The following is a 288,358-nucleotide window of genomic DNA, read 5'->3' as shown; positions in this document are numbered from 1 at the left end:
GATTCCCAAGAGAATTATAATGGCGTATCCTTTCCCCTCACAGGACAGGTTTCAGTGGGAATCCTCACCCACGGTGGACAAGGCCCTTACGCGCTTGTCCAAAAAGGTGGCCCTACCGTCCCCGGACACGGCGACCTTAAAAGATCTTGCGGATTGCAGGCAGGAAACTACCTTAAAATCAATTTATGCGACTACGGGAGCCCTGCTCTGACCGGCGGTAGCGTCGGCATGGGTGGGGAGTGCAATTGCAACATTGGCAGATAACTTGTCATCTGACATGGACACCCTCGATAAAGACAGTGTTTTGTTGACATTAGGTCACATAAAGGACGCAGCGTTATATATGAGGGAGGCTGCGAGAGATATTGGGCTCTTGGGTTCAAGAGCAAATGCCATGGCAATTTCAGCTAGGAGGTCACTGTGGACCCGCCAATGGACTGGGGATGCTGACTCCAAGAGACTTATGGAGGCTTTGCCTTACAAGGGTGAAGTTCTGTTTGGGGAAGGCCTTGCGGACCTGGTTTCCACAGCTACCGCGGGTAAGTCTTCTTTTCTGCCTTACATTCTCCCACAGCAAAAGAAAACACCTCAATACCAGATGCAGTCCTTTCGGTCTCATAAATTCAGAAAGGGGTGCGGTTCATCCTTCCTCGCCAGAGGTAGAGGTAGGGGGAAGAGAACACAAGCTTCCGCTAGTTCCCAGGAGCAAAAGTCCTCCCCGACCTCTACCAAATCCACCGCATGACGCTGGGACCCCGCTGCGGGAGTCCGCACCGGTGGGGGCACGTCTTCAGCTCTTCAGCCAGGTCTGGGTTCATTCGGACTTGGATCCTTGGGTGATAGGAATTGCGTCCCAAGGCTACAAACTGGAGTTCGAAGATGTGCCTCCACGCCGATTTTTCAAATCGGCCTTGCCAGTTTCCCAGAGAGAGCAATAGTTTCGGCGGCTATACAAAAGCTGTGTCAACAGCAAGTGATTATCCAGGTTCCCCAGTTGCAACAGGGAAAGGGGTTCTATTCAACCCTGTTTGTGGTCCCGAAGCTGGACGGTTCGGTCAGACTGATTCTGAAACTAAAATCCCTAAATCTATATCTGAAGAGATTCAAATTCAAAATGGAATCTCTCCAGGCAGTGATCTCCAGCCTGGAGGGGGGGATTTTATGGAGTCAGAAGACATAAAGGAGGCATACCTTCATGTCCCCATATATCCTCCTCATCAGGCGTTCCTGAGATTCGCTGTACAGGATTGTCATTACCAGTTTCAGACGTTGCCGTTTGGGCTTTCCACGGCCCCGAGGATTTTCACCAAGGTAATGGTAGAAATGATGGTGCTCCTGCGCAAGCAGGGTGTCAAAATTATCCCGTACTTGGATGATCTCATGATAAAAGCGAGATCAAGAGAACAATTACTGAAGAGCGTGGCTCTCCCTCTGAGGGTGCTACAACAACACGGCTGGCTTCTAAATTTGCCAAAGTCGCAGTTGGTCCCGACAACTCGGCTGTTGTTTTTGGGCATGATTCTGGACACAGAACGGCAGAGGGTTTTTCTCCCAGTGGAAAAAGCTCTGGAACTTCAGAACATGGTCAGGGTTCTGCTGAAACCAAAAAGAGTGTCGATTCATCAATGCACTCGAGTGTTGGGAAAGATGGTGGCGGCCTACGAGGCCATTCCGTTTGGCAGGTTCCATGCAAGAACTTTTCAGTGGGACCTGCTGAGCAAGTGATCAGGGTCCCATCTCCAAATGCATCAGATGATAAGCCTGTCCCCCAGGGCCAGGATTTCTCTCCTGTGGTGGCTCCAGAGTGCTCACCTTCTAGAGGGTCGCAGGTTTGGAATTCAAGATTGGGTTCTCGTGACCACGGACGCGAGCCTCCGAGGTTGGGGAGCAGTCACACAGGGAAAAAACTTTCAGGGAATATGGTCAAGCCAGGAGGCTTGTCTGCACATAAACGTGCTGGAATTGGCGGAGCATCTCCTTCGCAACCTACCCGTACTGATCCAGTCAGACAATATCACAGCCGTGGCGCATGTAAACTGCCAGGGCGGAACAAGGAGCAGAGCAGCAATTGCGGAGGCCACCAGGATTCTTCGCTGGGCGGAAAATCATGTAAGCGCTCTGTCCGCGGTATTCATTCCGGGAGTGGACAACTGGGAAGCAGACTTCCTCAGCAGACACGATCTCCATCCAGGAGAGTGGGGACTTCATCAAGAGGTCTTTGCAGAAGTGACAAGTTGTTGGGGACTCCCTCAAATAGACATGATGGCGTCACGCCTCAACAAGAAGCTTCGGACATATTGTTCCAGGGCAAGGGACCCTCAGGCAATGGCAGTGGACACGCTAGTAACACCGTGGGTGTATCAAGCGGTCTATGTGTTCCCTCCGCTTCCGCTCATCTCAAAAATATTGAGAATCATAAGACGAACAAAAGTTCAGACGATACTCATTGTCCCAGATTGGCCTCGAAGGGCCTGGTATCTAGATCTTCAGGAAATGATCACAGAAGATCCTTGGCCGCTTCCTCTCAGAGAGGACCTGTTACAACAGGGGCCGTGTGTGTTCCAAGACTTACCGCGATTACGTTTGACGGCATAGCGGTTGAACACCAGATCCTAGCTAGGAAAAGTATTCCAGGGGAAGTCATCCCTACTCTACTTAAAGCTAGGAAGGAAGTAACGGTGAAGCACTATCACCGTATCTGGAGGAAGTATGTGTCTTGGTTTGAATCCAAGAATGGTGCTACGGAAGAATTCCAGCGGGGTCCTTTTCTCCATTTTCTACAGACAGGAGTGGATATGGGCCTAAAGTTAGGTTCCATTAAGGTGCAGATTTCGGCCTTATCAATATTCTTTCAGAAGGAATTGGCCTCTCTTCCAGAAGTACAGACTTTTGTGAAAGGAGTACTGCACATCCAACCTCCTTTTGTGCCCCCTGTGGCACTGTGGGACCTGAACGTGGTGTTGCAGTTCCTTAAATCACATTGGTTTGAACCACTTCAAACTGTTGAGTTAAAATTTCTCACGTGGAAAGTGGTCATGTTATCTGATTTTCCATGTGGATAGAGCGGAATTGAGAACTCGTCCACAATTTCTACCTAAGGTGGTTTCGTCGTTTCACATGAACCAACCTATTGTAGTGCCGGTGGCTACGGATGTCTTGGAGGAGTCCAAGTCCCTTGATGTAGTCAGGGCTTTAAAAATCTATGTAGCCAGAATGGCTTGTATTAGGAAAACAGAGGCTGTTTGTCCTATGGCCCTCATTCCGAGTTGTTCGCTCGCAAGCTGCTTTAGCAGCATTGCACACGCTAAGCCGCCGCCTACTGGGAGTGAATCTTAGCTTAGCAAAATTGCGAACGAAAGATTCTCAAAATTGCGAATAGAAATTTCTAAGCAGTTTCTGAGTAGCTCGAGACTTACTCTGCCACTGCGATCAGTTCAGTCAGTTTCGTTCCTGGTTTGACGTCACAAACACACCCAGCGTTCGCCCAGACACTCCCCCGTTTCTCCAGCCACTCCTGCGTTTTTCCCAGAAACGGCAGCGTTTTTTCACACACTCCCATAAAACAGCCAGTTTCCGCCCAGAAACACCCACTTCCTGTCAATCACACAACGATCACCAGAACGAAGAAAAAACCTCGTAATGCCGTGAGTAAAATACCAAACTTCTTAGCAAATTTACTTGGTGCAGTCGCAGTGCGAACATTGCGCATGCGCAATTAGCGGAAAATCGCTGCGATGCGATGAAAAAGAACGAGCGAACAACTCGGAATGAGGGCCTATATGCGGCCAACAAGGTTGGCGCTCCTGCTTCCAAGCAGACTATTGACGCTGGATCTGTAACACGATTCAGCAGGCTCATTCTACGGCAGGATTGCCGTTACCAAAATCGGTGAAGGCCCATTCCACTAGGAAGGTGGGCTCTTCTTGGCCGGCTGCCCGAGGTGTCTCGGCATTACAGCTTTGCCGAGCAGCTACTTGGTCGGGTTCAAATACTTTTGCAAAATTCTATAAGTTTGATACCCTGGCTGATGAGGACCTCCTGTTTGCTCAATCGGTGCTGCAGAGTCATCCGCACTCTCCCGCCCGGTCTGGAGCTTTGGTATAAACCCCATGGTCCTTACGGAGTCCCCAGCATCCTCTAGGACGTAAGAGAAAATAAGATTTTAAACCTACCGGTATATCTTTTTCTCCTAGTCCGTAGAGGATGCTGGGCGCCCGTCCCAGTGCAGAATAAATCTGCAGTACTTGTACATAGTTACTGATGTAGTTACACGAGAGTTGTGTACGGTTGAGATCAGACTGTTGCTGATTTCTGTTGTTCATGCTGTTAACTGGTTTAGTTATATACCATGTTATACGGTGTGTTTGTGGTGTGGGCTGGTATGTATCTCACCCTTAATTAACAAAATCCTTTTCCTCGAAATGTCCGTCTCCTCTGGGCACAGTTCTATAACTGAGGTCTGGAGGAGGGGCATAGAGGGAGGAGCCAGCTCACGCCCATTAAAAGGTCTTAGAGTGCCCATGTCTCCTGCGGAGCCCGTCTATACCCCGTGGACCTTACAGAGTCCCCAGCATCCACTACGGACTAGGAGAAAAAGATTTACCGGTAGGTTTAAAATCTTATTTTTACATCCCCAAACTGGCACAGCAAGCTGCGGGGCCGCTGCCTGTCACCCTCTCCACACATTGATCACAATAGCCATTCCAAGGTACAGGCAGTCCTAGATTGGGTGCAGCCCACTAGTTTGAAGGCGCTTCAGCGTTTCCTGGGCTTTGCGAATTTTTATAGACGATTTATCGCTGGATTTTCGTCTATAGTGGCGCCCTTGGTGGCACTCACTAAGAAAGGGGCGGATGTTGCTCACTGGTCTTGTGAGGCTAAAGCGGCTTTTGCCCGTCTCAAAAGGGCATTTGTCTCGGCCAAGGTGCTGCGACACCCAGATCCAGAGCGTCCTTTTGTGGTGGAGGTGGATGCCTCTGAGATGGGTATTGGGGCAGTGCTCTCTCAGATGGGAGTGTCTGATAATCGCCTTCATCCCTGTGCTTACTTTTCCCGTAAATTTTCGCCTGCCGAGATGAATTATGACGTGGGTAACCGGGAATTGTTGGCTATTAAGGATGCACTCGAGGAGTGGAGACACTGGCTTGAGGGGGCTAAGTTTGTGGTCTCAATTCTCACCGACCATAAGAATCTGGCATATTTAGAGTCAGCGAAGCATCTCAATGCCAGGCAGGCACGATGGGATTTGTTTACTGCGGGTCTGTTACTGAGAGCAGTATTTAGCCCGCTAACTTTGGCACATTACAAGTGATTTACTTTTGTCTGACTGTTTTGCAATGCCTTTATTAGCTGCAATGTAACAGATATATTGGGACAGGTGGTCTTCTGTATGCCGGCGGTCGGGCTCCCGGCGCTCAGTATACCGGTGCCGGGAGCCCGACAGCCGGCATACCGACACTTATTTTCCCTCGTGGGGGTTCATGACCCCCATAGAAGGAGAATAAAATAGTGTAGCGCGCCACCGTGCCCGTAGAGTGGCGAGCGCAGCGAGCCCGCAAGGGGCTCATTTGCGCTCGCCACGCTGTCGGTAAGCCGGCGGTCGGGCTCCCGGCGCCGGGATGCTGGTCGCCGGGAGCCCGACCGCCGGCCAGCCGTAGTGAACCCATTGGGACTATGGGGGTAATTCTGAGTTGATCGCAGCAGGAACTTTGGGGGTCATTCCGAGTTGTTCGCTCGCAAGCTGCTTTTAGCAGCTTTGCACACGCTAAGCCGCCGCCTACTGGGAGTGAATCTTAGCTTAGCAAAATTGCGAACGAAAGATTCGCAATATTGCGAAAAGACATCTCTGTGCAGTTTCTGAGTAGCTCGAAACTTACTCTGCCAGTGCGATCAGTTCAGTGCTTGTCGTTCCTGGTTTGACGTCACAAACACACCCAGCGTTCGGCCAGACACTCCTCCGTTTCTCCAGCCACTCCCGCGTTTTTCCCAGAAACGGTAGCGTTTTTTCACACACACCCATAAAACGGCCAGTTTCCACCCAGAAACACCCACTTCCTGTCAATCACATTACGATCACCAGAACAAAGAAAAAACCTCGTAATGCCGTGAGTAAAATTCCTAACTGCATAGCAAATTTACTTGGCGCAGTCGCACTGCGGACTTTGCGCATGCGCATTAGCGACTAAACGCTCCGTTGCGAAAAAAAAATAACGAGCGAACAACTCGGAATGACCCCCTTTGTTAGCAGTTGGGCAAAACCATGGCCCTCATTCCGAGTTGTTCGCTCGCAAGGCGATTTTAGCAGAGTTACACACGCTAAGCCGCCGCCTACTGGGAGTGAATCTTAGCTTCTTAAAATTGCGAACGATGTATTCGCAATATTGCGATTACAAACTACTTAGCAGTTTCAGAGTAGCTTCAGACTTACTCGGCATCTGCGATCAGTTCAGTGCTTGTCGTTCCTGGTTTGACGTCACAAACACACCCAGCGTTCGCCCAGACACTCCTCCGTTTCTCCAGCCACTCCTGCGTTTTTTCCGGAAACGGTAGCGTTTTTATCCACACGCCCATAAAACGGCCTGTTTCCGCCCAGTAACACCCATTTCCTGTCAATCACACTACGATCGCCGGAGCGAAAAAAAAAAGCCGTGAGTAAAAAAACTATCTTCATAGCAAAATTACTTTGCGCAGTCGCAGTGCGAACATTGCGCATGCGCACTAAGCAGAAAAACGCTGCGATGCGAAGAAAATTACCGAGCGAACGACTCGGAATGAGGGCCCATGTGCACTGCAGGGGGGGCAGATATAACATGTGCAGAGAGAGTTAGATTTGGGTGTAATGTGTTCAATCTGCAATCTAAATTGCAGTGTAAAAATAAAGCAGCCAGTATTTACCCTGCACAGAAACAAAATAACCCACCCAAATCTAACTCTCTCTGCACATGTTATATCTGCCCCACCTGCAGTGCACATGGGCCCTCATTCCGAGTCGTTCGCTCGGTAATTTTCTTCGCATCGCAGCGTTTTTCTGCTTAGTACGCATGCGCAATGTCCGCACTGCGACTGCGCCAAGTAATTTTGCTATGAAGATAGTATTTTTACTCACGGCTTTTTCTTCGCTCCGGCGAACGTAATGTGATTGACAGGAAATGGGTGTTACTGGGCGGAAACACGGCGTTTTATGGGCGTGTGGATGAAAACGCTACCATTTCCGGAAAAAACGCAGGAGTGGCTGGAGAAACGGAGGAGTGTCTGGGCGAACGCTGGGTGTGTTTGTGACGTCAAACCAGGAACGACAAGCACTGAACTGATCGCACTGGCAGAGTAAGTCTGGAGTTACTCAGAAACTGCACAGAGATGTCTTATCGCACTATTGCGAATCTTTAGTTCGCAATTTTAAGAAGCTAAGATTCACTCCCAGTAGGCGGCGGCTTAGCGTGTGTAACTCTGCTAAAATCGCCTAGCGAGCGAACAACTCGGAATGAGGGCCACGGTTTTGCCCAACTGCTAACAAAGTTCCGCTGCGATCAACTCAGAATTACCCCCTATGAGTGTATTATTTAGCCCACAGACTTTTTCATTTACAAGTAATCTTGCTTATCACACGAATCTGCAATCGTTTGTATAGCAAGCTGGGGGCTGGGCAGCATTCTGACCGTCCTGCCCAGCGGGTGTGACCGCAATATAATTGCCGTCCTGCCCAGCGCCAAATTTTTTTCCTTTGGAGGCGCTGTGTGTGATGTCTCACAGCCGCACCCGAAAACGGTCCGCCTGCGTTGGCCGGACCCACTCCCTCACGATGGCGAACCCCCTCTCCCCCCCCCCCCCCCCCCCATCGAGGACCGCCGCTTTACTCATGGAGTAATCGCGCTCACACTGTGAATGTGAACGCATGAGCAGTGTACCGAAAATTGATCAATTGCGATTTTCAGTACATAGCTATCCAATCTGAATAACCCCCAAAGTGCTGAGACCCTGGCTAGTGCCTGGGTCATTAAGGCGGTTGAGGATTGGATGACACACATTGTGTCTGGAGTTCAGTCTGAGGAGACACCTCAGGTTATTCCAATGACAACTCGGATCACTGAAGCTCTGTCATACGTTAATGATGCTTTATTGGATTCCATTTCTCTCCAATCTCGTATCTCTGCCCTGGCGGTGTTAGCCAGACGTTCCTTATGGTTACGTTCATGGAATACAGATTCCGATTCAAAACGTATCTTAGAGGCGGTCCCTTTTGAAGGGGAATTTCTTTTTGGTTCAGAGCTTACGAAGATTATTTCCCAGGCTACAGGTGGCACAAGCCTCTACCTTCTGGTGCAAACGATTAGGACCAAGCCTTCCAAGTTTCGGTCCTATTGGACCCAAAGTAGAGGCTCTTTTCTATTCTTTCATTCCTTCCAGGGCATTTCCCGTTTTCCGCGTAGAGGTGCATTTCGGGGCAGAGGCTCCCAGTGTGCACGCCGACCAGGAACTACGATTTCCCATGAGCTATCAGTATGACTACCACAGACATGCAATCTGTCCCCAGGTGGTAGGTACCCACTTACTCTAGTTTTGGGACGTTTAAATTCAGATCCAGATCATTGGGTGAGCGGAGTCATATATAGGGGATACATTCTTAATCTGCGGGAACAGGTGCCACACAGACTTTGTTACCCCTCTTCCCCAGGATCCAGACAGGAAATAATCCTTATTTCTCTATCGTCCTAGTGGATGCTGGGGTTCCTGAAAGGACCATGGGGATAGCGGCTCCGCAGGAGACAGGGCACAAAAAGTAAAGCTTTTCCAGATCAGGTGGTGTGCACTGGCTCCTCCCCCTATGACCCTCCTCCAGACTCCAGTTAGATTTTTGTGCCCGGCCGAGAAGGGTGCAATCTAGGTGGCCCTCCTAAAGAGCTGCTTAGAGAAAGTTTAGCTTAGGTTTTTTATTTTACAGTGAGTCCTGCTGGCAACAGGATCACTGCAACGAGGGACTGAGGGGAGAAGAAGTGAACTCACCTGCGTGCAGGATGGATTGGCTTCTTGGCTACTGGACATTAGCTCCAGAGGGACGATCACAGGTACAGCCTGGATGGTCACCGGAGCCGCGCCGCCGGCCCCCTTGCAGATGCTGAAGTTAGAAGAGGTCCAGAATCGGCGGCTGAAGACTCTGACAGTCTTCTAAAGGTAGCGCACAGCACTGCAGCTGTGCGCCATTTTCCTCTCAGCACACTTCACACGCTGTCACTGAGGGTGCAGGGCGCTGGGGGGGGGCGCCCTGGGAGGCAAATGTAAACCTATATACTGGCTAAAAATACCTCACATATAGCCCCCAGAGGCTATATGGAGATATTTAACCCCTGCCAAACTTCACTAAAGAGCGGGAGACGAGCCCGCCGTAAAAGGGGCGGGGCCTATCTCCTCAGCACACAGCGCCATTTTTTCTCTCACAGAAAGGCTGGAGAGAAGGCTCCCAGGCTCTCCCCTGCACTGCACTACAGAAACAGGGTTTAAACAGAGAGGGGGGGCACAAATTGGCGATATAAATATATATATAAAGATGCTATTAGGGAGAAACACTTATATAAGGTTGTCCCTATGTAATTATAGCGTTTTTTGGTGTGTGCTGGCAAACTCTCCCTCTGTCTCTCCAAAGGGCTAGTGGGGTCCTGTCCTCTGTCAGAGCATTCCAGGTGTGTGTGCTGTGTGTCGGTACGTGTGTGTCGACATGTATGAGGACGATGCTGGAGGAGGCGGAGAAATTGCCTGTAATGGTGATGTCACTCTCTAGGGAGTCGACACCGGAATGGATGGCTTATTTAGGGAATTACGTGAGAATGTCAACACGCTGCAAGGTCGGTTGACGACATGAGACGACCGACAAACAATTAGTAACGGTCCAGGCGTCTCAGAAACACCGTCAGGGTTTTTTTATAAAAAACGCCCATTTACCTCAGTCGGTCGACACAGACACAGACACGGACACTGAATCCAGTGTCGACGGTGAATAAACAAACGTATTCCTCATTAGGGCCACACGTTAAGGGCAATGAAGGAGCTGTTACATATTTCTGATACTACAAGTACCACAGAAAAGGGTATTATGTGGAAGTGAAAAAACTACCTGTAGTTTTTCCTGAATCAGATAAAATAAAATGAAGTGTGTGATGATGCGTGGGTTTACCCCGATAGCAAATATTGGCGTTATACCTTTTCCCGCCAGAAGTTAGGGCGCGTTGGGAAGCACCCATTAGGGTGGATAAGGCGCTCACACACTTATCAAGTGGCGTTACCGTCTCCAAATACGGCCGCCCTCAAGGAGCCAGCTGATAGGCAGCTGGAAAAATATCCTAAAAAGTATATACACACAGACGGTGGTTATACTGCGACCAGCGATCGCCATCAGCCTGGAGATGCAGTGCTGGGTTGGCTTGGTCGAATTCCCTGACTAAAAATATTTTATTGATATAGAGCATTTAATAGGATGCATTCTATATATATGTATGCGAGATGCACAGAGGGATATTTGCACTCTGGCATCAAGATAAGTGCGTTGTCCATATCTCCCAGAAGATGTCATGGACACGACAGTGGTCAGGTGATACAGATCCCATACGGCACATGGAAGTATTGCCGTATAAAGGGAAGGAGTTATTTGGGGTCGGTCCGTCGGACCTGGGGGCCACGGCCACAGCTGGGAAATCCAACCTTTTTACCCCAAGTTACATCTCAGCAGAAAAAGACACTGTCTTTTCAGCCTCAATCCTTCCGTTCCCATGTGGGCAAGCGGGCAAAAGGCCAGTCATATCTGCCCAGACATAGAGGAAAGGGAAGTAGACTGCAGCAGGCAGCCCCTTCCCAGGAAAAGAAGCCCTCCACCAGTGGGGGGGTAGTCTCAAGAGTCTCAGCGCGCAGTGGGATCACTCGCAAGTTGACCCCTAGATCATACAAGTATTATCCCAGGGGTACAGATTGGAGAGTCGAGACATTTTTTCCTCGCAGGTTCCTGAAGCCTGCTTTACCAACGGCTCCCTCCGACAAGGAGGCAGTATTGGGAAAAAATTCACAAGCTGTATTTCCAGCAGGTGATAATCAAAGTACCCCTCCTACAACAAGGAAAAGGGTATTAGTCCTCCACACTATACTGTGGTACTGAAGCCAGACGGCTTGGTGAGACATAGTCTAAATCTGAAATCTTTGAACACTTACATAAAAAGGTTCAAATCAAGATGGAGTCACTCAGAGCAGTGATAGAGAACCGGAAAAAAGGGGACTATATGGTGTCCCTGGACATCAAGGATTACCTCCATGTCCAAATTTGCCCTTCTCAACAAGGGTACCTCTGGTTCGTGATACAGAACTGTCAATATCAGTTTCAGACGCTGCCGTTGAATTATCCACGGCACCCCGGGCCTTTACCAAGGTAATGGCCGAAAAGATGATTCTTAAAAGAAGAAAGGCATCTAAATTATCCCTTACTTGGACGATATCCTGAAAGGGACAAGTTTCCAGAGAACAGTTGGAGGTCGGAAAAGAACTATCTAAAGTAGTTCTACGACAGCACGAGTGGATTCTAAATATTCCAAAAATCGCAGCTGTTTTCCGATGATACGTCTGCTGTTCCTAGGAATGATTCTGGGCATAGTCCAGAAAGAGGTATTTCTCCTGGAGGGGAAAGCCAGGGAGTTATCCGACCTAGTCAGAAACCTCCTAAATCCAGGCCAAGTATCAGTGCATCAATGCACAGGAGTCCTGGGAAAAATGGTGGCTTCTTACGAAGCGATTCCATTCGGCAGATCTCACGCAAAAACTTTTCAGGGGGATTTGCTGGACGAATGGTCCGGATCGCATCTTCAGATGCATCAGCGGATAACCCTGTCTCCAAGGACAAGGGGGTCTCTTCTGTGGGGGCTGCAGAGTGCTCATCTTCTAGAGGGCAGCACATTCAGCATTCAGGACTGTGTTCTGGTGACCACGGATGCCAGCCTGAGAGGCTGGGGAACAGTCACACAAGGAAGAAATTTCCAAGGAAGTGTGGTCAAGTCTGGAGATTTCTCTCCACATGAATATACTGGAGCTAAGGGCAATTTACGATGCTCTGAGCCTAGGAAGACCTCTGCTTCAAAGTCAACCGGTGCTGATCCAGTAGGACATCATCATGGCAGTCGCCCACGTAAACAGACGGGGCGGCACAAGAAGCAGGAGGGCAATGACAGCAAGGATTCTTCGCTGGGCGAAAGATCATGTGATAACACTGTCAGCAGTGTTCATTCCGGGAGTGGACAACTAGGAAGATTTCCTCAGCATAAATGAATTCCACCCGGAAAAGTGGGAACTTCATCTGGAAGTTTCCACATGTTTGTAAACCGTTGGGAAAGACCAAAGGTGGTTATGATGGCGTCCCACATGAAGCGCCAGGTCTAGAGACCCTCAGGCAATAGCTGGGACGCTCTGGTAACACCGTGGGTGTACCAGTCGGTGTATGTGTTCCCTCCTCTGCCTTTCATACCCAGTGTATGGAGAATGATAGGAAGGAGAGGAGTAAGAACTATACTCGGGGTTCCGGTTTGGGCCAAGAAGAACTTGGTACCCGGAACTTCAAGAGATACTAGAAAGGATCTTGATTCAGCAAGAATCATGTCTGTTCCATGACTTACCGCAGCTGCGTTGACGCCAGGGCGGGTGAACGCCGGATCCTAAGGGAAAAAGGCATTCCGGAAGAGGTCATCCCTACCCTGGTCAGAGCCAGGAAGGAGGTGACCGCACAACATTATCACCGCTTAGGTGAAAATATGTTCCATGGTGTGAGGCCAGGAAGGCTCCACGGAAGAATTTCAACTAGGTTAATTCCTACATTTCCTGCAAGCAGGAGTGTATATGGGTCTCAAATTGGGGTCCATTAAGGTTCAAATTTCGACCGGTTGATTTTCTTCCAGAAAGAAATTGGCTTCAGTTCCTGAAGTCCAGAAGTTGTTAAGGGAGTACTGCATATACAACCCTTTTTTGATGTCTCCAGTGGCACTGGGCGATCTCAACGTAGTTTGGGATTCCTAAAATCACATTGTTTTAAACAACTCAAATCTGTGGATTTGATATATCTCACATGGAAAGTGACCATGCTGTTGGTCCTGGCCTCGGCCAGGCGAGTGTCAGAATTGGCGGCTTTATCTCACAAAGCCATATCTGATTGTCCATTCGGACAGAGCAAAGCTGTGGACTCGTCCCCAGTTTCTCCCTAAGGTGGTGTCAGCGTTTCACCTGAACCAGCTTATTGTGGTGCCTGCGGCTACTAGGGACTTGGAGGACTCCAAGTTGCTGGATGTTGTCAGGACCCTGAAAATATAGTTTCCAGGTCGGCTGGAGTCAGGAAATCTGACTTGCTGTTTATCCTGTATGCACCCAACAAGCTGGGTGCTCCTGCTTCTAAGCAGACTATTGCTCGTTGGATTTGTAGTACAATTCAGCTTGCACATTCTGTGGCAGGCTTGCCACAGCAAAAAATATGTAAATGCCCATTCCACAAGGAAGGTGGGCTCCTCTTGGGCGGCTGCCCGAGGGGTCTCGGCATTACAACTCTGCCGAGCAGCTACGTGGTCGGGGGAGAACACGTTTGTAAAATTTTACAAATTTGATACCCTGGCAAAAGAGGACCTGGAGTTCTCTCATTCGGTGCTGCAGAGTCATCCGCACTCTCCCGCCCGTTTGGGAGCTTTGGTATAATCCCCATGGTCCTTTCAGGAACCCCAGCATCCACTAGGACGATAGAGAAAATAAGAATTTACTTACCGATAATTCTATTTCTCGGAGTCCGTAGTGGATGCTGGGCGCCCATCCCAAGTGCGGATTATTCTGCAATACTTGTACATAGTTATTGTTACAAAAATCGGGTTATTTTTGTAGGAAGCCGTCTTTCAGAGGCTCCTTTTGTTATCATACTGTTAACTGGGTTTAGATCACAAGTTGTACGGTGTGATTGGTGTGGCTGGTATGAGTCTTACCCGGGATTCAAAATCCTCCCTTATTGTGTACGCTCGTCCGGGCACAGTACCTAACTGGAGTCTGGAGGAGGGTCATAGGGGGAGGAGCCAGTGCACACCACCTGATCTGGAAAAGCTTTACTTTTTGTGCCCTGTCTCCTGCGGAGCCGCTATCCCCATGGTCCTTTCAGGAACCCCAGCATCCACTACGGACTCCGAGAAATAGAATTATCGGTAAGTAAATTCTTATTTTCAGTCTATCTCTTCTCTGTTCGACGCAGAGTAATCATCCCGGTTCTTCCACATCAATGGTGTCTTGGATTTTACGCCAGTCTTTTCTTGGTGGACAAAACAGATGGTTCGGTCCGCCAAATCCTCAATTTAAAACTTGAATCCTTATTTTCAACTGGACAGATTCAAGATGAAGTCAATCCACTCTATTTTTGCCTATATGGAGGCAGAGGAATTTTTAGCTCCCATAGACATCAAGGACGCCTACCTCCATGTTCCCATCTGGAAAGGACATCCTTACCTTCTCCGCTTTGCGGGGGAAGCTCTGCGTTACTAATTCCAAGCTCTTCCTTTCGGTCTGTCCACGGCTCCTAGAGTCTTCACAAAGATAATGGCCCACATGGTTGCCTTACTAAGAAACAGAAAGTCAACATCATCACCTATATGGATGATTTGTTAATAAAAGCTCCGTCCGATGCACTGCTTCAAACACATATGCAGCTGGCAGTGGACACCCTTCAATCCTTTGGATGGCTGGTAAATAGTCCCAGGTCCAGGCTCTTTCCCAGAGGATGGTGTTTCTGGGTCTCCCCTTTGATACCTTGTGTCAGAGGGTCTTCCTTCCTCAGGTAAAGGTGCAGGAACACCAGTCCAGGGTGCGCACTCTTCTATCAAGGGTGTCGGTGCTCTGGTTCCATGCCAGGTCACTTCAGTCTCCGATTCTGTGTTGTGTGTCCCATACAGACTCAAGTTTGGACAGACAACTATTCCGTTTGTCTGTTCAAACACGTCAATCCAGTGGCGGCTACACACTCTGAATCTGAGCAAAGGGGCTCCATTCTCCATCTGGACTTGGAGCATAGTTACCACAGACGGCAGTCTGAAAGTTTGGTGTGCTGTCTTTCAACATCACCATCTTCAGGGACTATGGTCTGCAGTGAAAGCGTCGCTTCCGATCAGTATCCTCGAACTTTGGGCCATTTGCAACACCTTGACTCAGATTCAGGACTTGCTACAGGGTCATCCAGTCCGCATCCAGTTGGACAACGCAACCACTGTGGCCTACATCAACAAGCAAGGCGGGACTCGCAGTTGGAGAGCAATGCGAGAGGTATCTCACATCCTTAGTTGGGTGGAGCTTTGGTTCCCAGTAATTTCAGCCGTATTCATTCCAGGAATAGAAAACTGGGAAGCAAACTTCCTAAAATGGAACACAGTACATCCCAGGGAATAGGAACTCCACCAGAAGGTGTTCCTGACTTTGGTCTCCAGTTGGGGCAAGCCTAACATCGACCTCATGATGTCTCTCCTCGACAAGAAACTTCGCCCGGTACGGTGCTTGCTCCAGGGTTCCTCACGCAGTACTCCTGGGTGCCATGACAGCTCTTAGGCAGTTTCATCTAGGCTGCTTGTTTCCACCAATAGTCATGATTCTGCGAGTACTTCAGTGCATTTATGATTCGTGGTCATCCTGAGAGCTCCGGGTTGGCCCCGTCAATACCGGCATGCTCTGCTTCAGAGCATGGTGATCGAGTCTCGTTACCATGTGCTTCTTTGGCCAGATCTTCTACTTCTAGGTCCATGTCGTCACCCAGATTTGCCTTGGCTGGCTTTGACGGCATGGCTCTTGAAACAGCATCTTAAGATCAAAAGGCTTTTCAAGATCTGTAGCCCGGATTATGCTCCAGGCCCGCAAACCGGTTACATGAAGGTTTTATCACCGAGCCTGGTGATTATACTTCTCTTGGTGTGAACAGAAAAAATCTCTTGGGTGGGATTTTTTGTCTTCCGCGCCTCTTGGCTTTTCTCCAGGATGGTTTGTCTAAAGGACTCAGTCTCTCCTCTCTTAAAGGATAGGTTTCTGCTTTATCCGTTCTTTTCTAGAGAAGGTTGGCCAATATTCCAGACATTCAGTGTTTTCTTCAGGGACTTTTGTGTATTCAGCCTCCTTATGTACCTCCTCTTCCTCCTTGGGAATTAGATTTGGTTCTCACGGCACTTCAGAAGCCTCTGGAGTCAATAGACATTCATTTTCTTACATTGAAGATGGTGTTCTCCTGGCAATCGCATCCGCTCGGAGGCTCTCCAAGTTGTCTGCTTTGTCTTGCAAACTCTCTTTGATAATTTTTCATTCAGATAAGGTAGTTTTGCAGACAAAACCTTCCTCTCTACCTAAGGTAGTGTCCGCTGTTCATCTCAATGTGGACATCATCCTTCTGGCTTTTTCTCCAGACTCTTCTTCTCCAGATTCGTCATCTTTGGCTTTGCTGTATGTGGGCCGTGCCTTACAAATGTATCACACACAGCTTCTTTTCGATTTACGCAGTCTTTTGGTGCTTATCAATGCTCCCAAGAGGGTTGTCCAGCCTTTAAGAACACCATTACTCATTTGGTCACATCAGCCATGTCTATTCCTGCCTCATTGCAAGCTCATTTGACTTGGGGGTTCTTGGGCAGTTCGCCGTGGTGCCTCAGTGGAACAGTTGTGTAAGGCAGTGGCCTGGTCGTCTGTGCACACGTTTACAAAATGTTACCGTTTCCGTACCTTCAGTGTACAGGAAGCCTGTTTTGCACAGAAAGATTTACATGCGACTCGAACATTTTTGTTGTTGTTGCCATATGTACTAATTAGATAGATAAACAGGTTGAGTATCCCTTATATAAAACGATTGGGACCAGAAGTATTTTGGATATCGGATTTTTCCGTAGTTTGGAATAATTGCATACCATAATGAGATATCATGGTGATGGGACCTAAGTCTAAGCACAGAATGCATTTATGTTTCATATACACCTTATACACACAGCCTGAAGGTCTTATAATACAATGGGGCAGATGTATTAACCTGGAGAAGACATAAGGAAGTGATAAACCAGTGATATGTGCATGGTGATAAAGGCACTAGCCAATCAGATCTTAACTGTTAATTTACATATGGGAGCTGATTGGCTGGTGCCTTTATCACCTTGCACATATCACTGGTTTATCACTTCCTTATGCCACCTACAGGTTAATACATCTGCCCCAATATTTTTAATAACTTTGTGTATTAAACAAAGTTTGCGTACATTGACCATCAGAAAACAAAGGTTTCACTATCTCACTCACACTCAAAAAATTCTGTATTTCGGAATATTCAGTATTTCGGAATATTTGGATATGGGATACTCAACCTGTATTTATATTGGCATTGTTTGGTTGGTTCGATTTCTCTTACGTCCTAGGAGATACTGGGAATCCATTTAGTACCATGGGGTATAGACTGGTCCACTAGGAGCCATGGGAAATTTAAGAATTTGAGAGTGTGGGCTGGCTCCTCTCTCTATGCCCCTCCTACCAGACTCAGTCTAGAAAATGTGCCCGAAGGAGCCGGTCACGTTTCTGGAAGCTCCTGAAGAGTTTTCTGCATTTGTTTTATCTGTTTGTTATTTTCAGGCAGGACTGGATGGCACCAGCCTGCCTGCTTCGTGGGACTTTGGGGGGGGGGGGGGGGGGCGTCGCCCAACCTCTTGAAGGGGTAATGGTCCTGAGGGAACTATTCGCAAGACCCACCACGGCGAGCGTACATTCCCGCAGCACGCCGCCTCCCCTAAAAGAGCCAGAAGAATGAAGAGTGGTGAGTACTAAGCCGGCGTCCCGGTTAGCGGGTCACCGGCCATTATGGCGGCATGAGGGTACGGAGACGCACGGCTTCTACATGGGGTGGCTAGGTCTCCAGACTCAGTACACAGTGCACAGCTTCTGAGGGGGTGAACTGAGTCTCAGTACACTATATGTGTACACAGTACCCAGACTGGCATTACAGACTTAAAAGGGGACTGACTCCATTTTAGGCACAAAATCACCTCAGCCAGTATAAAAAAGAGCGGGAAGACCTTTGAAGGGGCGGGGCTTCACTATGAGCAGATCCAGCAGCTCACCAGCGTTATCTTCCCTCTGCAGTGGACACAGACGCTGACTGACAGGGACGCGCAGCTCCTCCGGAGAGACTCCAGATTACCTCAGCAGTACCAGGGGGTCATAGCAGGGGGGGAGCGATTATTAGTGTACGGAGTCCCTAATCTAGGTACTTATTCTGCGACCCGGCTAAGCTTGGCATTAGCGGTAATGGTGCTGTGTGCTGGCTTCATACTATCTGTGTCTCCCTGGAAGGGCTCTCTGTGGGTTAATTGTACATTTAACCTTTTCCTGTGTGTCTGTGCTGTCACAGTTACAATATGTCAGGCAAAGAGTGTGTTTCATATAAGGCACAGTGTTCCTCTTCCCCAGGGGGTTCAATCGTGTGTAGTGTACCTTCCCAGGCTAGCGGGGCAGAGCCAGCATGGCTGGACTCCGTAAAGGGACATATTTCTACTAAATTGTCCCGCAATGAGAAAGAGACGCAATACTTAAGACTTAAATCTATGGATGAGTTTATGAAAAGAGACTAAGTACCCAAACCAGCGTCTCTGTCCCCTTCCAATTGTCCGCAAAAAAAACGTACTTTGGCCCATATCCTGCAGTCTGACTCTGATGATGAAGGGTCAGACATGGAGGAGGGGGAGGTGGACTCAGAGGTGGGGGAGGCTACTCTCACAGGGAATAGAGGCTGTCAGAGATGTTCTGCAGATCCCTGATAAGGTGACAGAGGAGAGTGAGAAATCTTATTTTAATTTAAAAAAGAAATCCTCAGTCACTTTTCCTGTGTCAAAGGAACTGAATACCGTGTTTAAAGAACCGTGGGTTAATCCTGATAGGAAATTTCAAATCTCGAAGAGGTTGCTTTCATCTTTTCCTCCTGAGGATAGGAAAAAATGGGAAAATCCACCAATAGTGGACGCATCAGTATCCAGGCTGTCATGAAAAATAGTATTGTCTGTCCCGGGTGCAGCCTCCCTGAAAGACACAGCTGATCATAGAATTGAGACCACACTCATCTTTGTATACAGCTGCTTGGGTGGCCCAGAGACCCACTATATAGCATGTGGGTGGATTACTAAAGCCATTGCTAAATAGTCAGGTAACCTAATTGAGGGGTTAGATACCTTATCTCAGGGGGAGATTATTTAACTCCTGCAACATATACAGGACTCTACGAACTTTATGGTGGAAGCCATAAAAGAAATAAGCTTGCTTAATGCACACACCAGTGCTATGGCAGTGTCAGCATGCAGGGGCTTATGGCTACGCCAGTGGACTGCTGACGCGGACTCCAGGAAAGGCGCGGAAGGGCTGCCATTCACAAGAGAGGCCTTATTTAGAGATGAACTAGACAAATGGATCTCTAAAGCTACTGCGGGTAAGTCCACTTATCTTTCTTCTGCAGCTCCCCCAGCCAGGAAGGCTTACTCAGCTTGCAATTTACCGTCTTTCGGACGGCCAAGTTTAAGGGCAAAACCAGAGGTTTTTCTACAGCCACCAGAGGCGCTAGAGGTAAACCACGCAAACCAGAAACTGCCGTTTCTCAAGAATAGAGCTCAAGCTCTGCTTCCTCAAAACCTTCAGCATGACGGTGGACCGCGATGCCTGGAAGACTGGCGGGGTGGGAGCCCGGCTAAAATTCTTCAGTCACATCGGGACAAGTTCGTGCCAGGATCCCTGGCTCATAGATCTTATTTACCAGGGCTACAGACTGGAGTTCCAGGAGCTCCCACCTCACAGATTCTTCAAATCTTGCTTACCAGTTTCGCAAGAGGCAAGTATAACTTTACAGGACGCCATTCAAAAACTGGTACAGGCTCAGGTCATTGTTCCAGTTCCACCTCATCTGCAAAACAAGGGGTATTATTTCAACTTGTTAGTAGTACCAAAACCGGACGGTTCGGTAAGACCGATTTTGAACCTTAAGTCGTTGAACCCATACTTCCGAATGTTCAAATTCAAGATGGAGTCTCTGAGAGCGGTGATCTCAGGTCTGGAGGAGGGGGAAGTCCTAGTGTCTCTGGATGTCAAGCATGCGTACCTTCACATTCCGATCTGGCCGCCTCATCAGGCTTATCTACAGTTTGCTTTGCAGGACTGTCACTACCAGTTCCAGGCCTTGCCATTTGGTCTCTCCACGGCACCGAGAGTGTTCACCAAAGTGATGGCAGAGAGGATGTTTCTACTCCGCAAACAGGGACTGAACATAATTCCGTACCTGGACGATCTTCTGATAAACACACCGTCCAGGGAGCAGTTGTTGGACAGCATTGGCCTCTCAACCAGACTACTTCTGGATCACGGGTGGATTCTGAACTTACCAAAATCTCACCTGGAACTGATGCAGTCTCAGTGTGTTCCTTCCCTTGGAAAAGGCAATGGTAATCCAATCAATGGTTCGGCCTGTCCTGAAGCCAACCCGGATCTCGGTACATCTGTGCATTCGCCTATGGTGGCCTCTTACGAGCAATTCAGTACGGAAGGTTTCATGCAAGGCCCTTCCAGCTCGATCTGTTGGACAAATGCTCTGGATCGCATCTTCACATGCACCAGAGGATCCGTCTGTCACCAAAAGCCAGGCTCTCCCTTCTGTGGTGGCTACAGACTTCTCACCAAGTCGAGGGTCTACGGTTCGGGATTCAGAATTGGATTCTGCTAACCACAGACGCAAGCCTCAGAGGTTGGGGATCAGTCATCCAGGGGGTGCAGTTTCAGGGAAGATGGTCATTCAGGAAGTCGTCCTTGCAATCAACATCCTGGAATTCAGGGCTATGTACAACACCCTTCTGCATGCCTCATCTCTTCTTCAGAATCAGGCCATTCAGGTCCAGTCGGACAATGTGACGTACATAAACCGACAGGGCGGAACGAAAAGCAGAGCCGCAATGTCAGAGGTGTCAAGAATTATCCTCTGGGCGGAAAAACACGCTGCGGCATTGTCGGCGGTCTTCATTCCAGGAATAGACAACTGGGAAGCAGACTTCCTCAACAGACACAACCTGCACCCGGGGAAGTGGGGCCTTTGGAGGTGTTCAGGTGGTTGACACGTCAGTGGGGATATGCACAAATCGACATGACATCAAATTGGGTGCCTGCTTCAAAGCAGACGATTTCACGCTGGATCAGGCTCACTATCCAGCATGCTTATTCCACAGTAGGCTTGCCGGTTCCAAAATCTGTACAGGCCCACTCTACTAGGTCGGTGTGTTTTTTTTGGGCTGCTGCCTGGGGTGTCTTGACTTTACAGCTTTGCTTAGCAGCAACTTGGTCAGCAACTGAGCAGCAACTTGGTCAGGTTCAAACACGTTTGCTAAGTTCTACAAATTCAATACTTTGGCCTCTGAGGACCTTCAGTTTGGTCAATCAGTTCTGCAGGAACCTCAGCACTCTCCCACCCAGTTTGGGAGCTTTGGTACTTCCCCATGGTACTAAATTGATTCCCAGTATCCCCTAGGATGTAAGAGAAAATAGGATTTTAATTACCTACTGGTAAATCCTTTTCTCGTAGTCCGTAGGGGATACTGGGCGCCCGCCCGGTACTTTGTTCTTCCTGCACGGTTACTTGGTTCAGTATGGTTATTTGGTTCAGCTTTTGCTGTTCCTGGTTTCAAGTTTGGTTAGCATGGCTTTCCCCTTGTTCTGTGTGTGCTGGTTCGGAATCTCACCACTTTTTTTATCTATCCTTCTCTCAAGGTTTGTCCGTCTCCTCGGGCACAGTTTCTAGACTGAGTCTAGTAGGAGGGGCATAGAGGGAGGAGCCAGCGCACACTATCAAATTCTTAAAGTGCCCATGGCTCCTAGTGGACCCGTCTATACCCCATGGTACTAAATGGATTCCCAGTATCCCCTATGGACTACGAGAAAAGAATTTACCGGTAGGTAATTAAAATCCTATTTTTTCAGTTCCGTTTGTTCAAGGTTGTTTCCTTGTGTTATTCCTCCATGCCGCTTTGTCGAGGTGCTGCTGGTGGTGGGAGGGGTTAGAGGGGGGAGGAGTCAGCTTTTAGTGTTCTTGTGCCTAATTTCCATAGCCCACACTCTAACCCAGAGGTAATGAATAATGCAGGGTCCTCCAGACTCCGTGGAAGAGTTTTTATTTCGAGTAAAAAAATCCTATTTTTTACAGTGACTGATATTTCCCCTTTTCTGGACCTATTGCAGCTCTCATTGAGTTCTAGACATTGGCTGATCAGTGCTGGTGTCCCCTATCACATGTACGGTCCATAAACCACTTGACTGGCTAAAAATTTTCAAAGAAAAAGAGCTCAGAAATTTTTCTTTTCTTTTGTTCTTTTTTTAATCATTGAATCAGGTTAAGAACATCTATTTAAATCTTATGCAAAACTGGTTTATACAATCCAACCCCAACCCCCTCACATTTGTCAAAACAGATTTTTCTCAGATATTCTGACCATCGATGATCGTACCTTTGCGACATCACGGTGTTGCATTTCCACCAGGTGTGGGGGTGTGGCCGGGCTTCTCGATCAGCAGTGATTGGCTGCACAGCAGGCACTTGGGGAGGGAACAAGGAAGCAGAGAGGCCTGGGAAGTTCCTCTGAGGTTGGATGATTATCTTCCGGCAGCCACCCATCAGATGCAAACCATGTCAGGGTAATCCCAGCCTGGTGTAGTCGCATCTGATGTGGTATATAAAAAGACGGCATCACCATCATGTGATGATTACTATGCATATGTGATATTATACTGCATTCCCAAGTGTATTCACTACAGTGCATGGTTGTTTATCAATCTGGTATTCACTATCACTATTTACTATATATATTTATAATTGGACCCAGACCATGTATTATTGTTTATTTATATGGCACCACAGGGGTTCCGCAGCACCTAACAGAGAAGGAATACACCCTCTTACGGTTAGTCACGCCCCTGTGATGGCTGGCCACACCCAGTCCTGTGACCGACCACACCCCATTAAGGCTGGGCCCCTTCCACTGGCCCTTCATGCCCAGTCTGACACTTTGGGGGTCATTCTGACCCGTTCGCATGCAACGGTTTATTGCTGCGTTGCGAATGGGTGCGGAATGCACGGCGCCCGCAGTGCGCACTGTTGCCCGGCGACAGGGGTCGCTGGGTTATGTCGCGTCTAAAGAAGGAAGCGGTCGCAGAGCGGACCGCAAAGAAGATTGACAGGAAGAAGGCGGATCTGGAGCGTTGGAGATCGTTTTCGGGGAGTGGAGTAGAAAACGCAGGCGTGTCTAGCAGAACGAGGGCGGATGTCTGACGTCAGAGCCGGCTCCAGCATCACAAGGATCGTCGCACAGGGTAAGTATGTCCAGGGCTTGTCTACTTCTGCTTGAAATTTTTTTAGCTTAGCAGGGCTGCACAAGCGATCGCAGCCCTGCTAAGCTAAAATACACTCCCCCATAGACGTGTACTAGTTGATCGCAGCAGCAGCAAAAAGTTGCTGGCTGCGATCAACTGGGAATGACCACCTCTATACAGATAGATAGATAGTCAGTGACCATTATTCTCTGTTTCCTATAGAGTATACGTGGGGACACGTGGATGAAAGCTGTGACGCTCCAGATCATGCATCAGAGAGAGAAGGGAACGTACGTGGAGACCAGGCTTTGCATGGTGCTATCAGGAAACGTGTCACCAAGGAAGGTCTTCCCTCAGCAGCCAGCTTGCACGAGACACCCTTGGAGCCTGGAAATAAAACATCATATCTGCCTGATACGCCGCAGCTTCTGGATATGATAAATAAGGCTCAAATCCAATATTGTGAGTGTAGTAAACACCACCCGGGCGTTACTGTATCGGGTGACAGCCAGGAAGTCATGATCACTCTGCAGAGAGACCCTCCAGATGTATCCAGCAAGATACTTACGGTTCTTTGTCTGTTGGTGTGCTTAGCTGTGTTATTATTTATACGTTTCCAGTTTCTATTATGTCCATACCTGGATCCAGACTAACAGGGGGATAATATTGTGTTACATTGTTATGTAAATCAACAATTCAGTTTGTCTTGTTTAATAACAATAAAATTGTATAGTATAGAGAATTGATACAGTAACAGGTTAATGTCTGGGCAGCCTATGCCAGACTTTCCAAATCTCAGACCCCAAGGCATCCTAACAGTCCAGGTTTTAAGGCTGTCCCTGCTTGTGCACATATAGGTGGTCATTCCGCGTTGTTCGCTCGTTGCCGATTTTCGCAATGCTGCGATTTGTTGCTAATTGCGCATGCGCTTAGTTATTTAACTAAAAACGTAGCAGATTTGCTGTGGATTCTGCTGCACTTTTCAGTCGCTCTGCTGATCGGTGAATGATTGACAGGAAAGGGGCGTTTCTGGGAGGTAACTGAGCGTTTTCCGGGAGCGTGCTAAAAAACGCAGGCGTGTCAGGGAAAAACGCGGGAGTGTCTGGAGAAACGGGGGAGTGGCTGGCCGAACGTAGGGCATGTTTGTGACGTCAAACCAGGAACTAAACGGACTGAGCTGATCGCAATCTGTGAGTAGGTCTGGAGCTACTCAGAAACTGCAAGGAATTATTTAGTAGCAATTCTGCTAACCTTTCGTTCGCAATTCTGCTAAGATACACTCCCAGTAGGCGGCGGCCTAGCGTGTGCAATGCTGCTAAAAGCAGCTAGCGAGCGAACAACTCGGAATGAGGGCCATAGTGTAATCAATCCTACTGAGGTACTATTTGTCACCTGTGCTTAAGATTGGACATCCTTACAACCTGAACTGTTAGATACCTTGAAGACTGATTTTGGGAACCACTGGCCTACACAATATTTCTGTAATAGGATGTTGCACAATGATCAACCTTGCACACTTGTGTCACTAGGCCTGATTCGGAAGCGGCTGCATCGATTATCACACGTCTGCAGATGCAGCTACAAAGTCCATCACTGGCATACGTGTATGAATGATCTCTCCCTGTTTGTCAATAACATCCTTATAATCTTCACACCAACAGGGGATTTCGTACAGCTTCCTTAACGGGTCCTAGACATTTTTCTTCACAAGTATCAGCAATAAAAAATAAGGCTTCTGTTTTTTTCAGAATAACCGTGGGGTTATGTTTCATCGACCAGGGCGTTCCAAGAGCAACGGGCTATGGCCCTCATTCCGAGTTGATCGCTCAATACTTTCAGTAGCCGTGCAAACGCATAGTCACCGCCCACAGGAAAGTGTATATTCTCTGACGTCCTAGTGGATGCTGGGGACTCCGTAAGGACCATGGGGAATAGACGGCTCCGCAGGAGACTGGGCACATCTAAAGAAAGATTTAGGACTATCTGGTGTGCACTGGCTCCTCCCCCTATGACCCTCCTCCAAGCCTCAGTTAGATTTCTGTGCCCGGCTGAGCTGGATGCACACTAGGGGCTCTCCTGAGCTCCTAGGAAGAAAGTGTTTGTTAGGTTTTTTATTTTCAGTGAGATCTGCTGGCAACAGGCTCACTGCATCGAGGGACTAAGGGGAGAAGAAGCGAACCTACCTAAGTGGTGGTAGCTTGGGCTTCTTAGGCTACTGGACACCATTAGCTCCAGAGGGATCGAACACAGGACCCGACCTCGTCGTCCGTTCCCGGAGCCGCGCCGCCGCCCCCCTTACAGAGCCAGAAGCAAGAAGGTGGTCCGGAAAATCGGCGGCTGAAGACTTCTGTCTTCTCCAAGGTAGCGCACTGCAGCTGTGCGCCATTGCTCCTCATCCACACCTCACACTCCGGTCACTGATGGGTGCTGGGGGGGGGGGGCGCCCTGAGCAGCAATACTGACACCTTGGCTGGCAAACTGGCACCATATATAGCCCCAGAGGCTATATAGGTGCTTTTTAACCCCTGCCAGAATCCATAAAAATGCGGGAGAAAGTCAGCGAAAAAGGGGTGGAGCTATCTCCTTCAGCACACTGGCGCAATTTTTCCCTCACAGCTCCGTTGGAGGGAAGCTCCCTGGCTCTCCCCTGCAGTCAATACACTACAGAAAGGGTTAAAAAGAGAGGGGGGGCACAATTTAGGCGCAGTATACAATATATATATATAGGCAGCTATAAGGGAAAACACTCTTTATATGTGATATCCCTGTGATATATAGCGCCCTGGTGTGTGCTGGCATACTCTCCCTCTGTCTCCCCAAAGGGCTTTGTGGGGTCCTGTCCTCTGTCAGAGCATTCCCTGTGTGTGTGCTGTGTGTCGGTACGGCTGTGTCGACATGTATGAGGAGGATAATGATGTAAAGGCGGAGCGAATGCCTGTAAATGTGATGTCACCCCCTGCGGGATCGACACCGGTGTGGTTGGACTTATGGAAGGATTACGTGAAAGTGTCAACTCCTTACACAAAAGGTCGACGACACAGAACAGCCGGCTACTCAGCTTGTGCCTGTTCCAGCGTCTCAAATGTCATGGGGGGCTCTAAAAACGCCCGCTACCTCAGATGGCAGAAACAGATGTCGACACGAATACCGACTCCAGTGTCGACGACGATGAGACTAGTGTACCCTCCAAATAGGTCCACCCGTTACATGATTGAGGCAATGAAAAATGTATTACACATTTATGATAATACCCCAGGTACCACATAAAAGGGTATTATGTTTGGTGAGAGAAAACTACCAGTAGTTTTTCCTGCATCTGAGAAATTAAATGAGGTGTGTGAGGAAGCGTGGTCTTCCCCCGGTAAGAAATTGATAATTTCTAAACGGTTATTGGCAGCGTACCCTTTCCCGCCAGAGGATAGGTCACGTTGGGAAACACCCCATAGGGTAGATACAGCGCTTACACGCTTATCAGAAAAGGTGGCACTACCGTCTCCGGATACGGCCGCCCTGAAGGAACCTGCTGATAAAAAGCAGGGGGTTACCCTGAAAGATATAGTCACACACTCGGGCATTATATTGCGACCAGCCATTGCTTCGGCATGGATGTGCAGTGCTCCCGCTGCGTGGTCAGATTCCCTGTCGGAAAATAACTATGGATAGGGACAATATTGTGCTGACAATAGAGCATATAAAAGACGTGGTCTTATACATGCGTGATGCACAGAGGGATATTTGCCGGCTGGCATCAAAAATAAGCGCTAGGTCCATTGCCGCCAGACGGGGGTTATGGACTCGGCAATGGTCAGGCGATGCCGACTCGAATCGGCACATGGAAGTTTTGCCCTATAAGGGGGTAAAACTGTTTGGGGATAGTCTTTCAGACCTCGTTTCCACAGCTACTGCTGGGAAATCGACTTTTTTGCCACAGGCTACCCCACAACAAAAGAAAGCACCATATCATCAAGTACAGTCCTTTCGGCCCCAGAAAAGCAAGAGGGCTAGAGGCTCATCCTTTCTGCCGAGAGGCAAAGGTAGAGGAAAAAGCTGCAGCACACAGCTAGTTCCCAAGAGCAGAAGTCCTCCCTGCGTCCGGTAAGTCCACAGCATGACGCTGGGGCTGCTCAGGCGGACCCGGGTACGGTGGGGGCCCGTCTCAAAAATTTCAGCGCCCAGTGGGCTCTCTCACATGGATCCCTGGGTCCTTCAAGTAGTATCTCAGGGGTAAAGGCTGGAGTTTGAGACGTTCTTCCCCCCGCCGTTTCCTAAAATCTGCCTTACCGGCACCTCCCTCTGCCAGGGAGGCGGTGTTGGTGGCTATTCAACACTATAATCACAACAAGTGATTGTCAAGGTGCCCCTCCTTCAGCAAGGAAGGGGTTACTATTCCACAATGGTTGTGGTACCGAAACAGAACGGTTCGGTGAGACCCATCTTAAAATTAAAATACTTGAACTTTTATATCAGAAGATTCAAGTTCAAGATGGAATCGCTCAGGGCGGTTATTACGAGCCTGGACGAGGGGGATTACAGGGTCTCCCTGGACATCAAGGATGCGTACCTGCATGTCCCCATTTACCCTCCTCACCAGGAGTACCTCAGATGTGTGGTACAGGACTGTCACTATCAGTTCCAGACGCTGCCGTTGGAGTTGTCCTCGGCACCGAAGGTCTTTACCAAGGTAATGGCCGAAATGATGATACTCCTTCGCAAGAAGGAAGTTTTTATTATCCCGTACTTGGACGATCTCCTGATAAAGGCGAGGTCCAAAGAACAGTTGGTAGTGGGGGTAGCACTCTCTCGGGAAGTGCTACAACAGCACGACTGGATTCTCAATATTCCAAAGTCACAGCTGGTCCCGACGACACGTCTTCTGTTCCTGGGAATGATTCTGGACACAGACCAGAAAAGAGTGTTTCTTCCAGTGGAAGCACACGAGTCCTGAAAAAAAATGGTAGCTTCATACGAAGCATAATTCCATTCGGAAGGTTCCACGCAAGGACGTTCCAGTGGGACCTGTGGGACAAATGGTCCGGGTCCCATCTACAGATACAACAGCGGATAACCCTGTCGGCAAGAAACAGGGTGTCGCTGCTGTGGTGGCTGCAGAGGGCTCATCTACTAGAGGGCCGCAGATTCGGAATACAGGACTGGGTCCTGGTGACCACGGAGGCCAGCCTTCGGGGCTGGGGTGCAGTCACACAGGGAAGAAATTTCCAAGGAGATTTCGCTTCACATAAATATTCTGGAGCTAAGGGCCATTTACAATGCCCTAAGCCAAGCAAGGCCCCTGATTCAGAACCAGCCGGTACTGATCCAATCAGACAACATCACGGCGGTCGCCCATGTAAACAGACAGGGCGGCACAAGAAGCAGGATGGCGATGGCAGAAGCCACAAGGATTCTCCGATGGGCGACCTACACCCGGGAGAATGGGGACTTCTTCCAGAAGTTTTCCAAAGGCGGGTAAACCGTTGGGAATGACCACGGGTGGACATGATGGCGTCCCGCCTCAACAAAAAGTTGAAAAGATATTGCGCCAGGTCAAGGGACCCTCAGGCGATCGCTGTGGACGCTCTAGTGACACCGTGGGTGTACCAGTCGGTTTATGTGTTTCCTCCTCTACCTCTCATACCCAAGGTACTGAGAATAATAAGAATGCGAGGAGTAAAAACCATACTCGTGGTTCCGGATTGGCCAAGAAGAGCTTGGTACCCGGAACTTCAAGAGATGCTGGCAGAGGACCCTTGGCCTCTGCCGCTCAGACGGCCACATGCTGCAGCAGGGACCCTGTCTGTTCCAAGACTTACCGCGGCTGCGTTTGACGGCATGGCGGTTGAACACCGGATCCTAAAGGAAAAGGGTATTCCGGAGGAAGTCATCCCTACCCTGATCAAAGCCAGGAAGGATGTCACCGCAAGACATTATTACCGCATTTGGCGGAAATATGTTGCTTGGTGTGAGGCCATGAAGGCCCCGAAGGAGGAATTTCAACTGGGTCGATTCCTACACTTCCTGCAAGCAGGGGTGACGTTGGGCCTCAAATTGGGGTCCATCAAGGTCCAGATTTCGGCTCTGTCGATTTTCTTCCAGAAAGAACTGGCTTCACTGCCTGAAGTTCAGACTTTTGTCAAAGGAGTTCTGCATATTCAGCCTCCTTTTGTGCCGCCAGTGGCACCTTGGGATCTCAATGTGGTTTTGGCATTCCTGAAATCACATTGGTTCGAACCACTTAAGACTGTGGAATTAAAATATCTCACGTGGAAAGTGGTCATACTGTTGGCCTTGGCTTCGGCCAGGCGGGTTTCAGAATTGGCGGCTTTGTCTTGTAAAAGCCCTTCTCTGATTTTCCAGATGGATAGGGCGGAATTGAGGACTCATCCTCAGTTTCTTCCGAAGATGGTCTCAGCTTTTCACTTGAACCAACCTATTGTGGTGCCTGCGGCTACTAGGGACTTGGAGGATTCCAAGTTGCTGGACGTAGTCAGGGCCCTGAAAATGTATGTTTCCAGGACGGCTGGAGTCAGAAAAACTGACTCGCTGTTTATCCTGTATGCACCCAACAAGCTGGGTGCTCCTGCTTCTAAGCAGTCTATTGCGCGCTGGATTTGTAGCACTATTCAGCTGGCGCATTCTGCGGTAGGATTACCGCAGCCTAAATCAATAAAAGCCCATTCCACAAGGAAGGTGGGCTCATCTTGGGCGGCTGCCCGAGGGGTCTCGGCTTTACAACTTTGCCGAGCAGCTACTTGGTCAGGGGAAAACACGTTTGCTAAATTCTACAAATTTGATTCCCTGGTTGAGGAGGACCTGGAGTTCCCTCATTCGGTGCTGCAGAGTCATCCGCACTCTCCCGCCCGTTTGGGAGCTTTGGTATAATCCCCATGGTCCTTACGGAGTCCCCAGCATCCACTAGGACGTCAGAGAAAATAAGATTTTACTCACCGGTAAATCTATTTCTCGTAGTCCGTAGTGGATGCTGGGCGCCCATCCCAAGTGCGGATTGTCTGCAATACTTGTACATAGTTATTGTTACAAAAATCGGGTTTTGTTGTGAGCCATCTCTTCAGAGGCTCCAATTGTTATCATACTGTTAACCGGGGTTCCTATCACGTGTTATATGGTGTGATTGGTGTGGCTGGTATGAGTCTTACCCGGGATTCAAAATCCTTCCTTATTGTGTCAGCTCTTCCGGGCACAGTTCCTAACTGAGGCTTGGAGGAGGGTCATAGGGGGAGGAGCAAGTGCACACCAGATAGTCCTAAATCTTTCTTTAGATGTGCCCAGTCTCCTGCGGAGCCGTCTATTCCCCATGGTCCTTACGGAGTCCCCAGCATCCACTACGGACTACGAGAAATAGATTTACCGGTGAGTAAAATCTTATTTTTGCTTTGCAAATGTGCGAACAGCAAGGGGAGAAGAAGCGAACCTACCTGCTTGCAGCTAGCTTGGGCTTTTTAGGCTACTGGACACCATTAGCTCCAGAGGGATCGACCGCAGGACCCGTCCTTGGTGTTCGTTCCCGGAGCCGCGCCGCCGTCCCCCTTACATAAGCATGAAGATGGTCCGGAAAATCGGCGGCAGAAGACTTCAGTCTTCACCAAGGTAGCGCACAGCACTGCAGCTGTGCGCCATTGCTCCTCATGTACACCTCACACTCCGGTCACTGATGGGTGCAGGGCGCTGGGGGGGGCGCCCTGAGGGCAATATTACACACCTTGGCTGGCAAATCATCACAATATATAGTCCCAGGGCTATATATGTGATAAATTACCCCTGCCAGTATCCATAAAAAAGCGGGAGAAAAGTCTGCCAAAAAAGGGGCGGGGCTATCTCGCTCAGCACACTGGCGCCATTTTTTCTTCACAGTGCAGCTGGAAGACAGCTCCCCAGGCTCTCCCCTGTAGTTTCAGGCTCTAAGGGTTAAAAAGAGAGGTGGGGCACCAAATTTAGGCGCAATATGTGTATACAAGCAGCTATTGGGGAAAAATCACTCAGTTATAGTGTTAATCCCTGCATTATATAGCGCTCTGGTGTGTGCTGGCATACTCTCTGTCTCCCCAAAGGACTTTGTGGGGTCCTGTCCTCAGACAGAGCATTCCCTGTGTGTGTGCGGTGTGTCGATACGGCTGTGTCGACATGTTGGATGAGGAAGGTTACGTGGAGGCGGAGCAGAGGCCGATAAATGGGATGTCGTCCCTGTGGGGCCGACACCAGAGTGGATGGATAGGTGGAAGGTATTAACCGACAGTGTCAACTCCTTACATAAAAGGCTGGATGATGTAACAGCTGTGGGACAGCCGGCTTCTCAGCCCGCGCCTGCCCAGGCGTCTAAAAAGTCATCAGGGGCTCAAAAAACGCCCGCTACCTCAGATGACAGACAGATGTCGACACAGAGTCTGACTCCAGTGTCGACGAGGTTGAGACATATACACAATCCACTAGGAACATCCGTAGTATGATCTCGGCAATAAAAAATGTGTTACACATTTCTGACATTAGCCCAAGTACACTAAAAAAGGGTTTTATGTTTGGGGAGAAAAAGCAGCCAGTGTTTTGTTCCCCCATCCGATGAGTGAATGAAGTGTGTGAAGAAGCGTGGGTTCCCCCGATAAGAAACTGGTAATTTCTAAAAAGTTACTGCTGGCGTACCCTTTCCCGCCAGAGGATAGGTCACGTTGGGAGATATCTCCTAGGGTGGATAAGGCGCTCACACGCTTGTCAAAAGGTGGCACTACCGTCTTAGGATACGGCCACTTTGAAGGAACCTGCTGATAAAAAGCAGGAGGCTATCCTGAAGTCTGTATATACACACTGAGGTATTATACTGAGACTTGCAATTGCCTCAGCATGAATAGTGCTGCTGCAGCAGGGTCTGATACCCTGTAAGATAATATTAATACCCTAGACAAGGATAATATTGTGCTAACATAGAGCATATTAAAGACGTCGTCCTATATATGAGGGATGCACAGAGGGATATTTGCCGGCTGGCATCCAGAATTAATGCAATGTCCATTCTGCCAGGAGGGTATTAGAGACCCGGCAGTGGACGGGTGATGCTGACTTTAAAAGGCACATGGAGATTCTGCCTTATAAGGGTGAGGAATTGTTTGGGGATGGTCTCTGTGACCTCGTATCCACAGCAACAGCTGGGAAGAAAATTTTTTACCTCAGGTTTCCTCACAGCCTAAGAAAGCACTGTATTATCAGGTACAGTCCTTTCGGCTTCAGAAAAGCAAGCGGGCCAAAGGCGCTTCCTTTCTGCACAGAGACAAGGGAAGAAGGAAAAAGCTGCACCAGACAGCCATTTCCCAGGATCAAAAATCTTCCCCTGCTTCTTCTGAGTCCACCGCATGACGCTGGGGCTCCACAGGTGGAGACAGGTGCGGTGGGGGCGCGTTTCGGGGACCAGTGGGCTTGCCCACAGTTGGATCCCTAGGTTCTGCAAGTAGTATCACAGGGATACAAGCTGGAGTTCGAGGCGACTCCCCCTTGCCGTTACCTCACATCAGCCTTGCCTGCTGCCCTCGGAGAAAGGGAGGTAGTACTGGCGGCAATTCACAAGCTGTACTTCCAGCAGGTGAAACCAAGGTACCCCTCCTTCAACAAGGCCGGTGTTACTATTCCAAAATGTTTGTGGTACCGAAACCAGACGGTTCGGTGAGACCCATTCTAAAATTAAAATCCTTGAACACTTATATACGAAGGTTCAAGTTCAAAATGGAATCGCTCAGGGCGATTATTGCAAGCCTGGAGATTTTCAGGGTATCACTGGACATCAAGGATGCTTACATGCATGTCCCTATTTACCCTCCTCACCAGGAGTACCTCAAAATTGTGGTACAGGATTGTCATTACCAATTCCAGACGTTGCCGTTGGTCTGTCCCCGGCACCGAGGGTATTTACCAAGGTAATGGCCGAAATAATTATCCCGTACTTGGACAATCTCCTTATAAAGGCGAGGTCCAGAGAGCAGTTATTTGTCGGAGTAGCACTATCTCGGGAAGTGCTACAACAGCACGGCTGGATTCTGAATATTCCAAAGTCGCAGCTGGTTCCTACGACAGGTCTACTGTTCCTGGGCATGGTTCTAGACGCAGACCAGAAAAAAGTGTTTCTCCCGGAGGAGAAAGCCAAGGAGCTGTCATCTCTAGTCAGAGGCCTCCTGAAACCAAAACAGGTGTCGGTGCATCACTGCACGCGAGTCCTGGGAAAAATGGTAGCTTCCTACGAAGAAATGCCATTCGGCAGGTTCCATGCAAGAACTTTTCAGTGGGACCTGTTGGACAAGTGGTCCGGATCGCATCTTCAGATGCATCGGCTGATACCCTGGTCTTTGGAGACAGGGTTATCTCTGCTGTGGTGGCTGCAGAGTGCTCATCTTCAAGAGGGACGCAGATTCGGCATACAGGACTGGATCCTGGTGACCACGGATGCCAGCCTTCGAGGCTGGGGGGCAGTCACACAGGGAAGAAACTTCCAGGGACAAATCAGGAGATTTCCCTACACATAAATATTCTGGAACTAAGGGCCATTTACAATGCCCTAAGTCAGGGAAGACCCCTGCTTCAAAACCAGCCGGTACTGATCCAATCAGACAACATCACGGCAGTCGCCCATGTAAACCGATAGGGCGGCACAAGAAGCAGAATGGCGATGGCAGAAGCCACAAGGATTCTCCGATGGGCGGAAAATCACGTGTTAGCACTGTCAGCAGTGTTCATTCCGGGCATGACCTACACCCGGGAGAGTGGGGACTTCATCTAGAAGTCTTCCAACTGATTGTAAACCGTTGGGAAAGGCCACAGGTGGACATGATGCCGTCCCGCCTAAACAAAAAGCTAGAAAGATATTGCGCCAGGTCGAGAGACCCTCAGGCAATAGCTGTGGACGCTCTAGTGACACCGTGGGTGTACCAGTCGGTTTATGTGTTCCCTCCTCTTCCTCTCATACCCAAGGTACTGAGGATAATAAGGAAAAGAGGAGTAAGAACTATACTCATTGTTCCGGATTGACCAAGAAGAACTTGGTACCCGGAACTTCAAGAAATAATCTCAGAGGACCCATGGCCTCTACCGCTCAGACGGGACCTGCTGCAGCAGGGTCCCTGTCTGTTCCAAGACTTACCGCGGCTGCATTTGACGGCATGGCTGTTGTACACCGGATCCTGAAGGAAAAGGGCATTCCGGAGGAAGTCATTCCTACGCTGATTAAAGCTAGGAAAGAAGTAACCGCAAATTATCACCGCATTTGGCGAAAATATGTTGCGTGGTGTGAGGCCAAGAAGGCCCCAACAGAGGAATTTCAGCTGGGTCGATTTCTGCACTTCCTACAGTCAGGAGTGACTATGGGCCTAAAATTGGGTTCCATTAAGGTCCAGATTTCGGCTCTGTCGACTTTCTTCCAAAAAGAACTGGCTTCACTGCCTGAAGTTCAGACATTTGTAAAGGGAGTGCTGCATATTCAGCCCCCTTTTTGTGCCTCCAGTGGCACCTTGGGATCTCAACGTGGTGTTGAGTTTTCCTAAAATCACATTGGTTTGAGCCACTTAAAACCGTGGATCTAAAATATCTCACGTGAAAAGTGGTCATGCTATTGGCCTTGGCTTCGGCTAGGCGTGTGTCAGAATTGGCGGCTTTGTCGTGTAAAAGCCCTTATCTGATTTTCCATATGGATAGGGCAGAATTGAGGACTCGTCCCCAGTTTCTCCCTAAGGTGGTATCAACTTTCACTTGAACCAGCCTATTGTGGTGCCTGCGGCTACTAGGGACTTGGAGGATTCCAAGTTGCTGGACGTAGTCAGGGCCTTGAAAATGTATGTTTCCAGGACGGCTGGAGTCAGGAAAACTGACTCGCTTTTTATCCTGTATGCACCCAACAAGCTGGGTGCTCCTGCTTCTAAGCAGACTATTGCTCGCTGGATTTGTAGCACAATTCAGCTGGAGCATTCTGCGGCTGGACTGCCGCATCCTAAATCTGTAAAAGCCCACTCCACAAGGAAGGTGGGCTCTTCTTGGGCGGCTGCCCGAGGGGTCTCGGCTTTACAACTTTGCCGAGCTGCTACTTGGTCAGGGTCAAATACGTTTGCAAAATTCTACAAAGTTGACACCCTGGCTGAGGAGGACCTTGAGTTCTCTCATTCGATGCTGCAGAGTCATCCGCACTCTCCCGCCCGTTTGGGAGCTTTGGTATAATCCCCATGGTCCTTACGGAGTTCCCTGCATCCACTAGGACGTCAGAGAAAATAAGATTTTACTCACCGGTAAATCTATTTCTCGTAGTCCGTAGTGGATGCTGGGCGCCCATCCCAAGTCCCAAGTGCGGATTTGTCTGCAATACTTGTATATAGTTATTGCCTAACTAAAGGGTTATTGTTGAGCCATCTGTTGAGAGGCTCAGGTTATAGTTCATACTGGTAACTGGGTATAGTATCACGAGTTATACGGTGTGATTGGTGTGGCTGGTATGAGTCTTACCCGGGATTCAAAATCCTTCCTTATTGTGTCAGCTCTTCCGGGCACAGTATCCTAACTGAGGTCTGGAGGAGGGTCATAGTGGGAGGAGCCAGTGCACACCAGGTAGTGTGGTGCTTCTAGTAAGGCCAGGTACACTAGCACAAGGTCGATTTTGCCAAACCGTCTACATCATACAGTTTTTACCTCCAATTGAGGGTTCGCTGGCGACATCTTACCGGCCGTACAGCATAGCTGGCCAGAAGTGTAGAGTAATGAAGGATGGAACGAGATGTCGCTTTGTCTTTCATTACATCGGCCATGTGTGTACGGGCAATTGGGCATGATCCGAGCTGAAATTTACCTCCCTGCATTGTTGCCGCTCCTGAGAAATCAGTGAGCCTCAAACACCTACCTAGGACCCGGATCAGACAGCTCAGCAGTGGAGGAGTAATTTTGCATCTCATTGGAAACATTAAGGATTGTCTACACTTATCCTGCACTTTCCTATACACCACCTCTGGATGAAACGTGACTCAGTTGCAATCCATGTGTCCATAAATGCTTCCCTACCAGCCGGAGGATCCATTCTGGCTAATTATCCTTCAGTATCACCAAGCCTGTTCTGAATTGATGATGTTTGGCGGCCATGTTCCATTTTGTGTCCCCATCCATTGTCTACAGTGTACCCCAAACTTGTACGCGCTACTTGCTGTTGTTATTGAGTTTACCCTCCACTTTTGCAGCACTACAAGAGCAAAAGCTATTGCAAGAACATGGAGAGTGAGTAGCAAGAAATTTACTATAGATTCCTGCCTCTATAACCAAGCCAGGGCCTGATCCTTGAGTTAACATAAGTCCCCGTTTAAGGGATCCAGAATGATGGGAACATGGCTACGTCATACTTGCCTACCTGACCCTCTCCATGAGGGAGAACACGCTCTGTTTCTGGACTTTCCTGGTAATGTATGATTGCCATCACCTGTGGTGAAACACCTTTCTTATCAATTAACTAGCTCACCACAGGTGATGGCAATCATACATTACCAGGAAAGTCCAGGAACAGAGCATTTTCTCCCTCATGGAGAGGGTCAGGTAGGCAAGTATGGGCTACATTCTAACATGAGGTTTCATTGGGAAATAAACTACTGTAGATATGTTTGCTATAAAGACCCCTTTGCCCTATCTCCTAATAATCTCATCTGATAACTGATACTGGACTGAGGGCTTGATTCAGAGTTGTACAGTATTGCACAGCTGCAAGGAAGCGGCTGTGCAAGACCGTACAGTTCATATGCAGGTGCAGCAGGAGGCATCTGCTGTGAATAGACTCTCCTGACTGTTTCAGTGATCTGTCTCAGGTTCGCATTCGAGGTCCGTAAATTTGCATCACTAGATGCAGACACTGACCTCGGTACTCCTCCAAAATTGAGGCAACATGCCTCCATTTGAGGAACAGACCTGGTCGCTGCACCCAAACGCCCTCAGCCTGTCAATGTGCAGCCCACCATTGGATTTGTACGTTAACAATTGGGTTAGCATACGACTCTCCAGCAGGTTCAGGTAGAGAGCATTTTGTCCCTCCTGGAATGGGTCATGTTGGTAGATATGCACAATCTAATATACACCATACACCCCCCTCCTTACCCTGGGCCCCCCCTGTCTTAAGTGCCTTGGGCCCCCTCAAGGCTTGATCTGGCCCTGAGTGTGTACATGTAGTGTAAGGTACTGTACAGTAGTAATGTGCACTGTCTGTACAGGTACGTATGCAGTCAGTAAGTCTACGGTTGGAAAGTAGACGTTCACAAGTTCAGTATCCGGATGTTACGTTGACAGTAATAAAGTCAACAGTCAATAGGTTGTTCCCATATGGTCGGCAAGTTCAAAAGGTTGACGTGACAATGGTCAACACAAGTTTTGGGTTTTTCAAACTTTTTTATACTTTACCATCCACGTGCACTACAATTGGGAATAGTAATCATGCCGGAAGTGCGGCAAGCCCTGCGGTACACTAATTGGGGGTCACATATGGTTAAGCATACAAAATGACGCAAAAGTGCAAAAAACCTGTCTACCTTTAATTTCCATGTCGGCCTTTTCACTGTGTCGACCTTTTGACCATGTGCATGACAGTCCTTACGGGGTGGATCTAGTGACTGTCAACCTAAAAAAGTTTGACACCATAATGTCGAAACATGGTTAATTTGTTGAAAGCAACAGAATGTCTACTGGAAATGTCGGAATATTTCATGTCTACATGGTCAAAATGTCGTCCATAGAAATGTTAAGGTTAAAATTGGGTATTGACGTGTCAACTTTTTATCAGTGTTGACATGTTAAGTCCACATTTTGCGTGTTGACATTGTAAACATGTCGACACGTACTCTGTCGGCATGGAGTACCTCTTGACATAATGTAGTTTCATTGTGACTGGTGACATTATAAATCATAGTGAACCCATTTGGCTATAGTATGAAAACTTACATAGAGGTCGTGATGCCGAATTGAACTTGCGACGTTAGTGTCGTGTCAATTGCACAAATTCACTCCGTCCACACCCACGAAAAGAACGCGTGTGTGTGCGCCCTAGCAGACTTCCGTGGCTCTGCGGCTCCTTATGACTTTGTAAGCAGAATGGGGGAGGGAAATCAGGCCGAGTACAGTAGCGGCATGTTCCCGCAAACGCAGCTCGGGCAGACCTGCAGAACTGTGCATATGGAAGCACTTTTGTGATGATGACCTGGCGAAACAGGGTGCATATACTGTCGATACAGAGCCACGATGTACAGTGCTCTGCGTACGCGCTATTTTTGTGTGGACTATTTTTAACTTTTCTTTTTTAGTAATTTATGCGAGCCACTCACCATCAGGCCATGGGGGTCATTCCGAGTTGATCGCTAGCTGCTTTAGTTTGCTGTGCAGTGATGAGGCAAAAAATCCGCACTTCTGCGCATGCGGCACAATGCGCTCACGCGATGTACTATTACAACGAACAATGTCGTTTCACACAGGGTCTAGCGAAGCTTTTTAGTCGCACTGGTTGCCGCAGAGTGATTGACATGAAGTGGGCATTTCTGGGTGTCAACTGACCGTTTTCAGGGAGTGTTCGAAAAAACGCAGGCGTGCCAGGAAAAACGCAGGCGTGGCTGGGAGAACGCAGGGCGTGTTTGTGCCGTTAAAACAGGAACTGAACAGTGAAGTGATCGCAAGCGCTGAGTAGGTATTGAGCTACTCAGAAACTGCACAAAAAAAAGTTTGTAGCCGCTCTGCGATCCCTTCGTTCGCACTTCTGCTAAGCTAAAGTACACTCCCAGTGGGCGGCGGCATAGCGTTTGCACGGCTGCTTAAAACTGCTAGCGAGCGATCAACTCGGAATGACCCTCTATGGTATGGAGGTGTGCAGAGAGTGGTGTACATATCACCGTATGGTAAGCATACACAGATACAGTCGTACGGTGAGTTTATGGAGTGTGCATGTAGGAGCCTGGATGTGATTTACAGACGTGAGCATCTCCCTGCCTTGTTGCCAAATTAAAAAGCTTCTATTAACTATAAGCAAGATCATGCGGTGGGGGCCGTTGCAGTATCATGGAGCCAGTGGGGTATAATTAATATGAATACACAGCCTTGGATGGGAGGGCAGGGATTTGGGGGATGTTAATCGGGTGCAGACAGCTGCCTCCCGTCCAGGGATTACAGGCACAGATCGGTACTGCTCACACAAAGCCGCCATCCATTATACATTATTACATGACCCTTTGCTGGCACCAGCCTGTGCTCTTGTAGTTACACATATACACATGTATAAGGCGTTCACACAAACAGCCCTACTTGTTCCCGAGTCCCTGCCATCCACTGTCTCCGCTGCTTGGAGGACCTGTTACTGCGCCAACGCAACTCTTGTGCGCGACTTGATGAGTACAGGCTATGGGGCTTAAAGATATCGTACTTGGAGAGAGATAAAGTAGCAGCCAATCAGCTCCTAGCTGCGATGTTACAGGCTGTGTTTGAAAAATGACAGGTGCTGATTGGCGTGTACTTTATCTCTCTCCAAGGTTTGATATGTATGCTCCTTACTCCCAAGTTATACCATCTCCTCTGATCTGCCTGTTCCTGACCTATATTCCCTCACGCCTTTCTGTAATGTTCCTTCACATCTATCAGTCTCTACTATTTATATATTATTATTCCCCTACCTAACTTGTTTTATGTTACTTTCTCCTATTCTAATGCAGACCCTGCCCTAGGGTCTACTTTGTCAGTAATTGCTGTATGTTGCTTCCTGTTCTGGCTCTATCCAGGCTCATTTATTCCAGACAATAAGAAGCCACTCAGCTCGGGAGTTGGCTAGGACAGGGCCGGGGGAGCTGCCGACTGCCTATTATCTCTAGCCCATCAATGTGGCTGTTATTTCTGCCTCGGTGCCCCCTATATGATCCTGGGAAAAGTAATTCATCCCTCTGGGTCATAAGCACCTTTATCATGTTACTTTCACATAAAGTCACAATTCTTTTTCTTCTCGATATGTGAGCGGAGATCAGCTTTGTCTGAGAGATCGGTACATTTTATGGGCTACAGATAGTAAAGTACATTCCTCAGCCCTAAGAAATAAGGTAAGCTTTCTATTTAACTACCAGGAACTCAAATTGGTTTTACCAGGTGCCCTTGTCCACGATTGCACCGTCACTCTAAAGTTCTCTAATTGCCATACTCGGCTAGTTTATATTTACTGTATCTGCAAACTGTCAGTGCTCCCCTTTCTGCTACTTCCTGTAACCACAGGTGTCAGTGCTCCCCTTCCTGCTACTTCCTGTAACCACAGGTGTCAGTGCTCCCCTTCCTGCTGTTTCCTGTAACCACAGGTGTCAGTGCTCCTCTTCCTACTGTTTCCTGTAACCACAGGTGTCAGTGATCCTCTTCCTGATGTTTCCTGTAACCACAGGTGTCAGTGCTCCCCTTTCTGATATTTCCTGTAACCACAGGTGTCAGTGCTCCTCTTCCTGCTGTTTCCTGTAACCACAGGTGTCAGTGCTCCCCTTCCTGATATTTCCTGTAACCACAGGTGTCAGTGCTCCTCTTCCTGCTACTTCCTGTAACCACAGGTGTCAGTGCTCCCCTTTCTGCTACTTCCTGTAACCACTAACCACAGGTGTCAGTGCTCCCCTTCCTGCTACTTCCTGTAACCACAGGTGTCAGTGCTCCCCTTCCTGCTACTTCCTGTAACCACAGGTGTCAGTGCTCCTCTTCCTGCTACTTCCTGTAACCACAGGTGTCAGTGCTCCCCTTCCTGATATTACCTGTAACCACAGGTGTCAGTGCTCCCCTTCCTGCTACTTCCTGTAACCAAAGATGTCAGTGCTCCCCTTCCTGATATTTCCTGTAACCAGAGGTGTCAGTGCTCCCCTTCCTGATATTTCCTGTAACCACAGGTGTCAGTGCTCCTCTTCCTGCTATTACCTGTAACCACAGGTGTCAGTGCTCCCCTTCCTGCTACTTCCTGTAACCACAGGTGTCAGTGCTCCCCTTCCTGCTACTTCCTGTAACCACATGTGTCAGTGCTCCCCTTCCTGATATTTCCTGTAACCACAGGTGTCAGTGCTCCCCTTCCTGATATTTCCTGTAACCACAGGTGTCAGTGCTACTCTTCCTGCTATTACCTGTAACCACAGGTGTCAGTGCTCCTTTTCCTGCTATTTCCTGTAACCACAGGTGTCAGTGCTCCCCTTCCTGATATTTCCTGTAACCACAGGTGTCAGCGCTCCCCTTCCTGCTATTACCTGTAACCACAGGTGTCAGTGCTCCTCTTCCTGCTGTTTCCTGTAACCACAGGTGTCAGTGCTCCTCTTCCTGCTGTTTCCTGTAACCACAGGTGTCAGTGCTCCTCTTCCTGCTGTTTCCTGTAACCACAGGTGTCAGTGCTCCCCTTCCTGATATTTCCTGTAACCACAGGTGTCAGTGCTCCCCTTCCTGATATTTCCTGTAACCACAGGCGTCAGTGCTCCTCTTCCTGCTATTACCTGTAACCACAGGTGTCAGTGCTCCCCTTCCTGCTACTTCCTGTAACCACAGGTGTCAGTGCTCTACTTCCTGTAACCACAGGTGTCAGTGCTCCCCTTCCTGATATTTCCTGTAACCACAGGTGTCAGTGCTACTCTTCCTGCTATTACCTGTAACCACAGGTGTCTGCTCCTTTTCCTGCTATTACCTGTAACCACAGGTGTCAGTGCTCCCCTTCCTGATATTTCCTGTAACCACAGGTGTCAGTGCTCCCCTTCCTGCTATTACCTGTAACCACAGGTGTCAGTGCTCCCCTTCCTGATATTTCCTGTAACCACAGGTGTCAGTGCTCCCCTTCCTGCTATTACCTGTAACCATAGGTGTCAGTGCTCCCCTTCCTGCTATTACCTGTAACCACAGGTGTCAGTGCTCCTCTTCCTGCTGTTTCCTGTAACCACAGGTGTCAGTGCTCCTCTTCCAGCTATTACCTGTAACCACAGGTGTCAGTGCTCCCCTTCCTGCTATTACCTGTAACCACAGGTGTCAGTGCTCCCCTTCCTGCTATTACCTGTAACCACAGGTGTCAGTGCTCCCCTTCCTGCTATTACCTGTAACCACAGGTGTCAGTGCTCCTCTTCCTGCTATTACCTGTAACCACAGGTGTCAGTGCTCCTCTTCCTGCTATTACTTGTAACCACAGGTGTCAGTGCTCCCCTTCCTGCTATTACCTGTAACCACAGGTGTCAGTGCTACCCTTCCTGCTACTACCTGTAACCACAGGTGTCAGTGCTCCTCTTCCTGCTATTACCTGTAACCACAGGTGTCAGTGCTACCCTTCCTGTTATTTCCTGTATCCACGTGTCATTACTCCCCTTCCTGCTATTTCCTGTAACCACAGGTGTCATTACTCCCCTTCCTGCTATTTCCTGTAACCACAGGTGTCAGTGCTCCTCTTCCTGCTATTTCCTGTAACCACAGGTGCCAGTTCTCCCCTGCCTGTTATTTCCTGTTACCACAAGTGTGTCAGAGCTCCCCTTCCTGCTATTTCCTGTAACCATAGGTGTGTCAGTGCTCCCTTCTGCTATTTCCTGTAACCACGGGTGTGTCAGTGCTCCACTTTCTGCTATTTCCTGTAACCATATGTGTCAGTGCTGCCCTTCCTATTTCCTGTAACCACAGGACTCCCCTTCCTGCTATTTCCTGTAACCACATGTGTGTTAGTGCTCCCCTTCCTGCTATTTCCTGTAACCACAGGTGTCACCGCTCCCCTTCCCGCTATTTCCGTAACCACAGGACTCCCCTTCCTGCTATTTCCTGTAGAGGAAATAGCAGGAAGGGGAGCGCTGACACACCTGTGGTTACAGGAAGGGGAGCACTGACACACCTGTGGTTACAGGAAATAGCAGGAAGGGGAGAGCTGACACACGTGGTTACAGGAAATAACAGGAAGGGGAGCACTGATGCACCTGTGGTTACAGGCAGGGGTTAAAATGAGTCTGAAAGTGGTGGAACTGCGTTCCGTCAGTTCCACTTGGAGACGGAATGCAGTTCCGGCTAACCTAACCCGATGTGTGCCCGGCGCCGCAGGGAGATGCCGGGCACCCGCTGACATTGTGTTACCAGCGGGCACCCTGCTCTCTCTCCACAGCGGAAGCCGGCGGCAGGAGCTCACTACTGAGCTCCGGCTCCCAGCTCTGTCAGTGTGCGCTATGGGAGAGACGTCATAAAGTCTCTCCCATAGTGCTGAGGAGCGGACGCCGGAAGAACTGCAGTGGTTGGATGCGGGAGCAAGGCTTGCTGAGTATTGTGGTTTGTATATATATATATATATATGTGTGTGTGTGCGTGTTTCTACTGGGGGCAAACTACAAGGGCTAACTAGGGGGCAAACTACAAGGAGGCATTACTACTGGGGGGGCAAACTACAAGGGAGCTAACTACTGGGGGGGGGGGCATTAAACTACAGCGGGCTAAACTACTGGGGGCCTAACCTACATGAGAGCTGAACTACTTGGGGCATAACTACAGGGGCTAAAATGCAGGTGGTATTACCACTGGGGGCATAACTACAGGGGCTAAACGACTGGAGGCATTATCATTAAGGGCATTACTACTGGGGGCACTACTAATTAGGGCATTGTAAAGGGGGCACTTCATAAGTGGCACCACTCCTGGGGACATAAGGGACACTATTACTGGGGGCATTGCAAAAGGGGCACCACAACTATGGGCTCTATATAAGGGGCACCACCAGTACAGTGGACATTGCATAAAGGGCACTACAACTGTGGGCATTGTATAAGGGGCATTACTGCTGTGGGCATTATGTGTATTACGGTGTGCTACTACTGTGGGCTTTATGTATAAGGTACACTACTATGTGGTGTAAAGTGAATAAGATTGTGCTACTGTGTGGTATAATTTTAATTGGGGATACTATTGTGTGCCTCTTTCTGCTGCGGGGTACACTGGGCTCCACAAGGAAAGACATAGGGGTGTAGAGTAGGATCTTGATCCGAGGCACCAACAGGCTCAAAAGCTTTGACTGTTCCCAGAATGCACAGCGCCGCCTCCTCTATAACCCCGCCTCCCTGCACAGGAGCTCAGTTTTGTAGTTGGTGCTGCAGATAGCAGGCACATAACAGAGGGGCTGCTCCAGGCAGCCCTAAGAAGAGCTTTTTGAGAAGAAAAGTGAAGACTTCAAGGGCTGTAACAGTGTGTACATGTCTAGTGACATTCACTGCTGCAGCTCCATCTCTCCACAGCGGCGCTGTACACTCCCGAGCCCTGGTTGCCGGGTAACTACAGCAGGAGGCTCCGGTTTTCTTCTAAAGTCAGGCACACACGACGGGGGCTCTCCGGGATCGCGTGGCCGCGCTTCGGGAGGTGGTAAGTGGGTCCCGCTCGCGGGCCCCGTACTTTATCGCGATCCGGCACGGTCAGTGGGAGGCGGGCCGCGTGCACTGGCGGTGGACACTGTGGCAGTACAGGCGATCCCACTAGATCACCAGGGCATGGGTGCAGGTCAGGTTTTCCCTTAAAACCGTTTTACTAGTAGCCCACAGTACCCGGTGGTTTTGCCAGCAGGGGGATAAGGCTTAGACCTGGAGCCCCAGCCCAGCTCCAGCAAATGTTCCCGCCCTGGAGCTGCATATCTGTCTCTCCCTCACTCCCTGTCAGTGTTTGGGCACCATTTCTCTCAGCTACACTGTTCCTGGGAATGCTTTGGCAAATCCTCCTGTGTAAAACCGCCTGGTTGTCAGCGCTGTGACTTTACATGACACTTAAGTATTCTACATGTCAATTAGACAGTATTAGTTAAGAGTGCATTTAGTCAGTGTTCTCTGGTACAAGTACCCTGTGATATACATCCAGTTCTTACTGTACAGTGTTATATCTATTGACTACATAGCTATATAAGCTGGTCCAGTGCAGTATTATTGTTAGTAATAACCTCTGCATTGTTTAACTGTGACTATGGGGGTCATTCCGAGTTGTTTGCTCGTTATTTTTTTCTCGCAACGGAGCGATTAGTCGCTAATGCGCATGCGCAATGTCCGCAGTGCGACTGCGCCAAGTAAATTTGCTATGCAGTTAGGTATTTAACTCACGGCATTAGGAGGTTTTTTCTTCGTTCTGGTGATCGTAATGTGATTGACAGGAAGTGGGTGTTTCTGGGCGGAAACTGGACGTTTTATGGGTGTGTGCGAAAAAACGCTACCGTTTCTGGGAAAAACGCGGGAGTGGCTGGAGAAACGGAGGAGTGTCTGGACGAACGCTGGGTGTGTTTGTGACGTCAAACCAGGAACGAAACTGACTGAACTGATCGCAGATGCCGAGTACGTCTGGAGCTACTCAGAAACTGCTAAGAAGTGTCTATTCGCAATTCTGCTAATCTTTCGTTCGCAATTTTGATAAGCTAAGATTCACTCCCAGTAGGCGGCGGCTTAGCGTGTGCAAAGCTGCTAAAAGCAGCTTGCGAGCGAACAACTCGGAATGAGGGCCTATATGTGTGTGCATTAGCTTGCTGAGTGGTTTCCATTTCGTGTCTCTCACTCAGCTTGCTATCCATATATTCTATAACCTGAGGGGGCTTGGTGCGTCAGGTTTTATAATTATATAGGATTTTCACAAGATATACTCTAATACGTATTTTTCTCTGTGATTTTAGTCACCATATCTCTCCTGTATCTCTGCTTGTGCTGACTACACTGCGCAGGGGTTTGGGTAAGAGGTATTGTGCTGCTGCCAATTGTACTGTGTTACCTGATACTGCAAGTTATATCATGTCTGCTTCTGACGGTAACGGTTCTGGGGCTGAACACACTGCTGGTTTTGCTGACGCCACAGATCACTATGAGGAGACTACAGCAACTGTGGGCTCTGGTTCTGGGGGCTCCTTGCCCCCCAGTGGGACTGTGGCAATAGGGGTACATAATGACCCACCATGGGCTACTTTCTCCACGCTTCTACATACGCTAGTTACTAAATTAACACCCCATATGGGACCTCCTATGCCGGTGCAACCGTATGTGGTCCCCTCAGCTAACCCGCCGTGGGCGGATAATTTATCTGCTCAATTGAAGAAGTTGAACCAGTCCTTGACTAATAAAAAGTCTGACCCTCGCTCGCCTAAGACCAAGGGGTCCTCTAAGCGAGCTCTTATCTCACAATCCACTGCTGTCACTGACACCTGGTCTGATGAAGATGGCGCTTACTCTGACCCCACAGATTCTGACACAGATACTGCTGATGGGGAGGGTAGTTCACATGTGGATGTTCCTGATCTTTTGGAGGCTATTAAGTTAATTTTGCAGATTCTGGATGATCCCGAGCCATCCGACCCTCCTGAGAAACCAGATAGGTTCAAGCGTCAGAAGGTGGTTAAACATGTTTTACCTCACTCTGACCACCTAGTGGATATACGTCAGGAACCCTGGGGAAACCCGGATAAGAAGTTTGTGCCTCAAAAGAAGATGCTGGCTCGCTATCCCCTCGCGCCAGAGCTGTCTAAAAATTGGGAAACGCCTCCTCCAGTAGACTCACATGTGGCTAGGATGGTGGTTTCCTCAGCTCTACCTGTCACGGTATCCGTTCAGATGGTCGACCATGTTATGGTCGACAGTCATTAGGTCGACCACTATTGGTCGACACATGAAAATGGTCGACACATGAACGGTCGACATGAGTTTTTTAACTTATTTTTCTTTTGGGGAACCTTTCCATACTTTACGATCCACGTGGGCTACGATTGGAACGGTAGTCTGTGCCGAGCAAAGCGGTAGCGGAGCGAAGGCACCATGCCCGAAGCATGGCGAGCCATGCGAGGGGTCGCTGTGCACTAATTGGGGTTCCCAGTCACTTTACGCAAAAAACGACACTTAAAAAAGCTCATGTCGACCTTTTCATGTGTCGACCTTGCATGTGTCGACCATTTCCATGTGTCCATGCCAACCATGTCAATGTCGACCAATAGTGGTCGACCTAATGACTGTCGACCATTCATACCGGAACCACCTGTCACTACCTTCACGTCTCTGAAAGAGCCTACGGATAAACGTGTGGAGGGTTGTCTTAAAGCGATTTATACCCTCACGGGTGCTGCACAAAGGCCCACTATTGCAGCTACATGGGCTGCAGAGGCTATTGAAGCATGGGCCCTAGAGTTAGAAGCTGAAATCTCTTCTGACCATGCTAGACAATGCTTGTCATATATTGTCACAGCTTCTCACTATATTAAAGAGGCAGCTTCTTATGCCGGTATCCTAGCAGCCAAGGCCTCTACTACATCAGTCCTGGCTCGCCGGATATTGTGGCTGAGATCCTGGTCTGTGGATCTGGATTCTAGAAAAACCCTGGAGGTACTCCCTTTCAAGGGAGATTTTCTGTTTGGGGAGGACTTAAATAAGATAGTGGCTGACTTGGCTACTGCCAAAACTGCCTGTCTGCCAAGTACCGCTCCTTCTGTGTCGAAGGCTAAAGGTACTTCCTTTCGTCCTTCAGGTAAAGCAAAAGGTCAGGTGTACAACAAGCAGGCCCGCACTTCCAAACCTGGTAAGCCGAAGCCCAAAAGAGCCTGGGCTGCCCGTCAGCCAGCTTCAAAGACCGATAAGCCTGCCGCATGACGGGGCGGGCCTCCCCCTGGGGGATCCCAGGGTGGAGGCCGGCTTCTAGGGTATACCCAGGAATGGTTGAAGACCACTTCAGATGCCTGGGTACGGGAAGTCGTCACTCGAGGTTACGCCATAGCCTTCAAAAACCGACCCCTCATCGATTTTGCCGGACAGACGTCCCATTGGACCAGGCAAAGGCAAACACTCTACATTTGGTGGTACAGACCCTCCTGGATACAGGAGTCGTAGTACAGGTGCCTCTTGCTCAGAGGGGCCGGGGGTACTATTCTCCGCTGTTTCTGGTTCCGAAACCGAATGGGTCATCCCGGCCCATTCTCAACCTCAAGGCATTGAACAGGTTTGTGAAAGTTTCCAAGTTCCGTATGGAAACCCTTCGCTCTATAGTTCTGGCCTTGGAACCTGGGAACTACATGGTCTCCCTGGACATACAGGATGCTTACCTGCATATTCCTATAGCAGTGTCACATCAGCAATACCTGAGGTTTGCGATTGGCAACCTCCATTACCAGTTTCGGGCGTTACCTTTTGGTTTAACTACGGCTCCGCAAGTCTTCACCAAAGTCATGGCGGTGATGACTGTGGTACTCCGCCGTCAAGGGGTCAGGATACTGCCGTATCTGGACGATTTGTTAATCCTGGCAAATTCCCCAGAAATTCTCCTGCGTCATCTGGATATGACTGTCCGGTTTCTACAAGCCCACGGGTGGCTCATCAACTGGAAGAAATCCTCCCTGGTCCCTGCTCAGAGCATGGTGCACCTGGGAGCGCTATTGGACACTCACAACCAGCGGTTGTTCTTGTCTCAGGAGAAGCTTCAGGACAGGATTCGTTGCTTCCTTTCTCGTCCGCAAGTGTCGATACATTCGGCGATGCAGGTGCTGGGCCTCATGGTGTCAACATTCGACATGGTGGAGTATGCTCAATTTCATTCTCGCCCCCTCCAGAGGCTGATTCTAGCCAAGTGGGACGGCCTGCCTCACCGGATCAAGTCTCACATGATCTCATTGACTCCGGAGGTCCGTCTGTCGCTGCACTGGTGGCTCCAGGACCAACGATTGTGCAGGGGCCGTCCCTTCTGGATATCCGACTGGGTCCTGTTGACGACAGATGCCAGTCTCAGAGGTTGGGGAGCGGTGCTAGAGCAACACTCCCTTCAGGGTCGGTGGACCAAGGAGGAATCTCTCCTCTCGATCAACATTCTGGAATTGCGGGTGGTTTTCAATGCGTTGAACCTGGCCCAGCATTTAATTCAGAACCGTCCTGTTCAAGTACAGTCGGACAACGCCACCACAGTGGCTTACATAAATCATCACGGCGGCACTCAAAGCCGTTTGGCAATGAAGGAAGTCTCACGGATTCTACATTGGGCAGAACGCCATCTACCGGCCATATCGGCAATATTCATTCCGGGAGTCCTGAATTGGGAAGCGGACTTTCTCAGTCGTCAGGACGTACATGCCGGCGAGTGGGGCCTCCATCCAGAAGTGTTTCAACTCCTAGTGGAAAAGTGGGGCCTTCCAGACGTAGATCTGATGGCGTCTCGACACAATCACAAGGTTCCGGTCTTCGGAGCAAGGACAAGGGATCCTCAAGCAGCATTCGTGGATGCGCTGGAGGTGCCGTGGAGGTTTCGGCTGCCGTACGTGTTCCCTCCGGTGTCTCTCCTGCCCAGGGTAATTCAGAAGTTCAAGCAAGAAAGAGGAATTCTGCTTCTCATAGCTCCAGCGTGGCCCAGACGGCACTGGTTCTCAGACCTGCAGGGCCTATCGTCAGAGCGTCCAATTCTACTTCCACAACGCCCAGACCTCCTCGTTCAGGGCCCCTGTGTCTACCAGGACCTAGCCCGGCTGTCTTTGACGGCGTGGCTCTTGAAGCTTCTGTCTTAAGGGCTAAAGGGTTTTCTGAGGCGGTCATTCAAACTATGTTGCGGGCCCGGAAACCGGCTTCTGCTCGGATTTACTATAGGGTCTGGCATTTTAACTTTGGTGCGCATCTAACGATTATGACGCTTCCAAGTTTAGTATAGCCAAGTTGTTGGCCTTTCTTCAGCAGGGCCTGGACTTAGGCCTGCGTCTGGCCTCCCTCAAGGTTCAAATATCTGCCTTGTCGGTGTGGTTTCAGAGAAAGATTGCGACCTTACCTGATGTGCATACCTTTACTCAGGGTATGTTGCGTATCCAACCTCCCTATGTCCCGCCTGTGGCTCCCTGGGACTTGTCGGTGGTTTTGGAGGCGTTACGAGAGTCTCCGTTTAAACCTCTTGGTTCAGCTGATCTTAAGTGGCTTTCCCTTAAGGTGGTGTTTCTGCTGGCTATTGCTTCAGCTAGAAGAGTGTCGGATTTGGGTGCCTTGTCTTGTAGTTCACCATATCTGATATTTCACCATGACCGGGCGGTTCTTAGGACTCTTCCCGGTTATTTGCCTAAGGTGGTTTCTTCGTTCCACCTTAATCAGGAGATTGTGGTTCCGGTCCTTGTATCTCCTGATCTGTCTCCCGAAGAGCGGTCTTTGGATGTGGTACGGGCTCTCCGTATCTATGTGAAGAGAACTGCTTCTATTAGGAAATCTGATTCTCTCTTTGTGTTGTTTGGATTTCACAAACGGGGCTGGCCTGCTCACAAGCAGACCCTGGCCAGGTGGATCAGAATGGTGATTGCACATGCTCATGTGAGGGCTGGTCTGTCAGCTCCTGCTCACATTACGGCCCATTCTACTCGGTCTGTTGGACCTTCTTGGGCGGCCCGCCGTGGTGCGACCCTTGAACAGTTGTGCAAGGCGTGGTCCTCTGTGAACACGTTCATAAGGTTCTATGCCTTCAATACTGCCGCTTCCTAGGATGCTTCCTTTGGACGCCGGGTTCTTGTGCCCGCTACAGTGCATCCCCTCCCATAAGGAACTGCTTTAGGACATCCCCTATGTCTATTCCTTGTGGAGCCCAGTGTACCCCGCAGCAGAAAACGAGTTTTATGGTAAGAACTTACCTTTGTTAAAACTCTTTCTGCGAGGTACACTGGGCTCCACAAGCCGCCCACCCTAACGTACTTAGCTTCTTTGGGTTGGTATGGCATTAGCCGCTGACACTTCTCCTATCGCGAGAGTGTGGTGTATGTGGCTACTAACCGTTGTCGTCTCTTTTCCTGCTACTGCATTGGGCTGGTTAACTAAACTGAGCTCCTGTGCTGGGAGGCGGGGTTATAGAGGAGGCGGCGCTGTGCATTCTGGGAACAGTCAAAGCTTTTCAGCCTGTTGGTACCTCGGATCAAGATCCTACTCTACACCCCTATGTCTTTCCTTGTGGAGCCCAGTGTACCTCGCAGAAAAAGTTTTAACAAAGGTAAGTTCTTACCATAAAACTCGTTTTCTTTTTGATACCATGCCCATTTTTGGGGGGCGCGCACCGTAGGTCGCCTGGGATGGGGGGAGTTCGACTACCTCCCTAGGACCACTTTGAGCACTGGTTACAGGAAATATCAGGAAGGGGAGCACTGATGCACCTGTGGTTACAGGAAATAGCAGGAAGAGGAGCGCTGACACATCTGTGGTTAGAGGAAAAAGGAAGGAGAGAGCTGACACCTGTGGACACAGGAAACAGCAGGAGCGCTAACACATCTATCATAGAATTTAACGGGTGTGGATCATTAGATCGACAGTGTCTAGGTCGACAATGTTTAGGTCGACCACTATAGGTCAAAAGGTCGACATGAGTTTTTTTATGTTTTTTTGTGTCGTTTTCTTCGTAGAGTGACCGGGAGCCCCAATTATTGCACCGTCTCGCCTCGCTTCGCTCGGCACAGATTACCATTCCAATCGTAGTCCACGTGGATCGTTAAGTATGAAAAAGTAAAAAAAAAGAATTTTTTTTGAAAAACTCATGTCGACCTTTTAACCTGTCGACCTAGAACATGTCGACCTAGTTACTGTCAACCTATAGTGGTCGACCTAAACATTGTCGACCTAGACACTGTCGATCTTCAGACTGGATCCCGATTTTAACGGCAGATAAGAACCACTTGGCCATCTAGTTTTACCTTTTTTACCCCTAAATCACTTCAGTAATGCAGGCACACCCCATCCGCGATGAGGCCCACCTCGGATGTCAGGAAGTTTCAGGGATAGTTATCAAAGCTTGGAGAGAGAGAAAGTACCAGCCAATCAGCTTATGTAATTTTTTAAACAGCTTATAACATGGCAGTTAGGAGCTGATTGGTTGGTACTTTATCTCTACGTTATCACTATCAGCTTTGATAAATCTGATTTGTTGTAGAGAGTGATAAAGAGACACCTAAGTTATCACTTTATTTCCATTGCACATTCTCTTCCTCTCTTCTAGCTCTTTAGTTCCATGCCGCTTGCTCCTTTGTCTTCCTCCTCTTTCAATGCTCCCCCTTCTGCTCCACATTTATCATAGTTCACATCTAGTTTCTTCTATAAATGCCGCCCTGATTTCTCTTCGTACATTCAGCGCTCACCCGGCTTCCTCCTGCCTCTCTTCTCCCCACCATCTAATCCTTGCGTCCCAGGTACCTGGTCCCTTCCCCACCTGTGCATTCCCCGTGCCAGCCATCTCTCTCCCTGTGCCCCCACCCTTGGCTATCTATCAGCAGTGCCAGTGCTCCAGGCTGGAATATAATGGAAGAACAGCAGCTTTTGCCCATGGTAAATCTCTGCAGCTTTTAAAGGATTTAGTGGCACTCAAATCGTAAAGTGACCTCAGAGGGAAGAGAGGGGGGATGGGGGTGCACTCAGCATCACAGCCCAGGCTGCCAGAGCCACTCGGGCGAATGAGATACCCATGGACATAGGAATGAGATAGGGAGAGAGAAAACACTGGAAAGACACATAGAGACGCGGGAATATAGATTAGATTCTGCATTGATTTTTATTAGCAGATTAAAGAATATAATAGTTATATTGACCCATGCACGTAGCGTTACAAAGTGGTCAATGCACAGAGAGAGGACGCGGCACAATCATTCACTGACTGCAGCCTCCTATTACCAGACTGAGGAACCCCAAACTTCCCAAAGTCTCCTGTAAGTATTCTATAGGATGTGAATACCTGTGCTACTACTTTACTTCACATGCTGTGTGTATTCATAATATGTGTATTGTGTAACTGCGTCTACGTGTGTGGCCTGCGTGTGTACTTTGTGTGCATGCTATAGGTATATAGGTGTTATATTTCTGTTAATGTATATACTGTGTATGTTTCAACGCAGATTGTCTTCATGTTCTTTTTAAGTTACAAATTAAATTGTGTGTATATGATGTAGTACATTTAGTGTGTGTGTCTGGTGTGTACTATAGTGGTTATGGCCTTTGTTTTAAGGGCATATATATTTTTTTATTTGTCAGATATAGAAACCTTTTCCCAAAAAGTTATTTCCGTGATACTTAGGAAGTAGTTTCCCGTGATGGCGAGGTCGCCGGACCTATTCTGTAGGACAAACCATATGGTCAGCTCAGTCTTCCTGTGTATGGAAAAATCACGTTCCTTCTCCACACTGTATATGAAAATATTGTGTATTGTAAATCGATCTTATGGGCATTTTATTTAAATCTGAAATCTTCACCGTATAGTTGGCTTTCAGCATACACCATTATCAGCCATCTGGTGTGACCTGCCTCAATTAAATAATGAACTGTTCATCCATTTGTTGCCATAGAGCCTACGATATTTATTCTAAGAGTCACATATATGCTGTAGATCGATAGAATGCAAGGTTTCTAGAATTCGGGGTGCTGGATTGGTGCATTAAGGTCACTCTTACCTTTTATTGAATGACGGCACCTTTTTTATGTAGGTGCGTGACAAGACGGTGCCCAATGCAAAGTTTGTTTTTTACAATGGGTGGAGAAGGGCAGAATGCGGCATTTTATGCAGGTGAGCCCCAATAATATGCTCAATTCTCTTCCCGAATGAAAATTGATATGAGCAAGGTACTATGCGTTTCTCATGTGGCGCATTTATCAAGAATTGCAAGTGCGAACTGGTCGTGGTTTCAATGCAATATGCGATTTTTACGGTGGGATGTTTCATTGCTCACATTTGATGTGCTGCCGGGCATCCTGCGCATGCAAAGTTCCGCTGACCACACATGCGCGGTGAATTATGCAATGTGAAGCCCATATGCTACAGCAGGCTACTGGCATCTTCAGATGGCGGTAGCTGCGACAAACAAAAATCTGGCATTGCCCTGAAACCTTGGAATGTGGAGGGATCGCAGCAGGTATCGGAGATATCTGCTGCAGCCCTCAGTAATACACTGTGGTGATACTAAATATTTACGATCACATACACCTCCCTCCCCAAATGGGTGTTTTCGTGGAATAAGCCGCAAATATTTATTGATAAATGGGCCCAGACCATGGAGCAGCAGAAATCCACAGAATGATCTGCAATCGCTTCTGTAGGCAATGGACAGAAAGTGAGATGAGGGTTTGCTCCTGTGCGTTCAACTTTGGTGCAGAAGAAATACGTTGTACATCTACATTTTTCTTGTGTGTAAATTATCCTTACCACTTCATCTTTACTTTCCATTCCTGGAGGGTGTTGCCTAGTGGATTTTGCAGAGATTTATTTTTGCGTCGATATTTCAAGACAAATATGGTGTATAGACGATTTCGCTAAGATATGGAAACAGAATTGGGAAAAGTTCTGTGCCTCTAGGGTTTGTATAAAGATCGATTTCTATTGATTTTAAATCGATCTAAATCAGTGCCGTGTTTCATGGACTAAAATGCTCATTTACTAACAATCACATATCTAAAAATCAGTATAAAAATCGTCTTTTAGTAAATGTGCTTTTTAGCTCCTGAAACACACCAATCATTGATTTACAATTTACAATGCATTGAATGCAATTAAAATCGACCTTTAGTAAATATAGGGGGCATTTTCTTCCATATGCCACTAAAGCCCCCTGTTAGTTACGTATACGTCTTGCCGCTATTTGGTAGTTTAGTATCTGCTGCCGCAGTGTAACTCCATATTGATTCAGTGAATGGACAGCCACTACGAAAAGCAGCGATCCCTACCTCTACTAATTACATTGTTCCTGCGCATGCGAGAACGGAGTTCATGCACGCTCCCGGCGGGGGCGGAGGAATCCGATTGGACCCCCACCATATAAAGGAGCAGCGGCTGAAGATAACTGAGGGTCCCACAGTCAAACCTAGAAAACGTTTAGCCTTCGGAATTTGATGTTTGATTTCAGAGCGATTGTCGCCAACACATGAAAAATGCATAATTAGCATGTAACAAGCTATAGGACCTAATTAATCTTTGTACGCAATGGCGGTTATCATGCAGTGGAGTGATAATCAATAGACGGCGCTAAGGTGCCGCAGCAGTCCCGCTGGCACCGAGGATTCCATCACAGAGTGATTGGCAATAAGTGACCATTTGGAGGTAATAACTTGCAGTTTACGTGGAGCGGTTTGCAAAAACGCAGAGCTGCTATATATAATTGTATAGAATGCACTTGATAAATGTTACTTCAAAGGTGATTGGTTGCCATAGACAACGTCTCCACTGGCTTACTTCTCCACTCTTTTAACTGCTTCATGATTAGACCCCACAGTACTTCAGACACATGCCGGCCCAACGATTAAAGTGAGACACCAGAATCTCTCTGGTGTGAAGGTTGAGCACTCAGATCCACAGACACACACAGAAGACTTGGGGCGGGATTCCTTTTTGGTCGACAGGTAAAAGGTAGACAATGGAAAAGGTTGACAGATACAAAAGGTCAACACATGAAAAGGTCAACATGCTCCGCTACCGCTCACTCTGCACTGGTTACTATTCCCAGTTGTAGGCCACGTAGATGGTCAAGTATGAAAAAGTTGGGGAAAAACCCATAAAAAGTTGTGTCGACCATGTCCGTCTACCTTTTGAACCTGTAGACCATAAGCACTGTCAACATTTTACACGTCGACCTAATGACCCTGACTACCTTTTGACAAAGTTGACCTAATGTATGCTGACCATTAGTGGTCGCCCTATTACCTGTCAACCTTTTTACTGTTGACCTAGAGACTGGATACCATAAACCTGGATGTCCTTCTATCACACTTGTTGAGAGAACTGTCCTTTGCAATTTTAATTGTATTTCCTGGTACATACCGGCGTTATTTACACAGGTATGTACCACAACCTCTGAGGAAGCCGCTGAACCCCCGAGGAGGCGGAGAAACGCGTTAGGATCTTAATTCTAACTACCACAAGCCATTATAGCAATGTCCACGCTGAGGTTTAGAATATCCCTGTAAAAAGCTTTCTCACCAGGCGACTGAATTGGATCCATAAGGAGCTGGGAGATATCGGAACCCCTCAGGTGGAAGTGAGTGGGCATTTGCCCGACAGTAATCTAAATATTTAAAGTCCTGGCCAGGACTAAGGACTGGTGCGATATCTGCAAAGAACAGAAGTTTACTAAGCATTGCACTATTTGTCCCAGTGGATAAAGCTGAAATAGCCTCTAAATATGCGGACTGGACGAGTGGTTGCATTCATATTTACTAATAATTTTTCTTCTTCTGTACTGATGTATTTTGAATGTTGGCCGGTGTTCTATTAATGTATTGTAATAATTAGTGTTTTTAAAAACAGTAAAAAATGTAGGTATATTAATCTCTCATTGGCGCTGTCTCTTTATGTGTGATTTTCTATATATACCTGAAAAGAGGCGTTATATACCACAATGCAGATGTGATGCTTAGTACATCCTGCCCTTGATAGGAGAACCTGCTGCCACTGGGCATGTGCACCAGCTCCACTCCACCCTTTGTACTGCATGTAGGGGCCGCCGACCAGGCTGTGGGGAAGGGGAGTTTATGGGTAACTGGAAACCCCCCCCCCCCCACACACACACACACACACACACACACACATTTGCCTATATAGATATTAGTGTTTTACCTCAATAATGAATGGGCTCGTTACTTTTTTCCTTCAAAAGTAGCAACAAAAAAAGAATCTCTGTACCTACTAAAGAATGATAACTGTGCCCCGAAGTGTTGATCTTGCACTGCACCCTTACCTATACCTGCCCATGCCCTATTTGTGTGTTGAGTTTGGTGCTTACATGTCACAGTAACATGACTGACCGAAACTGACTATGGAGCATCCACCAGTAATGATTCCATGCTCCTTTCCCTCACCATTAATCCTTTGTAGGTTGTTTTCCCTGCTGTTGTGACTTGGCCTTTCCCTTACACGCTCCCTGCCCCTCATCTCAGGCCCATTCCCTTACACGCTCCCTGCCCCTCATCTCAGGCCCATTCCCTTACACGCTCCCTGCCCCTCATCTCAGCCCCATTCCCTTACACTCTCCGTTCTTATATCCCTTTCCTTACTCTCGCCTGATCCCAGATTCCTGTCATCATTTCCCAAACCAGCGTTATATCCTAACACTCTGCTCATCCTAACCCCCTTCCCTTACACCCTTCTGACCCTAGGCCGCAGTTCCTTGTTCTCACCATACCCAATAGCTCTGCCTTTACCTTCTAGTATTAGGTGCCCCTTCTTATCCGCCTTTCTTAATCCCAGATTTATTTAATTACTGTCTCTTCACACAGTGACTTATACTATGAGACAACAATGGGGGTCTTTCAGAGTTGATCGCTCGCTGACGTTTTTCGTAGCGCAGCAAAAAGGTTACTACTACGCATGCGTATGCAATGCGCAGGCGCGTCGTACAGGTACAAAGCGGATCGTTGCTGAGCGATGGGTTTAACGAAGAATCCATTCGCACAGCTGATCGCAAGGAGATTGACAGGAAGAGGGCGTTTGTGGGCGGCAACTGACCATTTTCTGGGAGTGTTTGGAAAAATGCAGGCATGTCCAAGCGTTTGCAGGGCGGGTGTCTGATGTCAATTCCGGGCCCGGACGGGCTGAAGTGATGGCAGCGGCTGCGTAACTCCTGAGCTGCGCAGAGACTGCAACAAACTTTTTCGGCCCGCTCGGCTGCACAGGCGATCTCACACTTGCACAGCGAAAATACACTCTCCTATAGGCGGCGACTATCTGATCGCAGCGCTGCAAAAAGTAGCTAGCGAGCGATCAACTCGGAATGACCGCCAATGTCTCAGTGGGGCTAATAAAAAGGCGGACGCTAATGGCTTCATGTCAAGTGTGTGACCATGAAAATCTGAGATCTTAGGTCTGCAAACATTGGAGATTTACCTAAATATAGAATTCAGATCAATCTCTGAATCGGGCTCACACAGCGGAGACCACCAGCCTTATGTGCCCAAACTACTAACCAGGGGAAAGACTGCAATCCACTAACACCAAGCAGTAACTAAGGCCCAAATGTATTATGCCTTAACAAGAGATAAAGTGGAGACGGAAAAAGAGAGCCAAAGTACCAGCCAATCAGCTCCTAACTGTCACGTCACAGGCTGTGTTTAAATAAATGACAGGAGCTGATTGGCTGATACTTTGGGGTCTATTCATGAAGCAGTGGAGAAGTGAGTCAGTGGATAAGTTGCCCATGGCAACCAATCAGCTGCTCCGTACAGTTGTATAGTATGCAAATTCTAAATGCTACTTCAATGCTGATTGGTTGCCATGGGCAACTTCTCCACTGGCTCACTTCTCCACTCAGATCCATTCGCAACTCACCATCAAATTATTTTTTTCCATACTGCGCAGTGTGTGCGCAGCCCAGGACTAACTCCTACAGCGCGATACAAACAGGCTGATCGGAGCCGACGTCACACACCGACCTGAAAACGCTTGAGCACGCCTGTGTTTTTCCTGACACTTCCAGAAAACGGCCAGTTACCACCCCAAACGCCCGCTTCCTGTCACTCAGCCTGCGTTCGCCTAGCGATAGAATTTTTGCACCATCCTGACGCTGTTTGGCGACGCACCTGCGCATTGCGGTGCATGCGCAGTCATTCGATAATCGGCCGCTGTGCGATTTAGCAGAGCAGCGATCTGGTCTGAATTGGGCCCTTAATACATTTGGGCCCAAGATTCAAAAAGTTTAATCCGATATGGGTGCAGTATATGCAAAACAATATCTCCTACGCAATAAATATAAATAGGTACTTCCCCTGGTCACGTCACACCTAACCTCTACAGTCCCACTATCTGGATCCAGCAATAGCGCTCTACTTGTTCCGTTGTACACCTATTCATTGGCTGACTACCTCTATGCTGGTGACAATCAAATCTCCGCTCCTCCAGCTCCTTCTCCCCTTCTCTACTATACCGCGACGGTCACTCTGCTCATTCTACTTGGATGCCTTAAGCGTAACCTGTCCAATACACAGCACATCACCTTCCCTACTTTCAGAGCCACCACGTAAGGTTTCCCTGGGCCTCGCAACCCCCCCCCCCCCCCCCCCCCACCGCCCATCTATTTGTATGCCGCGTGGCCAAGCAGAGTGCAGGGAGGTTGTGCTGCTCGGCCGTCCCCACTCTCTGCACGTGCCAGATAGACAGTCCAGCCCCGGGCACACACATTGCCCACGTTCACGCAGTTGAGGGATTCTTCGCTACCGCACGTGTGCGACAATCACTAAACCCTTGTATGACACGTGTGTTGCACACTGACGTACACAGGGTTGGTGCGGGTTTCGCTGATGCCACTGTAAGTGGCGTGTGAAGATGCACCGGGCGGTATTGCAGCGTCTACGGAAGCTCACAGTGGGCGTCTTGTTCCTTGCACAGCTGTACACGTGGCAAGGGATTATGGGCCTAATTCAGACCTGATGGCAACAGCAAACTTTTTCTCTAAAGGGCAAAACTACAGGCATAGGCCCTCATTCCGAGTTGTTCGCTCGCTAGCTGCTTTTAGCAGCAGTGCAAACGCTAGGCCGCCGCCCTATGGGAGTGTATCTTATCTTAGCAGAAGTGCGAACGAAAGGATCGCAGAGCGGCTACAAAAAAAGATTGTGCAGTTTCAGAGTAGCTTCAGACCTACTCAGCGCTAGCGATCACTTCAGACTGTTTAGTTCCTGTTTTGACGTCGCAAACACGCCCTGCGTTCGGCCAGCCACGCCTATGTTTCCCCAGGCACGCCTGCATTTTTATCCGACAAACTGCGTTTTTTCACACACTCCCCGAAAAACGGTCAGTTACCTCCCAGAAACACCCACTTCCTGTCAATCACTCTGCGGCCAGCAGTGCGACTGAAAGCGTCGCTAGACCTTGTGTGAAACTACATTGGGTTTTGTGAAAGTACGACGCGCGTGCGCACTGCGCCCCATACGCATATGCAGAATTGCTGATTTTTCACCTAATCGCTGCGCTGCGAACGAAAGCAGCTAGCGATCAACTCGGAATGAGGGTCCTAATTCAGAGTTGATCGCAGCAGCAAATATGTTAGCAGTTGGGCAAAACCATGTGCACTGCAGGTGGGGCAGATGTAACATGTGCAGAGAGAGTTAGATTTGGGCGGGGTGTGTTCAAACTGAAATCTAAATTGCAGTGTAAAAATAAAGCAGCCAGTATCTACCCTGCACAGAAACAAAATAACCCACCCAAATCTAACTCTCTCTGCACATGTTACATCTGACCCACCTGCAGTGCACATGGTTTTGCCCATTAGAGAAAGAATTTTCTTTTGCGACCAGGTCTGAATTAGTCCCTATAGCGGCATAACGTCACAGACTGGCGACCGCCAGAAGACTCAGCCGTGAGTCAGGCTCACTGCGTGAATGCAATTCTATACGCCTGTATTCTTCTGTATGTATGCGATGGCACTGCCCCATGCCAGGTACAGGTGATGCACAGAATTATTAGTAACTCAAACTAGACGCGTACGATCACTGGGTGCAGCTGCACTGGAACTTGCCTGGGACTCCGAATCAGGCGTTATGTCTTCCAGCTGCCTGATCTCTAAGTCATTAGATTTGGCAGCGGTAGCTTGTGTGGCATCTGTTCTTAGCTGTCTGCAAGCAAGACTTCTGGAAACTAGTGAGAGACATTCGCCAGCAGCCTTCCCAGTGGAGTCCAGTGCTGTACCGGAGCCCTGCACAAGAGTGATTGGCATGCAGGCTGGATTTCCCATTTAGTGGGTACAGACTAAGGGTCTAATTCAGATCTGATCGTAGCGCACGGCTACGATCAGTTACCCAGACATGAGGGGGGACGCCCAGCACAGGTATAGTCCGCCTGACCCCCCCTCCGCACAAGTACAAAAGCATCACACAGCGGCGATGCTTTTGTACTCGTCAAAAAGCTCCCAACCTACGTCACGCAGCCGCCGCATGCCTGCGTTGCCCGGACCACACCCCAAAAATGGCGGGCCAACGCCGCCGGCCCGCCCAGCGACCGTGACAGGCAGAGGCGATCGCTGGGCTGAGGTGACCATCGGCTGTCTGGCATGCGCCGGCGCACTGCGGCGCATGCGCAGTTCAGACCTGATCGGCTTAATTCAAACCTGTTCACAGTTGTGAGAATTTTCACGGCGGGCAACTCTCGAACGTCTGTGCATGTGTACGCATTGCGATGCGCAGGTGTGAGGCCAAACTGCGAAATAATCCTGTGGTTTTTTTATCGCTAGGCGAACGCAGGCTGAGTGACAGGAAGCGAGCGTTTGGGGGTGGTAACTGACCGTTTTCTGGGAGTGTCGGGAAAAACACAGGCGGTCCCAAGCGATATCAGGGAGGGTGTGTGACGTCAGCTCCGGCCCGGATCAGCCTGTGTGTATCACACTGTAGGAGTAAGTCCTGGGCTACGCACACACTGGAAACATTCCATGGTGAGTGAGTTGTGAACGGATGTGCAGCTGGCTGCTGTCTGGTGAAGTTGTCGCATGGCGTACGCATGCATTCGCACACTTGCAAGGGGCGGGTCTTCACTCTATGGGAGGCGGCTATCTGATCGCAGACCTCTGCAAAAACACAGAGGAGCGATCAAGTCTGAATTAGGCCCTAAATGAGAGCTGTTTGCGCCTTACAACTCATCATCATGGCGCAATCAGTCCTACTCTCTGCTCCCCATTACCCACGTCACTGTTTTTGGTTTTATCATTGTGTCTATGGTTATGCCATGTATTTATCTCATTGTCTTCTCATCACTACCTTGTGGCAGCCTGTAAATAAAAGGTCAATATACTGTAATAACTTCACGTCCTTTTGAACCAAAAGTATGTCTTTGTTAGAGTGACCGCCCCACAGAACCAATGGGGAGATTTATCAAAGCTTAGAGAGAGATAAAATGGAGAGAGTTAAAGGGACAGATTTAACAACGATTGAAATTCCTGTTATCACTCGTTACGAATGATAAATGGCGCTCCAGCCAATCAGCTCCTAACTGTCATGTGTTTGAAAAATAACAGAAGCTGATTGGCTGGTGCACCAGTAACACGGCAGTCAGGAGCAGATTGGCTGGCACAATATCTCTCAGCACTTTACCCAGGGTCACATGGGCCTAGGGCTGAAAATGTTCAAGGGCCTATTGTGACATTAGGGGGAGGAGGTGTGGCCAGTCATGTGTGGGTGTGGCCAGTGCTGTGTGGGCGTGACCAGTGCCACATGGCTGTGTACACCCCCTACACAATCAGCCCCAAAGACTCCCTAACACATAAAAATAGAAAAATTGCCTCATTTTGTCAGGAAATAGAAATACAATTGTAAAACTTGTTATTTATGGCCGACCGTGTGGCAGCCGGGAGTCTGGACATCACTATGCCGTCATGATAATGGGCCTACTTGTAAATTGAGGCCAGGGGGCTGTAGTCCTGTCCACCCCATTGTTAATCTGGCGCTGACTAGGGATGGCCATTGGCGAGCCTACCATCGATGGAGAAACAACATGTTTCCATCGATGGTTGCATACTGTGCAATAGATGACCATCGATGGTTACACAACCTGGTAGCCATCCCTGTATTTTCACTGACTGGCCCAAGTCAGGGGGCGGGGCTATGCTCCGTGTCTCTGCATGTAGGGGGAGGGGGGGGAGGGGTAAGAACCATTGGGTGGTTCTACACCATCGATGGCAAAACTATTCAACATTGACCATAAACCTTTGATGATTTTGAATCATTGATGGTCGATGGCCACTACTAGCCCTGATTTTATCTCTTTCTAAGCTTTGATAAATCTCACCCCAAGTCCGTTGTGCACACCCTGTTTTTTGGGCTTACAGTGGAACCTCTTCCCGTTCCTTCTTTGTTGAGTGCCCTGCGAGTTTGTGAGCTGTCTATGCCTGAACCCCTCTCCAGTAAATGGCCGCGCGTTTCCACATATTTCAATAGGCCAGCAAGGAATACTTAAGGTTGAAGCCGAGTCCTTATCACACTGAGCTGCTCTGTATCGCCATTGTCTTGTCCTTGCTGCAAGGAAACCCCCCCCCCCCCTCAGCGGCCACTGTCCTGCGTCACATTGGTGTATGTATCTGGGCTGTATATGTCCTGTGTCACATTGGTGTATGTATCTGGGCTGTATACGTCACGTGTCACATTGATGTATGTATCTGGGGCTGTATATGTCCTGTGTCACATTGGTGTATGTATCTGGGCTGTATATGTCCTGTGTCACATTGGTGTATGTATCTGGGCTGTATATGTCCTGTGTCACATTGGTGTATGTATCTGGGCTGTATATGTCCTGTGTCACATTGGTGTATGTATCTGGGCTGTATATGTCCTGTGTCACATTGGTGTATGTATCTGGGCTGTATACGTCCTGTGTGACATTGGTGTATGTATCTGGGGCTGTATATGTCCTGTGTCACATCAGTGTATATATCTGGGCTGTATATGTCCTGCGTCACATTGGTGTATGTATCTGGGGCTGTATATGTCCTGTGTCACATCAGTGTATATATCTGGGCTGTATATGTCCTGTGTCACATTGTTGTATGTATCTGGGCTGTATATGTCCTGTGTCACATTGGTGTATGTATCTGGTCTGTATATGTCCTGTGTCACATTGGTGTATGTATCTGGGGCTGTATATGTCCTGTGTCACATTGGTGTATGTATCTGGGCTGTATATGTCCTGTGTCACATTGGTGTATGTATCTGGGCTGTATATGTCCTGTGTCACATTGGTGTATGTATCTGGGCTGTATATGTCCTGTGTCACATTGGTGTATGTATCTGGGCTGTATATGTCCTGTGTCACATTGGTGTATGTATCTGGGCTGTATACGTCCTGTGTGACATTGGTGTATGTATCTGGGGCTGTATATGTCCTGTGTCACATTCGTGTATGTATCTGGGGCTTTATATCTCCTGTGTCACATTGGTGTATGTATCTGGGCTGTATATGTCCTGTGTCACATTGGTGTATGTATCTGGGGCTGTATATGTCCTGCGTCACATTGGTGTATGTATTTAGGCTGTATATGTCCTGTGTCACATTGGTGTATGTATCTGGGGCTGTATATGTCCTGTGTCACATTGGTGTATGTATCTGGGCTGTATATGTCCTGTGTCACATTGGTGTATGTAACTGGGCTGTATATGTCCTGTGTCACATTGGTGTATGTATCTGGGGCTGTATATGTCCTGCGTCACATTGGTGTATGTATCTGGGTTGTATATGTCCTGTGTCACATTGGTGTATGTATCTGGGCTGTATATGTCCTGTGTCACATTGGTGTATGTTTCTGGGCTGTATATGTCCTGCGTCACATTGGTGTATGTATCTGGGGCTGTATATGTCCTGTGTCACATCAGTGTATATATCTGGGCTGTATATGTCCTGTGTCACATTGGTGTATGTATATGGGCTGTATATGTCCTGTGTCACATCAGTGTATATATCTGGGCTGTATATGTCCTGCGTCACATTGGTGCATGTATCTGGGCTGTATATGTCCTGCGTCACATTGGTGTATGTATCTGGGCTGTATATGTCCTGTGTTACATTGGTGTATGTATCTGGGCTGTATATGTCCTGTGTCACATTGGTATATGTATCTGGGGCTGTATATGTCCTGTGTCACATCGGTGTATGTATCTGGGGCTGTATATGTCCTGCGTCACATTGGTGTATGTATCTGGGCTGTTTATGTCCTGTGTCACATTGGTGTATGTATCTGGGGCTGTATATGTCCTGTGTCACATTGGTGTATGTATCTGGGCTGTATATGTCCTGCGTCACATCGGTGTATGTATCTGGGGCTGTATATGTCCTGCGTCACATTGGTGTATGTATCTGGGGCTGTATATGTCCTGTGTCCCATTGGTGTATGTATCTGGACTGTATATGTCCTGTGTCACATTGTTGTATGTATCTGGGCTGTATATGTCCTGTGTCACATTGTTGTATGTATCTGAGCTGTATATGTCCTGTGTCACATTGGTGTATGTATCTGGGGCTGTATATGTCCTGTGTCACATTGGTGTATGTATCTGGGCTGTATATGTCCTGCGTCACATCGGTGTATGTATCTGGGGCTGTATATGTCACATTGGTGTATGTATCTGGGCTGTATATGTCCTGTGTCACATTGGTGTATGTATATGGGCTGTATATGTCCTGTGTCACATTGGTGTATGTATCTGGGCTGTATATGTCCTGCGTCACATTGGTGTATGTTTCTGGGGCTGTATATGTCCTGCGTCAAATTGGTGTATGTTTCTGGGGCTGTATATGTCCTGTGTTACATTGGTGTATGTTTCTGGGGCTGTATATGTCCTGCGTTACATTGGTGTATGTTTCTGGGGCTGTATATGTCCTGCGTCACATTGGTGTATGTTTCTGGGGCTGTATATGTCCTGTGTCACATTGGTGTATGTATCTGGGCTGTATATGTCCTGTGTCACATTGATGTATGTATCTGGGCTGTATATGTCCTGTGTCACATTGGTGTATGTTTCTGGGGCTGTATATGTACTGCGTCACATTGGTGTATGTATCTGGGCTGTATATGTCCTGTGTTATATTGGTGTATGTTTCTGGGGCTGTATATGTACTGCGTCACATTGGTGTATGTATCTGCGCTGTATATGTCCTGTGTCACATTGGTGTATGTATCTGGGCTGTATATGTCCTGTGTCACATTGGTGTATGTATCTGGGCTGTATATGTCCTGTGTCACATTGGTGTATGTTTCTGGGGCTGTATATGTCCTGCGTCACATTGGTGTATGTATCTGGGCTGTATATGTCCTGTGTCAAATTGGTGTATGTTTCTGGGGCTGTATATGTCCTGCGTTACATTGGTGTATGTTTCTGGGGCTGTATATGTCCTGCGTTACATTGGTGTATGTATCTGGGGCTGTATATGTCCTGCGTCACATTGGTGTATGTATCTGGGCTTTATATGTCCTGTGTCACATTGGTGTATGTATCTGGGGCTGTATATGTCCTGCGTCACATTGGTGTATGTATCTGGGGCTGTATATGTCCTGCGTTACATTGGTGTATGTATCTGGGCTGTATGTGTCCTGTGTCACATTGGTGTATATATATGGGCTGTATGTGTCCTGTGTCACATTGGTGTATGTATCTGGGCTGTATATGTCCTGTGTCACATTGGTGTATGTATCTGGGCTGTATATGTCCTGTGTCACATTGGTGTATGTATCTGGGCTGTTTATGTCCTGTGTCACATTGGTGTATGTATCTGGGCTGTATATGTCCTGTGTCACATTGGTGTATGTATCTGGGCTGTTTATGTCCTGCGTCACATCGGTGTATGTATCTGGGCTGTATATGTCCTGTGTCACATTGGTGTATGTATCTGGGCTGTATATGTCCTGTGTCACATTGGTGTATGTATCTGGGCTGTATATGTCCTGTGTCACATTGGTGTATGTTTCTGGGGCTGTATATGTCCTGTGTCACATTGGTGTATGTATCTGGGCTGTATACGTCCTGTGTGACATTGGTGTATGTATCTGGGGCTGTATATGTCCTGTGTCACATTCGTGTATGTATCTGGGGCTTTATATCTCCTGTGTCACATTGGTGTATGTATCTGGGCTGTATATGTCCTGTGTCACATTGGTGTATGTATCTGGGGCTGTATATGTCCTGCGTCACATTGGTGTATGTATCTGGGCTGTATATGTCCTGTCTCACATTGGTGTATGTATCTGGGGCTGTATATGTCCTGTGTCACATTGGTGTATGTATCTGGGCTGTATATGTCCTGTGTCACATTGGTGTATGTAACTGGGCTGTATATGTCCTGTGTCACATTGGTGTATGTATCTGGGGCTGTATATGTCCTGCGTCACATTGGTGTATGTATCTGGGCTGTATATGTCCTGTGTCACATTGGTGTATGTATCTGGGCTGTATATGTCCTGTGTCACATTGGTGTATGTATCTGGGCTGTATATGTCCTGTGTCACATTGGTGTATGTTTCTGGGCTGTATATGTCCTGCGTCACATTGGTGTATGTATCTGGGGCTGTATATGTCCTGTGTCACATCAGTGTATTAATCTGGGCTGTATATGTCCTGTGTCACATTGGTGTATGTATATGGACTGTATATGTCCTGTGTCACATCAGTGTATATATCTGGGCTGTATATGTCCTGCGTCACATTGGTGTATGTATCTGGGGCTGTATATGTCCTGTGTCACATCAGTGTATATATCTGGGCTGTATATGTCCTGTGTCACATTGGTGTATGTATCTGGGCTGTATATGTCCTGTGTCACATTGGTGTATGTATCTGGGCTGTATATGTCCTGTGTCACATTGGTGTATGTATCTGGGCTGTATATGTCCTGTGTCACATTGGTGTATGTATCTGGGCTGTATATGTCCTGTGTCACATTGGTGTATGTATCTGGGCTGTATACGTCCTGTGTGACATTGGTGTATGTTTCTGGGGCTGTATATGTCCTGTGTCACATTGGTGTATGTATCTGGGCTGTATACGTCCTGTGTGACATTGGTGTATGTATCTGGGGCTGTATATGTCCTGTGTCACATTCGTGTATGTATATGGGCTGTATATGTCCTGTGTCACATTGGTGTATGTATCTGGGGCTTTATATCTCCTGTGTCACATTGGTGTATGTATCTGGTGCTGTATATGTCCTGTGTCACATTGGTGTATGTATCTGGGCTGTATATGTCCTGCGTCACATTGGTGTATGTATCTGGGCTGTATATGTCCTGTGTCACATTGGTGTATGTAACTGGGCTGTATATGTCCTGTGTCACATTGGTGTATGTATCTGGGCTGTATATGTCCTGCGTCACATTGGTGTATGTATCTGGGGCTGTTTATGTCCTGTGTCACATTGGTGTATGTATCTGGGCTGTATATGTCCTGTGTCACATTGGTGTATGTATCTGGGCTGTATATGTCCTGTGTCACATTGGTGTATGTATCTGGGCTGTATATGTCCTGTGTGACATTGGTGTATGTATCTGGGCTGTATATGTCCTGTGTCACATTGGTATATGTATCTGGGCTGTATACGTCCTGTGTGACATTTGTGTATGTTTCTGGGGCTGTATATGTCCTGTGTCACATTGGTGTATGTATCTGGGCTGTATACGTCCTGATGTCCTGTGTCACATTGGTGTATGTATCTGGGCTGTATATGTCCTGCGTCACATTGGTGTATGTATCTGGGCTGTATATGTCCTGTGTCACATTGGTGTATGTATCTGGGGCTTTATATCTCCTGTGTCACATTGGTGTATGTATCTGGGGCTGTATATGTCCTGTGTCACATTGGTGTATGTATCTGGGCTGTATATGTCCTGCGTCACATTGGTGTATGTATCTGGGCTGTATATGTCCTGTGTCACATTGGTGTATGTAACTGGGCTGTATATGTCCTGTGTCACATTGGTGTATGTATCTGGGCTGTATATGTCCTGCGTCACATTGGTGTATGTATCTGGGGCTGTATATGTCCTGTGTCACATTGATGTATGTATCTGGGCTGTATATGTCCTGCGTCACATTGGTGTATGTATCTGGGCTGTATATGTCCTGTGTCACATTGGTGTATGTATCTGGGCTGTATATGTCCTGTGTCACATTGATGTATGTATCTGGGCTGTATATGTCCTGTGTCACATTGGTGTATGTATCTGGGCTGTATATGTCCTGTGTCACATTGGTGTATGTATCTGGGCTGTATATGTCCTGCGTCACATTGGTGTATGTATCTGGGCTGTATATGTCCTGTGTCACATTGGTGTATGTATCTGGGGCTTTATATCTCCTGTGTCACATTGGTGTATGTATCTGGGGCTGTATATGTCCTGTGTTACATTGGTGTATGTATCTGGGCTGTATATGTCCTGCGTCACATTGGTGTATGTATCTGGGGCTGTATATGTCCTGTGTCACATTGGTGTATGTATCTGGGCTGTATATGTCCTGTGTCACATTGGTGTATGTATCTGGGGCTGTATATGTCCTGCGTCACATTCGTGTATGTATCTGGGCTGTATATGTCCTGCGTAACATCGGTGTATATATTTGGGGCTGTATATGTCCTGTATATGCTGTGTATGTTGAAGTATATATAATGGGCTGCATATATCTCCTTGGCGTTGTATATAGGGGCTGCATACGGGCTGCCCCCCATCTATCAGAGGACGTATAATCTGCTGGTGTTACTAGCACGCGGATGAGTCAGATCGCTGTGTGCAGGGCCGTGCAGTGTGTGGATTTTGTGCTCCTTCTCTTAGTTATAAATAGTATATAAAGAATAGAAGCAGCGATGGCCTGGGGCAGACTGTCACTGGCAGGACTGTGCGCTGTGTGCACGCCTGCCTCTGCCCCCTCTCTCTATCCTGTGAAGGTTCCGTTACATTCTTCTCCCTGTATTTGCTCCCTCCTTTTCTGTCTATTTTTCCGTCTCTATCCGTTTCCCTGTCCAGTGTCAACGTACCTTTGTACACCTCGCTCTGGCATCCCCCGGGCATCCCTGTACGCTGCTACTGAGTCCGATTGATATTCTGCCATGAAAGCTTTGCTTTACAACTGCATGAAACCTTCTCAGAGCCCCATCTCCCTGTTATCTCTCCGCAGAAAGCTCCCATTCATATGTGTCCGGATACAGCCTGAATGACAGAGTCTACCAGATCTTCAGTCCTCCTCGGAGGGGATCTCACCAAGACATGGGACCTCCGCCATCACCCAGAGCCTGTTTCTTTCTCCTCGTCCTGCAGAGAGTGGCTGAGGCCCAGCAGAATACTCAGCCTCACTCTATTAAGATAGACGGGGACATTACTTTGGGGGGACTGTTCCCGGTTCACGCCAAAGGTCCAGCAGGGGTTCCTTGCGGAGAAATAAAGAAGGAAGCTGGGGTACATCGGATGGAGGCTATGCTGTATGCGCTGGATCAAATTAATGGGGACCCCGAGCTCCTTCCCAACCTGACGCTGGGGGCTCGTATTTTAGACACGTGCTCCCGGGACACCTACGCACTGGAACAGTCCCTCACGTTTGTTCAGGCACTGATTCAGAAGGACACCTCAGACATTCGCTGTTCCAACGGAGAGCCGGCTATTCTCAACCGCCCGGAGAAGGTGGTGGGAGTTATCGGAGCCTCCGCTAGTTCCGTCTCCATCATGGTGGCCAATGTGTTGAGATTGTTTGCTGTAAGAGTTTCTTCTGGTTTTCATTTCGATGTGCTACCTTCATCAGCAAATCGGGGGCACCTACCTCTTCTACCAGAATGATTTGCTCATTCAGGACCCTTTTGTGTACCATGCGTGCCAGTCTGGTGGTGACACTATAGATCAATGTCTCACATCTCTAGCCCTCAGGGACCTCTAACAGTGCATGTTTTCCAGATCTCCTCAGTATCACAAGTGACATAGTTGGCACCATCTGTGGATCTTTTAAAATGTGTCTGCCAGTAATGAGTATACACCTAGGGTAGTACAGACAGTGTAATGGTTAGCACAGCAATGAGGTCATGGGTTCGATTCCCACCATGGCCCAAACTGTGTGGAGTTTGTATGTTCTCTCCATACTTGCGTGCATTTCCTCCCACAATCCAAAAATATACCGGTGGGTCAATTGACTCCTGACAACAACAAAAAATTAACCCTGGTGTGTAAGTGTGTACATGTGTTTAGGGCATAACGGATGGGCTAAGTGGTTTTAATCTGCAGTCAAATTCTATGTTTCTATCCAACTAGGAGATCTGGAAAACATGCACTGTTAAAGGTCCCTGAGGGCTGGCATTGAGAAACATTAGCACACATTAAGGCCTGTATGGGATTGTTTAATAATTAGTCACCTTGACAAGTGGGTCGAGATGTTGCAGTTCAGATTGCACCTTGGGTTGGCACGATGAGGTGCACCGAGACCTCAGGTGCCAGTCTGCTGAATGGCGCTGTTGTTGTAATAAGCTGTAATAACCAGTTCCATTATCCTGAATTGACAGTACAGTATTAGTTGTCAGCTATGGTGCCCTACATGCATCCGTTGCAGTAATCCTCCCTGACACCTGTCCAGGAATTTATTTTCAGGAATGTCACTGCGACTGAGTGCACTTAGCATGTCTGAAAGAGGAACTTTTAATGGGAAAGGTCGGATAACGGTAGTTTGTAGAGAATTCATAGTCTTTCAGCCCGGGTTACTTACAATTACTCAGACACTTTGTGGAGATTTTTTATTGGCTAAGATGTTACAGGTCCACACCATCCGGCCAGGGGGCTGTAATAGTGACGGGTCTCCAGCTTCCGGGTGTATTGGTGATGTGCATGTTTTATGTAACGTGTTTCCGTGGGAGACGCCACAAACCAGCCTTGTACCTACTGGCATATATGACACATATTTCACTACAGGTTGGGTCTCCCATATCCGGAATTCTGAATGACGGCATATTCAGAAATACAGAATTTTTGGAACGCGACTGAAATAGTGACGCCATTGCTGTCTGATGGCTCATTGTACTTTGTTTTATGCACCAAATTATTACAAATACTGTGTATAAAATGATCATCAGGCTATGTATATACGGTGTATATGAAACGTAAATGCATTATGTATTTAGACTTGGGACCCATCCTAAAATGGGTTGGGGCTGAAATGACGCCGGTTGGAATATTGGCGTTCAGTATACCGCCAATATTCTGTTTAGAATCCCGACAGGGGTTAGGAAAAGATATACACCTCACCCTTTTACCCCCTAACCCCCCCCCCCCCTTCTCCCCCTTACTGTAGCCCTAACCCTCCCCTGTGGTGCCTAACCCCCCTCTCCTAACCCTCCTGGGGGGCGCCAACCCTAACCCCCCTTACCACATCCTAAACCTAGTCTAGATCGGGATAGCGGCGGTCACATGACCAGCACCAGTATCCTGACCATGAGAATTCCGTCAGGGGATGGGATAGTTATTTTACCCCTCGCCTGCCCACTACCCTAACCTTATCAGCTAACTTACTCCCTCTAGTGCCTAACCCTAACCCACCCCCCTTTCCCCAGGCCCTGACCCCGATACTTACCTTCGGGATGTTGGGGGTCAGTGTTCCGCTGCTGGGATTCCGAGTGCATACCGAACTGAGGATTGGGCATTAACCCCAATGACAGCACATCTCTCTGTAATATCCAGGGTACCAGGAATGCTTCATGCTGGTTCCCAGCGTGGTGGATAGTACCGCATGCTAGGACATAGAAGAGGTGAATCTCTAGCTTTGATCTTGACGGCTGCTTTTCCAACATTCCCATCAAGGCAGCTCAGCTAAGTACAGTATATGGTTAATATTTAGTTTTTCTTTAGCCAAGCGGTATATAGCTCCCAATCGTGTTAATAAAAATACGTGAAAGCAGACTTCCTGTGCAGAGTAATGCGCCACAATAAGTGATATGTCACCGTAAAAGACATCACCGTTAGGTCTGACGACGGATGACACATTATTTCACACTGCAGATTCTCATCAGACCAGTGATAGCTATAGTGTATCAGATAACCCACAAATACGTCAATGCACTGAGAGATGCTAGTCTCACATCATCCTCTAGGTTCTTACGGTTCCCTTGCTGTCTGGATGTCTGTACTCCAAACCCTGAGTGTTACTGCTTATTAAAAAAAACAAAAACACACCCAGGGAACAATGGAGAAAGTAGAGACATGTATTATAGGGGCTGTGCATAAATATACACAATCGTATTATGTAATATATAGTTACACTATCACAATAGAGATGGTTATACCACGGTTACCCTGTGTCATACTAGAGATGGTTATACCACGGTTACCCTGTGTCATACTAGAGATGGTTATACCACGGTTACCCTGTGTCATACTAGAGATGGTTATACCACGGTTACCCTATGTCAGACTAGAGATGGTTAGACCACGGTTACCCTATGTCAGACTAGAGATGGTTAGACCACGGTTATACTGTTACAATAGAGATGGTTATACCACGGTTACCCTATATCAGACTAGAGATAGTTATACCACGGTTACCCTGTGTCAGACTAGAGATGGTTATACCACGGTTACCCTATGTCAGACTAGAGGTGGTTATACCACGGTTACCCTGTGTCATACTAGAGATGGTTATACCGCGGTTACCCTGTGTCATACTAGAGATGGTTATACCGCGGTTACCCTGTGTCATACTAGAGATGGTTATACCATGGTTATACTGTGTCATACTAGAGATGGTTATACCACGGTTACCCTGTGTCATACTAGAGATGGTTATACCACGGCTAACCTATGTCAGACTAGAGATGGTTATACCACGGTTATCCTATACCAGACTAGAGATGGTTATACCACGGTTACCCTATACTAGACTAGAGATGGTTATACCACGGTTACCCTGTGTCATACTGGTGGTGATTGTACCACGGTTACCCTGTGTCAGGCAGGAAATGGTTATACCACGGTTACCGTGTGTCACACTAGAGATGGTTATACCAAGGTTACCCTGTGTCATACTAGAGATGGTTATACCACGGTTATCCTGTGTCACACTAGAGATGGTTATACCACGGTTACCCTGTGTCATACTAGAGATGGTTATACCACAATTACCCTGCGTCATACTAGAGATGGTTATACCACGGTTACCCTATATCAGACTAGAGATAGTTATACCACGGTTACCCTATATCAGACTAGAGATAGTTATACCACGGTTACCCTATATCAGACTAGAGATGGTTATACCACGGTTACCCTATGTCAGACTAGAGATGGTTATACCACGGTTACCCTGTGTCATACTAGAGATGGTTATACCGCGGTTACCCTGTGTCATACTAGAGATGGTTATACCATGGTTATACTGTGTCATACTAGAGATGGTTTTACCACGGTTACCCTGTGTCTTACTAGAGATGGTAATACCACGGTTACCCTGTGTCATACTAGAGATGGTTATACCGCGGTTACCCTGTGTCATACTAGAGATGGTTATACCACGGTTACCCTGTGTCAGACTAGAGATGGATATAATACGGTTACACTGTGTCATACTAGAGATGGTTATACCACGGTAATCCTGTGTCACACTAGAGATGGTTATACCACGGTTACCCTGTGTCAGACTAGAGATGGATATACTACGGTTACCCTGTGTCATACTAGAGATGGTTATACCACGGTTACCCTGTGTCATACTAGAGATGGCTATACCACGGTTACCCTATGTCAGACTAGAGATGGTTAGACCACGGTTACCCTATGTCAGACTAGAGATGGTTAGACCACGGTTATACTGTTACACGAGAGATGGTTATACCATGATTACCCTGTGTCAGACTAGAGATGGTTATACCACGGTTATACTGTGTTACACTAGAGATGGTTATACCACGGTTACCCTATACCAGATTAGAGATGGTTATACCACGGTTACCCTGTGTCATACTGGTGGTGATTGTACCACGGTTACCCTGTGTCAGGCAGGAAATGGTTATACCACGGTTACCGTGTGTCACAGTAGAGATGGTTATACCAAGGTTACCCTGTGTCATACTAGAGATGGTTATACCACGGTTATCCTGTGTCCTACTAGAGATGGTTACCCTGTGTCATACTAGAGATGGTTATACCACGGTTACCGTGTGTCATACTAGAGATGGTTATACCACAGTTACCCTGCGTCATACTAGAGATGGTTATACCACGGTTACCCTATATCAGACTAGAGATAGTTATACCACGGTTACCCTGTGTCAGACTAGAGATGGTTATACCACGGTTACCCTATGTCAGACTAGAGATGGTTATACCACGGTTACCCTGTGTCATACTAGAGATGGTTATACCGCGGTTACCCTGTGTCATACTAGAGATGGTTATACCATGGTTATACTGTGTCATACTAGAGATGGTTATACCACGGTTACCCTGTGTCATACTAGAGATGGTAATACCACGGTTACCCTGTGTCATACTAGAGATGGTTATACCGCGGTTACCCTGTGTCAGACAAGAGATGGATATACTACGGTTACACTGTGTCAGACTAGAGATGGTTATACCACGGTTACCCTGTGTCATACTAGAGATGATTATTTCACGGTTACCCTGTGTCAGACTAGAGATGGATATACTACGGTTACCCTGTGTCATACTAGAGATGGTTATACCGCGGTTACCCTGTATCATCATAGAGATGGTGATTCCATGGTTGCACTGTGTCATACTAGAGATGGTTATACCGCGGTTACCCTGTATCATCATAGAGATGGTGATTCCATGGTTACTCTGTGTCAGACTAGAGATGGTTATACCATGGTTGCACTGTGTCATACTAGAGATGGTTATACCATGGTTACCCTGTGTCATACTAGAGATGGTTATACCATTGTTACCCTGTGTCATACTAGAGATGGTTATACCATGGTTACCCTGTGTCAGACTAGAGATGGTTATACCACGATTATACTGTGTTACACTAGAGATGGTTATACCACGGTTACCCTGTGTTAGACTAGAGATGGTTGTACCACGGTTATAATGTCTCATACTAGAGATCGTTATACCATGGTTACCCTGTGTCATACTAGAGATGGTTATACCATGGTTACCCTGTGTCAGACTAGAGATGGTTATACCACGGTTATACTGTGTTACACTAGAGATGGTTATACCACGGTTACCCTGTGTCAGACTAGAGATGGTTATACCGCGGTTACCCTGTGTCAGACTAGAGATGGTTATACCACGGTTAACCTATGTCAGACTAGAGATGGTTATACCACGGTTATCCTGTGTTAGACTAGAGATGGTTATACCACGGTTACCCTGTGTCATACTGGTGGTGATTGTACCACGGTTACCCTGTGTCAGGCAGGAAATGGTTATACCACGGTTACCGTGTGTCACACTAGAGATGGTTATACCAAGGTTACCCTGTGTCATACTAGAGATGGTTATACCACGGTTATCCTGTGTCATACTAGAGATGGTTATACCACGGTTACCCTGTGTCATACTAGAGATGGTTATACCACAGTTACCCTGCGTCATACTAGAGATGGTTATACCACAGTTACCCTGCGTCATACTAGAGATGGTTATACCACGGTTACCCTATATCAGACTACAGATAGTTATACCACGGTTACCCTGTGTCAGACTAGAGATGGTTATACCACGGTTACCCTATGTCAGACTAGAGATGGTTATACCACGGTTACCCTGTGTCATACTAGAGATGGTTATACCGCGGTTACTTTGTGTCATACTAGAGATGGTTATACTACGGTTATACTGTGTCATACTAGAGAGGGTTATACCACGGTTACCTTATGTCACACTAGAGATGGTTATACCACGGTTACCCAGTGTCAGACTAGAGATGGTTATACAACGTTTACACTGTGTCTTACTAGTGATGGTTATACCACGGTTATCCTGTGTCATACTAGAGATGGTTATACTATGTCAGACTAGAGATGGTTATACCACGCTTACCCTGTGTCATACTAGAGATGGTTACACTGTGTCAGACTAGAGATGGTTATACCACGCTTACCCTGTGTCATACTGGTGGTGATTATACCACGGTTACCCTGTGTCAGGCAGGAAATGGTTATACCATGGTTAACCTGTGTCACACTAGAGATGGTTATACCAAGGTTACCCTGTGTCATACTAGAGATGGTTATACCACGGTTATACTGTGTCAGACTAGAGATGGTTATACCACGGTTACCCTATGTCATAATAGAGATGGTTATACCACGGTTACCCTGTGTCAGACTAGAGATGGTTATACCACGGTTACACTGTGTCATACTAGAGATGGTTATACCACGGTTACCCTGTGTCATACTAGAGATGGTTATACCATGGTTACCCTGTGTCATACTAGAGATGGTTATACCACGGTTACCCTGTGTCAGACTAGAGATGGTTATACCACGGTTACACTGTGTCATACTAGAGATGGTTATACCACGGTTACCCTGTGTCATACTAGAGATGGTTATACCACGGTTACCCTGTGCCATACTAGAGATGGTTATACCACAGTTACCCTGCGTCATACTAGAGATGGTTATACCACGGTTACCCTATATCAGACTAGAGATAGTTATACCACGGTTACCCTGTGTCAGACTAGAGATGGTTATACCACGGTTACCCTATGTCAGACTAGAGATGGTTATACCACGGTTACCCTGTGTCATACTAGAGATGGTTATACCGCGGTTACCCTGTGTCATACTAGAGATGGTTATACCATGGTTATACTGTGTCATACTAGAGATGGTTATACCACGGTTACCCTGTGTCATACTAGAGATGGTAATACCACGGTTACCCTGTGTCATACTAGAGATGGTTATACCGCGGTTACCCTGTGTCAGACTAGAAATGGATATACTACGGTTACACTGTGTCAGACTAGAGATGGTTATACCACGGTTACCCTGTGTCATACTAGAGATGGTTATATCACGGTTACCCTGTGTCAGACTAGAGATGGATATACTACGGTTACCCTGTGTCATACTAGAGATGGTTATACCACGGTTACCCTGTGTCACACTAGAGATGGTTATATCACGGTTACCCTGTGTCATACTAGAGATGGTTATACCGCGGTTACCCTGTATCATCATAGAGATGGTGATTCCATGGTTGCACTGTGTCATACTAGAGATGGTTATACCGCGGTTACCCTGTATCATCATAGAGATGGTGATTCCATGGTTACTCTGTGTCAGACTAGAGATGGTTATACCATGGTTACACTGTGTCATACTAGAGATGGTTATACCACGGTTATCCTGTGTCAGACTAGAGATGGTTATACAACGGTTACACTGTGTCTTACTAGTGATGGTTATACCACGGTTACCCTGTGTCTTACTAGAGATGGTTATACCACGGTTACCCTGTGCCATACTAGAGATGGTTATACCACAGTTACCCTGCGTCATACTAGAGATGGTTATACCACGGTTACCCTATATCAGACTAGAGATAGTTATACCACGGTTACCCTGTGTCAGACTAGAGATGGTTATACCACGGTTACCCTATGTCAGACTAGAGATGGTTATACCACGGTTACCCTGTGTCATACTAGAGATGGTTATACCGCGGTTACCCTGTGTCATACTAGAGATGGTTATACCATGGTTATACTGTGTCATACTAGAGATGGTTATACCACGGTTACCCTGTGTCATACTAGAGATGGTAATACCACGGTTACCCTGTGTCATACTAGAGATGGTTATACCGCGGTTACCCTGTGTCAGACTAGAAATGGATATACTACGGTTACACTGTGTCAGACTAGAGATGGTTATACCACGGTTACCCTGTGTCATACTAGAGATGGTTATATCACGGTTACCCTGTGTCAGACTAGAGATGGATATACTACGGTTACCCTGTGTCATACTAGAGATGGTTATACCACGGTTACCCTGTGTCACACTAGAGATGGTTATATCACGGTTACCCTGTGTCATACTAGAGATGGTTATACCGCGGTTACCCTGTATCATCATAGAGATGGTGATTCCATGGTTGCACTGTGTCATACTAGAGATGGTTATACCGCGGTTACCCTGTATCATCATAGAGATGGTGATTCCATGGTTACTCTGTGTCAGACTAGAGATGGTTATACCATGGTTACACTGTGTCATACTAGAGATGGTTATACCACGGTTATCCTGTGTCAGACTAGAGATGGTTATACAACGGTTACACTGTGTCTTACTAGTGATGGTTATACCACGGTTACCCTGTGTCTTACTAGAGATGGTTATACCACGCTTACCCTGTGTCATACTGGTGGTGATTATACCACGGTTACCCTGTGTCAGGCAGGAAATGGTTATACCATGGTTACCCTGTGTCACACTAGAGATGGTTTTACCAAGGTTACCCTGTGTCATACTAGAGATGGTTATACCACGGTTACCCTGTGTCATACTAGAGATGGTTATACCACGGTTACCCTGTGTCATACTAGAGATGGTTATACCACGGTTACTTTGTGTCATACTAGAGATGGTTATACCACGGTTACCTTATGTCACACTAGAGATGGTTATACCACGGTTACCCAGTGTCAGACTAGAGATGGTTATACAACGTTTACACTGTGTCTTACTAGTGATGGTTATACCACGGTTATCCTGTGTCATACTAGAGATGGTTACACTATGTCAGACTAGAGATGGTTATACCACGCTTACCCTGTGTCATACTAGAGATGGTTACACTGTGTCAGACTAGAGATGGTTATACCACGCTTACCCTGTGTCATACTGGTGGTGATTATACCACGGTTACCCTGTGTCAGGCAGGAAATGGTTATACCATGGTTAACCTGTGTCACACTAGAGATGGTTATACCAAGGTTACCCTGTGTCATACTAGAGATGGTTATACCACGGTTATACTGTGTCAGACTAGAGATGGTTATACCACGGTTACCCTATGTCATAATAGAGATGGTTATACCACGGTTACACTGTGTCATACTAGAGATGGTTATACCACGGTTACCCTGTGTCATACTAGAGATGGTTATACCATGGTTACCCTGTGTCATACTAGAGATGGTTATACCACGGTTACCCTGTGTCAGACTAGAGATGGTTATACCACGGTTACACTGTGTCATACTAGAGATGGTTATACCACGGTTACCCTGTGTCATACTAGAGATGGTTATACCATGGTTACCCTGTGCCATACCAGAGATGGTTGTACCACGGTTATAATGTCTCATACTAGAGATCGTTATACCATGGTTACCCTGTGTCATACTAGAGATGGTTATATCACGGTTACCCTGTGTCAGACTAGTGATGGTTATACCACGGTTACTCTGTGGCAGACTAGAGATGGTTATACTATGGTTACCCTGTGTCATACTTGAGATAGTTATACCACGGTTACCCTGTGTCATCCTAGAGATGGTTATACCACGGTTATCCTGTGTCATACTAGAGATGGTTATACCACAGTTACCCTGTGTCATACTAGAGATGATTATACCACGGTTACCCTATGTCATAATAGAGATGGTTATACCACGGTTACCCTGTGTCAGACTAGAGATGGTTATACCACGGTTATACTGTGTCAGACTAGAGATGGTTATACCATGGTTACCCTATGTCATAATAGAGATGGTTATACCACGGTTACCCTGTGTCAGACTAGAGATGGTTATACCACGGTACACTGTGTCATACTAGAGATGGTTATACCACAGTTACCCTGTGTCATACTAGAGATGATTATACCACGGTTACCCTATGTCATAATAGAGATGGTTATACCACGGTTACACTGTGTCATACTAGAGATGATTATACCACGGTTGCACTGTGTCAGACTAGAGATGGTTATACCACAGTTACCCTGTGTCATACTAGAGATGATTATACCACGGTTACCCTATGTCATAATAGAGATGGTTATACCACGGTTACCCTATGTCATAATAGAGATGGTTATACCACGGTTACCCTGTGTCAGACTAGAGATGGTTATACCACGGTTATACTGTGTCAGACTAGAGATGGTTATACCATGGTTACCCTATGTCATAATAGAGATGGTTATACCACGGTTACCCTGTGTCAGACTAGAGATGGTTATACCACGGTTACACTGTGTCATACTAGAGATGGTTATACCACGGTTACCCTGTGTCATACTAGAGATGGTTATACCATGGTTACCCTGTGTCATACTAGAGATGGTTATACCACGGTTACCCTGTGCCATACTAGAGATGGTTATACCACGGTTACACTGTGTCATACTAGAGATGGTTATACCACGGTTACACTGTGTCATACTAGAGATGGTTATACCATGGTTGCCTTGTGTCATACCTAGGAATGGTTATACCACAGTTACACATCGTCAGACTAGACATGGTTATACCACAGTTACACATCGTCAGACTAGAGATGGTTATACCACGGTTACTCTATGTCATACTAGAGATGGTTATACCACGGTTATCCTGTGTCATACTAGAGATGGTTATACCATTATTACCCTGTGTCATACTAGAGATGGTTATACTACGGTTACCCTGTGTCATACCAGAGATGGTTGTACCACGGTTATAATGTCTCATACTAGAGATCGTTATACCATGGTTACCCTGTGTCATACTAGAGATGGTTATATCACGGTTACCCTGTGTCAGACTAGTGATGGTTATACCACGTTTACCCAATGTCAGACTAGAGATGGTTATACCACGGTTATACTGTGTCATACTAGAGATGGTTATACAACGGTTACCGTGTGTCATACTAGAGATGGTAATACCACGGTTACCCTGTGTCATACTAGAGATGGCTATACCACGGTTACCCTGTGTCAGACTAGAGATGGTTATACTACGGTTGCACTGTGTCAGACTAGAGATGGTTATACCATGGTTATCCTGTGTCATACTAGAGATGGTTATACCATTGTTAGCCTGTGTCATACTAGAGATGGTTATACCACGGTTACCCTGTGCCATACTAGAGATGGTTATACCACGGTTACACTGTCATACTAGGAATGGTTATACCACAGTTACACATCGTCAGACTAGAGATGGTTACACTGTGTCAGACTAGAGATGGTTATACCACGGTTACTCTATGTCATACTAGAAATGGTTATACCACGGTTATCCTGTGTCATACTAGAGATGGTTATACCATTATTACCCTGTGTCATACTAGAGATGGTTATACTACGGTTACCCTGTGTCATACCAGAGATGGTTGTACCACGGTTATAATGTCTCATACTAGAGATCGTTATACCATGGTTACCCTGTGTCATACTAGAGATGGTTATATCACGGTTACCCTGTGTCATACTAGAGATGGTTATACCGCGGTTACCCTGTATCATCATAGAGATGGTGATTCCATGGTTGCACTGTGTCATACTAGAGATGGTTATACCGCGGTTACCCTGTATCATCATAGAGATGGTGATTCCATGGTTACTCTGTGTCAGACTAGAGATGGTTATACCATGGTTACACTGTGTCATACTAGAGATGGTTATACCACGGTTATCCTGTGTCAGACTAGAGATGGTTATACAACGGTTACACTGTGTCTTACTAGTGATGGTTATACAACGGTTACCCTGTGTCTTACTAGAGATGGTTATACCGCGCTTACCCTGTGTCATACTGGTGGTGATTATACCACGGTTACCCTGTGTCAGGCAGGAAATGGTTATACCATGGTTACCCTGTGTCACACTAGAGATGGTTTTACCAAGGTTACCCTGTGTCATACTAGAGATGGTTATACCACGGTTACCCTGTGTCATACTAGAGATGGTTATACCATTGTTACCCTGTGTCATACTAGAGATGGTTATACCATGGTTACCCTGTGTCAGACTAGAGATGGTTATACCACGGTTATACTGTGTTACACTAGAGATGGTTATACCACGGTTACCCTGTGTCAGACTAGAGATGGTTGTACCACGGTTATAATGTCTCATACTAGAGATCGTTATACCATGGTTACCCTGTGTCATACTAGAGATGGCTATACCATGGTTACCCTGTGTCAGACTAGAGATGGTTATACCACGGTTATACTGTGTTACACTAGAGATGGTTATACCACGGTTACCCTGTGTCAGACTAGAGATGGTTATACCGCGGTTACCCTGTGTCAGACTAGAGATGGTTATACCACGGTTATACTGTGTTACACTAGAGATGGTTATACCACGGTTACCCTGTGTCAGACTAGAGATGGTTATACCGCGGTTACCCTGTGTCATACTAGAGATGGTTATACCACCGCTACCCTGTGTCAGACTAGAGATGGTTATACAACGGTTAACCTATGTCAGACTAGAGATGGTTATACCACGGTTACCCTGTGTCATACTGGTGGTGATTGTACCACGGTTACCCTGTGTCAGGCAGGAAATTGTTATACCACGGTTACCGTGTGTCACACTAGAGATGGTTATACCAAGGTTACCCTGTGTCATACTAGAGATGGTTATACCACGGTTATCCTGTGTCATACTAGAGATGGTTATACCACGGTTACCCTGTGTCATACTAGAGATGGTTATACCACAGTTACCCTGCGTCATACTAGAGATGGTTATACCACGGTTACCCTATATCAGACTAGAGATAGTTATACCACGGTTACCCTGTGTCAGACTAGAGATGGTTATACCACGGTTACCCTATGTCAGACTAGAGATGGTTATACCACGGTTACCCTGTGTCATACTAGAGATGGTTATACCGCGGTTACCCTGTGTCATACTAGAGATGGTTATACCATGGTTATACTGTGTCATACTAGAGATGGTTATACCACGGTTACCCTGTGTCATACTAGAGATGGTAATACCACGGTTACCCTGTGTCATACTAGAGATGGTTATACCGCGGTTACCCTGTGTCAGACTAGAAATGGATATACTACGGTTACACTGTGTCAGACTAGAGATGGTTATACCACGGTTACCCTGTGTCATACTAGAGATGGTTATATCACGGTTACCCTGTGTCAGACTAGAGATGGATATACTACGGTTACCCTGTGTCATACTAGAGATGGTTATACCACGGTTACCCTGTGTCACACTAGAGATGGTTATATCACGGTTACCCTGTGTCATACTAGAGATGGTTATACCGCGGTTACCCTGTATCATCATAGAGATGGTGATTCCATGGTTGCACTGTGTCATACTAGAGATGGTTATACCGCGGTTACCCTGTATCATCATAGAGATGGTGATTCCATGGTTACTCTGTGTCAGACTAGAGATGGTTATACCATGGTTACACTGTGTCATACTAGAGATGGTTATACCACGGTTATCCTGTGTCAGACTAGAGATGGTTATACAACGGTTACACTGTGTCTTACTAGTGATGGTTATACCACGGTTACCCTGTGTCTTACTAGAGATGGTTATACCACGCTTACCCTGTGTCATACTGGTGGTGATTATACCACGGTTACCCTGTGTCAGGCAGGAAATGGTTATACCATGGTTACCCTGTGTCACACTAGAGATGGTTTTACCAAGGTTACCCTGTGTCATACTAGAGATGGTTATACCACGGTTACCCTGTGTCATACTAGAGATGGTTATACCACGGTTACCCTGTGTCATACTAGAGATGGTTATACCACGGTTACTTTGTGTCATACTAGAGATGGTTATACCACGGTTACCTTATGTCACACTAGAGATGGTTATACCACGGTTACCCAGTGTCAGACTAGAGATGGTTATACAACGTTTACACTGTGTCTTACTAGTGATGGTTATACCACGGTTATCCTGTGTCATACTAGAGATGGTTACACTATGTCAGACTAGAGATGGTTATACCACGCTTACCCTGTGTCATACTAGAGATGGTTACACTGTGTCAGACTAGAGATGGTTATACCACGCTTACCCTGTGTCATACTGGTGGTGATTATACCACGGTTACCCTGTGTCAGGCAGGAAATGGTTATACCATGGTTAACCTGTGTCACACTAGAGATGGTTATACCAAGGTTACCCTGTGTCATACTAGAGATGGTTATACCACGGTTATACTGTGTCAGACTAGAGATGGTTATACCACGGTTACCCTATGTCATAATAGAGATGGTTATACCACGGTTACACTGTGTCATACTAGAGATGGTTATACCACGGTTACCCTGTGTCATACTAGAGATGGTTATACCATGGTTACCCTGTGTCATACTAGAGATGGTTATACCACGGTTACCCTGTGTCAGACTAGAGATGGTTATACCACGGTTACACTGTGTCATACTAGAGATGGTTATACCACGGTTACCCTGTGTCATACTAGAGATGGTTATACCATGGTTACCCTGTGCCATACCAGAGATGGTTGTACCACGGTTATAATGTCTCATACTAGAGATCGTTATACCATGGTTACCCTGTGTCATACTAGAGATGGTTATATCACGGTTACCCTGTGTCAGACTAGTGATGGTTATACCACGGTTACTCTGTGGCAGACTAGAGATGGTTATACTATGGTTACCCTGTGTCATACTTGAGATAGTTATACCACGGTTACCCTGTGTCATCCTAGAGATGGTTATACCACGGTTATCCTGTGTCATACTAGAGATGGTTATACCACAGTTACCCTGTGTCATACTAGAGATGATTATACCACGGTTACCCTATGTCATAATAGAGATGGTTATACCACGGTTACCCTGTGTCAGACTAGAGATGGTTATACCACGGTTATACTGTGTCAGACTAGAGATGGTTATACCATGGTTACCCTATGTCATAATAGAGATGGTTATACCACGGTTACCCTGTGTCAGACTAGAGATGGTTATACCACGGTACACTGTGTCATACTAGAGATGGTTATACCACAGTTACCCTGTGTCATACTAGAGATGATTATACCACGGTTACCCTATGTCATAATAGAGATGGTTATACCACGGTTACACTGTGTCATACTAGAGATGATTATACCACGGTTGCACTGTGTCAGACTAGAGATGGTTATACCACAGTTACCCTGTGTCATACTAGAGATGATTATACCACGGTTACCCTATGTCATAATAGAGATGGTTATACCACGGTTACCCTATGTCATAATAGAGATGGTTATACCACGGTTACCCTGTGTCAGACTAGAGATGGTTATACCACGGTTATACTGTGTCAGACTAGAGATGGTTATACCATGGTTACCCTATGTCATAATAGAGATGGTTATACCACGGTTACCCTGTGTCAGACTAGAGATGGTTATACCACGGTTACACTGTGTCATACTAGAGATGGTTATACCACGGTTACCCTGTGTCATACTAGAGATGGTTATACCATGGTTACCCTGTGTCATACTAGAGATGGTTATACCACGGTTACCCTGTGCCATACTAGAGATGGTTATACCACGGTTACACTGTGTCATACTAGAGATGGTTATACCACGGTTACACTGTGTCATACTAGAGATGGTTATACCATGGTTGCCTTGTGTCATACCTAGGAATGGTTATACCACAGTTACACATCGTCAGACTAGACATGGTTATACCACAGTTACACATCGTCAGACTAGAGATGGTTATACCACGGTTACTCTATGTCATACTAGAGATGGTTATACCACGGTTATCCTGTGTCATACTAGAGATGGTTATACCATTATTACCCTGTGTCATACTAGAGATGGTTATACTACGGTTACCCTGTGTCATACCAGAGATGGTTGTACCACGGTTATAATGTCTCATACTAGAGATCGTTATACCATGGTTACCCTGTGTCATACTAGAGATGGTTATATCACGGTTACCCTGTGTCAGACTAGTGATGGTTATACCACGTTTACCCAATGTCAGACTAGAGATGGTTATACCACGGTTATACTGTGTCATACTAGAGATGGTTATACAACGGTTACCGTGTGTCATACTAGAGATGGTAATACCACGGTTACCCTGTGTCATACTAGAGATGGCTATACCACGGTTACCCTGTGTCAGACTAGAGATGGTTATACTACGGTTGCACTGTGTCAGACTAGAGATGGTTATACCATGGTTATCCTGTGTCATACTAGAGATGGTTATACCATTGTTAGCCTGTGTCATACTAGAGATGGTTATACCACGGTTACCCTGTGCCATACTAGAGATGGTTATACCACGGTTACACTGTCATACTAGGAATGGTTATACCACAGTTACACATCGTCAGACTAGAGATGGTTACACTGTGTCAGACTAGAGATGGTTATACCACGGTTACTCTATGTCATACTAGAAATGGTTATACCACGGTTATCCTGTGTCATACTAGAGATGGTTATACCATTATTACCCTGTGTCATACTAGAGATGGTTATACTACGGTTACCCTGTGTCATACCAGAGATGGTTGTACCACGGTTATAATGTCTCATACTAGAGATCGTTATACCATGGTTACCCTGTGTCATACTAGAGATGGTTATATCACGGTTACCCTGTGTCATACTAGAGATGGTTATACCGCGGTTACCCTGTATCATCATAGAGATGGTGATTCCATGGTTGCACTGTGTCATACTAGAGATGGTTATACCGCGGTTACCCTGTATCATCATAGAGATGGTGATTCCATGGTTACTCTGTGTCAGACTAGAGATGGTTATACCATGGTTACACTGTGTCATACTAGAGATGGTTATACCACGGTTATCCTGTGTCAGACTAGAGATGGTTATACAACGGTTACACTGTGTCTTACTAGTGATGGTTATACAACGGTTACCCTGTGTCTTACTAGAGATGGTTATACCGCGCTTACCCTGTGTCATACTGGTGGTGATTATACCACGGTTACCCTGTGTCAGGCAGGAAATGGTTATACCATGGTTACCCTGTGTCACACTAGAGATGGTTTTACCAAGGTTACCCTGTGTCATACTAAAGATGGTTATACCACGGTTACCCTGTGTCATACTAGAGATGGTTATACCATTGTTACCCTGTGTCATACTAGAGATGGTTATACCATGGTTACCCTGTGTCAGACTAGAGATGGTTATACCACGGTTATACTGTGTTACACTAGAGATGGTTATACCACGGTTACCCTGTGTCAGACTAGAGATGGTTGTACCACGGTTATAATGTCTCATACTAGAGATCGTTATACCATGGTTACCCTGTGTCATACTAGAGATGGCTATACCATGGTTACCCTGTGTCAGACTAGAGATGGTTATACCACGGTTATACTGTGTTACACTAGAGATGGTTATACCACGGTTACCCTGTGTCAGACTAGAGATGGTTATACCGCGGTTACCCTGTGTCAGACTAGAGATGGTTATACCACGGTTATACTGTGTTACACTAGAGATGGTTATACCACGGTTACCCTGTGTCAGACTAGAGATGGTTATACCGCGGTTACCCTGTGTCATACTAGAGATGGTTATACCACCGCTACCCTGTGTCAGACTAGAGATGGTTATACAACGGTTAACCTATGTCAGACTAGAGATGGTTATACCACGGTTACCCTGTGTCATACTGGTGGTGATTGTACCACGGTTACCCTGTGTCAGGCAGGAAATTGTTATACCACGGTTACCGTGTGTCACACTAGAGATGGTTATACCAAGGTTACCCTGTGTCATACTAGAGATGGTTATACCACGGTTATCCTGTGTCATACTAGAGATGGTTATACCACGGTTACCCTGTGTCATACTAGAGATGGTTATACCACAGTTACCCTGCGTCATACTAGAGATGGTTATACCACGGTTACCCTATATCAGACTAGAGATAGTTATACCACGGTTACCCTGTGTCAGACTAGAGATGGTTATACCACGGTTACCCTATGTCAGACTAGAGATGGTTATACCACGGTTACCCTGTGTCATACTAGAGATGGTTATACCGCGGTTACTTTGTGTCATACTAGAGATGGTTATACCACGGTTATACTGTGTCATACTAGAGAGGGTTATACCACGGTTACCGTATGTCACACTAGAGATGGTTATACCACGGTTACCCAGTGTCAGACTAGAGATGGTTATACAACGTTTACACTGTGTCTTACTAGTGATGGTTATACCACGGTTATCCTGTGTCATACTAGAGATGGTTACACTATGTCAGACTAGAGATGGTTATACCACGCTTACCCTGTGTCATACTAGAGATGGTTACACTGTGTCAGACTAGAGATGGTTATACCACGCTTACCCTGTGTCATACTGGTGGTGATTATACCACGGTTACCCTGTGTCAGGCAGGAAATGGTTATACCATGGTTAACCTGTGTCACACTAGAGATGGTTATACCAAGGTTACCCTGTGTCATACTAGAGATGGTTATACCACGGTTATACTGTGTCAGACTAGAGATGGTTATACCACGGTTACCCTATGTCATAATAGAGATGGTTATACCACGGTTACCCTGTGTCAGACTAGAGATGGTTATACCACGGTTACACTGTGTCATACTAGAGATGGTTATACCACGGTTACCCTGTGTCATACTAGAGATGGTTATACCATGGTTACCCTGTGTCATACTAGAGATGGTTATACCACGGTTACCCTGTGTCAGACTAGAGATGGTTATACCACGGTTACACTGTGTCATACTAGAGATGGTTATACCACGGTTACCCTGTGTCATACTAGAGATGGTTATACCATGGTTACCCTGTGCCATACCAGAGATGGTTGTACCACGGTTATAATGTCTCATACTAGAGATCGTTATACCATGGTTACCCTGTGTCATACTAGAGATGGTTATACCATGGTTACCCTGTGTCAGACTAGAGATGGTTATACCACGGTTATACTGTGTTACACTAGAGATGGTTATACCACGGTTACCCTGTGTCAGACTAGAGATGGTTATACCGCGGTTACCCTGTGTCATACTAGAGATGGTTATACCACCGCTACCCTGTGTCAGACTAGAGATGGTTATACCACGGTTAACCTATGTCAGACTAGAGATGGTTATACCACGGTTATCCTGTGTTAGACTAGAGATGGTTATACCACGGTTACCCTGTGTCATACTGGTGGTGATTGTACCACGGTTACCCTGTGTCAGGCAGGAAATGGTTATACCACGGTTACCGTGTGTCACACTAGAGATGGTTATACCAAGGTTCCCCTTCTGTCATACTGGAGATGGTTATACCACGGTTATCCTGTGTCATACTAGAGATGGTTATACCACGGTGACCCTGTGTCATACTAGAGATGGTTATACCACAGTTACCCTGCGTCATACTAGAGATGGTTATACCATGGTTACCCTATATCAGACTAGAGATAGTTATACAACGGTTACCCTGTGTCAGACTAGAGATGGTTATACCACGGTTACCCTATGTCAGACTAGAGATGGTTATACCACGGTTACCCTGTGTCATACTAGAGATGGTTATACCGCGGTTACCCTGTGTCATACTAGAGATGGTTATACCATGGTTATACTGTGTCATACTAGAGATGGTTATACCACGGTTACCCTGTGTCATACTAGAGATGGTAATACCACGGTTACCCTGTGTCATACTAGAGATGGTTATACCGCGGTTACCCCGTGTCAGACTAGAGATGGATATACTACGGTTACACTGTGTCAGACTAGAGATGGTTATACCACGGTTACCCTGTGTCATACTAGAGATGGTTATATCACGGTTACCCTGTGTCAGACTAGAGATGGATATACTACGGTTACCCTGTGTCATACTAGAGATGGTTATACCACGGTTACCCTGTGTCACACTAGAGATGGTTATTACACGGTTACCCTGTGTCATACTAGAGATGGTTATACCGCGGTTACCCTGTATCATCATAGAGATGGTGATTCCATGGTTGCACTGTGTCATACTAGAGATGGTTATACCGCGGTTACCCTGTATCATCATAGAGATGGTGATTCCATGGTTACTCTGTGTCAGACTAGAGATGGTTATACCATGGTTACACTGTGTCATACTAGAGATGGTTATACCACGGTTATCCTGTGTCAGACTAGAGATGGTTATACAGCGGTTACACTGTGTCTTACTAGTGATGGTTATACCACGGTTACCCTGTGTCTTACTAGAGATGGTTATACCACGCTTACCCTGTGTCATACTGGTGGTGATTATACCACGGTTACCCTGTGTCAGGCAGGAAATGGTTATACCATGGTTACCCTGTGTCACTCTAGAGATGGTTTTACCAAGGTTACCCTGTGTCATACTAGAGATGGTTATACCACGGTTACCCTGTGTCATACTAGAGATGGTTATACCATTGTTACCCTGTGTCATACTAGAGATGGTTATACCACGGTTACCCTGTGTCATACTAGAGATGGTTATACCACGGTTACCCTGTGTCATACTAGAGATGGTTATACCACGGTTACTTTGTGTCATACTAGAGATGGTTATACCACGGTTACCTTATGTCACACTAGAGATGGTTATACCACGGTTACCCAGTGTCAGACTAGAGATGGTTATACAACGTTTACACTGTGTCTTACTAGTGATGGTTATACCACGGTTATCCTGTGTCATACTAGAGATGGTTACACTATGTCAGACTAGAGATGGTTATACCACGCTTACCCTGTGTCATACTAGAGATGGTTACACTGTGTCAGACTAGAGATGGTTATACCACGCTTACCCTGTGTCATACTGGTGGTGATTATACTACGGTTACCCTGTGTCAGGCAGGAAATGGTTATACCATGGTTAACCTGTGTCACACTAGAGATGGTTATACCAAGGTTACCCTGTGTCATACTAGAGATGGTTATACCACGGTTATACTGTGTCAGACTAGAGATGGTTATACCACGGTTACCCTATGTCATAATAGAGATGGTTATACCACGGTTACACTGTGTCATACTAGAGATGGTTGTACCACGGTTACCCTGTGTCATACTAGAGATGGTTATACCATGGTTACCCTGTGTCATACTAGAGATGGTTATACCACGGTTACCCTGTGTCAGACTAGAGATGGTTATACCACGGTTACACTGTGTCATACTAGAGATGGTTATACCACGGTTACCCTGTGTCATACTAGAGATGGTTATACCATGGTTACCCTGTGCCATACCAGAGATGGTTGTACCACGGTTGTAATGTCTCATACTAGAGATCGTTATACCATGGTTACCCTGTGTCATACTAGAGATGGTTATATCACGGTTACCCTGTGTCAGACTAGTGATGGTTATACCATGGTTAACCTGTGTCACACTAGAGATGGTTATACCAAGGTTACCCTGTGTCATACTAGAGATGGTTATACCACGGTTATACTGTGTCAGACTAGAGATGGTTATACCACGGTTACCCTATGTCATAATAGAGATGGTTATACCACGGTTACACTGTGTCATACTAGAGATGGTTGTACCACGGTTACCCTGTGTCATACTAGAGATGGTTATACCATGGTTACCCTGTGTCATACTAGAGATGGTTATACCACGGTTACCCTGTGTCAGACTAGAGATGGTTATACCACGGTTACACTGTGTCATACTAGAGATGGTTATACCACGGTTACCCTGTGTCATACTAGAGATGGTTATACCATGGTTACCCTGTGCCATACCAGAGATGGTTGTACCACGGTTATAATGTCTCATACTAGAGATCGTTATACCATGGTTACCCTGTGTCATACTAGAGATGGTTATATCACGGTTACCCTGTGTCAGACTAGTGATGGTTATACCACGGTTACTCTGTGGCAGACTAGAGATGGTTATACTATGGTTACCCTATGTCATACTAGAGATGGTTATACCATGGTTACCCTGTGCCATACCAGAGATGGTTGTACCACGGTTATAATGTCTCATACTAGAGATCGTTATACCATGGTTACCCTGTGTCATACTAGAGATGGTTATATCACGGTTACCCTGTGTCAGACTAGTGATGGTTATACCACGGTTACTCTGTGGCAGACTAGAGATGGTTATACTATGGTTACCCTATGTCATACTTGAGATGGTTATACCATGGTTACCCTATGTCATAATAGAGATGGTTATACCACGGTTACCCTGTGTCATCCTAGAGATGGTTATACCAAGGTTATCCTGTGTCATACTAGAGATGGTTATACCACAGTTACCCTGTGTCATACTAGAGATGATTATACCACGGTTACCCTATGTCATAATAGAGATGGTTATACCACGGTTACCCTGTGTCATACTAGAGATGGTTATACCACTGTTATCCTGTGTCATACTAGAGATGGTTATACCACGGTTACCCTGTGTCATACTAGTGATGGTTATACCACGGTTATCCTGTGTCATACTAGAGATGGTTATACCATGGTTGCACTGTGTCAGACTAGAGATGGTTATACCACGGTTACCCTGTATCAGACTAGAGATGGTTATACCACAGTTACCCTGAGTCATACTAGAGATGATTATACCATGGTTACCCTGTGTCAGACTAGAGATGGTTATACCACGGTTATACTGTGTCATACTAGAGATGGTTATACCACGGTTACCCTGTGTCATACTAGAGATGGTTATACCACGGTTACCCTGTGTCATACTAGAGATGGTTATACCACAGTTACACATCGTCAGACTAGAGATGGTTATACCATGGTTACCCTGTGTCAGACTAGAGATGGTTATACCACGGTTACTCTGTGTCATACTAGAGATGGTTATACCACGGTTACCCTGTGTCAGACTAGAGTTGGTTATACCACGGTTACCCTGTCACTGTCATACTAGAGATGGTTATACCACCGTTACCCTGTGTCAGACTAGAGATTGTTATACCACGGTTACTCTGTGTCATACTAGAGATGGTTATACCACAGTTACACTGTGTCAGACTAGTGATGGTTATACCACGGTTACACTGTGTCAGACTAGAGATTGTTATACCACGGTTACCCTGTGTCATACTAGAGATGGTTATACCACGGTTACCCTGTGTCAGACTAGAGATGGTTATACCATGGTTACTCTGTGTCATACTAGAGATGGTTATACCACGGTTACCCTGTGTCAGACTAGAGATGGTTATACCACGGTTACCCTGTGTCATACTAGAGATGGTTATACCACCGCTACCCTGTGTCAGACTAGAGATTGTTATACCACGGTTACTCTGTGTCATACTAGAGATGGTTAGACCACGGTTACCCTGTGTCATACTAGAGATGGTTATACCACAGTTACCCTGTGTCACACTAGAGATGGTTATACCATGGTTACCCTGTGCCATACCAGAGATGGTTGTACCACGGTTATAATGTCTCATACTAGAGATCGTTATACCATGGTTACCCTGTGTCATACTAGAGATGGTTATATCACGGTTACCCTGTGTCAGACTAGTGATGGTTATACCACGGTTACTCTGTGGCAGACTAGAGATGGTTATACTATGGTTACCCTATGTCATACTAGAGATGGTTATACCATGGTTACCCTGTGCCATACCAGAGATGGTTGTACCACGGTTATAATGTCTCATACTAGAGATCGTTATACCATGGTTACCCTGTGTCATACTAGAGATGGTTATATCACGGTTACCCTGTGTCAGACTAGTGATGGTTATACCACGGTTACTCTGTGGCAGACTAGAGATGGTTATACTATGGTTACCCTATGTCATACTTGAGATGGTTATACCATGGTTACCCTATGTCATAATAGAGATGGTTATACCACGGTTACCCTGTGTCATCCTAGAGATGGTTATACCACGGTTATCCTGTGTCATACTAGAGATGGTTATACCACAGTTACCCTGTGTCATACTAGAGATGATTATACCACGGTTACCCTATGTCATAATAGAGATGGTTATACCACGGTTACCCTGTGTCAGACTAGAGATGGTTATACCACGGTTATACTGTGTCAGACTAGAGATGGTTATACCATGGTTACCCTATGTCATAATAGAGATGGTTATACCACGGTTACCCTGTGTCAGACTAGAGATGGTTATACCACGGTTACACTGTGTCATACTAGAGATGGTTATACCATGGTTACCCTGTGTCATACTAGAGATGGTTATACCACAGTTACCCTGTGTCATACTAGAGATGATTATACCACGGTTACCCTATGTCATAATAGAGATGGTTATACCACGGTTACACTGTGTCATACTAGAGATGATTATACCACGGTTGCACTGTGTCAGACTAGAGATGGTTATACCACAGTTACCCTGTGTCATACTAGAGATGATTATACCATGGTTACCCTATGTCATAATAGAGATGGTTATACCACGGTTACCCTATGTCATAATAGAGATGGTTATACCACGGTTTCCCTGAGTCAGACTAGAGATGGTTATACCACGGTTATACTGTGTCAGACTAGAGATGGTTATACCATGGTTACCCTATGTCATAATAGAGATGGTTATACCACGGTTTCCCTGTGTCAGGCTAGAGATGGTTATACCACGGTTACCCTGTGTCATACTAGAGATGGTTATACCACGGTTACCCTGTGTCATACTAGAGATGGTTATACCATGGTTACCCTGTGTCATACTAGAGATGGTTATACCACGGTTACCCTGTGCCATACTAGAGATGGTTATACCACAGTTACCCTGTGTCATACTAGAGATGATTATACCACGGTTACCCTATGTCATAATAGAGATGGTTATACCACGGTTACACTGTGTCATACTAGAGATGATTATACCACGGTTGCACTGTGTCAGACTAGAGATGGTTATACCACAGTTACCCTGTGTCATACTAGAGATGATTATACCACGGTTACCCTATGTCATAATAGAGATGGTTATACCACGGTTACCCTGTGTCAGACTAGAGATGGTTATACCACGGTTATACTGTGTCAGACTAGAGATGGTTATACCATGGTTACCCTATGTCATAATAGAGATGGTTATACCACGGTTACCCTGTGTCAGACTAGAGATGGTTATACCACGGTTACACTGTGTCATACTAGAGATGGTTATACCACAGTTACCCTGTGTCATACTAGAGATGATTATACCACGGTTACCCTATGTCATAATAGAGATGGTTATACCACGGTTACCCTGTGTCAGACTAGAGATGGTTATACCACGGTTATACTGTGTCAGACTAGAGATGGTTATACCATGGTTACCCTATGTCATAATAGAGATGGTTATACCACGGTTACCCTGTGTCAGACTAGAGATGGTTATACCACGGTTACACTGTGTCATACTAGAGATGGTTATACCATGGTTACCCTGTGTCATACTAGAGATGGTTATACCACAGTTACCCTGTGTCATACTAGAGATGATTATACCACGGTTACCCTATGTCATAATAGAGATGGTTATACCACGGTTACACTGTGTCATACTAGAGATGATTATACCACGGTTGCACTGTGTCAGACTAGAGATGGTTATACCACAGTTACCCTGTGTCATACTAGAGATGATTATACCACGGTTACCCTATGTCATAATAGAGATGGTTATACCACGGTTACCCTATGTCATAATAGAGATGGTTATACCACGGTTACCCTGAGTCAGACTAGAGATGGTTATACCACGGTTATACTGTGTCAGACTAGAGATGGTTATACCATGGTTACCCTATGTCATAATAGAGATGGTTATACCACGGTTTCCCTGTGTCAGACTAGAGATGGTTATACCACGGTTACCCTGTGTCATACTAGAGATGGTTATAACATGGTTACCCTGTGTCATACTAGAGATGGTTATACCACGGTTACCCTGTGCCATACTAGAGATGGTTATACCACAGTTACCCTGTGTCATACTAGAGATGATTATACCACGGTTACCCTATGTCATAATAGAGATGGTTATACCACGGTTACACTGTGTCATACTAGAGATGATTATACCACGGTTGCACTTTGTCAGACTAGAGATGGTTATACCACAGTTACCCTGTGTCATACTAGAGATGATTATACCACGGTTACCCTATGTCATAATAGAGATGGTTATACCACGGTTACCCTATGTCATAATAGAGATGGTTATACCACGGTTACCCTGTGTCAGACTAGAGATGGTTATACCACGGTTATACTGTGTCAGACTAGAGATGGTTATACCATGGTTACCCTATGTCATAATAGAGATGGTTATACCACGGTTACACTGTGTCATACTAGAGATGGTTATACCACGGTTACTCTGTGTCATACTAGAGATGGTTATACCACGGTTACCCTGTGTCATACTAGAGATGGTTATACCACGGTTACCCTGTGTCATACTAGAGATGGTTATACCACGGTTACCCTGTGCCATACTAGAGATGGTTATACCACGGTTACACTGTGTCATACTAGAGATGGTTATACCACGGTTACTCTGTGTCATACTAGAGATGGTTATACCATGGTTGCCTTGTGTCATACCTAGGAATGGTTATACCACAGTTACACATCGTCAGACTAGACATGGTTATACCACAGTTACACATCGTCAGACTAGAGATGGTTATACCACGGTTACTCTATGTCATACTAGAGATGGTTATACCACGGTTATCCTGTGTCATACTAGAGATGGTTATACCATTATTACCCTGTGTCATACTAGAGATGGTTATACTACGGTTACCCTGTGTCATACCAGAGATGGTTGTACCACGGTTATACTGTGTCATACTAGAGATGGTTATACCACGGTTACCCTGTGTCATACTAGAGATGGTAATACCACGGTTACCCTGTGTCATACTAGAGATGGCTATACCACGGTTACCCTGTGTCAGACTAGAGATGGTTATACTACGGTTGCACTGTGTCAGACTAGAGATGGTTATACCACGGTTATCCTGTGTCATACTAGAGATGGTTATACCATTGTTAGCCTGTGTCATACTAGAGATGGTTATACCACGGTTACCCTGTGCCATACTAGAGATGGTTATACCACGGTTACCCTGTGTCATACTAGGAATGGTTATACCACAGTTACACATCGTCAGACTAGAGATGGTTACACTGTGTCAGACTAGAGATGGTTATACCACGGTTACTCTATGTCATACTAGAAATGGTTATACCACGGTTATCCTGTGTCATACTAGAGATGGTTATACCATTATTACCCTGTGTCATACTAGAGATGGTTATACTACGGTTACCCTGTGTCATACCAGAGATGGTTGTACCACGGTTATGATGTCTCATACTAGAGATCGTTATACCATGGTTACCCTGTGTCATACTAGAGATGGTTATATCACGGTTACCCTGTGTCAGACTAGTGATGGTTATACCACGGTTACTCTGTGGCAGACTAGAGATGGTTATACTATGGTTACCCTGTGTCATACTAGAGATAGTTATAACACGGTTACCCTGTGTCATCCTAGAGATGGTTATACCATGGTTGCACTGTGTCAGACTAGAGATGGTTATACCACAGTTACCCTGTGTCATACTAGAGATGATTATACCACGGTTACCCTATGTCATAATAGAGATGGTAATACCACGGTTATACTGTGTCATACTAGAGATGGTTATACCACGGTTACCCTGTGTCATACTAGAGATGATTATACCACGGTTACCCTATGTCATAATAGAGATGTTATACCACGGTTACCCTGTGTCAGACTAGAGATGGTTATACCACGGTTACACTGTGTCATACTAGAGATGGTTATACCACGGTTACCCTGTGTCATACTAGAGATGGTTATACCATGGTTACCCTGTGTCATACTAGAGATGGTTATACCATGGTTACCCTGTGTCATACTAGAGATGATTATCCCACGGTTACTCTGTGTCAGACTAGAGATGGTTATACCACGGTTATACTGTGTCATACTAGAGAGGGTTATACCACGGTTACCCTATGTCATACTAGAGATGGTTATACCACGGTTACCCTGTGTCATACTAGAGATGGTTATACCACGGTTATACTGTCATACTAGAGAGGGTTATACCACGGTTACCCTGTGTCATACTAGAGATGGTTATACAACGGTTACACTGTGTCTTACTAGTGATGGTTATACCATGGTTACCCTATGTCATACTACAGATGGTTATACCACGGTTATACTGTGTCATACTAGAGAGGGTTATACCACGGTTACCCTATGTCATACTAGAGATTGTTATACCACGGTTACCCTGTGTCATACTAGAGATGGTTATACCACGGTTACCCTGTGTCATACTAGAGATGGTTATACCACGGTTACCCTGTGTCATACTAGAGAGGGTTATACCACGGTTACCCTATGTCACACTACAGATGGTTATACCACGGTTACCCTATGTCATACTAGAGATGGTTATACCACGGTTACCCTATGTCACACTAGAGATAGTTATACCACGGTTACACTGTGTCTTACTAGAGATGGTTATACCACGGTTACACGGTGTCTAACTAGTGATGGTTATACCACGGTTACCCTGTGTCATACTAGAGATGGTTATACCACTGTTATCCTGTGTCATACTAGAGATGGTTATACCACGGTTACCCTGTGTCATACTAGTGATGGTTATACCACGGTTATCCTGTGTCATACTAGAGATGGTTATACCATGGTTGCACTGTGTCAGACTAGAGATGGTTATACCACGGTTACCCTGTATCAGACTAGAGATGGTTATACCACAGTTACCCTGAGTCATACTAGAGATGATTATACCACGGTTACCCTGTGTCATACTAGAGATGGTTATACCACGGTTACCCTGTGTCATACTAGAGATGGTTATACCACGGTTACCCTGTGTCATACTAGAGAGGGTTATACCACGGTTACCCTATGTCACACTACAGATGGTTATACCACGGTTACCCTATGTCATACTAGAGATGGTTATACCACGGTTACCCTATGTCACACTAGAGATAGTTATACCACGGTTACACTGTGTCTTACTAGAGATGGTTATACCACGGTTACACGGTGTCTAACTAGTGATGGTTATACCACGGTTACCCTGTGTCATACTAGAGATGGTTATACCACTGTTATCCTGTGTCATACTAGAGATGGTTATACCACGGTTACCCTGTGTCATACTAGAGATGGTTATACAACGGTTATCCTGTGTCATACTAGAGATGGTTATACCATGGTTGCACTGTGTCAGACTAGAGATGGTTATACCACGGTTACCCTGTATCAGACTAGAGATGGTTATACCACAGTTACCCTGAGTCATACTAGAGATGATTATACCATGGTTACCCTGTGTCAGACTAGAGATGGTTATACCACGGTTATACTGTGTCATACTAGAGATGGTTATACCACGGTTACCCTGTGTCATACTAGAGATGGTTATACCACGGTTACCCTGTGTCATACTAGAGATGGTTATACCACAGTTACACATCGTCAGACTAGAGATGGTTATACCATGGTTACCCTGTGTCAGACTAGAGATGGTTATACCACGGTTACTCTGTGTCATACTAGAGATGGTTATACCACGGTTACCCTGTGTCAGACTAGAGATGGTTATACCACGGTTACCCTGTCACTGTCATACTAGAGATGGTTATACCACCGTTACCCTGTGTCAGACTAGAGATTGTTATACCACGGTTACTCTGTGTCATACTAGAGATGGTTATACCACAGTTACACTGTGTCAGACTAGTGATGGTTATACCATGGTTACACTGTGTCAGACTAGAGATTGTTATACCACGGTTACCCTGTGTCATACTAGAGATGGTTATACCATGGTTACTCTGTGTCATACTAGAGATGGTTATACCACGGTTACCCTGTGTCAGACTAGAGATGGTTATACCACGGTTACCCTGTGTCATACTAGAGATGGTTATACCACCGCTACCCTGTGTCAGACTAGAGATTGTTATACCACGGTTACTCTGTGTCATACTAGAGATGGTTAGACCACGGTTACCCTGTGTCATACTAGAGATGGTTATACCACAGTTACCCTGTGTCACACTAGAGATGATTATACCACGGTTACCCTGTGTCATACTAGAGATGGTTATACCACGGTTATACTGTGTCATACTAGAGATGGTTATACCACGGTTATACTGTGTCATACTAGAGATGGTTATACCACGGTTACCCTGTGTCAGACTAGAGATGGTTATACCACGGTTATACTGTTTCATACTAGAGATGGTTATACCACGGTTACACTGTGTCATACTAGATATGGTTATACCACGGTTACCCTGTGTCATACTAGAGATAGTTATACCACGGTTACACTGTGTCATACTAGATATGGTTATACCACGGTTACCCTGTGTCATACTAGAGATGGTTATACCACGGTTACACTGTGTCAGACTAGTGATGGTTATACCACGGTTATACTGTGTCATACTAGAGATGGTTATACCACGGTTACCCTGTGTAATACTACAGATTGTTATATCACGGTTACCCAGTGTCATACTAGAGATGGTTATACCGTGGTTTCCCTGTGTCAGATTAGAGATGGTTATACCACAGTTACACATCGTCACACTAGAGATGGTTATACCACGGTTACCCTGTGTCAGACTAGAGATGGTTATACCACGGTTACCCTGTGTCATAGTAGAGATGGTTATACCACAGTTACACATCGTCAGACTAGAGATTGTTATACCACGGTTACCCTGTGTCATTCTAGAGATGGTTATACCACGGTTACCCTGTGTCAGACTAGAGATGGTTTTACCACGGTTACCCTGTGTCATACTAGAGATGGTTATACCACCACCGTTACCCTGTGTCAGACTAGAGATTGTTATACCACGGTTACTCTATGTCATACTAGAGATGGTTATATCACAGTTACACTGTGTCAGACTAGTGATGGTTATACCACGGTTACACTGTGTCAGACTAGAGATTGTTATACCACGGTTACCCTGTGTAATACTACAGATTGTTATATCACGGTTACCCAGTGTCATACTAGAGATGGTTATACCGTGGTTACCCTGTGTCAGATTAGAGATGGTTATACCACAGTTACACATCGTCAGACTAGAGATGGTTATACCACGGTTACCCTGTGTCAGTCTAGAGATGGTTATACCACGGTTACCCTGTGTCATACTAGAGATGGTTATACCACAGTTACACATCGTCAGACTAGAGATTGTTATACCATGGTTACCCTGTGTCATACTAGAGATGGTTATACCACGGTTACCCTGTGTCAGACTAGAGATGGTTATACCACGGTTACTCTGTGTCATACTAGAGATGGTTATACCACGGTTACCCTTTGTCAGACTAGAGATGGTTATACCACGGTTACCCTGTGTCATACTAGAGATGGTTATACCACCGTTACCCTGTGTCAGACTAGAGATTGTTATACCACGGTTACTCTGTGTCATACTAGAGATGGTTAGACCACGGTTACCCTTTGTCATACTAGAGATGGTTATACCACGGTTACCCTGTGTCACACTAGAGATGATTATACCACGGTTACCCTGTGTCATACTAGAGATGATAATACCACGGTTATCCTGTGTCATACTAGAGATGGTTATACCACAGTTACCCTATGTCATACTAGAGATGGTTATACAACGTTTACCCTTTGTCAGACTAGAGATGGTTATACCACAGTTACCCTGTGTCAGACTAGAGATGGTTATACCACGGTTACCCTGTGTCATACTAGAGATGGTTATACCACGGTTACCCTGTGTCATACTAGAGATGGTTATACCACGGTTATCCTGTGTCAGACTAGTGATGGTTCTACCACGGTTACTCTGTGTCATTTTAGAGATTGGAATACCACGGTTACTCTGTGTCAGACTAGAGATGGTTATACCACGGTTACCCTGTGTTAGACTAGAGATGGTTATACCACGGTTACCCTGTGTTAGACTAGAGATGGTTATACCACGGTTACCCTGTGTTAGACTAGTGATGGTTATACCACGGTTACTCTGTGTAATTCTACAGATGGTTATACCACGGTTACACTGTGTCAGACTAGAGATGGTTATACCGCGGTTACCCTGTGTCAGACTAGAGATGGTTATACCTCTATTACCCTGTGTCAGACTAGAGATGGTTATACCACGGTTACCCTGTTTCAGACTAGAGATTGTTATACCACGGTTACTCTGTGTCATTCTAGAGTTGGTTTTACCATGGTTACCCTGTGTTAGACTAGAGATGGTTATACCACGGTTACCCTGTGTCATACTAGAGATGGTTATACCACGGTTACCCTGTGTCAGACTAGAGATAGTTATACCACGGTTACCCTGTGTCAGACTAGAGATGGTTATACCACGGTTACCCTGTGTCAGACTAGAGATGGTTATACCACGGTTACCCTGTTTCAGACTAGAGATGGTTATACCACGGTTACCCTGTGTCATACTAGAGATGATTATACCACGGTTACTCTGTGTCAGACTAGAGATGGTTATACCACGGTTACCCTGTGTCATACTAGAGATAGTTATACCACGGTTACCCTGTGTCAGACTAGAGATGGTTATACCACGGTTACCCTGTGCCATACTAGAGATGGTTATACCACGGTTATACTGTATCATACTAGAGATGGTTATACCACGGTTACCCTGTGTCATACTAGAGATGGTTATACCACGGTTACCCTGTGTCATACTAGAGATGGTTATACCACGGTTACCCTGTGTCATACTAGAGATGGTTATACCACGGTTACCCTGTGTCATACTAGAGATGGTTATACCACGGTTACCCTGTGTCATACTAGAGATGGTTATACCACGGTTACCCTGTGTCATACTAGAGATGGTTATACCACGGTTACCCTGTGTCATACTAGAGATGGTTATACCACGGTTACCCAGTGTCATACTAGAGATGGTTATACCACGGTTACCCTGTGTCATACTAGAGATGGTTATACCACGGTTACCCTGTGTCATACTAGAGATGGTTATACCACGGTTACAGATATCACTGAGTATGCGTTCCATGATAAATGGCCCCTGGGTGTAGAATCCTCTCACAAGGGCCTGCATCTGAGTTACCCTGATCTGCCTCGCTCTCCTCCATAGCACATGGGATTGCAGAGGAATGTGCATAGTGCTCTGTAGGCACACCTAGGCAGACTGCAGCTGGCATCGCCATCTGGTACCACGCTGCATGCAGGAGGGTGCCAGGTGCTTCTAGGCTTGCAGTGCAAAATGTAGATTTCATTTTGGGGAGTGAGATTATGAAAATGAGATAAAGATGTTGGTGGGGGGGAAGGGAGGAGACATTTTTAGGGTGACGTGTGTTACTGAAGGGTGAACTGCCACATTTCAGACTTGTTTTTTTAATCAGCTCAAAACCAGTGGAAATTGGGAGTGATTAAATAAAATAAAAAAATTAGAACCGTGCGCTCGCACCCGAAAAGGGGGCGTGGCCTTGCGGCAGAGCAGCAGTCGCGAGTCATGCCCCCTTTTACCGTCACTGAGGGGGCAATCCCAGCGCTCTCTGAGCTGCTGGCATGCCCCCTCTGTCTCCCGTGAATAGACACTGTGCACATGCTAGGCAGAGCAGTGAGTGACAGGAGCATCCAAACTACCCCCCCCCCCCCCCCCCCCCCTCACTCCCCCACCGCGGTACACTGCGGCCCACTGGTGAGACAGCGGTACAGTCCCAAAAAAAACGGGACTGTCCCGCGAAAATCAGGACAGTTGGGAGGTATGGATAAGATGTGACATACTGATCCCGAACGTTGCGTGAGCGTTATAAGCTGTTTATCGGCTGACAGTCCTGCAATGGGCCTGCATACACACCTATACAATCGTCTGCCCATTCACCCAAGATCAAGTGATCAGTGCATGGGTTGAATAGCTGTATACCCAGCTTTAGGTGCACTCGATGTAATATAAAGCTTCAGACACAGAAAAGTGACACATAACAAAGATCTCCTATCACTTATGTGACTAATAGAAGCTATAAATAAGGGTAAACTGTTACGCAAGGGGAGGCCGCAGGTGAGACGGGTGTGATGCAAGGGGTGGCCGCAGGTGATACTCATGTGATGCAAGAGGTGGCCGCAGGTGAGACTGGTGTGATGCAAGGGGTGGCCGCAGGTGAGTCTGGTGTGATGCAAGAGGTGGCCGCAGGTAAGTCTGGTGTGAGACAAGGCGTGGCCGCAGGTGAGACTCATGTGATGCAAGGGGTGGTTGCAGGTGAGTCTGGTGTGATGCAAGAGGTGGCCGCAGGTGAGACTGGTGTGATGCAAGGGGTGGCCACAGGTGGGTCTGGTGTGATGCAAGGGGTGGCCGCAGGTGAGACTGGTGTGATGCAAGGGGTGGCCGCAGGTGAGACTCATTTGATGCAAGGGGTGGCTGCAGGTGAGTCTGGTGTGATGCAAGAGGTGGCCGCAGGTGAGACTGGTGTGATGCAAGGGGTGGCCACAGGTGGGTCTGGTGTGATGCAAGGGGTGGCCGCAGGTGAGTCTGGTGTGATGCAAGGGGTGGCCGCAGGTGAGACTCATGTGTTGCAAGGGGTGGCCGCAGGTGAGTCTGGTGTGATACAAGGCGTGGCCGCAGGTGATACTCATGTGATGCAAGGGGTGGCTGCAGGTGAGACTGGTGTGATGCAAGGGGTGGCCGCAGGTGAGTCTGGTGTGATGCAAGGTGTGGCTGCAGGTGAGACTGGTGTGATGCAAGGGGTAGCCGCAGGTGAGACTCATGTGATGCAAGGGGTGGCTGCAGGTGAGTCTGGTGTGATGTAGAGGTGGCCACAGGTGAGACTGGTGTGATGCAAGGGGTGGCCACAGTTGGGTCTCGTGTGATGCAAGGGGTGGCCGCACGTGAGACTGGTGTGATGCAAGGGGTGGCCGCAGGTGAGACTCATGTGATGCAAGGGGTGGCTGCAGGTGAGTCTGGTGTGATGCAAGGGGTGGCCGCAGGTAAGACTGGTGTGATGCAAGGGGTGGTTGCCACAGGTGGGTCTGGCGTGATGCAAGGGGTGGCTGCAGGTGAGTCTGGTGTGATGCAAGGGGTGGCCGCACGTGAGACTAGTGTGATGCAAGGGGTGGCCGCAGGTGAGACTCATGTGATGCAAGGGGTGGCTGCAGGTGAGACTGGTGTGATACAAGGGGTGGCTGCAGGTGTGACTGGTGTGATGCAAGGGGTGGCTGCAGGTGAGACTGGTGTGATCCAAGGGGTGGCTGCAGGTGAGTCTGGTGTGATGCAAGGGGTGGCTGCAGGTGAGACTGGTGTGATGCAAGGGGTGGCTGCAGGTGAGACTGGTGTGATGCAAGGGGTGGCTGCAGGTGAGACTGGTGTGATACAAGGGGTGGCTGCAGGTGTGACTGGTGTGATGCAAGGGGTGGCTGCAGGTGAGTCTGGTGTGATGCAAGGGGTGGCCGCAGGTGATACTCATGTGATGCAAGGGGTGGCTGCAGGTGAGACTGGTGTGATGCAAGGGGTGGCTGCAGGTGAGACTGGTGTGATGCAAGGGGTGGCTGCAGGTGAGACTGGTGTGATCCAAGGGGTGGCTGCAGGTGAGTCTGGTGTGATGCAAGGGGTGGCTGCAGGTGAGACTGGTGTGATGCAAGGGGTGGCCGCAGGTGAGTCTGGTGTGATGCAAGGGGTGGCCGCAGGTGATACTCATGTGATGCAAGGGGTGGCTGCAGGTGAGACTGGTGTGATGCAAGGGGTGGCCGCAGGTGATACTCATGTGATGCAAGGGGTGGCTGCAGGTGAGACTGGTGTGATGCAATGGGTGGCCGCAGGTGAAACTCATGTGATGCAAGGGGTGGCTGCAGGTGAGTCTGGTGTGATGCAAGAGGTGGCCGCAGGTGAGACTGGTGTGATGCAAGGGGTGGCCACAGGTGGGTCTCGTGTGATGCAAGGGGTGGCCGCACGTGAGACTAGTGTGATGCAAGGGGTGGTCGCAGGTGAGACTCATGTGATGCAAGGGGTGGCTGCAGGTGAGTCTGGTGTGATGCAAGAGGTGGCCGCAGGTGAGACTGGTGTGATGCAAGGGGTGGCCGCAGGTGAGACTGGTGTGATGCAAGGGGTGGCCACTGGTGAGTCTGGTGTGATGCTAGGGGTGGCTGCAGGTGAGACTTGTGTGATGCAAGGGGTGGCTGCAGGTGAGTCTGGTGTGATGCAAGGGGTGGCCGCAGGTGAGACTGGTGTGATGCAAGGGGTGGCTGCAGGTGAGACTGGTGTGATGCAAGGGGTGGCTGCAGGTGAGTCTGGTGTGATGCAAGGGGTGGCCGCAGGTGAGACTGGTGTGATGCAAGCGGTGGCCACAGGTGGGTCTGGTGTGATGCAAGGGTCGGCCGCAGGTGAGACTGGTGTGATGCAAGGGGTGGCCACAGGTGAGACTCATGTGATGCAAGGGGTGGCCGCAGGTGAGTCTGGTGTGATGCAAGGCGTGGCCGCATGTGAGTCTGGTGTGATGCAAGGGGTAGCTGCAGGTGAGACTGGTGTGATGCAAGGGGTAGCTGCAGGTGAGTCTGGTGTGATGCAAGGTGTGGCTGCAGGTGAGACTCGTGTGATGCAAGTGGTGGCCGCAGGTGAGACTCATGTGATGCAAGGGGTGTCTGCAGGTGATTCTGGTGTGATGCAAGAGGTGGCCGCAGGTGGGTCTGGTGTGATGCAAGTGGTGGCCGCAGGTGAGTCTGGTGTAATGCAAGGGGTGGCTGCAGGTGAGACTGGTGTGATGCAAGGGGTGGCTGCAGGTGAGTCTGGTGTGATGCAAGGGGTGGCCGCAAGTGAGACTGGTGTTATGCAAGGGGTGGTTGCCACAGGTGGGTATGGTGTGATGCAAGGGGTGGCTGCAGGTGGGTCTGGTGTGATGCAAGGGGTGGCTGCAGGTAAGACTGGTGTGACGCAAGGGGTGGCCACAGGTGAGACTAGTGTGATGCAAGGGGTGGCTGCAGGTGAGACTGGTGTGATGCAAGGGGTGGCTGCAGGTGAGACTGTTGTGATGCAAGGGGTCGCCGCAGGTGAGACTGTTGTGATGGAAGGGGTGGCCGCAGGTGAGACTGGTGTGATGCAAGGGGTGGCCGCAGGTGAGACTCATGTGATGCAAGAGGTGGCCGCTGGTGAGACTGGTGTGATGCAAGGGGTGGCAGCAGGTGAGACTGGTGTGATGCAAGTGGTGGCCGCAGGTGAGACTGTTGTGATGCAAGGTGTGGACGCAGTTGAGACTGGTGTGATGCAAGGGGTGGCCGCAGGTGAGACTGGTGTGATGCAAGGGGTGGCCGCAGGTGAGACTGGTGTGATGCAAGGGGTGGCCGCAGGTGAGACTGGTGTGATGCAAGGGGTGGCCGCAGGTGAGACTGGTGTGATGCAAGGGGTGGCCGCAGGTGGGTCTGGTGTGATGCAAGGGGTGGCTGCAGGAGAGACTGGTGTGATGCAAGGGGTGGCCGCAGGTGAGACTGGTGTGATGCAAGGGGTGGCCGCAGGTGAGACTGGTGTGATGCAAGGGGTGGCCGCAGGTGAGACTGGTGTGATGCAAGGGGTGGCCGCAGGTGAGACTGGTGTGATGCAAGGGGTGGCCGCAGGTGAGACTGGTGTGAGGCAAGGGGTGGCCGCAGGTGGGTCTGGTGTGATGCAAGGGGTGGCCGCAGGTGAGACTCGTGATGCAAGGGGTGGTTGCAGGTGAGTCTGGTGTGATGCAAGAGGTGGCCGCGAGGTGAGACTGGTGTGATGCAAGGGGTGGCCACAGGTGGGTCTGGTGTGATGCAAGGGGTGGCCGCAGGTGAGACTGGTGTGATGCAAAGGGTGGCCACAGGTGGGTCTGGTGTGATGCAAGGGGTGGCCGCAGGTGAGACTGGTGTGATGCAAGGGGTGGCCGCAGGTGAGACTCATGTGATGCAAGGGGTGGCCACAGGTGGGTCTGGTGTGATGCAAGGGGTGGCCGCAGGTGAGACTGGTGTGATGCAAGGGGTGGCCGCAGGTGAGACTCATGTGATGCAAGGGGTGGCCACAGGTGGGTCTGGTGTGATGCAAGGGGTGGCCGCAGGTGAGACTGGTGTGATGCAAGGGGTGGCCGCAGGTGAGACTCATGTGATGCAAGGGGTGGCTGCAGGTGAGTCTGGTGTGATGCAAGAGGTGGCCGCAGGTGAGTCTGGTGTGATACAAGGCGTGGCCGCAGGTGAGACTCATGTGATGCAGGGGTGGTTGCAGGTGAGTCTGGTGTGATGCAAGAGGTGGCCGCAGGTGAGACTGCTTGATGCAAGGGGTGGCCACAGGTGGGTCTGGTGTGATGCAAAGGGTGGCCGCAGGTGAGACTGGTGTGATGCAAGGGGTGGCCGCAGGTGAGACTCATGTGATGCAAGGGGTGGCCGCAGGTGAGTCTGGTGTGATGTAAGGGGTGGCCGCAGGTGAGTCTGGTGTGATGTAAGGGGTGGCCGCAGGTGAGACTCATGTGTTGCAAGGGGTGGCCGCAGGTGAGTCTGGTGTGATACAAGGCATGGCCGCAGGTGATACTCATGTGATGCAAGGGGTGGCTGCAGGTGAGACTGGTGTGATGCAATGGGTGGCCGCAGGTGAGACTCATGTGATGCAAGGGGTGGCTGCAGGTGAGTCTGGTGTGATGTAGAGGTGGCCGCAGGTGAGGCTGGTGTGATGCAAGGGGTGGCCACAGTTGGGTCTCGTGTGATGCAAGGGGTGGCCGCACGTGAGACTGGTGTGATGCAAGGGGTGGCCGCAGGTGAGACTCATGTGATGCAAGGGGTGGCTGCAGGTGAGTCTGGTGTGATGCAAGAGGTGGCCGCAGGTGAGTCTGGTGTGATGCAAGGGGTGGCTGCAGATGAGACTGGTGTGATGCAAGGGGTGGCTGCAGGTGAGACTGGTGTGATGCAAGGGGTGGCTGCAGGTGGGTCTGGTGTGATGCAAGGGGTGGCCGCAGGTGAGACTGGTGTGATGCAAGGGGTGGCTGCAGGTGAGACTGGTGTGATGCAAGGGGTGGCTGCAGGTGAGACTGGTGTGATGCAAGGGGTGGCTGCAGGTGAGACTGGTGTGATGCAAGGGGTGGCCGCAGGTGAGACTGGTGTGATGCAAGGGGTGGCTGCAGGTGAGACTGGTGTGATGCAAGGGGTGGCTGCAGGTGAGACTGGTGTGATGCAAGGGGTGGCCGCAGGTGATACTCATGTGATGCAAGGGGTGGCTGCAGGTGAGACTGGTGTGATGCAAGGGGTGGCTGCAGGTGAGACTGGTGTGATGCAAGGGGTGGCTGCAGGTGAGACTGGTGTGATGCAAGAAGTGGCTGCAGGTGAGTCTGGTGTGATGCAAGGGGTGGCCGCAGGTGATACTTATGTGATGCAAGGGGTGGCTGCAGGTGAGACTGGTGTGATGCAAGGGGTGGCTGCAGGTGAGACTGGTGTGATGCAAGGGGTGGCTGCAGGTGAGACTGGTGTGATGCAAGGGGTGGCTGCAGGTGAGTCTGGTGTGATGCAAGGGGTGGCTGCAGGTGAGACTGGTGTGATGCAAGGGGTGGCTGCAGGTGAGACTGGTGTGATGCAATGGGTGGCCGCAGGTGAGACTCATCTGATGCAAGGGGTGGGTGCAGGTGAGTCTGGTGTGATGCAAGAGGTGGCCGCAGGTGAGACTGGTGAGATGCAAGGGGTGGCCACAGGTGGGTCTCTTGTGATGCAAGGGGTGGCCGCACGTGAGACTAGTGTGATGCAAGGGGTGGCCGCAGGTGAGACTCATGTGATGCAAGGGGTGGCTGCAGGTGAGTCTGGTGTGATGCAAGGGGTGGCCGCAGGTGAGACTGGTGTGACGCAAGGGGTGGCCACTGGTGAGTCTGGTGTGATGCTAGGGGTGGCTGCAGGTGAGTCTGGTGTGATGCAAGGGGTGGCCGCAGGTGAGACTGGTGTTATGCAAGGGGTGGCTGCAGGTGAGTCTGGTGTGATGCAAGGGGTGGCCGCAGGTGAGACTGGTGTGATGCAAGGGGTGGCCACAGGTGGGTCTGGTGTGATGCAAGGGTCGGCCGCAGCTGAGACTGGTGTGATGCAAGGGGTGGCCGCAGGTGAGACACATGATGCAAGGGGTGGCCGCAGGTGAGTCTGGTGTGATGCAAGGCGTGGCCGCATGTGAGTCTGGTGTGATACAAGGCGTGGCCACATGTGATACTCATGTGATGCAAGGGGTAGCTGCAGGTGAGACTGGTGTGATGCAAGGGGTAGCTGCAGGTGAGTCTGGTGTGGTGCAAGGTGTGGCTGCAGGTGAGACTCGTGTGATGCAAGGGATGGCCGCAGGTGAGACTCATGTGATGCAAGGGGTGTCTGCAGGTGAGTCTGGTGTGATGCAAGAGGTGGCTGCAGGTGGGTCTGGTGTGATGCAAGGGGTGGCCGCAGGTGAGTCTGGTGTGATGCAAGGGGTGGCTGCAGGTGAGACTGGTTTGATGCAAGGGGTGGCTGCAGGTGAGTCTGGTGTGATGCAAGGGGTGGCCGCAGGTGAGACTGGTGTGATGCAAGGGGTGGTTGCCACAGGTGGGTCTGGTGTGATGCAAGGGGTGGCTGCAGGTGGGTCTGGTGTGATGCAGGGGTGGCTGCAGGTACGACTGGTGTGACGCAAGGGGTGGACGCAGGTGAGACTGGTGTGATGCAAGGGGTGGCTGCAGATGAGATTGGTGTGATGCATGGGGTGGCCGCAGGTGATACTCATGTGATGCAAGGGGTGGCTGCAGGTGAGACTGGTGTGATGCAAGGGGTGGCTGCAGGTGAGACTGGTGTGATGCAAGGGGTGGCTGCAGGTGAGACTGGTGTGATGCAAGGGGTGGCTGCAGGTGAGTCTGGTGTGATGCAAGGGGTGGCCGCAGGTGATACTTATGTGATGCAAGGGGTGGCTGCAGGTGAGACTGGTGTGATGCAAGGGGTGGCTGCAGGTGAGACTGGTGTGATGCAAGGGGTGGCTGCAGGTGAGACTGGTGTGATGCAAGGGGTGGCTACAGGTGAGACTGGTGTGATGCAAGGGGTGGCTGCAGGTGAGACTGGTGTGATGCAATGGGTGGCCGCAGGTGAGACTCATCTGATGCAAGGGGTGGCTGCAGGTGAGTCTGGTGTGATGCAAGAGGTGGCCGCAGGTGAGACTGGTGTGATGCAAGGGGTGGCCACAGGTGGGTCTCGTGTGATGCAAGGGGTGGCCGCACGTGAGACTAGTGTGATGCAAGGGGTGGCCGCAGGTGAGACTCATGTGATGCAAGGGGTGGCTGCAGGTGAGTCTGGTGTGATGCAAGAGGTGGCCACAGGTGAGACTGGTGTGATGCAAGGGGTGGCCGCAGGTGAGACTGGTGTGACGCAAGGGGTGGCCACTGGTGAGTCTGGTGTGATGCTAGGGGTGGCTGCAGGTGAGTCTGGTGTGATGCAAGGGGTGGCCGCAGGTGAGACTGGTGTGATGCAAGGGGTGGCTGCAGGTGAGACTGGTGTGATGCAAGGGGTGGCTGCAGGTGAGTCTGGTGTGATGCAAGGGGTGGCCGCAGGTGAGACTGGTGTGATGCAAGGGGTGGCCACAGGTGGGTCTGGTGTGATGCAAGGGTCGGCCGCAGCTGAGACTGGTGTGATGCAAGGGGTGGCCGCAGGTGAGACTCATGATACAAGGAGTGGCCGCAGGTGAGTCTGGTGTGATGCAAGGCGTGGCCGCATGTGAGTCTGGTGTGATACAAGGCGATGCCGCATGTGATACTCATGTGATGCAAGGGGTAGCTGCAGGTGAGACTGGTGTGATGCAAGGGGTAGCTGCAGGTGAGTCTGGTGTGGTGCAAGGTGTGGCTGCAGGTGAGACTCGTGTGATGCAAGGGATTGCCGCAGGTGAGACTCATGTGATGCAAGGGGTGTCTGCAGGTGAGTTTGGTGTGATGCAAGAGGTGGCTGCAGGTGGGTCTGGTGTGATGCAAGGGGTGGCCGCAGGTGAGTCTGGTGTGATGCAAGGGGTGGCTGCAGGTGAGACTGGTGTGATGCAAGGGGTTGCTGCAGGTGAGTCTGGTGTGATGCAAGGGGTGGCCGCAGGTGAGACTGGTGTGATGCAAGGGGTGGTTGCCACAGGTGGGTCTGGTGTGATGCAAGGGGTGGCTGCAGGTGGGTCTGGTGTGATGCAAGGGGTGGCTGCAGGTACGACTGGTGTGACGCAAGTGAGACTAGTGTGATGCAAGGGGTGGCTGCAGGTGAGATTGGTGTGATGCAAGGGGTGGCTGCAGGTGAGACTGGTGTGATGCAAGGGGTGGCCGCAGGTGAGACTGTTGTGATGCAAGGGGTGGCCGCAGGTGAGACTGGTGTGATGCAAGGGGTGGCCGCAGGTAAGACTCATGTGATGCAAGAGGTGGCCGCTGGTGAGACTGGTGTGATGCAAGGGGTGGCTGCAGGTGAGACTGGTGTGATGCAAGGGGTGGCCACAGGTGGGTCTGGTGTGATGCAAGCGGTGGCCGCAGGTGAGTCTGGTGTGATGCAAGGGGTGGCCGCAGGTGAGACTCATGTGATGCAAGGGGTGGCTGCAGGTGAGTCTGGTGTGATGCAAGAGGTGGCCGCAGGTGAGTCTGGTGTGATACAAGGCGTGGCCGCAGGTGAGACTCATGTGATGCAAGGGGTGGTTGCAGGTGAGTCTGGTGTAATGCAAGAGGTGGCCGCAGGTGAGACTGGTGTGATGCAAGGGGTGGCCACAGGTGGGTCTGGTGTGATGCAAGGGGTGGCCGCAGGTGAGACTGGTGTGATGCAAGGGGTGGCCGCAGGTGAGACTCATGTGATGCAAGTGGTGGCTGCAGGTGAGTCTGGTGTGATGTAGAGGTGGCCGCTGGTGAGACTGGTGTGATGCAAGGGGTGGCCACAGTTGGGTCTCGTGTGATGCAAGGGGTGGCCGCACGTGAGACTGGTGTGATGAAAGGGGTGGCCGCAGGTGAGACTCATGTGATGCAAGGGGTGGCTGCAGGTGAGTCTGGTGTGATGCAAGGGGTGGCCGCAGGTGAGACTCGTGATGCAAGGGGTGGTTGCAGGTGAGTCTGGTGTGATGCAAGAGGTGGCCGCGAGGTGAGACTGGTGTGATGCAAGGGGTGGCCACAGGTGGGTCTGGTGTGATGCAAGGGGTGGCCGCAGGTGAGACTGGTGTGATGCAAAGGGTGGCCACAGGTGGGTCTGGTGTGATGCAAGGGGTGGCCGCAGGTGAGACTGGTGTGATGCAAGGGGTGGCCGCAGGTGAGACTCATGTGATGCAAGGGGTGGCCACAGGTGGGTCTGGTGTGATGCAAGGGGTGGCCGCAGGTGAGACTGGTGTGATGCAAGGGGTGGCCGCAGGTGAGACTCATGTGATGCAAGGGGTGGCCACAGGTGGGTCTGGTGTGATGCAAGGGGTGGCCGCAGGTGAGACTGGTGTGATGCAAGGGGTGGCCGCAGGTGAGACTCATGTGATGCAAGGGGTGGCTGCAGGTGAGTCTGGTGTGATGCAAGAGGTGGCCGCAGGTGAGTCTGGTGTGATACAAGGCGTGGCCGCAGGTGAGACTCATGTGATGCAGGGGTGGTTGCAGGTGAGTCTGGTGTGATGCAAGAGGTGGCCGCAGGTGAGACTGCTTGATGCAAGGGGTGGCCACAGGTGGGTCTGGTGTGATGCAAGGGGTGGCCGCAGGAGAGACTGGTGTGATGCAAGGGGTGGCCGCAGGTGAGACTCATGTGATGCAAGGGGTGGCTGCAGGTGAGTCTGGTGTGATGCAAGAGGTGGCCGCAGGTGAGTCTGGTGTGATACAAGGCGTGGCCGCAGGTGAGACTCATGTGATGCAGGGGTGGTTGCAGGTGAGTCTGGTGTGATGCAAGAGGTGGCCGCAGGTGAGACTGCTTGATGCAAGGGGTGGCCACAGGTGGGTCTGGTGTGATGCAAAGGGTGGCCGCAGGTGAGACTGGTGTGATGCAAGGGGTGGCCGCAGGTGAGACTCATGTGATGCAAGGGGTGGCCGCAGGTGAGTCTGGTGTGATGTAAGGGGTGGCCGCAGGTGAGTCTGGTGTGATGTAAGGGGTGGCCGCAGGTGAGACTCATGTGTTGCAAGGGGTGGCCGCAGGTGAGTCTGGTGTGATACAAGGCATGGCCGCAGGTGATACTCATGTGATGCAAGGGGTGGCTGCAGGTGAGACTGGTGTGATGCAATGGGTGGCCGCAGGTGAGACTCATGTGATGCAAGGGGTGGCTGCAGGTGAGTCTGGTGTGATGTAGAGGTGGCCGCAGGTGAGGCTGGTGTGATGCAAGGGGTGGCCACAGTTGGGTCTCGTGTGATGCAAGGGGTGGCCGCACGTGAGACTGGTGTGATGCAAGGGGTGGCCGCAGGTGAGACTCATGTGATGCAAGGGGTGGCTGCAGGTGAGTCTGGTGTGATGCAAGAGGTGGCCGCAGGTGAGTCTGGTGTGATGCAAGGGGTGGCTGCAGATGAGACTGGTGTGATGCAAGGGGTGGCTGCAGGTGAGACTGGTGTGATGCAAGGGGTGGCTGCAGGTGGGTCTGGTGTGATGCAAGGGGTGGCCGCAGGTGAGACTGGTGTGATGCAAGGGGTGGCTGCAGGTGAGACTGGTGTGATGCAAGGGGTGGCTGCAGGTGAGACTGGTGTGATGCAAGGGGTGGCTGCAGGTGAGACTGGTGTGATGCAAGGGGTGGCCGCAGGTGAGACTGGTGTGATGCAAGGGGTGGCTGCAGGTGAGACTGGTGTGATGCAAGGGGTGGCTGCAGGTGAGACTGGTGTGATGCAAGGGGTGGCCGCAGGTGATACTCATGTGATGCAAGGGGTGGCTGCAGGTGAGACTGGTGTGATGCAAGGGGTGGCTGCAGGTGAGACTGGTGTGATGCAAGGGGTGGCTGCAGGTGAGACTGGTGTGATGCAAGAAGTGGCTGCAGGTGAGTCTGGTGTGATGCAAGGGGTGGCCGCAGGTGATACTTATGTGATGCAAGGGGTGGCTGCAGGTGAGACTGGTGTGATGCAAGGGGTGGCTGCAGGTGAGACTGGTGTGATGCAAGGGGTGGCTGCAGGTGAGACTGGTGTGATGCAAGGGGTGGCTGCAGGTGAGTCTGGTGTGATGCAAGGGGTGGCTGCAGGTGAGACTGGTGTGATGCAAGGGGTGGCTGCAGGTGAGACTGGTGTGATGCAATGGGTGGCCGCAGGTGAGACTCATCTGATGCAAGGGGTGGGTGCAGGTGAGTCTGGTGTGATGCAAGAGGTGGCCGCAGGTGAGACTGGTGAGATGCAAGGGGTGGCCACAGGTGGGTCTCTTGTGATGCAAGGGGTGGCCGCACGTGAGACTAGTGTGATGCAAGGGGTGGCCGCAGGTGAGACTCATGTGATGCAAGGGGTGGCTGCAGGTGAGTCTGGTGTGATGCAAGGGGTGGCCGCAGGTGAGACTGGTGTGACGCAAGGGGTGGCCACTGGTGAGTCTGGTGTGATGCTAGGGGTGGCTGCAGGTGAGTCTGGTGTGATGCAAGGGGTGGCCGCAGGTGAGACTGGTGTTATGCAAGGGGTGGCTGCAGGTGAGTCTGGTGTGATGCAAGGGGTGGCCGCAGGTGAGACTGGTGTGATGCAAGGGGTGGCCACAGGTGGGTCTGGTGTGATGCAAGGGTCGGCCGCAGCTGAGACTGGTGTGATGCAAGGGGTGGCCGCAGGTGAGACACATGATGCAAGGGGTGGCCGCAGGTGAGTCTGGTGTGATGCAAGGCGTGGCCGCATGTGAGTCTGGTGTGATACAAGGCGTGGCCACATGTGATACTCATGTGATGCAAGGGGTAGCTGCAGGTGAGACTGGTGTGATGCAAGGGGTAGCTGCAGGTGAGTCTGGTGTGGTGCAAGGTGTGGCTGCAGGTGAGACTCGTGTGATGCAAGGGATGGCCGCAGGTGAGACTCATGTGATGCAAGGGGTGTCTGCAGGTGAGTCTGGTGTGATGCAAGAGGTGGCTGCAGGTGGGTCTGGTGTGATGCAAGGGGTGGCCGCAGGTGAGTCTGGTGTGATGCAAGGGGTGGCTGCAGGTGAGACTGGTTTGATGCAAGGGGTGGCTGCAGGTGAGTCTGGTGTGATGCAAGGGGTGGCCGCAGGTGAGACTGGTGTGATGCAAGGGGTGGTTGCCACAGGTGGGTCTGGTGTGATGCAAGGGGTGGCTGCAGGTGGGTCTGGTGTGATGCAGGGGTGGCTGCAGGTACGACTGGTGTGACGCAAGGGGTGGACGCAGGTGAGACTGGTGTGATGCAAGGGGTGGCTGCAGATGAGATTGGTGTGATGCATGGGGTGGCCGCAGGTGATACTCATGTGATGCAAGGGGTGGCTGCAGGTGAGACTGGTGTGATGCAAGGGGTGGCTGCAGGTGAGACTGGTGTGATGCAAGGGGTGGCTGCAGGTGAGACTGGTGTGATGCAAGGGGTGGCTGCAGGTGAGTCTGGTGTGATGCAAGGGGTGGCCGCAGGTGATACTTATGTGATGCAAGGGGTGGCTGCAGGTGAGACTGGTGTGATGCAAGGGGTGGCTGCAGGTGAGACTGGTGTGATGCAAGGGGTGGCTGCAGGTGAGACTGGTGTGATGCAAGGGGTGGCTACAGGTGAGACTGGTGTGATGCAAGGGGTGGCTGCAGGTGAGACTGGTGTGATGCAATGGGTGGCCGCAGGTGAGACTCATCTGATGCAAGGGGTGGCTGCAGGTGAGTCTGGTGTGATGCAAGAGGTGGCCGCAGGTGAGACTGGTGTGATGCAAGGGGTGGCCACAGGTGGGTCTCGTGTGATGCAAGGGGTGGCCGCACGTGAGACTAGTGTGATGCAAGGGGTGGCCGCAGGTGAGACTCATGTGATGCAAGGGGTGGCTGCAGGTGAGTCTGGTGTGATGCAAGAGGTGGCCACAGGTGAGACTGGTGTGATGCAAGGGGTGGCCGCAGGTGAGACTGGTGTGACGCAAGGGGTGGCCACTGGTGAGTCTGGTGTGATGCTAGGGGTGGCTGCAGGTGAGTCTGGTGTGATGCAAGGGGTGGCCGCAGGTGAGACTGGTGTGATGCAAGGGGTGGCTGCAGGTGAGACTGGTGTGATGCAAGGGGTGGCTGCAGGTGAGTCTGGTGTGATGCAAGGGGTGGCCGCAGGTGAGACTGGTGTGATGCAAGGGGTGGCCACAGGTGGGTCTGGTGTGATGCAAGGGTCGGCCGCAGCTGAGACTGGTGTGATGCAAGGGGTGGCCGCAGGTGAGACTCATGATACAAGGAGTGGCCGCAGGTGAGTCTGGTGTGATGCAAGGCGTGGCCGCATGTGAGTCTGGTGTGATACAAGGCGATGCCGCATGTGATACTCATGTGATGCAAGGGGTAGCTGCAGGTGAGACTGGTGTGATGCAAGGGGTAGCTGCAGGTGAGTCTGGTGTGGTGCAAGGTGTGGCTGCAGGTGAGACTCGTGTGATGCAAGGGATTGCCGCAGGTGAGACTCATGTGATGCAAGGGGTGTCTGCAGGTGAGTTTGGTGTGATGCAAGAGGTGGCTGCAGGTGGGTCTGGTGTGATGCAAGGGGTGGCCGCAGGTGAGTCTGGTGTGATGCAAGGGGTGGCTGCAGGTGAGACTGGTGTGATGCAAGGGGTTGCTGCAGGTGAGTCTGGTGTGATGCAAGGGGTGGCCGCAGGTGAGACTGGTGTGATGCAAGGGGTGGTTGCCACAGGTGGGTCTGGTGTGATGCAAGGGGTGGCTGCAGGTGGGTCTGGTGTGATGCAAGGGGTGGCTGCAGGTACGACTGGTGTGACGCAAGTGAGACTAGTGTGATGCAAGGGGTGGCTGCAGGTGAGATTGGTGTGATGCAAGGGGTGGCTGCAGGTGAGACTGGTGTGATGCAAGGGGTGGCCGCAGGTGAGACTGTTGTGATGCAAGGGGTGGCCGCAGGTGAGACTGGTGTGATGCAAGGGGTGGCCGCAGGTAAGACTCATGTGATGCAAGAGGTGGCCGCTGGTGAGACTGGTGTGATGCAAGGGGTGGCTGCAGGTGAGACTGGTGTGATGCAAGGGGTGGCCACAGGTGGGTCTGGTGTGATGCAAGCGGTGGCCGCAGGTGAGTCTGGTGTGATGCAAGGGGTGGCCGCAGGTGAGACTCATGTGATGCAAGGGGTGGCTGCAGGTGAGTCTGGTGTGATGCAAGAGGTGGCCGCAGGTGAGTCTGGTGTGATACAAGGCGTGGCCGCAGGTGAGACTCATGTGATGCAAGGGGTGGTTGCAGGTGAGTCTGGTGTAATGCAAGAGGTGGCCGCAGGTGAGACTGGTGTGATGCAAGGGGTGGCCACAGGTGGGTCTGGTGTGATGCAAGGGGTGGCCGCAGGTGAGACTGGTGTGATGCAAGGGGTGGCCGCAGGTGAGACTCATGTGATGCAAGTGGTGGCTGCAGGTGAGTCTGGTGTGATGTAGAGGTGGCCGCTGGTGAGACTGGTGTGATGCAAGGGGTGGCCACAGTTGGGTCTCGTGTGATGCAAGGGGTGGCCGCACGTGAGACTGGTGTGATGAAAGGGGTGGCCGCAGGTGAGACTCATGTGATGCAAGGGGTGGCTGCAGGTGAGTCTGGTGTGATGCAAGAGGTGGCCGCAGGTGGGTCTGGTGTGATGCAAGGGGTGGCTGCAGATGAGATTGGTGTGATGCAAGGGGTGGCTGCAGGTGAGACTGGTGTGATGCAAGGGGTGGCTGCAGGGGGGTCTGGTGTGATGCAAGGGGTGACTGCAGGTGAGACTGGTGTGATGCAAGGGGTGGCTGCAGGTGAGACTGGTGTGATACAAGGGGTGGCTGCAGGTGTGACTGGTGTGATGCAAGGGGTGGCTGCAGGTGAGTCTGGTGTGATGCAAGGGGTGGCGGCAGGTGATACTCATGTGATGCAAGGGGTGGCTGCCGGTGAGACTGGTGTGATGCAAGGGGTGGCTGCAGGTGAGACTGGTGTGATGCAAGGGGTGGCTGCAGGTGAGACTGGTGTGATCCAAGGGGTGGCTGCAGGTGAGTCTGGTGTGATGCAAGGGGTGGCTGCAGGTGAGACTGGTGTGATGCAAGGGGTGGCCGCAGGTGAGTCTGGTGTGATGCAAGGGGTGGCCGCAGGTGATACTCATGTGATGCAAGGGGTGGCTGCAGGTGAGACTGGTGTGATGCAAGGGGTGGCCGCAGGTGATACTCATGTGATGCAAGGGGTGGCTGCAGGTGAGACTGGTGTGATGCAATGGGTGGCCGCAGGTGAAACTCATGTGATGCAAGGGGTGGCTGCAGGTGAGTCTGGTGTGATGCAAGAGGTGGCCGCAGGTGAGACTGGTGTGATGCAAGGGGTGGCCACAGGTGGGTCTCGTGTGATGCAAGGGGTGGCCGCACGTGAGACTAGTGTGATGCAAGGGGTGGTCGCAGGTGAGACTCATGTGATGCAAGGGGTGGCTGCAGGTGAGTCTGGTGTGATGCAAGAGGTGGCCGCAGGTGAGACTGGTGTGATGCAAGGGGTGGCCGCAGGTGAGACTGGTGTGATGCAAGGGGTGGCCACTGGTGAGTCTGGTGTGATGCTAGGGGTGGCTGCAGGTGAGACTTGTGTGATGCAAGGGGTGGCTGCAGGTGAGTCTGGTGTGATGCAAGGGGTGGCCGCAGGTGAGACTGGTGTGATGCAAGGGGTGGCTGCAGGTGAGACTGGTGTGATGCAAGGGGTGGCTGCAGGTGAGTCTGGTGTGATGCAAGGGGTGGCCGCAGGTGAGACTGGTGTGATGCAAGCGGTGGCCACAGGTGGGTCTGGTGTGATGCAAGGGTCGGCCGCAGGTGAGACTGGTGTGATGCAAGGGGTGGCCGCAGGTGAGACTCATGTGATGCAAGGGGTGGCCGCAGGTGAGTCTGGTGTGATGCAAGGCGTGGCCGCATGTGAGTCTGGTGTGATGCAAGGGGTAGCTGCAGGTGAGACTGGTGTGATGCAAGGGGTAGCTGCAGGTGAGTCTGGTGTGATGCAAGGTGTGGCTGCAGGTGAGACTCGTGTGATGCAAGTGGTGGCCGCAGGTGAGACTCATGTGATGCAAGGGGTGTCTGCAGGTGATTCTGGTGTGATGCAAGAGGTGGCCGCAGGTGGGTCTGGTGTGATGCAAGTGGTGGCCGCAGGTGAGTCTGGTGTAATGCAAGGGGTGGCTGCAGGTGAGACTGGTGTGATGCAAGGGGTGGCTGCAGGTGAGTCTGGTGTGATGCAAGGGGTGGCCGCAAGTGAGACTGGTGTTATGCAAGGGGTGGTTGCCACAGGTGGGTATGGTGTGATGCAAGGGGTGGCTGCAGGTGGGTCTGGTGTGATGCAAGGGGTGGCTGCAGGTAAGACTGGTGTGACGCAAGGGGTGGCCACAGGTGAGACTAGTGTGATGCAAGGGGTGGCTGCAGGTGAGACTGGTGTGATGCAAGGGGTGGCTGCAGGTGAGACTGTTGTGATGCAAGGGGTGGCCGCAGGTGAGACTGTTGTGATGGAAGGGGTGGCCGCTGGTGAGACTGGTGTGATGCAAGGGGTGGCCGCAGGTGAGACTCATGTGATGCAAGAGGTGGCCGCTGGTGAGACTGGTGTGATGCAAGGGGTGGCAGCAGGTGAGACTGGTGTGATGCAAGTGGTGGCCGCAGGTGAGACTGTTGTGATGCAAGGTGTGGACGCAGTTGAGACTGGTGTGATGCAAGGGGTGGCCGCAGGTGAGACTGGTGTGATGCAAGGGGTGGCCGCAGGTGAGACTGGTGTGATGCAAGGGGTGGCCGCAGGTGAGACTGGTGTGATGCAAGGGGTGGCCGCAGGTGAGACTGGTGTGATGCAAGGGGTGGCCGCAGGTGGGTCTGGTGTGATGCAAGGGGTGGCTGCAGGAGAGACTGGTGTGATGCAAGGGGTGGCCGCAGGTGAGACTGGTGTGATGCAAGGGGTGGCCGCAGGTGAGACTGGTGTGATGCAAGGGGTGGCCGCAGGTGAGACTGGTGTGATGCAAGGGGTGGCCGCAGGTGAGACTGGTGTGATGCAAGGGGTGGCCGCAGGTGAGACTGGTGTGAGGCAAGGGGTGGCCGCAGGTGGGTCTGGTGTGATGCAAGGGGTGGCCGCAGGTGAGACTCGTGATGCAAGGGGTGGTTGCAGGTGAGTCTGGTGTGATGCAAGAGGTGGCCGCGAGGTGAGACTGGTGTGATGCAAGGGGTGGCCACAGGTGGGTCTGGTGTGATGCAAGGGGTGGCCGCAGGTGAGACTGGTGTGATGCAAAGGGTGGCCACAGGTGGGTCTGGTGTGATGCAAGGGGTGGCCGCAGGTGAGACTGGTGTGATGCAAGGGGTGGCCGCAGGTGAGACTCATGTGATGCAAGGGGTGGCCACAGGTGGGTCTGGTGTGATGCAAGGGGTGGCCGCAGGTGAGACTGGTGTGATGCAAGGGGTGGCCGCAGGTGAGACTCATGTGATGCAAGGGGTGGCCACAGGTGGGTCTGGTGTGATGCAAGGGGTGGCCGCAGGTGAGACTGGTGTGATGCAAGGGGTGGCCGCAGGTGAGACTCATGTGATGCAAGGGGTGGCTGCAGGTGAGTCTGGTGTGATGCAAGAGGTGGCCACAGGTGAGTCTGGTGTGATACAAGGCATGGCCGCAGGTGAGACTCATGTGATGCAGGGGTGGTTGCAGGTGAGTCTGGTGTGATGCAAGAGGTGGCCGCAGGTGAGACTGCTTGATGCAAGGGGTGGCCACAGGTGGGTCTGGTGTGATGCAAGGGGTGGCCGCAGGAGAGACTGGTGTGATGCAAGGGGTGGCCGCAGGTGAGACTCATGTGATGCAAGGGGTGGCTGCAGGTGAGTCTGGTGTGATGCAAGAGGTGGCCGCAGGTGAGTCTGGTGTGATACAAGGCGTGGCCGCAGGTGAGACTCATGTGATGCAGGGGTGGTTGCAGGTGAGTCTGGTGTGATGCAAGAGGTGGCCGCAGGTGAGACTGCTTGATGCAAGGGGTGGCCACAGGTGGGTCTGGTGTGATGCAAAGGGTGGCCGCAGGTGAGACTGGTGTGATGCAAGGGGTGGCCGCAGGTGAGACTCATGTGATGCAAGGGGTGGCTGCAGGTGGGTCTGGTGTGATGCAAGGGGTGGCCGCAGGTGAGTCTGGTGTGATGTAAGGGGTGGCCGCAGGTGAGACTCATGTGTTGCAAGGGGTGGCCGCAGGTGAGTCTGGTGTGATACAAGGCATGGCCGCAGGTGATACTCATGTGATGCAAGGGGTGGCTGCAGGTGAGACTGGTGTGATGCAATGGGTGGCCGCAGGTGAGACTCATGTGATGCAAGGGGTGGCTGCAGGTGAGTCTGGTGTGATGTAGAGGTGGCCGCAGGTGAGGCTGGTGTGATGCAAGGGGTGGCCACAGTTGGGTCTCGTGTGATGCAAGGGGTGGCCGCACGTGAGACTGGTGTGATGCAAGGGGTGGCCGCAGGTGAGACTCATGTGATGCAAGGGGTGGCTGCAGGTGAGTCTGGTGTGATGCAAGAGGTGGCCGCAGGTGAGTCTGGTGTGATGCAAGGGGTGGCTGCAGATGAGACTGGTGTGATGCAAGGGGTGGCTGCAGGTGAGACTGGTGTGATGCAAGGGGTGGCTGCAGGTGGGTCTGGTGTGATGCAAGGGGTGGCCGCAGGTGAGACTGGTGTGATGCAAGGGGTGGCTGCAGGTGAGACTGGTGTAATGCAAGGGGTGGCTGCAGGTGAGACTGGTGTGATGCAAGGGGTGGCTGCAGGTGAGACTGGTGTGATGCAAGGGGTGGCCGCAGGTGAGACTGGTGTGATGCAAGGGGTGGCTGCAGGTGAGACTGGTGTGATGCAAGGGGTGGCTGCAGGTGAGACTGGTGTGATGCAAGGGGTGGCCGCAGGTGATACTCATGTGATGCAAGGGGTGGCTGCAGGTGAGACTGGTGTGATGCAAGGGGTGGCTGCAGGTGAGACTGGTGTGATGCAAGGGGTGGCTGCAGGTGAGACTGGTGTGATGCAAGAAGTGGCTGCAGGTGAGTCTGGTGTGATGCAAGGGGTGGCCGCAGGTGATACTTATGTGATGCAAGGGGTGGCTGCAGGTGAGACTGGTGTGATGCAAGGGGTGGCTGCAGGTGAGACTGGTGTGATGCAAGGGGTGGCTGCAGGTGAGACTGGTGTGATGCAAGGGGTGGCTGCAGGTGAGTCTGGTGTGATGCAAGGGGTGGCTGCAGGTGAGACTGGTGTGATGCAAGGGGTGGCTGCAGGTGAGACTGGTGTGATGCAATGGGTGGCCGCAGGTGAGACTCATCTGATGCAAGGGGTGGCTGCAGGTGAGTCTGGTGTGATGCAAGAGGTGGCCGAAGGTGAGACTCATGTGATGCAAGGGGTGGCCACAGGTGGGTCTGGTGTGATGCAAGGGGTGGCCGCAGGTGAGTCTGGTGTGATGCAAGGGGTGGCCGCAGGTGAGACTCATGTGATGCAAGGGGTGGCTGCAGGTGAGTCTGGTGTGATGCAAGAGGTGGCCGCAGGTGAGTCTGGTGTGATACAAGGCGTGGCCGCAGGTGAGACTCATGTGATGCAAGGGGTGGTTGCAGGTGAGTCTGGTGTAATGCAAGAGGTGGCCGCAGGTGAGACTGGTGTGATGCAAGGGGTGGCCACAGGTGGGTCTGGTGTGATGCAAGGGGTGGCCGCAGGTGAGACTGGTGTGATGCAAGGGGTGGCCGCAGGTGAGACTCATGTGATGCAAGTGGTGGCTGCAGGTGAGTCTGGTGTGATGTAGAGGTGGCCGCAGGTGAGACTGGTGTGATGCAAGGGGTGGCCACAGTTGGGTCTCGTGTGATGCAAGGGGTGGCCGCACGTGAGACTGGTGTGATGAAAGGGGTGGCCGCAGGTGAGACTCATGTGATGCAAGGGGTGGCTGCAGGTGAGTCTGGTGTGATGCAAGAGGTGGCCGCAGGTGGGTCTGGTGTGATGCAAGGGGTGGCTGCAGATGAGATTGGTGTGATGCAAGGGGTGGCTGCAGGTGATGCAAGGGGTGGCTGCAGGGGGGTCTGGTGTGATGCAAGGGGTGACTGCAGGTGAGACTGGTGTGATGCAAGGGGTGGCTGCAGGTGAGACTGGTGTGATACAAGGGGTGGCTGCAGGTGTGACTGGTGTGATGCAAGGGGTGGCTGCAGGTGTGACTGGTGTGATGCAAGGGGTGGCTGCAGGTGAGTCTGGTGTGATGCAAGGGGTGGCCGCAGGTGATACTCATGTGATGCAAGGGGTGGCTGCAGGTGAGACTGGTGTGATGCAAGGGGTGGCTGCAGGTGAGACTGGTGTGATGCAAGGGGTGGCTGCAGGTGAGACTGGTGTGATCCAAGGGGTGGCTGCAGGTGAGTCTGGTGTGATGCAAGGGGTGGCTGCAGGTGAGACTGGTGTGATGCAAGGGGTGGCCGCAGGTGAGTCTGGTGTGATGCAAGGGGTGGCCGCAGGTGATACTCATGTGATGCAAGGGGTGGCTGCAGGTGAGACTGGTGTGATGCAAGGGGTGGCCGCAGGTGATACTCATGTGATGCAAGGGGTGGCTGCAGGTGAGACTGGTGTGATGCAATGGGTGGCCGCAGGTGAAACTCATGTGATGCAAGGGGTGGCTGCAGGTGAGTCTGGTGTGATGCAAGAGGTGGCCGCAGGTGAGACTGGTGTGATGCAAGGGGTGGCCACAGGTGGGTCTCGTGTGATGCAAGGGGTGGCCGCACGTGAGACTAGTGTGATGCAAGGGGTGGTCGCAGGTGAGACTCATGTGATGCAAGGGGTGGCTGCAGGTGAGTCTGGTGTGATGCAAGAGGTGGCCGCAGGTGAGACTGGTGTGATGCAAGGGGTGGCCGCAGGTGAGACTGGTGTGATGCAAGGGGTGGCCACTGGTGAGTCTGGTGTGATGCTAGGGGTGGCTGCAGGTGAGACTTGTGTGATGCAAGGGGTGGCTGCAGGTGAGTCTGGTGTGATGCAAGGGGTGGCCGCAGGTGAGACTGGTGTGATGCAAGGGGTGGCTGCAGGTGAGACTGGTGTGATGCAAGGGGTGGCTGCAGGTGAGTCTGGTGTGATGCAAGGGGTGGCCGCAGGTGAGACTGGTGTGATGCAAGCGGTGGCCACAGGTGGGTCTGGTGTGATGCAAGGGTCGGCCGCAGGTGAGACTGGTGTGATGCAAGGGGTGGCCGCAGGTGAGACTCATGTGATGCAAGGGGTGGCCGCAGGTGAGTCTGGTGTGATGCAAGGCGTGGCCGCATGTGAGTCTGGTGTGATGCAAGGGGTAGCTGCAGGTGAGACTGGTGTGATGCAAGGGGTAGCTGCAGGTGAGTCTGGTGTGATGCAAGGTGTGGCTGCAGGTGAGACTCGTGTGATGCAAGTGGTGGCCGCAGGTGAGACTCATGTGATGCAAGGGGTGTCTGCAGGTGATTCTGGTGTGATGCAAGAGGTGGCCGCAGGTGGGTCTGGTGTGATGCAAGTGGTGGCCGCAGGTGAGTCTGGTGTAATGCAAGGGGTGGCTGCAGGTGAGACTGGTGTGATGCAAGTGGTGGCTGCAGGTGAGTCTGGTGTGATGCAAGGGGTGGCCGCAAGTGAGACTGGTGTTATGCAAGGGGTGGTTGCCACAGGTGGGTATGGTGTGATGCAAGGGGTGGCTGCAGGTGGGTCTGGTGTGATGCAAGGGGTGGCTGCAGGTAAGACTGGTGTGATGCAAGGGGTGGCCGCAGGTGGGTCTGGTGTGATGCAAGGGGTGGCTGCAGGAGAGACTGGTGTGATGCAAGGGGTGGCCGCAGGTGAGACTGGTGTGATGCAAGGGGTGGCCGCAGGTGAGACTGGTGTGATGCAAGGGGTGGCCGCAGGTGAGACTGGTGTGATGCAAGGGGTGGCCGCAGGTGAGACTGGTGTGATGCAAGGGGTGGCCGCAGGTGAGACTGGTGTGAGGCAAGGGGTGGCCGCAGGTGGGTCTGGTGTGATGCAAGGGGTGGCCGCAGGTGAGACTCGTGATGCAAGGGGTGGTTGCAGGTGAGTCTGGTGTGATGCAAGAGGTGGCCGCGAGGTGAGACTGGTGTGATGCAAGGGGTGGCCACAGGTGGGTCTGGTGTGATGCAAGGGGTGGCCGCAGGTGAGACTGGTGTGATGCAAAGGGTGGCCACAGGTGGGTCTGGTGTGATGCAAGGGGTGGCCGCAGGTGAGACTGGTGTGATGCAAGGGGTGGCTGCAGGTGAGACTCATGTGATGCAAGGGGTGGCCACAGGTGGGTCTGGTGTGATGCAAGGGGTGGCCGCAGGTGAGACTGGTGTGATGCAAGGGGTGGCCGCAGGTGAGACTCATGTGATGCAAGGGGTGGCCACAGGTGGGTCTGGTGTGATGCAAGGGGTGGCCGCAGGTGAGACTGGTGTGATGCAAGGGGTGGCCGCAGGTGAGACTCATGTGATGCAAGGGGTGGCTGCAGGTGAGTCTGCTGTGATGCAAGAGGTGGCCGCAGGTGAGTCTGGTGTGATACAAGGCGTGGCCGCAGGTGAGACTCATGTGATGCAGGGGTGGTTGCAGGTGAGTCTGGTGTGATGCAAGAGGTGGCCGCAGGTGAGACTGCTTGATGCAAGGGGTGGCCACAGGTGGGTCTGGTGTGATGCAAGGGGTGGCCGCAGGAGAGACTGGTGTGATGCAAGGGGTGGCCGCAGGTGAGACTCATGTGATGCAAGGGGTGGCTGCAGGTGAGTCTGGTGTGATGCAAGAGGTGGCCGCAGGTGAGTCTGGTGTGATACAAGGCGTGGCCGCAGGTGAGACTCATGTGATGCAGGGGTGGTTGCAGGTGAGTCTGGTGTGATGCAAGAGGTGGCCGCAGGTGAGACTGCTTGATGCAAGGGGTGGCCACAGGTGGGTCTGGTGTGATGCAAAGGGTGGGCGCAGGTGAGACTGGTGTGATGCAAGGGGTGGCCGCAGGTGAGACTCATGTGATGCAAGGGGTGGCTGCAGGTGGGTCTGGTGTGATGCAAGGGGTGGCCGCAGGTGAGTCTGGTGTGATGTAAGGGGTGGCCGCAGGTGAGACTCATGTGTTGCAAGGGGTGGCCGCAGGTGAGTCTGGTGTGATACAAGGCATGGCCGCAGGTGATACTCATGTGATGCAAGGGGTGGCTGCAGGTGAGACTGGTGTGATGCAATGGGTGGCCGCAGGTGAGACTCATGTGATGCAAGGGGTGGCTGCAGGTGAGTCTGGTGTGATGTAGAGGTGGCCGCAGGTGAGGCTGGTGTGATGCAAAAGGTGGCCACAGTTGGGTCTCGTGTGATGCAAGGGGTGGCCGCACGTGAGACTGGTGTGATGCAAGGGGTGGCCGCAGGTGAGACTCATGTGATGCAAGGGGTGGCTGCAGGTGAGTCTGGTGTGATGCAAGAGGTGGCCGCAGGTGAGTCTGGTGTGATGCAAGGGGTGGCTGCAGATGAGACTGGTGTGATGCAAGGGGTGGCTGCAGGTGAGACTGGTGTGATGCAAGGGGTGGCTGCAGGTGGGTCTGGTGTGATGCAAGGGGTGGCCGCAGGTGAGACTGGTGTGATGCAAGGGGTGGCTGCAGGTGAGACTGGTGTGATGCAAGGGGTGGCTGCAGGTGAGACTGGTGTGATGCAAGGGGTGGCTGCAGGTGAGACTGGTGTGATGCAAGGGGTGGCCGCAGGTGAGACTGGTGTGATGCAAGGGGTGGCTGCAGGTGAGACTGGTGTGATGCAAGGGGTGGCTGCAGGTGAGACTGGTGTGATGCAAGGGGTGGCCGCAGGTGATACTCATGTGATGCAAGGGGTGGCTGCAGGTGAGACTGGTGTGATGCAAGGGGTGGCTGCAGGTGAGACTGGTGTGATGCAAGGGGTGGCTGCAGGTGAGACTGGTGTGATGCAAGAAGTGGCTGCAGGTGAGTCTGGTGTGATGCAAGGGGTGGCCGCAGGTGATACTTATGTGATGCAAGGGGTGGCTGCAGGTGAGACTGGTGTGATGCAAGGGGTGGCTGCAGGTGAGACTGGTGTGATGCAAGGGGTGGCTGCAGGTGAGACTGGTGTGATGCAAGGGGTGGCTGCAGGTGAGTCTGGTGTGATGCAAGGGGTGGCTGCAGGTGAGACTGGTGTGATGCAAGGGGTGGCTGCAGGTGAGACTGGTGTGATGCAATGGGTGGCCGCAGGTGAGACTCATCTGATGCAAGGGGTGGCTGCAGGTGAGTCTGGTGTGATGCAAGAGGTGGCCGCAGGTGAGACTGGTGTGATGCAAGGGGTGGCCACAGGTGGGTCTCTTGTGATGCAAGGGGTGGCCGCACGTGAGACTAGTGTGATGCAAGGGGTGGCCGCAGGTGAGACTCATGTGATGCAAGGGGTGGCTGCAGGTGAGTCTGGTGTGATGCAAGGGGTGGCCGCAGGTGAGACTGGTGTGACGCAAGGGGTGGCCACTGGTGAGTCTGGTGTGATGCTAGGGGTGGCTGCAGGTGAGTCTGGTGTGATGCAAGGGGTGGCCGCAGGTGAGACTGGTGTTATGCAAGGGGTGGCTGCAGGTGAGTCTGGTGTGATGCAAGGGGTGGCCGCAGGTGAGACTGGTGTGATGCAAGGGGTGGCCACAGGTGGGTCTGGTGTGATGCAAGGGTCGGCCGCAGCTGAGACTGGTGTGATGCAAGGGGTGGCCGCAGGTGAGACACATGATGCAAGGGGTGGCCGCAGGTGAGTCTGGTGTGATGCAAGGCGTGGCCGCATGTGAGTCTGGTGTGATACAAGGCGTGGCCGCATGTGATACTCATGTGATGCAAGGGGTAGCTGCAGGTGAGACTGGTGTGATGCAAGAGGTGGCTGCAGGTGGGTCTGGTGTGATGCAAGGGGTGGCCGCAGGTGAGACTCATGTGATGCAAGGGATGGCCGCAGGTGAGACTCATGTGATGCAAGGGGTGTCTGCAGGTGAGTCTGGTGTGATGCAAGAGGTGGCTGCAGGTGGGTCTGGTGTGATGCAAGGGGTGGCCGCAGGTGAGTCTGGTGTGATGCAAGGGGTGGCTGCAGGTGAGACTGGTTTGATGCAAGGGGTGGCTGCAGGTGAGTCTGGTGTGATGCAAGGGGTGGCCGCAGGTGAGACTGGTGTGATGCAAGGGGTGGTTGCCACAGGTGGGTCTGGTGTGATGCAAGGGGTGGCTGCAGGTGGGTCTGGTGTGATGCAGGGGTGGCTGCAGGTACGACTGGTGTGACGCAAGGGGTGGACGCAGGTGAGACTGGTGTGATGCAAGGGGTGGCTGCAGGTGAGATTGGTGTGATGCAAGGGGTGGCCGCAGGTGATACTCATGTGATGCAAGGGGTGGCTGCAGGTGAGACTGGTGTGATGCAAGGGGTGGCTGCAGGTGAGACTGGTGTGATGCAAGGGGTGGCTGCAGGTGAGACTGGTGTGATGCAAGGGGTGGCTGCAGGTGAGTCTGGTGTGATGCAAGGGGTGGCCGCAGGTGATACTTATGTGATGCAAGGGGTGGCTGCAGGTGAGACTGGTGTGATGCAAGGGGTGGCTGCAGGTGAGACTGGTGTGATGCAAGGGGTGGCTGCAGGTGAGACTGGTGTCATGCAAGGGGTGGCTACAGGTGAGACTGGTGTGATGCAAGGGGTGGCTGCAGGTGAGACTGGTGTGATGCAATGGGTGGCCGCAGGTGAGACTCATCTGATGCAAGGGGTGGCTGCAGGTGAGTCTGGTGTGATGCAAGAGGTGGCCGCAGGTGAGACTGGTGTGATGCAAGGGGTGGCCACAGGTGGGTCTCGTGTGATGCAAGGGGTGGCCGCACGTGAGACTAGTGTGATGCAAGGGGTGGCCGCAGGTGAGACTCATGTGATGCAAGGGGTGGCTGCAGGTGAGTCTGGTGTGATGCAAGAGGTGGCCACAGGTGAGACTGGTGTGATGCAAGGGGTGGCCGCAGGTGAGACTGGTGTGACGCAAGGGGTGGCTACTGGTGAGTCTGGTGTGATGCTAGGGGTGGCTGCAGGTGAGTCTGGTGTGATGCAAGGGGTGGCCGCAGGTGAGACTGGTGTGATGCAAGGGGTGGCTGCAGGTGAGACTGGTGTGATGCAAGGGGTGGCTGCAGGTGAGTCTGGTGTGATGCAAGGGGTGGCCGCAGGTGAGACTGGTGTGATGCAAGGGGTGGCCACAGGTGGGTCTGGTGTGATGCAAGGGTCGGCCGCCGCTGAGACTGGTGTGATGCAAGGGGTGGCCGCAGGTGAGACTCGTGATACAAGGAGTGGCCGCAGGTGAGTCTGGTGTGATGCAAGGCGTGGCCGCATGTGAGTCTGGTGTGATACAAGGCGTTGCCGCATGTGATACTCATGTGATGCAAGGGGTAGCTGCAGGTGAGACTGGTGTGATGCAAGGGGTAGCTGCAGGTGAGTCTGGTGTGGTGCAAGGTGTGGCTGCAGGTGAGACTCGTGTGATGCAAGGGATTGCCGCAGGTGAGACTCATGTGATGCAAGGGGTGTCTGCAGGTGAGTTTGGTGTGATGCAAGAGGTGGCTGCAGGTGGGTCTGGTGTGATGCAAGGGGTGGCCGCAGGTGAGTCTGGTGTGATGCAAGGGGTGGCTGCAGGTGAGACTGGTGTGATGCAAGGGGTTGCTGCAGGTGAGTCTGGTGTGATGCAAGGGGTGGCCGCAGGTGAGACTGGTGTGATGCAAGGGGTGGTTGCCACAGGTGGGTCTGGTGTGATGCAAGGGGTGGCTGCAGGTGGGTCTGGTGTGATGCAAGGGGTGGCTGCAGGTACGACTGGTGTGACGCAAGGGGTGGCCGCAGGTGAGACTAGTGTGATGCAAGGGGTGGCTGCAGGTGAGATTGGTGTGATGCAAGGGGTGGCTGCAGGTGAGACTGGTGTGATGCAAGGGGTGGCCGCAGGTGAGACTGTTGTGATGCAAGGGGTGGCCGCAGGTGAGACTGGTGTGATGCAAGGGGTGGCCGCAGGTAAGACTCATGTGATGCAAGAGGTGGCCGCTGGTGAGACTGGTGTGATGCAAGGGGTGGCTGTAGGTGAGACTGGTGTGATGCAAGGGGTGGCCGCAGGTGAGACTGGTGTGATGCAAGGGGTGGCCGCAGGTGAGACTGGTGTGATGCAAGGGATGGCTGCAGGTGAGACTGGTGTGATGCAAGGGGTGGCCGCAGGTGAGTCTGGTGTGATGCAAGGGATGGCCGCAGGTGAGACTGGTGTGATGCAAGGGGTGGCCGCAGGTGAGACTGGTGTGATGCAAGGGGTGGCCGCAGGTGGGTCTGGTGTGATGCAATGGGTGGCTGCAGGAGAGACTGGTGTGATGCAAGGGGAGGCCGCAGGTGAGACTGGTGTGATGCAGGGGGTGGCTGCAGGTGGGTCTGGTGTGATGCAAGGGGTGGCTGCAGGTAAGACTGGTGTGACGCACGGGGTGGCCGCAGGTGAGACTGGTGGGATGTAAGGGGAGGCCGCAGGTGAGACTGGTGGGATGTAAGGGGTGGCCGCTGGTGAGACTGGTGTGATGCAAGGGGTGGCTGCAGGTGAGACTGGTGTGATGCAAGGGGTGGCTGCAGGTGAGACTGGTGTGATGCAAGGGGTGGCCGCAGGTGATACTCATGTGATGCAAGGGGTGGCTGCAGGTGAGACTGGTGTGATGCAAGGGGTGGCTGCAGGTGAGACTGGTGTGATGCAAGGGGTGGCTGCAGGTGAGACTGGTGTGATGCAAGAAGTGGCTGCAGGTGAGTCTGGTGTGATGCAAGGGGTGGCCGCAGGTGATACTTATGTGATGCAAGGGGTGGCTGCAGGTGAGACTGGTGTGATGCAAGGGGTGGCTGCAGGTGAGACTGGTGTGATGCAAGGGGTGGCTGCAGGTGAGACTGGTGTGATGCAAGGGGTGGCTGCAGGTGAGTCTGGTGTGATGCAAGGGGTGGCTGCAGGTGAGACTGGTGTGATGCAAGGGGTGGCTGCAGGTGAGACTGGTGTGATGCAATGGGTGGCCGCAGGTGAGACTCATCTGATGCAAGGGGTGGCTGCAGGTGAGTCTGGTGTGATGGAAGAGGTGGCCGCAGGTGAGACTGGTGTGATGCAAGGGGTGGCCACAGGTGGGTCTCTTGTGATGCAAGGGGTGGCCGCATGTGAGACTAGTGTGATGCAAGGGGTGGCCGCAGGTGAGACTCATGTGATGCAAGGGGTGGCTGCAGGTGAGTCTGGTGTGATGCAAGGGGTGGCCGCAGGTGAGACTGGTGTGACGCAAGGGGTGGCCACTGGTGAGTCTGGTGTGATGCGAGGGGTGGCTGCAGGTGAGTCTGGTGTGATGCAAGGGGTGGCCGCAGGTGAGACTGGTGTTATGCAAGGGGTGGCTGCAGGTGAGACTGGTGTGATGCAAGGGGTGGCTGCAGGTGAGTCTGGTGTGATGCAAGGGGTGGCCGCAGGTGAGACTGGTGTGATGCAAGGGGTGGCCACAGGTGGGTCTGGTGTGATGCAAGGGTCGGCCGCAGCTGAGACTGGTGTGATGCAAGGGGTGGCCGCAGGTGAGACACATGATGCAAGGGGTGGCCGCAGGTGAGTCTGGTGTGATGCAAGGCGTGGCCGCATGTGAGTCTGGTGTGATACAAGGCGTGGCCGCATGTGATACTCATGTGATGCAAGGGGTAGCTGCAGGTGAGACTGGTGTGATGCAAAGGGTAGCTGCAGGTGAGTCTGGTGTGGTGCAAGGTGTGGCTGCAGGTGAGACTCGTGTGATGCAAGGGATGGCCGCAGCTGAGACTCATGTGATGCAAGGGGTGTCTGCAGGTGAGTCTGGTGTGATGCAAGAGGTGGCTGCAGGTGGGTCTGGTGTGATGCAAGGGGTGGCCGCAGGTGAGTCTGGTGTGATGCAAGGGGTGGCTGCAGGTGAGACTGGTTTGATGCAAGGGGTGGCTGCAGGTGAGATTGGTGTGATGCAAGGGGTGGCTGCAGGTGAGACTGGTGTGATGCAAGGGGTGGCCGCAGGTGAGACTGTTGTGATGCAAGGGGTGGCCGCAGGTGAGACTGGTGTGATGCAAGGGGTGGCCGCAGGTAAGACTCATGTGATGCAAGAGGTGGCCGCTGGTGAGACTGGTGTGATGCAAGGGGTGGCTGCAGGTGAGACTGGTGTGATGCAAGGGGTGGCCACAGGTGGGTCTGGTGTGATGCAAGGGGTGGCCGCAGGTGAGTCTGGTGTGATGCAAGGGGTGGCCGCAGGTGAGACTCATGTGATGCAAGGGGTGGCTGCAGGTGAGTCTGGTGTGATGCAAGAGGTGGCCGCAGGTGAGTCTGGTGTGATACAAGGCGTGGCCGCAGGTGAGACTCATGTGATGCAAGGGGTGGTTGCAGGTGAGTCTGGTGTAATGCAAGAGGTGGCCGCAGGTGAGACTGGTGTGATGCAAGGGGTGGCCACAGGTGGGTCTGGTGTGATGCAAGGGGTGGCCGCAGGTGAGACTGGTGTGATGCAAGGGGTGGCCGCAGGTGAGACTCATGTGATGCAAGTGGTGGCTGCAGGTGAGTCTGGTGTGATGTAGAGGTGGCCGCAGGTGAGACTGGTGTGATGCAAGGGGTGGCCACAGTTGGGTCTCGTGTGATGCAAGGGGTGGCCGCACGTGAGACTGGTGTGATGAAAGGGGTGGCCGCAGGTGAGACTCATGTGATGCAAGGGGTGGCTGCAGGTGAGTCTGGTGTGATGCAAGAGGTGGCCGCAGGTGGGTCTGGTGTGATGCAAGGGGTGGCTGCAGATGAGATTGGTGTGATGCAAGGGGTGGCTGCAGGTGAGACTGGTGTGATGCAAGGGGTGGCTGCAGGGGGGTCTGGTGTGATGCAAGGGGTGACTGCAGGTGAGACTGGTGTGATGCAAGGGGTGGCTGCAGGTGAGACTGGTGTGATACAAGGGGTGGCTGCAGGTGTGACTGGTGTGATGCAAGGGGTGGCTGCAGGTGAGTCTGGTGTGATGCAAGGGGTGGCCGCAGGTGATACTCATGTGATGCAAGGGGTGGCTGCAGATGAGACTGGTGTGATGCAAGGGGTGGCTGCAGGTGAGACTGGTGTGATGCAAGGGGTGGCTGCAGGTGAGACTGGTGTGATCCAAGGGGTGGCTGCAGGTGAGTCTGGTGTGATGCAAGGGGTGGCTGCAGGTGAGACTGGTGTGATGCAAGGGGTGGCCGCAGGTGAGTCTGGTGTGATGCAAGGGGTGGCCGCAGGTGATACTCATGTGATGCAAGGGGTGGCTGCAGGTGAGACTGGTGTGATGCAAGGGGTGGCCGCAGGTGATACTCATGTGATGCAAGGGGTGGCTGCAGGTGAGACTGGTGTGATGCAATGGGTGGCCGCAGGTGAAACTCATGTGATGCAAGGGGTGGCTGCAGGTGAGTCTGGTGTGATGCAAGAGGTGGCCGCAGGTGAGACTGGTGTGATGCAAGGGGTGGCCACAGGTGGGTCTCGTGTGATGCAAGGGGTGGCCGCACGTGAGACTAGTGTGATGCAAGGGGTGGTCGCAGGTGAGACTCATGTGATGCAAGGGGTGGCTGCAGGTGAGTCTGGTGTGATGCAAGAGGTGGCCGCAGGTGAGACTGGTGTGATGCAAGGGGTGGCCGCAGGTGAGACTGGTGTGATGCAAGGGGTGGCCACTGGTGAGTCTGGTGTGATGCTAGGGGTGGCTGCAGGTGAGACTTGTGTGATGCAAGGGGTGGCTGCAGGTGAGTCTGGTGTGATGCAAGGGGTGGCCGCAGGTGAGACTGGTGTGATGCAAGGGGTGGCTGCAGGTGAGACTGGTGTGATGCAAGGGGTGGCTGCAGGTGAGTCTGGTGTGATGCAAGGGGTGGCCGCAGGTGAGACTGGTGTGATGCAAGCGGTGGCCACAGGTGGGTCTGGTGTGATGCAAGGGTCGGCCGCAGGTGAGACTGGTGTGATGCAAGGGGTGGCCGCAGGTGAGACTCATGTGATGCAAGGGGTGGCCGCAGGTGAGTCTGGTGTGATGCAAGGCGTGGCCGCATGTGAGTCTGGTGTGATGCAAGGGGTAGCTGCAGGTGAGACTGGTGTGATGCAAGGGGTAGCTGCAGGTGAGTCTGGTGTGATGCAAGGTGTGGCTGCAGGTGAGACTCGTGTGATGCAAGTGGTGGCCGCAGGTGAGACTCATGTGATGCAAGGGGTGTCTGCAGGTGATTCTGGTGTGATGCAAGAGGTGGCCGCAGGTGGGTCTGGTGTGATGCAAGTGGTGGCCGCAGGTGAGTCTGGTGTAATGCAAGGGGTGGCTGCAGGTGAGACTGGTGTGATGCAAGGGGTGGCTGCAGGTGAGTCTGGTGTGATGCAAGGGGTGGCCGCAAGTGAGACTGGTGTTATGCAAGGGGTGGTTGCCACAGGTGGGTATGGTGTGATGCAAGGGGTGGCTGCAGGTGGGTCTGGTGTGATGCAAGGGGTGGCTGCAGGTAAGACTGGTGTGACGCAAGGGGTGGCCACAGGTGAGACTAGTGTGATGCAAGGGGTGGCTGCAGGTGAGACTGGTGTGATGCAAGGGGTGGCTGCAGGTGAGACTGTTGTGATGCAAGGGGTGGCCGCAGGTGAGACTGTTGTGATGGAAGGGGTGGCCGCTGGTGAGACTGGTGTGATGCAAGGGGTGGCCGCAGGTGAGACTCATGTGATGCAAGAGGTGGCCGCTGGTGAGACTGGTGTGATGCAAGGGGTGGCAGCAGGTGAGACTGGTGTGATGCAAGTGGTGGCCGCAGGTGAGACTGTTGTGATGCAAGGTGTGGACGCAGTTGAGACTGGTGTGATGCAAGGGGTGGCCGCAGGTGAGACTGGTGTGATGCAAGGGGTGGCCACAGGTGAGACTGGTGTGATGCAAGGGGTGGCCGCAGGTGAGACTGGTGTGATGCAAGGGGTGGCCGCAGGTGAGACTGGTGTGATGCAAGGGGTGGCCGCAGGTGGGTCTGGTGTGATGCAAGGGGTGGCTGCAGGAGAGACTGGTGTGATGCAAGGGGTGGCCGCAGGTGAGACTGGTGTGATGCAAGGGGTGGCCGCAGGTGAGACTGGTGTGATGCAAGGGGTGGCCGCAGGTGAGACTGGTGTGATGCAAGGGGTGGCCGCAGGTGAGACTGGTGTGATGCAAGGGGTGGCCGCAGGTGAGACTGGTGTGAGGCAAGGGGTGGCCGCAGGTGGGTCTGGTGTGATGCAAGGGGTGGCCGCAGGTGAGACTCGTGATGCAAGGGGTGGTTGCAGGTGAGTCTGGTGTGATGCAAGAGGTGGCCGCGAGGTGAGACTGGTGTGATGCAAGGGGTGGCCACAGGTGGGTCTGGTGTGATGCAAGGGGTGGCCGCAGGTGAGACTGGTGTGATGCAAAGGGTGGCCACAGGTGGGTCTGGTGTGATGCAAGGGGTGGCCGCAGGTGAGACTGGTGTGATGCAAGGGGTGGCCGCAGGTGAGACTCATGTGATGCAAGGGGTGGCCACAGGTGGGTCTGGTGTGATGCAAGGGGTGGCCGCAGGTGAGACTGGTGTGATGCAAGGGGTGGCCGCAGGTGAGACTCATGTGATGCAAGGGGTGGCCACAGGTGGGTCTGGTGTGATGCAAGGGGTGGCCGCAGGTGAGACTGGTGTGATGCAAGGGGTGGCCGCAGGTGAGACTCATGTGATGCAAGGGGTGGCTGCAGGTGAGTCTGGTGTGATGCAAGAGGTGGCCGCAGGTGAGTCTGGTGTGATACAAGGCGTGGCCGCAGGTGAGACTCATGTGATGCAGGGGTGGTTGCAGGTGAGTCTGGTGTGATGCAAGAGGTGGCCGCAGGTGAGACTGCTTGATGCAAGGGGTGGCCACAGGTGGGTCTGGTGTGATGCAAGGGGTGGCCGCAGGAGAGACTGGTGTGATGCAAGGGGTGGCCGCAGGTGAGACTCATGTGATGCAAGGGGTGGCTGCAGGTGAGTCTGGTGTGATGCAAGAGGTGGCCGCAGGTGAGTCTGGTGTGATACAAGGCGTGGCCGCAGGTGAGACTCATGTGATGCAGGGGTGGTTGCAGGTGAGTCTGGTGTGATGCAAGAGGTTGCCGCAGGTGAGACTGCTTGATGCAAGGGGTGGCCACAGGTGGGTCTGGTGTGATGCAAAGGGTGGCCGCAGGTGAGACTGGTGTGATGCAAGGGGTGGCCGCAGGTGAGACTCATGTGATGCAAGGGGTGGCTGCAGGTGGGTCTGGTGTGATGCAAGGGGTGGCCGCAGGTGAGTCTGGTGTGATGTAAGGGGTGGCCGCAGGTGAGACTCATGTGTTGCAAGGGGTGGCCGCAGGTGAGTCTGGTGTGATACAAGGCATGGCCGCAGGTGATACTCATGTGATGCAAGGGGTGGCTGCAGGTGAGACTGGTGTGATGCAATGGGTGGCCGCAGGTGAGACTCATGTGATGCAAGGGGTGGCTGCAGGTGAGTCTGGTGTGATGTAGAGGTGGCCGCAGGTGAGGCTGGTGTGATGCAAGGGGTGGCCACAGTTGGGTCTCGTGTGATGCAAGGGGTGGCCGCACGTGAGACTGGTGTGTTGCAAGGGGTGGCCGCAGGTGAGACTCATGTGATGCAAGGGGTGGCTGCAGGTGAGTCTGGTGTGATGCAAGAGGTGGCCGCAGGTGAGTCTGGTGTGATGCAAGGGGTGGCTGCAGATGAGACTGGTGTGATGCAAGGGGTGGCTGCAGGTGAGACTGGTGTGATGCAAGGGGTGGCTGCAGGTGGTTCTGGTGTGATGCAAGGGGTGGCCGCAGGTGAGACTGGTGTGATGCAAGGGGTGGCTGCAGGTGAGACTGGTGTGATGCAAGGGGTGGCTGCAGGTGAGACTGGTGTGATGCAAGGGGTGGCTGCAGGTGAGACTGGTGTGATGCAAGGGGTGGCCGCAGGTGAGACTGGTGTGATGCAAGGGGTGGCTGCAGGTGAGACTGGTGTGATGCAAGGGGTGGCTGCAGGTGAGACTGGTGTGATGCAAGGGGTGGCCGCAGGTGATACTCATGTGATGCAAGGGGTGGCTGCAGGTGAGACTGGTGTGATGCAAGGGGTGGCTGCAGGTGAGACTGGTGTGATGCAAGGGGTGGCTGCAGGTGAGACTGGTGTGATGCAAGAAGTGGCTGCAGGTGAGTCTGGTGTGATGCAAGGGGTGGCCGCAGGTGATACTTATGTGATGCAAGGGGTGGCTGCAGGTGAGACTGGTGTGATGCAAGGGGTGGCTGCAGGTGAGACTGGTGTGATGCAAGGGGTGGCTGCAGGTGAGACTGGTGTGATGCAAGGGGTGGCTGCAGGTGAGTCTGGTGTGATGCAAGGGGTGGCTGCAGGTGAGACTGGTGTGATGCAAGGGGTGGCTGCAGGTGAGACTGGTGTGATGCAATGGGTGGCCGCAGGTGAGACTCATCTGATGCAAGGGGTGGCTGCAGGTGAGTCTGGTGTGATGCAAGAGGTGGCCGAAGGTGAGACTCATGTGATGCAAGGGGTGGCCACAGGTGGGTCTGGTGTGATGCAAGGGGTGGCCGCAGGTGAGTCTGGTGTGATGCAAGGGGTGGCCGCAGGTGAGACTCATGTGATGCAAGGGGTGGCTGCAGGTGAGTCTGGTGTGATGCAAGAGGTGGCCGCAGGTGAGTCTGGTGTGATACAAGGCGTGGCCGCAGGTGAGACTCATGTGATGCAAGGGGTGGTTGCAGGTGAGTCTGGTGTAATGCAAGAGGTGGCCGCAGGTGAGACTGGTGTGATGCAAGGGGTGGCCACAGGTGGGTCTGGTGTGATGCAAGGGGTGGCCGCAGGTGAGACTGGTGTGATGCAAGGGGTGGCCGCAGGTGAGACTCATGTGATGCAAGTGGTGGCTGCAGGTGAGTCTGGTGTGATGTAGAGGTGGCCGCAGGTGAGACTGGTGTGATGCAAGGGGTGGCCACAGTTGGGTCTCGTGTGATGCAAGGGGTGGCCGCACGTGAGACTGGTGTGATGAAAGGGGTGGCCGCAGGTGAGACTCATGTGATGCAAGGGGTGGCTGCAGGTGAGTCTGGTGTGATGCAAGAGGTGGCCGCAGGTGGGTCTGGTGTGATGCAAGGGGTGGCTGCAGATGAGATTGGTGTGATGCAAGGGGTGGCTGCAGGTGAGACTGGTGTGATGCAAGGGGTGGCTGCAGGGGGGTCTGGTGTGATGCAAGGGGTGACTGCAGGTGAGACTGGTGTGATGCAAGGGGTGGCTGCAGGTGAGACTGGTGTGATACAAGGGGTGGCTGCAGGTGTGACTGGTGTGATGCAAGGGGTGGCTGCAGGTGAGTCTGGTGTGATGCAAGGGGTGGCCGCAGGTGATACTCATGTGATGCAAGGGGTGGCTGCAGGTGAGACTGGTGTGATGCAAGGGGTGGCTGCAGGTGAGTCTGGTGTGATGCAAGGGGTGGCCGCAAGTGAGACTGGTGTTATGCAAGGGGTGGTTGCCACAGGTGGGTATGGTGTGATGCAAGGGGTGGCTGCAGGTGGGTCCCGTGTGATGCAAGGGGTGGCTGCAGGTAAGACTGGTGTGACGCAAGGGGTGGCCACAGGTGAGACTAGTGTGATGCAAGGGGTGGCTGCAGGTGAGACTGGTGTGATGCAAGGGGTGGCTGCAGGTGAGACTGTTGTGATGCAAGGGGTGGCCGCAGGTGAGACTGTTGTGATGGAAGGGGTGGCCGCTGGTGAGACTGGTGTGATGCAAGGGGTGGCCGCAGGTGAGACTCATGTGATGCAAGAGGTGGCCGCTGGTGAGACTGGTGTGATGCAAGGGGTGGCAGCAGGTGAGACTGGTGTGATGCAAGTGGTGGCCGCAGGTGAGACTGTTGTGATGCAAGGTGTGGACGCAGTTGAGACTGGTGTGATGCAAGGGGTGGCCGCAGGTGAGACTGGTGTGATGCAAGGGGTGGCCGCAGGTGAGACTGGTGTGATGCAAGGGGTGGCCGCAGGTGAGACTGGTGTGATGCAAGGGGTGGCCGCAGGTGAGACTGGTGTGATGCAAGGGGTGGCCGCAGGTGGGTCTGGTGTGATGCAAGGGGTGGCTGCAGGAGAGACTGGTGTGATGCAAGGGGTGGCCGCAGGTGAGACTGGTGTGATGCAAGGGGTGGCCGCAGGTGAGACTGGTGTGATGCAAGGGGTGGCCGCAGGTGAGACTGGTGTGATGCAAGGGGTGGCCGCAGGTGAGACTGGTGTGATGCAAGGGGTGGCCGCAGGTGAGACTGGTGTGAGGCAAGGGGTGGCCGCAGGTGGGTCTGGTGTGATGCAAGGGGTGGCCGCAGGTGAGACTCGTGATGCAAGGGGTGGTTGCAGGTGAGTCTGGTGTGATGCAAGAGGTGGCCGCGAGGTGAGACTGGTGTGATGCAAGGGGTGGCCACAGGTGGGTCTGGTGTGATGCAAGGGGTGGCCGCAGGTGAGACTGGTGTGATGCAAAGGGTGGCCACAGGTGGGTCTGGTGTGATGCAAGGGGTGGCCGCAGGTGAGACTGGTGTGATGCAAGGGGTGGCCGCAGGTGAGACTCATGTGATGCAAGGGGTGGCCACAGGTGGGTCTGGTGTGATGCAAGGGGTGGCCGCAGGTGAGACTGGTGTGATGCAAGGGGTGGCCGCAGGTGAGACTCATGTGATGCAAGGGGTGGCCACAGGTGGGTCTGGTGTGATGCAAGGGGTGGCCGCAGGTGAGACTGGTGTGATGCAAGGGGTGGCCGCAGGTGAGACTCATGTGATGCAAGGGGTGGCTGCAGGTGAGTCTGGTGTGATGCAAGGGTCGGCCGCAGCTGAGACTGGTGTGATGCAAGGGGTGGCCGCAGGTGAGACACATGATGCAAGGGGTGGCCGCAGGTGAGTCTGGTGTGATGCAAGGCGTGGCCGCATGTGAGTCTGGTGTGATACAAGGCGTTGCCGCATGTGATACTCATGTGATGCAAGGGGTAGCTGCAGGTGAGACTGGTGTGATGCAAGGGGTAGCTGCAGGTGAGTCTGGTGTGGTGCAAGGTGTGGCTGCAGGTGAGACTCGTGTGATGCAAGGGATTGCCGCAGGTGAGACTCATGTGATGCAAGGGGTGTCTGCAGGTGAGTTTGGTGTGATGCAAGAGGTGGCTGCAGGTGGGTCTGGTGTGATGCAAGGGGTGGCCGCAGGTGAGTCTGGTGTGATGCAAGGGGTGGCTGCAGGTGAGACTGGTGTGATGCAAGGGGTTGCTGCAGGTGAGTCTGGTGTGATGCAAGGGGTGGCCGCAGGTGAGACTGGTGTGATGCAAGGGGTGGTTGCCACAGGTGGGTCTGGTGTGATGCAAGGGGTGGCTGCAGGTGGGTCTGGTGTGATGCAAGGGGTGGCTGCAGGTACGACTGGTGTGACGCAAGGGGTGGCCGCAGGTGAGACTAGTGTGATGCAAGGGGTGGCTGCAGGTGAGATTGGTGTGATGCAAGGGGTGGCTGCAGGTGAGACTGGTGTGATGCAAGGGGTGGCCGCAGGTGAGACTGTTGTGATGCAAGGGGTGGCCGCAGGTGAGACTGGTGTGATGCAAGGGGTGGCCGCAGGTAAGACTCATGTGATGCAAGAGGTGGCCGCTGGTGAGACTGGTGTGATGCAAGGGGTGGCTGCAGGTGAGACTGGTGTGATGCAAGGGGTGGCCGCAGGTGAGACTGGTGTGATGCAAGGGGTGGCCGCAGGTGAGACTGGTGTGATGCAAGGGATGGCCGCAGGTGAGACTGGTGTGATGCAAGGGGTGGCCGCAGGTGAGTCTGGTGTGATGCAAGGGATGGCCGCAGGTGAGACTGGTGTGATGCAAGGGGTGGCCGCAGGTGAGACTGGTGTGATGCAAGGGGTGGCCGCAGGTGGGTCTGGTGTGATGCAATGGGTGGCTGCAGGAGAGACTGGTGTGATGCAAGGGGAGGCCGCAGGTGAGACTGGTGTGATGCAGGGGGTGGCTGCAGGTGGGTCTGGTGTGATGCAAGGGGTGGCTGCAGGTAAGACTGGTGTGACGCACGGGGTGGCCGCAGGTGAGACTGGTGGGATGTAAGGGGAGGCCGCAGGTGAGACTGGTGGGATGTAAGGGGTGGCCGCTGGTGAGACTGGTGTGATGCAAGGGGTGGCTGCAGGTGAGACTGGTGTGATGCAAGGGGTGGCTGCAGGTGAGACTGGTGTGATGCAAGGGGTGGCCGCAGGTGATACTCATGTGATGCAAGGGGTGGCTGCAGGTGAGACTGGTGTGATGCAAGGGGTGGCTGCAGGTGAGACTGGTGTGATGCAAGGGGTGGCTGCAGGTGAGACTGGTGTGATGCAAGAAGTGGCTGCAGGTGAGTCTGGTGTGATGCAAGGGGTGGCCGCAGGTGATACTTATGTGATGCAAGGGGTGGCTGCAGGTGAGACTGGTGTGATGCAAGGGGTGGCTGCAGGTGAGACTGGTGTGATGCAAGGGGTGGCTGCAGGTGAGACTGGTGTGATGCAAGGGGTGGCTGCAGGTGAGTCTGGTGTGATGCAAGGGGTGGCTGCAGGTGAGACTGGTGTGATGCAAGGGGTGGCTGCAGGTGAGACTGGTGTGATGCAATGGGTGGCCGCAGGTGAGACTCATCTGATGCAAGGGGTGGCTGCAGGTGAGTCTGGTGTGATGCAAGAGGTGGCCGCAGGTGAGACTGGTGTGATGCAAGGGGTGGCCACAGGTGGGTCTCTTGTGATGCAAGGGGTGGCCGCATGTGAGACTAGTGTGATGCAAGGGGTGGCCGCAGGTGAGACTCATGTGATGCAAGGGGTGGCTGCAGGTGAGTCTGGTGTGATGCAAGGGGTGGCCGCAGGTGAGACTGGTGTGACGCAAGGGGTGGCCACTGGTGAGTCTGGTGTGATGCGAGGGGTGGCTGCAGGTGAGTCTGGTGTGATGCAAGGGGTGGCCGCAGGTGAGACTGGTGTTATGCAAGGGGTGGCTGCAGGTGAGACTGGTGTGATGCAAGGGGTGGCTGCAGGTGAGTCTGGTGTGATGCAAGGGGTGGCCGCAGGTGAGACTGGTGTGATGCAAGGGGTGGCCACAGGTGGGTCTGGTGTGATGCAAGGGTCGGCCGCAGCTGAGACTGGTGTGATGCAAGGGGTGGCCGCAGGTGAGACACATGATGCAAGGGGTGGCCGCAGGTGAGTCTGGTGTGTTGCAAGGCGTGGCCGCATGTGAGTCTGGTGTGATACAAGGCGTGGCCGCATGTGATACTCATGTGATGCAAGGGGTAGCTGCAGGTGAGACTGGTGTGATGCAAAGGGTAGCTGCAGGTGAGTCTGGTGTGGTGCAAGGTGTGGCTGCAGGTGAGACTCGTGTGATGCAAGGGATGGCCGCAGCTGAGACTCATGTGATGCAAGGGGTGTCTGCAGGTGAGTCTGGTGTGATGCAAGAGGTGGCTGCAGGTGGGTCTGGTGTGATGCAAGGGGTGGCCGCAGGTGAGTCTGGTGTGATGCAAGGGGTGGCTGCAGGTGAGACTGGTTTGATGCAAGGGGTGGCTGCAGGTGAGATTGGTGTGATGCAAGGGGTGGCTGCAGGTGAGACTGGTGTGATGCAAGGGGTGGCCGCAGGTGAGACTGTTGTGATGCAAGGGGTGGCCGCAGGTGAGACTGGTGTGATGCAAGGGGTGGCCGCAGGTAAGACTCATGTGATGCAAGAGGTGGCCGCTGGTGAGACTGGTGTGATGCAAGGGGTGGCTGCAGGTGAGACTGGTGTGATGCAAGGGGTGGCCACAGGTGGGTCTGGTGTGATGCAAGGGGTGGCCGCAGGTGAGTCTGGTGTGATGCAAGGGGTGGCCGCAGGTGAGACTCATGTGATGCAAGGGGTGGCTGCAGGTGAGTCTGGTGTGATGCAAGAGGTGGCCGCAGGTGAGTCTGGTGTGATACAAGGCGTGGCCGCAGGTGAGACTCATGTGATGCAAGGGGTGGTTGCAGGTGAGTCTGGTGTAATGCAAGAGGTGGCCGCAGGTGAGACTGGTGTGATGCAAGGGGTGGCCACAGGTGGGTCTGGTGTGATGCAAGGGGTGGCCGCAGGTGAGACTGGTGTGATGCAAGGGGTGGCCGCAGGTGAGACTCATGTGATGCAAGTGGTGGCTGCAGGTGAGTCTGGTGTGATGTAGAGGTGGCCGCAGGTGAGACTGGTGTGATGCAAGGGGTGGCCACAGTTGGGTATCGTGTGATGCAAGGGGTGGCCGCACGTGAGACTGGTGTGATGAAAGGGGTGGCCGCAGGTGAGACTCATGTGATGCAAGGGGTGGCTGCAGGTGAGTCTGGTGTGATGCAAGAGGTGGCCGCAGGTGGGTCTGGTGTGATGCAAGGGGTGGCTGCAGATGAGATTGGTGTGATGCAAGGGGTGGCTGCAGGTGAGACTGGTGTGATGCAAGGGGTGGCTGCAGGGGGGTCTGGTGTGATGCAAGGGGTGACTGCAGGTGAGACTGGTGTGATGCAAGGGGTGGCTGCAGGTGAGACTGGTGTGATACAAGGGGTGGCTGCAGGTGTGACTGGTGTGATGCAAGGGGTGGCTGCAGGTGAGTCTGGTGTGATGCAAGGGGTGGCCGCAGGTGATACTCATGTGATGCAAGGGGTGGCTGCAGGTGAGACTGGTGTGATGCAAGGGGTGGCTGCAGGTGAGACTGGTGTGATGCAAGGGGTGGCTGCAGGTGAGACTGGTGTGATCCAAGGGGTGGCTGCAGGTGAGTCTGGTGTGATGCAAGGGGTGGCTGCAGGTGAGACTGGTGTGATGCAAGGGGTGGCCGCAGGTGAGTCTGGTGTGATGCAAGGGGTGGCCGCAGGTGATACTCATGTGATGCAAGGGGTGGCTGCAGGTGAGACTGGTGTGATGCAAGGGGTGGCCGCAGGTGATACTCATGTGATGCAAGGGGTGGCTGCAGGTGAGACTGGTGTGATGCAATGGGTGGCCGCAGGTGAAACTCATGTGATGCAAGGGGTGGCTGCAGGTGAGTCTGGTGTGATGCAAGAGGTGGCCGCAGGTGAGACTGGTGTGATGCAAGGGGTGGCCACAGGTGGGTCTCGTGTGATGCAAGGGGTGGCCGCACGTGAGACTAGTGTGATGCAAGGGGTGGTCGCAGGTGAGACTCATGTGATGCAAGGGGTGGCTGCAGGTGAGTCTGGTGTGATGCAAGAGGTGGCCGCAGGTGAGACTGGTGTGATGCAAGGGGTGGCCGCAGGTGAGACTGGTGTGATGCAAGGGGTGGCCACTGGTGAGTCTGGTGTGATGCTAGGGGTGGCTGCAGGTGAGACTTGTGTGATGCAAGGGGTGGCTGCAGGTGAGTCTGGTGTGATGCAAGGGGTGGCCGCAGGTGAGACTGGTGTGATGCAAGGGGTGGCTGCAGGTGAGACTGGTGTGATGCAAGGGGTGGCTGCAGGTGAGTCTGGTGTGATGCAAGGGGTGGCCGCAGGTGAGACTGGTGTGATGCAAGCGGTGGCCACAGGTGGGTCTGGTGTGATGCAAGGGTCGGCCGCAGGTGAGACTGGTGTGATGCAAGGGGTGGCCGCAGGTGAGACTCATGTGATGCAAGGGGTGGCCGCAGGTGAGTCTGGTGTGATGCAAGGCGTGGCCGCATGTGAGTCTGGTGTGATGCAAGGGGTAGCTGCAGGTGAGACTGGTGTGATGCAAGGGGTAGCTGCAGGTGAGTCTGGTGTGATGCAAGGTGTGGCTGCAGGTGAGACTCGTGTGATGCAAGTGGTGGCCGCAGGTGAGACTCATGTGATGCAAGGGGTGTCTGCAGGTGATTCTGGTGTGATGCAAGAGGTGGCCGCAGGTGGGTCTGGTGTGATGCAAGTGGTGGCCGCAGGTGAGTCTGGTGTAATGCAAGGGGTGGCTGCAGGTGAGACTGGTGTGATGCAAGGGGTGGCTGCAGGTGAGTCTGGTGTGATGCAAGGGGTGGCCGCAAGTGAGACTGGTGTTATGCAAGGGGTGGTTGCCACAGGTGGGTATGGTGTGATGCAAGGGGTGGCTGCAGGTGGGTCTGGTGTGATGCAAGGGGTGGCTGCAGGTAAGACTGGTGTGACGCAAGGGGTGGCCACAGGTGAGACTAGTGTGATGCAAGGGGTGGCTGCAGGTGAGACTGGTGTGATGCAAGGGGTGGCTGCAGGTGAGACTGTTGTGATGCAAGGGGTGGCCGCAGGTGAGACTGTTGTGATGGAAGGGGTGGCCGCTGGTGAGACTGGTGTGATGCAAGGGGTGGCCGCAGGTGAGACTCATGTGATGCAAGAGGTGGCCGCTGGTGAGACTGGTGTGATGCAAGGGGTGGCAGCAGGTGAGACTGGTGTGATGCAAGTGGTGGCCGCAGGTGAGACTGTTGTGATGCAAGGTGTGGACGCAGTTGAGACTGGTGTGATGCAAGGGGTGGCCGCAGGTGAGACTGGTGTGATGCAAGGGGTGGCCGCAGGTGAGACTGGTGTGATGCAAGGGGTGGCCGCAGGTGAGACTGGTGTGATGCAAGGGGTGGCCGCAGGTGAGACTGGTGTGATGCAAGGGGTGGCCGCAGGTGGGTCTGGTGTGATGCAAGGGGTGGCTGCAGGAGAGACTGGTGTGATGCAAGGGGTGGCCGCAGGTGAGACTGGTGTGATGCAAGGGGTGGCCGCAGGTGAGACTGGTGTGATGCAAGGGGTGGCCGCAGGTGAGACTGGTGTGATGCAAGGGGTGGCCGCAGGTGAGACTGGTGTGATGCAAGGGGTGGCCGCAGGTGAGACTGGTGTGAGGCAAGGGGTGGCCGCAGGTGGGTCTGGTGTGATGCAAGGGGTGGCCGCAGGTGAGACTCGTGATGCAAGGGGTGGTTGCAGGTGAGTCTGGTGTGATGCAAGAGGTGGCCGCGAGGTGAGACTGGTGTGATGCAAGGGGTGGCCACAGGTGGGTCTGGTGTGATGCAAGGGGTGGCCGCAGGTGAGACTGGTGTGATGCAAAGGGTGGCCACAGGTGGGTCTGGTGTGATGCAAGGGGTGGCCGCAGGTGAGACTGGTGTGATGCAAGGGGTGGCCGCAGGTGAGACTCATGTGATGCAAGGGGTGGCCACAGGTGGGTCTGGTGTGATGCAAGGGGTGGCCGCAGGTGAGACTGGTGTGATGCAAGGGGTGGCCGCAGGTGAGACTCATGTGATGCAAGGGGTGGCCACAGGTGGGTCTGGTGTGATGCAAGGGGTGGCCGCAGGTGAGACTGGTGTGATGCAAGGGGTGGCCGCAGGTGAGACTGGTGTGATGCAAGGGGTGGCCGCAGGTGAGTCTGGTGTGATGCAAGAGGTGGCCGCAGGTGAGTCTGGTGTGATACAAGGCGTGGCCGCAGGTGAGACTCATGTGATGCAGGGGTGGTTGCAGGTGAGTCTGGTGTGATGCAAGAGGTGGCCGCAGGTGAGACTGCTTGATGCAAGGGGTGGCCACAGGTGGGTCTGGTGTGATGCAAGGGGTGGCCGCAGGAGAGACTGGTGTGATGCAAGGGGTGGCCGCAGGTGAGACTCATGTGATGCAAGGGGTGGCTGCAGGTGAGTCTGGTGTGATGCAAGAGGTGGCCGCAGGTGAGTCTGGTGTGATACAAGGCGTGGCCGCAGGTGAGACTCATGTGATGCAGGGGTGGTTGCAGGTGAGTCTGGTGTGATGCAAGAGGTTGCCGCAGGTGAGACTGCTTGATGCAAGGGGTGGCCACAGGTGGGTCTGGTGTGATGCAAAGGGTGGCCGCAGGTGAGACTGGTGTGATGCAAGGGGTGGCCGCAGGTGAGACTCATGTGATGCAAGGGGTGGCTGCAGGTGGGTCTGGTGTGATGCAAGGGGTGGCCGCAGGTGAGTCTGGTGTGATGTAAGGGGTGGCCGCAGGTGAGACTCATGTGTTGCAAGGGGTGGCCGCAGGTGAGTCTGGTGTGATACAAGGCATGGCCGCAGGTGATACTCATGTGATGCAAGGGGTGGCTGCAGGTGAGACTGGTGTGATGCAATGGGTGGCCGCAGGTGAGACTCATGTGATGCAAGGGGTGGCTGCAGGTGAGTCTGGTGTGATGTAGAGGTGGCCGCAGGTGAGGCTGGTGTGATGCAAGGGGTGGCCACAGTTGGGTCTCGTGTGATGCAAGGGGTGGCCGCACGTGAGACTGGTGTGATGCAAGGGGTGGCCGCAGGTGAGACTCATGTGATGCAAGGGGTGGCTGCAGGTGAGTCTGGTGTGATGCAAGAGGTGGCCGCAGGTGAGTCTGGTGTGATGCAAGGGGTGGCTGCAGATGAGACTGGTGTGATGCAAGGGGTGGCTGCAGGTGAGACTGGTGTGATGCAAGGGGTGGCTGCAGGTGGGTCTGGTGTGATGCAAGGGGTGGCCGCAGGTGAGACTGGTGTGATGCAAGGGGTGGCTGCAGGTGAGACTGGTGTGATGCAAGGGGTGGCTGCAGGTGAGACTGGTGTGATGCAAGGGGTGGCTGCAGGTGAGACTGGTGTGATGCAAGGGGTGGCCGCAGGTGAGACTGGTGTGATGCAAGGGGTGGCTGCAGGTGAGACTGGTGTGATGCAAGGGGTGGCTGCAGGTGAGACTGGTGTGATGCAAGGGGTGGCCGCAGGTGATACTCATGTGATGCAAGGGGTGGCTGCAGGTGAGACTGGTGTGATGCAAGGGGTGGCTGCAGGTGAGACTGGTGTGATGCAAGGGGTGGCTGCAGGTGAGACTGGTGTGATGCAAGAAGTGGCTGCAGGTGAGTCTGGTGTGATGCAAGGGGTGGCCGCAGGTGATACTTATGTGATGCAAGGGGTGGCTGCAGGTGAGACTGGTGTGATGCAAGGGGTGGCTGCAGGTGAGACTGGTGTGATGCAAGGGGTGGCTGCAGGTGAGACTGGTGTGATGCAAGGGGTGGCTGCAGGTGAGTCTGGTGTGATGCAAGGGGTGGCTGCAGGTGAGACTGGTGTGATGCAAGGGGTGGCTGCAGGTGAGACTGGTGTGATGCAATGGGTGGCCGCAGGTGAGACTCATCTGATGCAAGGGGTGGCTGCAGGTGAGTCTGGTGTGATGCAAGAGGTGGCCGAAGGTGAGACTCATGTGATGCAAGGGGTGGCCACAGGTGGGTCTGGTGTGATGCAAGGGGTGGCCGCAGGTGAGTCTGGTGTGATGCAAGGGGTGGCCGCAGGTGAGACTCATGTGATGCAAGGGGTGGCTGCAGGTGAGTCTGGTGTGATGCAAGAGGTGGCCGCAGGTGAGTCTGGTGTGATACAAGGCGTGGCCGCAGGTGAGACTCATGTGATGCAAGGGGTGGTTGCAGGTGAGTCTGGTGTAATGCAAGAGGTGGCCGCAGGTGAGACTGGTGTGATGCAAGGGGTGGCCACAGGTGGGTCTGGTGTGATGCAAGGGGTGGCCGCAGGTGAGACTGGTGTGATGCAAGGGGTGGCCGCAGGTGAGACTCATGTGATGCAAGTGGTGGCTGCAGGTGAGTCTGGTGTGATGTAGAGGTGGCCGCAGGTGAGACTGGTGTGATGCAAGGGGTGGCCACAGTTGGGTCTCGTGTGATGCAAGGGGTGGCCGCACGTGAGACTGGTGTGATGAAAGGGGTGGCCGCAGGTGAGACTCATGTGATGCAAGGGGTGGCTGCAGGTGAGTCTGGTGTGATGCAAGAGGTGGCCGCAGGTGGGTCTGGTGTGATGCAAGGGGTGGCTGCAGATGAGATTGGTGTGATGCAAGGGGTGGCTGCAGGTGAGACTGGTGTGATGCAAGGGGTGGCTGCAGGGGGGTCTGGTGTGATGCAAGGGGTGACTGCAGGTGAGACTGGTGTGATGCAAGGGGTGGCTGCAGGTGAGACTGGTGTGATACAAGGGGTGGCTGCAGGTGTGACTGGTGTGATGCAAGGGGTGGCTGCAGGTGAGTCTGGTGTGATGCAAGGGGTGGCCGCAGGTGATACTCATGTGATGCAAGGGGTGGCTGCAGGTGAGACTGGTGTGATGCAAGGGGTGGCTGCAGGTGAGTCTGGTGTGATGCAAGGGGTGGCCGCAAGTGAGACTGGTGTTATGCAAGGGGTGGTTGCCACAGGTGGGTATGGTGTGATGCAAGGGGTGGCTGCAGGTGGGTCTGGTGTGATGCAAGGGGTGGCTGCAGGTAAGACTGGTGTGACGCAAGGGGTGGCCACAGGTGAGACTAGTGTGATGCAAGGGGTGGCTGCAGGTGAGACTGGTGTGATGCAAGGGGTGGCTGCAGGTGAGACTGTTGTGATGCAAGGGGTGGCCGCAGGTGAGACTGTTGTGATGGAAGGGGTGGCCGCTGGTGAGACTGGTGTGATGCAAGGGGTGGCCGCAGGTGAGACTCATGTGATGCAAGAGGTGGCCGCTGGTGAGACTGGTGTGATGCAAGGGGTGGCAGCAGGTGAGACTGGTGTGATGCAAGTGGTGGCCGCAGGTGAGACTGTTGTGATGCAAGGTGTGGACGCAGTTGAGACTGGTGTGATGCAAGGGGTGGCCGCAGGTGAGACTGGTGTGATGCAAGGGGTGGCCGCAGGTGAGACTGGTGTGATGCAAGGGGTGGCCGCAGGTGAGACTGGTGTGATGCAAGGGGTGGCCGCAGGTGAGACTGGTGTGATGCAAGGGGTGGCCGCAGGTGGGTCTGGTGTGATGCAAGGGGTGGCTGCAGGAGAGACTGGTGTGATGCAAGGGGTGGCCGCAGGTGAGACTGTTGTGATGCAAGGTGTGGACGCAGTTGAGACTGGTGTGATGCAAGGGGTGGCCGCAGGTGAGACTGGTGTGATGCAAGGGGTGGCCGCAGGTGAGACTGGTGTGATGCAAGGGGTGGCCGCAGGTGAGACTGGTGTGATGCAAGGGGTGGCCGCAGGTGAGACTGGTGTGATGCAAGGGGTGGCCGCAGGTGGGTCTGGTGTGATGCAAGGGGTGGCTGCAGGAGAGACTGGTGTGATGCAAGGGGTGGCCGCAGGTGAGACTGGTGTGATGCAAGGGGTGGCCGCAGGTGAGACTGGTGTGATGCAAGGGGTGGCCGCAGGTGAGACTGGTGTGATGCAAGGGGTGGCTGCAGGTGAGTCTGGTGTGATGCAAGAGGTGGCCGCAGGTGAGTCTGGTGTGATACAAGGCGTGGCCGCAGGTGAGACTCATGTGATGCAAGGGGTGGTTGCAGGTGAGTCTGGTGTAATGCAAGAGGTGGCCGCAGGTGAGACTGGTGTGATGCAAGGGGTGGCCACAGGTGGGTCTGGTGTGATGCAAGGGGTGGCCGCAGGTGAGACTGGTGTGATGCAAGGGGTGGCCGCAGGTGAGACTCATGTGATGCAAGTGGTGGCTGCAGGTGAGTCTGGTGTGATGTAGAGGTGGCCGCAGGTGAGACTGGTGTGATGCAAGGGGTGGCCACAGTTGGGTCTCGTGTGATGCAAGGGGTGGCCGCACGTGAGACTGGTGTGATGAAAGGGGTGGCCGCAGGTGAGACTCATGTGATGCAAGGGGTGGCTGCAGGTGAGTCTGGTGTGATGCAAGAGGTGGCCGCAGGTGGGTCTGGTGTGATGCAAGGGGTGGCTGCAGATGAGATTGGTGTGATGCAAGGGGTGGCTGCAGGTGAGACTGGTGTGATGCAAGGGGTGGCTGCAGGGGGGTCTGGTGTGATGCAAGGGGTGACTGCAGGTGAGACTGGTGTGATGCAAGGGGTGGCTGCAGGTGAGACTGGTGTGATACAAGGGGTGGCTGCAGGTGTGACTGGTGTGATGCAAGGGGTGGCTGCAGGTGAGTCTGGTGTGATGCAAGGGGTGGCCGCAGGTGATACTCATGTGATGCAAGGGGTGGCTGCAGGTGAGACTGGTGTGATGCAAGGGGTGGCTGCAGGTGAGTCTGGTGTGATGCAAGGGGTGGCCGCAAGTGAGACTGGTGTTATGCAAGGGGTGGTTGCCACAGGTGGGTATGGTGTGATGCAAGGGGTGGCTGCAGGTGGGTCTGGTGTGATGCAAGGGGTGGCTGCAGGTAAGACTGGTGTGACGCAAGGGGTGGCCACAGGTGAGACTAGTGTGATGCAAGGGGTGGCTGCAGGTGAGACTGGTGTGATGCAAGGGGTGGCTGCAGGTGAGACTGTTGTGATGCAAGGGGTGGCCGCAGGTGAGACTGTTGTGATGGAAGGGGTGGCCGCTGGTGAGACTGGTGTGATGCAAGGGGTGGCCGCAGGTGAGACTCATGTGATGCAAGAGGTGGCCGCTGGTGAGACTGGTGTGATGCAAGGGGTGGCAGCAGGTGAGACTGGTGTGATGCAAGTGGTGGCCGCAGGTGAGACTGTTGTGATGCAAGGTGTGGACGCAGTTGAGACTGGTGTGATGCAAGGGGTGGCCGCAGGTGAGACTGGTGTGATGCAAGGGGTGGCCGCAGGTGAGACTGGTGTGATGCAAGGGGTGGCCGCAGGTGAGACTGGTGTGATGCAAGGGGTGGCCGCAGGTGAGACTGGTGTGATGCAAGAGGTGGCCGCAGGTGGGTCTGGTGTGATGCAAGGGGTGGCTGCAGGAGAGACTGGTGTGATGCAAGGGGTGGCCGCAGGTGAGACTGGTGTGATGCAAGGGGTGGCCGCAGGTGAGACTGGTGTGATGCAAGGGGTGGCCGCAGGTGAGACTGGTGTGATGCAAGGGGTGGCCGCAGGTGAGACTGGTGTGATGCAAGGGGTGGCCGCAGGTGAGACTGGTGTGAGGCAAGGGGTGGCCGCAGGTGGGTCTGGTGTGATGCAAGGGGTGGCCGCAGGTGAGACTCGTGATGCAAGGGGTGGTTGCAGGTGAGTCTGGTGTGATGCAAGAGGTGGCCGCGAGGTGAGACTGGTGTGATGCAAGGGGTGGCCACAGGTGGGTCTGGTGTGATGCAAGGGGTGGCCGCAGGTGAGACTGGTGTGATGCAAAGGGTGGCCACAGGTGGGTCTGGTGTGATGCAAGGGGTGGCCGCAGGTGAGACTGGTGTGATGCAAGGGGTGGCCGCAGGTGAGACTCATGTGATGCAAGGGGTGGCCACAGGTGGGTCTGGTGTGATGCAAGGGGTGGCCGCAGGTGAGACTGGTGTGATGCAAGGGGTGGCCGCAGGTGAGACTCATGTGATGCAAGGGGTGGCCACAGGTGGGTCTGGTGTGATGCAAGGGGTGGCCGCAGGTGAGACTGGTGTGATGCAAGGGGTGGCCGCAGGTGAGACTCATGTGATGCAAGGGGTGGCTGCAGGTGAGTCTGGTGTGATGCAAGAGGTGGCCGCAGGTGAGTCTGGTGTGATACAAGGCGTGGCCGCAGGTGAGACTCATGTGATGCAGGGGTGGTTGCAGGTGAGTCTGGTGTGATGCAAGAGGTGGCCGCAGGTGAGACTGCTTGATGCAAGGGGTGGCCACAGGTGGGTCTGGTGTGATGCAAGGGGTGGCCGCAGGAGAGACTGGTGTGATGCAAGGGGTGGCCGCAGGTGAGACTCATGTGATGCAAGGGGTGGCTGCAGGTGAGTCTGGTGTGATGCAAGAGGTGGCCGCAGGTGAGTCTGGTGTGATACAAGGCGTGGCCGCAGGTGAGACTCATGTGATGCAGGGGTGGTTGCAGGTGAGTCTGGTGTGATGCAAGAGGTGGCCGCAGGTGAGACTGCTTGATGCAAGGGGTGGCCACAGGTGGGTCTGGTGTGATGCAAAGGGTGGCCGCAGGTGAGACTGGTGTGATGCAAGGGGTGGCCGCAGGTGAGACTCATGTGATGCAAGGGGTGGCTGCAGGTGGGTCTGGTGTGATGCAAGGGGTGGCCGCAGGTGAGTCTGGTGTGATGTAAGGGGTGGCCGCAGGTGAGACTCATGTGTTGCAAGGGGTGGCCGCAGGTGAGTCTGGTGTGATACAAGGCATGGCCGCAGGTGATACTCATGTGATGCAAGGGGTGGCTGCAGGTGAGACTGGTGTGATGCAATGGGTGGCCGCAGGTGAGACTCATGTGATGCAAGGGGTGGCTGCAGGTGAGTCTGGTGTGATGTAGAGGTGGCCGCAGGTGAGGCTGGTGTGATGCAAGGGGTGGCCACAGTTGGGTCTCGTGTGATGCAAGGGGTGGCCGCACGTGAGACTGGTGTGATGCAAGGGGTGGCCGCAGGTGAGACTCATGTGATGCAAGGGGTGGCTGCAGGTGAGTCTGGTGTGATGCAAGAGGTGGCCGCAGGTGAGTCTGGTGTGATGCAAGGGGTGGCTGCAGATGAGACTGGTGTGATGCAAGGGGTGGCTGCAGGTGAGACTGGTGTGATGCAAGGGGTGGCTGCAGGTGGGTCTGGTGTGATGCAAGGGGTGGCCGCAGGTGAGACTGGTGTGATGCAAGGGGTGGCTGCAGGTGAGACTGGTGTGATGCAAGGGGTGGCTGCAGGTGAGACTGGTGTGATGCAAGGGGTGGCTGCAGGTGAGACTGGTGTGATGCAAGGGGTGGCCGCAGGTGAGACTGGTGTGATGCAAGGGGTGGCTGCAGGTGAGACTGGTGTGATGCAAGGGGTGGCTGCAGGTGAGACTGGTGTGATGCAAGGGGTGGCCGCAGGTGATACTCATGTGATGCAAGGGGTGGCTGCAGGTGAGACTGGTGTGATGCAAGGGGTGGCTGCAGGTGAGACTGGTGTGATGCAAGGGGTGGCTGCAGGTGAGACTGGTGTGATGCAAGAAGTGGCTGCAGGTGAGTCTGGTGTGATGCAAGGGGTGGCCGCAGGTGATACTTATGTGATGCAAGGGGTGGCTGCAGGTGAGACTGGTGTGATGCAAGGGGTGGCTGCAGGTGAGACTGGTGTGATGCAAGGGGTGGCTGCAGGTGAGACTGGTGTGATGCAAGGGGTGGCTGCAGGTGAGTCTGGTGTGATGCAAGGGGTGGCTGCAGGTGAGACTGGTGTGATGCAAGGGGTGGCTGCAGGTGAGACTGGTGTGATGCAATGGGTGGCCGCAGGTGAGACTCATCTGATGCAAGGGGTGGCTGCAGGTGAGTCTGGTGTGATGCAAGAGGTGGCCGAAGGTGAGACTCATGTGATGCAAGGGGTGGCCACAGGTGGGTCTGGTGTGATGCAAGGGGTGGCCGCAGGTGAGTCTGGTGTGATGCAAGGGGTGGCCGCAGGTGAGACTCATGTGATGCAAGGGGTGGCTGCAGGTGAGTCTGGTGTGATGCAAGAGGTGGCCGCAGGTGAGTCTGGTGTGATACAAGGCGTGGCCGCAGGTGAGACTCATGTGATGCAAGGGGTGGTTGCAGGTGAGTCTGGTGTAATGCAAGAGGTGGCCGCAGGTGAGACTGGTGTGATGCAAGGGGTGGCCACAGGTGGGTCTGGTGTGATGCAAGGGGTGGCCGCAGGTGAGACTGGTGTGATGCAAGGGGTGGCCGCAGGTGAGACTCATGTGATGCAAGTGGTGGCTGCAGGTGAGTCTGGTGTGATGTAGAGGTGGCCGCAGGTGAGACTGGTGTGATGCAAGGGGTGGCCACAGTTGGGTCTCGTGTGATGCAAGGGGTGGCCGCACGTGAGACTGGTGTGATGAAAGGGGTGGCCGCAGGTGAGACTCATGTGATGCAAGGGGTGGCTGCAGGTGAGTCTGGTGTGATGCAAGAGGTGGCCGCAGGTGGGTCTGGTGTGATGCAAGGGGTGGCTGCAGATGAGATTGGTGTGATGCAAGGGGTGGCTGCAGGTGAGACTGGTGTGATGCAAGGGGTGGCTGCAGGGGGGTCTGGTGTGATGCAAGGGGTGACTGCAGGTGAGACTGGTGTGATGCAAGGGGTGGCTGCAGGTGAGACTGGTGTGATACAAGGGGTGGCTGCAGGTGTGACTGGTGTGATGCAAGGGGTGGCTGCAGGTGAGTCTGGTGTGATGCAAGGGGTGGCCGCAGGTGATACTCATGTGATGCAAGGGGTGGCTGCAGGTGAGACTGGTGTGATGCAAGGGGTGGCTGCAGGTGAGACTGGTGTGATGCAAGGGGTGGCTGCAGGTGAGACTGGTGTGATCCAAGGGGTGGCTGCAGGTGAGTCTGGTGTGATGCAAGGGGTGGCTGCAGGTGAGACTGGTGTGATGCAAGGGGTGGCCGCAGGTGAGTCTGGTGTGATGCAAGGGGTGGCCGCAGGTGATACTCATGTGATGCAAGGGGTGGCTGCAGGTGAGACTGGTGTGATGCAAGGGGTGGCCGCAGGTGATACTCATGTGATGCAAGGGGTGGCTGCAGGTGAGACTGGTGTGATGCAATGGGTGGCCGCAGGTGAAACTCATGTGATGCAAGGGGTGGCTGCAGGTGAGTCTGGTGTGATGCAAGAGGTGGCCGCAGGTGAGACTGGTGTGATGCAAGGGGTGGCCACAGGTGGGTCTCGTGTGATGCAAGGGGTGGCCGCACGTGAGACTAGTGTGATGCAAGGGGTGGTCGCAGGTGAGACTCATGTGATGCAAGGGGTGGCTGCAGGTGAGTCTGGTGTGATGCAAGAGGTGGCCGCAGGTGAGACTGGTGTGATGCAAGGGGTGGCCGCAGGTGAGACTGGTGTGATGCAAGGGGTGGCCACTGGTGAGTCTGGTGTGATGCTAGGGGTGGCTGCAGGTGAGACTTGTGTGATGCAAGGGGTGGCTGCAGGTGAGTCTGGTGTGATGCCAGGGGTGGCCGCAGGTGAGACTGGTGTGATGCAAGGGGTGGCTGCAGGTGAGACTGGTGTGATGCAAGGGGTGGCTGCAGGTGAGTCTGGTGTGATGCAAGGGGTGGCCGCAGGTGAGACTGGTGTGATGCAAGCGGTGGCCACAGGTGGGTCTGGTGTGATGCAAGGGTCGGCCGCAGGTGAGACTGGTGTGATGCAAGGGGTGGCCGCAGGTGAGACTCATGTGATGCAAGGGGTGGCCGCAGGTGAGTCTGGTGTGATGCAAGGCGTGGCCGCATGTGAGTCTGGTGTGATGCAAGGGGTAGCTGCAGGTGAGACTGGTGTGATGCAAGGGGTAGCTGCAGGTGAGTCTGGTGTGATGCAAGGTGTGGCTGCAGGTGAGACTCGTGTGATGCAAGTGGTGGCCGCAGGTGAGACTCATGTGATGCAAGGGGTGTCTGCAGGTGATTCTGGTGTGATGCAAGAGGTGGCCGCAGGTGGGTCTGGTGTGATGCAAGTGGTGGCCGCAGGTGAGTCTGGTGTAATGCAAGGGGTGGCTGCAGGTGAGACTGGTGTGATGCAAGGGGTGGCTGCAGGTGAGTCTGGTGTGATGCAAGGGGTGGCCGCAAGTGAGACTGGTGTTATGCAAGGGGTGGTTGCCACAGGTGGGTATGGTGTGATGCAAGGGGTGGCTGCAGGTGAGTCTGGTGTGATGCAAGGGGTGGCTGCAGGTAAGACTGGTGTGACGCAAGGGGTGGCCACAGGTGAGACTAGTGTGATGCAAGGGGTGGCTGCAGGTGAGACTGGTGTGATGCAAGGGGTGGCTGCAGGTGAGACTGTTGTGTTGCAAGGGGTGCCCGCAGGTGAGACTGTTGTGATGGAAGGGGTGGCCGCAGGTGAGACTGGTGTGATGCAAGGGGTGGCCTCAGGTGAGACTCATGTGATGCAAGAGGTGGCCGCTGGTGAGACTGGTGTGATGCAAGGGGTGGCAGCAGGTGAGACTGGTGTGATGCAAGTGGTGGCCGCAGGTGAGACTGTTGTGATGCAAGGTGTGGACGCAGTTGAGATTGGTGTGATGCAAGGGGTGGCCGCAGGTGAGACTGGTGTGATGCAAGGGGTGGCCGCAGGTGAGACTGGTGTGATGCAAGGGGTGGCCGCAGGTGAGACTGGTGTGATGCAAGGGGTGGCCGCAGGTGAGACTGGTGTGATGCAAGGGGTGGCCGCAGGTGGGTCTGGTGTGATGCAAGGGGTGGCTGCAGGAGAGACTGGTGTGATGCAAGGGGTGGCCGCAGGTGAGACTGGTGTGATGCAAGGGGTGGCCGCAGGTGAGACTGGTGTGATGCAAGGGGTGGCCGCAGGTGAGACTGGTGTGATGCAAGGGGTGGCCGCAGGTGAGACTGGTGTGATGCAAGGGGTGGCCGCAGGTGAGACTGGTGTGAGGCAAGGGGTGGCCGCAGGTGGGTCTGGTGTGATGCAAGGGGTGGCCGCAGGTGAGACTCGTGATGCAAGGGGTGGTTGCAGGTGAGTCTGGTGTGATGCAAGAGGTGGCCGCGAGGTGAGACTGGTGTGATGCAAGGGGTGGCCACAGGTGGGTCTGGTGTGATGCAAGGGGTGGCCGCAGGTGAGACTGGTGTGATGCAAAGGGTGGCCACAGGTGGGTCTGGTGTGATGCAAGGGGTGGCCGCAGGTGAGACTGGTGTGATGCAAGGGGTGGCCGCAGGTGAGACTCATGTGATGCAAGGGGTGGCCACAGGTGGGTCTGGTGTGATGCAAGGGGTGGCCGCAGGTGAGACTGGTGTGATGCAAGGGGTGGCCGCAGGTGAGACTCATGTGATGCAAGGGGTGGCTGCAGGTGAGTCTGGTGTGATGCAAGAGGTGGCCGCAGGTGAGTCTGGTGTGATACAAGGCGTGGCCGCAGGTGAGACTCATGTGATGCAGGGGTGGTTGCAGGTGAGTCTGGTGTGATGCAAGAGGTGGCCGCAGGTGAGACTGCTTGATGCAAGGGGTGGCCACAGGTGGGTCTGGTGTGATGCAAGGGGTGGCCGCAGGAGAGACTGGTGTGATGCAAGGGGTGGCCGCAGGTGAGACTCATGTGATGCAAGGGGTGGCTGCAGGTGAGTCTGGTGTGATGCAAGAGGTGGCCGCAGGTGAGTCTGGTGTGATACAAGGCGTGGCCGCAGGTGAGACTCATGTGATGCAGGGGTGGTTGCAGGTGAGTCTGGTGTGATGCAAGAGGTGGCCGCAGGTGAGACTGCTTGATGCAAGGGGTGGCCACAGGTGGGTCTGGTGTGATGCAAAGGGTGGCCGCAGGTGAGACTGGTGTGATGCAAGGGGTGGCCGCAGGTGAGACTCATGTGATGCAAGGGGTGGCTGCAGGTGAGTCTGGTGTGATGCAAGGGGTGGCCGCAGGTGAGTCTGGTGTGATGTAAGGGGTGGCCGCAGGTGAGACTCATGTGTTGCAAGGGGTGGCCGCAGGTGAGTCTGGTGTGATACAAGGCATGGCCGCAGGTGATACTCATGTGATGCAAGGGGTGGCTGCAGGTGAGTCTGGTGTGATGTAGAGGTGGCCGCAGGTGAGGCTGGTGTGATGCAAAAGGTGGCCACAGTTGGGTCTCGTGTGATGCAAGGGGTGGCCGCACGTGAGACTGGTGTGATGCAAGGGGTGGCCGCAGGTGAGACTCATGTGATGCAAGGGGTGGCTGCAGGTGAGTCTGGTGTGATGCAAGAGGTGGCCGCAGGTGAGTCTGGTGTGATGCAAGGGGTGGCTGCAGATGAGACTGGTGTGATGCAAGGGGTGGCTGCAGGTGAGACTGGTGTGATGCAAGGGGTGGCTGCAGGTGGGTCTGGTGTGATGCAAGGGGTGGCCGCAGGTGAGACTGGTGTGATGCAAGGGGTGGCTGCAGGTGAGACTGGTGTGATGCAAGGGGTGGCTGCAGGTGAGACTGGTGTGATGCAAGGGGTGGCTGCAGGTGAGACTGGTGTGATGCAAGGGGTGGCCGCAGGTGAGACTGGTGTGATGCAAGGGGTGGCTGCAGGTGAGACTGGTGTGATGCAAGGGGTGGCTGCAGGTGAGACTGGTGTGATGCAAGGGGTGGCCGCAGGTGATACTCATGTGATGCAAGGGGTGGCTGCAGGTGAGACTGGTGTGATGCAAGGGGTGGCTGCAGGTGAGACTGGTGTGATGCAAGGGGTGGCTGCAGGTGAGACTGGTGTGATGCAAGAAGTGGCTGCAGGTGAGTCTGGTGTGATGCAAGGGGTGGCCGCAGGTGATACTTATGTGATGCAAGGGGTGGCTGCAGGTGAGACTGGTGTGATGCAAGGGGTGGCTGCAGGTGAGACTGGTGTGATGCAAGGGGTGGCTGCAGGTGAGACTGGTGTGATGCAAGGGGTGGCTGCAGGTGAGTCTGGTGTGATGCAAGGGGTGGCTGCAGGTGAGACTGGTGTGATGCAAGGGGTGGCTGCAGGTGAGACTGGTGTGATGCAATGGGTGGCCGCAGGTGAGACTCATCTGATGCAAGGGGTGGCTGCAGGTGAGTCTGGTGTGATGCAAGAGGTGGCCGCAGGTGAGACTGGTGTGATGCAAGGGGTGGCCACAGGTGGGTCTCTTGTGATGCAAGGGGTGGCCGCACGTGAGACTAGTGTGATGCAAGGGGTGGCCGCAGGTGAGACTCATGTGATGCAAGGGGTGGCTGCAGGTGAGTCTGGTGTGATGCAAGGGGTGGCCGCAGGTGAGACTGGTGTGACGCAAGGGGTGGCCACTGGTGAGTCTGGTGTGATGCTAGGGGTGGCTGCAGGTGAGTCTGGTGTGATGCAAGGGGTGGCCGCAGGTGAGACTGGTGTTATGCAAGGGGTGGCTGCAGGTGAGTCTGGTGTGATGCAAGGGGTGGCCGCAGGTGAGACTGGTGTGATGCAAGGGGTGGCCACAGGTGGGTCTGGTGTGATGCAAGTATCGGCCGCAGCTGAGACTGGTGTGATGCAAGGGGTGGCCGCAGGTGAGACACATGATGCAAGGGGTGGCCGCAGGTGAGTCTGGTGTGATGCAAGGCGTGGCCGCATGTGAGTCTGGTGTGATACAAGGCGTGGCCGCATGTGATACTCATGTGATGCAAGGGGTAGCTGCAGGTGAGACTGGTGTGATGCAAGGGGTAGCTGCAGGTGAGTCTGGTGTGGTGCAAGGTGTGGCTGCAGGTGAGACTCGTGTGATGCAAGGGATGGCCGCAGGTGAGACTCATGTGATGCAAGGGGTGTCTGCAGGTGAGTCTGGTGTGATGCAAGAGGTGGCTGCAGGTGGGTCTGGTGTGATGCAAGGGGTGGCCGCAGGTGAGTCTGGTGTGATGCAAGGGGTGGCTGCAGGTGAGACTGGTTTGATGCAAGGGGTGGCTGCAGGTGAGTCTGGTGTGATGCAAGGGGTGGCCGCAGGTGAGACTGGTGTGATGCAAGGGGTGGTTGCCACAGGTGGGTCTGGTGTGATGCAAGGGGTGGCTGCAGGTGGGTCTGGTGTGATGCAGGGGTGGCTGCAGGTACGACTGGTGTGACGCAAGGGGTGGACGCAGGTGAGACTGGTGTGATGCAAGGGGTGGCTGCAGGTAAGATTGGTGTGATGCAAGGGGTGGCCGCAGGTGATACTCATGTGATGCAAGGGGTGGCTGCAGGTGAGACTGGTGTGATGCAAGGGGTGGCTGCAGGTGAGACTGGTGTGATGCAAGGGGTGGCTGCAGGTGAGACTGGTGTGATGCAAGGGGTGGCTGCAGGTGAGTCTGGTGTGATGCAAGGGGTGGCCGCAGGTGATACTTATGTGATGCAAGGGGTGGCTGCAGGTGAGACTGGTGTGATGCAAGGGGTGGCTGCAGGTGAGACTGGTGTGATGCAAGGGGTGGCTGCAGGTGAGACTGGTGTCATGCAAGGGGTGGCTACAGGTGAGACTGGTGTGATGCAAGGGGTGGCTGCAGGTGAGACTGGTGTGATGCAATGGGTGGCCGCAGGTGAGACTCATCTGATGCAAGGGGTGGCTGCAGGTGAGTCTGGTGTGATGCAAGAGGTGGCCGCAGGTGAGACTGGTGTGATGCAAGGGGTGGCCACAGGTGGGTCTCGTGTGATGCAAGGGGTGGCCGCACGTGAGACTAGTGTGATGCAAGGGGTGGCCGCAGGTGAGACTCATGTGATGCAAGGGGTGGCTGCAGGTGAGTCTGGTGTGATGCAAGAGGTGGCCACAGGTGAGACTGGTGTGATGCAAGGGGTGGCTGCAGGTGAGACTGGTGTGATGCAAGGGGTGGCCACAGGTGGGTCTGGTGTGATGCAAGGGTCGGCCGCAGCTGAGACTGGTGTGATGCAAGGGGTGGCCGCAGGTGAGACTCGTGATACAAGGAGTGGCCGCAGGTGAGTCTGGTGTGATGCAAGGCGTGGCCGCATGTGAGTCTGGTGTGATACAAGGCGTTGCCGCATGTGATACTCATGTGATGCAAGGGGTAGCTGCAGGTGAAACTGGTGTGATGCAAGGGGTAGCTGCAGGTGAGTCTGGTGTGGTGCAAGGTGTGGCTGCAGGTGAGACTCGTGTGATGCAAGGGATTGCCGCAGGTGAGACTCATGTGATGCAAGGGGTGTCTGCAGGTGAGTTTGGTGTGATGCAAGAGGTGGCTGCAGGTGGGTCTGGTGTGATGCAAGGGGTTGCCGCAGGTGAGTCTGGTGTGATGCAAGGGGTGGCTGCAGGTGAGACTGGTGTGATGCAAGGGGTTGCTGCAGGTGAGTCTGGTGTGATGCAAGGGGTGGCCGCAGGTGAGACTGGTGTGATGCAAGGGGTGGTTGCCACAGGTGGGTCTGGTGTGATGCAAGGGGTGGCTGCAGGTGGGTCTGGTGTGATGCAAGGGGTGGCTGCAGGTACGACTGGTGTGACGCAAGGGGTGGCCGCAGGTGAGACTAGTGTGATGCAAGGGGTGGCTGCAGGTGAGATTGGTGTGATGCAAGGGGTGGCTGCAGGTGAGACTGGTGTGATGCAAGGGGTGGCCGCAGGTGAGACTGTTGTGATGCAAGGGGTGGCCGCAGGTGAGACTGGTGTGATGCAAGGGGTGGCCGCAGGTAAGACTCATGTGATGCAAGAGGTGGCCGCTGGTGAGACTGGTGTGATGCAAGGGGTGGCTGCAGGTGAGACTGGTGTGATGCAAGGGGTGGCCGCAGGTGAGACTGGTGTGATGCAAGGGGTGGCCGCAGGTGAGACTGGTGTGATGCAAGGGATGGCCGCAGGTGAGACTGGTGTGATGCAAGGGGTGGCCGCAGGTGAGTCTGGTGTGATGCAAGGGATGGCCGCAGGTGAGACTGGTGTGATGCAAGGGGTGGCCGCAGGTGAGACTGGTGTGATGCAAGGGGTGGCCGCAGGTGGGTCTGGTGTGATGCAATGGGTGGCTGCAGGAGAGACTGGTGTGATGCAAGGGGAGGCCGCAGGTGAGACTGGTGTGATGCAGGGGGTGGCTGCAGGTGGGTCTGGTGTGATGCAAGGGGTGGCTGCAGGTAAGACTGGTGTGACGCACGGGGTGGCCGCAGGTGAGACTGGTGGGATGTAAGGGGAGGCCGCAGGTGAGACTGGTGGGATGTAAGGGGTGGCCGCTGGTGAGACTGGTGTGATGCAAGGGGTGGCTGCAGGTGAGACTGGTGTGATGCAAGGGGTGGCCGCAGGTGATACTCATGTGATGCAAGGGGTGGCTGCAGGTGAGACTGGTGTGATGCAAGGGGTGGCTGCAGGTGAGACTGGTGTGATGCAAGGGGTGGCTGCAGGTGAGACTGGTGTGATGCAAGAAGTGGCTGCAGGTGAGTCTGGTGTGATGCAAGGGGTGGCCGCAGGTGATACTTATGTGATGCAAGGGGTGGCTGCAGGTGAGACTGGTGTGATGCAAGGGGTGGCTGCAGGTGAGACTGGTGTGATGCAAGGGGTGGCTGCAGGTGAGACTGGTGTGATGCAAGGGGTGGCTGCAGGTGAGTCTGGTGTGATGCAAGGGGTGGCTGCAGGTGAGACTGGTGTGATGCAAGGGGTGGCTGCAGGTGAGACTGGTGTGATGCAATGGGTGGCCGCAGGTGAGACTCATCTGATGCAAGGGGTGGCTGCAGGTGAGTCTGGTGTGATGCAAGAGGTGGCAGCAGGTGAGACTGGTGTGATGCAAGGGGTGGCCACAGGTGGGTCTCTTGTGATGCAAGTGGTGGCCGCACGTGAGACTAGTGTGATGCAAGGGGTGGCCGCAGGTGAGACTCATGTGATGCAAGGGGTGGCTGCAGGTGAGTCTGGTGTGATGCAAGGGGTGGCCGCAGGTGAGACTGGTGTGACGCAAGGGGTGGCCACTGGTGAGTCTGGTGTGATGCGAGGGGTGGCTGCAGGTGAGTCTGGTGTGATGCAAGGGGTGGCCGCAGGTGAGACTGGTGTTATGCAAGGGGTGGCTGCAGGTGAGACTGGTGTGATGCAAGGGGTGGCTGCAGGTGAGTCTGGTGTGATGCAAGGGGTGGCCGCAGGTGAGACTGGTGTGATGCAAGGGGTGGCCACAGGTGGGTCTGGTGTGATGCAAGGGTCGGCCGCAGCTGAGACTGGTGTGATGCAAGGGGTGGCCGCAGGTGAGACACATGATGCAAGGGGTGGCCGCAGGTGAGTCTGGTGTGATGCAAGGCGTGGCCGCATGTGAGTCTGGTGTGATACAAGGCGTGGCCGCATGTGATACTCATGTGATGCAAGGGGTAGCTGCAGGTGAGACTGGTGTGATGCAAAGGGTAGCTGCAGGTGAGTCTGGTGTGGTGCAAGGTGTGGCTGCAGGTGAGACTCGTGTGATGCAAGGGATGGCCGCAGCTGAGACTCATGTGATGCAAGGGGTGTCTGCAGGTGAGTCTGGTGTGATGCAAGAGGTGGCTGCAGGTGGGTCTGGTGTGATGCAAGGGGTGGCCGCAGGTGAGTCTGGTGTGATGCAAGGGGTGGCTGCAGGTGAGACTGGTTTGATGCAAGGGGTGGCTGCAGGTGAGTCTGGTGTGATGCAAGGGGTGGCCGCAGGTGAGACTGGTGTGATGCAAGGGGTCGTTGCCACAGGTGGGTCTGGTGTGATGCAAGGGGTGGCTGCAGGTGGGTCTGGTGTGATGCAAGGGGTGGCTGCAGGTACGACTGGTGTGACGCAAGGGGTGGCCGCAGGTGAGACTGGTGTGATGCAAGGGGTGGCTGAAGGTGAGATTGGTGTGATGCAAGGGGTGGCCGCAGGTGATACTCATGTGATGCAAGGGGTGGCTGCAGGTGAGACTGGTGTGATGCAAGGGGTGGCTGCAGGTGAGACTGGTGTGATGCAAGGGGTGGCTGCAGGTGAGACTGGTGTGATGCAAGGGGTGGCTGCAGGTGAGTCTGGTGTGATGCAAGGGGTGGCCGCAGGTGATACTTATGTGATGCAAGGGGTGGCTGCAGGTGAGACTGGTGTGATGCAAGGGGTGGCTGCAGGTGAGACTGGTGTGATGCAAGGGGTGGCTGCAGGTGAGACTGGTGTGATGCAAGGGGTGGCTACAGGTGAGACTGGTGTGATGCAAGGGGTGGCTGCAGGTGAGACTGGTGTGATGCAATGGGTGGCCGCAGGTGAGACTCATCTGATGCAAGGGGTGGCTGCAGGTGAGTCTGGTGTGATGCAAGAGGTGGCCGCAGGTGAGACTGGTGTGATGCAAGGGGTGGCCACAGGTGGGTCTCGTGTGATGCAAGGGGTGGCCGCACGTGAGACTAGTGTGATGCAAGGGGTGGCCGCAGGTGAGACTCATGTGATGCAAGGGGTGACTGCAGGTGAGTCTGGTGTGATGCAAGAGGTGGCCACAGGTGAGACTGGTGTGATGCAAGGGTGGCCGCAGGTGAGACTGGTGTGACGCAAGGGATGGCCACTGGTGAGTCTGGTGTGATGCTAGGGGTGGCTGCAGGTGAGTCTGGTGTGATGCAAGGGGTGGCCGCAGGTGAGACTGGTGTGATGCAAGGGGTGGCTGCAGGTGAGACTGGTGTGATGCAAGGGGTGGCTGCAGGTGAGTCTGGTGTGATGCAAGGGGTGGCCGCAGGTGAGACTGGTGTGATGCAAGGGGTGGCCACAGGTGGGTCTGGTGTGATGCAAGAGTCGGCCGCAGCTGAGACTGGTGTGATGCAAGGGGTGGCCGCAGGTGAGACTCGTGATGCAAGGGGTGGCCGCAGGTGAGTCTGGTGTGATGCAAGGCGTGGCCGCATGTGAGTCTGGTGTGATACAAGGCGTTGCCGCATGTGATACTCATGTGATGCAAGGAGTAGCTGCAGGTGAGACTGGTGTGATGCAAGGGGTAGCTGCAGGTGAGTCTGGTGTGGTGCAAGGTGTGGCTGCAGGTGAGACTCGTGTGATGCAAGGGATTGCCGCAGGTGAGACTCATGTGATGCAAGGGGTGTCTGCAGGTGAGTTTGGTGTGATGCAAGAGGTGGCTGCAGGTGGGTCTGGTGTGATGCAAGGGGTGGCCGCAGGTGAGTCTGGTGTGATGCAAGGGGTGGCTGCAGGTGAGACTGGTGTGATGCAAGGGGTGGCTGCAGGTGAGTCTGGTGTGATGCAAGGGGTGGCCGCAGGTGAGACTGGTGTGATGCAAGGGGTGGTTGCCACAGGTGGGTCTGGTGTGATGCAAGGGGTGGCCGCAGGTGAGACTGGTGTGATGCAAGGGGTGGTTGCCACAGGTGGGTCTGGTGTGATGCAAGGGGTGGCTGCAGGTGGGTCTGGTGTGATGCAAGGGGTGGCTGCAGGTACGACTGGTGTGACGCAAGGGGTGGCCGCACGTGAGACTAGTGTGATGCAAGGGGTGGCTGCAGGTGAGACTGGTGTGATGCAAGGGGTGGCTGCAGGTGAGACTGGTGTGATGCAAGGGGTGGCTGCAGGTGAGACTGGTGTGATGCAAGGGGTGGCCGCAGGTGAGTCTGGTGTGATGCAAGGGGTGGCCGCAGGTGATACTTATGTGATGCAAGGGGTGGCTGCAGGTGAGACTGGTGTGATGCAAGGGGTGGCTGCAGGTGAGACTGGTGTGATGCAAGGGGTGGCTGCAGGTGAGACTGGTGTGATGCAAGGGGTGGCTGCAGGTGAGACTGGTGTGATGCAAGGGATGGCTGCAGGTGAGACGTGTGATGCAAGGGGTGGCTACAGGTGAGACTGGTGTGATGCAAGGGGTGGCCGCACGTGAGACTAGTGTGATGCAAGGGGTGGCCGCAGGTGAGACTCATGTGATGCAAGGGGTGGCTGCAGGTGAGTCTGGTGTGATGCAAGAGGTGGCCACAGGTGAGACTGGTGTGATGCAAGGGGTGGCCGCAGGTGAGACTGGTGTGACGCAAGGGGTGGCCACTGGTGAGTCTGGTGTGATGCTAGGGGTGGCTGCAGGTGAGTCTGGTGTGATGCAAGGGGTGGCCGCAGGTGAGACTGGTGTGATGCAAGGGGTGGCTGCAGGTGAGACTGGTGTGATGCAAGGGGTGGCTGCAGGTGAGTCTGGTGTGATGCAAGGGGTGGCCGCAGGTGAGACTGGTGTGATGCAAGGGGTGGCCACAGGTGGGTCTGGTGTGATGCAAGGGTCGGCCGCAGCTGAGACTGGTGTGATGCAAGGGGTGGCCGCAGGTGAGACTCGTGATGCAAGGGGTGGCCGCAGGTGAGTCTGGTGTGATGCAAGGCGTGGCCGCATGTGAGTCTGGTGTGATACAAGGCGTTGCCGCATGTGATACTCATGTGATGCAAGGGGTAGCTGCAGGTGAGACTGGTGTGATGCAAGGGGTAGCTGCAGGTGAGTCTGGTGTGGTGCAAGGTGTGGCTGCAGGTGAGACTCGTGTGATGGAAGGGATTGCCGCAGGTGAGACTCATGTGATGCAAGGGGTGTCTGCAGGTGAGTTTGGTGTGATGCAAGAGGTGGCTGCAGGTGGGTCTGGTGTGATGCAAGGGGTGGCCGCAGGTGAGTCTGGTGTGATGCAAGGGGTGGCTGCAGGTGAGACTGGTGTGATGCAAGGGGTGGCTGCAGGTGAGTCTGGTGTGATGCAAGGGGTGGCCGCAGGTGAGACTGGTGTGATGCAAGGGGTGGTTGCCACAGGTGGGTCTGGTGTGATGCAAGGGGTGGCTGCAGGTGGGTCTGGTGTGATGCAAGGGGTGGCTGCAGGTACGACTGGTGTGACGCAAGGGGTGGCCGCAGGTGAGACTAGTGTGATGCAAGGGGTGGCTGCAGGTGAGATTGGTGTGATGCAAGGGGTGGCTGCAGGTGAGACTGGTGTGATGCAAGGGGTGGCCGCAGGTCAGACTGTTGTGATGCAAGGGGTGGCCGCAGGGGAGACTGGTGTGATGCAAGGGGTGGCCCGAGGTGAGACTCATGTGATGCAAGAGGTGGCCGCTGGTGAGACTGGTGTGATGCAAGGGGTGGCCGCAGGTGAGACTGGTGTGATGCAAGGGGTGGCCGCAGGTGAGACTGGTGTGATGCAAGGGGTGGCCGCAGGTGAGACTGGTGTGATGCAAGGGGTGGCCACAGGTGGGTCTGGTGTGATGCAAGGGTCGGCCGCAGCTGAGACTGGTGTGATGCAAGGGGTGGCCGCAGGTGAGACACATGATGCAAGGGGTGGCCGCAGGTGAGTCTGGTGTGATGCAAGGCGTGGCCGCATGTGAGTCTGGTGTGATACAAGGCGTGGCCGCATGTGATACTCATGTGATGCAAGGGGTAGCTGCAGGTGAGACTGGTGTGATGCAAAGGGTAGCTGCAGGTGAGTCTGGTGTGGTGCAAGGTGTGGCTGCAGGTGAGACTCGTGTGATGCAAGGGATGGCCGCAGCTGAGACTCATGTGATGCAAGGGGTGTCTGCAGGTGAGTCTGGTGTGATGCAAGAGGTGGCTGCAGGTGGGTCTGGTGTGATGCAAGGGGTGGCCGCAGGTGAGTCTGGTGTGATGCAAGGGGTGGCTGCAGGTGAGACTGGTTTGATGCAAGGGGTGGCTGCAGGTGAGTCTGGTGTGATGCAAGGGGTGGCCGCAGGTGAGACTGGTGTGATGCAAGGGGTCGTTGCCACAGGTGGGTCTGGTGTGATGCAAGGGGTGGCTGCAGGTGGGTCTGGTGTGATGCAAGGGGTGGCTGCAGGTACGACTGGTGTGACGCAAGGGGTGGCCGCAGGTGAGACTGGTGTGATGCAAGGGGTGGCTGAAGGTGAGATTGGTGTGATGCAAGGGGTGGCCGCAGGTGATACTCATGTGATGCAAGGGGTGGCTGCAGGTGAGACTGGTGTGATGCAAGGGGTGGCTGCAGGTGAGACTGGTGTGATGCAAGGGGTGGCTGCAGGTGAGACTGGTGTGATGCAAGGGGTGGCTGCAGGTGAGTCTGGTGTGATGCAAGGGGTGGCCGCAGGTGATACTTATGTGATGCAAGGGGTGGCTGCAGGTGAGACTGGTGTGATGCAAGGGGTGGCTGCAGGTGAGACTGGTGTGATGCAAGGGGTGGCTGCAGGTGAGACTGGTGTGATGCAAGGGGTGGCTACAGGTGAGACTGGTGTGATGCAAGGGGTGGCTGCAGGTGAGACTGGTGTGATGCAATGGGTGGCCGCAGGTGAGACTCATCTGATGCAAGGGGTGGCTGCAGGTGAGTCTGGTGTGATGCAAGAGGTGGCCGCAGGTGAGACTGGTGTGATGCAAGGGGTGGCCACAGGTGGGTCTCGTGTGATGCAAGGGGTGGCCGCACGTGAGACTAGTGTGATGCAAGGGGTGGCCGCAGGTGAGACTCATGTGATGCAAGGGGTGGCTGCAGGTGAGTCTGGTGTGATGCAAGAGGTGGCCACAGGTGAGACTGGTGTGATGCAAGGGTGGCCGCAGGTGAGACTGGTGTGACGCAAGGGATGGCCACTGGTGAGTCTGGTGTGAAGCTAGGGGTGGCTGCAGGTGAGTCTGGTGTGATGCAAGGGGTGGCCGCAGGTGAGACTGGTGTGATGCAAGGGGTGGCTGCAGGTGAGACTGGTGTGATGCAAGGGGTGGCTGCAGGTGAGTCTGGTGTGATGCAAGGGGTGGCCGCAGGTGAGACTGGTGTGATGCAAGGGGTGGCCACAGGTGGGTCTGGTGTGATGCAAGGGTCGGCCACAGCTGAGACTGGTGTGATGCAAGGGGTGGCCGCAGGTGAGACTCGTGATGCAAGGGGTGGCCGCAGGTGAGTCTGGTGTGATGCAAGGCGTGGCCGCATGTGAGTCTGGTGTGATACAAGGCGTTGCCGCATGTGATACTCATGTGATGCAAGGAGTAGCTGCAGGTGAGACTGGTGTGATGCAAGGGGTAGCTGCAGGTGAGTCTGGTGTGGTGCAAGGTGTGGCTGCAGGTGAGACTCGTGTGATGCAAGGGATTGCCGCAGGTGAGACTCATGTGATGCAAGGGGTGTCTGCAGGTGAGTTTGGTGTGATGCAAGAGGTGGCTGCAGGTGGGTCTGGTGTGATGCAAGGGGTGGCCGCAGGTGAGTCTGGTGTGATGCAAGGGGTGGCTGCAGGTGAGACTGGTGTGATGCAAGGGGTGGCTGCAGGTGAGTCTGGTGTGATGCAAGGGGTGGCCGCAGGTGAGACTGGTGTGATGCAAGGGGTGGTTGCCACAGGTGGGTCTGGTGTGATGCAAGGGGTGGCCGCAGGTGAGACTGGTGTGATGCAAGGGGTGGTTGCCACAGGTGGGTCTGGTGTGATGCAAGGGGTGGCTGCAGGTGGGTCTGGTGTGATGCAAGGGGTGGCTGCAGGTACGACTGGTGTGACGCAAGGGGTGGCCGCACGTGAGACTAGTGTGATGCAAGGGGTGGCTGCAGGTGAGACTGGTGTGATGCAAGGGGTGGCTGCAGGTGAGACTGGTGTGATGCAAGGGGTGGCTGCAGGTGAGACTGGTGTGATGCAAGGGGTGGCCGCAGGTGAGTCTGGTGTGATGCAAGGGGTGGCCGCAGGTGATACTTATGTGATGCAAGGGGTGGCTGCAGGTGAGACTGGTGTGATGCAAGGGGTGGCTGCAGGTGAGACTGGTGTGATGCAAGGGGTGGCTGCAGGTGAGACTGGTGTGATGCAAGGGGTGGCTGCAGGTGAGACTGGTGTGATGCAAGGGATGGCTGCAGGTGAGACGTGTGATGCAAGGGGTGGCTACAGGTGAGACTGGTGTGATGCAAGGGGTGGCCGCACGTGAGACTAGTGTGATGCAAGGGGTGGCCGCAGGTGAGACTCATGTGATGCAAGGGGTGGCTGCAGGTGAGTCTGGTGTGATGCAAGAGGTGGCCACAGGTGAGACTGGTGTGATGCAAGGGGTGGCCGCAGGTGAGACTGGTGTGACGCAAGGGGTGGCCACTGGTGAGTCTGGTGTGATGCTAGGGGTGGCTGCAGGTGAGTCTGGTGTGATGCAAGGGGTGGCCGCAGGTGAGACTGGTGTGATGCAAGGGGTGGCTGCAGGTGAGACTGGTGTGATGCAAGGGGTGGCTGCAGGTGAGTCTGGTGTGATGCAAGGGGTGGCCGCAGGTGAGACTGGTGTGATGCAAGGGGTGGCCACAGGTGGGTCTGGTGTGATGCAAGGGTCGGCCGCAGCTGAGACTGGTGTGATGCAAGGGGTGGCCGCAGGTGAGACTCGTGATGCAAGGGGTGGCCGCAGGTGAGTCTGGTGTGATGCAAGGCGTGGCCGCATGTGAGTCTGGTGTGATACAAGGCGTTGCCGCATGTGATACTCATGTGATGCAAGGGGTAGCTGCAGGTGAGACTGGTGTGATGCAAGGGGTAGCTGCAGGTGAGTCTGGTGTGGTGCAAGGTGTGGCTGCAGGTGAGACTCGTGTGATGGAAGGGATTGCCGCAGGTGAGACTCATGTGATGCAAGGGGTGTCTGCAGGTGAGTTTGGTGTGATGCAAGAGGTGGCTGCAGGTGGGTCTGGTGTGATGCAAGGGGTGGCCGCAGGTGAGTCTGGTGTGATGCAAGGGGTGGCTGCAGGTGAGACTGGTGTGATGCAAGGGGTGGCTGCAGGTGAGTCTGGTGTGATGCAAGGGGTGGCCGCAGGTGAGACTGGTGTGATGCAAGGGGTGGTTGCCACAGGTGGGTCTGGTGTGATGCAAGGGGTGGCTGCAGGTGGGTCTGGTGTGATGCAAGGGGTGGCTGCAGGTACGACTGGTGTGACGCAAGGGGTGGCCGCAGGTGAGACTAGTGTGATGCAAGGGGTGGCTGCAGGTGAGATTGGTGTGATGCAAGGGGTGGCTGCAGGTGAGACTGGTGTGATGCAAGGGGTGGCCGCAGGTCAGACTGTTGTGATGCAAGGGGTGGCCGCAGGGGAGACTGGTGTGATGCAAGGGGTGGCCCGAGGTGAGACTCATGTGATGCAAGAGGTGGCCGCTGGTGAGACTGGTGTGATGCAAGGGGTGGCTGCAGGTGAGACTGGTGTGATGCAAGGGGTGGCCGCAGGTGAGACTGGTGTGATGCAAGGGGTGGCCGCAGGTGAGACTGGTGTGATGCAAGGGATGGCCGCAGGTGAGACTGGTGTGATGCAAGGGATGGCCGCAGGTGAGACTGGTGTGATGCAAGGGGTGGCCGCAGGTGAGACTCATGTGATGCAAGGGGTGGCCGCAGGTGAGACTGGTGTGATGTAAGGGGTGGCCGCTGGTGAGACTGGTGTGATGCAAGGGGTGGCCGCAGGTGAGACTGGTGGGATGTAAGGGGTGGCCGCTGGTGAGACTGGTGTGATGCAAGGGGTGGCCGCAGGTGAGACTGGTGTGATGCAAGGGGTGTCCGCAGGTGAGACTGGTGTGATGCAAGGGGTGGCCGCAGGTGGGTCTGGTGTGATGCAAGGGATGGCCGCAGGTGAGACTGGTGTGATGCAAGGGGTGGCTGCAGGTGAGACTGGTGTGATGCAAGGGGTGGCCGCAGGTGAGACTGGTGTGATGCAAGGGGTGGCTGCAGGTGAGACTGGTGTGATGCAAGGGGTGGCCGCAGGTGGGTCTGGTGTGATGCAAGGGGTGGCCGCAGGTGAGACTGGTGTGATGCAAGGGGTGGCTGCAGGTGAGACTGGTGTGATGCAAGGGGTGGCCGCAGGTGAGACTGGTGTGATGCAAGGGGTGGCCGCAGGTGAGACTGGTGTGATGCAAGGGGTGGCCGCAGGTGAGACTGGTGTGATGCAAGGGGTGGCTGCAGGTGAGACTGGTGTGATGCAAGGGGTGGCCACAGGTGAGACTGGTGTGATGCAAGGGGTGGCCGCAGGTGAGACTGGTGTGATGCAAGGGGTGGCTGCAGGTGAGACTGGTGTGATGCAAGGGGTAGCCGCAGGTGAGACTGGGGTGATGCAAGGGGTGGCCGCAGGTGAGACTGGTGTGATGCAAGGGGTGGCTGCAGGTGAGACTGGTGTGATGCAAGGGGTGGCCGCAGGTGAGACTGGTGTGATGCAAGGGGTGGCCGCAGGTGAGACTGGTGTGATGCAAGGGGTGGCCGCAGGTGAGACTGGTGTGATGCAAGGGGTGGCTGCAGGTGAGACTGGTGTGATGCAAGGGGTGGCCACAGGTGAGACTGGTGTGATGCAAGGGGTGGCCGCAGGTGAGACTGGTGTGATGCAAGGGGTGGCTGCAGGTGAGACTGGTGTGATGCAAGGGGTAGCCGCAGGTGAGACTGGGGTGATGCAAGGGGTGGCCGCAGGTGAGACTGGTGTGATGCAAGGGGTGGCTGCAGGTGAGACTGGTGTGATGCAAGGGGTGGCCACAGGTGAGACTGGTGTGATGCAAGGGGTGGCCGCAGGTGAGACTGGTGTGATGCAAGGGGTGGCTGCAGGTGAGACTGGTGTGATGCAAGGGGTGGCCGCAGGTGAGACTGGTGTGATGCAAGGGGTGGCCGCAGGTGAGACTGGTGTGATGCAAGGGGTGGCCGCAGGTGGGTCTGGTGTGATGCAAGGGGTGGCTGCAGGTGAGACTGGTGTGATGCAAGGGGTAGCCGCAGGTGAGACTGGGGTGATGCAAGGGGTGGCCGCAGGTGAGACTGGTGTGATGCAAGGGGTGGCCGCAGGTGAGACTGGTGTGATGCAAGGGGTGGCCGCAGGTGGGTCTGGTGTGATATTGGCACAGTTGTAACTCTACTGAGTGCTACACATAGGCATTCTTCTAGCTACAGTATATTGGCGGTGATTCCAATGGCTGGGATATGACACGCAGATATACCATGTGTCAGACTACATATAGGGGATAATTCCAAGTTGATCGCAGCAGGAATTTTTTTAGCAGTTGGGCAAAACCATGTGCACTGCAGGGGGGGCAGATGTAACATGTGCAGAGAGAGTTAGATTTGGGTGGGTTATTTTGTTTCTGTGCAGGGTAAATACTGGCTGCTTTATTTTTACACTGCAATTTAGATTGCAGATTGAACACACCCCACCCAAATCTATCTCTCTCTGCACATGTTATATCTGCCCCCCCTGCAGTGCACATGGTTTTGCCCAACTGCTAAAAAAATTCCTGCGGCGATCAACTTGGAATTACCCCCATAGTTACACTGCGGTATAGTACTAGTCATACTGTATTATACTAAAGATAAAATGGCCCTCATTCCGAGTTGTTCGCTCGCAAGCTGCTTTTAGCAGCTTTGCACACGCTAAGCCGCCGCCTACTGGGAGTGAATCTTAGCATATTAAAATTGCGAACGAAAGATTAGCAGAATTGCGAATAGACACTTCTTAGCAGTTTCTGAGTAGCTCCAGACTTACTCGGCAACTGCGATCAGTTCAGTCAGTTTCGTTCCTGGTTTAACGTCACAAACACACCCAGCGTTCGGCCAGACACTCCTCCGTTTCTCCAGCCTCTCCCACGTTTTTCCCAGAAACGATCACCAGAACGAAGAAAAAACCTTGTAATGCCGTGAGTAAAATATCTAACTGCATAGCAAATTTACTTGGCGCAGTCGCACTGCGGACATTGCGCATGCGCATTAGCGACTAATCGCTCCGTTGCGACAAAAAAATAACGAGCGAACATCTCGGAATGACCCCCAATGTGTGTCAGGCTACATATCGTTACACTGTGGTATAGAGCTAGTCATACTGCATTATACTAGAGATATACCGTGTGTTAGGCTACATATAATTACATTGTGTTATAGAGCTAGTCATACTGCATTATACTAGAGATATACCGTGTGTCAGGCTACACATAGTTACACTGCGTTATAGAACTAGTCAAACTGCATTATACTAGAGATATAACATGTGTCAGGCTACATATAGTTACACTGCGGTATAGAGCTAGTCATACTGCATAATACTAGAGATATACAGTGTTTCAGGCTACATATAGTTACACTGCGGTATAGAGCTAATCATACTGCATTATACTAGAGCTATACCATGTGTCAGGCTACGTATAGTTACACTGCGGTATAGAGCTAGTCATACTGCATTATACTAGAGATATACAGTGTTTCAGGCTACATATAGTTACACAGCGGTATAGAGCTAGTCATACTGCATTACACTAGAGATATATCGTGTGTCAGGCTACATATAGTTACACTGCGTTATAGAGCTAGTCATACTGCATTATACTAGAGATATAGCGTGTGCCAGGCTACATATAGTTACACTGCGGTATAGAGCTAGTCATACTGCATTATACTAGAGATATAGCGTGTGTCAGGCTACATATTGTTACACTACATTTTAGTACTAGTCATACTGCATTAGAGATATACCGTCAGTTAGGCTACATATAGTTACACTGCGTTATAGAGCTAGTCATACGACATTATACTAGAGAAATACTGTGTGTCAGGCTACATACAGTTACACTGCGGTATAGAGCTAATCATACTGCATTATACTAGAGATATACCATGTGTCAGGCTACGTATAGTTACACTGCGTTATAGAGCTAGTCTGTCATACTGCATTATACTAGAGATATACAGTGTTTCAGGCTACATATAGTTACACTGCGGTATAGAGCTAGTCATACTGCATTATACTAGAGATATACCGTGTGTCAGGCTACATATAGTTACACTGCATTATAGTACTAGTCATACGGCATTATACTAGAGATATAGCGTGTGTCAGGCTACATATAGTTACACTACATTTTAGTACTAGTCATACTGCATTAGAGATATACCATGTGTTAGGCTACATATAGTTACACTGCGTTATAGATCTAGTCATACTGCATTATACTAGAGATATACCGTGTGTCAGGCTACATATAGTTACACTGCGGTATAGAACTTGTCATACTGCATTACACTAGAGATATATCGTGTGTCAGGCTACATATAGTTACACTGCGGTATAGAGCTAGTCATACTGCATTATACTAGAGATATAGCGTGTGTCAGGCTACATATAGTTACACTACATTGTAGTACTAATCATACTGCATTAGAGATATACCGTGTGTTAGGCTACATATAGTTACACTGCATTATAGTACTAGTCATACTGCATTATACTAGAGATATACCGTGTGTCAGGCTACATATAGTTACACTGCGGTATAGAACTTGTCATACTGCATTACACTAGAGATATATCGTGTGTCAGGCTACATATAGTTACACTGCGGTATAGAGCTAGTCATATTGCATTATACTAGAGATATAGCGTGTGTCAGGCTACATATAGTTACACTGCATTATAGTACTAGTCATACTGCATTATACTAGAGATATAGCGTGTGTCAGGCTACATATAGTTACACTACATTTTAGTACTAATCATACTGCATTAGAGATATACCGTGTGTTAGGCTACATATAGTTACACTGCGGTATAGAGCTAGTCATACTGCATTATACTAGAGATATATCGTGTGTCAGGCTACATATAGTTACACTGCATTATAGAGCTAGTCATATTGCATTATACTAGAGATATACCGTGTGTCAGGCTACATATAGTTACACTGCGTTATAGTACTAGTCATACTGCATTATACTAGAGATATATCGTGTGTCAGGCTACATATAGTTACACTGCATTATAGAGCTAGTCATATTGCATTATACTAGAGATATACCGTGTGTCAGGCTACATATAGTTACACTGTGTTATAGAGCTATTCATACTGCATTAAACTAGAGATATATCGTGTGTCAGGCTACATATAGTTACACTGCGGTATAGAGCTAGTCATACTGCATTACACTAGAGATATATCGTGTGTCAGGCTACATATAGTTACACTGCGGTATAGAGCTAGTCATATTGCATTATACTAAAGATATAGCGTGTGTCAGGCTACATAAAGTTACACTGCATTATAGTACTAGTCATACTGCATTATACTAGAGATATAGCGTGTGTCAGGCTACATATAGTTACACTACATTTTAGTACTAATCATACTGCATTAGAGATATACCGTGTGTTAGGCTACATATAGTTACACTGCGGTATAGAGCTAGTCATACTGCATTATACTAGAGAAATACTGTGTGTCAGGCTACATATAGTTACACTGCGGTATAGAGCTAATCATACTGCATTATACTAGAGACATACCGTGTGTCAGGCTACATATAGTTACACTGCGGTATAGAACTAGTCATATTGCATTATACTAGAGATATAGCGTGTGTCAGGCTACATATAGTTACACTGCATTATAGTACTAGTCATACTGCATTATACTAGAGATATAGCGTGTGTCAGGCTACATATAGTTACACTACATTTTAGTACTAGTCATACTGCATTAGAGATATACCATGTGTTAGGCTACATATAGTTACACTGCGTTATAGATCTAGTCATACTGCATTATACTAGAGATATACCGTGTGTCAGGCTACATATAGTTACACTGCGGTATAGAACTTGTCATACTGCATTACACTAGAGATATATCGTGTGTCAGGCTACATATAGTTACACTGCGGTATAGAGCTAGTCATACTGCATTATACTAGAGATATAGCGTGTGTCAGGCTACATATAGTTACACTACATTTTAGTACTAATCATACTGCATTAGAGATATACCGTGTGTTAGGCTACATATAGTTACACTGCATTATAGTACTAGTCATACTGCATTATACTAGAGATATACCGTGTGTCAGGCTACATATAGTTACACTGCGGTATAGAACTTGTCATACTGCATTACACTAGAGATATATCGTGTGTCAGGCTACATATAGTTACACTGCGGTATAGAGCTAGTCATATTGCATTATACTAGAGATATAGCGTGTGTCAGGCTACATATAGTTACACTGCATTATAGTACTAGTCATACTGCATTATACTAGAGATATAGCGTGTGTCAGGCTACATATAGTTACACTACATTTTAGTACTAATCATACTGCATTAGAGATATACCGTGTGTTAGGCTACATATAGTTACACTGCGGTATAGAGCTAGTCATACTGCATTATACTAGAGATATATCGTGTGTCAGGCTACATATAGTTACACTGCATTATAGAGCTAGTCATATTGCATTATACTAGAGATATACCGTGTGTCAGGCTACATATAGTTACACTGCGTTATAGTACTAGTCATACTGCATTATACTAGAGATATATCGTGTGTCAGGCTACATATAGTTACACTGCATTATAGAGCTAGTCATATTGCATTATACTAGAGATATACCGTGTGTCAGGCTACATATAGTTACACTGTGTTATAGAGCTATTCATACTGCATTAAACTAGAGATATATCGTGTGTCAGGCTACATATAGTTACACTGCGGTATAGAGCTAGTCATACTGCATTACACTAGAGATATATCGTGTGTCAGGCTACATATAGTTACACTGCGGTATAGAGCTAGTCATATTGCATTATACTAAAGATATAGCGTGTGTCAGGCTACATAAAGTTACACTGCATTATAGTACTAGTCATACTGCATTATACTAGAGATATAGCGTGTGTCAGGCTACATATAGTTACACTACATTTTAGTACTAATCATACTGCATTAGAGATATACCGTGTGTTAGGCTACATATAGTTACACTGCGGTATAGAGCTAGTCATACTGCATTATACTAGAGAAATACTGTGTGTCAGGCTACATATAGTTACACTGCGGTATAGAGCTAATCATACTGCATTATACTAGAGACATACCGTGTGTCAGGCTACATATAGTTACACTGCGGTATAGAACTAGTCATATTGCATTATACTAGAGATATAGCGTGTGTCAGGCTACATATAGTTACACTGCATTATAGTACTAGTCATACTGCATTATACTAGAGATATAGCGTGTGTCAGGCTACATATAGTTACACTACATTTTAGTACTAGTCATACTGCATTAGAGGTATACCGTGTGTTAGGCTACATATAGTTACATTGCGTTATAGAGCTAGTCATACTGCATTATACTAGAGATATACCGTGTGTTAGGCTACATATAGTTACATTGCGTTATAGAGCTAGTCATACTGCATTATACTAGAGATATACGGTGTTTCAGGCTACATATAGTTACACTGCGGTATGGAGCTAGTCATACTGCATTATACTAGAGATATACCATGTGTCAGGCTACATATAGTTACACTGCATTATAGTACTAGTCATATTGCATTATACTAGAGATATAGCGTATGTCAGGCTACATATAGTTACACTGCAGTATAGAGCTAGTCATACTGCATTATACTAGAGATATATTGTGTGTCAGGCTACATATAGTTACACTGCGGTATAGAGCTAGTCATACTGCATTATACTAGAGATATACCGTGTGTCAGGCTACATATAGTTACACTGCTGTATAGAGCTAGTCATACTGTATTATACTAGAGATATATCGTGTGTCAGGCTACATATAGTTACACTGCAGTATAGAGCTAGTCATACTGCATTATACTAGAGATATATTGTGTGTCAGGCTACATATAGTTACACTGCGGTATAGAGCTAGTCATACTGCATTATACTAGAGATATACCGTGTGTCAGGCTACATATAGTTACATTGTGTTATAGAGCTAGTCATACTGCATTATACTAGAGATATATCGTGTGTCAGGCTACATATAGTTACACTGCGTTATAGTACTAGTCATACTGCATTATACTAGAGATATACCGTGTGTCAGGCTACATATAGTTACATTGTGTTATAGAGCTAGTCATACTGCATTATACTAGAGATATACCGTGTGTCAGGCTACATATAGTTACACTGCGGTATAGAGCTAGTCATACTGCATTATACTAGAGATATACCGTGTGTCAGGCTACATATAGTTACATTGTGTTATAGAGCTAGTCATACTGCATTATACTAGAGATATACCGTGTGTCAGGCTACATATAGTTACACTGCGTTATAGAGCTAGTCATACTGCATTATACTAGAGATATACCGTGTGTCAGGCTACATATAGTTACACTGCGTTATAGTACTAGTCATACTGCATTATACTAGAGATATACCGTGTGTCAGGCTACATATAGTTACACTGCGGTATAGAGCTAGTCATACTGCATTATACTAGAGATATACCGTGTGTCAGGCTACATATAGTTACACTGCGGTATAGAGCTAGTCATACTGCATTATACTAGAGATATACCGTGTGTCAGGCTACATATAGTTACATTGTGTTATAGAGCTAGTCATACTGCATTATACTAGAGATATACCGTGTGTCAGGCTACATATAGTTACATTGTGTTATAGAGCTAGTCATACTGCATTATACTAGAGATATACCGTGTGTCAGGCTACATATAGTTACATTGTGTTATAGAGCTAGTCATACTGCATTATACTAGAGATATACCGTGTGTCAGGCTACATATAGTTACACTGCGTTATAGTACTAGTCATACTGCATTATACTAGAGATATATCGTGTGTCAGGCTACATATAGTTACACTGCGGTATAGAGCTAGTCATACTGCATTATACTAGAGATATAGCGTGTGTCAGGCTACATATAGTTACATTGTGTTATAGAGCTAGTCATACTGCATTATACTAGAGATATATCGTGTGTCAGGCTACATATAGTTACACTGCGGTATAGAGCTAGTCATACTGCATTATACTAGAGATATATCGTGTGTCAGGCTACATATAGTTACACTGCGTTATAGTACTAGTCATACTGCATTATACTAGAGATATATCGTGTGTCAGGCTACATATAGTTACACTGCATTATAGAGCTAGTCATACTGCATTATACTAGAGATATAGCGTGTGTTAGGCTACATATAGTTACACTGCGGTATAGAACTAGTCATACTGCATTATACTAGAGATATACCGTGTGTCAGGCTACATATAGTTACACTGCGTTATAGAGCTAGTCATATTGCATTATACTAGAGATATACCGTGTGTCAGGCTACGTATAGTTACACTGCGTTATAGAGCTAGTCATATTGCATTATACTAGAGATATACCGTGTGTCAGGCTACATATAGTTACACTGCGTTATAGTACTAGTCATACTGCATTATACTAGAGATATATCGTGTGTCAGGCTACATATAGTTACACTGCGTTATAGTACTAGTCATACTGCATTATACTAGAGATATATCGTGTGTCAGGCTACATATAGTTACACTGCGTTATAGTACTAGTCATACTGCATTATACTAGAGATATATCGTGTGTCAGGCTATATATAGTTACACTGCGTTATAGTACTAGTCATACTGCATTATACTAGAGATATATCGTGTGTCAGGCTACATATAGTTACACTGCGTTATAGTACTAGTCATACTGCATTATACTAGAGATATATCGTGTGTCAGGCTACATATAGTTACACTGCATTATAGAGCTAGTCATATTGCATTATACTAGAGATATACCGTGTGTCAGGCTACATATAGTTACACTGCGTTATAGAGCTAGTCATATTGCATTATACTAGAGATATACCGTGTGTCAGGCTACATATAGTTACACTGCGGTATAGAGCTAGTCATATTGCATTATACTAGAGATATACCGTGTGTCAGGCTACATATAGTTACACTGCTGTATAGAGCTAGTCATACTGTATTATACTAGAGATATATCGTGTGTCAGGCTACATATAGTTACATTGTGTTATAGAGCTAGTCATATTGCATTATACTAGAGATATAGCGTGTGTCAGACTACATATAGTTACACTGCAGTATAGAGCTAGTCATACTGCATTATACTAGAGATATAGCGTGTGTCAGGCTACATATAGTTACACTGCGTTATAGAGCTAGTCATACTGCATTATACTAGAGATATACCGTGTGTCAGGCTACATATAGTTACACTGCGTTATAGAGCTAGTCATATTGCATTATACTAGAGATATACCATGTGTTAGGCTACATATAGTTACACTGCGTTATAGTACTAGTCATACTGCATTATACTAGAGATATATTGTGTGTCAGGCTACATATAGTTACACTGCGTTATAGTACTAGTCATACTGCATTATACTAGAGATATACCGTGTGTCAGGCTACATATAGTTACACTGCGTTATAGTACTAGTCATACTGCATTATACTAGAGATATAGCGTGTGTCAGGCTACATATAGTTACACTGCGTTATAGAGCTAGTCATATTGCATTATACTAGAGATATACCATGTGTTAGGCTACATATAGTTACACTGCGTTATAGTACTAGTCATACTGCATTATACTAGAGATATATTGTGTGTCAGGCTACATATAGTTACACTGCGTTATAGTACTAGTCATACTGCATTATACTAGAGATATACCGTGTGTCAGGCTACATATAGTTACACTGCATTATAGAGCTAGTCATATTGCATTATACTAGAGATATACCGTGTGTCAGGCTACATATAGTTACACTGCGTTATAGAGCTAGTCATATTGCATTATACTAGAGATATACCGTGTGTCAGGCTACATATAGTTACACTGCGTTATAGTACTAGTCATACTGCATTATACTAGAGATATATTGTGTGTCAGACTACATATAGTTACACTGCGGTATAGTACTAGTCATACTGCATTATACTAGAAATATACCATGTGTCAGGCTATATATAGTTACATTGTGTTATAGAGCTAGTCATACTGCATTATACTAGAGATATACCGTGTGTCAGGCTACATATAGTTACACTGCGGTATAGAGCTAGTCATACTGCATTATACTAGAGATATACCATGTGTCAGGCTACATATAGTTACATTGTGTTATAGAGCTAGTCATACTGCATTATACTAGAGATATAGCGTGTGTCAGGCTACATATAGTTACACTGCGTTATAGTACTAGTCATACTGCATTATACTAGAGATATAGCGTGTGTCAGGCTACATATAGTTACACTGCGTTATAGTACTAGTCATACTGCATTATACTAGAGATATATCGTGTGTCAGGCTACATATAGTTACACTGCGTTATAGAGCTAGTCATATTGCATTATACTAGAGATATACCATGTGTTAGGCTACATATAGTTACACTGCGTTATAGAGCTAGTCATACTGCATTATACTAGAGATATACCGTGTGTCAGGCTACATATAGTTACACTGCGTTATAGAGCTAGTCATACTGCATTATACTAGAGATATAGCGTGTGTCAGGCTACATATAGTTACACTGCGTTATAGAGCTAGTCATACTGCATTATACTAGAGATATAGCGTGTGTCAGGCTACATATAGTTACACTGCGGTATAGAGCTAGTCATACTGCATTATACTAGAGATATACCGTGTGTCACGCTACATATAGTTACACTGCGGTATAGAACTAGTCATACTGCATTATACTAGAGATATATCGTGTGTCAGGCTACATATAGTTACACTGCGTTATAGAGCTAGTCATACTGCATTATACTAGAGATATAGCGTGTGTCAGGCTACATATAGTTACACTGCGGTATAGAGCTAGTCATACTGCATTATTTATACTAGAGATATAGCGTGTGTCAGGCTACATATAGTTACACTGCGGTATAGAACTAGTCATACTGCATTATACTAGAGATATAGCGTGTGTCAGGCTACATATAGTTACACTGCGGTATAGAGCTAGTCATACTGCATTATACTAGAGATATACCGTGTGTCAGGCTACATATAGTTACACTGCGTTATAGTACTAGTCATACTGCATTATAGAAGGGAGATATAGATAATGTCATATTACATCGTTACACTGCGTTAGGCTATATATAATTGTAACATGTCGGGGTAGAGATGCCTCATCGTTAGACGCTGTCAGATTAATGGTTTTTATGTGTCTGATTACATATACTGGATACAGACTAGAATTGAATCTGTCAGGATAGAGATGTTTGCTCTGTATCAGAGCAAAATATATATTCAGGAAGGGAGATTTACTGATCAGCTTCTTTCTATGTGTTTCATACTGACAGACATCAGACACTTCCAGAGCCACGCTGTGCCACGTAGTATTGTATGTACGTGTTATTACGCCTATCTTTAGATGGGTCATTTACCCCGATGACAGGGCTTGTGCATGTGGGAAGAGCCAGCCCTAGGCATAGGCAATCTAGGCAAGTGCCTAGTGCATCTGGTATGCCTAGGGGCACAAGCAGCTTCTGATTAAAAATAAGAATTTACTTACCGATAATTCTATTTCTCGGAGTCCGTAGTGGATGCTGGGGTTCCTGAAAGGACCATGGGGAATAGCGGCTCCGCAGGAGACAGGGCACAAAAGTAAAGCTTTTACAGGTCAGGTGGTGTGTACTGGCTCCTCCCCCTATGACCCTCCTCCAGACTCCAGTTAGGTACTGTGCCCGGACGAGCGTACACAATAAGGGAGGATTTTGAATCCCGGGTAAGACTCATACCAGCCACACCAATCACACCGTACAACTTGTGATCTAAACCCAGTTAACAGTATGATAACAGAGGAGCCTCTGAAAGATGGCTTCCTAAACAATAACCCGAATTAGTTAACAATAACTATGTACAAGTATTGCAGATAATCCGCACTTGGGATGGGCGCCCAGCATCCACTACGGACTCCGAGAAATAGAATTATCGGTAAGTAAATTCTTATTTTCTCTATCGTCCTAAGTGGATGCTGGGGTTCCTGAAAGGACCATGGGGATTATACCAAAGCTCCCAAACGGGCGGGAGAGTGCGGATGACTCTGCAGCACCGAATGAGAGAACTCCAGGTCCTCCTTTGCCAGGGTATCAAATTTGTAAAAATTTACAAACGTGTTCTCCCCTGACCACGTAGCTGCTCGGCAGAGTAGTAATGCCGAGACCCCTCGGGCAGCCGCCCAAGATGAGCCCACCTTCCTTGCGGAATGGGCCTTAACAGATTTAGGCTGTGGCAGGCCTGCCACAGAATGTACAAGTTGAATTTTGTTACAAATCCAACGAGCAATCGACTGCTTAGAAGCAGGTGCACCCAACTTGTTGGGTGCATACAGTATAAACAGCGAGTCAGATTTTCTGACTCCAGCCGTCCTTTAAATGTATATTTTTAAGGCTCTGACAACGTCCAACAACTTGGAGTCCTTCAAGTCGTCTGTAGCCGCAGGCACTACAATAGGCTGGTTCAGGTGAAACGCTGATACCACCTTAGGGAGAAAATGCGGACGCGTCCGCAGGTCTGCCCTATGTCGAATGGAAAATGAAATAAGGGCTTTTATAAAACAAAGCCGCCAGTTCAGATACTCTCCCGGCCGAAGCCAGGGCCAGTAACATAGTCACTTTCCATGTGAGATATTTCAAATCCACCTTCTTTAGTGGTTCAAACCAATTTGATTTGAGGAAATCTAAAACTACATTTAGATCCCACGGTGCCACCTTAGGCACCACAGGAGGCTGTATATGCAGTACTCCTTTGATAAAAATCTGGACCTCAGGGACTGAGGCCAATTCTTTTTGGAAGAATATTGATAGGGCCGAAATTTGAACCTTAATAGATCCCAATTTGAGACCCATAGACAATCCTGATTGCAGGAAATGTAGGAAAACGACCCAGTTGAAATTCCTCCATCGGAGCACTCCGCTGCTCGCACCACGCAACATATTTTCGCCAAATACGGCGATAATGCTTCGCGGTGACTTCCTTCCTTGCCTTTATCAAGGTAGGAATGACTTCTTCTGGAATGCCTTTTCCTTTTAGGATCTGGCATTCAAAACGCCATGCCGTCAAACGCAGCCGCGGTAAGTCTTGAAAAAGACAAGTACCCTGCTGAAGCAGGTCCCTTCTCAGAAGTAGAGGCCACGGATCGTCCGTGACCATCTCTTGAAGTTCCGGGTACCAAGTCCTTCTTGGCCAATCCGGAGCCACTAGTCTTACTCCACTTTGCCGTATAATCCTCAATACCTTTGGTATGAGAGGCAGAGGAGGAAACACATATACCGACTGGTACACCCAAGGTGTTACCAGCGCGTCCACAGCTATTGCCTGCGGATCTCTTGACCTGGCGCAATACCTGTCCAGTGTTTTGTTGAGGCGAGACGCCATCATGTCCACCATTGGTTTTACCCAACGGTTTAATAGCATGTGGAAAACTTCTGGATGAAGTCTCCACTCTCCCGGGTGAAGGTCGTGTCTGCTGAGGAAGTCTGCTTCCCAGTTGTCCACGCCCGGGATGAATACTGCTGACAGTGCTATCACGTGATTCTCCGCCCAGCGAAGGATCCTGGCAGCTTCTGCCATTGCCCTCCTGCTTCTTGTGCCGCCCTGTCTGTTTACATGGGCGACTGCCGTGATGTTGTCCGACTGGATCAACACCGGTCTTCCTTGAAGCAGAGGTTCCGCCTGGCTTAGAGCATTGTAGATTGCTCTTAGTTCCAGAATGCTTATGTGAAGAGACTTTTTCAGGCTCGACCACACTCCCTGGAAATTTCTTCCCTGTGTGACTGCTCCCCAGCCTCTCTGGCTGGCACCCGTGGTCACCAGGATCCAATCCTGCATGCCGAATCTGCGGCCCTCCAATAGATGAGCCTCCTGCAACCACCACAGAAGGGATACCCTTGTCCTCGGCGACAGGGTTATCCGCAGGTGCATCTGAAGATGCGACCCTGACCATTTGTCCAACAGATCCCTTTGCATGGAATCTGCCGAAAGGGATTGCTTCGTAAGAAGCTACCATTTTTTCCCAGGACTCTTGTGCATTGATGTACAGACACCTTTCCTGGTTTTAGGAGGTTCCTGACCAGGTCAGATAACTCCTTGGCTTTTTCTTCGGGAAGAAAAACCTTTTCTGAACTGTGTCCAGAATCATCCCCAGGAACAGCAGACGAGTTGTCGGCATTAATTGGGATTTTGGAATATTCAGAATCCATCCGTGCTGCTTTAGCACCTCTTGAGATAGTGCTAAACCCATCTCTAGCTGTTCTCTGGACCTTGCCCTTATTAGGAGATCGTCCAAGTATGGGATAATTAATACGCCTTTTCTTCGAAGAAGAAATATTATCTCGGCCATTACCTTTGTAAAGACCCGAGGTGCCGTGGACAAACCAAACGGCAGCGTCTGAAACTGATAGTGACAGTTTTGTACAACGAACCTGAGGTACCCCTGGTGTGAGGGGTAATTGGAACGTGGAGATACGCATCCTTGATGTCCAAGGATACCATAAAGTCCCCTTCTTCCAGGTTCGCTATCACTGCTCTGAGTGACTCCATCTTGAACTTGAACTTCTTTATGTACAGGTTCAAGGACTTCAGATTTAGAATAGGCCTTACCGAGCCATCCGGCTTCGGTACCACAAAAAGAGTGGAATAATACCCCTTCCCTTGTTGTAGAAGAGGTACCTTGACTATCACCTGCTGAGAATACAGCTTGTGAATGGCTTCCAAAACCGTCTCCCTTTCTGAGGGGGACGTTGGTAAAGCAGACTTCAGGAAACGGCGAGGTGGCTCTGTCTCTAATTTCAACCTGTACCCCTGAGATATTATCTGCAGGATCCAGGGATTTACCTGCGAGTGAGCCCACTGCGCGCTGTAATTCTTGAGACGACCGCCTACCGCCCCCGAGTCCGCTTGCGAAGCCCCAGCGTCATGCTGAGGCTTTTGTAGAAGCCGGGGAGGGCTTCTGTTCCTGGGAAGGAGCTGCCTGTTGCTGTCTCTTCCCTCGTCCTCTGCCTCGTGGCAGATATGAATAGCCCTTTGCTCTCTTATTTTTAAAGGAACGAAAAGGCTGCGATTGAAAGGTCGGTGCCTTTTTCTGTTGGGGAGTGACTTGAGGTAGAAAGGTGGATTTCCCGGCCGTAGCCGTGGCCACCAAATCCGATAGACCGACCCCAAATAACTCCTCTACGCATCGCCTGTCCACTGTCGTGTCCATAAAGCTCTTCTGGCCGAAATGGACATAGCACTTACCCGTGATGCCAGTGTGCAGATATCTCTCTGTGCATCACGCATATAAAGAAATGCATCCTTTATTTGTTCTAACGACAGTAAAATATTGTCCCTGTCCAGGGTATCAATATTTTCGATCAGGGACTCTGACCAAACTACCCCAGCACTGCACATCCAGGCAGTCGCAATAGCTGGTCGTAGTATAACACCTGCATGTGTGTATATACCTTTTTGGATATTTTCCATCCTCCTATCTGATGGATCTTTAAGTGCGGCCGTCTCAGGAGAGGGTAACGCCACTTGTTTTGATAAGCGTGTTAGCGCTTTGTCCACCCTAGAAGGTGTTTCCCAGCGCTCCCTAACCTCTGGCGGGAAAGGGTATAAAGCCAATAACTTCTTTGAAATTAGCAGTTTTTTATCGGGGCACCCCACGCTTCATCACACACGTCATTTAATTCTTCTGATTCGGTAAAAACTACTGGTAGTTTTTTCACACCCCACATAATACCCTGTTTAGTGGTACCTGTAGTATCAGCTAAATGTAACATCTCCTTTATTGCCAAAATCATATAACGTGTGGCCCTTTTGGAAAATACGGTTGATTCGTCACCTTCACTACCGGAATCAGTGCCTGTGTCTGGGTCTGTGTCGACCGACTGAGGCAAGGGGCGTTTTACAGCCCCTGACGGTGTTTGAGGCGCCTGGACAGGCACTAAGTGAGTGTCCGGCCGCCTCATGTCGGCAAACGACTGCTTAAGCGAGTTGACGCTATCCCGTAATTCCACAAATAAAGGCATCCATTCTGGTGTCGACCCCCTAGAAGGTGACATCCTCATATTTGGCAATTGCTCCGCCTCCACACCAATAACGTCCTCATACATGTCGACACACACGTACCGACACACAGCAGACACACAGGGAATGCTCTATACGAAGACAGGACCCACTCCTTTGGGGAGACAGAGGGAGAGTCTGCCAGCACACACCAAAAAGCGCTATATATGACAGGGATAGCCTTATGATTAAGTGCTCCCTTATAGCTGCTTTTATATTAATATATTGCCATTTATTTTGCCCCCCCTCTCTGTTATACCCTGTTTCTGTAGTGCAGTGCAGGGGAGAGACCTGGGAGCCTTCCTGACCAGCGGAGCTGTGACAGAAAATGGCGCCGTGTGCTGAGGAGATAGGCCCCGCCCCTTTTCCGGCGGGCTCGTCTCCCGCTATTTAGTACATTTAGGCAGGGGTAAATATCTCCATATAGCCTCTGGGGCTATATGTGAGGTATTTTTAGCCTTTTTAAAGGTTTACATTTGCCTCCCAGGGCGCCCCCCCCCCAGCGCCCTGCACCCTCAGTGACTGCCGTGTGAAGTGTGCTGAGAGGAAAATGGCGCACAGCTGCAGTGCTGTGCGCTACCTTAAGAAGACTGCAGGAGTCTTCAGCCGCCGATTCTGGACCTCTTCTTGCTTCAGCATCTGTGAGGGGGCCGGCGGCGTGGCTCCGGTGACCATCCAGGCTGTACCTGTGATCGTCCCTCTGGAGCTTCATGTCCAGTAGCCAAGAAGCCAATCCATCCTGCACGCAGGTGAGTTCACTTCTTCTCCCCTCTGTCCCTCGTTGCAGTGATCCTGTTGCCAGCAGGAATCACTGTAAAATAAAAAACTAAGCTAAACTCTCTAAGCAGCTCTTTATGAGAGCCACCTAGAATTGCACCCTTCTCGGCCGGGCACAAAAATCTAACTGGAGTCTGGAGGAGGGTCATAGGGGGAGGAGCCAGTACACACCACCTGACCTGTAAAAGCTTTACTTTTGTGCCCTGTCTCCTGCGGAGCCGCTATTCCCCATGGTCCTTTCAGGAACCCCAGCATCCACTTAGGACGATAGAGAAATGATATGCGGCATGCCTATATTCTGTGTGTAGCATTTCGTATACAGATACAGTCACAGTCTCACACAGTATATAGGCATGCTGCATATCATTTTAAACAGCAGAAGCTGCTTGTGGATCCTAGCCACATAGCAATGCAAATAAGATGCATTTTCATAATAAAATAGGCACCCGACGTTACCAGAGCTGCCAGATGACTCACACCAGGAACTATATGTGTCATTATGTGTATAAGGGCATTAATAATGTGTAATATATGTGTAAGGGGCACTATGTGTGTCATTTTGTGTATAAGGGCACTAATAATGTGCGGCATATGTGTCAGGGACTTTATGGGGTATATGCAATTGCGGTCGAATTCCCGAAAATGTCGAAAAACGAAACATTTTCGCCCAAATTTTTTTTTCGACAATGCAATACAGTACTTTTTGCCCAAAAAATGGCCATTCCAAATTCGACTTTTTGAAATTCGACATTTGTCAAATTCGACATTTCTGCAATGGTACAAATGCGGCATTTCGACAAAAGTATATTCAATTGAAGATTGTAAATTCGACAACAGTGCTTTTAGACAGTAAATTCGTCATTTTCAATCCGCCACACTTTGCTGGCGGAATCTAATAATTTTTTTTAAAAACATGGTTTTTTTTGTGTTTTTTTTACTAGGTGATTCATCGCGCCCTACGGGCGCTCTTCACACCGTCGCAAGGGGCTACACCCCTTTAACCGTTACACGCCCTTGGGGCGTGCAATATTTTTATTATATGGAGTATTACCTCCAATCATAATTTTGTGTGTGGTTAAATATTGCACGTACAAAGGGTGTGGGATGGTTAAGGGGCCGTAGCACCTTGTGACGGCATGAACATTTCACGCAAGGCCTGATGAATCACCTAGTAGGTGCTGTGGTTGGGGAAGTAGCGGGTGCGTGGGAGATGCGGAGGGGCGATTGTGGGGTTGCCGCGGGTGGGGGAGGGTGTTGGTAGTCACCAAAGGTGGGGGAGGGGCGGGGGTGCTGTGGGTGGGGGAGGGGTGCCTGCAGAGGGGGCGCGGATGGGGGATGGGGTCAAGAGGTGCTGCAGGTGGGGGAGGGGCGGGTGCAGAGGGGGAGCGAATGGGGGAGGGGTTGCAGAGGTGTTGCGGGTGGGGGAGGGGATATGTAGATGCTATTGGTGGGGGAAGGGTGGGGGCGGCAGAAGAAGGAGGGGGTCTGGAGGAGCTGTCTGTGGGGGAGGGGCGTGTGCAGGGGGGTGCATTTTGGGGAGGGGTTGCAGAGGTGCTGCGGGTGGGGAAGGAGTGGTTGTGGGGTGCCGCGGAACGGGTCTGTAGTTGATGTGGGTGGTGGAGGGGTGGCTGCGGGTGGGTGGCGAATGGGGGAGGGGGGCAGGAGGTGCTGTGGGTTGGGGAGGTGTGGGGGCAGACGGGGTGCTGCGGATGGGGGAGGTGGTCGGGACGTGTTGCGGATGGGGGAGGGGCGAAAAAGTGGGGGCCATAGATGGGGGATGGGTTCCGGAGGTGCTGCGGGTGATGGAGGGATGGGGGTGGTGCAGGTGGGGGAGAGGCAGATGGGGGCTGTTGCAGATGGGGGAGGGGTTATGGAGGCAGTGCAGGGGGGTGGGGGTGCGGCGAGTTATGTAGGGGGTCGCGAGGCGCAGCGGGTGGGGGAGACGCGGGGGTGAAGCGGCCGGGGGAGTGGCAGGTGCGGGGGTGCGGCGGATGGGGTTAAGAGGTGCTGTGGGTGTAGTGGAGTGGTAGGTGCGAAGGTGGTGTGGTTTGTGTAGGGGGGCGGGGGTGGGTGGGGGAGGGGTGGGTGCAGGGGTGCCGTGTGTGTGGGGAGGGTGCTGCGGGTGGGGAAGGTGCGGGTGCTGGGGTGCTGCGAGTGTGGTAGCGGGTCGGGAGGCACGGAGTTGATGCAGGTGGGGAGTGGCAGGTGCGGGGGTGCCGCAGATGGGGCCCATAGTTTCTGTGGGTGGTGGAGTGCCGGGTGCGGGGTGCCGCGGTTTGGGTAGGGGTCTGGAGGCGGCACGGGTGGGGGAGGGGCGGGTGCAGGGATGCCGTGGATAGGGCCCGGTGGTGCTGGTGCTCCAGGGGTGGGGGAGGAGCTGGGCTGCCGAGGGTGGGGGAGGGGCGGGTTCGGGGTGCTGCGGGTGGGGAAGGGGCGGATGTGCTGTGAGTGCGGTAGGTGGTCGGGAGGCGTAGCGGGTGGGAGAGGAGCAGGGTTAACATGGGTGGGGGAGTGGCAGGTGCGTGGGTTCTGCGGATGGGGTGTGGTGTCCATAGGTGCAGCGGATGGTGCAGTGGCGGGTGTGAGGGTGCCACGGTTTGGGTAGGGTGGTGTGGAGGCGCCACGGGTGGGGGAGGGGGAGGTGCGTGGGTGCCACGGATGGTGGTGGGGTCTGGTGGCGATGCGGGTGGTGGGGGGCTGTGGGTGGAGGAGGGGTGGGTGTGGGAGAGGGGTGGGGGTGCTGTGGGTGGGGGAGGGGCAGGTGCGTGTGGGTGCTGCAGGTGGGGAAGGGCAGGTGCGGTGGAGGGGGGACCCAGGGTGCTGCGAGTGGGGTAGAGGGGCAGGGGGCGGAGTGGAGTTGACGCAGGCGGGGGAAGTGGCAGGTGCGGGGGTTTTGCGGTTGGGGGATGGGGTCCATTGGTGCTGTGGGTGGTGGAGTGCCGGGTGCCGCGGTTTGGGTAGGGTCTGGAGGCGGCACGGGTGGGGGAGGGGCGGGTGCGGGGATGCCGTGGATGGGGTCCGCTGGTGCTGCAGGGGTGGGGGAGGAGCGGGGCTGCCGGGGGGTGGGGGAGGGGCGGGTGGGGAAGGGGCGGATGTGCTGTGAGTGGGGTAGGTGGTCGGGAGGCGTAGCGGGGTGGGAGAGGAGCAGGGTTAACATGGGTGGGGGAGTGGCAGGTGCGTGGGTTCTGCGGATGGGGCGTGGTGTCCATAGGTGCAGCGGATGGTGCAGTGGCGGGTGCGAGGGTGCCACAGTTTGGGTAGGGGGTGTGGAGGCGCCACGGGTGGGGGAGGGGGAGGTGCGTGGGTGCCACGGATGGTGGTGGGGTCTGGTGGCGATGCGGTTGTGGGGGGCTGTGGGTGGAGGAGGGGCGGGTGTGGGAGAGGAGTGGGGGTGCTGTGGGTGGGAGAGGGACAGGTGCGTGGGTGAGGAAGGGGCAGGTGCGGTAGAGGGGGGACCCAGGGTGCTGCGAGAGGGGTAAGGGGGCAGGAGGTGCAGGGGGTGGGGGCAGAGTGGAGTTGATGCAGGTGGGGGAGTGGCAGGTGCGGGGGTGTCGCGGTTAGGGGATGGGGTCCATAGGTGCTGCGGGTGGTGGAGCGGCGGGTGCGGGGTGCTGTGGTTTGGATAGGGTGTCTGGATGCGCCACGGGTGGGGGAGGGGCGGGTGCCATGGATGGGAGTCTGGTGGCGTTGCGGGTGGGGATAGTGCGGATGTGGGGGGAGGGGGGACTCAGGGGGTGGGATGTACTAACCTCTGCCACTGCGGTATCTGGCTTATTGCGTGTCTTCTCACTAATAGGATCGCCGTCCGCTGGGTGGGAGGTATGGGCCTAGTTCGGTTGTGGGATGGGCTTGTGGGTGCGGTGGGTGTTGCACGTGGGGCGAGAGGTTTGTTTGGAGGAGTTGTGGGTGTGCGTGGGTTGTGTTTGTTGTAGTGGTGTGAGGGTTAGGGGTTCATGAGGTGTTGGTGCGGGGTGTAGGATGTGCAGGGATGCAGTGGCGGATCCAGGGGGGGGGGCACTCGGGCCCGTGCCCCCCCTGTCATTTGTGGCCTTCTGTTCCCCCCCCCCCCCGGCGCCGGCACCGCACAGGGAGATGACGGGCGCCCGCTGAGATTGTGTTACCAGCGGGCGCCCGTCTCCCTGCACAGCGGCAGCCGGAGCTCAGTATAAGAAGCGCCACCTCACATGCACTGAAGCCGCATGCAACTGTACTTGCCCCTTCCATGGTGCCCCCCCTATCATTTTCTTCTGGATCCGCCCCTGCAGGGATGGGGAAGGGTGTGTGTGTGGGGGGGCAGGGAGAGTTCGTGTGTGTGAAGGAGAAGAGGGTGGGTTGGTGTGTGGAAAGTGGAGGTGTGCCTCTGGGGTGTATGGCTGGAGCAGATGTGGGTAGTGGGGACTCCCTGCCTGTGCAGTGACCTAGTCGTTTGGCTGCTGCGGGAGGGAGCTCCCGCTCAGCAGCACAGTGGCTGGAGCAGTGTCCCGTCCTGGCTCCGGGCGGGTGCACTTGCTCTGGCCTCCACAGTGTATGCCTGGTGCCGGGGATGGGGTTGGTGGCACACGTGTTCCCGGATTTGCTGGCTGGCTGTGAGGGGGGCGGCATAGTGGTGTGGCCGGAGCGGTGCGAGGCGGCATGTGCAGCGCTATGTATGTGCGGCGCTGTGGATTGGTGAGTGTGGTGCTCCGTCCCGCTTTACCTGCTCGTCCCCTGCTGCCGTCCTGCGCGAACCCCCACTGGCTAGATGCGGTAGGGAAAGTGTTGGGGGGTGCATAAGGGAGGGATTCCTCTGTGTGGGGTGTGGGTGTAAGGGGGCCAGGAAGTTGCGTCCAGTGGGGCTTGGAAGTCCCCTCCGCATAGCCTGTGTTACCTTCCCACGGCCACCCCTCTATACTGTGTCAGGGGGCATTTTTTACTTGCCTCTGGTGCTGGCACAGGCCATGGTGTCTCCCCCCGCAGATGCTGCTGACTCCGCCCAGCTCTGTGACTCCACCCAGCGTTAGAAAGCCAGGCACCGAGTCACAAGGCTATTATATAGGAGATTGGTAATAGCATATCTATTTATATTAGAAGGGATTAGGTACTTGGTTTGTCTATTTAGGAGGCACAAGTATTATTTATATATTTAAAAAAAAAAATATATATATATATTTTTTTTTATTTTTTTTAATGGAATGGTGTAAAAATCAGGAAAAAAAATGCGTGGGGTCCCCCCTCCTAAGCATAACCAGCCTCGGGCTCTTTGAGCCGGTCCTGGTTGCCAAAATACGGGGGGGGAAATGACAGGGGATCCCCCGTATTTTAACAACCAGCACCGGGCTCTGCACCTGGCCCTGGTGCAAAAAATACGGGGGACAAAAAGAGTAGGGGTCCCCCGTATTTTTTGTACCCAGCACCAGGCTCCAGTAGCTGGACAGATAATGCCACAGCCGGGGGACACTTTTATACAGCGCCCTGCGGCCGTGGCATTAAATACCCAACTAGTCACCCCTGGCCGGGGTACCCTGGGGGAGTGGGGACCCCTTCAATCAAGGGGTCTCCCCCCCAGCCACCCAAGGGCCAGGTGTGAAGCCCGAGGCTGTCCCCCCCATCCAAGGGCTGCGGATGGGGGGCTGATAGCCTTGTTGAAAATGTAAGAATATTGTTTTTTGCAGAAGAACTACAAGTCCCAGCAAGCCTCCTGATTGGCTTTGCGCGTCTGAGCTGGCAGTCCTGTTCTTTTATTGTAATCCACGTACTTGGCAAAACAAAAAAACCCATGTACCCGAACCAGACGGACTGAAAGGGGTCCCATGTTTACACATGGGACCCCTTTCCCCGAATGCAGAGACCCCCTGTGACTCCTGTCACAGAAGGTCCCTTCTGCCAATCAGGAAGTGCCACTTCGTGGCACTCTCCTGATTGGCTGTATGCGCGTCGGAGCTGTCAGACGCGCATCGCACAGCTCCCTCCATTAGTTTCAATGGTGGGAACTTTGTGGTCAGCGGTGAGGTTACTCGCGGTCAGCGGCTGACCGTGGGTAACCCCACCGCCGACCGCAAAGTTCCCACCATTGAAACTAATGGAGGGAGCTGTGCGATGCGCTGTCTGCCAGCTCAGACGCGCAAAGCCAATCAGGAGGCTTGCTGGGACTTGTAGTTCTTCTGCAAAAAACAATATTCTTACATTGTCAACAAGGCTATCAGCCCCCCATCCGCAGCCCTTGGATGGGGGGGACAGCCTCGGGCTTCACCCCTGGCCCTTGGGTGGCTGGGGGGGGACCCCTTGATTGAAGGGGTCCCCACTCCCCCAGGGTACCCCGGCCAGGGGTGACTAGTTGGGTATTTAATGCCACGGCCGCAGGGCGCTGTATAAAAGTGTCCCCCGGCTGTGGCATTATCTCCCCAGCTAGTGGAGCCCGGTGCTGGTACAAAAAATACGGGGGACCCCTACTCTTTTTGTCCCCCGTATTTTCTCTATCGTCCTAGTGGATGCTGGGGTTCCTGAAAGGACCATGGGGAATAGCGGCTCCGCAGGAGACAGGGCACAAAAAGTAAAGCTTTAGGATCAGGTGGTGTGCACTGGCTCCTCCCCCTATGACCCTCCTCCAAGCCTCAGTTAGATTTTTGTGCCCGGCCGAGAAGGGTGCAATCTAGGTGGCTCTCCTAAAGAGCTGCTTAGAAAAGTTTAGCTTATGTTTTTTATTTTACAGTGAGTCCTGCTGGCAACAGGATCACTGCAACGAGGGACTTAGGGGAGAAGAAGTGAACTCACCTGCGTGCAGGATGGATTGGCTTCTTTGGCTACTGGACATTAGCTCCAGAGGGACGATCACAGGTACAGCCTGGATGGTCACCGGAGCCTCGCCGCCGGCCCCCTTGCAGATGCTGAAACGAGAAGAGGTCCAGAATCGGCGGCAGAAGACTCCTCAGTCTTCTTAAGGTAGCGCACAGCACTGCAGCTGTGCGCCATTTCCTCTCAGCACACTTCACACGGCAGTCACTGAGGGTGCAGGGCGCTGGGAGGGGGGCGCCCTGGGAGGCAAATGAAAACCTTTTTTGGCTAAAAATACCTCACATATAGCCTCCGGGGGCTATATGGAGATATTTAACCCCTGCCAGAATCCATTAAAGAGCGGGAGACGAGGCCGCCGAAAAAGGGGCGGGGCCTATCTCCTCAGCACACAGCGCCATTTTCCCTCACAGAAAGGCTGGAGGGAAGGCTCCCAGGCTCTCCCCTGCACTGCATTACAGAAACAGGGTTAAAACAGAGAGGGGGGGCACTAATTTGGCGTTAGAAATATATAAAAGATGCTATAAGGGAAAACACTTATATAAGGTTGTCCCTATATAATTATAGCGTTTTTGGTGTGTGCTGGCAAACTCTCCCTCTGTCTCTCCAAAGGGCTAGTGGGTCCTGTCCTCTATCAGAGCATTCCCTGTGTGTGTGCTGTGTGTCGGTACGTGTGTGTCGACATGTATGAGGACGATGTTGGTGAAGAGGCGGAGCAATTGCCTGTAATGGTGATGTCACTCTCTAGGGAGTCGACACCGGAATGGATGGCTTATTTAGGGAATTACGTGATAATGTCAACACGCTGCAAGGTCGGTTGACGACATGAGACGGCCGACAAACAATTAGTACCGGTCCAGACGTCTCAGAAACACCGTCAGGGGTTTTAAAACGCCCGTTTACTTTAGTCGGTCGACACAGACACGGACACTGAATCCAGTGTCGACGGTGAATTAACAAACGTATTCCTTATAAGGGCCACACGTTAAGGGCAATGAAGGAGGTGTTACATATTTCTGATACTACAAGTACCACAAAAGAGGGTATTATGTGGGATGTGAAAAAACTACCGTAGTTTTTCCTGAATCAGATAAATTAAATGAAGTGTGTGATGATGCGTGGGTTCCCCCCGATAGAAAATTATGGGCGGTATACCCTTTCCCGCCAGAAGTTAGGGCGCGTTGGGAAACACCCCTTAGGGTGGATAAGGCGCTCACACGCTTATCAAAACAAGTGGCGGTACCGTCTATAGATAGGGCCGTCCTCAAGGAGCCAGCTGACAGGAGGCTGGAAAATATCATAAAAAGTATTGTGGCCGGAGAGACCAACCAGCCACACGTGCGGCACTGAAGGGGTTAACCCCTAGTGCCCGGCGCCCTTAACAGGACAATGGGCGCTTGGCGCCACTTTAAAACTGTGCACTGGTGCTAAGCGCCATCTTTAAATATAGTGTGGGTGCTAGGCACCGGGTATTTAAGAATATATTTAATACTGTGTTTTCACCAATGTTATATTTAAGGCAATAGGCACAGTTGTAAGATTGCACATTTACATTGCAGCAAATGCCAGCACTTAGAAGGAATGTGTAAGCTGTGTTGGTTTTAAAATGCATTTACGTTTGAGGACAAATGGCTTGGAAGCTTCTCACCTAGGAATTGAGATGCTGATGACCCTGGCACCTGGAAAGGGGTGTATAGACAAGCCATTTCTTTGAGATTGAGATGTGTCTCTGTGTAACTTTATAGACACATGCAGGTGAAAGGATTTGTTGCTGTCTTCTCTGAATATTGAGTGAACTGGGTTTGCATGGAGATGTTAGAGAGACAGAAACATGTTAATCAGATTGTGTTTTACAAATGCAAACTAGTGGGTTTCGTGTAACAACAGTTTGATGTAACATTTCTTAGGCTGCATTATGTGTGATGCAGATTATGTTTAATTTACAGTATAAGAACGTTGTCTATGTGTGAGAGGGTGAATGCAATTGAAATGCAAGTTACATTTACATTTGTGAAAGAGACAGGAAGATGATAATCAGATTGTGTTTGGGAAAGCCACTGGTTTGGTTATATATGAAGAGGAGCAGGAATGTGCTTTATCTAATTCTTAACTTTTGAAATGTAAACTTGTATTTCTTTATATTTTCTGCAATAACCTGATTGGTTGGAGAAGACAGGGAGGGCTTACCCCCCTGTGGTACTGTGTGTAGAACTGGGATAAAAAGAGGATGCCTGTGAGCCTCCAGGTATATTGTAACATCTTCTTCTGCTGAAAACATCTCGATTGTATGCTGTTGCCCCTAGCAATAGGGAGGAGCCTTTTTAAAGGTTATTTGAGCAATAAACACCTTTGCCTCAAGAAGACTGCTTCATCTTGTGACCTACAGGGTTAGGCCAAACCTAGCCCCGTTCTCCGGCTGTCCAGGGAAGCACCTGACGTCTCCAAGCTCCGCCTTCCGCCAGCTACCGGTAGAGGCCTAGCAAGTGGCTAGAGGGGATTCGTCAACACCACACAGCTGTGGTAAGGCAGTGCGTCGGCACATACAGAGCAGAACCGTGGTTCCAAACGCCACGGCAGGTTAGGAGTTTGGTGGTGGCAGCAAGAACCCGCCCACAACGCAGTGGGTGGAGTCAGTAACAGGCGGTTACTGACGGTAAGCGGGAATCCCCTATGTGGTCAGGCCTCGTGCGGCTTGACCTTCCAGTCTGTGCGCAGTCGACGGGACGCGGCAAGCGGCGAGTGCTTCCGTACGGTACCGTCCTGTCACAGAAATTGGTGGCATAGTGGTGGGATAATCCCAGGCGGCTTTTCATCACCTGATTGGAGAAGCCGAGTTACTCAGGAGAGGAGTAACTGCAGCGCAGGAGAACGCACAAGATGGCGGAATTCAGCGGAATGTCCAAGGAGGATCTGGAGATCGTATGTCAGGGGAAGGGTGTGGATATCCCTTTCAACGCGTCCAGAAGCGTCATGAAGGTGGCGCTCAGGAGCGTGGAGGAGTCTCATCGGGCGGAGGTGGAAAGCACTGACGGCGTCAGCATCGCAGAGGACGGCCCAACAGTGGACCTTCGTGAGGAACCGGTGAGAACCACAAGCCCCGCCCTCTCTCACAGCAGCCATGTTTCCCAGCAATCCCTAGCAGGGCCAGGATCCCAACGTCCCAGGGGGGGCGACCCGGATACCCTAGCAGATCGGCTAGCGGAATTGGGGGAAAGGGCAACGGAGCAAGAACGCATGCTTGTCATTCGGATGTGGCATGCGGAGCGGGCATCACAGGCCGTGGTACCCCGGGAGCCGTTGTCAGCTGTTGTACACAGATCAGGACGAGTTCAGTTTGCCAAGTTTGCAGACAGTGATGGGGACATTGATGGACATTTACAAGTTTTTGAAAGGACTTGTAAACTACATGATCTACCCAAGTCAGAGTGGGTGAGACACCTTGTGCCCACTCTGCATGGAGAGGCCTTGGAGGCCTATCGAGGAGTGGCGACGGAGGACTGTGGGAACTACGACGAAGTCGAGAAGGCCCTCCTCCAGCGATTCTTCATCACTCCCGAGTCTTACAGGAAGAAATTCAGAGACTTGCCCTAGAATCCTAGCAGCACCCATGAGCATTTCGCCACCCAGCTGCGGCAGTACGTGGTGAAGTGGGTGAAGGATTCGGAAGCCACTACATGGGACGCACTGATCGACCTGATCTGCAGGGAGCAGTTCTACCGCAGGTGCGCCCAAGAAGTGAAGGAGTGGGTGCTAGATCGGGAGCCACCCAGCTTAAAGATGGCTGCCCGGTTAGCAGACAAGTATGTGGCAATTCGGCCACAGGGGCAGAAGCGCCCAGCCAGCAGCCAGCTCCAACAGACTGTACCACCAAGGGGACCCCCCTCTTCAGCTCATCACCCCCAAAGACAAGCATCTTCCAACCCGGGTGCTCTTGGCCAGCAACCGCACCGCAGCGTCCCTGCAACTGATCAGAGATCATCGGTGCCACGACTGGAGAAGAAGTGCTACGGCTGTGGGAAAATCGGACATCTGAGGATGAACTGTCCTGCATCCCAAGCACCCCAGACTCGTGCCCCAAATCCGAGTGCTGGAGCCCGGATCGCTTGTTTGACGAGAGGAGATGAGCCTACAGAGACTGTCCCCCCTCCAGTCAGTCCGATGGAGTGTGGCGAGAGACAGGTGCACTCTGCGGAGAGAGTCACCTGCATGGCCAAACAGCCCCTACACAACATGTGGAGGCACCTGCAGCCAGTCCACGTGGGACCCCTGCAGGGAGAAGGCCTAAGAGACTCTGGGGCCTCAATCACTGTGGTGAGCCCCCACCTTATAGATCCTGCTGCAGTATTGCAGGGTCGCACTGCCACGGTCACCCTGGCAGAAGGAACAGAAAAAGCAGTTCCCATGGCAAGAGTCTACCTGGACTGGGGAGCTGGACCAGAGTTGCGAGAAGTTGCCGTCATGGATGGTCTCCCAACTGATGTGGTCCTAGGAAATGATCTGGGTGGTGGGATCGTCACTATGTTTGTTGGCGCCATTCCCCGGAATCAAGTTCCAAAACCACCGTTGACATCAGCTACTCCAGCACAGCCCAGCCCAGAGGAAAAGACTACAGCTGCTAGACAACTGCCAGCACAGCCAACCACAGCTTCAATCAGCCCAGAGGAAAAGATCACAGCGGATAGATCAGCACATCAGCCCCGCATGCCTTTTGCCTCTGGTATGCCTACGTCCCTTAGCAACGCAGAGGATGTCGGTTCCAGCTCGTGTGATCCTGTGGAGGTGCCCAATGATGCTCCTGACCCAAGTGGTTTGCCAACTCCGGCGGTGAGTATGAGAAACCACACTGACTTTTCCATGACTGACCCCTACCAGACTGACCCTAGTAGTCCCCACCTAGATCCCCCTGTAGAGTGTCCCAGTTTAGGAGAGATTGAGGGCCACAGGCAGGAGTTTAGGGAGGCTCAACTCTCTGACCCATCCCCAAAAGGCATGAGGCGCCACTCTGGCAGCGGCCTTGACAGGGTTGGGGCAGGAAGTTTGACCTGGCGGGAAGGGTTAAGGTACAGGGTAGACAGGAAAGTGGGAGGGGATAGACCAGATAGGGAATGTGTCCAACTGGTCCCCTCAGGGAACGTTCCTGCGCAACCGGTGTCGGTTGCCAGCGAAACCCCTTTGGACAGCAACCCGGAGACAGACCGTACCCTGAAGTGCCTGACACAGAGCTTACCCTGGTCTGGAATGTCGGATGATGCCCAGACCAACTGTAAGGCTGGTGCCATGCGTTGGCAGCCGGGGCACTCCAGCGGTTGTGTTGTCTCTGGGCCTCTGCCCATAGGAGAACCCTTGCAGCAAGTTGCTGTGGACATAGCAGGTCCCCTGCCTGTGCGCAGTAGATCGGGGAAGACACGCAGCCTCCCTGTAGTGGATGCCACACAGGATCCAGAGGCTGGTGGTCTGGCCGCCATCACTGTGGCACAGGTAGCGGACGAGGAGGGAAGAGTAGGCCTAGGTGACAGGGTAGGTTTCCCGAGTCATAGGTCGACGGAGGAGGATTGGAGGGCAGGTCTGACCGTTAGGGCAGACAGTTGCCAGATAGGTATGACAAAGGTGCAGTGCCTGGGGCACCATGTGGGAGGAGACAGGGGTAGGCCCAACCCAGAGGGGGTGGAGGCAACCAGAGGCTGTCCCCGTCCCACATCACCCAGACCGGTACTGACCTTAGAACCTGTAAGGCCCTACGGACATGTTGTCATTGACTTTAGTCCTGTAGTGAACCCCTTGACAGAGATGGCTAGGAAGGACATTCCCAAGTCAGTGGACTTTGCACCCGCTTGCGAGTTGGCATTCCAGTCATTGAAGGAGGCTCGGGTACCCGCTCCAGTGCTGATGGCGCACATTCTTGACCAGGACTGTGCGTTACGAACTACTGCGCCACTGCACGGACTGGGAGCAGTACCGAGCCAGAAAGAGCCATATGGGCAGGAGCACCCTGTGGCCTGTTTGAGCAGAAAACTGCTATGGTGGGAGGTGGGGTATGCCACAATTGGGACACCTTGGGTGGCACTTGTTTGTAACCAGCCCTCCGCCGTGGTGACTTACCACCCACCTGTTAGGTGGCTGCAACCTACCTTGGGGAAATTTGACAGACTTTTGTGGTGGAGCCTTGAACTTGGACTTCAGGTGGACTGTTTGAACATTGTGCACCCACGAAGAGAGGCCCACTACACTATGGATGAACTGTCTAGGCCAGAGCCTACACATCCCAGGTAGCGTCCCCTTCACCCCAACGGACTGCGGGACCAGGACCCAAATCGTTGGGACATGGGTCCCTGGTTGACCCGCTTGAATGGGGGGGGAGGAGTGTGGCCGGAGAGACCAACCAGCCACACGTGCGGCACTGAAGGGGTTAACCCCTAGTGCCCGGCGCCCTTAACAGGACAATGGGCGCTTGGCGCCACTTTAAAACTGTGCACTGGTGCTAAGCGCCATCTTTAAATATAGTGTGGGTGCTAGGCACCGGGTATTTAAGAATATATTTAATACTGTGTTTTCACCAATGTTATATTTAAGGCAATAGGCACAGTTGTAAGATTGCACATTTACATTGCAGCAAATGCCAGCACTTAGAAGGAATGTGTAAGCTGTGTTGGTTTTAAAATGCATTTACGTTTGAGGACAAATGGCTTGGAAGCTTCTCACCTAGGAATTGAGATGCTGATGACCCTGGCACCTGGAAAGGGGTGTATAGACAAGCCATTTCTTTGAGATTGAGATGTGTCTCTGTGTAACTTTATAGACACATGCAGGTGAAAGGATTTGTTGCTGTCTTCTCTGAATATTGAGTGAACTGGGTTTGCATGGAGATGTTAGAGAGACAGAAACATGTTAATCAGATTGTGTTTTACAAATGCAAACTAGTGGGTTTCGTGTAACAACAGTTTGATGTAACATTTCTTAGGCTGCATTATGTGTGATGCAGATTATGTTTAATTTACAGTATAAGAACGTTGTCTATGTGTGAGAGGGTGAATGCAATTGAAATGCAAGTTACATTTACATTTGTGAAAGAGACAGGAAGATGATAATCAGATTGTGTTTGGGAAAGCCACTGGTTTGGTTATATATGAAGAGGAGCAGGAATGTGCTTTATCTAATTCTTAACTTTTGAAATGTAAACTTGTATTTCTTTATATTTTCTGCAATAACCTGATTGGTTGGAGAAGACAGGGAGGGCTTACCCCCCTGTGGTACTGTGTGTAGAACTGGGATAAAAAGAGGATGCCTGTGAGCCTCCAGGTATATTGTAACATCTTCTTCTGCTGAAAACATCTCGATTGTATGCTGTTGCCCCTAGCAATAGGGAGGAGCCTTTTTAAAGGTTATTTGAGCAATAAACACCTTTGCCTCAAGAAGACTGCTTCATCTTGTGACCTACAGGGTTAGGCCAAACCTAGCCCCGTTCTCCGGCTGTCCAGGGAAGCACCTGACGTCTCCAAGCTCCGCCTTCCGCCAGCTACCGGTAGAGGCCTAGCAAGTGGCTAGAGGGGATTCGTCAACACCACACAGCTGTGGTAAGGCAGTGCGTCGGCACATACAGAGCAGAACCGTGGTTCCAAACGCCACGGCAGGTTAGGAGTTTGGTGGTGGCAGCAAGAACCCGCCCACAACGCAGTGGGTGGAGTCAGTAACAGGCGGTTACTGACGGTAAGCGGGAATCCCCTATGTGGTCAGGCCTCGTGCGGCTTGACCTTCCAGTCTGTGCGCAGTCGACGGGACGCGGCAAGCGGCGAGTGCTTCCGTACGGTACCGTCCTGTCACAAGTATATACACACATACTGGTGTTATACTGCGACCAGCGATCGCCTCAGCCTGGATGTGCAGAGCTGGGGTGGCTTGGTCGGATTCCCTGACTAAAAATATTGATACCCTTGACAGGGACAGTATTTTATTGACTATAGAGCATTTAAAGGATGCATTTTCTATATATGCGAGATGCACAGAGGGATATTTGCACTCTGGCATCAAGAGTAAGTGCGATGTCCATATCTGCCAGAAGATGTTTATGGACACGACAGTGGTCAGGTGATGCAGATTCCAAACGGCACAAAGGTGTATTGCCGTATAAAGGAAGAGGAGTTATTTGGGGTCGGTCCATCGGACCTGGTGGCCACGGCAACTGCTGGAAAATCCACCGTTTTTACCCTAAGTCACATCTCTGCAGAAAAAGACACCGTCTTTTCAGCCTCAGTCCTTTCGTCCCTATAAGAGTCATATCTGCCCAGGGATAGAGGAAAGGGAAGAAGACTGCAGCAGGCAGCCCATTCCCAGGAACAGAAGCGTTCCACCGCTTCTGCCAAGCTCTCAGCATGACGCTGGGACCGTACAGGACCCCTGGATCCTACATGTAGTATCCCAGGGGTACAGATTGGAATGTCGAGACGTTTCCCCTTCGCAGGCTCCTGAAGTCTGGTTTACCAAGGTCTCCCTCCGACAAGGAGGCAGTATGGGAAACAATTCACAAGCTGTATTCCCAGCAGGTGATAATCAAATTACCCCTCCTACAACAAGAAAAGGGGTATTATTCCACATTATATTGTGGTACTGAAGCCAGAAGGCTAGGTGAGACCTATTCTAAATCTAAAAAAATTTTAACACTTACAAAGGTTCAAATCAAGATGGAGTCACTCAGAGCAGTGATAACGAACCAGGAAGAAGGGGACTATATAGTGTCCCGAGACATCAGGGATGCTTACCTCCATGTCCAAAATTTGCCCTTCTCACTAAGGGTACCTCAGGTTCGTGGTACAGAACTGTCACTATCAGTTTCAGACGCTGCCGTTTGGATTGTCCACGGCACCCCGGGTCTTTACCAAGGTAATGGCCGAAATGATGATTCTTCTTCGAAGAAAAGGCGTCTTAATTATCCCTTACTTGGACGATCTCCTGATAAGGGCAAAGTCCAGGGAACAGTTGGAGGTCGGAGTAGCACTATCTCGGATACTGCTACAACAGCACGGGTGGATTCTAAATATTCCAAAATCGCAGCTGATCCCGACGACAAGTCTGCTGTGCCTAGGGATGATTCTGGACACAGTCCAGAAAAAGGTGTTTCTCCCGGAAGAGAAAGCCAGGGAGTTATCCGAGCTAGTCAGGAACCTCCCAAAATCAGTGCATCATTGCACAAGGGTCCTGGTAAAGATGGTGACTTCCTACGAAGCAATTCCATTAGGCAGATTTCACGCAAGAATTTTTCAGTGGGATCTGCTGGACAAATGGTCCGGATCGCATCTTCAGATGCATCAGCGGATAACCCTATATCCAAGGACAAGGGTGTCTCTCCTGTGGTGGTTACAGAGTGCTCATCTTCTAGAGGGCCGCAGACTCGGCATTCAGGATTGGATGCTGGTGACCACGGAGGCCAGCCCGAGAGGCTGGGGAGCAGTCACACAAGGAAAAAATTTCCAGGGAGTGTGATCAAGTCTGGAGACTTTTCTCCACATAAATATACTGGAGCTAAGGGTAAATTTATAATACTCTAAGCTTAGCAAGACCTCTGCTTCAAGGTCAGCCGGTATTGATCCAGTGGGAAAAACATCACGGCAGTCGCCAACGTAAATAGACAGGGCGGCACAAGAAGCAGGAGGGCAATGGCAAAAACTGCAAGGACTTTTCGCTGGGCGGAAAATCATGTGATAGCACTGTCAGCAGTGTTTCATTCCGGGAATGGAAACTGGGAAGCAGACTTCCTCAGCAGGCACGACCTCCACCCGGCAGAATGGAAACTTCATCGGGAAGTTTTCCACATGATTGTAAACCGTTGGGAAATACCAAAGGTGGACATGATGGCGTCCCGTCTGAACAAAAAACGGGACAGGTATTGCGCCAGGTTAAGAGACCCTCAGGCAATAGCTGTGGACGTTCTGGTAACACCATGGATGTACCAGTCGGTGTATGTGTTCCATCCTCTGCTTCTCATACCTAAGGTACTGAGACTTATAAGACGTAGAGGAGTAAGAACTATACTCATGGCTCCGGATTGGCCAAGAAGGACTTGGTACCCGGAACTTCAAGAGATGCTCACAGAGGACTTATGGCCTCTGCCGCTAAGAAGGGACTTGTTTCAGCAAGTACCATGTCTGTTCCAAGACTTACCGCAGCTGCGTTTGACGGCATGGCGGTGGAACGCCGGATCCTAAGGGAAAAAGGCATTCCGGAAGAGGTCATTCCTACCCTGGTCAAAGCCAGAAAGGAGGTGACCGCACAACATTATCACCACATGTGGCAAAAATATGTTGCGTGGTGTGAGGCCAGAAAGGCCCCACGAAGAAATTTCAACTCGGTCGATTCCTGCATTTCCTGCAAACAGGAGTGTCTATGGGCCTCAAATTGGGGTCCATTAAGGTTCAAATTTCGGCCCTGTCGATTTTCTTCCAGAAAGAAGTGGCTTCAGTTCCTGAAGTCCAGAAGTTTGTCAAGGGAGTATTGCATATACAACCCCCTTTTGTGCCTCCAGTGGCACTGTGGGATCTCAACGTAGTTCTGGGATTCCTCAAATCACATTGGTTTAAAACCAGTCAAATCTGTGGATTTGAAGCATCTCACATGAAAAGTGACCATGCTCTTGGCCCTGGCCTGGACCAGGCGAGTGTCAAATTGGTGGTTTTTTTCTCAAAAAAGACCATATCTGGTTGTCCATTTGGACAGGGCAGAGCTGCGGACTCGTCCCCAGTTCTCTCCCTAAGGTGGTGTCAGTGTTTCACCTGAACCAGCTTATTTTGGTGCCTTGCGCCTACTAGGGACTTGGAGGACTCCAGGTTGCTAGATGTTGTCAGGGCCCTGTAAATATAGGTTCCAGGACGGCTGGAGTCAGGAAAACTGACTTGCTGTTATCCTGTATGCACCCAACAAACTGGGTGCTCTTGCTTCTAAGCAGACTATTGCTAGTTGGATGTGTAATACAATTCAGCTTGCACATTCTGTGGCAGGCCTGCCACAGCCAAAATATGTAAATGCCCATTCCACAAGGAAGGTGGGCTTATCTTGGGCGGCTGCCCGAGGGGTCTCGGCTTTACAACTTTGCCGAGCGGCTATTTAGTCAGGGGCAAACACGTTGGTAAAATCCTACAAATTTGATACCCTGGCTAAGGAGGACCTGGAGTTCTCTCATTCGGTGCTGCAGAGTCATCCGCACTCTCCCGCCCGTTTGGGAGCTTTGGTATTATCCCCATGGTCCTTTCAGGAACCCCAGCATCCACTAGGACGATAGAGAAAATAAGAATTTACTTACCGATAATTCTATTTCTCGGAGTCCGTAGTGGATGCTGGGCGCCCATCCCAAGTGCGGATTATCTGCAATACTTGTACATAGTTACAAAAATCGGGTTATTATTGTTGTGAGCCATCTTTTCAGAGGCTCCGCTGTTATCATACTGTTAACTGGGTTCAGATCACAGGTTGTACAGTGTGATTGGTGTGGCTGGTATGAGTCTTACCCGGGATTCAAAATCCTTCCTTATTGTGTACGCTCGTCCGGGCACAGTATCCTAACTGAGGCTTGGAGGAGGGTCATAGGGGGAGGAGCCAGTGCACACCACCTGATCCTAAAGCTTTACTTTTTGTGCCCTGTCTCCTGCGGAGCCGCTATTCCCCATGGTCCTTTCAGGAACCCCAGCATCCACTACGGACTCCGAGAAATAGAATTATCGGTAAGTAAATTCTTATTTTTTGCACTAGGACCAGGCGCAGAGCCCGGTGCTGGTTGTTAAAATACGGGGGATCCCCTGTCATTTCCCCCCCGTATTTTGGCAACCAGGACCGGCTCAAAGAGCCCGAGGCTGGTTATGCTTAGGAGGGGGGACCCCACACAATTTTTTTTCAGTTTTTTTCCGTTTTTTAAACTTTTTAAAAATCTAATCAAAATCCGTCAAATCGTCCGTTTTTCGACAGCGAGACTGTCGAATTCGTTTTTTATTGAATATGTCGAATTCCGGCACCCACCTGCCGGAATTCGATGGTCGAATTGTGTCGATTTTAAAAACGGGCGAAAAAGTGCCGCAATTCGCCCGGAATTGTATATACCCCTATGTGTGTCATTATGTGTATAAGGGCATTAACAATCTGTGGCATATGTGTAAGGGAAATTATGTGTATAAGGGCATTAATAAGGGTTGGCATAAGTTGTAAGGCGCATTATGTTTATAAGGACATTAATAATGTGTGTAATATGTGTAAGGGGCATTATTGTGTGGTGTTATGTGTATAAATGCATTACTAATGTGTGGCATTATGTGTATAAGGTGCTCTACTGTGTGGCGTAACGTATAGAAAGGGCACTACTGTGTGGTCTAATGTGAATAAAGAGCAATATGGTGAGGTGTAATGTGAATAAGGAGCAATATGGTGTGGTGTAATGTGAATAAAGAGCAATAGGGTGTGGTGTAATGTGAATAAAGAGCAATATGGTGTGGTGTAATGTGAATAAAGAGCAATATGGTGTGGTGTAATGTGAATAAGGAGCAATATGGTGTGGTGTAATGTGAATAAAGAGCAATATGGTGTGGTGTAATGAGAATAAAGAGCAATATGGTGTGGTGTAATAATAATAAAGAGCAATATGGTGTGGTGTAATGAGAATAAGGAGCAATATGGTGTGGTGTAATGTGAATAAAGAGCAATATGGTGTGGTGTAATGAGAATAAAGAGCAATATGGTGTGGTGTAATGTGAATAAAGAGCAATATGGTGTGGTGTAATGTGAATAAAGAGCAATATGGTGTGGTGTAATGTGAATAAGGAGCAATATGGTGTGGTGTAATGTGAATAAAGGGCAATATGGTGTGGTGTAATGAGAATAAAGAGCAATATGGTGTGGTGTAATGTGAATAAGGAGCAATATGGTGTGGTGTAATGTGAATAAGGAGCAATATGGTGTGGTGTAATGTGAATAAGGAACAATATGGTGTGGTGTAATGTGAATAAAGAGCAATATGGTGTGGTGTAATGTGAATAAGGAGCAATATGGTGTGGTGTAATGTGAATAAAGGGCAATATGGTGTGGTGTAATGTGAATAAAGAGCAATATGGTGTGGTGTAATGTGAATAAAGAGCAATATGGTGTGGTGTAATGTGAATAAAGAGCAATATGGTGTGGTGTAATGTGAATAAGGAGCAATATGGTGTGGTGTAATGTAAATAAAGGGCAATATGGTGTGGTGTAATGTGAATAAAGAGCAATATGGTGTGGTGTAATGAGAATAAAGAGCAATATGGTGTGGTGTAATGTGAATAAAGAGCAATATGGTGTGGTGTAATGTGATTAAAGAGCAATATGGTGTGGTGTAATGTGAATAAGGAGCAATATGGTGTGGTGTAATGTGAATAAAGGGCAATATGGTGTGGTGTAATGAGAATAAAGAGCAATATGGTGTGGTGTAATGCGAATAAGGAGCAATATGGTGTGGTGTAATGAGAATAAAGAGCAATATGGTGTGGTGTAATGTGAATAAAGAGCAATATGGTGTGGTGTAATGAGAATAAAGAGCAATATGGTGTGGTGTAATGAGAATAAGGAGCAATATGGTGTGGTGTAATGAGAATAAAGAGCAATATGGTGTGGTGTAATGTGAATAAAGTGCAATATGGTGTGGTGCAATGTGAATAAGGAGCAATATGGTGTGGTGTAATGTGAATAAGGAGCAATATGGTGTGGTGTAATGTGAATAAGGAGCAATATGGTGTGGTGTAATGTGAATAAAGAGCAATATGGTGAGGTGTAATGAGAATAAAGAGCAATATGGTGTGGTGTAATGTGAATGAGGAGCAATATGGTGTGGTATAATGTGAATAAAAAGCAATATGGTGTGGTGTAATGTGAATAAAGAGCAATATGGTGTGGTGTAATGTGAATAAGGAGCAATATGGTGTGGTGTAATGTGAATAAAGGGCAATATGGTGCGGTGTAATGTGAATAAAGAGCAATATGGTGTGTAATGAGAATAAAGAGCAGTGTGGTGTAATGTGAATAAAGGGCAATATGGTGTGGTGTAATGAGAATAAAGAGCAATATGGTGTGATGTAATGTGAATAAAGAGCAATATGGTGTGATGTAATGAGAATAAAGAGCAATATGGTGTGGTGTAATGAGAATAAGGAGCAATATGGTGTGGTGTAATGAGAATAAAGAGCAATATGGTGTGATGTAATGAGAATAAAGAGCAATATGGTGTGGTGTAATGTGAATAAAGAGCAATATGGTGTGGTGTAATGTGAATAAAGAGCAATATGGTGTGGTGCAATGTGAATAAGGAGCAATATGGTGTGTAATGTGAATAAGGAGCAATATGGTGTTGTGTAATGTGAATAAGGAGCAATATGGTGAGGTGTAATGAGAATAAAGAGCAATATGGTGTGGTGTAATGAGAATAAAGAGCAATATGGTGTGGTGTAATGAGAATAAGGAGCAATATGGTGTGGTGTAATGAGAATAAAGAGCAATATGGTGTGGTGTAATGTGAATAAAGAGCAATATGGTGTGGTGTAATGTGAGTAAAGAGCAATATGGTGTGGTGTAATGTGAATAAAGAGCAATATGGTGTGGTGTAATGTGAATAAAGAGTAATATGGTGTGGTGCAATGTGAATAAGGAGCAATATGGTGAGGTGTAATGAGAATAAAGAGCAATATGGTGTGGTGTAATGTGAATAAGGAGCAATATGGTGTGGTGTAATGTGAATAAGGATCAATATGGTGTGGTGTAATGTGAATAAAGAGCAATATGGTGTGGTGTAATGTGAATAAAGAGCAATATGGTGTGGTGTAATGTGAATAAGGAGCAATATGGTGTGGTGTAATGAGAATAAAGAGCAATATGGTGTGGTGTAATGTGAATGAGGAGCAATATGGTGTGATGTAATGTGAATAAGGAGCAATATGGTGTGATGTAATGTGAATAAAGAGCAATATGGTGTGGTGTAATGAGAATAAGGAGCAATATGGTGTGGTGTAATGAGAATAAAGAGCAATATGGTGTGGTGTAATGAGAATAAGGAGTAATATGGTGTGGTGTAATGAGAATAAGGAGCAATATGGTGTGGTGTAATGAGAATAAAGAGCAATATGGTGTGGTGTAATGAGAATAAAGAGCAATATGGTGTGGTGTAATGTGAATAAGGAGCAATATGGTGTGGTGTAATGTGAATAAGGAGCAATATGGTGTGGTGTAATGTGAATAAGGAGCAATATGGTGTGGTGTAATGTGAATAAGGAGCAATATGGTGTGGTGTAATGTGAATAAGGAGCAATATGGTGTGGTGTAATGTGAATAAGGAACAATATGGTGTGGTGTAATGTGAATAAAGAGCAATATGGTGTGGTGTAATGTGAATAAGGAGCAATATGGTGTGGTGTGATGTGAATAAGGAACAATATGGTGTGGTGTAATGTGAATAAAGAGCAATATGGTGTGGTGTAATGTGAATAAGGAACAATATGGTGTGGTGTAATGTGAATAAAGAGCAATATGGTGTGGTGTAATGTGAATAAGGAGCAATATGGTGTGGTGTAATGTGAATAAGGAGCAATATGGTGTGGTGTAATGTGAATAAGGAGCAATATGGTGTGGTGTAATGTGAATAAGGAACAATATGGTGTGGTGTAATGAGAATAAAGAGCAATATGGTGTGGTGTAATGTGAATAAGGAGCAATATGGTGTGGTGTAATGTGAATAAGGAGCAATATGGTGTGGTGTAATGTGAATAAGGAACAATATGGTGTGTTGCAATGTGAATAAGGAGCAATATGGTGTGGTGTAATGTGAATAAGGAGCAATATGGTGTGTTGTAATGTGAATAAAGAGCAATATGGTGAGGTGTAATGTGAATAAGGAGCAATATGGTGTGGTGTAATGTGAATAAGGAACAATATGGTGTGTTGTAATGTGAATAAGGAACAATATGGTGTGTTGTAATGTGAATAAAGAGCAATATGGTGAGGTGTAATGTGAATAAGGAGCAATATGGTGTGGTGTAATGTGAATAAGGAGTAATATGGTGTGGTGTAATGAGAATAAAGAGCAATATGGTGTGGTGTAATGTGAATAAGGAGCAATATGGTGTGGTGTAATGTGAATAAGGAGCAATATGGTGTGGTGTAATGTGAATAAGGAGCAATATGGTGTGGTGTAATGTGAATAAAGAGCAATATGGTGTGGTGTAATGTGAATAAGGAGCAATATGGTTTGGTGTAATGTGAATAAGGAGTAATATGGTGTGTTGTAATGTGAATAAAGAGCAATATGGTGTGGTGTAATGTGAATAAGGAGCAATATGGTGTGGTGTAATGTGAATAAGGAGCAATATGGTGTGGTGTAATGTGAATAAAGGGCAATATGGTGTGGTGTAATGAGAATAAAGAGCAATATGGTGTGGTGTAATGTGAATAAGGAGCAATATGGTGTGGTGTAATGTGAATAAGGAACAATATGGTGTGTTGTAATGTGAATAAAGAGCAATATGGTGTGGTGTAATGTGAATAAGGAGCAATATGGTGTGGTGTAATGTGAATAAGGAGCAATATGGTGTGGTGTAATGTGAATAAAGAGCAATATGGTGTGGTGTAATGTGAATAAGGAGTAATATGGTGTGGTGTAATGTGAATAAAGAGCAATATGGTGTGGTGTAATGAGAATAAGGAGCAATATGGTGTGGTGTAATGTGAATAAGGAGCAATATGTTGTGGTGTAATGTGAATAAAGAGCAATATGGTGTGGTATAATGTGAATAAGGAGCAATATGTTGTGGTGTAATGTGAATAAGGAGCAATATGGTGTGGTATAATGTGAATAAAGAGCAATATGGTGTGGTGTAATGAGAATAAAGAGCAATATGGTGTGGTGTAATGAGAATAAAGAGCAATATGGTGTGGTGTAATGAGAATAAGGAGCAATATGGTGTGGTGTAATGAGAATAAAGAGCAATATGGTGTGGTGTAATGTGAATAAAGAGCAATATGGTGTGGTGTAATGAGAATAAAGAGCAATATGGTGTGGTGTAATGAGAATAAAGAGCAATATGGTGTGGTGTAATGTGAATAAAGAGCAATATGGTGTGGTGTAATGAGAATAAGGAGCAATATGGTGTGGTGTAATGTGAATAAAGAGCAATATGGTGTGGTGTAATGTGAATAAGGAGCAATATGGTGTGGTGTAATGTGAATAAAGAGCAATATGGTGTGGTGTAATGAGAATAAGGAGCAATATGGTGTGGTGTAATGAGAATAAGGAGCAATATGGTGTGGTGTAATGAGAATAAAGAGCAATATGGTGTGGTGTAATGTGAATAAAGAGCAATATGGTGTGGTGTAATGTGAATAAGGAGCAATATGGTGTGATGTAATGTGAATAAAGAGTAATATGGTGTGGTGTAATGTGAATAAAGAGCAATATGGTGTGGTGTAATGTGAATAAGGATCAATATGGTGTGGTATAATGTGAATAAAGAGCAATATGGTGTGATGTAATGTGAATAAAGAGCAATATGGTGTGGTGTAATGTGAATAAGGATCAATATGGTGTGGTATAATGTGAATAAAGAGCAATATGGTGTGATGTAATGTGAATAAAGAGCAATATGGTGTGGTGTAATGTGAATAAGGAGCAATATGGTGTGGTGTAATGTGAATAAAGAGCAATATGGTGTGGTGTAATGTGAATAAGAGCAATATGGTGTGGTGTAATGTGAATAAGGAGCAATATGGTGTGATGTAATGTGAATAAAGAGCAATATGGTGTGGTGTAATGTGAATAAGAGCAATATGGTGTGGTGTAATGTGAATAAAGAGCAATATGGTGTGGTGTAATGTGAATAAGAGCAATATGGTGTGGTGTAATGTGAATAAAGAGCAATATGGTGTGGTGTAATGTGAATAAGGAGCAATATGGTGTGGTGTAATGTGAATAAGAGCAATATGGTGTGGTGTAATGTGAATAAAGAGCAATATGGTGTGGTGTAATGTGAATAAGAGCAATATGGTGTGGTGTAATGTGAATAAAGAGCAATATGGTATGGTGTAATGTGAATGAGGAGCAATATGGTGTGATGTAATGTGAATAAAGAGTAATATGGTGTGATGTAATGTGAATAAAGAGCAATATGGTGTGGTGTAATGTGAATAAGGAGCAATATGATGTGATGTAATGTGAATAAAGAGCAATATGGTGTGGTGTAATGTGAATAAGGAGCTATATGGTGTGATGTAATGTGAATAAAGAGCAATATGGTGTGGTGTAATGTGAATAAAGAGCAATATGGTGTGGTGTAATGAGAATAAGGAGTAATATGGTGTGGTATAATGTGAATAAAGAGCAATATGGTGTGGTATAATGTGAATAAAGAGCAATATGGTGTGGTGTAATGTGAATAAAGAGTAATATGGTGTGGTATAATGTGAATAAAGAGCAATATGGTGTGGTGTAATGTGAATAAAGAGTAATATGGTGTGGTATAATGTGAATAAAGAGCAATATGGTGTGGTGTAATGTGAATAAGGAGCAATATGGTGTGGTGTAATGTGAATAAGGATCAATATGGTGTGGTATAATGTGAATAAAGAGTAATATGGTGTGGTGTAATGAGAATAAGGAGTAATATGGTGTGGTGAAATGTGAATAAAGAGCAATATGGTGTGATGTAATGTGAATAAAGAGCAATATGGCGTGGTGTAATGTGAATAAAGAGCAATATGGTGTGGTGTAATGTGAATAAGAGCAATATGGTGTGGTGTAATGTGAATAAGAGCAATATGGTGTGGTGTAATGAGAATAAAGTATGACGTTATGTGAATGAGGGGCACTACTGTGAGGAGTAACGTATATAAGGTAAAGTGGTACTACTGTGTGATGTAACGTGAATAAGGGACACTATCGTATTATAAATTGTGAATAAAGTTGCACTACTGTGAGGCATAAGTTGAATTGGGGTTACTATTGTGTGGCCATGCCCCTTGCCAGCAAAAACACATACCTTTTTGGGCTGTGCGCCCTCTGTTCTTATTTAAATTACAGAGGGGAGGGGGAAAAAAAAGGACTGCCATGGGTGGGGGGGTGATGGTGCTGGGAAAGGGGTGCAGGGTCAGAGGCGGAACTAGCGGTGGTGCTAGGGGGCACCAGCCAAAATCTTGTTTAGGGCATCATATTGGTAAGGGCCGGCTCTGCATGTGGGCACTGATAGTGAAGATGGCTGGGAACACAAGTGGATGGGTTGGGGAGGGGCGGACACAGAGATGCGTTTTGGTATGAGTGAAGTGGTCGTTTTGGAAATGTTTGGTCATTCTTGATATGAAGGGTAATTCGTTGTCATTTTATATTTTAAAAAACAACCACATACCATACCTGCCTCTCACGCCCCACAAATAATATAGCTCCCTCACATGTCTCACATGTATATTCATGGGTTACTGGGCTGTATATGTTTGCATTTTATATACTCTACACTAACTGGCGTGCTCTTCACTGTAACGTAATCAGACCATAAGTTTCCTTTAATATATATAATCTTATCCCCACAAGAGATAGGTGCTGTATGTTCCATACTTGTGTTTTACTTTGTACATATCCCTGGATTGTGTCAGGCTGGCCATCACTGAGTTACTGTATTAAGAATGAAACAATATAATACAGATCCGCAGTGGCATGTCTGTAATTGGGGCAGGGCCACGTCGGATTAGGACATTTATGGGCCGAACGGGGAATGTAGCGTTGATTGGGGTGTGGCCAGCTACCAGAGGGAGTGTGGTCAACCACAACTGAGGGGCTTGGCCGAACATTAGAGACGACATAGTCAGTCTGCACGAACGGTGCCCCTTTATAAAGAACAGGCAGGGGAGCCAAGAGATGGGGTGGGGGGGGGGGGGGGGGAAGTACTATTTACCCGGGCCTAGGTCCTTGTCCCCTTACCTGGCAGCAGTAGGTGCAGCTTTCTCCTCAGCCCAGAACATGCTGCTGTGTGCTGGGCTGCAGTGTGGCCAGGGATGTGCTTAAAAGTAAAATAAAAATCAGTATTTTTCTCTAAGGGTCCATGGCCACACCTCCTGTGATTAGGCCACACCCCTTGAAAAGTACCTGGGCTCAGCCAGGTTCTAGCTGACCTGAGTACAGCGGTGTGTCAGGGTTGCCCATTTGGATTGGTTCGGTTTCCATGGAAATGAACAAAGCACCTCAGTTCATCTGTGATCCTACTCCACCAGGTTACTGAGCCTCTAGTGGATTAACAAGATATAATTTGGGTGCAGTCTGGAACCTGACCCGTAGAGGAGGGGATGGGGTCCGCAAATAGTGGGGGCCTCTGGGTGGTCAACCCATGTGCACCTGTGGGCCAGCCCGTCCCTGGGGCAGGGTATGCGGTTACGCAGGCCCCTGTGTCATAAGATATCCTGTGCCCGACACCCTACAGTATATAGACCCCAGTCTGTGCCGAGCACCACCTGCTTCCATTCTCAGATGATATATTCAGAAAGATGGCGCAGGTAGCCATAGGCGCTGTACAGCTTCAGTGAAGGTAGTTTGACTTTTAGTACATCACGCATCCACATAAAAACACCAAAAAGTTTTAGTAAATGTCCCCCATGGTATAGAGCAGGCCTGGCCAACCTGCGGCTCTTCAGCTGTTGTGAAACTACATCACCCAGCATGCCCTGCCACAGTTTTGCTACTAGGGAGTGCTAAAACTGTGGCAGGGCATGCTGGGATGTGTAGTTTCACAACAGCTGGAGTGCCGCAGGTTGGCCAGGCCTGGTATAGAGCAAAGCCGCAGGGCCAAAGCTAGGATTATTGTCCCCTGGGTCAAGGCAGTAATATGGCACCTTCTTCATAATTGCTGCGGCCATGATGTTGCATGTGGGGGCTGGGGGGGCTCATCGTGCATTACCGCTATACTTGGGCGCTGTGCTAGAAATTATTACACTCTCCTCTAGAACAGAGTCGGTTCCTCTTTGTCATTCTAGGATTGGGGGTCATTCCGAGTTGTTCGCTCGTTATTTTTTTCTCGCAACGGAGCGATTAGTCGCTAATGCGCATGCGCAATGTCCGCAGTGCGACTGCGCCAAGTAAATTTGCTATGCAGTTAGGTATTTTACTCACGGCATTACGAGTTTTTTTCTTCGTTCTGGTGATCGGAGTGTGATTGACAGGAAGTGGGTGTTTCTGGGCGGAAACTGGCCGTTTTATGGGTGTGTGTGAAAAAACTTTACCGTTTCTGGGAAAAACGCGGGAGTGGCTGGAGAAACGGAGGAGTGTCTGGGCGAACGCTGGGTGTGTTTGTGACGTCAAACCAGGAACGACAAGCACTGAACTGATCGCAGATGCCGAGTAAGTCTGGAGCTACTCAGAAACTGCTAAGAAGTGTCTATTCGCAATTCTGCTAATCTTTCGTTCGCAATTTTGAGAAGCTAAGATTCACTCCCAGTAGGCGGCGGCTTAGCTGGTGCAAAGCTGCTAAAAGCAGCTTGCGAGCGAACAACTCGGAATGACCCCCTTTGTCTGCAGTGTGTCTGAGGACAGGAGAGCCCAGTGTCGGCACATAGGAGATTGCGGGGCAGATGTATTAAGCCTGGTGAAGTGATAAAGTGGAAGGTGATAACGCACCAGCCAATCAGATCCTAACTGTCATTTTCAAACTCAGCCTGTAACATGGAAGTTAGGAGCTGATTGGCCGGTGCACCTTCCACTTTATCACTTCACCAGGCTTAATAAATCTCCCCCTGCATTCTGTACATGTCAGATTGCTGGTTGCACTTTGTCAGCCTAGCGGAGGTTACGTTATATCATATCAGAATACGAATAAAGTAAAATGAGTTACATGTCAGACTACACGCTGCTGTACTGTGTTAAACAAGATGTGTCAGACAAGCAACGGTTCCGCCGTGTTCAGACGGCAGAGAGTCGCTGTATGTTCTGACACTAGATATAATGACACTATGGCAGCCTGTATATGCGGTTATGCTGTTCCAGACAAGAGATGCTCCCAGTGTGTCCGACTAGACATCATAAGTCCATGTAATATCTGACTAGGGACTGCGCCTCCTGTGACTGGACTATAGATCATCTACTGTATGTGTGTCAAAATAGAGATCTAATGATTTAGAGTACAGATGCTCGTGGTAATCGAATTAAACGTGTAATGCTTCTGTCAGGATACGCTGGCAGCACGCTGCGCTAGAGATTACAGAGGGTGGGGGGTCATGACACCCACCCGCAGTGTGCTGAACTGGGGATTATGTTCGTGCTTCCGACTACAGAACACAACTACTCAATGTGACACAGACACTGAACGTTTGTCATTTCAGCTTTTACCGGGAACGCTCTTTCTGTACGCTGGCTGAGAAACGCTTGTGATACATAGGCCCAAATGTACTATTAAGCCTTAAAAAGTGATAAAGTGGGGGGTGATAAAGAGAGATAAAGTAGCAGCCAATCAGATTCCTAACTGTTATGTTACAGGATGTGTTTGAAAAATGACAGGAGCTGATTTGTTGGTAGTTTATCATTCTCCACTTTATCACATTTTAAGACTTAATACATTTGGGCCTTACGTAGGGTGAGATTTATCAAAGCTCGGAGAAAGATAAAGTGGAGAGAAAAAGAACCAACCAATCAGCTACTCCCTGTCATTTTTCAAACACAGCCTTTAACACGGCAATTAGGAGCTGATTGGCTGGTACTTTATCTCTCTCCACTTTATCACTCTCCAAGATTTGATAAATCTCCCCCTTGGGGTCACGCTAGACAACGCAGCAAGGTCTCATCGTATAGACAAGTGCGCTGACTTTCATAGCCTGTCTGTGAGTTGTTGGATGTGCCTGAGTATCAGCCGTTGCATTTCTTTCAGATCCCCCAAGTAAGTTACGCCTCCACCGCGCCGGAGCTCAGCGACAATAACCGGTACGACTTCTTCTCGCGGGTGGTGCCGCCGGACTCGTACCAAGCGCAGGCCATGGTGGATATCGTTAAGGCGCTTGGCTGGAATTATGTGTCAACACTGGCGTCGGAAGGCAACTACGGGGAGAGTGGAGTGGAGGCTTTCGTACAGATCTCGCGTGAAGCTGGTGGGTTCCTTCCGTAGATCACACCACAAGTTTAGCCGAGCGTCTGCTTGCCAACTTCCTTTCCAGACATTTACTAAGCAGTGATAAGAGCGGAGAAGCGAGCCAGTGGAGAAGTTGCCCTATCAACCAATCAGCAGCTCTGTATAATTGTATAGCATGCAAATTATAGATGTTACTTCAGTGCTGATTGGTTGCCATGGGCAACTTCTCCACTGGCTCACTTGTCCTCTCTTATCACTGCTTAGTAAATGTCCCCCTTTGTCTGCTGGAACCTATCATTCCACTCTTTATTTTTATAGTTCATTTCTTTTGTGTCCGTTAAAGAAAACACTATGGGGGGATGTTTATCAAAGCTTGAAGAGAGATAACGTAGAAATATATAAAGTACCAACCAACCAAGACCAATAAAGTACCAACCAAGATAAAGTACCAACCAATCAAGACCAATAAAGTACCAACCAAGATAAAGTACCAACCAATCAAGACCAATAAAGTACCAACCAAGATAAAGTACCAACCGATCAAGACCAATAAAGTACCAACCAAGATAAAGTACCAACCGATCAAGACCAATAAAGTACCAACCAAGATAAAGTACCAACCAATCAAGACCAATAAAGTACCAACCAAGATAAAGTACCAACCAATCAAGACCAATAAAGTACCAACCAAGATAAAGTACCAACCAATCAAGACCAATAAAGTACCAACCAATCACCTCCTGACATTTTTCAAACACAACCTGTACACTGACAGACACAAGCTGATTGATTGATTGATTGATTGATTGGTTGGTTCCTGATCTCTCTCACCAAGCTTTGATAAATTTACCCCAGGATTTAAAATTGCATCACATGTGTGAAATACGTCTGTCTCGTCCTGCAGGAGGGGTGTGTATTGCTCAGTCTATCAAGATACCGCGCGAACCACGTCCCGGGGAGTTTGATAAGGTGATAAGAAGGCTGCTGGAGACACCCAATGCCCGCGGAATCATTATCTTTGCCAACGAAGACGACATCAAGTGAGAGAACGCTCAAGTCCATATCACGCAGGCACTCCATCCGTTCAATGTATTTGCCCACCCGTCTGCATTCCCGGACCACCAGCCAATACGCTGTCACCTTGCTTCTACCTATAGCTTGACTAAAAGTGAATTTGTTCTATACAACGTTGTCTTGAGCTATGCCATTGGCTAATATACTTTATTCTTTGTCCTGGTAGGCGTGTTCTAGAAGCGGCGCAACGAGCCAATCATACAGGTCACTTCTTGTGGGTGGGCTCGGACAGCTGGGGTTCCAAAACCTCCCCTGTCTTGGGGCAGGAAGAAGTGGCAGAGGGAGCTGTAACTATCCTGCCAAAGAGGGCATCTATTGACGGTAAGTGGACAGCCCTATGGTGACCTCGCTGCTGGTCAGGCACACTATCCTCGGATAAGTCACTAGTGGCTCTTTTGTGTTTTGTTTTGTCATTTTTAGGTTTCGACCAGTATTTTATTAGCCGGACATTGGAGAACAACCGGCGCAACATCTGGTTTGCAGAATTCTGGGAAGACGATTTTAAGTGCAAACTGACCAGAACCGCAGCCCAACCGGAGGAGGCCAGGAGAAAGTGCACCGGTATGTTGAAGAATGCTGCCATAGAGTCTGGTGGTTACAGGGGTCAATTACAATGTACTGGGCACTAGTGGTTGCACTGTGTGGGGCAGATGTATTAAGCCTGGAGAAATGATAAAGCAGTGATAAGTGCAAGGTGATAATGCATTGGCCAATCAGCTCCTAACTGTTCATTTACATATTGGAGCTGATTGGCTGGTGCGTTATCACCTTGCATTTATCACTGCTTGATCATTGCATTATCACTTCTCCAGGCTTAACCCCTTCAATGGCAATCCCGGAAGATTTCCGGGCATACTACTGACTGATTCCCCGGGGACAGCCTGGGAATCGGCATACTCCATTATGGAGTTTAGCCCGCCCCCGGACTCCTATTGGCCGGGGGGGCTGGCTTAGCTGTAAAATGGCTTATGCTGATTCCTGGCGCCGCAAGGCAGCCGGTAATCAGCGCTGGGGCCTATTACCTCACGCTGCCCCCTCACTCGCCCCCCCTTCACCTCCCCCCGCCCCCCCGCTCCTATTTCAATTTAATAACACCCACCCCCCCAGGGTGTGTTTTTAAATTAAAAACCCATCACTGAAGGGGTTAATACATCTGCCCCAGTGTGCAGTCTCCGGAATTGTGCCCACGCAATTAAGGTGATGCATAGTCATTTGTGTTGCAATCACATCTACACGTTAAGCCGGGTACACACTGGGCGATGTGTACCAAGTTGACACGTCGGCACGACAAGTCTCTGTATTTGGGCAATGCTTTGGAGTCTACTGGTTACAATGTGCAGGTACTCGGAGGATGTGTCTGTGACTGTGCGCCATGTACTGTATATAAGGGTGTGATGGATGTAACTATCGTTGCAGGGGAGGAGAGAATTAGCAGAGAATCTGTTTACGAGCAAGAGGGAAAAGTCCAGTTCGTCATTGACGCAGTGTATTCGATGGCTCATGCATTACACAATATGCACATTGACCTTTGCCCTGGAAGCATTGGGGTCTGTGATAGTATGGATCCTATGGACGGACGGCTGCTCCTGCAGTACATACGCAGAGTTAACTTTAATGGTAAGAATATGGCTTGCTCAATATTCCCGATGCTCCAGTACACTTTTGTGAATGGCACCTCTCAATGCGTTCTTCTGTAGATGTGCCACAGAAGGTTGGTGCTACAAACCAACATTCATTATAGTATGCCAGGCCCACAGGCAGTGGTCGAAGTGGGAGTTTTTAAGTAGAGGTATGAAAAATTTAATGGGATTCTAAGTTATGGTGTGTACCTTTCAATTTGTATGAACTGTTCCTTCTTATCTTTAACTAAACTTAGGTATTATCTAAACCTTGTACTGATAGGAAAAACCATGCACAGGCACCAACAGGACAACCACCCACATATATAGGCACCCACAGGGAAAAAACACACACACACATAGGCCCCCGCAGGAAAATAATAAAATAAAAAGGCTTTGCATGGAAAAAAAACCACACACATAGGCCTCCGCAGGAAAATAATAACACCCACAGGAACAAAATCACACACATAGGCACCGGTTGAAGAAAAAACACATACATAGGCCCACCCCAGGTTCACAATATGCCAAATGGCAGTGGGTGATGGGGTGAGAAGGTGACAAGCAGTGGGTGGCAGGGAGAGGCAGAGGGTGACGGGGAGAAGGTGGTGGGAAGAGAAAGAGGGTGAGAGGAAGAAGGCGTTTTCCATGTTGGTGGAGCCCAGTGTGCTGCAATGCTGAACTGGTATATGACTAGGGTTGGCTGTATACACTGGAAAGCTCCCCTTATCTCCGGAGACACCGTCTCTCACCTGCCCTCTTCCTCCTCCGGCCGTCTGTGTTTTCTCCGGCAGGCAGTGTGACTCATTGTAATGCAGGTGGCAGTGCAAATCAAAGTATACCACCGCATACCAGCAAACTTCGACCACTGCCCGTAGGAAAATGGCTTGTATCAGGACCATAGGAGAAAGTTTGTATCCCAGCTTTAGAAGAGAACTCTTGTCGTTGTGAGGAAAATGTTCGTTATGAACCAGTGAGAGAGGATACATAGTACATAGAGGGAAATCGAATTAGGAGCGAGTTGGCTTGTGACATCCGTTTTCACAGTAAATTGCAGTTGCAATTCAATTCCAGACTTGTAGAAAAGTCTCACAACCTCACCGTGAGTCCTGCGAATTGGCATTTCCAAATGAATCTTGCATTTCGCAGGCACGTGCTTTGCTGCGATGTACAGTATGTGAGTTTTACAAACTCGCTTCCGATTGAATTGACCCCATAGTGTCTGACATCTAATGATTGATTTAGCCCCTGTGAACGCTATTCTCATATTTCTGCCTGCCCAGGAAGTGCCGGAACTCCTGTTATGTTCAACGAAAATGGAGATGCACCGGGACGGTATGACATTTTCCAGTATCAGATGACCAATACCACTGCTCCATCCTACAGAGTGATCGGACAATGGACAGAATACCTGCGGCTGAATGTAAGAGCTATTCTGTTAGCCGTGCCAGTGTACCTGTATGCCAAGTGTTCCATTCCCTGACAGAACAAGTAATGCACCAATAGCATACCAAATAGAATACACACAAAAAAATAACAAAATGAATACCTATGGATTGTAAGCTTGCGAGCAGGGCCCTCCTACCTCTATGTCTGTTATTACCCAGTTTTGTTCTATTACTGTTGTTCCAGTTGTAAAACGCAACGAAATATGCTGCGCTATATAAGACTGTTAATAAATGAATATATGGGAATAGATACGAACATGTTTAGTTTATAGCTAAATTACAATGGGTATATAAGGAGATTGGAAATTGTGTAACACTGAGGTGCGGATTGGAAATTGTGTAACACTGAGGTATGAGGCTGTAAAAGTCAATGATAACACTTCAACACGTGAAATAAAGGGGCCCATTTAGCAATGAGTTTTAGCCGACTTTTAGCTATTTAAATCTCGTTGCATATGATAAACTAGGTATTCATCGCGCCCTGCGGGCGCTCTTCACACCGTCGCGAGGGGCTACGCCCCCTTAACCATTGCACACCCTTGTGGCGTGCAATATTTTTATTATATGGAGTATTACCTCCAATCATAATTGTGTGAGTGGTTAAATATTGCACAGATGGTGCTCCAGCCAACCAGCTCCCACCTGTCATCTTTCTAACACATGACAGTAGCTGATTGGCTGGAGCACCATTCACCATACACAACAAGTTTCAAATAGCTAAAACTCACAGATAAATGGGCTGCAAAATGTAAGAGAAACGTGAAAACGGGAGGGGTAAGGTAGATAACGAGGGAGGAGGGAGGAAAGAAGGAAGGGGGGCAAGAAGAGGGTACAGTTATTATTTTGACATCAGGTGAAGATGTTCCTTTATCTTTCATTTCCCTATGACAGATTGAGGAGATGCAATGGTACGGTGGCCAGCAGGACATCCCATCGTCTGTCTGCAGCCTTCCTTGCAACCCCGGGGAGCGGAAAAAAATGGTGAAGGGTGTCGCCTGCTGCTGGCACTGCGAGCTGTGCGACGGGTACCAATTCCAGCTGGACGACTTCAACTGCCAGGCTTGCCCCTTTGATATGCGGCCCAATCTGAACCGAACGGCCTGCCGTCCGACGCCGATCGTGAAACTGGAGTGGCATTCCGCTTGGGCCGTCCTGCCTCTCTTCTTGTCCATTTTGGGCATCCTCAGTACCCTGTTTGTGGTGGGTACATTGGTACGCTTTAACGATACGCCCATTGTGCGGGCATCTGGGCGAGAGCTGAGCTACGTCCTTCTCACAGGAATCTTTCTGATGTACGCAATTACCTTCCTGATGATGGCAGAGCCCGGCGTGGCTGTCTGTGCCCTCCGGCGACTGTTCCTGGGCCTAGGCATGTGTATTTCCTATGCTGCCCTTCTGACCAAAACCAACAGGATCTATCGTATATTTGAACAGGGGAAGCGCTCAGTGACTCCGCCTCGTTTCATTAGCCCCGGCTCCCAGCTGGCCATCACCTTTAGCCTCATCTCTGTGCAGCTGGTGGGGACGGCCGTTTGGTTGGCGATATTGCCCCCGCACAGCGTGATTGACTACGAGGAGCAACGAACGCCCAACCCTGAGCTAGCCAGAGGGGTATTGAAATGTGACATGTCTGATTTGTCTCTGGTCAGCTGCTTAATGTACTCCATCTTGCTGATGGTTACCTGTACTGTCTATGCGGTAAAGGCCCGGGGGGTGCCTGAAAACTTCAATGAGGCGAAACCAATCGGATTTACCATGTACACAACTTGTATCGTCTGGCTGGCGTTTGTTCCCATCTTCTTTGGCACCGCACAGTCTGCTGAGAAGGTGAATTGCTTGGCCGTCATTGTTTGTCCTCCTCACCATATAACATCATGTCAGTTGTATGATCCATTGTTGGCTCATCCTGGTCACTGTTATTTTGGCCAAGAATGAGTTGATCCATTAGACTGTTGGCCATTTCACCTTGCCCTATATTTGGGAGATCATTACCAGCACCTTCATGGTCCATCAAGTTCTCATCCACTGTCCGTCCATTGGTTGGAGTCATCACACAGTTACTCATCATCGTTCCACTTTCAGCGGAGGCGACTTTCTAATTTTACCTCATTCACTTAGATCTATATCCAGACCACCACGTTGACAGTTTCGATGAGCTTGAGTGCTTCTGTCTCCCTGGGAATGCTTTATGTCCCCAAGGTTTACATCATCCTCTTCCACCCTGAGCAGAATGTGCAAAAGCGCAAAAGGAGCTTCAAGGCAGTGGCTACAGCCGCCACAATGTCTACGCGCCTGTCCCAGAAAAACAACGAGCGGCAGAATGGAGAGAGCAAGCCTCCTGAGAAGAGCCTCCCCGAGAGCAAGTGATTCCGCTAGAGGTACCTAGGACACACATCTTGTCACTCTGACTGTCCGAGCTAGCGATGGGTGAGACTGCCTGATGGAGTTACTCCTCTGGAGGGAAAAGGAGGAGGATGGATGCTAGAGAGAATGCCCGTGGGTTTTTTAGAGAGATCAAATGATCAAGAAAGCCGATTAAAGGGGGATCCTGTCAGCATGTCGTCAGGTTCTGAATGCCGACATGGACAGAAGGTCAACAGGAAAAATGTTGACTTCCACAAATGTAGACATGATTAAAATATCGACATGTTCAATAATATCGACATTTAACATGTCAACACCAAAATGTAGACAGTGCTAGGCTAAAATATTTTAAAAACTGTATGTTGACATTGTGGTGTCGGCAAGTTAAATGTCAGCATAATGAACATGTTGATATTTTCGCATTTGTGAATGTCAGAATACTGTCTTGCGTGTTGACATTCTGATCATTGATTCTGAATGTCGACGTTCCATGCCGCATCAGTTTACAGGATCATGGAGAGAGACTTATAAATGAGTCTTAAGGCCGAAAAGAGATTGTGGGAGATAATGAGAGGCTGAGGGATGGATAATGAGAGGCTGAGGGATGGATAGACAGCCTGTAAGCAGTATAACCAGATGATATTCTGCAGGGGGAAAAAGAAAGGCGACAGCATGTTCTACAACCAGGGTAAGCTATGTGCAGCACTCCGACTGCTGTGGAACTACACATCCCAGCATGACCTACCACAGTTTTGCTAAAACTAGCATGGCATGCTGGAATGTATAGTTACACAGCAGTTGGAGGGCCGCTCTGTTCTAGCTTAGAGAGACTGTTCTAGAACATGATGCTGTTCAAGATTGTAGCGAGTCTGCTCTAGAACGTGACACTGTTCTAGATTGGAGCGAGTCTGTGCTAGAACATGATACTGTTCTAGATTATAGAGACTGTTCTAGCATGGGATGTTGTTCTAGATTAGAGAGACTGTTCTAGAATGGGATGCTGTTCTAGATTAGATAGACTGCTCTAGATTGTGATGCTGTTCTAGATTAGAGAGAGAGAGAGAGAGAGAGAGAGAGACTGTTCTAGAATATGATGCTGTTCTAGATTGGAGAGAGACTGATCTAGAATGTGATGCTGTTCTAGATTGGCGAGAGACTGTTCTAAAACATGATGCTGTTCTAGATTGGAGCAGGTCTGTTCTAGAACATAATACTGTTCTAGATTGGAGAGAGAGTGTTCTAGAATATGTTTACGGATGGTATGTTTGAGGTTATTTAGAAAAATTAAAGCTAGAGAGACCACTCTAGAATGTGACAAGACCAAAGAATACCAAAACACTGTTCTGGAGAAAGATGAGACTACCGATGAGAGACTTTTCTAGACTGTTAGAGAGAAAGTAACGAAAAGATACCAAACTGACTGAGACACATCACAAAAGGTGGGCATCATGAGACCCCTCCATTGTGGTGCCAGATGTCGTGATTTGCATGACTCCGGAGAGTGACTGATGGAGAGAGATCGATCTAAGCAGGTATGAGAGAGTGGTTGAGGAAGAGAGACTGTTCTAGGCAGTGGTGAGAGAGAGTCACTGAGGAAGAGAGACTGTTCTAAGCAGTGTTGAGAGAGTCACTGAGGAAGAGAGACTGTTCTAAGCAATGGTGAGAGAGTCACTGAGGAAGAGAGACTGTTCTAAGCAATGGTGAGAGTCACTGAGGAAGACATACTGTTCTAAGCAGTGGTGAGAGAGTCACTGAGGAAGAGAGACTGTCCTAGGTAGTGATCAGAGAGAGTCACTGAGGAAGAGAGACTGTTCTAGGTAGTGATCAGAGAGATTCACTGAGGAAGAGAGACTGTTCTAAGCAATGGTGAGAGTCACTGAGGAAGACATACTGTTCTAAGCAGTGGTGAGAGAGTCACTGAGGAAGAGAGACTGTCCTAGGTAGTGATCAGAGAGAGTCACTGAGGAAGAGAGACTGTTCTAGGTAGTGATCAGAGAGATTCACTGAGGAAGAGAGACTGTTCTAAGCAGTGGTGAGAGAGTCACTGAGGAAGAGAGACTGTTCTAAGCAGTGGTGAGAGAGTCACTGAGGCAGGGAGACTGTTCTAAGCAGTGGTGAGAGAGTCACTGAGGAAGAGAGACTGTTCTAAGCAGTGATCAGAGAGATTCACTGAGGAAGAGAGACTGTTCTAGGCAGTGAAGAGAGAGAGTCACTGAGGAAGAGAGACTGTCCTAGGTAGTGATCAGAGAGATTCACTGAGGAAGAGAGACTGTTCTAGGCAGTGGTGAGAGAGTCACTGAGGAAGAGAGACTGTTCTAAGCAGTGGTGAGAGAGTCACTGAGGAAGAGAGACTGTTCTAGACAGTGGTGAGAGAGTAACTGAGGAAGAGAGACTGTTCTAAGCAGTGTTGAGAGTCATTGAGGAAGAGAGACTGTCCTAGGCAGTGGTGAGAGAGTCACTGAGGAAGAGAGACTGTTCTAAGCAGTGTTGAGAGTCATTGAGGAAGAGAGACTGTTCTAAGCAGTGATGAGAGAGGCACTGAGGAAGAGAGACTGTTCTAAGCAGTGATGAGAGAGTCACTGAGGAAGAGAGACTGTTCTAAGCAGTGATGAGAGAGGCACTGAGGAAGAGAGACTGTTCTAAGCAGTGATGAGAGAGTCACTGAGGAAGAGAGACTGTTCTAAGCAGTGATGAGAGAGTCACTGAGGAAGAGAGACTGTTCTAGGCAGTGATGAGAGAGTCACTGAGGAAGAGAGACTGTTCTAAGCATCGATGAGAGAGTCACTGAGGAAGAGAGACTGTTCTAAGCAGTGATGAGAGAGGCACTGAGGAAGAGAGACTGTTCTAAGCAGTGATGAGAGAGTTACTGAGGAAGAGAGACTGTTGTAGGCAGTGTTAAGAGAGTCACTGAGGAAGAGTGACTGTTCTAGGCAGTGATGAGAGAGTCACTGAGGAAGAGAGACTGTTCTAGTCAGTGATGAGAGAGTCACTGAGGAAGAGAGACTGTTCTAGTCAGTGATGAGAGAGTCACTGAGGAAGAGAGACTGTTCTAGTCAGTGATGAGAGAGTCACTGAAGAAGAGAGACTGTCATAGTCAGTGATTAAGGGAGACCAGTCTCAGTCAGAGTTCCTCACTGGAAGCATCACGCCTACATTATGAATACATGGTTTTGTGTTTATTAGTGTCTGTTGTTACTCAGGAGAGAGTGCTGTGTAAAACAGCGTCATGGCTGACACCTGGCACAATGGCCGCCAGACAGCTGAACACCCTGATAATGTTATTTTCTTCCTGCTGCATATTCCGCCACGTCCCACATCCACCAGTACATTGTGCCAGTTACAGACCCAGAAACCGTGAATACCGCGCGCAGCTTATTGTGCATCGTGTCTGTGTAACCGCACAGCGCTCTGTAGGTGCGTGATCCCTCCCCGCAGTTATACACATGTTGTGCAGTATTATACCAATGTTTGGTCAGAATCTGAAATATGTCTAATAATCGTACTGACCTACATTTGTATTTGTACCTCCCCCTAATTGGAACATTTCCTTTCCATTGCTAAACAACTCGGAATGAGGGCCCATGTGCACTGCAGGTGGGGCAGATGTAACATGTGCAGAGAGAGTTAGATTTGGGTCGGTAATTTTGTTTATATGCGGGGTAAATACTGGCTGCTTTATTTTTACTCTGCAATTTAGATTTCAGATTGAACACACCCCACTCAAATCTAACTCTCTCTGCACATGTTACATCTGCCCCACCTGCAGGGCACAAAGTTTTGCCCATTAGCTAACAATTTTGCTGCTGCGATCAGGTCTGAATTAGGCCCGCTATCATTTCTCTATTGCATCCTAGAAAATAATAGACAGAATCTGGTTGCTATGGACACCGCCTCCACTGTGAGTGGAAGAGCAGTGGAGATAGAGATGTGCAAGGAGAGAACAAAGGGCTGGAGGGCCCTGCTCGTGAGAGCCTACGGCCTGGGAGTTGGGGTATAACTTGGAAGAAGAGAGGTGGGAGGGCAGAGAGATGAGAGGGGAGAGTGTTCGGCTTTGATGGACAGTTGTGTTTTCAGTGATATACGTTGGGGAGAATTAGTTGTACAGTTAATAGGGTGCAATCCCGTCAGCGTCTGTTTTCGGCGCACTTGCAGAGTGCGGGATGGCGGAGAAGGTAAGGGTGCGCAGGACGAGGGAGAACGCAGGTGTACACCAGTAATCTAATCCACAATGCTTTGTATAAACAGGAGGAGACGTGAGTACCACTGATGTCCTCTGTACCCCGGCAGGTATATGACGTCTCCCAGCCCTGGTGAGGTGGCTCTGTAGCACAGGACGTACCCAGCTACACACTCCAGGACCTGAACGTCAGCTCTGCCAGACACGGTGATGCATACTGGGAGCCCACAGGAGCACTTGTCAGCGTGACAGAACCTCTGCAATCCTCCAGTGAGCGCTCTGCGCTGGAGAAGTTACTGCTACTTATATCCGAGCCGTGTGCAGCAGCAGCTGAGTCCTCTCCTGATAGATGCAGCACTGACGTACCCCAGCATAGTGTCACTTACCCCTCTCCTGCCCCCCTGCCATACCCCAGCATAGTGTCACTTACCCCTCTCCTGCCCCCCTGCCATACCCCAGCATAGTGTCACTTACCCCTCTCCTGCCCCCCTGCCATACCCCAGCATAGTGTCACTTACCCCTCTCCTGCCCCCCTGCCATACCCCAGCATAGTGTCACTTACCCCTCTCCTGCCCCCCTGCCATACCCCAGCATAGTGTCACTTACCCCTCTCCTGCCCCCCTGCCATACCCCAGCATAGTGTCACTTACCCCTCTCCTGCCCCCCTGCCATACCCCAGCATAGTGTCACTTACCCCTCTCCTGCCCCCCTGCCATACCCCAGCATAGTGTCACTTACCCCTCTCCTGCCTCCCTGCCATACCCCAGCATAGTGTCACTTACCCCTCTCCTGCCTCCCTGCCATACCCCAGCATAGTGTCACTTACCCCTCTCCTACCTCCCTGCCATACCCCAGCATAGTGTCACTTACCCCTCTCCTGCCCCCCTGCCATACCCCAGCATAGTGTCACTTACCCCTCTCCTGTCCCCCTGCCATACCCCAGCATAGTGTCACTTACCCCTCTCCTGCCCCCCTGCCATACCCCAGCATAGTGTCACTTACCCCTCTCCTGCCCCCCTGCCGTACCCCAGCATAGTGTCACTTACCCCTCTCCTGCCCCCCTGCCATACCCCAGCATAGTGTCACTTACCCCTCTCCTGCCCCCCTGCCGTACCCCAGCATAGTGTCACTTACCCCTCTCCTGCCTCCAAGCTGTACCCCAGCATAGTGTCACTTACCCCTCTCCTGACTCCCTGCCATACCCCAGTGTCACTTACCCCTCTCCTGCCTCCCTGCCGTACCCCAGCATAGTGTCACTTACCCCTCTCCTGCCTCCCTGCCATACCCCAGCATAGTGTCACTTACCCCTCTCCTGACTCCCTGCCATACCCCAGTGTCACTTACCCCTCTCCTGCCTCCCTGCCGTACCCCAGCATAGTGTCACTTACCCCTCTCCTGCCCCCCTGCCATACCCCAGCATAGTGTCACTTACCCCTCTCCTGCCTCCCTGCCATACCCCAGCATAGTGTCACTTACCCCTCTCCTGCCTCCCTGCCATACCCCAGCATAGTGTCACTTACCCCTCTCCTGCCCCCCTGCCATACCCCAGCATAGTGTCACTTACCCCTCTCCTGACTCCCTGCCATACCCCAGTGTCACTTACCCCTCTCCTGCCTCCCTGCCGTACCCCAGCATAGTGTCACTTACCCCTCTCCTGCCTCCCTGCCATACCCCAGCATAGTGTCACTTACCCCTCTCCTGCCTCCCTGCCATACCCCAGCATAGTGTCACTTACCCCTCTCCTGCCTCCCTGCCATACCCCAGCATAGTGTCACTTACCCCTCTCCTGACTCCCTGCCATACCCCAGTGTCACTTACCCCTCTCCTGCCTCCCTGCCGTACCCCAGCATAGTGTCACTTACCCCTCTCCTGCCCCCCTGCCATACCCGAGCATAGTGTCACTTACCCCTCTCCTGCCCCCCTGCCATACCCCAGCATAGTGTCACTTACCCCTCTCCTGCCCCCCTGCCATACCCCAGCATAGTGTCACTTACCCCTCTCCTGCCTCCAAGCTGTACCCCAGCATAGTGTCACTTACCCCTCTCCTGCCCCCCTGCCATACCCCAGCATAGTGTCACTTACCCCTCTCCTGCCTCCCTGCCATATCCCAGCATAGTGTCACTTACCCTTCTCCTGCCTCCCTGCCATACCCCAGCATAGTGTCACTTACCCTTCTCCTGCCTCCCTGCCATACCCCAGCATAGTGTCACTTACCCCTCTCCTGCCTCCCTGCCATACCCCAGCATAGTGTCACTTACCCCTCTCCTACCTCCCTGCCATACCCCAGCATAGTGTCACTTACCCCTCTCCTGACTCCCTGCCATACCCCAGCATAGTGTCACGTACCCCTCTCCTGCCTCCATGCCATACCCCAGCATAGTGTCACTTACCCCTCTCCTGCCTCCATGCCATACCCCAGCATAGTGTCACTTACCCCTCTCCTGCCTCCCTGCCATACCCCAGCATAATGTCACTTACCCCTCTCCTGCCTCTCTGCCATACCCCAGCATAGTGTCACTTACCCCTCTCCTGCCTCCATGCCATACCCCAGCATAGTGTCACTTACCCCTCTCCTACCTCCCTGCCATACCCCAGCATAGTGTCACTTACCCCTCTCCTGCCTCCATGCCATACCCCAGCATAGTGTCACTTACCCCTCTCCTACCTCCCTGCCATACCCCAGCATAGTGTCACTTACCCCTCTCCTACCTCCCTGCCATACCCCAGCATAGTGTCACTTACCCCTCTCCTACCTCCCTGCCATACCCCAGCATAGTGTCACTTACCCCTCTCCTGGCTCCCTGCCATACCCCAGCATAGTGTCACTTACCCCTCTCCTGCCTCCCTGCCATACCCCAGCATAGTGTCACTTACCCCTCTCCTGCCTCCCTGCCATACCCCAGAATAGTGTCACTTACCCCTCTCCTGCCCCCCTGCCATACCCCAGCATAGTGTCACTTACCCCTCTCCTGCTTCCCTGCCATACCCCAGCATAGTGTCACTTACCCCTCTCCTGCCCCCCTGCCATACCCCAGCATAGTGTCACTTACCCCTCTCCTGCCCCCCTGCCATACCCCAGCATAGTGTCACTTACCTCTCTGCTGCCTCCCTGCCAAACCCCAGCATAGTGTCACTTACCCCTCTGCTGCCTCCCTGCCATACCCCAGCATAGTGTCACTTACCCCTCTCCTGCCTCCCTGCCATACCCCAGCATAGTGTCACTTACCCCTCTCCTGCCTCCCTGCCATACCCCAGCATAGTGTCACTTACCTCTCTCCTGCCTCCCTGCCATACCCCAGCATAGTGTCACTTACCCCTCTCCTGCCTCCCTGCCATACCCCAGCATAGTGTCACCCTTCTCCTGCCCCCCCTGCCATACCCCAGCATAGTGTCACTTACCCCTCTGCTGCCTCCCTGCCATACCCCAGCATAGTGTCACTTACCCCTCTCCTGCCTCCCTGCCATACCCCAGCATAGTGTCACTTACCCCTCTCCTGCCTCCCTGCCATACCCCAGCATAGTGTCACTTACCTCTCTCCTGCCTCCCTGCCATACCCCAGCATAGTGTCACTTACCCTTCTCCTGCCCCCCTGCCATACCCCAGCATAGTGTCACTTACCCCTCTCCTGCCTCCCTGCCATACCCCAGCATAGTGTCACTTACCCCTCTCCTGGCTCCCTGCCATACCCCAGCATAGTGTCACTTACCCCTCTCCTGCCTCCCTGCCATACCCCAGCATAGTGTCACTTACCCCTCTCCTGCCTCCCTGCCATACCCCAGAATAGTGTCACTTACCCCTCTCCTGCCCCCCTGCCATACCCCAGCATAGTGTCACTTACCCCTCTCCTGCTTCCCTGCCATACCCCAGCATAGTGTCACTTACCCCTCTCCTGCCCCCCTGCCATATCCCAGCATAGTGTCACTTACCCCTCTCCTGCCCCCCTGCCATACCCCAGCATAGTGTCACTTACCTCTCTCCTGCCTCCCTGCCATACCCCAGCATAGTGTCACTTACCCCTCTCCTGCCTCCCTGCCATACCCCAGCATAGTGTCACTTACCCCTCTCCTGCCTCCCTGCCATACCCCAGCATAGTGTCACTTACCTCTCTCCTGCCTCCCTGCCATACCCCAGCATAGTGTCACTTACCCCTCTCCTGCCTCCCTGCCATACCCCAGCATAGTGTCACCCTTCTCCTGCCCCCCCTGCCATACCCCAGCATAGTGTCACTTACCCCTCTGCTGCCTCCCTGCCATACCCCAGCATAGTGTCACTTACCCCTCTCCTGCCTCCCTGCCATACCCCAGCATAGTGTCACTTACCCCTCTCCTGGCTCCCTGCCATACCCCAGCATAGTGTCACTTACCCCTCTCCTGCCTCCCTGCCATACCCCAGCATAGTGTCACTTACCCCTCTCCTGCCTCCCTGCCATACCCCAGAATAGTGTCACTTACCCCTCTCCTGCCCCCCTGCCATACCCCAGCATAGTGTCACTTACCCCTCTCCTGCCCCCCTGCCATACCCCAGCATAGTGTCACTTACCCCTCTCCTGCCCCCCTGCCATACCCCAGCATAGTGTCACTTACCCTTCTCCTGCCTCCCTGCCATACCCCAGCATAGTGTCACTTACCCCTCTCCTGCCTCCCTGCCATACCCCAGCATAGTGTCACTTACCCCTCTCCTGCCTCCCTGCCATACCTCAGCATAGTGTCACTTACCCCTCTCCTGCCTCCCTGCCATACCCCAGCATAGTGTCACTTACCCCTCTCCTGCCTCCCTGCCATACCCCAGCATAGTGTCACTTACCCCTCTGCTGCCTCCCTGCCATACCCCAGCATAGTGTCACTTACCCCTCTCCTACCTCCCTGCCATACCCCAGCATAGTGTCACTTACCCCTCTCCTGCCTCCCTGCCATACCCCAGCATAGTGTCACTTACCCCTCTGCTGCCTCCCTGCCATACCCCAGCATAGTGTCACTTACCCCTCTGCTGCCTCCCTGCCATACCCCAGCATAGTGTCACTTACCCCTCTGCTGCCTCCCTGCCATACCCCAGCATAGTGTCACTTACCCCTCTCCTGCCTCCCTGCCATACCCCAGCATAGTGTCACTTACCCCTCTCCTGACTCCCTGCCATACCCCAGCATAGTGTCACTTACCTCTCTCCTGCCTCCCTGCCATACCCCAGCATAGTATCACTTACCCCTCTCCTGCCTCCATGCCATACCCCAGCATAGTGTCACTTACCCCTCTGCTGCCTCCCTGCCATACCCCAGCATAGTGTCACTTACCCCTCTCCTGCCTCCCTGCCAAACCCCAGCATAGTGTCACTTACCCCTCTCCTGCCTCCCTGCCATACCCCAGCATAGTGTCACTTACCCCTCTCCTGCCTCCCTGCCATACCCCAGCATAGTGTCACTTACCCTTCTCCTGCCTCCCTGCCATACCCCAGCATAGTGTCACTTACCCTTCTCCTGCCTCCCTGCCATACCCCAGCATAGTGTCACTTACCCCTCTCCTGCCTCCCTGCCATACCCCAGCATAGTGTCACTTACCCCTCTCCTGCCCCCCTGCCATACCCCAGCATAGTGTCACTTACCCCTCTCCTGCCCCCCTGCCATACCCCAGCATAGTGTCACGTACCCCTCTCCTTCCTCCCTGCCATACCCCAGCATAGTGTCACTTACCCTTCTCCTGCCTCCCTGCCATACCCCAGCATAGTGTCACTTACCCCTCTCCTGCCCCCCTGCCATACCCCAGCATAGTGTCACTTACCCCTCTCCTGCCTCCCTGCCATACCCCAGCATAGTGACGCCTTTCTCCTGCCTCCCAGCCCTTCCCAACATCACTGACTCTGACTCCACCTGCAGCCCTTTCCAACATCACTGAATCTGACTCCCACCTGCAGCCCTTCCCAGCATCACTGAATCTGACTCCACCTGCAGCCCTCCCCAACATCACTGCATCTGACTCCACCTGCAGCCCTTCCCAACATCACTGAATCTGACTCCACCTGCAGCCCTTCCCAACTTCACTGAATCTGACTCCACCTGCAGCTCTTCCCAACATCACTGAATCTGACTCCACCTGCAGCCCTTCCCAACATCACTGAATCTGACTCCACCTGCAGCTCTTCCCAACAGTGTTCTCTTGCCACGATAATAACATATCCATATTCCTGTCCCGTGCAACATCACTTAACCCCTCTCCTGCCAGAGTCCTGGGCAACATAATTTAACCCCACCCCTGCCAGTGTCCCGTGCAACATCACTTAACCCCTCTCCTACCAGAGTCCTGGGCAACATAATTTAACCCCACCCCTGCCAGTGTCCCGTGCAGCATCACTTAACCCCTCTCCTGCCAGTGTCCCGTGCAGCATCACTTAACCCCTCTCCTGCCAGTATCCCGTGCAACATCACTTAACCCCTCTCCTACCAGAGTCCTGGGCAACATAATTTAACCCCACCCCTGCCAGTGTCCCGTGCAGCATCACTTAACCCCTCTCCTGCCAGAGTCCCATACAAGATCACATACTCACTCTCACTCGCTCGTTGCTCAGAGATGTTACCTCCTTTATTACTGACAAACCTACACAAAAGGGCTACTAACTAACAATGCATTTATGGTGCAAACTCAGCACTAAGCCATCGCGACTAAGCGGAGACGGGTTTCCCTTGTATAACCGGACAAACAAAAGCCCCGTACTGATTGGCTGATATGGAGCAGCGCTAGATGGAATGTATTACATAACGCAGAAGAGAAGGTTTTATTGCAGCATGTTTCATCTATCACAAGTATTCCAGCCGACAGCTCTCTGCCCGTTATTGATGAGCCCGGGTGCTGCTATAAGAAAGCCACAGGGCCTCCGTGAGTGTTTTATAGGCCATCTCATACCAGCCCCGCAGATTCTCTTCTTACATAATAAAATAGCTAACAACACTCCCTCAGGACGTAAGAGAGTACTGCAGCCCATCACCGCCTAATAGGTCATAATGTTCCTTTTACAATCCATCACCATGCATTTTACAGCCTAGCCACTGTGCGGGAAGCCATTCTTCATTGCCTCCCTGGTCGCTGCCACACCAGCCTCCCATGTCCCCAATTACCCTTCTCTCCTCCTATCAAATAAATACGTTATTCCACTTCCCGAAAAAGAAAAACGTTTTAGATGGGCTTTAGAGGAGCATCATTCATTATCAATGGAACTTCTCTCCCAACCAGGGATGAAAAATAAACGTTTTATTCTCATGTGTCTTCTCTGTCAGTACTCCCTGCGACGTGTATGGTAACCGCTTCCCCTGTCCAGTGGGGGGCAGTGTAGAGTAATTTCACCTGAACTTCTCGCTATTTTATGGATTACCAGTTATTTATATAGCGCACACATATTCCGCAGCGCTTTACAGAGAATATTTGGCCAGAAGAGCTCACAATCTATATTCCCATATACATACATTCATGCTAAGGTTAATTTTGTTGGAGCCAATTAACCTACCAGTATATTTTTGGATTGTGGGAGGAAACCCACGCAAGTACGGGGAGAATATACAAACTCCACACAGTTAGGGCCATGGTGGGAATTGAACCCATGACCTCGGTGCTGTATGGCAGTAATGCTAACCATTACACCATCTGTGCTGCTGTTCAGACTTATTAAGGTGGTACAATACTACGTGCAATGAGTTAAGCAATTATAAATCAAATAACAAAATACATAAATGTAAAAAAATATATTTCTTTTTTCCATTTGTCCAAAGGATTTTAAGTTAACTAGCTCACAGTTCAGTACAGATGCCATTGTTTCTCTTCTCAAAATCTCTTTACAACCTCCGAGAGTTACCCTGTCTCATCGAGATGTGATAATCATCCTGCAATGCAATATCTTGGCACATGGCCCAGTTATGACATCACTATGGCAAGTGGTGATGTCATTAGAGATAAGGTCAGGGCTGGAAAGGGGCAAACATATTGCAGACAGAAGGCAGGCACTTTTGAGGTTACAACCCCTTTAGCGGAACCAAAAGTGCTTGAATAGTAGTCTCACAAGGAGCTGCTATGTGGCATATATTCTGTACCCAGCCGGCGTAGAAGGTGCCATCAAACCAGCCAGTAAATGACTTTATAGCTCATTTTTGTGTCCCAGAGGTAAAGTCAGGTGTCGGCATTTGCAGAGTAATGGCTTATTAATGTGCTTTCTGATTAGCTATGATTCAGATGAGCGAACTGGGCCGGTAACGTTACTGCGCGATTCTCTTGCGTATTGTAAGAAAGATATAATGGAGGAATATCGTTGCATATCAAAATTTCACACACAGCTATGAACCACTCGTCCACCCCATAGGTGTGATGCAATAGATCTACTGTAAAAATATAGACAGTCAATAGTTCGGCCCCAAATGGTCGACGGGGTCAAAAAGCCAACATGGAAAAGGTAGACCATAGAAACGATCCACAGGGTCAAATGGTTGACATAAAATGGGTTGACACAATTTTTCAACATCTTCCAAGCACAAAGTCTTGCTTTAGTGGCCTTAGAGTTGACACTGTACCTATACAGATATCAGGCACAGAATATAACAAAGGGGCAGCTCTGATTATCATGTAAAGGTGCAGTCCCCCTGACGTGTGGTTATTTCTGGCGCCCTGTAAGGAACTATTCATTTGTTTGTATATCAGTGCTGCGAATCAAGGAACTACCAGTGATACACAGTGTGCTCAGTAACGTGGTTACTATGGCAGCCACAGTCGCATGACATATGATGTAGCAAGCAGAGAACTTTTGGAACTTAACTCCTAGCCAGTGGAGTTGAGAGCGGGGGGGGGAGCAGGTACAAATTACCGGGGCACGGGATGCTGGGGGATGCTGAGTCCGCTAGCACCCCCCCCCCCCCGAGTATGCCTGTGCAGCATTGTGGCCGGCCGATGGCGGCGCCATCTTCCTGGTATCTTCAGGTTCAGGAAGATGGCGCCGCTCATAGAAAGCAAAGACTCTGGCACTGTGCTCTCTAGTGTCCAGCGTCATCTTCCCAAATATCACTGGCGCTGGTCGGGGAGGAGGGACCCGCTGCCATATCACGTAAGGTAGGAAGCGGGTGCCTTCCCCGCGCCCCCTCTGTGTTAAAACGGCGCCCTTCTTGTGGAGCGTGCGGGGCCGCTTTGTGACCCCGCAATTATTTTTAAATAAATGTAATATTAAAAGGCATAGTAACATCCACTGTATTAAGCCACACCCCCACCCTTTACAGGGGCCCGGCGTGGCTCTAGACGGCCCTGCTCCTAGCGACAGACCCATCCACCTGTTCATGTGCTCTGACGTCACATGACCAACAAGGAGCCCAGTGACTGACTGGCTCTGACCAGGACATCAGATAGAGCTCTTTCAGGAAGAAGCAGAACCAAAGGTCTCCACATGTGAGGTTATTGTGCTGGGGCAGCCATATAAGTCATCCATCACAGATTTATTTTCTGCAAAGGGAACAGTGTGTTTTAGTAGCATACACTGGGTAAAAAAATAAAATAACAGGTACATTACTTGTTGTAAAAAACAAAACTAGGAAAGAATCTGTAGGCTTGCACCTGTAACCACTTCTGAATGATATATACCAGTATTTACATTTTGGTTAGCAGAATAAGGATGCAAAGGGGCAAAAAAATTAAAAAGGTGATGAAAGTTATAATAATTTTGGTCATTATATGGTGGTAGATACCCGCTGCTCGTTGGGCCAGACAGTGATTGACCTGTTTTGGATTTTGCGATTCGACATCATTTTGAGCAGGGGAGAACCATATTCAGCCGACGGATGGCGATAATAGGTTGGTAGGCACTATATTTTTAAGGCATTTTTGGAAAAATGTTGGTTTTACCAACCAAATCCTGACATCTCCCTGATGTTACTATGCAGGAGTTATAACCAGACTGACGATTTTTACGGGAGTAGTTTATTTTATTGCCCAGGGCCCCCTTCTTTATGACCCAGGGGGCTCAGGGCAATTAAGCTGTGGATCTAACTCTTGAGTGCGAAACTTTTTGTATCATTATCCACTGACCCCATGAGTTGCAATGAAGAACTAGAGCTCAATGATCTATTCCCCTAAATCCTCAGTCTGCTTAGAAACATAGAATTTGACGGCAGATAAAGAAAGACCACTTGGCCCATCTAGTCTTCCCTAAACACATGGTGTACACGCACACACTAGGGTTACATTTGTTGGGAGCCAATTAACCTACCAGCATATTTTTGGATTGTTAGAGGAAACCAGAGTTCCCAAAGGAAATCCACGCAAGCATGGGAAGAATATACAAACTCCACACAGTTAGGTCATGGTGGGAAATGAACCCATGACCTCAGTGCTGTGAGGTAGTAATGCTAACCATTACACCGCCCGTAGGGCTAAATTGAAGAACAATTTATATGAGTAAACTTGGAAGCTATTTTCACGGGAAGGTTGAGGAGACCTGGTCTAACGCAACTTAATGAAGGCCACGGAGTAGTATATTTAGATTTCAGTTTGAACAAACCCCACCCAAATCTAACTCTCTCTGCACATGTTACATCTGCCCCCCCCCCCTCTCCCCTGCAGTGCACTTGGTTTTGTCCATTAGAGAACAAATTTGCTGCTGCGATCAGGTCTGAATTAGGTCCTCTGTTTCTTACCATAACATTAAAGAAGAGATTATATTAATTTACACATCTTCTGCTGAAATGGTCATCTACTTTCAGCGGCTGGTCGTCTAAGCCACTAATGCAAGGACTGGCCAACCTGTGGCTCTCCAGCTCTTGTGAAACCACACATCCCAACATGCCCTGTTACGGTTTTAGCACCTCCAAATCACAAACTTGTGGCAGGGCAAGCTGGGACTTGTAGTTGCACAACAGCTGGAGAGCCACAGGTTGGCCAGGCCTGCTCTAATGCATTACTGACATATAAAGGGGGAAACGTTTGGAATTGGCTAGGGGTTCACCCAATCCTAAAACACCAATCTCTGCGCCTGCAAAGTGAATCAACCATTTGGCCTGACCGCTGCTGTGTAATGTCCGTCCTCTGCCGGCCACAGCTGCTCTTCAGCGTTCCCTTTTCCTTAGCCAGGACACATAGCCAATACCTTCTTGGATCTGCATTTAGATCTTGCAATCATTATACATGTGTTAATAATACTTTATTTAAAAATGTCCCTTGTGAAATGGGAAAGGGCTATTTGTGACGTTTGGAAACAGCCTAGAACGGTGATATCACTTTCCCGGTAGGACGCGGCCATTTATCTAGACCCAGATCTAAGTTAGACATTTATCAACAAAATTGTCAGGAAACCTTTGAATCGCCTTTGCAAGAGTTCCTGTCAAGATCTGGAAAGATGCAAAAATGGCGGTAAGTTATTGGTCTTATTTTATTGGTTTCATCTCCTTACTGCCAGGGTACCGGCCTCTGTGGCGGAGTAAGGGTATACACTTCAACGTAAAACATGTAAACATGCAGATGACATGCAGCGGGAACCCACCCGGACTCACGTTGGAATAACTGGCGGAGGAACAGCAGGCCTGCCAGAGACCCCACACCCGCTCGCCTTTCTCAGTACTAGGCCTCAGTCTTGGGTGGGTGGGTCTGTTTGTTAGTGAAACGTCACTGTGTTCTCTATGCTGAGGGACAAATGTTCCTGTGAGACTTTATTTAGAAAATGTTTGACCAGGAAAAGATAAACTAATAGCAAATAATTCCTTGCCTGGGGCCTCCAATTGGAGGTTCTGTCCTCTCACGTCTGGTGACTTATACCTGAAGCATCATCGGTGGTCCCCTTAAATAACTTATTTTGCTAGGTCATATATCCCCAACTTGTACGGTCTCTAATCTCTGCCCAAAAACATGTATTGGTTTTCCGTATTAACAAATGTCTGTGGCGGAGGCGCCAGCTTTTGGTTTTTCGCAAGCGAGACACTTGCCTTTGAGGCGGCATTGTTTTGGTTTTAGGGTGCCAGGTGGTTACTGTAGGCCGCGCTAAGGCCCAGCATACTCTGCTTGCCCAGATAAAGGTTCTCCGCTTTCGGTGGCCTGCAACACTCTGGTGGGATTCCAGACGGCTTTCGGAATGCTGAGTTCAGAAGGGGAGGATTGCGGCGAAGGGCATGCTTCCACCGTGACCTCGTGCGACACACTCATGGAAGATCGTGGGGTGACCGGCAGGCGCCCGGCCGTGCCCTCTGGAGCTCGGAGCCGCTGCATGAATGTAGTAACCCGGATGGCTTTCTGTGATTGGCAAAGAAACAACACAACTCAGTCCGTTTTGGTTACTGACCTGACGCCGCACGATTACAACAACACACTTTATCGCACTGTCACTCACCCTCCATTTGGCTTTAGCAAAGTTCTTTTCAATTTGGGCGCAGACACCTTCTTTCAGGTTCCTCTCCGAAGCGGCATTTCCTGAGATCCTGCAAGGCATAAAACATGTCAGTTTGCAAGAAAACGTCTTCGTACACTGAGGCTGACGGATCACATGACAAATATAGACTCTGGCATGTAATAAGCAATCTTTACGCCAGAGCAGAAACCTTGTGCTTCCTTTACATACCCTTCCGTCCTGCACAGCAATTAAAATAGTGTTGTGTTTCAAGTCTGAGCTCTCTCAGTGTCTCAAAGATCATTTGATGCCGCGTATGACCTGAGCGCTTACCAGATGTGCCCTACGGCGTCTTGCGCAGTGATCCTCTGCTCCTGGTCCATCTCCATCAAACGCGACACAAGATCTTTCGCTGTCAGAAAGACAAATCCACGATGAGTCACTGAATATGTCAGAAATAGAATCGTATCTAAAAAATATATATATACAGTATATATATATATATTTTTTTTTTTTTTATTTCAATTGATTCAAAAGCAAGGGCTTGATTCTGATTTGGAGGTAAAGCAAAAAAAAAAAGCAACTAACTTTGGAACAGACCAAGGGCAGCAAATACATTTATATTTTTTTCTGTGCAGGGTAAATACTGGCTGCTTTTGCATGTAGCCCGCAAATGTTAGCTTTATTTTTATACTACAATTTAGATTTGCTAGGACACGCCCAACCCCAATCTAGGTTCTATGAAAAATAAACCCACATGGGAAAAAAAAACACTCTCATAAATGTTATAAACAAAAGGTACATTATAGATCACGAAACGGTAACCAGAACATAACGCACATGAAGGAAGCCCACAGGAAAACTGCGCAGGAAAAAATTCCACTGTCATAATGCAATTTCCCTGTGGGCTTTTTTCCATATGGGTTTTTTCCTGGTTACCCCCAATCTAAATCTCTCTGCACATGTTACATCCCCCTCCCCCCAGCCTTCCCCATACAGTGCAGCATGGTTTTGCCCAGGCACACAGTTAAGGCCCCCATACGGAGCCGGCCCTAGGCATAGGCAAACTAGGCAAATTCCTAGGGCATTAGGTATGCCTAGGGGCACAAGTAGCTTCTGCTGATTAAAATTACATGCCTATATTCTGTGTGTGACTGCGGCTGTATCTACATACGAAATTCCTGGAAATCACTGTAACGTAGCATTTCGTATGCAGCTACAGCCGCAGTCACACACAGTATATAGGCATGCTGCATATCATTGTAATCAGCAGAAGCTGCTTGTGCGTCACTGTCACATAGCAATCCAAATCACATGTATTTTCGGCAAAAAAGGCGCCCGACGTTAGCAGAGCTGCCAGATGACTCACGCCAGGAATCTCCTGCTGCATGGTGTATTGAGGCAAGATGTATGTGGACACATCTGTATCCGGGCAGAGGTCACAGTGTTAGCGCCCATGTGAGTGCTGTGTGCGGGTGGGTTGGTTGCACAGTAGTGTTCAGCAAAGGTGTAAGGGGCATTATGTGTGTCATTATGTGTACAAGTGCACTAATAATGTGCGGCATACGTGAAAGGGACATTATGTGTGTCATTATGTGTATAAGGGCATTAATAATGTGGGGCATATGTGTAAGGGACATTATGTGTATAAGGGCATTAATAAAAGTTGGCATAATATGTAAGGTGCATTATGTTTAAGAGGACATATAATGTGTGTCATATGGGTAAGGGGCATTACTGTGTGGCATTATGTGTATAAATACATTACTAATGTGTGGCATTATGTGTATAAGGTGCTCTACTGTGTGGCGTAACGTATAGAAAGGACATTACTGTGTGGTCTAATGTGAATAAAGAGCAATATGGTGTGGTGTAATGTGAATAAAGAGCAATATGGTGTAGTGTAATGTGAATAAGGGGCTCTACTGTGAGGAGTAACGTATATAAGGTAAAGTGGTACTACTGTGTGATGTAACGTGAATAAGGGACACTGTCGCATGATAACATGTGAATAAAGTTGCACTACTGTGTGGTGTCATTTGAATTGGGGTGCTATTGTGTGGCCATGCCCCTTCCCAGCAAAAACACACCCCTTTTTGATGTATAAGTATATTAATGATATTAATAATATATTGATATCAATACCACCAATTATACTTTTATTCAGCGCACCACATATATCTAATTTAGATGTGTAATATATAAGCCACCAATCATATAAATCTAAGCTGCTCCCAACCGAGTACTCTAGTACTCACTATTACAGCACAAAAAAAGAAGATATATAATATCACAAGGGAGCGCTAAATATAGTATGCCAAGTAATTTATTGTATATAATAATGTATTAAAAATGTCTAAAATCAATAAAGATAAAAAAATGTATAATACACCAATAACAATCACTTGCACAGGTAAGAGTCCATATTACCGAGTATATATAAAAGTCCACAGACAAAAAGTGCAAAGGAGCATAAAGGATGTTTAAGCACGTTAAAGTGCTATTTACAAATAGCACTTTATTACAAATAGCACTTTAAGCACGTTAAAGTGCTATTTGTAACTCCAAAGGAAAGACTGCTGCTGATTATAAGATGAATCTCGTATTGTATTTGGTATAGCAACCAAAGTTATATTGATAAGGCTCCTGTAATGTTTTTAGAAGCCACAGAGACAGCGCTCTAGTGTACCCTCCTCACCGCTGAAATCAATCTCACCACTGGCGTGTGGAGAACTCGGCACAGCCGGCTAAGTGCAGGATCCGATGGTGCGGAATGTGAGCAGCGGTACGTCCGTATCACGGGGGTGAGGAGCGCGGCTCCGAATTTGCAGCGGGTAAATGTATCTTGGCAGCGTCAGATCTGTGGGTGATGTGGGTGGTCGGAATCACGTAGGTGCAGTGAAAGCCTTAACGCGTTTCTCCGTGCTTGTAAAGCATGCGGTTTCATCTTTGGAGTTACAAATAGCACTTTAACGTGCTTAAACATCCTTTATTGGAGCTCCTTTGCACTTTTTGTCTGTGGACTTTTATATATACTCGGTGGTAATATGGACTCTTACCTGTGCAAGTGATTATTATTGGTATATTATACATTTTTTTATCTTTATTGATTTTAGACATTTTTAATACATTATTATATACAATAAATTACTTTGCATACTATATTTAGCACTCCCTTGTGATATTATACACCCCTTTTTGGGATGTGTGCCGAATGTGCGCACTGTTCCTATTTAAAATATAGGTGGTAGGAGCACCGAAATGAGGACTGCTGTGGGTGAGGGGTGAACTAGCGGTGGTGCTAGGGGGCACTTGCGAAAATATTGCCTAGGGCATCATATTGGTTAGGGCTGGCTCTGCCCCATACATCTATGCACCGTTCCCCAGACTCGTCCGGAACCGCTGATCTACCACTTGGCGATCTGTAGGGGAATCTGGGATATTAAACATGTTAAAAATGCCCCCCAAAAATAAAATAATTTGTAGCTGCCGTTTGGGTAATTTCATGAACAATCCCTGCAGTCTGACAAGGCATCGCAATGAAACAAGTGGCCCTGGCATTGTACTGTAAGTGTCGTGCCGTCAGCTGTAATTTGACAGCGGAGATTGAATGCCCTTGTCAGCGCAGCAGGGGAGTCAGGCGTCACTTTGTACAGCAAGGCCCTGAAATGTGGCACACTGGGCTCTAGTCAGGCTGCACATTAGTACCGGGCTAACGGTCTGGTCACGGCTTATCCTCCACTAGTATCTCCAGCCGGTGTGACCTTGAGAAGTACCTGATGCGGAAATGACGTCCCAGTACGGAGAATCAAACTCGTATTCCCCGGCCAGAATTTTTCGGAAAATTTTCCTGTTATGACTCTCGTCGTTCTCTTCCTCGTTCTCATCGTAGAAAGGGGGGTTCCCAGAAAGCCTGAGGGAAGAAGAGGGGGGGTAAAGAGGTTGGTCTTTTGGAAGGAAACTCATTTTGTGCTGCACGGTAACCCTGCTACTCACAGTATATACATAACCACGCCAACCGCCCAACAGTCAACAGGACGCCCGTATCTGTGCCGGGATACCACCTCGGGAGCTGGCAAGGAAAAGGAGACAAATTATGTGGTTAGAACGCCCCCCCTGGGGCTGTGCGATCATTCATGAAGCAGTGAAAAGAGTGGAGAAGTGAGCCTGTGGAGAAGTTGCCCATGGCAACCAATCAGCTGCTCCGTACAATTGTATAGTATGCAAATTATAAATGTTACTTCAATGCTGATTGGTTGCCTTGGGCAACTTCTCCACTGGCTCACTTCTCCACACTTTTCACTGCTTCATGAATAGACCCCAAAGAGTCTGACGTGAAGCCTACACCTTCCTATTAGCATCTCCTGCTACTTACCCAAGTACTCAGGGGTCCCACATGGCTCAGTAATTTCTCCACTCTCAAAGCATGATAGGTAGAAGTCTCGCAGGACGACCTTGGAGTGATTATTCTGGTTGTAGTACATCAGATTCTCCAGCTGGGGGAAGCACAACAACATAAACGCTGCATCACAGCATCTGCCAGCGCAGCTTCTCTATCCCCCTCCCTTACACATCTCTCTCCTTTTCTATCCTAGGGGCAGATGTATTAAGCCTGGATAAGGGATAAATCAGTGATAAGTGCAAGGTGATAACGCACCAGCCGTTCAAATCATTTTCCAAATCCGTAATGATTGGCTGATGCGTTACTACATTGTGCTCATCGCTTCTTTAACCCTTCTCCAGGTTAATACATCTGCTCCCCCCCCTCCCCAAGCCTTATACGGTGCCACCTCGATTACAGACCTTCACAGCATTGCTGAACCATGGGGGTAATTCGCTGCAGCGATCGCAGTCTGAATTACTGTGCGGAGTGCGCTCCGCATCGGCCGTACTGCGCGTGCGCACCCTGGGAGGCAGCATCTCACTGGCTGCGATCTCCTTTGTCTGACTGACAGGCGGTTGCGGGGCAGGAGGGGGCGCGGTCCGGACAATGGAGGCAATGTCTGGACCGTTGGGGGGGCAGGCTGCGGCGGCAGCGTGACGTCACACGCAGCCGCTGTGACCCGGGACCTGGCCAGTAGCTCCCTGCCAGCGTGCAGATTCGCTGGCAGGGAGCTACTCATCAGGTACAAAAGCATCACCGCCGTGTGATTCTCTTGTACCTGTGTGGGGGGGCCTGACATGTCCCCCCCCCCCCCCGCATGTCAGAGTAACTGATCGTAGATGTGCTAAATTTAGGACATCTACGATCAGCTCTGAATTACCCCCAATGTCTGCCCCGCCATCACCTATCTCACCCGTACCCATCCCTTCTCTGCCAGGCCTCACACAGTATCACATCCTATATTCTGCAAATCATTGCACGTCTAGCGGGCTCTGCATTGCAAACCTTGCCCTATTAACAGTTGCTTGCATGTGATATACCGTATGTCCTACTTTCCCTTCACTAGTCATTCACAGCATAGTTAAATCATACATTAACCAAAGCCCTACACGGCACTATATATCTCACCCCCAGCCCTGACTTCTCCAACGAAGCCTCAATATCACCTCACCCAGCGTCCTGATGAGTTGCTTAACCTTATCTCCACCGCAGCCCTACAAAGCATCACATATCTGACCCCAAACTGTAACCGCCGCCCCTTTACAGAAGTCCCATATTATTTTCAGCCCTTTCAGTGTTGAACCCGATTTCCGCCAGAGCAATTCGCGCGTATTCACTTTTTCAACCCTCATCCATCAACTGACTTCACTAAGGGGTCTATTCATGAAGCAGTGAAAAGTGTGGAGAAGTGAGCCAGTGGAGAAGTTGCCCATGGCAACCATTCAGCATTGAAGTAAAAATTTTTAATTTGCATACTATACAATTGTACGGAGCTGCTGATTGGTTGCCATGGGCAACTTCTCCACATGCTCACTTCTCCACTCTTTTCACTGCTTCATGAATAGACCCCAGAGTCAGAGATCATTTTTAAACATTTGAAATACCAGGACTTCATGAAGCAGTGAAAAGTGTGGAGAAGTGAGCCTGTGGAGAAGTTGCCCATGGCAACCAATCAGCTGCTCCGTACAATAGTATAGTATGCAAATGATAAATGTTACTTGAATGCTGATTGGTTGCCATGGGCACCTCCTCCATTAGCTCACTTCTCCACACTTTTCACTGCTTCATGAATAGACTCCTCAGTTGGGTGTCACTTGGTCCTCTGCCCACAAGACCTCGTACCCCCCAAAAATAAAATCAAAATGGGCCACATGCTCTGATCCCTTATCTAATATAGCATCACCCGGTTTCAGTATGGCCCAGCAATCGTCTACTAAAGTGCAGCATCCGTTACTTGCTCTCCTGATACCTTCAGGTTCCGATGAACAATGTGGAGGTTGTGTAAATAGGCTACAGCCTCCAGCACCTGGCGGATCACGTTACTGGCGTCTTTCTCCGAGTAATAGCCTTGCTCCAGGATCCAGTCGAAGACGTCCCCTCCTGTGGCTCTGCAACATAGGAGGCATTTCCCTGAAACACCGGGGCAAATATCTGTCCACTTCCAGCAATGCACAAACACAGATTCTCTCTTGCAGGTGCAGCACAAGATGGGTCTCATTTCCGAAGCGTAACGCTTGGAGGTTCTGCAGTGTTAGTTTATGGTGCGTGATGATGGTGTGTGTGGAGGGGCAGGGTCCCTAGGTGTAGGGCCATATTAACATTTAGGCACACTGGGCAGCTGCCCAACGCCCCATGACTCTAGGGGCCTTTGAGCAGGGGTGGGCTGGTGCATCCGGAGCTTTTTGGGAGGCAGGTAGAGAATGCTACCCAGCTGCTCTGATTGGGAATTACACACCATCAGCGCAGCCAGGCAGCATTCTCTTCCTGCCTCCCAGCCTGTAGCCAGACAGTGAATGGCTGTCAGCGTGCTGAGTGGTGGATGGCTGGAGCTATCCACCAATCAAAGTGCTGACAGCCTTTCATTGTATGGCATGTGGAGAGACAGTGCGGGACCAGAGGAGGGGCAAATAATTTAGTTTTTTCATTTATTCCCGTGAATGGGTGGATAGGGGCCCCAGTACATCGCTTTGTCAGCCCAAGCTCCCCCCCCCCCCCCCACACACACACACACACACACACACACACACACACACACACACTGTACCCTCAAATCACTACACATGCACACAGACTGTCCCCACCAGTCACCACACACACACACACACACACCCAACAAACACGTCTAATTTAAGAATCACTTATGTAACATACATGTAAATATTATAAAATAAACATTGCATAACATTTCCTTGCTGCAAGCAGAACATATAACATATTGGCGGTCCCATCCAGGTTACTTCCACCTACAGGATTCAAATAATACCGATGGCTAAGCCCATTCTAAATTAAATGAGTAATCCCCTATCAGACCTGGGAGGTCATAACCCCACAGCTGGTGACAATCTGCGGCACCACCTCTTCCCCCAGCCGACCCTTCACAGCCAGCCTGCCCCAGCACACACTTATGCCATGTCCAGGGAATTATACCACCTGAATTGCCTTGGTTTCTCCTCCATCTGACCGTAAGGGCCCTCTATATAGCACCTTTAAGGAAACTTGTTAAATTGATGCAGTTCCAGGTACGCCATGATTTGGTTGGAGTTACCGGATGTGTCCGTATGCCATGGTGATATTCAGACTGCTAGGTCCTCCTGTTTAACGTTTCCTTTCCCGCTCAACACCCTTCATTTTATTTGCCTTATTCCAGTCAGTCAGACCAGTCCTGGGCAGATTAGTGGTTTTCCCGGCACTCATAAGCGCTTCACCAAATCTCACTGCATGTCCAGCAACAGCATAACGGAACACAAAGGGTATCTCCAAGCCACCATCTTCCTCACGCCGGCCTCTTGCTGTCCTCTCAGGCCAGGGCACATGGGAAACAGCATTCAGTGCTCTCCATGAAGTAAGGAAAACAGGATAGATAGGGAACGGACATATGACTTATCTCAGGTAACATATGACTTATCTGAGGTAGACGACCACCTCCCAGTGACTGAATATCCAGTCCAATCAAACCCAACCTTGCGGTCATGTATATTGCAGAAATAGTGGGAGGTCCAAATGCACCACCTATTTCTTCATGACCTTATAAAACTCAGCCCTAGTCAAAGCAGCATCAAAGCCATGGCAGATAATGGTCCTGTTCCCATCTCCCTGGACTGCTGTAAAAATCACCACAGAAGGAAACCAGACATACGTATACTACCCCCACCTGGCAAAGCACAAAGAAACCAAGGCACCCTTACCCAGTTGCATCATACTGCACTGTATTGGCCAAAAAACAAAACAATTCACACTTACTCCCTCATACTACATCCACCGCTGGACTTCAACTCAAACACTGATACCTCTGTTACTCAAAGTGCAGCCTTTAACAAAACCATGTTGAATGGCGAAAAAAACATCTGAACCAATACACACAGCAACTTTTTGAGGACCTATAGATTTATGCCTAAATTCTTCCCCTTGCATATGGGTTCTATGCCGCCCAGTGAAGGCTTTTTGCAAAAATAAAGCTTAATGATATTGGAGATCCTGACCATCTTAACCCCACCAAACACTCTCATGTGTCTATAAAAAAAAGACCCATCACCGTACAACTCCATCTCTACAAACAGGTACATAAACTCAATCAGCTTCTGAATACTCAACAAATGCTTCTTCTGCCAGCTGGGCCACCTCTTGAGGCACCACTACCCTTGAGAGAAAGCTCCAAAGACCACTGATTTGCCAGCATTGGTGAACAACTAAAGGATACGATTATCCACTGGGTTACTCATACTCACGGGTATGGCCATTGTAATTCCTACATGGTCACATCCATACCAGCAAATCTTACTTCTACAGACAGTATACTCTGATCAACTGCATATTTACCTGACTCCCTGAATAACCCAGGACAACTCACCAAGAAGACGTAGGTAAAGACTCAAACCCTTGTATACATGCCAACAAAATAGAGGACGCCAATTTCCCCAATTTGGCACTGGTAAGGCAATATTTGCTTGAGTTACAGTATCTATTTCTGTACCCAAAAAATGCAGAACAGATATTGGGCCTTTTCCTGTTTTCCGCAGACAATGGTGCCCCTGAGTATTCCATTATCTCTTCTCCAATAACTTGGCATCTCCCCCCCCCCCAAATTGCAGCTCATTATGGGGTCTATACATGAAGCAGTGAAAAGTGTGGAGAAGTGAGCCAGTGGATAAGTTGCCCATGGTAACCAATCAGCATTGATGTAACATTTATCATTTGCATACTATACGATTGTACGGAGCAGCTGATTGGTTGCCATGGGCAACTTCTCCGCAGGCTCACTTCTCCACTCTTTTCACTGCTTCATGAATAGACCCTTAAGGCAGCCAAACATGTTGATGAATACTGCACCACAAAGCATCCAAAAACAAACACAAGTCTTAAAATAAAACACGAAACACAACGCCCTTTGGCCAGAAAAATATTCTTCCCAACAAAGGATTTCCCAAGTAAAACCTCAGCAAACAATGACACCAGGAATACTGGATACTGGTCGCAATAGAGACACAGGTTCAACGGGCCATATTTAAAAGCTGAAGCTTTATGGCGAATCTGGACATTGGATTTAAAAGGACAACAATATTAAAAGCAAAATACTACAGCGTTTTACATTTAATATTAATGCCCTTTTAAATATACCCTCCCAGGTCTTTAAAGAGAGCAAAATACAATTCCAGTATAATCTCCCCATCCGCTCTGACAAGCTATGGAACATCTGCCTCCGCTGTGTAAGTGGTTTAGGTGCTTGCTGGCCTTCCCTCTAGTCCTCCCCTATACACATACTGTACTCTCATTTACAAAGAATTAGAACAGTACAATCACAAAGAGAAGCCGTAGAAACAAATAAGCATCCTCCACATTGGCATAAGATCTCTGATGGACATTTGGGGCATCTGCCAGACGTTCAGCTGCGGGAGAGACAATTGCCCAGTTTAACTTTCCTGCATAGATTAAAGATTTCTCTTAAACTACTAGTAGAGGAAGTACCACAACTGCGAACAGGACGTTGCAGGATGGAACAAAACTTCGGTGGCTATATACTGTGTGTATATATATATATATATATACATACATACATGCACACATACAGTTATCATCCACGCATCTTCTGCGTGCACATGGGGGCTTGTCCCTCAGTCAAACTGAACTGTTCTTCCACTTGCAAACCTCTGGGCACGCAATCTCTGTCCACACATCGCCAGTCCCCTCCAGCCACTGCGTACTCAATCTGCCTCTATATGTGTCAGGTCCCCCAAGTCGAAACTCACAATTCTTGAATAATATAAAATTCTTTCTTGGTTTCAAAAGTATCGATCAGCTGCAGAATATTTGGATGATTCACCCTGAAAGAGAGGAACGGAGGAAAAAGCATGAACAGAGATGGAGAAATGGCTTCCAGGTAATACAGGGTCTTGGGGGAAACACAAGAATCTGCCAGTGGTGATTGCATCATCCCATTCCATTGTTTTATACATAGGCCTGTGCATGCAGACGCTGCACTACATACAGGGGGTCATTCCGAGTTGTTCGCTCGCAAGCTGCTTTTAGCAGCTTTACACACGCTAAGCCGCCGCCTACTGGGAGTGAATCTTAGCTTCTTAAAATTGCGAACGAAAGATTCGCAATATAGCGAAAAGACATCTCTGTGCAGTTTCTGAGTAACTCGAGACTTACTCGGCATCTGCGATCAGTTCAGTGCTTGTCGTTCCTGGTTTGACGTCATAAACACACCCAGCGTTCGCCCAGACACTCCTCCGTTTCTCCAGCCACTCCCGCGTTTTTCCCAGAAACGGTAGCGTTTTTTCGCACACACCCATGAAACGTCCAGTTTCCGCCCAGAAACACCCACTTCCTGTCAATCACATTACGATCACCAGAACGAAGAAAAAACCGTGAGTAAAATTCCTAACTGCATAGCAAATTTACTTGGCGCAGTCGCAGTGCGGACATTGCGCATGCGCACTAAGCGGAAAATCGCTGCGATGCGAAAAAATTTACAGAGCGAACAACTCGGAATGACCCCCACAGTACATGGTGCAAATTGCTCCGGAATAGTCAGGGCAAGTGTTGCACCAGAAATAACACTACTACAGTGTATCAGAACTTACTCAGTATCCCCTGCATAGGGGTCATCTCTTGGCACCTGCAAACCCCCAACCCAACCTTCTCTTTGAGGGTCATACAGGAAAACAGCGCATTTTCCCTAGTCATGCATATCTCCGATCAGAACAGCTTCCCCCCCAAAAATGAAAAAATTTGACATATTTTTATATATAATGTGAAACTTAATGTGTAGGATTTATAATATCAAATAATAGGAGCATAATTTACTCTTTTAGATCACAATTGCTAACTTTCCCACCTTGTCCAATTGAGCAGTTATCCTCAAATGTAATGTCAGCACCACTTCCAGTTGCCGACACACCTCTCCTTGTCGTTTGTGTTCCTAAACCTTAAAATTCATCCCAGCTTTCATCCATTAATATTATTCCACCGAAAATTCCAGGACCCCAGCAGAAGGTGGTATTAGGCTTTAGGATTCAACATCAAAGAAAATGGAAAGCTGAAAACTTTGGAAGAGGTGACCTGTGGTTCTCAATCTCTTCTGTACCACTCAACCCAATCCTATAGAAACTTTACATCCATCAATACCAACCCCACCGCTGCTCCAATCCCAAGATCCAGTCCACCTCTTCGATGATCCTGGACCTACCTCCAACTTCACCTTTCTTCTTTAAATTCATTCCCACCTCAACTCACTTCCAAATAATACTTCCTTTAACCCCTCGCTCTCTTCCTAAAGGAGTAAAACTGTAGTAGTCACTACATTTAGATCCCTGATTTTCGGCAGCCACAACTTCCCCCTCATCAGGGTCTTCTCAGCCCCAACCCGTTCCCAAGCACAGATGCTCTAGAGTAGAGGGATCTGACATAATAACCCTTTCCTGTTTGATCAGTCACTTAACAAAGCACAATGGGGCAGATGTATTAAGCTTAGAGAAGTGATAAAGCAGTGATAAGTCGAAGGTGATAACGCACCAGCCAATCAGCTCCTAACTGGCAATTTACATATTGGAGCTGATTGGCTGGTGCGTTATCACCTTCCACTTATCACTGCTTTATCACTTCTCCAGGTTTAATAAATCTTTCCCAAAGTGATTTTTTGTTTGTTTTATGTGACAGATCACAAAGAGATTAATCACGCAAAGAAGGGGGGGGGGTTAATAGTGTTCTCATTTTCATAACACCAGTTCCAATCCGGAACCACCTAACACCCTCAAGGGTCAACAAATACCCACCCGTACCATCAAGCTGTATGGAAAGGACTCCTCGCCTGAAAGCTCAAGTGAAGACATAAAACTGCGGAGTTGACCGAGTGGAAAAGATGTCGCTGCTGCGCTGCAAAGGAAATATCCCTGAGTTTTGGCTTTTAGTCTTGGCAGTGACAGGCAGTGCTTGATGCCAGGCTAGCTGCTGGCCGGAGATTATCATCATACAAAGTTATTTTCTACAGACTGTAAACGAAGTACAATGCCGGCTTAGGACACAACGCTGTCGTTATGTAGAGGATGCTGTTAAAGAGAGGTTAGCAGATAAGTTGCAAGACTGTACGCCAGGCAAGTAGCCTTGAAGGGTGGTCGCCTTTAAGACAGCAAATGTTTTGGTGCCGCCGTCACGTTAAACACCTGCCAAGCTCATCGTTCATGGCCGACTTTCTGCGTAGCAAGTCCCAGCGCGCTATTGTTCCACATTCTTATAGCTGCTTCTGTCAGCAAGTTGTACAACAAGATGCATAAACAACTGGGCACCGTGTCACCTAAAACTGGGGCAAAAAACAGCTGATAAATATGTATGACGGCAAAACCTCCCCACTGCTCTGCGCCGCTTACTGCAGTTATACATAGAAACGCGGAGCCTGGAATAGCAAGCACATCACTCACTGACTGCTAGGGTTTCTGTGCTGCAGCCATGCTAGTCTTCAAATGTATGCACAGAGCTCGCCGCTTTGAAATATGTTCTCACTCGGTCTCCCCCCTTGCAAAGCGGTTAAAATAAAATTTCTCAGGTCAGGTTTGACAATAAGATCAGTCACATCGCCTGTGTGTGCGCGCCCTGATTCCATTTTCTGCCTGCCGGCAGCAAATGTCCTATCCCTCAAGTCTCGCAGTGAAGCAGCTGTACACAACCTGTGGCCAGCTGTCGTGGCGCTGGGGTCTTTGTGCCGGAAGTTTTGATCAACCGGCCCGTCGCTTGTTTGTATTAATGTGATGAGGTGGCGGCTGTCACAGAATTGGGTCCTTTTGCACCTGTGGTGGGTGGAACACGGTATGGGGGGGGGGGGGGGGAGTAATGGCAGAACTACTGCAGTGGATGCCCCTTTAGGATCTATGGCAGGCATGTCCAAACTGCGGCCCTCCAACTGTTGAGAAACTACACATCCCAGCATGCCCTGACATGGCTTTAGCATTCTCTGACAGCAAAACTGTGTCAGGGCATGCTGGGATATGTAGTTTCACAACAGCTGGAGGGCCGCAGTTTGGACATGTCTGCTCTATGGGGTCTGGTGGTGAAAGGAGGCCTGACGATGTGTGGGCCTTATCTGTAGGCCTTGCCCTGCTCCGTGGAGCACTGTGTATGAGGCAATGCATGACCCTTGGCTTGGTGAGAAGATGATACGCATTACTCTCAACTCCCCTCCCAAAAAAAAAACCCTCCCCATTATTATAACCCAATTGTAAAGCACAATGGCATATGCTAGTGCTATATGGATACATGTTAATGGATAAGTAATATATATATGTTACAGCCATATATTAAATGGTGTTTCTGATCCACTCATGGGGGTTTATTTACTAAGATTCGTAATTTTCAGAATCATGTTCAAGTTCAATCACGACTGACATCGACAGTGTAAAACTGCAACTTTTTGAATTGATTACGATGGATTTACTAAGCTGTCGTATTCGGGTTTTTCTTTTCTTCCGATGTCGATGTCATTCGTGGTTTTTTACCTATTTTTACGGCAGTGATTAGCAAAACACTGCCGTTTTTTTTTACAATCAATCTCGGCCGGATCTGTGTGATCCGTGCTGGGGTTCTTATTTTTTTTTAATTTAATTAAACAATGTAAAATTAAAAAAAAAAATGCGTGGGGTCCCCCCTCCTAAGCATAACCAGCCTCGGGCTCTTTGAGCCGATCCTGGTTGCAAAAATATGGGGGAAAAAATGACAGGGGTTCCCCCATATTTAAGCAACCAGCCTCGGGCTCTTTGAGCCGATCCTGGTTGCAAAAATATGGGGAAAAAAATGACAGGGGTTCCCCCATATTTAAGCAACCAGCATCGGGCTCTGCGCCTGGTCCTGGTCCCAAAAATACGGGGGACAAAAAGAGTAGGGGTCCCCCGTATTTTTAAAACCAGCACCGGGCTCCACTAGCTGGACAGATAATGCCACAGCCGGGGGTCACTTTTATATAGTGCCCTGCGGCCGTGGCATCAAAAATCCAACTAGTCACCCCTGGCCGGGGTACCCTGGGGGAGTGGGGACCCCTTCAATCAAGGGGTCCCCCCCCCCCAGCCACCCAAGGGCCAGGGGTGAAGCCCGAGGCTGTCCCCCCCCATCCAATGGGCTGCGGATGGGAGGGCTGATAGCCTTTGTTGTAAAATAAAAGATATTGTTTTTAGTAGCAGTACTACAAGTCCCAGCAAGCCTCCCCCGCATGCTGGTACTTGGAGAACCACAAGTACCAGCATGCGGCGGAAAAACGGGCCCGCTGGTACCTGTAGTACTACTACTAAAAAAATACCCAAAAAAAGACAAGACACACACACCGTGAAAGTAAAGATTTATTACATACATACACACATACATACATACTTACCTATGGCCCCACGCAGGTCGGTCCTCTTGTCCAGTAGAATCCAAGGGTACCTGTTGAATAAATTATACTCACGAGATCCAGGGGTCCAGGCTCCTCGGCAAATCCAGGGTTAATCCACGTACTTGTTAAAAATAAAAAAACGGTATCCCGACCACGAACTGAAAGGGGACCCATGTTTGCACATGGGTCACCTTCCCACGAATGCCAGAAACCCACTTTGACTTCTGTCTAAGTGGGTTTCTTCAGCCAATCAGGGAGTGCCACGTTGTAGCACTCTCCTGATCAGCTGTGTGCTCTTGTCCTCACTGACAGGCAGCACACGGCAGTGTTACAATGTAGCGCCTATGCGCTACATTGTAACCAATGCTGGGAACTTTCTGCCCTGCGGTTGACCTAAAGTGACGTCACAGCTGAGCAGAAAGTTCCCAGCATTGGTTACAATGTAGCGCATAGGCGCTACATTGTAACACTGCCGTGTGCTGCCTGTCAGTGAGGACAGGAGCACACAGCTGATCAGGAGAGTGCTACAACGTGGCACTCCCTGATTGGCTGAAGAAACCCACTTAGACAGAAGTCAAAGTGGGTTTCTGGCATTCGTGGGAAGGTGACCCATGTGCAAACATGGGTCCCCTTTCAGTTCGTGGTCGGGATACCGTTTTTTTATTTTTAACAAGTACGTGGATTAACCCTGGATTTGCCGAGGAGCCTGGACCCCTGGATCTCGTGAGTATAATTTATTCAACAGGTACCCTTGGATTCTACTGGACAAGAGGACCGACCTGCGTGGGGCCATAGGTAAGTATGTATGTATGTATGTGTGTATGTATGTAATAAAATTATACTTTCACGTTGTGTGTGTCTTGTCTTTTTTTGGGTATTTTTTTAGTGGTAGTACTACAGGTACCAGCGGGCCCGTTTTTCCGCCGCATGCTGGTACTTGTGGTTCTCCAAGTACCAGCATGCGGGGGAGGCTTGCTGGGACTTGTAGTACTGCTACTAAAAACAATATCTTTTATTTTACAACAAAGGCTATCAGCCCTCCCATCCGCAGCCCATTGGATGGGGGGGGGACAGCCTCGGGCTTCACCCCTGGCCCTTGGGTGGCTGGGGGGGGGACACCCCTTGATTGAAGGGGTCCCCACTCCCCCAGGGTACCCCGGCCAGGGGTGACTAGTTGGATTTTTGATGCCACGGACGCAGGGCGCTGTATAAAAGTGACCCCCGGCTGTGGCATTATCTGTCCAGCTAGTGGAGCCCGGTGCTGGTTTTAAAAATACGGGGGACCCCTACTCTTTTTGTCCCCCGTATTTTTGGGACCAGGACCAGGCGCAGAGCCCGATGCTGGTTGCTTAAATATGGGGGAACCCCTGTCATTTTTTCCCCCATATTTCTGCAACCAGGATCGGCTCAAAGAGCCCGAGGCTGGTTATGCTTAGGAGGGGGGACCCCACGCAATTTTTTTAGCAAAAATAAGCACTTTCACACCCCTTCCCACTGATATACATGCACGGATCTCATGGATCCCTGCATGCATCTCAAATCACGGATAAAAAAAGCAGGTCTGTTTTTTTTTAGGACTTTTTTACGAGTTGTAATTTTTCACGGCAGTGTTTTGTGTTTTTTTGCTTTGCACTTCTTAGTAAATGACCGAGATTCATACTTAAACAGCCGCGTTTTGACCGATGGTGTATTCATTCGTAATTTTTTACCTGAACTAGCAAAAAATTACGAATGCCCTCATCACTGCCGTGATTAGTGTTTAGTAAATGACCGAGATTTACCGAGATGACACTTTGATGAAAAAACGGCATCTCGGTCAAAATCGGGAGCTTAGTAAATATACCCCATGGGCTGGAAATAACTACCACCAAAAAAGGTTACCCCAGTCCTGATTTTAATCAGAAAAAAAGGAGCAGCTGTACATCGATATATAGGAAATAAAGAATCCACACAGGATTCCGCAAATACACCAATGCTTTAAAACACACGACACGTATATATTTGACATATGAAAAGACAGACGTGATATACCAACAGAGGTTATTATATACAGTATATATATATATATATATATATATGTACTAGGTGCTTCATCGCGCCCTACGGGCGCTCTTCACACCGTCGCAAAGGGCTACGCCCCCTTAACCCTTGCATGCCTTTCTGGGGTTTAATATTTGTATTATATGGAGTATTACCTGCATTCCTTTGTTAGTTGTTAAATATTGCACAATGAAAGGGCGTGCGATGGTGAAGGAGGCGCAGCCCCTTGCGACGGCGTGAACAGCACCTGCAGGGCACGATGTACAGAATGTAGCGGGTGCGGGGGGGACTGCGGATGGTGTCTGTAGATGCTGCGGGTGGAGTGAGGCAGAAGTGGGGGTGGGGCCCGGATGGGGAAGGTTCGGGAGGTGCTGCGCGTGGGGGAGGGGCAGAGGAGTGGGGGATGCAGATGGGGGAGGGGTTCGGAGGCACTGAAGGTGGAGGAGGGGCAGGGGTGCCACGGGTGGGAGAGGGGCAGGTGTGGGGATGTTGTGGATGGATGAAGGGTTCCGGAGGTGCTGTTGGATGGGAAGGGACGGGAGTGCCGGGGGTGGGGTAGGGGACCGCAGGCACCATGGGTAGGGTAGGGGCAGGTACGGGTGTTGCGGCGGATGGGAAAGGAGGTCCGGAGGTGCTGCAGGTGGTGGAGGGGCAGGTGCGGGGGTGCCATTGGTGGGGGAGGGGTGGGTGAGGGGGGGACCGCTGATGGAGGAGGGTGTCTGCAGATGCTGCGGGTGGAGGGGGGCAGGTGTGGGGGGAGACGTATAAGGGGGGTGAATGGTGGAAGGGGCCTGGAGGTGCTGTGGGTGGTGAAGGGGTGGAGGAGTGGGAGCCACGGGTGGTGTAGGGGGTCTGGAGGCACAGCATGTGGGGGAGGGGTGGAGTGCCGCATGTGGTGGAGGGGAAGGTGCGGAGGTGTAGTGCATTGGGGAGAGGTCTGGAGGCGCTGCGGGTACTGTACATGCCATAAAAGGTAGTTGGAGGGTATGCAGTAACAGGGCCAGGACAGGGGTGACAGGGTCAGTACAGGGTTGACGGGGCCAGGACAGGGGTGACGGTGCCAGGACAGGGGTGACGGGGCCAGGACAGGGGTGACGGGGCCAGGACAGGGGTGACAGGGCCAGGACAGAAATGATAGGGACAGGATAGGGGTGACAGGGCCAGGGTAGGGGCGGCAGGACCAGGACAGGGGTGACGGGGCCAGTATAGGGTTGACAGGGCAAGCACAGGGGTGACAGGGCCAGGATAGGGGTAACAGGGCCAGCATAAGGGTGACAGGGCCAGGATAAGGGTGAAAGGGCCAGGATAAGGGTGAAAGGGCCAGAATAAGGGTGGCAGGGCAAGGCCAGAGGTGACAGGGACATGACAGATCACAGGGCACGGGAGAGATTGGTATTAGGGACAAAACAGTGGTGACAGACAGATGTGTCTTACCGGAGTCACTGCTGCTGGCTGCTGCTGTTCCATTCCAACCTGTTGGGATCTGCTGCTGCTGGAGACTTGGCATGGCTGACTCTCTCAGGCTGGAGTCCTGCTTTCTCTGCCAGTCCGCATCCCTCCCCCCCTCCTCAGTCACACACCGCAGACCTCGCGCAGCTGCCGGGCACTGTGGTAAGGTGAGACTGGAAATGACTGGTTAGCCCCCAGGAGATGCTGCGGCTGGAGGGAGGAGGGGGTCATAGCATGCACGTGGCGCGGACCTCACGGCTTCCGGGCACTGTGGTAAGGGGAGACTAGGAGTGACTGGTTAGCTCCCAGGAGACGCTGCGGCTGGAGGGAGGAGTGGGTCAGAGCCTGCAAGCAGCTCGGATTTCTGCAGCGTTACCCGCCAGCTAAAGTGTGTGAATGAGCTGGGCGCACTCCACTGCGGGTGGCAGCGCTGCAGCTAGCGGTGGGGTTGCCGGGGCTGGAGATAACAGAGGCAGTATGGAACCTGCACAGCGGCAGGTGCCCCACTAAACTGCAGCTAAGAAGCGTGGAGTGTGCCAGAAAGTGACTCTCCTCCGCACCAGAGAGACCCTGCTGAGTATGCCGATGTGGGGGTCAAGCACACAGTGAGCCGGTGCCCGTCTGTCTGTATGACATACCCCTCACACACCCCCATACCTCCCAAATGTCCCGATTTTCGCGGGACAGTCCCATTTTTTGGGGTCTGTCCCGCTGTCCCACCCGCGTGTCGCACTGTCTGGCGGTGAGGGGGGGGGGGGGCAGTTGGAAAGCTCCTGTACTCGCTGTTCTGCTTAGCAGAGCAGCGGTGAATAGTGGAGACAGAGGGAGAGGGGGCATCAGGGGGTACGGATTAAGGGGGGGGTTCCAGCAGCAGAACCGGATTAAGGTGGGGGGGGGGGGCAGGCGGTACGTACCGTTGGCCCCACAGTTTTAGGGGACCCCCCGACTGGAGTAGCTCTGTCCCAGCTCAGAAGCTACCCCCCCCCCCCGTCCTGCCAGCAACAGCGGCAGCATTGTGCTACAGTCAGCACACGCTGCTGCATATTGGCAGGTCTGTGGTGTTACAGGGAGGCAGCAGTCTCCCTGCTTTCTTCTGCCTGTGCGGGTGTGTAGGGGGGGGAGCGACCACCTCCTCTGGATTTAGCCCTAGCTGAGGGGCCAAAATCCCATCTAAAAAATAAAAATAAAAATCGAAATTTGCATAAGGGGGCGTGGCCGCGCGGGCCGCGATTAGGCCACGCCCCCAACCCACAGCAGGCACAGCAATGAGATAGGGCTCCCCTGTATCAAGTGCCCTGTGCCCCCCGGACTCATAATCAGCCCCTGGGGGCATGCCAGCAGCTCACAGAGCGCTGGGCAAGCCCCCTCACTGACGAAAACGGGGGCCCTCCCGTGAAGCCACGCCCCCTTTTCGCCGAGTGTGTTTCCCTCCTTCTGCCTGGAGAAAGCTCCTGCAGAAAGCTGGGAGGTATGCACCCCTGCCTGTGACATGCCCAATGCCCATGCTATCTGCTTCTGCTCCTAGTCTCCTGTAGATTTGGCCAGATCTCTGTGACTCATTTGAATAACTCCGCCCACTGTTGTGACTCCGCCCAGCGTTAGCAAATGAATCACAAGGTCACAGAATAGGGCTATTATATAGGAGATATATCATACTTGCCTACCTGACCCCAGTGGCGGATCTTGCCACGGGCAAGCAGGACTTTTGCCCGGGGCGCCGCCTTCCGGAGGGCGCTGGCGCCATCCGGAGGGCGCCGCACCGTGGCAAGATCCGCCACTGCTGCCCGCTGTGTCCCCGTCCGCCTCCGCTGCCCGCTGCCGTCCCCGTCCCCATCCCCGTCCCCGTCCGCCTCCTGAAGGGAACTAGACGCTATGCGTCTAGTTTCCCTTCCTGGAGAGTAACTTTACTGAGCGGTGCGCGATGACGTCATCGTGCACCGCACAGCAAAGGTCCTCTCTACGAAGGGAACTAGACGCATAGCGTCTAGTTTCCCTTCGTGGAGAGGACCTTTTGCTGTGCGGTGCGCGATGACGTCATCGCGCACCGCTCAGCATTCAAGCGGCGCTTTTAATGTACAGGGGGCGTAATTGACCACGCCCCCTGTATTAGGCCATACCCCATTTCCTGCCTGGGGCGCAGAGCGCCCCTGAACCGGCCCTGCCTGACCCTCTCCATGAGGGAGAAAATGCTCTGTCCCTGGACTTTCCTGGTAATGTATGATTGCCATCACCTGTGGTGAGCTAGTTAAATGATAAGAAAGGTGTTTCACTACAGGTGATGGCAATCATACATTACCAGGCAAGTCCAGGAACAGAGCATTTTCTCCCTCATGGAGAGAGTCAGGTAGGCAAGTATGATATATATATAGTGGCAGGAGAGGTACTTTGCCACCTGTAAGCTACACACAGGGTCCTGGGGGTGGATGGGAAGTGTGGATGGACCGGGTTCCCATCCATTTGGCCAGACCAGGTCTTATAGGCTTCTTAGCCCAAGAAGCTGCTTCATCAGCCAGCACCTGGTTGCTGGGTCTAAAGCAGAGTCTCTCCCATGAGTCAGGGCTCCTGAAGGCAGTTAGTGTCCAAGTGACAGGCCTGCTAGGGACAGTGGGATCCGGAGGGCTGGGCCACTAGTGTCAGGATGCTGGGACCTGAACGGTTCCTTATTAAGTAAGAGGGAGTGAGGCAGGGCCTAACCTCCCTGGTAGTTTATACTAAAGACAGTGATCTTTGTTTTATGTATATCTTTATTTTTGAGCTACCTGAATAAAAGGTATTTGTTGTTTTTGCACAAGCCTGGAATAGGTCGTTGGTGGAATTTTTGTAACAGAGTGCATTCTAGCAAGACTCCTGTTACAATATATATATATATATATATATATATACTGTATACATAGGTGAAGTGAGCTGTGTATTACAGAGACATCAGTCGGTAGCACTGTTTGCTGAAATTTTCCCGAGAAGTTGTTATAATGTTCCGCAGAACGCTGATTAGAACAGCGAGGGGCGGGCGCTTACGTCTAAGCAGAAACAAATCTATTTACAGCCCCAAACGTAAAGATAATCTGCGTAGGTCGGAGGGTCCTGCTTAGCGCCTTACCAAGATCCATTGTAGAGAAACAGTCACAGCTACGGGTGGCACGCAGAAATAAAATCCACTATAAATATTAAATAGGTCATCTGGATTCTTCTTCTAGCAATTGGGGACGGGGCTTTAAATAACAATTCAGAGTCCCCCTTTTAAAGAAACCATAGTCGATTCATGGAAATCTGCATCTTTGCTGTATTCGGGGGGAGGGGGGGGGGGGGCAGATATTTGGTATGAACACAAAGAACAGCTGCATTAAGTGAGAACTCAACACTGAACCCTCTTAAGCAGGAGCGGCTGCGGGCGAGTAAATGGCCAGTAGCACTTTCCCTGAATAGAAACCAGACTACAGGAGCCAGAATATAATCAAATATTAATGCATTTCTAGCTGCCATGTGTTTGATTGATTACCGTCTTCTCTCAGGACCGTTACTTATAAATATGCAGAATTCCTGTGAGGAACTGACTGTAAATGTACTGACGCTCACGTCGCTCCAGAAGGCTATCTGTGGAAATACTGTTTACTTGTTCCAAATGAAGGACGTTAGTGCCCTATAACACCATAGAAGGGTGGGAGAATTTTATATGCAGGTGGTAGGGTGAGTACGGAGTGGTAAGGGGAGTCCAGGAACGTATTAAATTAATAAAGTAGAATAAGATGTAAATATATATATACTTTTCCGAAAGGAGTTGCACACTCAATCTTCATACATCACGACGGCTGGGGTGCCAGAACTTCAGGAGCGATAGCCACAGCAGATCAGTCCACTATAGACATAGGGGCTGATTCAGACCTAATCGGTGCTGTGCGTTTTAGCACAGCAGCGATCGGGTATGTACTGTGCCGGCGCCGCACTGCGCCAGCCAGACAGCCGACGGCTGTCGTAGCCCTGCGATCGCCTCTGCCTGATTGACAGACAGCGGTGGTTGCTGGGCAGGCCGGCAGCTTTTGGCCGGCATTTAGGGGGCGCGGTCCGGGCCGTTGGGGGAGGGGGGAAGGCGGGCCGCTGCGGCTGTGTGATGTCTAAAGCAGCTGCTGCGACCCGGCATCGACGAGTAGCTCGCGGCAAGCGCTCAGGAGCTGCGCTGGCTGGGAGCTACTCCTGAAGTACAAAAGCATCGCCGCTGTGCGATGCTTTGGTACTTGTCTGACGGGGCAGGGACTGACATGCGGGGCGGGCTACCCCTGTGCTGGGCGTCCCCCTGCATGTCAGTGTGGATGATCGCAGATGTGCTAAATTTAGCACAAATTTAGCACATCTACGATCAGGTCTGAATTAGCCCCATGGAGAGATGAAATGCACTCACCAGGCTAGTTCTTTAAATGCAAAAAAGTTCACATATTATTTATTTTGTAAAGACTTCACAAAATAAATAATATGTGAACTTTTTTGCATTAAAAAACTAGCCTGGTGAGTGCATTTAATCTCTCCATGTCTCTCTCTCTCTCTCTGTCTCTGTCTCTCTCTCTCTATATATATATACACAGCAAATGGAGAAAGGCGGCACTCCAGAGGCTTCACAAATAGTAAATATCACCACAAGTGTTTAATGACATGTCTTGAGAAAGGGGAAACTGGCCCCGAAACGTTGATATGTTACATTAAACACTTGTGGTGATATTTACTATTTGTGAAGCCTCTGGAGTGCTGCCTTTCTCCATTTGCTGCATACCGAGGGGTGCAATCCCCTTAAGGAGGGCACCGGAGCACAGATAGACCCTGTATATAAATGAGTAACCGATAAGTAATATGAAGGGGCCGCATTACGATGTATTTAAAAAAGATAAGAAGCAATACTTTAACTTATATTTGTTCTATTTGGGGCCATAATATTTATTACACATGGGGCAGATGTATTAAGAATTGGAGAGTGATAAAAAATAGAGAGATAAAGTACCAGCCAATCAGCTCCTAACTGCCATGTTACAGGCTGTGTTTGAAAAATGACAGGAGCTGATTGGCTGGTACTTTATCTCTCTCCCCTTTATCTGTCTCCAAAGCTTAGTACATTTGCCCATATGCGTCCAGAATATTACAACCCTAATGGGGCACTATATTTTTTAAATATATAATATAGGGAAATATATTTGTACTTTTTGACATTAGTTTATCAAACACATTTATATTTACTAGCGTATGGATGGCGGTGTGTAGCGGGCGGCTTTGAATAATGGCGGTTTTTCAGGGGGTTTGCCTCTAGTACATCGGGGGTATTAAAAGCAGGCAGAAAAACCCCAAAAGTTATGGGTTTGAGTAACCGTAGAACATGAGAAAACTTTAAATCTTTCTATACTTTATTATGAAAATGTGGCCCGATATAAAAATTTTGATTGAAATATTAAAGCACAAGTGCTGCCACGATACTCAGAACAACATCACAATTCTCAAATCAAAGAGCCGTTATCAGCGGATTACATCGTGCACGGTTCCGTGAACCTATAGGCTTGATCGGATACATTGTTCAGCAGCAGCCACATGGAATTCCGGCTACAGCGGCCTCTTCACAGGCTGAACTATAATTGAAGGTTTCAATGCTACAATTTTGCAATCTCGATTAAAACCAGCGATTCTTCTTTCAAGCCAGTAATTGAGTGCGTTGTGCTTATTTACAGCTATTTATGCAGCGCACACATATTCTGTAGCACTTTACAGAGATGACTAATTCATTGACATCTGTCTCGTCCCCAGTGAAGCTTACACTCCATGTTATTATTTATTATCCTTTATTTGTGTTCTCTATCACATCAGCCAATTAACCTACCAGTAGGGTTTTGGAGTGTGGGAGGAAGCAGGAGCACCAGGAGCAGACCCATGTAAACGCGGGGAGAACATACAGACTCCACACATATACAGGATTGGTCAAACTCATAACCTCTGTTTGCAACTGTGAATTGAATAATGTCTTCCACACGTCTGTCCCATGGGGTGGGGGGGGGGGGGGGGTAATTCAGATCTGATCGCAGCAGCAAATTTGTTAACTAATGGGCAAAACCATGTGCACTGCAGGTGGGGCAGATGTAACATGTGCAGAGAGAGTTAGATTTGGGTGGTTTATATTGTTTCTGTTAGTGATGAGCGGGTTCGGTTCCTCGGAATCTGAACCCCCCCCAACTTCACCCATTTTACACGGTTCCGAGGTAGCCTCGGATCCTCCCGCCTTGCTCGGTTAACCCGAGCGCGCCCGAACGTCATCATCCTGCTGTCGGATTCTCGCGAGATTCGTATTCTATATAAGGAGCTGCGCGTCGCCGCCATTTTCACTCGTGCATTGGAGATGATAGGGAGAGGACGTGCAGCGTTCTCTCAGTTGTGTTCAGTGTGCTGCAAATATCTGTGCTCAGTGTGCTGAAAATATCTACGTTCTCTGCCTGAAAAACGCTCCATATCTGTGCTGCAGTATATAGTAGGAGGACAGTGCAGAATTTTGCTGACCAGTGACCACCAGTATTATATCAGTACAGTACAGTAGTCCACTGCTCTACCTACCTCTGTGTCATCAAGTATACTATCCATCCATACCTGTGGTGCATTTTAGTTGTGCGCAGTATATATAGTAGGAGGACAGTGCAGAATTTTGCTGACCACCAGTATATAATATATAGCAGTACGGTACAGTAGGCCACTGCTCTACCTACCTCTGTGTCATCAAGTATACTATCCATCCATACCTGTGGTGCATTTTAGTTGTGCGCAGTATATATAGTAGGAGGACAGTGCAGAATTTTGCTGACCACCAGTATATAATATATAGCAGTACGGTACAGTAGTCCACTGCTCTACCTACCTCTGTGTCATCAAGTATACTATCCATCCATACCTGTGGTGCATTTTAGTTGTGCGCAGTATATATAGTAGGAGGACAGTGCAGAATTTTGCTGACCACCAGTATATAATATATAGCAGTACGGTACAGTAGGCCACTGCTCTACCTACCTCTGTGTCGTCAAGTATACTATCCATCCATACCTGTGGTGCATTTTAGTTGTGCGCAGTATATATAGTAGGAGGACAGTGCAGAATTTTGCTGACCACCAGTATATAATATATAGCAGTACGGTACAGTAGTCCACTGCTCTACCTACCTCTGTGTCGTCAAGTATACTATCCATCCATACCTGTGGTGGATTTTAGTTGTGCGCAGTATATATAGTAGGAGGACAGTGCAGAATTTTGCTGACCACCAGTATATAATATATAGCAGTACGGTACAGTAGGCCACTGCTCTACCTACCTCTGTGTCGTCAAGTATACTACAAAAGTTCAGTAAAATGACACAAAAATCAAAATTAAAAGCGTCTGATGAGAAGCGTAAACTTGCCAATATGCCATTTACGACACGGAGTGGCAAGGAACGGCTGAGGCCCTGGCCTATGTTCATGGCTAGTGGTTCAGATTCACATGAGGATGGAAGCACTCATCCTCTCGCTAGAAAACTGCAGTGCCACTCCTAGATGGGCCAGGTATTTGTGTCGGCCACTTGGGTCGCTTAGCTTAGTCACACAGCTACCTCATTGCACCTCTTTTTTTCTTTGCATCATGTGCTGTTTGGGGACTATTTTTTAAATCTTCCATCCTGTCTGACACTGCAGTGCCACTCCTAGATGGGCCAGGTGTTTGTGTCGGCCACTTGGGTCGCTTAGCTTAGTCACACAGCTAACTCATTGCACCTCTTTTTTTCTTTGCATCATGTGCTGTTTGGGGACTATTTTTTAAATCTGCCATCCTGTCTGACACTGCAGTGCCACTCCTAGATGGGCCAGGTGTTTGTGTCGGCCACTTGGGTCGCTTAGCTTAGTCACACAGCTACCTCATTGCACCTCTTTTTTTCTTTGCATCATGTGCTGTTTGGGGACTATTTTTTTAAATCTGCCATGCTGTCTGACACTGCAGTGCCACTCCTAGATGGGCCAGGTGTTTGTGTCGGCCACTTGGGTCGCTTAGCTTAGTCACACAGCTACCTCATTGCACCTCTTTTTTTCTTTGCATCATGTGCTGTTTGGGGACTATTTTTTAAATCTGCCATCCTGTCTGACACTGCAGTGCCACTCCTAGATGTTAGGCGCCGGGGTCCGCTCGTCGGTGCGGCCCGGCGCCTAGCAACCAGGGACGCCGTACGCGTACAGCCGCCGGCTCCCTGGCAACGCTAGACGCCGGGCGCACGGAGCCGCACGGACCCTAGCAACGGGGACGCCACTGGCGGACCGCGTTCCCCGTTGCTGGGTCCATTTAAATTAAGTAGGGCACCTGTTTCCTGGCCGTGCAGCAAGGCAGCTGCACGGCATCCACGCAATTAGCCCTGTCAGCAGTTGATTGGAGGGCTTCAGTTTATATGCTCTTGCAGTGCCTCACACAGACGCCGGTAATAGCTTCCTGCATGCTGTCTCTGTTTGCTGAGAGTGTTTCCAGTCTTGCTGTATCCGGTCGTTCCAGTCCTCAGTTGTCCTGCACTCGGAAGTCGTCATCTTGTTCCTGGAGTCCTGACTGAGCACCGTTTAAACATCCAGTGGTGTTCGTGAGTCGCGGCGTTGCCGTGTGTTGCGGCTTGGCCGCTTTATTATTTATTACTTATTATTTGTGTTTCGGAGCATTTTGCGGAGGTTTCCGCTCCCACAGATCCACTCTGGTATCCAGCGGTGCTGGGTAGGAGTTATGGACTAGTGGATTTTGGTTGTCTTTTTACCTGGCGGTTTTTCCGCACATACTTCAGGTTTGGTTAGTTAGCCTGTTGCCCTTGGCCTGTTGTTAGTCAGAGGTCCTCTTGTCATCATCCTGCCTCGGATTTCCCTTTGTCTCTCACTAAGACCGGGGGGCACCGGAGTTGGGCAGACATAATCCGCCTTTCAAACGTGGCTGCCAGGGGCTCAAGAAACCATAGTCTCGCAAGGGATTTCCGATAGCACGGGTGAGACAATAGAGTTAGGGCGCCAGGGGCAACTAGTCTTTCCTGCTCCCGTAACCAGCATTCCCTTCCAGTACTCTGGCCATTGTCATAAGATCTCCTCCGGTCAGGAGTACTGGAATCATAACATTATTACCGGCCAATACCAAAACTTAAAATTAAAACAGGGTTTAATTTTTTCCTTATTCAGTTTTGTAAGAGTTATCGGCCTCATGAATCCCACAGGTTTAGGGCCAAATCCTGGTCAGCTCCTAGTCAGCCAGATTCAAGAACTTACTCAGATGGTTCAGGATCTTTCCCTTCGGGTGAAGTCGCAGGAAGATCTTTTACGAACTTCCCCGAGGGTAGTCCCTGAACCAAAAATGCACTTGCCTGACCGTTTTTCTGGTGATAGGAAAGAGTTTTTTAATTTTAAAGAATCCTGTAAACTTTATTTTCGTTTAAGACCGATCTCCTCAGGTACTGAATCTCAGCGGGTCGGGATTATTATTTCTTTGCTCCAGGGGGATCCTCAGACCTGGGCATTTGGTTTAAAAGCAGAGGATCCGGTGTTGTTGTCAGTAGACGCTTTTTTTGGGTCTTTAGGGCTTTTGTATGATGACCCTGATAGAGAGGCATCCGCTGAGAGTCAGTTGCGTGCTCTCAGACAGGGTAGAAATCCTGCACAGGTTTATTGTACGGAGTTTCGCCGTTGGTCGAACGACTGTGGCTGGAATGACCCAGCCCTGCGCAGTCAGTTTCGCCTCGGCTTATCAGAGTCTATAAAAGACAGTCTCCTTCAGTATCCCGCTCCTGAGACTCTCGATAAACTCATGGAGCTTTCTATTAAGATTGATCGTCGTCTCAGAGAGCGGAGGGCTGAAAAAGGAGCACCTGTCAGGTCTACTCCATGTGTATATTCCATTCCTGAGGACGTAGAGGAGCCCATGCAGATGGGTCTCTCCCGGCTGTCTCCAGAAGAAAGAGCCAGAAGGCAAAACTCTGGTCTTTGTTTGTACTGTTGGGGTAAGGGACATTTTGCCCGTAATTGTCCGAACAAGTCGGGAAACGCCTCGACCAAGTGAATTGTGAGGGGGTTCACTTCGGTCTGCAGCTTATCTCCTCGAATAACTCCCTTTTAGTCCCAGCTAAAGTTTCCTTTGGCAGCCTCAGTTCTTCGGTGTCGGCTTTTGTTGACAGTGGAGCTGCAGGGAACTTTATGGACTTAACTTGGGCCAAGGCCTTAGGCATTCCTCAGTTAGCCTTGGGTAGGTGTGTCACCATGCATGGTTTAGATGGGAGTCCTTTGTCCAATGGGGTTATTTCCCTCTGTACACCCCCTGTACTACTTACGGTAGGAGCTCTTCATTCCGAAAAGATCGAGTTCTTCCTTACCCATTGCCCAGCAGTTCCAGTGGTTCTGGGTCACCCTTGGCTGGCCTTTCATAATCCCACCATTGATTGGCGGTCGGGGGAGATTTCACAATGGGGTACCATCTGTAATAAGGAATGTATTACGTTTCCTGTCAGAATAGCAACTGCCATTCCTGAACTCATTCCCGTGGAATACCAGGACTTTGTTGATGTGTTTTCCAAGGGCAATGCGGACATTCTGCCTCCCCATCGGCCTTATGATTGTACTATTGAGCTAATTCCTGGTGCCACATTGCCAAAGGGAAGGTTATATGCTTTATCTGGGCCAGAAACTGCGGCCATGAATGAGTATGTTAAGGAGAGCCTAGGGAAAGGATTTATTAGGCCATCTAAATCCCCTTTAAGTGCAGGCTTCTTCTTTGTGGAAAAGAAAGATGGATCACTCAGACCTTGCATTGACTTTAGAGCCCTGAATAAGATCTCAGTTAAAAATACTTATCCTCTGCCGCTGATTTCTGTCCTCTTTGATCAGCTGCGTTCGGCTGTGATTTTTTCTAAAATTGACCTAAGGGGAGCGTATAACCTCATTCGAATCAAGTCTGGAGATGAGTGGAAGATGGCATTCAGTACTCAGTCGGGTCACTACGAGTATCTGTTGATGCCGTTCGGCTTGTCTAACGCTCCAGCAGTTTTCCAGGATCTCATTAACGATGTGCTCCGTGACTTCCTAGGAAGATTCGTGGTCGTTTACTTAGACGACATCCTGATTTATTCTGACTCAATTGAACAACATGTTACCCAGGTGCGTCAGGTTCTTCAAAAATTACGTGAAAATCATCTATATGCCAAGCTGGAGAAGTGTGAGTTTCATGTCACGGAGGTATCCTTTTTAGGGTACATTATTTCCCCTCGGGGATTCTACATGGAACCTAAGAAGCTCCAAGCCATCCTTAGTTGGGCGCAACCCACCAATTTAAAAGCAATTCAGCGCTTTTTAGGGTTTGCGAATTATTATAGAAGATTTATTCATTCTTTTTCCGACCTGGTTGCTCCCCTTGTGGCACTGACTAAGAAGGGAGCGGATCCTACCAACTGGTCACGTGAAGCTGAGTTATCCTTTCAGGCCTTTAAACAAGCTTTTGTCTCAGCTCCAGTCCTCAGACATCCCAACCCAGAATTGCCCTTCGTTGTTGAGGTTGATGCCTCGGAGGTTGGAGTGGGGGCTATCCTATCTCAAAAGGATCCGGAGTCTCTGGAACTACATCCTTGTGCCTTTATGTCCAGGAAATTCTCATCCGCTGAATCCAACTACGATGTTGGTAACCGGGAGTTACTGGCTATTAAATGGGCTTTCGAGGAGTGGAGGCATTGGCTTGAGGGAGCAACACATACCATTTCAGTATTGACTGACCACAAAAATCTTCAGTACATCGAATCAGCTAAGCGGCTGAATGCCCGGCAGGCTCGTTGGGCTTTATTTTTTACTCGTTTCAAGTTTATTATCACTTTCAGGCCAGGTTCCAAGAATACCAAGGCGGATGCCCTGTCACGCAGTTTTCTTCCAGTTCATAATAACAGTCCTGTTACTCCCATACTTCCGTCTTCAGTCATTCGGGCAGGCCTCACACAAGATTTATTTACCCAGTTAAAGCAGCTTCAACATCAAGCTCCTGGAAATACTCCTGCTGGTCGTCTTTACGTCCCTGAGTTTTTGAGAGCTACTGTTTTGACTGAGTTTCATGATAGCAAAGTTGCCGGGCATCCGGGGATCTCTAAGACTTTGGAATTAGTCTCCCGCTCAGTATGGTGGCCTGGTCTTTCTAAAGACATTAAGGAGTTTGTTTTTTCTTGTCAGGTCTGTGCACAGCATAAGGTTTCCCGTTCCTTGCCTATCGGGCAACTTATGCCCTTAAATGTTCCTCTCAGGCCATGGTCTCATATTTCCATGGATTTTGTGGTAGACCTCCCTCTGTCAGCCGGATTCCGAGTCATATGGGTGGTAGTGGACCGTTTTAGCAAGATGGCTCATTTCATTGCTCTTCCCCGACTGCCATCTGCCCAGGGATTGGCAGTTTTGTTTCTCCGCCATGTTTTCAGACTTCATGGGTTGCCCACTGATATTGTTTCTGATCGGGGTCCACAATTCATTGCACAATTCTGGAGGTCTTTTTGTGCTTCATTAAAGATGAAATTGTCTTTAACATCCAGCTACCATCCCCAGTCCAACGGGCAAACCGAGCGAGTTAACCAATCATTGAAACAGTATTTGCGTTTGTACTCAGCCAAACTCCAGAATGATTGGTCCGAGTTTCTTCCTTTGGCGGAGTTTGCTTACAATAATTCTTGTCATTCCTCCACTAATGTGTCTCCATTCTTTTCAGTTTTTGGTTTTCACCCCAGAGCTAATTCTTTTTTTCAACATTCTTCAGTTTCCTCGCTAACCTTAACCTCTCATCTCAGAGTCATTTGGAAAAAAGTGCACCTTGCTCTCAGAAAAGCGGCCTTTCGAGAGAAAATTTTTTCTGACAGGCTTCGACGTCCTTGCACTTTTAAGGTGGGAGATAGGGTATGGTTGTCGACTCGTAACATTAGACTTCGACAATCCTCAGCTAGATTGGGCCCCAAATTTATTGGACCATTTCATATTATTAAAAAAATCAACCCAGTTGCTTTCCGGTTACGTTTACCAAGAGCTCTCCGGATCGGAAATACGTTCCATTGTTCCCTGTTGAAACCATACGTTTCTTCCAGTAGATTTCCTCGGAAGATCTCTCAGGGGAAATCTCCAGTAGATGTACAGGGACAACAGGAGTTCTTGGTGGAGAAGGTTCTCGATTCCAAATTGTCCCGGGGTCGGCTTTATTTTCTGGTGCACTGGAGAGGCTATGGTCCAGAGGAAAGGTCTTGGGTCCTGGATAAGGATCTCCATGCCCCGAGGCTCAAGAGGGCATTTTTTCGGGAATTTCCTCAGAAACCTGGCTTTAGGGGTTCCTTGACCCCTCCTCAAGGGGGGGTACTGTTAGGCGCCGGGGTCCGCTCGTCGGTGCGGCCCGGCGCCTAGCAACCAGGGACGCCGTACGCGTACAGCCGCCGGCTCCCTGGCAACGCTAGACGCCGGGCGCACGGAGCCGCACGGACCCTAGCAACGGGGACGCCACTGGCGGACCGCGTTCCCCGTTGCTGGGTCCATTTAAATTAAGTAGGGCACCTGTTTCCTGGCCGTGCAGCAAGGCAGCTGCACGGCATCCACGCAATTAGCCCTGTCAGCAGTTGATTGGAGGGCTTCAGTTTATATGCTCTTGCAGTGCCTCACACAGACGCCGGTAATAGCTTCCTGCATGCTGTCTCTGTTTGCTGAGAGTGTTTCCAGTCTTGCTGTATCCGGTCGTTCCAGTCCTCAGTTGTCCTGCACTCGGAAGTCGTCATCTTGTTCCTGGAGTCCTGACTGAGCACCGTTTAAACATCCAGTGGTGTTCGTGAGTCGCGGCGTTGCCGTGTGTTGCGGCTTGGCCGCTTTATTATTTATTACTTATTATTTGTGTTTCGGAGCATTTTGCGGAGGTTTCCGCTCCCACAGATCCACTCTGGTATCCAGCGGTGCTGGGTAGGAGTTATGGACTAGTGGATTTTGGTTGTCCTTTTACCTGGCGGTTTTTCCGCACATACTTCAGGTTTGGTTAGTTAGCCTGTTGCCCTTGGCCTGTTGTTAGTCAGAGGTCCTCTTGTCATCATCCTGCCTCGGATTTCCCTTTGTCTCTCACTAAGACCGGGGGGCACCGGAGTTGGGCAGACATAATCCGCCTTTCAAACGTGGCTGCCAGGGGCTCAAGAAACCATAGTCTCGCAAGGGATTTCCGATAGCACGGGTGAGACAATAGAGTTAGGGCGCCAGGGGCAACTAGTCTTTCCTGCTCCCGTAACCAGCATTCCCTTCCAGTACTCTGGCCATTGTCATAAGATCTCCTCCGGTCAGGAGTACTGGAATCATAACACTAGATGGGCCAGGTGTTTGTGTCGGCCACTTGGGTCGCTTAGCTTAGTCACACAGCTACCTCATTGCACCTCTTTTTTCTTTGCATCATGTGCTGTTTGGGGACTATTTTTTAAATCTGCCATCCTGTCTGACACTGCAGTGCCACTCCTAGATGGGCCAGGTGTTTGTGTCGGCCACTTGGGTCGCTTAGCTTAGTCACACAGCTACCTCATTGCACCTCTTTTTTTCTTTGCATCATGTGCTGTTTGGGGACTATTTTTTAAATCTGCCATCCTGTCTGACACTGCAGTGCCACTCCTAGATGGGCCAAGTGTTTGTGTCGGTCACTTGGGTCGCTTAGCTTAGCCATCCAGCGACCTCGGTGCAAATTTTAGGACTAAAAATAATATTGTAAGGTGTGAGGTGTTCAGAATAGACTGGAAATGAGTGGAAATTATGGTTATTGAGGTTAATAATACTATGGGATCAAAATGACCCCCCAAATTCTATGATTTAAGCTGTTTTTGAGGGTTTTTTGTAAAAAAAACACCCGAATCCAAAGCACACCCGAATCTGACAAAAAAATTTCAGGGAGGTTTTGCCAAAACGCGTCCGAATCCAAAACACGGCCGCGGAACCGATTCCAAAACCAAAACACAAAACCCGAAAAATTTCCGGTACACATCACTAGTTTCTGTGCAGCGTAAATACTGGCTGCTGTATTTTTACACTGCAATTTAGAATTCCGTTTGAACACACCCCACCAAAATCTAACTCTCTCTGCACATGTTATATCTGCCCCACCTGCAGTGCACATGGTTTTGCCCATTAGCTAACAAATTTGCTGCTGCGATCAGATCTGAATTAGGCCCAATATACTTTGGCAATGATGGTTGTACTATGGAAACTCATTGGGGTTAGTTAGTTCATATATGCTACTGCAGTCACGGTACTTTGGGGATCCTATGCGTTTCAGCCAGGTAAAAGCAGACTTCATCAGGGATAAAGTGGAATTTTTGTAGGCAGCCTCCAAGAATATAACTCGTTTTCATCATTTCTACTGAGTTCCAATAACGGTTTGTTATAGCTATGAGTCAGAGCATGGAAACATAGTAATATCAGATCATTTCAGTTTATGTCGTTTAATAATTCGCTAAATTGTTTAATTAGCCAATTAACAGTCTAATTCAGCCTTCATGGCGTTCTCTAGGGATAAGTCAAGTATTTGTATATAAATATTTAAAAGTCGACGTTCGTGGAAATCAGTTCATTATCCTTTATTTCTCTCCTGGAGATTTGTAATCACTTGTCACACTCAGGAAATATAATTCTTACATTGGGCATTATCAATCCGTCTCCTGTCGCTGCACTGAACGCGATGCTGCTTAATTAACCTTCAATGTCTCACGACATAAAATAGGGATCAAATTGAAAATCAAAAAAATGTGAAATATGATGCAAATTATCTCCTTCTATTAGATTGTAAAGGCAATTACTTGGAGGCCCATATTTATTAAAAGCCCACCCCCACTAACAACAAAAAAACGAAAAAAAAAAAACGATGTGTTTCCTGTATGTCTGGGAGAAGTATAAGCGTGTGTAAAACTGCACGGTTGTGGCTAGAGAGAATCCAGGCCAGGTATTTTTTGAGGCCAGTGTTGAGGAGCAGCCACCTGTCAATTACTGGTAAAAGGGCTTAAGACGCAAAGAACATTGCTCCTGATGGTGGACAAGCTGCCCAGGTGATAGGCTTGGGGGTGGTTACTGTTAGGGTCCCGGACCTTGAGGTCTACTGAAGACGTCATATCTCTATTCTTCTAAAAAGGTTCCTAATTCAAAGTCCGAACGTATGCCTCTTGGAGAACAGGTGCCTATACTGTTTATATAGCTTACTTCCTCTCAGGTTATATACTGTATGTAGTCCTCTCCTCTCTGTGGTTTGGAAACCTTTTTTTTATGCCAAGAAATCACTGGTCAGATGTAAATCAAAACTCGGGTTGAGTTCCGTCCTTGATTTCAAACACTGCAAACTTGTACTTCATACTTTCCATTTCTTATGCGTTCCAATGCTCTTACATTTCATTTTCCATTTGTTTATCCCACACAATGAAGACCGCACAGGCAGCGGAGTAAATAAACTGCTACCCTTGTTTCACACATCATCGTCTTTCTTGTATGAAGAGAGGGGCCTGTGGAGGTGGGTATAAAGCAACTCTTTGATTTGGCTCTGGAATTACGGTTCTACTTACAAGCTTTACATTTTCCACAGTAGGAGAAGGCCGCTTTTCTTCTGTGTTATCCATCCATTCTGCAATATTTAATCTGATATAGAGATAAAACTAGAAACTACAGTAGTTGGTTTAGCGCAGGGCTGGCCAAACCGGTCCTCGAGATCTACCAACAGTTCATGTTTTCCAGGCCTCCTGGAGATCTGTAGACTTGTCAGTTAGGAATGAATGCAGCACATCTTAATTAGTAATGACTACACCTGTGCACCAGCTAGGTGGTCTGAAAAATTGGAACTGTTGGTAGATCTCGAGCACTGGTTTGGCCAGCCCTGGTTTAGCGGCTTTACCAAATATCATGACTGCTCGATAAAGCAAGTTATAAAGATAACTGGATCAGCTTCTGATTGAGTTTTGGACTTTTAAGGTAGTAATACTTCTCTTTTGATGCTTCTACTAAATCCAAGGAGGTCCTCTTGAACTTGTCTCACATCACATTTATTTTCCATAAATTTCCATTTTAATTTTTCCACTTGATTCATATAGGCGTCTTACTTTGAACAGTTTCTCCAGAGGCTCTTGACTTGCACCCCTCCTTACTGATGTTCTTCATCTAAATTTTATGGGGATTACTTTTGACTGGGATGTAACTAGTGCAATTAAAAATAATTGTCTTGTTCAAGAATATTTGCACATGTTGGCCAAAAATTGAGGATACTGTGCGTTATCTTATCTGTAAATCTAGTCCGGTGATGATCCTACCCGAACAAGCTGGTGGTACTTAATCATACAACCTGTGATCCAGTCATTCAGACTCTTGTCCAAGAGAAAATCAGTGCAGCCGCCCACAGATCTGTCCATTTGGAAAATGTCCCATTGTTCTAACACGTCTAACTGTTGATTTTTATGGTACCTTGTTTCCAACACATTACTATCTTATGTTACAGCGGTCATGTCCATTCCTCCTACAATATCATGCTTAATCTTTATACTGCATTGCAGGAGACATTACAGAAAAATGGAAGAAGGAAGTATATACTGTAAAAATCCTGACTGTGTATTAGGATAAACTCCCTGTAGGAACTAGACAGAAGCATACAGCTTCTTAGGTCCATGGGTTGAAAGTTGGCCAGCTCACTTATCCCTTTTGAGAAGATACACATTTGTCATTTTAAAAACATACTCAATACACCCTTACAGGGACACGACGGTGGAATTATATTAATTCCAGGGGGCCGTATGAGAGTCACAACTGCCAAAGTCCTGGGCCTATACTGTGTGACACACGAGGACATACGTCAGGTTCTCATTGATCATAATCCAGTCATGTATGGACCCAGGGCTGTTTTTCCCTCCATGCTTTAGCTAAGAGTTCATCTCACTGCGAAAAAAAAGATAAAAGTGACATTTATGTCAATATTATCAATTTTTTCACAAAAGCATTTCCCGAGGGTCCTTGGAAAAGGTTAATTTGTAAAATAGAATAGATAATGTGATAACGATGAACCCAGACTCCTTTTTCATGGACAAACCTTTCTTCAGAGCATTCTGTTATATCTCTTATATTCTGTATGAATGTATCAATATATTTACATTTTACCCCCATAATTGTCCTTGACTAGCACTTCGTAAAACACAGATATCCTCCGTACTGCAGCTGTATCACGTAAGATAGTCACCGAAGAACATTATCACATCTGGGACATCTGCAGAACTGATGTTAAAGATGTTTGAAGACCACTTCAAAGTCTTGGGCTATAGAAGACCTTCCTCATAAATGTAAATGAAAGGTTAGGCACCACTGAGGGGAGGTTAGGTTTAGGCACTAAGGGGGAAGGGTTAGTGCTAAGCTGCAGGGAAGGGGGGGGGGGGGTTAGAGTTAGGCATCACAGGGGGGAGGCTAGGGTTAGGCACTACGGGGGGAGGTTTCGGGGACAGGGGGTAACATACTTCGCCCCAATTGGGATTTCAAACATCAGGTTGCCGGCGTCAGTATTTGTGACCGTCGGCATCCTGGGAACCATTGCTTTAGACTGGAGCGATGGGACAATACGCACCTTCTTGGTTCCGGACGCATTATCTGGTCCTCTCTGCCCGTAGAATAGATGGATTTCCATGATGCAGTTGCTCTCAGTCACTGATAGGCTGGGAGCGGGCCATGCTGTGACATCATCATTGTGGCCCGCTCCCAACCAATCAGTGACTGAGAGTAGCCTCATCAGGACTCCAGTCTACTGCAGCTGAGCCTGGGGAAGGACCAGATGACGCTCACGCTGACAAGACAAGCCCTTTCTGACCACAGATGTGTGACTAAGGTAAGTGAAAGGGGAGTGGAGACGATGGAGAAGGAAGGGGAGGGGCATATCAAGTGGCACACGGGGGGAAGGGTAGCATGGAGGACAGGAGTGAGGAGATGGATGACAGAATAAGCAGTTTCTTTTCACTTTTATACATGACTGACTGACATTTTACTTACATTTTCAGGATCATTATTTCATTCTTTGCCGCCCTCCTCACTTTCCGTCCATCCTTTTTCAGAAACTTCTTACAGACGTAGAGACGGTCCGTCTGCATCTCTCGGGCCAGACAGATCTCACAGAACTCCTTCCTGAGAGACACAGAGACTTTATCACTCTACAGTCCCTACATACAGTATATGATGACAGGTATAAAAATGTAACCCAACGCGTTTCAGAGCACAATACTCACGCGCAGAGAAGTTGGCCGATCTCATACTTGTCTGTGATATCAGAGAAGCAATTATACGTTTTCTCATTGCGGACACTGATGCATCCAAAAGGCATGACCGCTGCAAGAGAGGGGAGAAACGCGTTAGTTAGATGGCAGTGAAGCAAAACACAAAAGCACAAGACACTTTTCAAGCATAGACACTTTCAGGCACATTCAAATAACACGGAATAGTGCACTCAGTGACTGGGAACCGATGACATCACTGCTGTCATTATTTCCTAGCCAATTGATAGGCTGCATCCTCAAAAATATGAATCCAGAAGAGATTCTGAAACGCGTCTGTTCTTTACCAATGGGACATTTCAGCTAATGTCTAAAGCTCAGCTTTCCGGAACTTAATAAATTGGGTCATTTTGTCAATCGCACAGAGCTATAAGGTGATGGCATTATCCGTCGTTACCTATGAAAATGTCTAAGTCAGTAGCATTATGGGTTTAACAAATAGACCTGATCTTAAAATTACCCTCTCCCTGGTGAAAACTGACATTTTTTTTCCCCGCTGGAGTTAGTGCTTAGTAAATAGGTCCCCTTGTCCTTAAACATGTATGTGTTATGTATAACAGAATTCTATATAGAGTTCTTGCTCAGAAGATGTCTAATGCAATATTACGGTGCGGTTGTGCTGTGCCACATACCATCACATGGCAAATGCCCACACAGCTCTAGCTGTTGGGGTCTGCGGTACCATCGGCTGGGAGTACCCGCGTCTGTTGAAAGGAAACGCATTAATCATCGGTTTCCATGATATTCACCACTGCTCCAAATCTGGTGCTGAAACCTGAGCTTCATCAGGCACTGATGTGAGCAAGTGTAGACAGATGGACCCAATACGGTTCACTGCACTCACAGCCTGTTCTATCCAGCCACTGAGCAAACAACGGTCTGTTCTATCCAGCAACGTCAGTCCCGTACGGCTTGTACTATCCTGTCACACACATAGCATGCATTATCCAGCTACTGTACACATATGCTGCCCCAAACAGGGCAACGTGAATCTATATTTTTCCAGTGAGATGACGCGACTTAGAGAAAATCTCAGTGCAGTGTGATGTGCGAGTGATACCTGGAACATGCAATAATGATGACAGATATTTCCACAAGTGGATGGGTTGGACTGGTGCGGTCTCATAAATGTGTGCAGATCGGCACATGGGCGAATAATATCCATCTTCAGTTCGCTGCATGCAGTGGGAGAGTGGTGCGCTACTGCAGTTCGCCATCCCCGTAGAAAACTATGAGAGCCGCAAACTGCTAATATCTGAGATATCTGCAGCTTTAACTTATTTTCCCTAGTCCCAATACTAATATTTGCATTAATATTTAAGGCAAATGCCCCAGCAAAGCCCTCCATTTATTACATAGTCATAACTAGTGCAAAGTGACATAACTCAGATGAACTTGTTGACTATTCTACAACGAAACGCGTCAGTCCACTACTATGGGACAACCACTGGCCCCATCCTTACAGAAAACTCAGCTTAGTCATTACACAGATTAAGTTCTCTCAATTTACTATAAAAAAATGACACAATCGGTACTATCCAGTCATTGCACACACAGCCTGCCCCCCAAATGCCCCCTCCCCCAGTCACTAGTACTATACACACAGCGGATGTTTAGAACGGGTTTCTAAGTAAAGATTCATTTGAGTCCAGTGTGTGTATTACAGTTGATTTGCTTTATACACATAATTGATGAAACTGTAATCAGTCTAACATGAAAATCACAGTTTCCGTGAGCACTGTAACTTCTAATTAAATCAGGAAATTATTTCAATTGAACAAAATATGTAACATATAAAATAACTTTTGGTAGAAGAAAAAAATGTGTTTTGCATTTTTAGAAATTTCTCTTGCAAGTTGTCATTTTATGATAGATAGATAAATAGATAGATAGATAGATAGATAGATAGATAATAGATGGTAGATAGACATGATTGATTGATTGATTGATTGATAATGATAGATAGATAAATAAATAGATAGATAGATACTGCAGATTAGATAGATGATAGATAGACTAGATAGATAGATAGATAGATAGATAATGATAAATAGATGATAGATTAGATAGATAGATATAGATAAATAGATGATAGATAGACTAGATAGATAGATAAATAGATAGATAGATAATGATAAACAAATAGATAGATAGATAGATAGATAGATAGACATGACAGATAGATAGATAGATAGATAGATAGATAGATAGATAGATAGATGGTAGACATGATAGATTATATAGATTAGATAGATAGATAGATGATAGATAGACTAGATAGATAGATAGATAGTAGACATGATAGATTATATAGATTAGATAGATAGATAGATAGATAGATGATAGATAGACTAGATAGATAGATAGATAGATAATGATAAATAAATAGATAGATAATAGATAGATAATGATAGATGATAGACATGATAGATTAGATAGATAGATAGATAGATAGATAGAGATAAATAAATAAATAGGTGATAGATAGACTAGATAGATAGATAGATAGATAGATAGATAATGATAAATAAATAGATAGATAGATAATGATAAATAGATGATAGACATGATAGATTAGATAGATAGATAGATAGATAGAGATAAATAGATGATTGATAGATAGATAGATAGATAGATAGACTAGATAGATAGATATGACAGACAGATAAATAGATAGACATGACAGATAGATAGATGGATAGATAGACAGATAAATAGATAGCTAATGATAAATAAATAGATAGATAATAGATAGATAATGATAGATAGATAGATAGATAGATAGATAGATAGATAGATAGATATAGATAAATAGATGATAGATATATAGAGAGATAATGATAAATAGATAGATGATAGATAGATAGATTATAGATAGATAGATATAAATAGATAGATACTGTAGATTAGATAGATTATAGATATGATAGCTAGATAGATAGATAGATAGGTAGATAATGATAAATAGATAGATAGATATAGATAAATAGATGATAGATAGACTAGATAGATAGATAGATAGACATGACAGATAGATAGATAGATAGATAGATAGATAGATAGATAGATAGATAGATAGATAGACAGATAATGATAAATAGATGATATACATGATATATTAGATATAGATAAATAGATGATAGATAGACTAGATAGATAGATAGATAGATAGATAGATAGATAGATGATAGATAGACTAGATAGATAGATAGATAGATAGATAATGATAAACAGATAGATAGATAGATAGACAGACAGATAGATAGATAGACATGACAGATAAATAGATAGATAGATAGATAGATAGATAGATAGATAGATAGATAATGATAAATAAATAGATAGATAATGATAGATGATAGACATGATAGATAGATAGATAGATAGATAGATAGATAGATAGAGATAAATAAATAAATAGGTGATAGATAGACTAGATAGATAGATAATGATAAATAAATAGATATATAATGATAAATAGATGATAGACATGATAGATTAGATAGATAGATAGATAGATAGATAGATAGATAGATAGATAGATATAGATAAATAGATGATAGACTAGACAGATAGATAGACAGATAAATAGACAGCTAATGATAAATAAATAGATAGATAATAGATAGATAATGATAGATGATAGATTAGATAGATAGATATATATAGATAAATAGATGATAGATAGACTAAATAGATAGATAGATAATGATAAATAGATAGATGACAGATAGATAGATTATAGATAGATAGATATAAATAGATAGATACTGTAGATTAGATAGATAGATTATAGATATGATAGATAGATAGATAATGATAAATAGATAGATAGATATAGATAAATAGATGATAGATAGACTAGATAGATAGATAGATAGATAGATAGATAGATAATGATAAATAGATGATAGACATGATAGATTAGATAGGTAGATAGATAGATATATATAGATAAATAGATGATAGATAGACTAGATAGATAGATAGATAGATAGATAAATAAATAGATAATGATAAACAGATAGATAGATAGACAGACAGACAGACAGACAGATAGATAGATATGACAGACAGATAAATAGATAGATAGATAGATAGATAGTGTCACAACTGAGGGCCTGAGCTGACGGGAGGCAGCCTCAGTTGTAGGGGCTGAGATGTACCGGAACCTGGGAGGTTGTATCAGACCCCTGGACATGTAAGTAACATGAATAATAACTGCCCGAAGGCGTGACCACGACAACTTGGATAAAAGTCAATGATGTTTATTATGACAACTCCGCAACACAGCAGCAGTAAAAGAAAACGTAAAAGTCAGCAAAGAATAAATACAGTTCCTGGGTACTACAGGATGGCAGGAGCCACAGGGCACTGGTAGTGTGAGATAGTTCTTATGATCTTCTAGATGGAAAGTCCTTACCAGGCCCGACTGTAGCAATGGAGATAACCCAGGATTGTGCCAGCTGGTGTTCCAGGAAAAGCTGGGTTGCTGAAGATAAAACAGCTGCTGTGGATACTGGCTGGAACCAGACTGTTGTTAGCACGGAGTGGATACTGGCTGGAACCAGTTAAATAATAAATGAACTTGGGAGCGATGAAATATGAACTGAAATGTAGAACTTGAGAGCGGAGAAATAATAATACCGGTGGAGAGTGGTAAAGTGTAGAAAGGACACCGGCCCTTTAAGGGAAGCTGTACTCTGCTGGAAGCTGAGCTGGAAGCAGGTAATGTTGTAGCTGGAAACAGATGAATCCACAATGGATTGGAGAGTCAGGCTACACCGCAGGTGGAATGCTGGTGCGGGTCTCTATGGTGGAAGTCTTGAGACAGGAGCTGGAACCTGGAAGACAATCACAGGAGAGAGACAAACAGGAACTAGGTTTGACAACCAAAGCACTGACGCCTTCCTTGCTCAGGCACAGTGTATTTATACCTGCAGCAAGGAAGGGATTGGCTAGGCAATTATGCAGATTATCAATACTAAGAACAGATTGGTGGAAATGATCAGCTGACAGAATCCAAGATGGCTGCGCCCATGCAGACACTTGGAGGAAGTTTGGTTTGTAATCCATGTGGTAATGAAAACAGTAATGGCGGCGCCGGCCACCGGAGACAGGAGGCGCCAGGCTGACAGATGCACATCCAACCACGCGGACACAGCGGAGGCCGCGGCTGACGTAATCGCCACTCAGACACTCTGCATGCAGAAGTTCCGGGACGGCGGCGGAGGCCGCGGGAGACGCCATGCCAGGTGTAATATGGCGTTTACTGTGACAGCGTCCCAGAGTGACAGGAGAGGATACAGGAATGTACACATCAGGATAACAGATGGGATCCGGTCCTGGAGCGCTGAGCCAGCCTTAGGAGGCATCTGATGGGTAAGAAATGACGTCCAGATACCCGGATCGTGACAGCACCCCCCCCTTTAGGAGTGGCCCCAGGACACTTCTTTGGCTTTTGAGGAAACTTGGAATGGAATCTCCAGACTAAGGCAGGAGCATGGACATCAGAAGCATTGGTCCATGAACGTTCCTCAGGACCATAACCCTTCCAGTCAATAAGATATTGTAGTTGACCGTAACGGTGACGTGAGTCCAGGATCTTGGCCACTTCATACTCAACGCCTCGTTGAGTTTGGACTTTCGGAGTTGGAGGAAGTGAGGAATGAAACCGATTCAAGATCAGCGGTTTCAACAGGGAAACATGGAATGTCCTGGGTATTTTTAAGAAGGGAGGCAACTGGAGTCTGTAAGCAACAGGATTGATGACTTGTTCAATCTTGAAAGGACCGATATAGCGAGGTGCAAACTTCATACTGGGAACTCTTAACCTCAAATTCTTCGTGGATAACCATACCCGATCACCCACCTTGAGAGCAGGAACTGCTCGACGCTTCTTATCCGCAAACTTCTTGTACCTGAACGATGCCTTGAGCAGAGCTGATCGTACGCTCTTCCAGATATTGGCAAACTGATGCAAGGTGATATCCACTGCGGGAACAGAAGTTGCTGGAAGCGGTTGGAACTCAGGGACTTTAGGGTGGAATCCAAAGTTAGTGAAGAATGGTGTTGAAGCAGATGAAGAATGATACTGGTTGTTATGACAGAACTCGGCCCAGGGAAGTAATTGAACCCAGTCATCTTGAGAGGAGGACACATAGATGCGGAGGAAGGCCTCCAAGTCCTGATTCACCCTCTCGGTTTGACCATTGGTCTGAGGATGGTAAGCCGTGGAAAACTTTAGCTTGACTTGGAGGACTTGACATAAACTTCGCCAGAATTTGGCTGTGAATTGAACTCCTCGATCTGAGATAATTTCTTCAGGAAGACCGTGGAGTCGGAAGATCTCTTGTATGAATACTTGAGCCAACTTGGAAGCTGACGGAAGACCGGTGAGAGGAATGAAGTGTGCCATCTTGGTGAACCGGTCAACTACCACCCAGATGGTATTGAACTTGTTGCACATGGGTAAGTCTGTAATGAAATCCATCGACAAGTGGGTCCATGGTCGACGGGGAACGGATAGTGGAACCAGTTGCCCCGCAGGCGACTGGCGGGATACTTTATGTTGGGCACACTTTGGGCAAGATGCAATAAACTCCAAGATGTCCTTTTTCAGAGTTGGCCACCAATAGGACCTAGAGATAAACTCCAGGGTTTTTTGGATACCTGTATGTCCGGCAAAACGGGAAGCATGGGCCCAATGCATGAGCTTCTTCCTTAGGATCGGCTTCACAAAACTTTTCCCTGATGGGGGCGTAGAGTCCATCCCTACCGTGGAGAATGCCAACGGATTTATAATAGGATGCTTGTCTGAAGACTCTGACTCATTTTCTTGCTCCCATGAGCGGGAAAGGGCATCGGCCTTGCGATTCTGAGAGCCCGGACAGAACTGGAGTTTAAAGTCGAACCTGGAAAAGAAAAGTGCCCATCTGGCCTGACGAGGGTTGAGACATTGTGCGCCCTTCAGGTATAAAAGGTTCTTGTGGTCTGTAAGTATGGTGATTGAATGAGAAGCTCCCTCCAACAGATACCTCCACTCTTCTAGAGCGAGCTTGATGGCTAGCAACTCCTGGTCGCCAATGGCATAGTTGCGCTCAGCTGGGGAGAACTTCCGGGAGAAGAAACTGCAAGGGTGTAAATGGCCATCTTTAGCCCTCTGAGATAACACCGCTCCTACTCCAACGGAGGAGGCATCCACCTCTAAGATGAAAGGAGAGTCGATGTCAGGCTGTTTCAGAACAGGCGCAGAGATGAACCTTTGTTTTAAAAGATGAAATGCTTGCATGGCTTCTTCAGACCACTTGGACGGGTTAGCACCCTTCTTAGTGAAAGCAGTAATAGGCGCCACAATGGTGGAAAAGTCTCGTATAAACTTTCGGTAATAGTTGGCGAACCCTAAGAACCTCTGGACCCCTTTGAGGGTTAAGGGTACCGGGCAATTTTGGATTGCTTGTAGTTTCTCAGGATCCATCTCTAGTCCGGAACCGGACACAATGTACCCTAGAAACGGAATGGACTTGACTTCAAAGACGCATTTTTCTAATTTGCAATAGAGATGATTGACACGGAGACGGGACAGAACCTCTTTAACCCAAAAACGATGTTCCTCCAAATCGTTGGCAAAAATGAGGATATCGTCTAGATAGACCACGACATGACGGTATAGAATGTCTCTGAAGATCTCATTGACAAAATGCTGGAAGACAGCTGGAGCATTGCTCAATCCGAAGGGCATGACGAGGTACTCATAA

General features: G+C 50.2%; 3 protein-coding genes across 5 annotated transcripts in view; 2 read left to right on the top strand and 1 right to left on the bottom strand.

Annotated features, from left to right (window-relative positions):
• LOC134948181 (uncharacterized) overlaps positions 1–24,121 on the top strand; it is a 151,456-nt gene extending 127,335 nt beyond the window's left edge. For all 3 annotated transcript variants that reach the window (XM_063936009.1, XM_063936008.1, XM_063936010.1), the window contains one exon: positions 23,602–24,121. In XM_063936009.1, coding sequence (XP_063792079.1) covers positions 23,602–24,032 — 431 coding nt within the window. In that variant the 3' untranslated portion in view covers positions 24,033–24,121. The remainder of the gene's footprint in view (positions 1–23,601) is intronic.
• Positions 24,122–69,844: 45,723 nt separating this feature from the next.
• Positions 69,845–226,359, top strand: LOC134948180 (metabotropic glutamate receptor 6-like). Its single transcript, XM_063936007.1, has 9 exons — positions 69,845–70,471; positions 219,654–219,870; positions 220,756–220,891; positions 221,092–221,246; positions 221,346–221,486; positions 222,342–222,542; positions 223,828–223,967; positions 224,884–225,819; positions 226,111–226,359. Exons 1-9 carry the CDS (start codon positions 69,989–69,991, stop codon positions 226,357–226,359), a joined length of 2,658 nt encoding a protein of 885 aa, XP_063792077.1. The 5' UTR covers positions 69,845–69,988.
• Positions 226,360–241,894: 15,535 nt separating this feature from the next.
• LOC134948179 (caM kinase-like vesicle-associated protein) overlaps positions 241,895–288,358 on the bottom strand; it is a 122,436-nt gene continuing 75,972 nt past the window's right edge. The window contains exons 2-11 of the mRNA XM_063936006.1: positions 280,557–280,656; positions 280,324–280,455; positions 253,209–253,283; positions 249,215–249,353; positions 247,237–247,357; positions 246,858–246,933; positions 246,638–246,774; positions 243,195–243,273; positions 242,865–242,952; positions 241,895–242,767 (exon numbers count right to left, since the gene is read on the bottom strand). Coding sequence (XP_063792076.1) covers positions 242,519–242,767; positions 242,865–242,952; positions 243,195–243,273; positions 246,638–246,774; positions 246,858–246,933; positions 247,237–247,357; positions 249,215–249,353; positions 253,209–253,283; positions 280,324–280,455; positions 280,557–280,651 — 1,191 coding nt within the window. The 5' untranslated portion in view covers positions 280,652–280,656 and the 3' untranslated portion in view covers positions 241,895–242,518. The remainder of the gene's footprint in view (positions 242,768–242,864; positions 242,953–243,194; positions 243,274–246,637; positions 246,775–246,857; positions 246,934–247,236; positions 247,358–249,214; positions 249,354–253,208; positions 253,284–280,323; positions 280,456–280,556; positions 280,657–288,358) is intronic.

This window comes from Pseudophryne corroboree, chromosome 8, assembly GCF_028390025.1.
Source record: "Pseudophryne corroboree isolate aPseCor3 chromosome 8, aPseCor3.hap2, whole genome shotgun sequence".
Classification (NCBI taxonomy): Eukaryota; Metazoa; Chordata; class Amphibia; order Anura; family Myobatrachidae; genus Pseudophryne; species Pseudophryne corroboree.
The sequence above is the reverse complement of the archived record's forward strand: the minus strand, read 5'-3'. Positions and strand labels throughout refer to the sequence as shown.

Excerpts from the sequence above, each read along its gene's own strand:
- LOC134948180 (XM_063936007.1), top strand. The coding sequence starts at position 69,989 with ATGGGACCTCCGCCATCACCCAGAGCCTGTTTCTTTCTCCTCGTCCTG. Across the intron at positions 70,472-219,653 it reads ATGTGTTGAGATTGTTTGCT|ATCCCCCAAGTAAGTTACGC; the intron begins GTAAGAGTTTCT and ends CATTTCTTTCAG. Across the intron at positions 221,247-221,345 it reads AAAGAGGGCATCTATTGACG|GTTTCGACCAGTATTTTATT; the intron begins GTAAGTGGACAG and ends TGTCATTTTTAG.